At 55.8% G+C, this 277,695-nt stretch overlaps 9 protein-coding genes and 1 pseudogene across 14 annotated transcripts; 2 read left to right on the top strand and 8 right to left on the bottom strand.

The window, feature by feature from the left end:
* Nucleotides 1-17,654: 17,654 nt before the first annotated feature.
* Nucleotides 17,655-31,183, bottom strand: SLC17A9 (solute carrier family 17 member 9). The gene is made up of 13 exons (XM_016203234.2): nt 31,125-31,183; nt 26,665-26,862; nt 26,165-26,304; nt 24,450-24,549; nt 23,141-23,271; nt 22,580-22,676; nt 22,327-22,423; nt 21,688-21,775; nt 20,965-20,999; nt 20,469-20,584; nt 19,748-19,803; nt 19,551-19,580; nt 17,655-17,818 (listed from the first exon to the last, which is right to left on the bottom strand). The coding sequence occupies exons 1-13, from the start codon at nt 31,181-31,183 to the stop codon at nt 17,655-17,657; spliced, it is 1,311 nt and encodes a 436-aa protein (XP_016058720.2).
* A 6,011-nt stretch (nt 31,184-37,194) lies between these two features.
* GID8 (GID complex subunit 8 homolog) lies at nt 37,195-43,224 on the bottom strand. Of its 4 annotated transcripts, none has more exons than XM_087819224.1 (5): nt 43,121-43,224; nt 40,596-40,725; nt 39,220-39,416; nt 38,719-38,916; nt 37,195-37,850 (listed from the first exon to the last, which is right to left on the bottom strand). In XM_087819224.1, exons 2-5 carry the CDS (start codon nt 40,711-40,713, stop codon nt 37,677-37,679), a joined length of 687 nt encoding a protein of 228 aa, XP_087675350.1. In that variant the 5' UTR covers nt 40,714-40,725; nt 43,121-43,224; the 3' UTR covers nt 37,195-37,676. The 4 variants fall into 4 exon arrangements, with proteins under 4 accessions (XP_087675350.1, XP_016057936.1, XP_016057944.1 ...); XM_016202450.2 differs by lacking the exon at nt 43,121-43,224 and adding an exon at nt 42,617-42,957; XM_016202458.2 differs by lacking the exon at nt 43,121-43,224 and having other exon boundaries at nt 38,719-38,910; nt 40,596-42,570.
* Nucleotides 43,225-43,503: 279 nt separating this feature from the next.
* On the top strand, nt 43,504-97,279 carry DIDO1 (death inducer-obliterator 1). Of its 2 annotated transcripts, none has more exons than XM_016202472.2 (17): nt 43,504-43,598; nt 63,292-63,460; nt 64,852-64,964; nt 65,788-66,610; nt 67,241-67,562; nt 69,622-69,834; nt 71,112-71,325; nt 80,109-80,565; nt 80,661-80,820; nt 81,789-81,905; nt 82,015-82,119; nt 82,241-82,373; nt 82,832-83,360; nt 83,767-83,920; nt 84,538-84,627; nt 85,289-85,484; nt 92,588-97,279. In XM_016202472.2, exons 4-17 carry the CDS (start codon nt 65,790-65,792, stop codon nt 95,812-95,814), a joined length of 6,738 nt encoding a protein of 2,245 aa, XP_016057958.2. In that variant the 5' UTR covers nt 43,504-43,598; nt 63,292-63,460; nt 64,852-64,964; nt 65,788-65,789; the 3' UTR covers nt 95,815-97,279. The 2 variants fall into 2 exon arrangements, with proteins under 2 accessions (XP_016057958.2, XP_087675348.1); XM_087819222.1 differs by lacking the exon at nt 43,504-43,598 and adding an exon at nt 43,604-43,622.
* Nucleotides 67,862-69,605, bottom strand: LOC148092836 (large ribosomal subunit protein uL15 pseudogene; annotated as a pseudogene).
* Nucleotides 97,280-103,110: 5,831 nt separating the features above from the next.
* On the top strand, nt 103,111-114,661 carry TCFL5 (transcription factor like 5). 2 transcript variants are annotated; one of them, XM_087819223.1, is made up of 6 exons: nt 103,111-103,769; nt 104,688-104,874; nt 105,324-105,486; nt 106,902-107,142; nt 108,984-109,125; nt 113,891-114,661. In XM_087819223.1, exons 1-6 carry the CDS (start codon nt 103,111-103,113, stop codon nt 114,011-114,013), a joined length of 1,515 nt encoding a protein of 504 aa, XP_087675349.1. In that variant the 3' UTR covers nt 114,014-114,661. The 2 variants fall into 2 exon arrangements, with proteins under 2 accessions (XP_087675349.1, XP_016057987.2); XM_016202501.2 differs by having other exon boundaries at nt 106,899-107,142.
* Nucleotides 114,659-137,147, bottom strand: COL9A3 (collagen type IX alpha 3 chain). The gene is made up of 32 exons (XM_016202486.2): nt 135,772-137,147; nt 135,172-135,240; nt 133,948-133,983; nt 133,244-133,315; nt 132,551-132,604; nt 131,492-131,527; nt 131,200-131,223; nt 130,902-130,955; nt 130,514-130,567; nt 130,183-130,224; nt 129,007-129,063; nt 128,622-128,675; nt 127,978-128,031; nt 127,639-127,692; nt 127,191-127,244; nt 126,736-126,789; nt 126,000-126,053; nt 124,983-125,036; nt 124,832-124,885; nt 124,585-124,629; nt 124,424-124,477; nt 124,289-124,342; nt 123,756-123,809; nt 123,561-123,632; nt 122,574-122,609; nt 122,047-122,091; nt 120,461-120,493; nt 120,141-120,287; nt 119,992-120,046; nt 119,392-119,574; nt 116,311-116,388; nt 114,659-115,452 (listed from the first exon to the last, which is right to left on the bottom strand). The coding sequence occupies exons 1-32, from the start codon at nt 136,129-136,131 to the stop codon at nt 115,262-115,264; spliced, it is 2,337 nt and encodes a 778-aa protein (XP_016057972.2). The 5' UTR covers nt 136,132-137,147; the 3' UTR covers nt 114,659-115,261.
* A 1,997-nt stretch (nt 137,148-139,144) lies between these two features.
* On the bottom strand, nt 139,145-146,588 carry OGFR (opioid growth factor receptor). Its single transcript, XM_087819329.1, has 7 exons — nt 146,463-146,588; nt 143,794-143,862; nt 143,201-143,279; nt 142,230-142,308; nt 141,345-141,411; nt 140,634-140,782; nt 139,145-140,126 (listed from the first exon to the last, which is right to left on the bottom strand). Exons 1-7 carry the CDS (start codon nt 146,586-146,588, stop codon nt 139,145-139,147), a joined length of 1,551 nt encoding a protein of 516 aa, XP_087675455.1.
* Nucleotides 146,589-150,531: 3,943 nt separating this feature from the next.
* Nucleotides 150,532-154,602, bottom strand: MRGBP (MRG domain binding protein). Its single transcript, XM_087818648.1, has 5 exons — nt 154,455-154,602; nt 154,195-154,316; nt 152,440-152,521; nt 152,072-152,146; nt 150,532-151,481 (listed from the first exon to the last, which is right to left on the bottom strand). Exons 1-5 carry the CDS (start codon nt 154,600-154,602, stop codon nt 151,294-151,296), a joined length of 615 nt encoding a protein of 204 aa, XP_087674774.1. The 3' UTR covers nt 150,532-151,293.
* An 18,895-nt stretch (nt 154,603-173,497) lies between these two features.
* NTSR1 (neurotensin receptor 1) lies at nt 173,498-196,436 on the bottom strand. The gene is made up of 4 exons (XM_016203246.2): nt 195,744-196,436; nt 176,879-177,080; nt 174,744-174,834; nt 173,498-173,747 (listed from the first exon to the last, which is right to left on the bottom strand). Exons 1-4 carry the CDS (start codon nt 196,434-196,436, stop codon nt 173,498-173,500), a joined length of 1,236 nt encoding a protein of 411 aa, XP_016058732.1.
* A 23,948-nt stretch (nt 196,437-220,384) lies between these two features.
* SLCO4A1 (solute carrier organic anion transporter family member 4A1) lies at nt 220,385-231,831 on the bottom strand. The gene is made up of 11 exons (XM_016203010.2): nt 231,018-231,831; nt 230,577-230,667; nt 229,190-229,311; nt 228,728-228,839; nt 225,016-225,170; nt 223,581-223,776; nt 223,331-223,496; nt 223,057-223,229; nt 222,732-222,796; nt 222,219-222,367; nt 220,385-220,549 (listed from the first exon to the last, which is right to left on the bottom strand). Exons 1-11 carry the CDS (start codon nt 231,829-231,831, stop codon nt 220,385-220,387), a joined length of 2,208 nt encoding a protein of 735 aa, XP_016058496.1.
* Nucleotides 231,832-277,695: the final 45,864 nt, after the last annotated feature.

The following is a 277,695-nucleotide window of genomic DNA, read 5'->3' as shown; positions in this document are numbered from 1 at the left end:
GCCTCGCTCAAGCCCAGGTTATGAGTTAGTGGGTGCTTGGGGCAGGCAACCTGTAGGGGTCCCGTGGTAGGTCAGGAGAGGCGGCAGCCCGACCACAGCCCTGCACCCCATCTTCATTCACTGATGGACATGCCTGCTGGCCCCAGGGCACCCCAGCTTGCCAGGTGGAAACAGAGTACACAGATTACTAAACAAGGTGGTTAAGCTAACGACTGAACCAGGACAGGCATGGCCACCCTTCCCCCTCTCTTCAAAACAGCCCACTGCAGGTGGATATCTCCCACACGCCTGGGGTTTGATGCCTTGTGGTCAGGGTGGCCTCTCCACCTGCTACTCTGCCTGCACAAAACCACACTGTTTGCTGAGAGTCTTTCCATCTGCTGGTGAGGTTTGGTTCTGATGCTGCCCTGGAACCTTAACACTCAGAGATTTGTGTTTCCTCCAGGTGGGAAATTCGCTCCCCCAAAACCACATCCCTGGTTTTCTGTAATAGGATTTGGCATCCAAACTCGGGACAGGGGCAGAACTCAATCCAAACCTTGCTCTGCCCCCAGGGGTGCCCACAGCGTGTCATCCAGCCAGCCTGCACTGGATCAAGTGGACCAACCACATTGCCTCCAATGGTTTGCTCTTCTTGGTTTCACCCCCGAGACAGGGTTTTCTCTGCACTTACGCAGATGTCAGCAGCATCCTTGGGGAACTTGGTTTTGTCTTATAAGGAAGCTAATTAGTGTCAGTCCAGATGCTTGCTTTTCCAAACATGTGTCTCCTTCCCTTGCAGGTTGGAGACATTAAAAGAAGAGGCACCTGCTGGTAAAGAGAAAGCCCTGTTTTCCTAAAAGGACAGGTGAGGTGCACAGCAGCCTGGCTCCACCCTCAGCCCACGGAGCGCATGGTGGCTGGAAACCGAGCAGAGGCTCCTGAGCCCGGGTTAATCGGGCTGAGTGATTACAGCAATTTATCATGTGAATTTGCTTGTGATATGTTTTTAGTCTTTAATAGCTTTTAGCATCCCATTTGAAGGGATGGAAGCAGAGGGATTTACAATGTATTAAATTACTTCTGCAATTACCTCTATGGCCTCCTAACTTTGGATGTTATGCTACAGTTTCCCAAAGGCAGTCTGCTACATAAAATTAGAAAGGTAATACGTATTTGCAAACGTAACCCTAAAGGGGCAGACCCCATGTTGCCATACACGCAGACAGCAAAGTGGTTCGTGCTGGTCCCAATGTGGGTGCCCAGGGCTTACATCTTCATATGTGTGAAGGCCGCATCGAAGTACAGCTCTGAGGGCGCAGGCGGCCAGAATTGTTCGGCACGGCCACGGGCACGGCAGCCTGGTAAGACGTGGCAGGGGCGTCTCTGAATGAGCCAGGTTTCTGTTCTCCCACGGCCGTCTCGTGGTCAGGATGCACGGGCTCCGGTGGCCTCTGTCCCCTACGACTCTTGGGGTCTCCTGAGGTACCTCCCATCCAGTGCTGCCCCCGGGGACAGGAGCAGGATCCTAGCTTGAGGGTTTCGCAGAGCAGCTGCCCTGCGCGTTAGGACGCTGAGCCCGCCCAGCAGCCAGGCTTCACCTCCAAGCCCATGTGGCCTGAAGCGGTGACCCCACAGTCAGTCGCTCTCCCAGAGGCCTGATGCGGCCTGACAGGAGCCTGGTTTCCCCTGTTTCACATGGACGGCCCTTGTGGCCTCAATGAGGCCATGGCAGTCTGGAAACTTGGCCGCGAAGCCTGAGACACGAACGGGCCGCAGTGCTCTCTGGGGGCCGTGAGGCATCTGACAGGACGCATGTTTGTTGCCGTCATTGCTCTGTATTTCCACTGGCTCTCTGCACCCGCCAGAAGCCACGTGTCCCCAGCCCTCACAGCACTTTCCTGCTTTTTGACCACAGCTGGCACCGAAGTTACAGAATCTCTGGGAACGACGGGTCTCTACCTCTCATGCATGGGACAGAGCCTTCCGTCACACCCCAGAGAGCACTGGGCAGGGGTTCGGGGCCCATCCCAGCCTGCACCTGCCCAGGGGTTCAGCCGACCAGCGAGACAGCTCAGGTGACCAAGCCTGTGGAGTGGAGGGCGGCCAGGTCTCTTCTGCCCAGTCCCCCAGGTGTCTGGAGGGTTTCGTGTAAAGCAAAGTGGTAGGGGGCCTGCTCAGAAGTGGAAACACCCACGAGTTTTAGTGGCGGGGATTCACAAACCTGCCATCTGTGAGTCAGTTGGTGCCATGGGGCCGGGGGAACCAAATGTTGATGGGAAAAACCACCTCTCCAGCATGTCACCCACTGGCCCAGTGTGGCAGGGCCAGCTACCTAGCGGCCCTTCTGGTCTCAACTACTTGGGAATTCCATGAAGACACCTTCATTACAAACATCACGGAGAAGTAGGGAGATGTTTAGTTTATATTCAGGAGTCTGGGTTGCCAAAGTAAATAAAAAGCTGCTTGCCAACTGCCTGCGCTCGGACAGAACTGCATCTTACCTCCTTGAATCTCCTTCCCGTTGGGGGTCAGCAGCCACCCAGAGTGAGTGCCGTCCCCCAGGGCTCCCCTCAGCTCCTCCCACCGCCTCAGCCACTGGCTGTCTCCTCCCCAGCTCTGTCTCTCTCTGTCCCTGTCTGTCTCCTTCTGTTCCCCTCTATGTCGCCCTCTATCTCCCTCTCTCTGTTCCTGTCTGTCTCCCCCTCTGTCCCCCTCTGTCCCTCTCTGTCCCTCTCTGTCCCACCACCACAGCTGCTTTTGAGAAGAAAAGCGAGTCTGTAGTGCTCCCCTCTCTGGGTGGCCCTCTTCCCCTGACCATCACACATGCTCCTTAAAAGATGTCAGCTGTAGGGGGGTCACTGTCCCCATGTGCTGCTGTTTGAGGTCAGGCCTGGCTGGTCTGTGAAGGAAGACTGATTCAGGAGAGCCACTGACCGGCACCGTCAGCCCAGCCAGAGCCAGGCTGGGCGAGAACAGACATGGGCCGCCGCTCTCTCTGCCGAGAGTGTCACCTGCACTCACGTGTGTGTGAGCACACATGTGCACATATGCACATGAGCATGTGTGTGCATGTGTGTGTGTGTGTCACGCTGTATACAGTTTCCTTCCCTGAGCAGGTTCCCAGGTCCTCGGCCACAGTGGGGACACGGGACAGCCCAGCATCCGCAGGAGCCCCGCTGCAGCCCTTTCTCCCTCACCCCACCCCTGCTCCAAGATCGCTCTGAACCCCTCCCCCCTGTCTTCAGTCTGGCTGGCCTTGGTATTTGACTGAAGTTGGTGGGATGACTTCCCTCCATTTAAAACCTGGAGATCTGGCCAGTTTGGCTCAGTGGTTGGAGTGTCGGCCTGCAGACTGAAAGGTCCCGGGTTCGATTCCGACCAAGGGCACGTACCTTGGTTGCAGGCTCGATCCCTGGCCCGGGTCAGGGCACGTGCGGGAGGCAGCCAATGGATGTGTGTCTCTCACATCGATGTTTCTCGCTCTCTCCCTCTCCCTTCCACTCTCTGAAAAGCAGTGGAAAAAATATCCTTAGGTGAGGATTAAAATTAATAATAATAAAATAAATAAAAACCTGGACAGTCTGGGTAAACAGCTGACTTGGTCTCCAGGGTGAAGTCCCAAGCCCTTCGGGAAAGCAGAGGTGGGCCAGCAGGATAAGCGGCTGGTGGGCCCCTCTGCTCCCTCAGCCTTCTGTGGGCCCTGCCTCCCCCGGGACCCCCTCCACCTCAGCCCAGGGCCGAGCCCGCCCACGACCCAGGCCCGCGCTGCCTGAGCTGCTCCAGAGGTGACGAGACTGCTCCCGGCAGACACAGGCAGCACTCGGGGTTCCCGTGGTCCCGGGGGTGTCCGACGGAGAGCCACAGGAAGCAAGGACAACACGTGGCCGGAGTGGGGGTGACTCTGCAGAGGGGGGACAAGAGCTGGACAGGAGGAGAGGGAGGGTCCAATTTCTGAGCTGTGGTCATTTCCTGGCTCCCAACTTCTCTCCCCAAAAATGCCTTCCCAGTCTGGCCAGCGTAACAGTAAACCCGGGCCCGTCTGGGTTCTGAGGGGCAGGGGGAGGCCCTTCCTGCAGCAGACACATCTCCAGAAGACCCGGGAGCTGGCAGAGTGGCAGGACCCTTGGCCAGTAACTGAACACGTAGGACAGGGGTCCAGATGGGGTTGGCGCCCCTAATCAGTGTGTTGTTGGGGGTTTTGCTCTCATTTTCTGCTTAATAAGGCTGATTTAAAAGTAGTATTAAGGAGACACACCTCCCCTAAACCTGTTAGTTATCCAGACAGGTGTCTCTCTGCCACCGCAGGGGACACGTGGTTAATACAGTGTCGGAAAGAGCTTCGCTGACAGACGGGGACATGGGTGAACTTTCACAGAAGCCGACTTCATCGGGCAGCCTCATTGCTGCCCTCACAACTGCTAAGGGATCATTTCAAACGGATCCTTGGCTTTCAACCGCTGCCCCTTCCACCCACCACATAGGTGAACGGAGAATGTTTCCAAAATAATTACAAATGAACAAGGCCAGAGGCGCCTCCAGCCCCGACTGGCCTTCCACGGAGCGCTGGGGCCCAGGCGGAGCAGGCTGCTCTGAGCGGCGGGCAGGCGCGGGCTCGAGGCTGCGCCCTTTCCTCCCCTGGGGGACCGTGATGATGGGCAGCGGGCACGGAGCCATCCTGAGGCAACGTGCAAGGTCCCAGATGAGCTCCGGCTCTGCAGCTGCTTCATCCACGTCAGCCGTTCTCCAGCCCTGACAAGGTCAGTGGGCTCTTTGTGGGTCACCACAAAGTTGGTGGCATTTTGCTAAAGATCACTGGTCTCCCTTAGGCCGCCCAGAGAGCCTGCCGGTGGAGAAGATGCAGGGGTAGCCAGACATCCTTTCACGATGTGACTGCTTCCTCTGTTTTTATTGCGGTAAAACATAACATAAAACTTACTGTTTTCGCCATTTTTAAATGTACAATTCAGCAGCATTAAGTACTTTCACAGTATTGTGCAGCCATCTATTTCCAGGACTTTGTTACCTCCCAAAATCTGACTTTTAGGTTGGGCTGTTGGGGAATAACTTACCCACTGTCCAGAGCGCGCGCTTGACCGCGCCAGCCCAGGAGGCCGAGCGCGGGGGCCCACGGCCAGCACCGCCGTCTGCAGTCTTGCCCTCGCCTGCTGGCCTAACCCACGAACAAGGATCCATCATCTCCCCTGTGCTTTTGCCTTTTCCAACACACCTTCTAAGGGGACCCATTGCGTATGGAGCGTGTTGAGTTTGGCCTCTCAGCGTTAACCTGGGACTCGGGCGGAGGAGCCACGGACAGACAACCCTGTCATGAAAAGCTGTCCAAGAACCTCGCAGCGAAAAAGGAAACGCTCACGGCAAACGAGAAAGGCCTCGGACTAGTGGAGGCCACCAGGCGCAGCTGGTGGGAGGAGCGAGGCTGGCACACGGCCTGCAGCCAGTTCATCTTCTGTGTGAAACTGAGATGAGAGAGACGTTTTCCTCCTGGGTCCTGTCTCCGCTCTTTCTCCTGTTTTGCTTTCTTTCTTTTTTATCTTCAACCGAGGGTGTGCCTGTTGATTTTTAGAGAAAGGGGAAGGGGTGGGGGGAGAAAGAATCAATTGGTTGCCTTCCATCTGAGCCCTGACCCGGACTCGAACCTGCAACCTGGGCATGTGCCCTGACTGGAAATCGAACCCGAGACTTTTCTGTGTACGGGACTATGCTCAACCACCTGAGCCACCCGGCCAGGGCTTGCTTTGCTTTCCTGATAGAGGAAAAGCATGGGGATGTTTTTAACAAGAAAGTGAGTTTCAAGGCTGTTGCTGGGGAAGCCACTGATGTCACAGGCACACAGCCACCTAGAAGTGCCTGATCAGAGCCCCGTGCACCATTCCACTCAGCCCCTGCACCCATGCTGGCTGCAGCCGCCAGCGGAGCCGTCTCCATGGCCAGGGACGTTCCTGATCCCCTAGTAGCAGCTCCAGGATCTGCCTGGTGCTGAGGGGACACCACAGACAAGGCTGTGATTACAGTTCCTCATGAGGCAACCCTGAGTAAATCTTTGTAATTTTCATTTTACAGAGATTAATATAGATCTGTTCCCTGTTGTTGGCTCCCACTTTAATCCAAAATCGCTCATTAAGGGGAGACCAACAGACGTCGGTGGGCGAGGCCTGTGGGCTGAACTGCAGACTGGAGGCCCCAGAGCTTGGTCCAGATGGACGGAGGTCTGAAACCTTGACCTGCTTCTCTGCACATCATATATATTAAAGCCACCAAAATTCCGGGGATGGCAAGGCCCACAGATACTCTCCCAGATGCCTCTGAATCCAGAGCCTGCCTGGAGGCCTAGAGAGGACAAGATGACCCTGGCTCCTCCTGTCTGCTCACCATGGAAGCAGCCACTCTCAGGTTCTGCTGCAGCCGCAGGGTCCTGGGGCCGGGCCTGGCAGTGCCCACTGGCAAATCCCTCCTGGAAACCACTGGGCTTCCCCACTGCCTGGCAGACACCCCCAGCTGGTGTCGCTAGATTAAAAAAAAACAAAACAGCAAGTAATCTTTAGTCAGGCTCTGTCCCAAACATTGCAGCGGGCATACTTGTCCTGAAAATGGGTTTGTTGTTTGTCTGAAATTCACATTTAACTCAGCATCCTGTGTCACTGTTTGCTGATCCTGCCACCATCCCCAGCCCCTGCATCCCTAGCCCCAAACTCCCCAAGTCACTTGACTACAGTCATGTGGCTGCAAACACCGCCCTGGCAACCCTTCCTCCAAAGACCCAGTGGGTATCCGGGTGGCAGGGCTGACTGTAGGACTTGCAGTCCCAAACCAGAAATGAAAATACAGGCCCTCGTCCAGAATGACTAAGTCACCGGAAGGTGACAGCACAGCATTAAAACAAGGCAGGCCCTTCTGAGCCCAGGGCTTTGGGCAACTGCTCAAGCCACAGCCCGTGAAGCTGGGTAGGAGGGATGGGGTGTAGCCTGCACCCCAACCAGGCTGCACACCACACCGGCTGGGACAGACAGGAAACTACGGCGACGAGAAAGCTGAACTTGGTGGACACAAAGTGTCCAGGGCACCCACCGTGCCTGTCGTGGCAGGTTCCATTTCCCCGTGGGCCCAACAAGTCTTCTTTGCGAGTGTATCTCCCAGAGGGGCACAGGAGAGGGTCCACCTCGTGGAGACCAGGCACAGGCTCGGGAGCAGGGGGAATGGCTTCAGGTTGCAGGCCCACCCGCGGGCCCTGGTTCCAGCTTCCTGACACTGTCACGTGCTCCCGTCCCTGCACTGGGGAAACGCGGCCGCCCACCTGTCCTCCCTGCAAGGACTCAGTCAGTGCAGGTAGCCTGGGGTCCAGTGACCAGCGACGGTCCGGATGCATGCTGGGAGCTGGTCTGTGTGAGAGAGAAACTGTGTCCTGCCGCCCAGAACAGAATTATCAGTGGGAAAGTCATGCACATTGGTTTCTGGGAACCCGATCCTTCCCATACTGTCAAGGGACCAAAGCAGGTCATCTGTAGGAGGTACCACATCCGTTCAGAGCCCAAAGGTGGCAGATATGTGTGTTCCCCGGAAGCAGAGTCTTAACACCCATTCCACAGACCAGGACACTGAGGCTCAGAACAGTTGACAGCTCGTCCAGACCTCTGGCCCCTGCCAGACAGGCAGAGGCCAGGCTCCAGGTCCGAGGTCTGAGTGTCTTTCCAGTTCCAAGTGCTACGTGGTCGTGAGGCTCCAGCACTCCCCTTCAGAGTGTTCCAGCACAGCTTCTGCTTCATTTCAGAACAATGGAAACTTAAATACCACAGAGGAAATGTTATTATTGCAGTTTTTGTATGGGACCCAGAATGGCCACTCCTGTGATAGAAAGTCATCACTGGTGTTACACCCATCCATTCATCAGCACGAGCATTTATTAGAGATGATGTCGGGGGACTGATAGAGCCTGTGCACCTGCGTGCTCCTCTCTTGAGTGCTGGGGCAGGGCACTGAGGGATGGAGGCTGGGATGACAGGGGGACCCTGTTGGGGACCCGGTGAGATGCCTTGCTGAAAGCTGGGAAGGGCAGTCATACCCACTCACCGAGGGCCTCTTACATCTGGGCTCAACCGGACACTGAAAATGGGGCAAAGGGACAGATATGGCCCAGAGGCCAGAGTTCACTGCCCTCGAGGACAGTCGGCAAAACCCAGCAGAGGGAGGAAATCAACCTGCTCTAGAGAAGGAGGTTCCTTATATGGGACCCCCGTGAGGACACTGACATCTGACTGCCAAGACTGAGAATGGATGCATCGGAACTCACGGAAACGAATATCTAAAAGTTGGACTTAGCCCCTGGGTTGTTTGTGGGGATACTTTTATATGTAGGAGCGGAGCCTTTTAATGACTATCTTTTAATCCCTTTGAGTAAACCATCCCAGAGTGGTGGTTTTAGACATAGCTGAGGTTAGGCTTGTGCTGATTCCCGCAGGTGTCCTGCCCAGCTGTTCTCAGCTGGGATCCCCCACTCCCCACCCCTACCGTAACTCCCCACCCCCGGGTCCCCTCGCCCTCTCAGTCTGAGGAGAGGTCTGCCTTCACATGGGGCCTGGGCCGACCTCTTCCTCTGCCCAGGAGGGGATGTGGCCTCTGTGGGTCCCCATCGGTCTCTCGGATGTGTCCATGGCCTGTGGGGGCAGAGTTTGCTAGGAAGCAGATTCCAGTAACCGAAGCAAAGAGCTGTGGCTGCTGCTGTCCTCTGTGTAAGCTACCAGCCCGCCATGAGTACTGATGGGACATGCTTTGTGACGAGGCTCCGCTCAGGGCCTGCTGCAGAGCAGCGCTGCTCAGAGATCTCTCCCGCTTTGTTGAGTGTCAGGACTCACAGTGGCGACAGATGGACGCTCGCCTTCAAACCTTTGTGCCTGCCGCCCACACAAAGGAGCCCGGGCTGTTTTTCCCATCGCAGGCTTGCCTCAGGGCTTCTTCTAAATCCCATTCAACAAGCACTCTGGCTTTTTATCAGTCAAATGCCTTAAGCACTTTGTCAACTTGGACATCTGGCCACACATTTAAAAAAATTTTATTTGCTAAAATATTTAATAGTGTGGCAGGGGTTTCGCTTGGAGACTCGAGCACCCACTGCACAAATGGACACCACAGAGCCACTGATGCCACACTTGCCACACTGTCCTGGGCAGAGCAGGCCCCTGCTGGCTGAGGAGCTAGAATCTGCTCCGCTCTGCTGGAGGAATAGCTGCCGTCACCCTCCCTGTACCGTGAGCAACCTCAGGCCAAGGGAGGATCTGGGGATGCCAAAGACAGTTGTCATTGGAAGCAGGGACTCAGCAGAGCCTTGTGCGTGCGTGCCCACAGCAGTGCTGTTTGACAGCTATGCCGTGCTGTTCAGCTCCAAAAAGTAGCCAAAAGGTGGAATCAACCCAAAAGTCATCAGCTGATGACTGATCGACACACTGGGGTCCGTCCACACACTGAAATATTACTCAGCCGTGAAAAGGAGTGAAGCACTGGCCCTCGCCACACAGTGGGGAACTTGAAAACATGATCAGAGAGGGTGGGTCACTGGTGAAGGCCTTGAGCCTGAGCCTAGTCCCCAGCTCCTGTCCGGGCTTTGATGAGCACCCTCCATATGAAGAGGGAGACAGCGGCCTGCCAGGTGCAGTGAGGACCCTGGGGACAGCCTCCCAGGTGACCCCATGGCAGGTTGGCTAGGATACCTCTGCATCCCTGGATCCATCCCCAACCCTCATGCCAGAACTTTCTGGGGAGCTGGAGGAGTGAGAGTCAGGAGATTCCAGACCTTTCATGCAGCCTACGAACCCCAACAGACAGTCACTCTTGAACAGGTGCCCAGAGCCTGGAGAGTGGGGCGTTCACCTGCAGCCCCACACACTCAGCCCCACACACTTGGTACAACTGGTCCTGGAGCCTTGAGTGCCCTTTACCCATCTCTTCCTGTATCACTCACCAGATACCAGTTGGATGCCACCTCCCCCAGGAAGCCACCCTGACTTCCCCTGGCCCAGGCCAGCCCCGTTTCTCAGTCCCACAAGCCACCTAAGACTGCTTCCTGAGCTGGGCAGGACCAAGTCAGGGTGATGCCTGGGGTCAGCACCTCAGACAGGGCCCAGGGCCACAGAGCCGGGCAAGGACGCTAGAGGGGGTGATGGGGTTATAACCCCAACTCCCAGTGGAGATGACAGCCAGATGTGACTTACTGGCCCGCGGAGGGGGTGACCCCCACTTGGCCAGGCCAGAGGGAGAGACAGGGAGGCCAGCCAGGGAGTGTGGGCAGCACAGCCAGGCCAGCCCTTGCCACCCAGCAAGAGGCGGTGTCGGTCAGCTCTTAAAGGAAACATCGGTTTCTTCTCAAGGGGCCTGATCCTTCTCCCCTGCCCTCTGCATGAGTTTTCGTGCCCCTACAGAGGCACCAAGTCGACACAAAACACGCCCTCCTGGCGCCCGCCTTCCCGCTCCCGTGTGGCTGTGTCTCCCCCGCATCTCCCCACCCGCCTGCCTCAGTGCCCGTGCCCCATCCCAGGGACCCTGAGCAACGCCAGGACCCGAGCCGGTGGTCTGAATGCTGTTGTTCCTCTTACCTTTAGATGTTCAGCAGCATGAATATTCTTATTTTTTATTAAAACTAATTTGGAGTTCTGGCTCCCTAAGGGGCTTCTAATCACCAAAAAGCGCCTACGGCAAGAGCTGACTGACAGGCCTATGTGGCCACTTCTAAAGAACAAATTGGCCATTGGCAGAGCCATAGACAAAGGGAAATGCCAGGGGCTGGTTATTTATGAGCTATTAAGGAAATGCTATTAGCATCTGCTTCCCACGTGGGCAGAAACACCTGTCAGACATCAGGAGATGGCAGAACGCACACATTTAATAGTTACTTTGTTTAAAAAGTCATTAAAATTGAATGTCAGCGAAAACTTAGGAAAACATTTGCTCTTCAAACACCTTTGAATCTTGCTGGTGAGCATGAGACATGGCCGCTCTGCCCGGACAAAGATATGAGTTTGTAAAGAGGGAGGTGACACCCCAGACAGAGTGAGTAGCAAGGGAGGAAAGGCCTGGGCTGGGCAGAGGTGGCAGTCCCCGCCTCGGGGGCAGCTGGGCTGGACTGGGCTTTACGAAGGCCCTCTCCGCTCTCCATTTTTCTGCAAATAAACTGAATGGTCTCACTAAGCCTGGAGAGCGGCCTGTCCCTAAGGCTTAGTCAGGGGCTAGGCCAGCCACCTAGACTATGCCCACCCGCCAGGCAGCATCCCACTACGTGCTGACTGCAGAACTGGCCGCCCTCTGCCCAGTGTGCATCTTGCCGAGAACTGCTTGGAAGCTGCCAATTAGGGCCGATTCTGGAGACAGTCCTTGATGGGTACCGGCAGGCCAGATGGGGCTAGAGCAGGGTGATAATTAGGGAGTCAGATCAGGGCCGGCCCCTCTGAGGGGTCACCTGCTTCCCAAGTCCCTCTGCTCCCAAATAATAGATGGTTCCAGGGACAGAAGTTGGCCCGAGGCCACATGCTGCCTAATTTTAAGACTCAGTAGGGATGAAATATTGAAGATGAGGAGGGTCTGCACTAGGGGTGGCGGCAGGAAGCCCCGTTGCGGGCAAAGGCATCACCCATCCCACTGGATGGAGGGGAAGTATCGGGCGGGCCAGACACACATCTCTGATCGTCACTGGACAGAGGGGAGGACAGAGCCAGGGCTTCAAACTCAGGCCAGGCACGGGTAGAAACGGGGGAGCCACACTATTATGGTTGAATTTCCCCCCCCAAAATTTGTATGTTGAAGTCCCAACCCCCAGGACCTCACAATGTGACTGCCTTTGGAAATATGGCTTTATAGAAGTGATTGAAATGAGGCCAGTGGGGTGGGCCCTGGTCCACTATGACTGTGTCCTTATAAGAAGTGGAGATTAGGGCACAGACATGCACAGAGAGAGGAACACGTGAGGACACAGTACGGCTCATCTGCAAGACCAGGAGAGAGGCCTTAGGAGGAACCAACCTGCCAACACCTTAACCTCAGGCTTCCAGCCTCCAGCACTGGGAGAGAATTTATTTCTGCAGTTTAAACTGTCTCATCTCCAGCAGTCCATCCGGCAGCCGTAGGAGGCTGAGATGCCACCATCAAACCCACCCATCCTGACAGCGCATGGCTGGTGCACATGGAGGTGCCTACTTCTGTTTAAAATGCTCATATGGGCAGGTGAAATAGAAGACAGGAGGGAGAGGGGATCAAAACTATGCAATGTCCCCGCTGGGTGTGGCAGGCATTGGGTGGGGTAGAATGCAGGCTCACACATGGGGACCCCACCCCCAGGCCCCCGTTCCAAGCCTGGATGCTGAAGGTCCTCTGGGCCAGAGGGAGGGGAGCACTTGAACCACACAGGTGTGCAAGCTGGCAGGTAATGCTACACAGTAAATGGTTTGATGGGACAGGTTGTATTTCAAGCTGCACGTCCCTGGCACGTTCAGTGGCATCTCTGCCGTTGACACTGTCCTGGCTCTTTCCTAAAGTAGCTCCCAGGTCCCCTGTGCAGCTGGGCAGAGGCAGAACGCTGTATTTGAGCAGGTAGGGAGTTGGTTTCAGTGAAATTCTCTCTGAGTGACAACCACAAGCCAGGAATAGATAGCTGCAAAGTGGTCGGGGACCCTCTGAAGGTGGTGCTGACCAGAGCCAGTTGCTCCTGCTGACATGCTGGCGTAGCCACCGCCCAGCACTTCACTCCAAGTGCCCCCGCTACCAAGGGGTCCTTCCTGGGGCTGTTCTCCCCAAACTAACAACCCCTGTTCTCCCTCCAGCCTGTCCCAGACTGACTCAAACACCTACTCCGGCACCCACCTGGTCGGGGTGCCCCTCTCATTAAGCCCTTAATCCTGAAGGTATCTTCTCACCGGCTCTGATCCATTGCTGTTCTGCCTAACAGATCACCTAAAGGCTGTTCTTTCCTGTCTGCCTGTCTGTGTATTCTTTCAGCCGGTCTCTGTAGGCCAAGCATTTGGGGAGGACTCACCCGGCATTCTGTCTCGGGATCCCTCGTGCAGTGAGCAGATGGCCTCTCCCTGGCTTCGTGCACCTGGGCTCCTCATGTCTCCCTAGAGGCTTGACTGGGCTTCCTCATAGTCTGGCATTGGGGTGCCCAGGATAGCCAGGTGGAAGCTAACCTGCCCCAGGAGTGATATTCAGGTCTCCGAGCAGTCACAAGCCCACCCAGATTCAGGGGGAGACCAGTCTCCACCTCTCAAGGGGAAGAATTTGGGGACCAGGACCTCAGTATCCTCTGCAGATGTGCTTCTGGGGCATGCCTGCAGGCCTCCTCCCCACCAGCTTCTTTCAAAGTTGGGAGCTTCTTTTGAATTCCAAAGGCCAAAGGGCCAAGATTGCCTTTAATTAAAATGCACATCCTTTAATTAAAGGCTTTATAACACAGGAAGGACATCCACTGAAATACAACCTGTGACACACTCATTTCCCTGCTCTTAATTACTAATTAATGAAGCTATTTCAATTAATAGCTTCCTCACCTTTTTGACGGCCCTGTGCTGGGGTGGATCCAGCAATCACCAGCAGCCACCGCATTGAATATTCATGCTGCAACTTCAACGCTTTTCAATTAAACATAATAAAGTGAATCCTGGTCAAAAGTGTACCCAACGCACAGCCCACGTCCCCCTTTGCAGGAACCAGCTGGATGGGACTCTGCTGCAGACAGGGGGTCAGACCCTGTCCATGGTCCAGAGAGGCATCCCAGCCAAGGGCATCTGCACCCCCAGGTGGTCCCTGCATGTCCTACCAGCTCTGGGGAACAAGTGCCCAAGGGGACAGAAAAGCAGAAGTCCTCAGGGGGCAGCTGGGGACACCCAGGGCACTGCAGTCCCAGAGCTGAAAGACAAAGCCAGAAATGGGGGGGGGGGGCAGGGAGGGCAGCCCAGAAAGATGGAAGGGCCATTAACATGCTAATTACGAATATTAAGTGGTCATTAAAGAGCCTCAGTTAAAGTAAGGACAGAAAAGTGTCACAGTGACTAGGAGGGTACAACCCTACACGTGAGCAGGAGATTGGGGGAGGCCACCCAGGAGGTCTGCATGGGGTTATAGGGGTCTGGGGACAGGACCTCGGGGGAGCCTGGACCAGGTACAGTCCTGGTGCTGGAGGGTCATCGGCAAGAAGCAGCTCTGAGCACAGCCACCCCTTTCTGGCTGCCTTGGGGGACAGCCCCACCCCTGAGGACCCACCCTGGGGAAGGGAAAAAGGAGACCACCCCAGGCCCGGCCCTTCCTGTCCCTCTCCTTATTTAGGTGTCTAGCCACGCGCCCTCCCTCCCCACACGACCTGGCCATGACTCCACCATCGCCTGAGAGGTGCCCCGAGCCTCGACCACCTCCTCCCTGTTGCCTTCCTGCGGGGCTAGGGGGCATCAGCTCCCACTAACTTGGGCAGCTCCCAAAGGTCCTGGGAGGAGTCTGGGGCCTGGGGCCAGAGCAGGAGTGGTTTCAGCCCTGTTGGATGGCGCCCTCTGTTGGTCAGCTGCAGGGTGACAGCCTTGCCCTCCAGAGGCGCCTCCAGGTGTGTTCACCAGCACAGGGCCCCAGGCGGCAGGGCCCCTCATTCCAGACCTGAGGGACAGGCAGGGTTTGGGTTTGGTGTTGGGACCCTGCTGCTTTATCTGACATCAACGCCTGCACTCAGGGTCCCCACTGACTGCTGGGATCCTGCCAGGGCTGCCAGAGGTGGGGGTATGTCTGAGCCTGACTGCACCAGATTGTACACAGGTAGGCGGGGCCAGCGGGTGGGGCTGTCCTCCACAGAGGGAACACCCCTCTGTTACCAGCACCCTCCCCACTGGCAAACACTCCCCCAGACTCCACAGAGCCCTGGCCCAGGGTCTAAGATCAGCCTGGAGAGGGTTAGGGAGACCCCATCCAGCTGCAGGGTGACATTCTGGACCAAACTGGCCTTGAGGGCAGGAGGCTGGGCCTGTCTGCTGTGCTGGCCCTACACCCCTAAACCCCATATGCAGTTTCTTCCCTCTGTCCTGTGAGGAAGTGACAGAAGTGGACCAGACGTGGGGACAGGAGGCCTGGGACCACAGTTTCTACATGTGCCTTTGGTTCCCCTTCCGCATAGAACCCACCAATCACCTCTGGGGTCCTGAACCCCTCCAGGGGCTCTGGGTTCCCATGGGGAGGGCTGCCTCTCTCAAAGAGTTTAGTTTGTTGTGGATTAAAAACAAAAATGTTGATTGCACACCCAGGTTCACAGCTGTGCAATTCACAAAAGCCATGAGGCGGGAGGACCCAAGTTTCCTTGGGTAAGTGATAGGCACAATGCGGGCCATCTTCAGCCATAGGAAGGAAGGAAGCCCTGACACCTGCGACAACATGGATGGACCTAGAGAACATCGTGCTCAGTGACGTGAACCAGTCACAAGAAGACCACTTATAGGAGGTGCTTAGAGTTGTCAAAACCAGAGAGTAGAATGGTGGGTGCCAGTGCCTGGGGGGTGAGTGTTTAATGGGGACAGAGCCATTTTAGGAAGATGAAAGGCCTGGTGGTGGCCGCACAGCAGTGAGAATGCACCGGAGCACTGAGCTGCACACTCACACAGGGTCGCGATGGTGGCCCTTATGTCGTGTGTCCTGGGGAGTTTCCTAGACTGGGCTCCAGACTCAGGACAGCAGGTCACAGAAGTGGAAGCACTTGAGGTTGTCAAGGAAACCTCCGGTGGAGCAAACAAAAGGCCTTCATGGGAAATTAACATTCTTACTGCACCTCTGCAAACAGGCCAAGCCAGACTCATTTCGTGATCAAGAACCTTCCCTTCAGCCCGGCTGGGCGTGGCTCAGCGGTCGGGGTTCGATTCCCGGTCAGGGCACATGCCCGGGTTGTGGGTTCGATCCCCAGTTGGGGGCGTGCAGGAGGCAGCCGATCAATGACTCTCTCATCATTGATGTTTCTATCTCTTTCTCTCTCCCTCTCCTTTCCTCCCTCTGAAATCAATAAAGATATATCTTAAAAAAAAAAAAAAGAATCTTCCTTTCAGCCTGGCCAGTGTGGCTCAGTGGTTGCGCATGGACCTATGAAACAGAAGGTTACCAGTTCAATTCCCGGTCAGGGTTGGGGGCTCCATCCCCAGTGGGGGTATGCAGGAGGCAGCCAGTTGATATCTCTCTCCCGTCGATGTTTCTATCTCTCTATCCCTCTCCCTTTCTCTCTAAATATCAATAAAAACATTTTTAAAAAATTTCAAAAAGAATCTTCCTTTCAGATTCTTTCTGATCAAAAGTGGGGAGACTGTGGGGGAAGTTTGTGCTGAATTAGAAACCACGAGACGTCCCCGCAGGGCCTGGGGCCTGGGTTGTGTGACTGCGGCTGGGGCTGCTGGGGTCTGGGGGAGCTGGTAGCAGTGTCTCCTATTCCCATGCACGGACGAGCAGGCCCGGCCCAGTGCTGACATTCAGTGCCCTGTCTTTAACTGTCTGCTCCTGGGATTTTCCTTTGACCTATTTGTAACGTTTAACTGGTTTCCTCTTGAATGAGTTCAATAAATATTTTTATTTTTATTTTATTTATTTTATTGATTGAGAGAGAGGAAGGGAGAGGGAGAGAGAAATATCAATGAGTCATGGATCAGCTGCCTCCTGCATGCCCCCTGCTGGGGATCGAGCCCGCACCCCAGGCGTGTACCCCGACCAGGAACCCAACTGCCATCTCCTAGATCCTAGGTTGATGTTCAACCGCTGAGCCACACCAGCCAGGCTGAGTTCAATAAATCTTTAACAAGTATTTATGTTTTAAAAAATATGCTTGTAAAGTAATAGTCTTCTTTTAAATAAATTAACAGTCATCATTTAAGTATGGCTTTGGTATGGTTTCCCACATTTTTGTATATTTTTTCTCTCCACATACATCTGGCAACACCTATTATTCATGAGACAATGGCTCCTCTGTCATAAAGGGAAGGCAGGGTCATCTGGTTCTAGGGAACGTCTGAGGCAGGCAGAGGTGCCCAGGCTCCCCTCACAGTGGTCACCAGGTGCCAGGGGAGCAGAGCACATTGCTAGTGTCCAGGGATCCATGGGAGGGGGATGCCATGGATGGGGTCCCCCCAAATGGCCAAAGGGCTGGTGCTCACTGCCCACCCCACCCAACAGCCTTCCTCTAGAGCTGTGATCCTTGCCAGGGGCAGCTGCCCTAGGGACACTTGGTGATAGCAAGAGACAGTGTTGGGGGCCAGGGACACTGCTGAACACCCCACAATGCATAGCAATGAATTCCCACCACAGAGGATGATCCAGCCCCAAGTGCTGAGAAAAAGCAAAGCAGGTTTTGTGTGGACTGCAGTCCAGGCCCTCTGCGACAGGCACCATTCACAAGCAAGCCTGTGGCAGGGTCATGTCTGACTCTACACTAACTCTAGTCACCCATGAGAGTCCCACCAATGCTGAGAGGGGCACAGTGCCCCACTGGCAGAGGGGAAACTGAGGCACAGCCAGGGCCGGGCACCTGCACTGGCCCCACCTTCCCACTCCACCAAGGCTCACTCTCCTCGACCAAGACTCTCACAAGCCTAGAGTCAAGAGCAAGAGGCTCTTAAATGGAGCCCCTTGCACCGAGGCTGATGGTGCGGGTCCTTGGGGGACTTGGGGTCGGGCAGCTAGAGGTCCTCGTGGCTGGGGCTCAGGTCCACCCTCTGGGCCTTTCCAAACATCAGGAAGGTGCACAGCCCCAGGCTGCTGATGGCGGCCACCAGGTTGAACAAGGACGTCCAGGAGCCTGTGGTCTCGATCAGGTAACCACCCAGGCCCACGCCCACAACACCTGTACCCAAGAGAGGTGACAGGCAGGCTCAGTGACAGGCACTCCCCGGAACAATTTGGAGGAGAGGAACTGGGGTGGGGATCCCTGGAGGAGAGGCCCGGTGGGGGCCTGAGAGAGAGAAACCAAATTCAGTTGTCTGAGGGCCAGCCTCAGTCTCAGGGGGGCAGCGAGCTCAAGCCATCCAGGAAATCACCCATCCCAGGTCCCTCTGCGTCCTTCACAGGGCACAGGGCAGCAGGAGGGGCTGGGCTAAGGAATGAGCTGTCATTGTCATCCAGGCACTTTAACCTGTGGGGACCAGGAACCTTGGGGATTTGGCTCATCTCTATGGGTAGGGGCTGGGGGGGAAGGTGAACACTACAGTGGGGGATGGAGGGAGATGAACACTACAGTGAGGGGATGGGGGAAGGTGAACACTACAGTGGGGGATGGAGGGAGATGAACACTACAGTGGGGAATGGGGAAGGTGGATACTACAGTGGGGGGATGGGGGAGGTGGATACTACAGTGGGGAATGGGGAAGGTGGATACTACAGTGGGGGGATGGGGGAGGTGAACACTACAGTGGGGGGATGGGGAGGTGAACACTACAGTGGGGGGATGGGGGAGGTGAACACTACAGTGGGGGGATGGGGAGGTGAACACTACAGTGGGGGGATGGGGAGGTGAACACTACAGTGAGGGGATGGGGAAGGTGGATACTACAGTGGGGGATGGGGGAGGTGAACACTACAGTGGGGGATGGGGGAGGTGAACACTACAGTGGGGGGATGGGGAGGTGAACACTACAGTGGGGGATGGGGGAGGTGAACACTACAGTGGGGGATGGGGAGGTGAACACTACAGTGGGGGGATGGGGAGGTGAACACTACAGTGGGGGGATGGGGGAGGTGAACACTACAGTGGGGGGATGGGGAGGTGAACACTACAGTGGGGGGATGGGGAGGTGAACACTACAGTGGGGGGATGGGGGAGGTGAACACTACAGTGAGGGGATGGGGAAGGTGGATACTGCAGTGGGGGATGGGGGAGGTGAACACTACAGTGGGGGATGGGGGAGGTGAACACTACAGTGGGGGATGGGGAGGTGAACACTACAGTGGGGGGATGGGGAGGTGAACACTACAGTGGGGGGATGGGGGAGGTGAACACTACAGTGGGGGGATGGGGGAGGTGAACACTACAGTGGGGGGATGGGGGAGGTGAACACTACAGTGGGGGGATGGGGGAGGTGAACACTACAGTGAGGGGATGGGGAAGGTGGATACTACAGTGGGGGATGGGGGAGGTGAACACTACAGTGGGGGGATGGGGGAGGTGAACACTACAGTGAGGGGATGGGGAAGGTGGATACTACAGTGGGGGATGGGGGAAGGTAGATACTACAGTGGGGGATGGGGGAATGTGGATACTACAGTGGGGGATGGGGGAAGGTGAACACTACAGTGGGGGGATGGGGGAGGTGAAACCACAGTGGGGGATGGGGGACGTGAACACTACAGTGGGGGATGGGGGACGTGAACACTACAGTGGGGGATGGGGGGAGGTGAACACTATGGAAAGCAGTTCTATTCTCTCCCTGGTGTAACTCTGAGGTCTGGGATACTGTTGGACCCCCCTGAAGGGTGCCACACCCCACCCTGCAGCCCGAAGGTAGTGGGAGGACACAGGGGCGGGGCAGCCAGGAGGCACCTCAGGCACCTCAGGCAGGGGGTCCCAGCTGGCCTCTCACCTGCCAACGCCCCAGCTGTGTTGGCCACACCTGTGAACGAGAAGGAGGGCGCTCAGAGGAGTCCCACTGTGCCCCTCCCGTGGCATCCCACCTGGGAGCAGCCCCTGAGGGCTTGGGGCGGGCATCAGGAGGCTGGGCGAGCAGTGCCCAGGCTGGGGGCAGATGCTTTGTATTCACGAAGGGGCTGGGGTCCTCACCAAAGAGAACGCCAGCGCAGGATGGGGCCAGGTCCTGGATGTTAACAGAAATGCCACTGTGGGGAAGAGGAAAGACATGGGCAAGTGACCACAGGGCAGCGGCTGCCCCACAAAACCATCAGTCCTCTGAGCACGTGGAGCCGAGACCATCAAGGGGGTGCTTGGGGCCCAGTCCAACCAGGGTGCTTTGGCTACACTTGGGCCATCTGAGCCAAACCCCTGCTCTCCCATGTTGGTGGTAACACAGTGCAGGGACCCACTGCCAGGATGAAACAACCAGGAAGGCAAGCTTGTCAAATGCTGTCCACACATTTGAAAAACGACCTTTAATGGCCAATTTCCAAAACAACTCCCCGTGAAGTTTCTCTGATGGGGGAGGTGAAACCACAACCGGGTTGATGCTGGGCACTGGGGAGGACTGGGAACCCCAGGATGGACATGGACAGAACTGGCTCCTCAAGGTTGACACAGAAGAAGCTACTTGGAGATTGGTGCCTCCTCTCCCAGCCCCTCCCCCAGCACGGTATTTTTTTCTCCAAATGGCCCAGGTCCAAGCTGGCTGATAGCCAGACAAGCCTTTACCTCCATGGCTCATGTGTGGGGACACCTACCCCTTGCCCGCCCTCCACACACCCCGAGCTCTGAGAACCCAGAACTTGCAGTGCCAGAGGCACCCAACGGCAGATGGGCTGCTCTGGTGGGCAGGGCATGGGGCCCTTACCTGTGGTTGAAGGTCTGCAGGCCGATGGAGGCCGATGCAAAGAGCACAGACTTACAGAAGCTCGAGGTGTGACCCAAACACAGGGCAAAAACACTGGATAGGCCCAGGCCCATCACCTGCGGACAGACACTGGTGTCGGGTGAAGCTGTGCCAACAAGGGTCAGGGGGAAAGCCCTCCCATGCCTGGACCTCCCTAGAGGACGTGTGGAACAGGCTCCAGGATAAGCCATCCCTGCTGGTCAAACCTAATGTGGACAGACCCCATTAAATGTGAGCAAACCCAGGCCCAGAAATGGACGCTGGGGCTCAGAGAGACACAGAGAGCCACATACACAGCTCAGAGAAGGGTGCCGAACTGGCCTGCAGTACCACCCAGGGCACCCTCCAACTGTGCTGTTACACCAGCTCAATTCTGGGTCAGGTGCTTTGGGGACACAACCCTCGGGTCCCAGGAACAAACAAATGTCCAGAGACAGCCATCCCACAACCTCCCTACCTGCATGAACTTCCGCACAGTGATGGTTCTGTAACCTGGACAGAGAGGACACCAGGACGTGTTCCCACTGGCCCATTTGCATTGATACCTCCCCCCCCGCCCCCCCCCATGGCACACACAGAGGGGAACCCCCAGTAGTGCTGCAGGAGGGAGCAGGGGAGAGTAGGGCCGGGCTCCAGGCTCAAGCTGTGGTGTTCTGTGTTGTGGGAGAGGCATGTGCACATATGTGAGTGCTTGTGTGTGCATCTACTCTGAGGTTCACCTGCACTCACAGGGGCCGAGGCTGAGGTTGGGCAGACCCATGGAAGGAAGCCATTCAGACAGTGACAAGTGTGCACTCTCATCCTGGCTCACACCTGACCCCACCAGGTGCCCTTTCCATCTTTGAAGAGAGTCAGGGGCTGCATCCAGCCCTTGGAAGGTAACACCACAGTCACAGGGGGGCTTAGATTCTCTCACTGCACCCCAAGCCCACCCTTAATGGGGAAGCTGAGGCTGGGGAGTCACCTGCTGAGTCAGGCCGGGAGCCAGGCTCCCATGGGCCCACCCTGTGCTGGCTCTGAGGGGCCGAGAGTCTCACTCTCCCAGCTTGGTCCTGGGGGGGGGGGGGTATGGCCTTTTCCCATTGCTGTGGCTGCCCTCCCAGGAGGGGTGCCTCCCAGCCTCCCATGGTGAGGTGAGGCTCGGGCATGGCTCCCAGCCGTCCCTGTCCCCAGGGCTCACCCTGACTGATAAGGTGGTCGGAGAGAAACCCGCTGAACAGACTGGCTGGAATTGCCACCAGCCAGGGCACCACGTTGAAGACCCAGCCCTGCAGGGAGGGAGGGGGATCTCAGAGGAAGCCAGGACAGCCCCCACATGCACCCCCACCCTGGGGGTCAGGCCTCCTTAACCCTAACCCATACCCACAGTGCTGGGCCCCCAGCACAGTCTCCCCTGGGGTAGAGTCTCCCAGGGCAGAGTGGAGGTAGAGAGGGACGTAGTCCCGGCCTAGGAGTGTGTACAGCTCAGGGGATCCTGGCCACCAGAACCGGGAGGGTGGCCAGCTTGCCTGGGTGACATCCTTGTTCACATCAGGCCTCTGCCTGGCACCTCCTCAGGAATGACCATCATAGACGGCCAGCCAGGCCCAGGCCGGGGCTCTGTGCAGGTTCACAGCCCAAGGTGTGAGTGAGCCAGTGTGGGGGGTCAAGGCACAGGCCAAGGCACTGGCCCTGAGTGTGGGGGAGTCATCTCGGGGCCATAGGCCGGCAGGGTGTCAGGACCGCATAGACCTGGGGCGGCAGGGGCCCATCTGCACATCCGGCGTAGCGCTGGCCATGTGTGGGCCTCACCCTGCAGGAATCCGGGCCGCACACCCACCTCAGAGCTCGGGAAGGTCTCCTTGAAGAAGGTGGGCAGCCAGGACAGCAGCGTGAAAAAGGAGCTGGCTGCCGCGAGCTGGGAGAGGACAGCCGCCCTGTGGGGACAGGTGCCACTCAGGCCCAGGGTCCCAGCCCAGGGGCAGACAGAGGGCCTGGGAGACCATGGCTCTGTGATTAGTCAGTGCTGGAGACATGCAGGGTCCCCAGCCCCCACCCTGTCCCACAAGGTGACCCCCGTGCATCCGGCTCACCAGACAGAAGGCTTCCGGAAGAGCTGTCTCCAGGGGACCCTGGTGTGCCTGGCCATGGGCAGGCCTTGCACCAAAACACCCAAGGCCAGAATGAGATCTGGAGGGAGCAAGGAGTGCCCCTGTGAAAGCTACTCAGAATCGAGGAACTGCTGCTCGGAGGCACTGGCGACTGGGGGCAGCTCCCTTAGTCCACCCTCCCCTCTGTGGCCAGTGCCTTTGTGAGTCCACGTTTGTGTCTGAACAAGCTTTCCTGATTCCCCTGACCCCCAGCCCCGAGTCCTCCCAGCCCCTCTTCCGTCGTCTGACATGCGACCTCCCTGCCTCTGCCTTGGCCCTGGTGGACCCCTCAGCACAGAACGTGGTGGTAGCCATGGCCCAGGGTCCAACACGGGCGTGTTTTCTGAGGCTCTAGTCTGGGGCCGAGCAGCAGCCCCTAGTCCCCTGAGCTGGGGCAGCTCTGTGACTTTCATGTTGGGTGGCAGCAGGAGGGGCCCAGCTCCAGGCCCTCGCCCCCCCCCCGGCGGCTGCATTTGTGGGCTGCGCCTCCCCGGCCGTGGTTACCTTGTTCGCTCAGCAGGTACCTGTACACGTAACACACCCAAAGCAGGGTGAGGCCGCCAGAGAGGTAGAAGACGCTCTGCCAGCCGTACCAGTTCAAGAGCAGGGAGCCCACTGCCCCGGTCACAAGCGTCCTGGAACAACAGAGGACCATGGCCCTGACCCTCAGCTTCACCCAGGCAAGGAGGCGCCTGGACAATCACACCCTGTGCAAGCTGAGTTCTTGAAAAACTAGATGTGCCCTCTCCCAGCCCACTGGTTAAAGACTGCAGTGTTCAGGAGACACTCTGACGAGATCAGGCACATTCAGGGTGGTATGGCCATAGACTCAGGAGACACTCTGGATGACACTTGGCCACAGTGCACTCAGGCACAGTCACGTGGCTGAGACATGGCACAGGGGCCCTGTGTTGCTTGAATGTCTTGAATTGTAGGCCTTCAAGGGAGCCTACAATTTGGGTGTGGGTCTTTCTAAACTAAAATCCCAATACCCCTGGGACCCTCGCCTCCCTACACGTCACCAAGTGGTTTGTTCAGGGTCTGCTTCCCCACTGCCCCCATCGGCCAAGGTTTGGCCAGGAAACAACAAAGGAGAAAAAACCTGGGCCCGGGATTGAGGCCACTGGGCCTGCCGGGGTCACTTCCTCTCTGAGGCTCCATTTCCTTGCCCCTGTCACAGGCCTAGGACACCAAGATGAAGTGGGATTTCAGATAAATAGAAATATTTCCTAGTGTCCCATATTGCTGCTCTGAATGCCACACTGCAGTGGGTGCCCTGGGTTCTTATTTGGGCAGCTCCAGCCCACCCATGGGCACCCCTCACTCCTCTGAATTCTTGCCTAGACCTTGGAGCAGTGGAGTGAGGGCCCTGAGCCCGGAGGTCATGAAGCCCAGTCAGGACATGGAGATGTCCTTCCACATGGAGCAGCAGGGTGGCCAAGGGAGGAAGGGCACAGGGTTATCACGCCCCAAACGTGACACGTGCCGTCCAGGCCAAGGGCAGGCCGCCTCCCCCATAGGAATATGCGCCCCCCCCCCCCCCCCCGCCCCAGCTCCACCAGCACAGATGACGGGAGCTTGGTGAAGTGCTGCTGCCTGGCTCACATGCCAGAGCCCAGAGCTCACTCACCTGCCCCCAGCACCTTTGCACAGTGATCGGGAGTGGCAGCCAAAGCCTCCATGGAGCACAGAACCAGCTGGACCCATGTCACCCTGAGCAGCAGATGCACTCACGTGGCCTGTCCCACCACCTATGGGGCTCTGCCAGGGACACATACTTTGCCTCCCCTGGGCCCCTGAGGCTGAGACTCACCCAAACTGGGAGCCGGCCCCCACAGTGCTGTAGGTGAAGGCTCGCTCGCTCTCACGGACCTTCTGGGACAGCAGGCTCGTCAGCGCAGGGAAGTAAACCCCTGGAATAAGCAGAGAACACAGAGGCTCCCAGGTGCTGGGTCCTGGGTCAGCAGGTCCAGTGAGGACAGCCAGTTGACAGTAAGAGCCAGGCCAGAAAGCTCCCCATCAGTGATTATTCAAGCTTGGGGTGTCCTTCATGCTCACATCACCCCAAGGGACCAGCAGCGACACTTAGCTAAGGAGACGCTCAGCTTGGGTGAGAGGTGCCAGCGGGAAAGATTTCTACCACCGTCACTGGACCTTGAGAGCCCCACTAGCTCTATAGTCCTGGCACACACGTGTGACATGCCTGATCACACACACTGATCACACTAGCACACGCTTTCTCTCACACATACGGTGCACATACAATGTGAGACCTGAACGGCCCTGTGGAACCACAGTGCTGGGTCCTGGATGTGATGCTGCCCTGTAGCTACTTGAGGTGTCACCACAGGGAAGTAGGGAGAGAGCATAGAACTTCCTATATGTTTCTTTGCAACTTGCTGGGAATCTACAATTATTTCAAACACTAGTTTTTAAAAAACTGCATTGGGGACTTCAGCTCTTGCCTGTTATGATGTAAGAGGCTAAGGACCAGAATAAGATTTGGTCCCTGCTTTCCCCTCAGGGCCCTGGCCCTGCCCACACAGAGTGCCTTCACCCAGGGTGACAGTTGCCCCTGGAGCCCGGTCTGTCCCCCATAGTAGGCCATAGAGAAGTCCTTTTGCCTCTCAGGAGGATGGGAGAAACAGCCTGAACTGTGGGCCACTCAGAGGGGTGCCTACAGCCCAGCCCTGAGACCTTCATCAACAGGACTGTGAGTACCAGCCATAGGCCACATGGGGACCATGTGGAGTGGGTTCATAGGAGCACAGAGGCTAGTCCACCAGGACCACCCATGGGCCGGACTGGTGGGGCTGGTCAGAAAATAGGCACAGGCCAATTCCAGGAGCACAAGGTTTCCCAGGGCCCATGTCCTGTCCCAGGATAGGAGTGGGTCACCAGGGGTCACTTCTGGATCAGGGAGGGAGATGTGGTGAGGAAGAGGTCAGAACCCATGTGCTCAGATTGCCTCCAGGAGATGGACACTGTTAGGTGCCAGGCTGGTGCAGGTGGAAGCTCACAGGCTGTCGGTTCCCTGGAGCGGAGGCTGGATACCACCTGGGGCCACTGAGGTCTTTGGGGGCTCCCTCCAGAAGCCTAATGCAACCAGAACATGGGACCCTGAGTCCCCACCATGCCCGTCAGCTGTGTAAAGCTGACGGTTATCACATAGCAACCTGGTTGCTGCCCGGGTCCCCGGAGTAGCCTTTTTGGCAGGAGGATGTCTGACATTAGAATGTTGCCAGACTGTGAAATGTTTCTAGAAATGAAAATTGCTAGGTGCCAAGGCATCATGAGGCCAAGCTGCCCACCCATCACACAAAGGAGCACACAGGAGCACATATGCATGCACAGTGCACTGCCTGCATGAACACATACATGTGCACACAGGAGCATGTGCATGCACAATGAACTGCCTGTGTGAATATGCACACGTGCACATACACACATGCACACACATATGTGCACATACCTCCCGTGACAGTTGACTGCCGGCAGTGTGAGGGAAGCCCTCTGAGGTGTGCCTACCTTGAAGCAAGCCGGTGAGGATGCGCGAGAAGGTCATGAAGACCAGGTGGGCACTGCCCAGGTGGGCCAGCAGCGGGGTGGCAGCGGTGATGAAGCCCCAGGCAGAGGCTGACAGCAGGATGACCTTCTCACCCCCGATCCTGGAGGGGACAAGAGGGCGGTGATGGTGGAGCCTTGTGGCCAGGCTGAGCTGCAGGATCAGAGATCCTGCCTAGGAGACACCCGGGTGGGGGGCCTGGGCCATCCGTCTGGCGCTACACCCCTTTGCGGAGGAAATCAAAGGTGAGAACACAGGGTCCAATCAGTCCGTCCATCCCCACACCCCAGAGCCCTCACTAGGATTCCAAGCACCTGACGGGGAGCTGTGCACCTCCAAGTCCCCCTGGACCTCAGGTTTCCCAGCCCTGGCTCCTTCTGGGGGGCCTCTCCCCACAGGAATTTCCCAGGAGGCCCTCCCCAAGAGCTCCCCAGTCCAGTGTGGGGAGTGGGGAAGCGGTTACCTGTCCCCCAGGTGGCCGCCCACGATCTGAGTCAGGCAGTAGCCCCAGAAGAAGCTGCTGAGCACAATGCCGGCTTCCTTCTTGTTCCAGCCGAAGTCCTTGCTCATGGAGACGGTGCAGATGGGCATGCTGACGCGGGCACAGTACAGAAGGCATGTGCCCAGCAGCAGTGTCCCCGTCCATGCCTGGCACTCGGGCCTGCAGGAGAGGAGGAGCCAGTCAGGCCCTGGAGGGGCAGAGTCTGAGGGAGGCACCTGGCCACCTCACCAACGTCTAAATGCTACCTGTTGATTCCCAGGAGAGCAGATAGATTCTAGGAACACTGCTGACAGCAGAGGCTTAGAGCCACCGCATGGCCACTGTAGGGTGGCTTCAGTAAACTGTGGTTGGGGTGCTGCTGTCCAGGACTGGCAGCTGTGGACCAAGGGGACCCAGGAAGGCAGTCAGATGGAAACTAATGGCTGGTAACCCATCAAGGGGCAGCAGGCTGGGCAAAAGGACACCTGCTGTGAGGACCCAGTGTCCGTGGGAGCCCTGTAGGTCCTGGGACACTGGAGAAGCTGCAAACACCTGAATGCACTGTGGACTTTGGTTTGTAACTGTGTGTCAACACTAGCTCGCTGACCTCAGGTGGGTCTAGGGGGACCGAGTGGAACAAGTAGACAGAACCTTCCCAGCAATTCTGTAAACCTATGATTGTTCTGAAAGAGAAGGCTTCCTTTGTGCGGGTGGGAGGTGGGGGTTGGAGAGGAGGCTCCCTGCTCATTGGCATGTCTTTGTGCTGTGGGGACATCCTGAGAGTGGGGGTGGCAGCTGGGGGTTTGGGATCCTGCCTGCACCTGGGCTCGCTCACCTGCCTGGGCTCAGGGCAGGTGGCCAGGTCCTCTTCAGGGTGAGAGACTGCAGGAAGCTTGGGCTGTGGGATGGGCCTGGCTGGGTGGATGAAGGGGGCAAAGGCATTAGTGCAGTAGAGCCTTGAGGAGGTCAAGGGAGGAGAGGGTCAAGGGTGAGAGGCCAAAATGCTGGATCGACAGCCCATGTGGACATCAGAGTCATTCAGGGAAATGACAGGGCTCAGCAAGGAGAAGGTGGGGGCCATGAGCCAGGAACCAAAACAGTTAGGTCGTCCAGAAGTGAGGTCAACAGGAGCCTCAGGGGTAGTCGTTAGAGCAGAGTAGGGAAGGATGCCTATGAGGAGGGACACTGGACTGTCCGCTCACTCCCCAAACGCCCATTCAGACCTCTGTCTGAACCTGGCAGAAGGCTGTTGGGGGCTGTCTGCCAGAGACCAAGTGGGGTTCACGCGGCAGACACAGCGACTTGATCTATGGTAGACACCGGGCAGGTTTCCCACCTGCGGACCCCTTCCAGGCTCAAGCTGTGAGGATGACTCAGGAGGACAGTCCAGGGTGAGACCAGGACCACCCCAGGAGGTCCAGAGCCCATACCCGGCTGTGGACGAGGCAGAGGGGACGTGGGACCTGGGACAGGTTGCCTGGCTTCCTCGAGCCTCAGTTTCTCCATGAAGAAGAGCCCATGACCCCGCCTCCTTCACAGTCTGGTAAACAGCAGGGCGACCCACAAGTACCCAGCGTCCCAACGGGCCACTGTGGCTATCTGGGGGGAGGCATGGCAACTGTGTCCCTCACCTCCGCTGCATGGGTCCACTGCACTTCTCGGCAGTGGGAGAGCGAGACGGGAGGGTGCAACCCCCCAAGTCTCCATAGGTGCACACCCTCCCCGCTGCTGCCCCTCAGAGGCTGCTGTGCCCCACCAGCAGACAGCTAATTCCAGGTTCCAGACCACCACGCGAGTGTTTTGGGGTGAATGGAGTCTAAGTTCCAAACAACTGACCTACTGTCCCCAGCAGGTCCATGCTTGCAGACCAGGCCCTGTCTGGAGCTGGGAAGCTCCTACTGGCTGTGCAGTCTTGTGCACGAACTCTCTAGGAGGAGACTTGGGGACTGCTGGGGCCCCTGCATGACTCGAGGAACCGTCTCTTCCCTGGGCCTGTTTCCTCATGGGTACAGTGAAAAGATTGCACTGGATCTTGGATTTCAAGCTGGGTCTGTAGGTGCTCAGCGAGGTGCCATGGGTGGGGCTCCAGGGCACCCTCTGTCGCTACCTGCTTCACATACTGGGACTTCCTACCCGAGCCCGGGGAAACAGGGTCCTGTGCTGAAAGTGCCCACAGTTCTGTGATCTGGGAGCCCTGCTTGGCCACGCCTCTGCGAAAGCCAGGGCCGGTGCTGTACCTGGAATCAGTCCAGTGACCCCTCAGCATCTCCTGGGAAGGGACCCTCGCCCTCATGTCCCAGCCCTACTTCCTGGTTCTTAAAATGCTACTCAGAAGCCAAGACAAGAGCAGCCTCACGGTGGCAGACAGGACAGATCTGGGGGCCTCCCCTGCCTGAGAGGACAAAGTGGAGGGGGGACCCCACTGACGCTCCCTCTGGTGTTCACAGAAGGAAGGGTGTGAGGTGGTGGGGCAGGCTAGGCATCCAAAAGCCCAAGCTCCCAGAAGTGCTTCTCCCTGCCCAGCTGCATCTCTGTCATGGGACCCGGAAGTTCAGGGGCTGGGAGTTCCCGAGGCTCTGACGAGTAGGCTGAGCTGAGGTGTTGGCATAGGTGCTCCCCCGGGAGTTGTGTGAGGCAAGGTGCTGTCTCCTTTCCCCTGGGCCCTGGAGGTCCCCACAGCCCCATTTCTAAGCTAGCAGACAGTGGCAGGTAGGTGGGCAAAGGGATGTCCTTCACAGCCCCTGGGGACGCAGTACAAGGAAGTCTGGCTGGAGGAGGTGACCCAGACCCAGAATGCTCAACCCCTAGGGCAGGATTGGTCAGAGAGGCTGGAGCTTCACCTTGCCCCCTTTGACCTGCCCACCAGCTCATCAAGAGGCCTGTGCCCCCAGCTCATCAAGATGCCTCCGGTGAAGAAGCTAGAACAGTGTGCTTCCTGAAATGGGCCTTGTGCAAGCAGCATCCACAGCTGAGCAAACGTGTGGTCACATGGCCCCTTGATTCAGAAAAGGGAACTGTGCAGGCGCCGAGGGCCAGGAGGGCAGCAAGCCCGAGAGGACATGTGGGTCCAAGGCTGCTGGTCACTCCCACACCTGGGGTGTGGTTGGAGAGCAGCCCTGCCTCCTGGGTGGCCATGAGCACAGATGTGGCAGTCCAGGCAGAGGGCACGCAAAGCCCAAGGCAGTGAACAGCAGCACTTATTCTTACTATCTGTTCAGGGCTGCAAACAGCCTGCTCTCCGCTGAGCACACTCCACCCAGAACCCCACAGGCCCCTCCAGGATACCTGCCTGCCTGTCAGTCCTGGGACCCAAGTGCTGCTTTTACACCCAGCAGCGGGAAGTGGTTACGGCAGAGCCAGCCCAGGCTATTAAACCGTCATCTGAGAGGGAAGTTTGCAGAATGTTTCCTAGCCCTGGGCCACAACCCTCTGCCCACCTGGCTCAAGCCCAGAGCTAGGCCCCACCTCAATAACTAGCAGGGTGCAGAGGGAGGAAGTGAGGGAGAGGCACCTCTAACAGTCCCTAATCTAACCTGAAGAGAAGCCAGGGCTGTGACTGTGATGTTGTGGTCACACTCACACTGTGGCCAGCCCCTCTCCTCCCTGCTCCCTGTGCCCTGTCCCCAGGGAGCCACCTGGCTTTGGACAGCTTCTTACGATCGTCAGCCTCTCCTACTTCCCCAATAACTTTGCCTTCATCTTGACCCCAACACTGGGGGACTGTCCCTTAGGGCCTGCCTGCAACCCTGTGCTGGGGGGCAGGAACAGGAAGGTGCCATTATCCAGCTGGCAACAGAGATGCCCCAGGTTCCCTGGGGACTCAAAGCTGGAGGAGGAGAAGCTCTGGAATTTCAGGGCCTGACGGGGCCCAGGTCCGGCTGGCTTGTCCTCAGCGCCCAGAACCAGAGCAAGCACTGAGCATCAGAGGCCTGGGGGCTTCCCTGGGGGCTCCCATCTCCTTCCTGTCTACATGGTAGTGGAGACAGATATGAAAAAGAGTGGGTGACCTGCCTGGGCCCTTCCGCCCCCACTGCCAACCCCTCCCCCAACACCCTGCAGGGGCCTTGCCCACCTGGCATGAGGTGGCAGGACTCAGCCACCTGGCTGCAGGCTCCAGCGTGTGCCCCTGTGACCAATCCCTGTTTGCCCTGAGGGGGTGACTCTGAACTGCTTCTCTGTGCTTTCAGGTGTGGTCCTACTGTGTGGTCCTACCTGGCAGGGTCAGTTCTAGGACCTCAGAAGCCTGGAGAGGACTCAAGTGGCAATTGCCAGCCCTGGGGCTGGATGGAACGAGGGAGGGTCTGGGCTGGTTGGAGGTACTTGTGTGCTCCTTCCTCCCAGGGTGGTACCTGCCACCCAGGAGCAAAAGAGGCCCTGCAGCAGGATGTCTCTGACCAGGATGCACCCCGCCCCCACCCCGCCTGTGCCCGGTGCGGCCTCACCTGGACCACTGGGTATCCTCTGCTGCGTCCCTGCGGGCCTCGTCTGCGGGCGGCTGCATCGGCAGGATGGCAGGCTGTGGCACAGCAATTCTGTCAGAGCCCAGCTCCCACAGGCAGCGCCGCCCAAGTCCACGTGTCAGTCCCAGCGGCGCTTCCGTTCTGCCCTCCCAGCTCCCAGGACGTGTCACCCCAGATGGCCACTCAGTGGCGGGGTGGGGTGGGGTGGGTGGTGGTGGTGTACGACACAGCAGGCGGGGCGCCCCTCTGGGTCCCCGCCCCGCGGATGTCAATACGCCTGGCCGCGCACACGCCTCCGCAGGGTCAGGCGCTCCATCCCCTCTGCTCCCAGCTCCCTCCACACACCACACCCCGCCCCCTGCCGGTGGCATGGGGCTACCCTGCAGCTCCCCGGACAGATGGGGCTTTGGAGGGCCTGGGCCAGGTTGCCATCCTGGTCCCCAGGTGCTGGTCTTGGACACATTTCTGAGCCGGGGAGACTGCTCCCCATCTATAAATGGGGATGGCTGGTCCCTACCTCACAGGGCTGTGTGTCCATCAAATGAAAGTCAGTAGTAGTTTTACCTGGGCACAGGGACAGTAAGCTAAAGTGTAACCAATTTTTCAAATAGATCTTTGAGGGTGGGCTCCAGCCTGTGACCTTGAACCAGGTGCCAGTGCTGAGCCAACCAGCTGAATCCACCCAGCAGATGCTTGCTGAAGGGGCCTGAGTTCTGCCCAAAGGTGTTCTGGGCCTGAGCTGGAGCCAGGGCTGAGGCCCAGGGTCCTCACTTGAGAAGCCTCCGCAGTGGGTCTCATGCCCACGTGAGGTGCACAGCCAGGATGGAAAGGCTGGGACGCTGGGGTGCACGGCAGTGACTGCTGTCCTGGTCACATCAGGCTTTTTCCAGGTGCTGCCACCTGCTCATACACAACCACCCACCTCAGTCTGTCCTCCACACAGCAGCCTAGGGACTAGGCTAAGTACTACCACACAGAGCCTTCCAGTGGCTTCTCCTACACTTGGAACAAGGCCTCAACTGTCCCAACACCAGAGTGGCTCTCCCAACCTTTCCTCCGTGTTTCTGTGCCTTGAACAGTGTGCCCACCTGGCATTCTTGCACCCTCTGTTCCAGGGCTTCACATGCCTGGCTCCATTCATACTTGCTGACCAGGTGGCTACTCTTCCATCCATGGGACAGAAGGATGGTGGTAGAGAGAGGTTTATTCCCCCAAGGCGCCCTAGCCTATAGCCAAGAATTTTGAGCTATTGCTAAACTCAGTTCCACCAGTATCCCATTCTGTGCCTGGTAATTTTCCTTTGTCCATTGCACCAGGCTCTGTGGTGGTCACTTTCTATAAAAACCCAGAACCACATTGTCGTGAACATTTGTTATTTGACTACTCAAAGTCCTTTTCCTCTTGGAACTGATGTTCTGGGTGGGGAGAGAGAACAGAGGAAGAATAAAGGGAAGCAGGGAAGGGTTGTTTCTGCAAATAGGCTAGGCTGGGTGGTATCCCCAAAAAGATGTGCATGAAGGCTGTTCAAGTGAAGGAGGAAGCATAGCGGTGGGGGTGGGAGGGGCAACCCGTCAGGTGCACAGGCCTGAAGGCACGCTCCACTGCAGGGGCCTGGTGGAGACGCGGAGGACAAGGCCACTGCAATACCCCGTGCTGGGGGGATGGGGACTCTGGCCAGGGCGGAGCAGTGGGCTGAGAGGAGCTGAGTGCATGGCTAGGGTGGGCAGGCTGTGAAAGAGGGCCCAAGATGAGCATCTGACACCTCCCAACACCCTGAGCTTGGCAGGGCTTCCTGTCCTAAGGCAGAAGGTTTGGCTGGCAGCCAGCACTGCTAGACAGTGTCACATTCCAAAGGGAGCCTAGAAACACTTGGCACTGGCCATGGCCAGGGTGGACGCAGTCTCCAGACTCCTAGCTGATCCCGGGAGCTACCCCATACCCAGTGCCCTTGAGGTTCAGGTAGGGAATGAATGGGGATTGTGTATGGAGAGAATTACAGTAGAGGGTTAACACTTGGTGTGCAAGAGGGCAGAGGGTGGAGACGAGGCTTCCTAGCAAGGTGCTGGTTCTGCCTCCTTGTTTGGGGCCCTTCCCTTACTTTCCATGCTGCCTAGGGACAAGCTATAAAGGCTTATGGCTAATTCATGCCTTACTGTTCACATAACCACCTTTGAAGGCTCCAGGGCCACACACACTGCGGCTTTTTGTAAAATGTGGACCCAGCAGACCAGGGTCTGTGTCTCCCTCGGTGTCCTTCCCCCATCACCTCTCTCCCCTTTGTACTCCTCTTTATCTCCATCCCCCACCCCACAGATGCAGGGAAATTAGGACCATGATCCCAGACCACCCCCGCATCCCAGGGACCTCACACCTCTGGGCTGGGGTGTGGGCAGTCCACCCGTTGCAGAAGAGCAGGCCACAGCCATTTACCTTAAGGGCCATGCACACCCTGTGTTCTCCATCCACATGACGTCACCATGAGGGGGGGAAAGGCACCTCAATGGCATCCCAGGATCGGAGCACAACATCAAGCCAGGCAGGGCCCACATGCTGGCACTGAGCCCCTGCTGCTGTGTGTAGGCTTCATGGAGAACCATGGGCTGCCTCTTGCAAGGCGCGTGAAGAATGGATCACCACGTGGGACAGCGGTGGAGGCTCGCCTGCCCTCTGTACTCATCCTGGGTCCTGCCACTGCCTTCCACAGCTCCCTGCTCAGCACAGGGTCCTCACTTCTGTACTTCCCCACAAGGCACTGGGAGCTGTCACCCTAAGCCTCTGTCAGGTGTCCCACAGCTGCCTTCACTAGGAAAGGTGTGGTCGGCCCAGGGGGACATGGGCATGAGAACCACAATGAGAAGGATCTGGGGCTGGCTGCAGTCTCCCCTCTATTTGAATGTTTGGAAATTTCATAAGTAAAAATACTTACTTGGGATATTCCAATTCAGCTTAAAATCATATGGTGGGCAGGCCATATAGTTCTACTTCTTTCACAAAAATGAAACTTAGGTGCCAGAACTCTATAGAACAGACAACAGATTCCAAATGAGACACATGCAGACACGCACACACACACGCATTAATACACAGACACACGCAGATGAGACAAGATAAAGAGCCGCTCCGAGTGGGGACAGAGCAGCAGGCAAGCAGAGGCCGTGGAATTCCTTTCCTCCCAGCCTTTCCACTTACCCACCAGGTCTCAATAAAAGGTCATATAGCCCAGCGGGCACGGCTCAGGGGTTGAGCGTTGACCTAGGATCTAGGTGATCAGGGTTCGATTCCTGGTCAGGGCACATGCCCGGGTTGCAGGTTCGATCCCCAGTGAGGGGAGTGCAGGAGGCAGCCGATCAATGACTCTCTCACCATTGATGTTTCTGTCTCTCTCTCTCCCTATCCTTTCCTCTCTCTGAAATCAATAAAGATATATTTTTTTAAAAAAAGGTCATATAGTACTTTTTTTTTTTAATCCTTAACCGAGGATATTTTTTCCATTGCTTTTCAGAGTGGAAGGGGAGCAGAGAGAGAGAAACATCGACGTAAGAGAGAGGCATTGATTGGTTCCCTCCCTCACACACCTTGGATTGGGATCCAGCCTGTAATGGAGGTATGTGCCCTAGGCCGGAATTGAACCCAGGACCCTTCAGTTTGTGGGCCGATGCTCTAACCACTGAACCGAACCAGCTAGGGCCATATAGTGCTTAATTCTTATTTTTACTAGGATATCTTCGTGGAAGAAAGAGAGCTTTCAGATGACCAGTCTGAGAAAAACGTGAAAACTTTTACTACAGAATTAAGAGGAGGCAGCAAAATCAATCTATTCTGCATTTTTGAAAAGGTACTGGGCGTGGACACACCCTCAGGAATAGAGTAGAACTGCAGGACCACTGCATAGAGTGCCGCGGCAAGCCAGGCCATGGGTTTATCCAGCTTACACGACCAATGCAACAACACAATCTACTGCGAATTTGAAAAAACCATATTGCTGAAACAAAAACACACCTTTTCATGTGAAAAGGTTGTAGAAAAGCACACAGGCAGTGTCAGAGGAACATGCGTCAAAAACTACACCTCTCCTGAGGACAGGCAGGAGGCCGGCGGTCGAGCCATGGGATGCCTGCTGTATCTCACTCAATGTCGCAGCGGAGCAGACAGACCACCATGTCCACCTGCTGCTTTTCATTCACATAAGACTTGCCAGCAACGAGCCACGGGGAGTCCTGCCCTGTTATCCTGGATGTCACTGTCCTTAACATGAAGTGTTCAGCTCTTTCTGAGGCTGCCAGGTCCTCCACACTCCAGAGCTAAGTATACAGAAGCAAGAAAATAAAGACGGCACATGGCCTTAGGAAATCCATCCTCAGCATGTTTTCTCAACATGACTTCAGGGCAGGACGGGAAGAGCCACCTCTGTGTCCTTGAGGCCTCGCACAAGGGTCGTATGCCAGGCAGACTCCATCTCAAATCCCGGTAAATATGTGCCTTTTTCAGAATCAGGAACCTTCATTCAAATGGCAAGACACGTTAGCTCTCACTGGCTTTGCATTATCCCTGTGGTTCAGAAAGGCTCCAAACTAGGAGGATTCCTCACACAACTTCCTGCCAGGAACAGAGATCCAGAATGTTCTCCAACTCTATTTCAGGGCACCTCCACAAGAAAGCGTAAAAAATAAGTAAACTACCTCTGAAAACATTACACGCCCATGCACATAATGGCAAGATCCATGAGACAGTGGAGCAGATCACTGTACATGGCTTAGCTTGGCTCAGAGACTGCGAAAGGCTGGCACACAGCAAAGTCTGCGAAGCCGCTCGTTTTGAAGGACATTCCAGTCCACTAGCAGGTCAAAGGACCAGATCTCTTAAAGGTACAGAAAGCAAGACCACCACCTGAGTTCTCTGTCTCACCAACGCCTGGCTTACACTGTCTACAGCGTCAGCTAATCAAACTCCTTACTTGATGAAACACTGTCGTCTTACAGCTCGTGACAAGCCCACTGGGGCTCCAGGAATCTCAGTGACTCTTACGCTCAGGACTTCCATTCACACCTCTGGTCCTCAGATACGAAGACGTCAGATTTGATGGTGTATGAGTCACACACATGAACCATCTTACATACACTAGTGAGAAAGGCAATTAGGAATATGCTGAGTTGCTGGTGCATATCTAAACTGTAGTTCGGTCTCCACCTCTCCCCTAGTATCTGCCCTCTAGCTTCAGCTATGCTGAAGTATTAATGACCTGAATGTGCACCCCTCCCCCACCTGTGTTTACCCTCGTCTCAGAGGAAATGGCCCTAATAGCACATCTGAGGTGACTCGGATGGTCGGAACTGAAACACCATGGGTGGCATGTGGGCCAGGCAGAGGCTAGGATGTCCACGGTGACTGGGCATCTGGCCTCTGTATCTGTCTTACAGAACCACTGGGATGTCCACACTGACCACTGCTCCACCCACCAGAGACCTTTGCTCAGTCACAGGGCACTCACGTCTCACCAACTACACTGGCCTCCACTTCCAAGCTCCCCACCCCCAGGCAGCAAATGTGAGCACACAAAGGGGATGTCTACAGAACCAGCTGATACGAGATGATGAGACCCCGACAGGCTGAAGTGCAGGACCCCCTAGGTCGGCCACACTCCCCTAGCCAAGTCCTCCACCAAGTCAGGGCATGGCAACCCCAGCACAGCGCCAGGTACAGTGGTCCTCCAGCTGCAGGACCAGACGATGGCACTGCCATCACCACAGGCTGGCAAGTAAGCCCCCAAAACAGGTTTGTTTGAGATGATGATTTAAACTTTTTAGAGGCCATTTTGGTCATTCTTGAAATCAAAGTGAAACTTTTATTTTCAATAGAACTGCCCAAAAGAGATGGTTCGCTGATCTACCAGGAAAGAGTCTCTGACCACATACAGCAACAAAATATATATTTGAAAAATTAAAACACACACAGCCCACCCCTCACACACACACATGTCCCCCAAAGCCACACAGCCCAGACCAAAGGGAAAGCAAACCAAACTCGGTACCCTCATACACAAGAAGTCTTTGAGTTAGGATTTACAAATTTATATAGTCTTTGCCATGGAAAAACAAACAAAAACCCAGGGAAAGGGCAACTTGTACAGAGATGGGAATGAGGAGCACGAGTCATCCACCCACAAGCTCTCAGAAAGCAGGACAATGATCTGTGCTTCTCTTAGATTCTGGGGGACCTGGAGGGTCACTGGTGTCCCTAACAGGACCACCCAGAGGCCAGGGAACCCTTCAGGAGCAGGATATGAGCGCCAGGCACCACTGCCACCATCTTCAGGACTGGCCAAAAGCGTGCAGTTGGCGCCAAGCTTCCGAAGACAAGGTGTCTTTCTCTGCGAGCTTTCCAGCACTTAAAAGAGCCATTTCCCCCTTTAAAAGGTGCTGGGTCCAAAAAGAAGTAAAGTGGGGGAAGGAGTCTCTACTGCAGTAAAAATCTCCCAGTCACAGCCGGACATGCCAGCAAGTCCCATGCGGTGACGCGCGGGGTCCCCGCACAGGTCTACTTGGGCTCCTCAATGACGCCTTTGCTGAGGTCTGTCATTTTGGGGTACTTTACTTTCTTCTGGTCCAGCTCATTCTGAGCCCAAAGGAGCAGCTTCAGTAACTTTGCCAGCTTGGGTGTTGACTCGCGGTTCTCGTAATCCAGGACAGCCTGGTTCACCTCGCTCCACACCTGGAAAAGACACGCTCAGTCAGCCCCACACAGGCAGCCAGGAGTCTGTTACAATGCATATCTTACCCTCTTAGAAACCAACTTCCCACGAGAGGCCTGTTACTATTGAGACACACATGAGGCCCTCTGAGGGATGCACATACACATTCCTGCCCAGAGGGAGCTCAGGGACTGGTCTGCAAATGTCACACCTGGCCTGGATGGCAGTTCAGTGCCATGAGCCATGATGGAGGAGACTTCCATAGAGGAAAGAGCAGACTGGGGGTGACAAGCTCCACCCTCGAAGCCTCAAGGGAACCTTTCAATGGCCTGAAAAAATTGCACTTTCAATAAACACAGTGGGCCCTCTGCATGCCTGGGTTTCACCTTCACCATGGATCCGAGGATGCGGAGGGCTGGTTAGATGCACCATCACACCATTTTACGCAAGGGACGTGAGCTCTGCAGATTCTGGTAGCCATGACACACAGGCTTATACATCGCACCTGCGCCAGCAGCCCCAGTGGCACCACACTGCTCTCTAGTCAAAATGACATCTTAAAGGGCACTTTTCTAAGGGGCGGGGGGCGGGGGGGTGGGGGAGTATAAGGGGGTAGAGTAGAGGTTCTGAGACCAATCCCCGCGGTACCGAGGAGCAAGTGTACAACAAGGAGGTTCCTGGGGAATCAAAGTCATACATGGTGCCCAGAAACCCCAGTGGTTCAGGGTCGCTGTGCTCTCGGGTACAGTCACAGAGCTCTCTACACCCAGCTCCACAAGATGAAGGACCGAACACCAGGAAGAACTGGTGCTGTCAAACCAGAGTCATAAGCCCAGACACAGCATGCCCCTCATTCTATATGGGAGTCACCCCATGCTGGTTCTTTACCTTCTGCCTCTGCATCATATTCAGAAGGTCTCCAAAGGGTGAATCCTCAGGGTTATCAAAGGCCAGCAGGGCCAGCGTGCGCTCCATCTCCGTGAGGCACTCCCTGCTCTCCTCCCCCTGCTCAGCCAGCTGCGTCTGCGCGAACTCCAGTGCTGCCTCTGTCTCCCGCTGGCGGATCAGCTCAATCAAGTGCTGTTGCTAGTCAGGGGCCAAGACACACAGGCTTATACATCGCACCTGCGCCAGCAGCCCCAGTGGCACCACACTGCTCTCTAGTCAAAATGACATCTTAAAGGGCACTTTTCTAACATCTCTGACTAATTAAATTTGCATTTTTTAAAGCAAGAAACCGCTTCTGAAATACAAAGCAAGACAGCTAATTCAAACCCCTTCCCCACATAAATTAATGTTCTGTTAACACAGATTCACCTATCACTTCTGAATCATCACAAGTCACCTATTGAGGGTCCATAAAGGAGATGCCCCTCAACCAAAACTCACCTGCAGGTGGAAGTAAAGGTAGCGATTGGTGTCTAGCAGCTCTGGGTGGAGGCTGTTGATCAAGGCAATCGCCTCTTGAATCTGACCCTTCAGGATCATCTCGCGGATTTTAATTCGCTCGTCAAGGGTTTCTAGGTCCACACTAGGCTCGATCCCGGACTCCATTCGAAACTTCTCTGCAGCTTCCTTAAAGCCCTCTGGAAATGAAAACCAGCCTCACTGCTCAGAAAGTCAGCAAGACCATTAATGCATACTTTTTCAGTGCTGTAAGCCCCCTTGCCTTGAGTAAATAACCCCCAAGAGAACTGCACTTCCTTAGGGGTTAGGTATTAATATCTTGGTGAATTCCTAGTTATGCCCTTGAAACACAGAAAATGAAATCCGACATGCTGGCACAGACTCCCTGAAGGTGGCTGTGACCCCAGGTCCAGCTGCAGAGCAGCTGCAGGTCTGGTCCAGGTGAGGCAACAATTCACACAGCCTCAAGGATCCAGCCACACCCTCCTGTCTGTGAGTCCACAGCCCTCCCCACTGAAGTAGCCCTTCTCTCTATACACACACACACACACAGAGCTACAGGCTCACATTTCTGCCTCACCTGTCCAAAAAACTCAACAAAGACTACTAGTAGGAAGGGGACTACTCAGAACTACCAGAAAAAAGACATCCCTTAACCGTCTGGGCCTCCTACCATGCGCAGAATTGCCCTTTTTCTTCCCACTATCACGAGGACTGAGTGTCAGCTACAGACCACTTGTTTCCCTCATATGCTCTGCCCCCCCGCACCCTCATTTAAGCTGAGCACCTTCTAGAAACAGTCAAGTATAATTTACCAGACTGACCAGGAGAGATCAACAACTCGGGCTTTAAATGTACTTCAGAATATTCTTAATGATCTTGATTAACTGCAAAAATGTCAAAAGCCAAGAAACAGCTTTTTGCCTTCAGTAGGTCTCAATGATCTCATCTCCAGAAGAGGCTATTTTTAATGTGATAATATACAAATTTGATAGGTTAACATTGCATTTTTATAAAACCAGAACAAACCTAACTGCACATGGATCCTCAGTGGTAAACTCTGAGTGTGTATACAAAAAAGGAGCATCTGGGCCCTGGCCGGTTGGGCTCAGTGGTTAGAGAGCCGTCCTGTGGACTGAAGGGTCCTGGGTTCAATTCTGGCCAAGGGCACGTGCCTTGGTTGCAGGCTCCATCCCCAGCCCCTGGTTGGGGTGCTTGCAGGAGGCAACCAATCGATGTGTCTCTCTCACATCGATGTTTCTCTCTCTGAAAAGCAATGAAAAAAATATCCCCGGGTGAGGATTAAAAAAAGAAAAGGTGGGGGGAACATCTGTAGCATCCTGATTGCAGGCTGTTACCTGTGACCAGGTAGTTCATGATGAGGCGATTCATGTCTGCTCGCTGCACATGTAAGTTATTGAGTTTTTCCATCCACTCATCTTTTGTGATTTCATCAGGTTTCTCTGTGTAACTCATTCTGATTTATTTCTACGGGGAAAAAAACATTTTAGGGATTGGTGAAGAATTCTCTTAACAACTGTGATCATTTCAGAAATAAACACAGTGATGTAGTAAGAAGCAATGGAGGTGGAAAGATACTTTAAATCTCAAGAACAGCACATACAAAGGGCTTGCGACCTGAACTCAGGGTTAGGGACCAGGCAGAAGACTTGGTGTTCAGAAGGTAGGATGAATGCAAGAAAGAGCCAGGGGTCAAAGAACCAAGAGGTCAAGAGGTCATCTGGGGTCAGACTGAGTGAGGCTGACTGAGGTGGGAGTTTAGATATCTCCCCTAAGTGCAAAGGGCAGCTGCCAGAGGTATGAGCTAAATAATTATATGCTGTGACATATGTGCTCAAAAGGAGCTCACAATCGATCACCAGACTGATAAAGGCTAAGAATGATACCACCAGCATCACAAAGACCAGTTGTTGTCCAGAGCTCACTGTTGTCAGAGCAGGCCGAACTTTGAAACATCTGGTAGCCCTTGTGAGGCCGAACATGTGTGCCTCTACAGCCCTGTGATTCCACTCCTGCTAGACCAGACCTTGAAAACTCACCACTGTCACCAGACAGACAAGCCCGTTCACAGAAACACTGTTCAAGATGACAGGAAATAGAAGCCACATGCCAACATCCATCAAACAGCAGCACGTACCTGCCACTGTGTTCCTGGGTCCACAACCCCAGGCCCCAAACCCTTGGGAGGGTTTGTTAGGATCCAGAACTTTTTCAGACCACACAAAGCCTACACGGCATAGTCTACACTATATGACACGGCATCCTCACAAGGTCAGGTCAGCACTCCATAATCAAACATCATCTCTTCTGTGAAACGGGTATTTGTGCTGAGGGGAACAGAGGCCATTCAACAACCCCTGCCAGGTCAGGTTTCACCATCAAACAGGTTAAATACAAAAACAAACACTTGGTTTTCAGAGTTATTTGGATTTAGGTTGCCGAGATGGGATTTTGATCATGTGTTCACACAGCAGGATTTACTAAAGTGGTTAAAATAAATGAAGACAGTCACATGGACAACGCTTAGAAACCAGCTGATGAATACAGCAAGTTACAGCAGAGGCCTAAGTGTGGCAGATAGTTCAGTAAAGGACAAAAACAAGGCCAACCACGTAATGTGCTTCTGCAGTAAACACACATGAAATGGGAAACTCAGGAGGTGCTACTGAGGAAGGAGGGTGGGGCAGGTGCCAGCCCTGGGAGCACTATACTTATCTTTCGTCACTGACATACACATTAGGGACACTATTTTATAGATAGCAAAGTACATGTTCAATACTTCAATAACTTTTTTAAAAATTAAAACAGGGAATGTGGGCTTTTGAGAATTGAGCAGGAAGATCAATAAGGAGCCACCCAAACAAGAGGGATCCGGGGCACAAGAGCTGGAGACACCCGTGGGCCTTGCTGCTGGACTGAATGTGGAGGGATCAGTGGAAAACTGGAGAGTTCAAGCTGAGCCCTTGAAGGACGGGGTCACAGAGGAGGAGGCAGGACTGGGACAGGAACAGGTTTGGGGAGCAGGGCCAGTTTGGGCTGCCCATCAGACATGCAGCTGGGGAACTCCAGAAGGTACCTGGATTACAGATCTCGAGCTCAGCGCTGGGAACATTAATTAGGGAAACCGCCAGAAAGTATGGACAGCCAAGGGTAGCACAGATCAACCAGGGAGAGAGCGTGGGGAGGGAAGCAAAGGGGCTCAAGACAAAATCCTGGGTTCGTGGGAGATGCCAACACTTAGAGCACCTGACACAAAATCAAGAGATGCTGTTCCTCAAATACACACCCATCCCTCGTGGCCGCTGCCACCTGCGTAACTCTGATCAAACTCTCCTTCCCACGCGGGACAAAAAGGCACCTGTCTCTGAGTTCCCACTGGGCAACCACACCGACTGTACCGCTCCCCAGGGGCTAGAGCGACTTCCGAGAGCGACCCCTTCGGAGAAGTCAGCAGCTAAACATCCAACGCCGACGGGCAGCACTCGCTTCCCAAGCAGCAGTGTCAGTCCTCGCTGGGCCGGTGTCTGCCGGAAGCAGTTATAAACAACCTGGCAGAGACACACGTGCCGCGCGTCTCAGAGTTCTGGTTCCGAACGCCGACCCGCCCCTGGCGGTGTTCTCCCGGTAGGACGACAGCGCCCTGGCAGCTCCGGCTGGAGCAACGGGCAGTTTGACTTGCAAACTCAGGAAGCGCCGCCGCCGCCGCCGGAGAACAAGCCCCGACCTTACACCTGCTCGGACCTGCGACCCCCGAACACCCCGCGCGGGTCCGACCCCTTCTCCAGCCCCCGTCCCGCCGCGCCTCGCCGCGCTCCGCCGGGACTCTCGGCCTGACCGCCTGGGCCCGCCGCGGCCATCTTACCATGCGGATCCCGCCTCCCGCGCTGCGCAGTCTCCGCGGCCTCTCGGGGGGCCGGGCAGGGAGGAGGTGGCAGCGCCTGGCAGGCGGAGGCGGAGGCGGAGGCGGAGGCGGAGGCGGAGGCGGAGGCGGAGGCGGAGGCGGAGGCGGAGGCGGAGGCCACGGCGGAGGCGGGGGCGGGAACGGGAGGGCAGACGCACCGGCGGCCGCCCCCTCTGCCTCTTCCCGCGAGATCTCGAGATCTCAAGCAAGCAGCCAATCCAGTGCTCCCGCGACGGGGCGGAGCGCGGAGACCTCCCGGAAGCGCGGAACTACAGCTTCCGCCCTTGCGCAGAACGCTCTTCAAGGCTCCCTAGCTCTACGGGTTGGCGCGAGAGTCAAAAGGCATCGTCCGCCTTGGGGAAGATGGCCGTCGCGGAGGCGTCGTTTTGAGGGAACTTCGCGCGGGGAATGCGGCCGCTAGACTGAGTCCGTGGCGAAGGTGCCAGCGTCCCTTCCGTCGTTTGTGTGAGCCCGGAGGGCACGGGGCGGGGGCTGGGGACAGGCGCCGGGGCTCCTCGCCGCCTCGAGGCGGGGTTCCTCCCGACCTGTCGCACAGGCCCGGGAGGAGCCGCCCGTGCGCAGCCCGCAGGAGCTCCCCGTTCCGTGGGTGCGGCGGCCAGGGTTGCCGACCCTGTCGGGGAGCGCGCACCAGCTCGCTCCGGATGAGTCAGCTCCCGCCGGGCTGGGGCGGGCGCGCGCTGCGGCTGCGGCAGAGGCAGCGGCGGGGCCCCGAGCCGCGCGGGGGCGCACGGACACCTTGGCGGGGGGCTGCCCGTCGCTAGCCGTCTGCTCGGAAAGAATCAGACTCCGAGCAGGGCCGGGTTTCCGCGTCGCGGGAGAGGGAGGTGGAGCGATTTCAAGCGCTTCGGGGAAGGCAGCGGAGTGCAGCCCCGTCTTTCGACCCTTTGAAATGAGACGGCTCCCTGAGCTCGCAGTCGGGTTCCATGGCTTCGTGTGGTTGCTCGGAGGTGAACCGAGCGCACAAATGGTGTCGGACTCCTTAGAGAGTCCGATTCGGCAGATAGGTTCGACAGTGATGACCGGTCTTATTAGTCGAGTGAGCGAATCTGCAGGTCCCAGGTTTTGACACACATCTGTTTAAAACGCAGATGCACTTGCACCTTCGTTAGTAATCCTTTGTAACTACTTAACCCTGTAAACAGTTTTAGGTGTCAGCTTAATGGTGCGTGACGGGGGTGCAGAGTTTTAAAATTGTTTTCAAGTGTACACAAGCAAAAAGCTTGAATGCCAGTGGTGCCCTAAGGACATAGTGTATTCCTTTCTAAAGACTGTGGGTCATAGGCGAACAACCCCTCCCCATAGTAGCCAACCAGTTACTGAGTCTACAGGTTCTGTCTAGCGACTGGCTGCGTTATTGAGCCCAGCGTCTGCCCCTCCGAGGGGTCCTGCCAGCTCCGATCTGAAACCCACGCTGTAGGCAGGCTGGTCTCTCCTTGCTCCGCCCTGTTCACATCCGTTGGAGACTCCACAGTTGCCTTTGCAAAATGAGTACAGCTGAAAACTCATCACTCCTGCCCTTTCCCTCTACTGCAGCCACCTGGCCTGTTGGAGGTTCTCTGGGCTCTCATGAGCAGGGCCTGTGTGTAGCTGGCTCCTGGGGGTGGGAAAGATAGCCCTAAACAGAACTGGAAGTAGTGTGTCCTTTATACTCACGTGGTATCCCAAAGTATCCCTTTATGGCTGTGGTACACAGTTCTGTCGCTGTCATCTGGTAGTGCTTAAGGAGAGCTGAAGCGCCCAGCACGTGGTGGGGGTTGCTGTGAAGGAGTAAGTCAACAGTGAGGCCCAGATGTGCAGCCTGGTTGCTGGTGTTGGCACCAACTAAGCAAGAACCATCGCCATGAGTGAGAGAGGAAAGGAAGGGGATGCATTGGGTGTGGGTTTCGTTGACTTTGAGGTGCCTAAAGCTCCAGAGAAAGATGGGGACTGAGAATCGATATTCAGAGAAAGTCCATAGAGAGGAGAGGGTGAAGTCTGGAATCCAGGAGAAGAGCAACCTGTAGCCATTAGCCAAGGTTGCCCCATGAACAGAGAAGGAACAGCCAGAGAGGTTTGACAAGTCCTGGGGTTAGCAGCTCTCCTGGAGGCACGGAGCATAGAGTTTCTAGAAGATGTGATTAACAGTGTCAAATGCAGCAGGGTGGTCCAGTGTGACATTTCACCTAAAACTATCCACTTGGCAGTCATTGGTGCTGGAGCAAATTCAGTGACATAGCGGGGGTGGAAAACCATAGATTGCTGTGAGCTGAGAGGAGAATGGGGGTAAGGTGGAGACAGCTCACGTGCTGAACTCACTCAGAAGCCATTTGGGCCATGCAGTACGTGTGCATCCAGTGGAGATATTAGGGGAACAGGTGAGTGGATGTTAGGGGAAAGGATAGAGGTAAAGGTAAGAACAGCCAGGTGTGGCTGAGGTCCCCTATGGAGCGTATATGGAGTGCAGTAGAGGCCTTCTGGGCCAGAGCCCCGAAGACACCAGCATGCAGCGAGGAGTCGGGGGACCAGCAAGGAGGTGGGTGGGTGGGTGCAGGGCCACATTGGTCACCGTCTGGGGCAGTAACCAGGTTGACCCAGATCTCAGCCTGGTGGGATCACTAATGCTGAGCTTGTTTTGTTAACCCTCACACTAGGATATTTTTTCCATTGCTTTTTTGAGAGAGAGAATGGGGGGTGGGGAGAGACACTTGGACGTGAAAAAGACATCAATTGGTTGCCTTCCTCACGACTCCTCCACCCCCCCTCCCCCCCCAACCAGGGCAGGGAAAACCTGCAACCCAGGTATGTGCCCCTGACTGGGAATTGAACCCAGGACCATTCTGTCTGTGGGCCGACACTCTAACCACTTAGACAAACTGGCCAGGGCAACGCTCAGCTTCTTGACAGGAAAGAGGTGGGCCTGTGGAAGAGGAGCAGCCAGGTGCTCCCCAAACCCAGGTGGAGTCTCCATTGGACAGATTAGTGATTCTTTAAAGGGGGTGCTAATGGTTTATTAGTCTTAAAAGAGAGTTAAAGAGTTTTTAAAAGGGGAAAGTTTTCAGAATAAAATGCATAGTCCTCTCTCAAGTCCTAGGCTGTTCAACAGCTAGGTTATCAGCCAGGTTTTACAGAACCACAACATTTTTGTGGATGTTCCTGTCTTACTCTCAAAACCCAAAAGCATAAGTCAAACCTCTACATGCTGGAGTCTCTGCATCAAAGAGACTTGACTAAAACAGAACCTGATTCTTCAGATCTGGTGTAAACTGATGGGTCGCTGCTGTGCTGCATGGTGACCACAAGTTGGCAGTAAACACCCAGAAGTCAATTCCCATTGCCTTTGCTGTCACAGGTTGAGGGGAGTGAGGGAGGGAGCATTTTATTACTAGGTGGTTCCGTACATGCTTAATTGCCATGCAGCCTAGCTGAACTAAGTCCCCGGGAGACATGTTGAAAGGGAGGGGTGTTTGAACTGGTCACCCTCCCCCTGTATCTTCACCTGCATATATTTCCCTTATGGATGATGCCACTAAGTCCCAAGACACCAGTTATGTCATAAGTTTCTTTGCATGAGTAAAAGCAACAGTGATATTTTAATGTTTAACACTCCTGCTGAGGTGGTAACATAAACTGTGTCCAGAATAGTGCCACCTGGAACAAATGGGGTAGCCTGAGGTGGGATGGACAGTCCTGCTGCTGCAGACCTGCAGGGGCACAAGCAGCACTCCTGTGCCCTTCAGACCCGGCTGGTGGAGGGTTTGAGATGCACACAGACTGGTTTGAGAGTTGACCTTTTTTCCCCAATTTAAATTATACACACACATGCGCATATATACATATAAATGCACATAATATGTATGTTGAAGGCCACATCTGCATATGCTTTAAGGGTTCTTTTTGCATGACTGGGATGCTATAATCGGATGTCCAGTCAGAGGTGGAACCACTGAGTGAAGATGAGACATTTTTCAGTTAATGTCCACGTTTTCCTGTTTTAAAACACTTGCAAAGTTTTGGGTTTTTTCCCACTTTAAAATCCTCTTACCTTCAAGCTTTAAATGTTTACGTTGTGTTGTAGCGAGAGGAATTTTGTGTCTGACAGGCTCCCAGGATTTTCCATTCCTCTGCACAGCCAGCCTCCCATCTTTGTGGACAGTTGGGTGCTCGTTTCTCCTTGGGTTCCTACACTTTGGAAGCAGTTGGTTCCATTTGGGACTCAAAAATACCCTGCTCCAGAAGGGTGATTTATGGGTGTTGACTTTGTTGAAATGCAGAATGAAAACCTTTTGGGTATCCTTTTGAAATCCCTAATATGTCAGCTCTGTTATTCTTGGTGTTTCTGCCAGATACACCTTTCTTGTTTTAGAGAGCCAGGCTAAAGCAGGAATGAATTTATACAGTATTTCTACTCTGGACAAATCCACAAGGCCACTGTAAGACCTGACTTTAAAGTCTCACTTTTTACATATTTTCATTTGGGAGGAAAAAATCATATCAAATTGTAGCCTGTATAATTGTAGGTGCACCCCTACCCCTATGGCCCCCTGAGGCCAGGGCTCATGGATGGAAGATAGGCAGCTGTCTTGTCTGAGTGACCACCCCTCACCGCCTGGAGGTTCCCACAGCTTTCCCTGCTCCCCAGCTGCTTCAGCTTGGAGAGGCCTGTGAGCTTGGTTTCCCCTTTCTGTTACACACACTGATTAGCCTGTGAGGCAAGCTGCTGTGCTCTTCTTAAACTGCTTTTCTGTCTCTGCCTGTGAATGGCACTGATTTTCCTAGCTTTCTTATTTGCTGTGTTCCTTTAGAGACTGTTGAGATGACACCAACCAGAAAAGAAATGCAGTTTTTATGCCTTGTACTTAATAAAGTTGACTTTATTTACTTTTCACTGAACTCATAGGGAAACTTAGACATCTCAGTTACAGGAACCATCCAAAAGGTAAGTGACCAGCACTGTTGTGGGTGCATGAGCTCATCTTGTCTCAGTAGCAGAGCTAGAACTGGACTCCAGCTGGGAGGTACAGATACTCAGCTTTGGTTTCTGAGATCTCTGGAGAGGGCGGAGGAGCTGAGAACTCCTGATTTAGTGCCCTGACTTCTATGCAGTTTTTGTACCTTGTTTAGATACTGAAGTGGCCCAGGGGCCATGTCCTGTTGCTTTTCTAATGAAGTCCGTCATCGAAAGGTTGTTCAGGTGATGACACCACCCCTGATGCAGCAGCAGCTGCAGTCAGTGTAGAAAAGTTCCTTGGTATGCGCACTCTGCTTCCCTCCTCCCGCCCACCTTCCCTTTCCTGGTCTTACATATTTATTTGGCTTGAAAGAAGTTTGGTGTGGCTCTTGTTTGCTCCTTTGAACACATAGCTCTGTCACACCTGTTAACATAAGAAACATTCAAACCTGTGAAGAACCTTTGTGAGTTTATTTGAACCAAACTGTCCACACATGCCTGGAAGCAAAATCTCAACAGATTGAGATAATGCTCCAGAGAATAGCAGTTTTGCACCTTGCTTTATAGGTTACAATCAAAGTAGGATACTTAAGTGGGTTACGTGAAATCTGTTGGTGTTAGTTAACAGTCAACAATTAACATGATAACAATGATAATGAGGGGATTTGTGGTCTCAGCAATGTGCTTTGAGGGCCCGGGTAAAAAAAGGGGAAATTACTTTGTTTTGCAAAGGTATGTTAATCTGGTATGTTATCTCATGCAAAAAGGCTACTAGGGGCTTAGTAAGGTGAAGATTTTCCTTTGTGACAGGAAAATACTGTCTTAGGACATGGCTATCCATCCTCGATTGCTTTTGAAGTTTTAATTTTAGACCATCCTTTGTGGTTACTTTAGGTCTCTGTGAATTTTCGAGGCCACCATGCAGGCCTTCCTGGAGCTTGTCAGGTTTAGCATGTGGCCCCTTTTTGTCCGCATATCCCACAGCCCACTTTCTATAGGTCTTCAGTATTGGACACAAAGTTTAACTCCTACCTTTTCCTTACATTACTTTTGCTTTTCCCTGACTTACCTACCAACCTCGGCTCTTAAGCACTCTGCTTATTAGATGAGACAGCTGGTAGCTTGGGAACAGCCCCCAGCACCTACTCCACTTAGTGATGGGGGCACAGCAGTGGAACTTGCCCTGCTGTGGACAGAGGTCTGGGTAGCAGTCGCAGCCTGCTGTCCTTTTTACACGAAAGCCACAACCCAGTGCTTTATGCCCTTTTGCTTTTATTGTGAAACCTTACAGCTGTTAAACAAAAATTTAACCTTTTAAAAGCAAAAGGGTTTATTAGGCTATTGGTAGCAAAAAAAAAAAAAAAGACAATCAGTCTTGGGGCACCAGTCTAAGCCACCCGCAGCCTGGCTAAGAGGAAAAGACAAAGATGCCTATCTGTCTGGTGTTTTTATGGGTTTGTTTTTTTTAATCTTCACCACAGGATATGTATATTTTTAATATATCTTTATTTCAGAGAGAGGAAGGGAGAGTGAGAGAGAGAAACATCAATGATGAGTCATTGATGGGCTGCCTCCAGCCCCTGAGTGGGGATCGAGCCTGCAACTCAGGCATGTGCCCTGACCCGGAATTAAACAGCATTCTCCTGGATCCTAGGTCGATGCTCAACTGCTAAGCCATGCCCAGCCAGGCTAGGATATTTTTTCCATTGCTTTTCAGAGTGGAAGGGAGGGAGAGAAAGAGAAACATCGATTGGTTGCCTCCCGCTGTTGTCAGGGATGGGTATCGAGCCTGCAGCCAAGGTATGGGTCCTTGGCCAAAATTGAACCCGACCCTTCAGTCCTGGGGCCAACGCTCTAACCACTGAGCCAAATCTGCTAGGGCTGCCCTGGGTTTTGCTAGCATTTTTATACATTAGGTGGGGGGAGAAAAATGTGAGCCTCTGATAGTACTTATGTTTGCTACAAACAGCAGGGGTGGGGAGGGGTAGTGGGAGCAGGACAATTTCTGGGGTTCGCTGGTGGCTAGCTGTTGGATAATCACAGAAATAGCCACTTGGAAATTCTAAATTCTGACAGGAATGTAAGCAGACTTTTGTCCGAGTTGGTCCACAGCTATAAGTTAGCTGGCCTTATGTACAATATAAAAGTGGTGAAAGTCAGTTTAAAAAAAAAGTGATTAAGTTTTTGTTGGCTATAAAAGAAACAACACTAGATTTATCTGTTCCTAGGAATTTATATTTTTGCTCTGGAGGATGGTGGGGGTGTATTTTATAGTATTTTCATTCACGTATTCCACAAATGGTTAAGAGCACAGCCTCTGGTTATCAGGCACCCTGGGGCCCTGGAATAGGCTTGATTGCAAAAGAAGATGTCTGTGTTGTAAATGAGAGGGGTGGATGTGCTTGCGCCCCTTCCCTCCCCATCATCCAGCCTGGGGCAGCCGGAGAATGACTGGGAAACACAGTGCTGAAGTTCTCCACCAAAATGTGCCACTGCTTTCTGTCCACCAAGCCTTGGGCCAGGGTGAGCGTGAGGTCTGAGCCCTATAGCCCATGACCCTTGCACCAAAGGACATTGGCTGCCATGGCTATTCTGGAAGAATCGTGTGGGTTTTCCCAAATTGCTGATGGAAGTCAGGGAAGCGGAGCGAAGGGGTCCAACCTTGGCCTTTCCCACCCCCTTGGGGTGGTTGCTGGGCTGCTCTGTGTCACTGACTTCCAAATGAGAGTAACAATAAAACTACTTGTGGCCGCCTCCTTTTAAGTTGTCTTTGGAAAGGGGTGAAACCTCCGAAGGAGAAGGGAGGGTTGGGACTGGAGCACCTGGCCTCTCAAGGTTGCACTTGACCTTGAGGGTGTTCTGCTTTAGGGTTTTCATTTGAGAACTGTATTCTGCCCAGGACCCTGCTTTCCAACGGGCTTTAATTCTGGGGTAAGAAGAGGCTGAACACCAGGAAGCAGTTTGTTGAAAGATTGATGGGTCCCAGGTCATGTTTTACTGCTCTGATAGACTTGAGGTTAAGGACCTGATGTCTACATGTATTGGTGATGTGCTGATCATTTTTTTCCCACAAAGCCTCAACTCCATTGAGGCATGGAATCCTATTACGCTTCCTGTCCCCTCTGGCCCTCCGAGCCACTCCTTTTGTCAGGAGTTGGGGTTTTTGTCATGTATTGGGGTATTTAGGGAAGAATTTGAGATAACTGGAGACTCCTTTTTAAATTTGGGTTAGTTATTAAAATAAGTTTGTTAGGAGGAAGTATTCCTTAGTTGGTAGAGTTCAACGAAAAAATACCTAATCTAAATTCCAGAAATGCCTCTTTCACCAGTGAGAAGCAGCTCCCACTTGTTGAGGAGTTGCAACAAGTGGGCTGGAATTACCTGAAGAGGTCAGAGCAGGAGGCCTGACTACTCCAACAGGAGGGGTGCCTCTCAGCCTGCAGACTCGGTCAGCCTGCTCTGCTGGGAGAGATCTAATGGAGGGATGGGGAACAGTCCAGGGGCTGTGAGGGTCCACCTGAACTGCAGTGACAAACAGGGGGCTTCCTGCTGTTCCTCTCCTTTCCTTCTGTCCCCTTGGTTTCCCACTGAGCTTCCTCAGGCTTCCTCCTAGTCCACCTGTCTTTAGTGCCTTTCACCCCTCCAAGCACCCAGCCTGTTACTGCACCCCAGAATTAAAATCTCAGCTTGCAGACATTGCTGCTGGTTTTGCTTCATTTAAGGATCCTCAGCTGAAGAGGCTAAGCAGGCAGGGTTTCCCATTTAGGGGCCCTTTGTAGGGAGGCCTCATGTGATCCCTAGTGCCCCAGCATACCAGCCCCATCTTACAGAAAACTTGCCAACATCAGTCACCATGCTTATTCAAGCCGGTTTAAACTCGATCTGCCTGGTCTCTAACCTTCCAGTACACCTATCTGGGAGCCAAACTGAAGACACAAGATGGAAGGGTGTAGGGCCCATCCCTGCAAGATTCCACGAAGGTTGTCCTAGCAGAATCACCAGCAGAAACTAGCTGGGTTTCTCCTTTGTAGAAAACTGACAGGCCTTACGGTCTTTAGAGGGGTCTATTTAAAAGCACCCCTGCCCAAGGGCCCTGGTTCTCGTGCATGGAAGCATCTGGGAGACCTCTTTAGGATCAGAGGCACAGCTTTAATGCACACAGGGAACGTTTCCACTTTTTGCCAAGGGGTTCCTGCTTACAAGGAACGTGGAAGTGGGGCTGTAGGGGCAAGTGATGGGGACGGAGGCCAAGGAGTTACTGCCCTCGGGACCAATGCTCAGTGTCCACGGTGCCCCGAGGCAGCAGGGATTCCCCTCGGAGGGTCGGCTGAGTATTTGGGGACAGGCAGATGGCTGGGGTGTCACTAGTTAGCACTAAGTGGGGGGGGGGTCCACGAGGAAGGTTTCATATCTGCCAGAGCCCTTTCTCTTTCTGCACAGTAACTGTCTCACCTTTCCCTCCAGCCCTGTGGGCAGGTGTGCCCAGGGTGCGTGCGTGGGCGGCGGCTCGCTGTGCACCTTGACCCAGTGGGCTGCGGGCTTCAGTCCAGGAGAAACTGAAAACGCAGGCTGGTGGGAAAGCAGCCCCGCGCCTTGCTGCTATACCCTCAGGAGCCCGCCGACTGGAACCCCGCCAGGCGGGGGCAGGCCCACCAGGGTCTCGCAGCCTGGGATCCGGTTGCCCCACTTCCGCCCCCAGCTTTGGCCTTTGGGGCAAGGCGCCCAGAGCGCATGCGCGTGGGGTGGAGCCTAGACCTGTGCTTCCGTTCGCCACACGGGGGCGCCGTTCGGGGTGCGGGCATCCTCTAGCCCCACGGCGTCTCGATGGCCCGCGTTCTCCCTGCGCTGAGAGCGGCGGGCGGGCCCTCTAGCCCCCGCATCTCGGTCCCGGGCGCCGACCCCGCCTGCCCGCTAGTTCCGCGGCTCTCTGAGGAAATGGCTGCGAGGCCCTAGAGGCCTGGGAGAGGAGGTGAGTGGCGTTCGGGCGCCGGGCGGAGGGACTGGTCGCCGCAGGGCCGCGCTCGGGGGAGGAAAGGGTGGCGGAGGCAGCGGCGCCCGAGCCCGCCCGCCCAGACCTGCGGTGTCTGTGCAGGGCCGCCCGCCCGCCGGGGAGAGAAGATGGCGGCGGCGGCGGGGGAGGGGCAGGGGTCTGGAGCGGCCCGCAGGCTGAGGGCGCGCAGGCTGAGGGCGCCCGGCCCGGTGGGAGCGCACTGAAGGGAAAGAGCGAACGCTGCCCTGGGACCCAGACGAGTTCCAGGTGCGGCGGGCTGACACGGAGAGGCGCCTGGTTCCTGTGGCCGTGGAACTGGTGGGATTGCTTGCTTGTGTTTAAACCAGTTTGCCCCCTAGACGTCTCGGGTGGCGAAGTTCCGCTCCAGGGCCCGCTCAGGTGTGCGTTCGGCTGGTTTTGACTGGCACCGACCCTTGCGAGGGTGACGCCGCGACGGCGCGGTGTGTGGTCGGTAGGGGCTGGTTTCGCTTCCTCAGCGTCCGCGCCCCGCGGGGAAGCGGTGGCGGTCAGCGCTTGTTGTGTGGCCCGTCGGCTGGGTGTCCGGCCGTACTCGTGTCGCCATGTACCGCCGGGACTTTCGCCTCTGACCCTCGGATCCGTTCCTCTCCCCCACGCCCGTGTCCACTGCTCCGGCCGGGCCGCGAGACAGGAAGTCAGGGCTTCTGCCTCGGCGGTGGCGGCTCCGGTGACTGCAGCGCGGCGCCTTAGCTGTAGCTGTTGAAGATACTGTTAATTCTTGCTTGGACCGTCGGTAACAAGGTTCTTGTCATTTGCAGGCTGATGGGGCGAGATTTTTTATTTATTTTTTTAATCCTCGCCCGAGGATATTTTTTCCTTTTTTTTTCCCCCAGCAAGAGTGGAAGGGAGAGAGAGAGAGAGAAACATGGATTGGTTGCCTTCTGCACGTGCCCCGACCGCGGCCGGGGATCGAGCCTGAAACCGAGGTGCGTGCCCTTGGCCGCAATCGAACCCGACTCTAACCGCTGAGCCACACCGGCCAGGGCGTTGGAATGAGATTTGAGCCTCGTGTGCTTAGGGGCCTCTTGTAGGAGGAAAAAGGAGGGTCTTAAGGTTTTTTCAGTGTTTTCACATAACTTGTACCTGTAGGGTGGTGCCGAGGGAAGCCGAGCCTCTGATTGGCAGCGATAACCGCTGGCGATGGGCATGAGCGACAGCCCGTTTTAAGAGGAGGGAGCTTGCCCAGGATCTAGAGCTGAGTTCTGTGGTTTTCCCGGAGCAACACAGGCCCTGACTGAAACGTGCTTCCAAGAAAGGTGCTTTCGGCTGTGCGCTTTGAGGAAATAAGACCTCTGACCTGCAGAACGGTTCCTTGACTTACTCAGCGAGTGCTCATTGCGCCCGGTGTGCCAAGCACCAAGGCAGAAGCGGTGACCAGAAAGTTGGCCTTCCCAGTCCTGTAGACAAGTGTATGGGGACGTGAGGTCATCCCAGCTCCTTCATTGAGGGCCCTATGGCACGTTTGTAGATGGACTTCTCTGTGACTGGTCCACGTTGTAAATACGTAGCCATCTTAAGTGCCCCCCAGGGAAGACCCTTCCCCATTGGGAAACTTATTGCCTAATGCATTTCCTCAGCACTGTTTCCTGCTTACCTGTGTTCACCATGAGTTTAGGAATTATATGTATCTTTTGTTTACTTCTGATTTTCCCAGAGCCTTTCCTTAGTACTCTGATTAAATTCACGCTGTATCAGGCAAAGCGAGGTCTGTTCTCATAAGAAAAAAGGGCACAAATAAAAAGGTGTGTAATTGGCCGTTCCCCTCTCCCCCTTACTATTTGCTAGTACCTATGGTTACCAATTTCTTTCCTGGCAAAGGGTGGCATTCACAGCGTGTGTGCTGTGAGCATCACAATAGCTTGTTGCAGATGTGTCAGTGGGGCTTGGATGGGCATGCTCAATGCTTCAGGTGGGCCTTGGTCGATAAGTTTGCCTTCAAGTGATGTGAGGGGTTTAGAGTGGGCACTTTGGCTCCCAGTGGAGCTTGTGGACCCTGCTGTTACCACTGTGAATCTGTCTTGCTGTGACCATGGGGTGCCTAATTTACTAGGAGTCCTGACCCTGCAGCCCAGGGACCAGTTCTGTTAGTACATGTTGGCAAGGTATTCCAGGTCCTGATTTTTTTTTTTTAATACGTCTGTCCCATGATACCAAGTGACTTCATTTGGCTCTTGCAGAGCAAAGATTGTGTTCACAGGCCAGCTTTCTGTTGTCCTTGGGTCTCTGCAGTGTGCACTGTGTCCCATGGATGCCTGATTTCTCATACGCCTGGTAGACTCAGCAAGTCCACTAAGAAAGTTTTTCCTAACAGTCTCACTTTTGCATTTTTCTTACAGTGAAAACCTAATATTACCCTTTTTATGGCCAGCATCATGTGACCTGTGCTAATTCATCACAAAGGTCTGTGATTGACAGCTAGTGGAAATGAACCAGTTAGGAAGGAGGGAAGGCTAGAAACCTTCAGAATTGAGCTCACTTGGTCCCAGTGCCCACACTGAGACCAGATTAGTCTCTCGCTCAGTCCTCATTTTTTGAGTAGTAAATGTGAGGGTAAATTGTTATATGAAGTTGAATAGGTAATTGTACGTATTGTAATAAGAATGTTTGTAGCCATGGCTATAAAACATATTTCATCAGCAGGTAGTGGTTACCTTGTGTATAATTTGTGAGGCAGGTATTTCTCTCTTTGGGCATCAAACTTAGATGCTGTGGTTTTGTTTTTCAAATGCTGATACAGACACTTATGTGGTACCTAATATACCTTTGTAGGACTAAACGGGGGCTTTTTTCCAATATAAAGGTAGCTTTACTATGGTTTGGATTATAAAGATAAATGCACATAAAGAAAATTAAAACAATATAAAAATTTAAGAAGAAAGCAAAAAACACCAGAAATGGCACCATGCAGAAGTCCACGTCACAACTGTTCTGTTCCCATGTTGATGAAAGTGGATGTGTGCATGTGGTCAGGTGTGTTTGGGGAGCGTGGCTGCTGAGGGCGGACTTGTAACCTGCTCTACTCACTCGCTGTGAGGGTCCCTTTCCCGGGCAGTGGCTGGAGGGCTGGTTATTCTCGTTGCAGTCTTTAAAAATCTCGTTATTGGAGTGTTTTGTTTCAAACCAGTCTCCTGATGATGGACATCAGAGCACTTTGGAAACCCCAGCACTGTCCAGTTACCTTCCAGGTCAGAATGAAGCAGCCCACCTGGCCCAGGGGAAAGGGATGTGGCTGGGGTCGGGACTCCATCCCTGTGCTCAGCACATTCAGGGCTCTTAGCAAATACTCATCAAATAGACACTCCTAAGGGGGTTTGTTTCCCCTCTGACATCCACCATTCTTGGCATGTTTGCCTGCTCTGAGCACTGACTGGTTTTGAGATGGTTAAGTTTCAGATATCCTTTTAGGAAACTGTGAGATCACAACTATCCCCATTTCTCGGGCAGGAAGGTACAGCTCAGAGAGAGATGACTTGCAGTTAGGTGTGCAGCTGGGGTTGAAGCCGGGGATATCCTTATGTAAAAGCCATTGAGCCCTCCAGGCCCCTCAATCTGCTTATCAGAGGATTTAGCCCATTTGTCAATGGGGGGGGGGGGCTGCTTGCTGCCTTTGTCAGGACCAGGAATGCTGAGTGGTCCCCCAGAGATTCTGCTGCCATGCCCAGCAGGGTGGGGGGGGGGATGGAGGCATGGGGCTAGGTATACACTAGCCTTGGACTCTTTGGATTTGTTGATTTTAATTTTAAGTTTTCCCTTTAGTTGTAAGACAGCCCCTCTGGGCACACCTTCCCACCCATGCAGCACTGAGATGAGTGTGAAGTCACCTCCACGACACATTCAGCTTTGCGTTGGTCCTTGAAAATTGACAGAAAATACTGTTATTTCTTCCTTAACACCTTTATTTAGAACTTCCCAGTACCCCAAAACCAAAACCAGACATTGGCCTGTGCTAGTCTGGAGGAAAGGAAGGAAGATTCCAGCTGAAATACAGTTAATTCTTAACTTGTCTCCAAGGTCCTTAAGCATTATTTCTGCCCCTTGGCCTGTGTGCGAGACCCTAAGACCTGTTGGGGATGCAGCTCTGCTCAGGAGACAGGCCTGAGTGTAGACTTATTGTTTCTCCAGCCATGTTCTCTGAACTTTGGGGCAGTCAGTGTGAGTGCTACAGCTTCCCCCTAGAATCAGGCCCTTCTCTGCACTCATGTGAAACTGGTTGAGGAAAGTCGCGAGCATCCAGAAAAGTCCAGTGCTGAAGCAGTGCTATCTCAGCCTTGCAGTCTTTCTGGCTAGAAGGTCACCATGCTGCTTGTGGTCCATCAGGCAGCAGTCCTTAAGGTTCCCCCTAGTGTCAAGTCTTCTCTGTCAGCCATTCCCGAAGGGTCTGAAGTAGGACCTGGCACACTGGAAATTAGTGGGACCCAGAGAACTTTTGTTTAAGTTATATCTGTTGATATTTACCATATTTGGCATTTACAATAGAGACATTTATATATACTTATTGTAAAATAATAAACCCTTGCATATTAACATGAATAACATTTTGTAGAAACTGTTTTCCAGGACAGAACCAATTTAATGAGAAAGGTGCCATTGTTTTACCTTTTTGCAAGTCTCTTTTACATCTGGCTTAACTGGCAATAGCTGGACTCTCACATCTGCTTCTAGAATGCTACCATATACTCCTGAGAGAGTGACCCATGAAAAAGGCAACAGTATCTTAGTGTTGTGCAAATAGTTCGACCTTGGGGACCTCGAAAGGGCCTGTGGGCCACACTGAGAACCTCTGCTCTAGATTATGGTTAGAAGTGCTTATTGTTGAGAGGTGCACATTTTAAGGAATAGTTGACTCTAGACTTTTAACACCAGGGAAAATGAGTTCCTTTTAAGAAGACAGGCAGTGTCTTTGCATTTTTCTAAATTGGCACAACCACATAACTTGCTTTTTGGGAAAAGGCTGGTTTGTGGTCACAGGTGAAAGTGTTTCCAGGCACACCTCTCTGTGCCCCCCCCCCCCCAGCGGACCACCTGCTGGGGGGAGAGGAACACTGCTTTTAGCTTTAGGGCTCTCCCGCCTTGTAGGTAAGATGCCTGAATGGGAGAGGCACTGTGGTTTTGTATGTTAAATGACACTTCACATTTGTTGTAGGACATCCTTTACTTATACACAGCCTCTGTAACAACACTTGGCTCCCGTGAAAATGGGGTGAGAGTGGCTGTGGAATAATGCAAGTCTCTCGTGGCATGACTCCAGGAGACCACAGCAAGGCACAGGGATTTTACAGCAGTGCCCCCAGTCCAGCACAGATGTACTTGGCGCCCAAAGAGACAATGTGGATATAAAAGCAGTAGAGTGGCCAATGGGGTGGGGGTGGGGGCTGGATTCTTAACAGCTACAGGACCTGGGGACTTAGGGGAAGCAGTCCCCGAAGTTTCCAGCAGGGATAACTGGCACTTTATATCCTACTGTCCTGGGAGGTGACATATGTGCCTGGGCCTCTGTGAGCCCACACCTGAGAGGGAGCGCTTGTGCATGCACACACCGCGCACCCCCCCCCCCCCCCCCCGCACCGCGCATCTGGGAAGGGAAGGGCTCTGTCCAGGAACCTGCCCCAGTACTGCATTGGGCCTTTAGCAGTAGCCAAACTTGTTCTACAGGGCAGATTTCTTAATGAGATCAAGAACCTGGACAGGTCAGAGGATCACTAAGGCCCAGTGGTGGCCTTGTCTTAGGAACACTGGTCTCCCAGGATATAGGATTTGGACGATTCCTTGAACAGTGTTTGAAACCATGTTTTCTTGTTCACTGAGAGGAAAGAGGCAGCTGGCTCTGTCCACTCAGGGTGCTGTGACAAAATATTGCAGACTAGGGCTTACACACAACACAGGTTTATTTCTCATTGCTCTGGAGGCTGCAGGCCCAAGATCTGGGTGTCATTGTGGATGCATCATGGTGAAGCCTCTTTGGTGGCAGATGCGGATCTCACTGTCTCCTCACAGGGTGGCAGGTTCTCTGGGGTCCTGTTTATCAGGGCAATGATCCCACTCATGGGGCTTCACCCTCGTGACCTAAGCACCTCCCGAAGGCCCCCACCTCCTTGTACCATTCATTGCCTTGAGCACTGTGTGTCCATGTGAATTTGGGGAAAGCGGCACAAACACGCAGACCACAGCAGGAACCCATTCAAGGTAGCACTTTAGGAGACTGTCTGGACCGTTAAATAGAGAGCAGTGAGACTTCAGTTGTATTAACTCATGTGGCTGTTCTGATTCCTGACTCATTTAGATAGTTGCCTGCCGAGGTCACAAGCCTGTGTTTTGCACCAGAACCAGGTAGAGAGAAACCAGAGCACCCACCTTTCCCCCATCCTGCAGAGGGTTCTGAGCGATAAGGTTGGCTTTTGTCTCTGCACATCTGTGAAGCAAAAGTACCTGAGCAGGGTTGTTTCCGGATCTCTCTCTATACCTCTTGAGAAATTTGCTGTGTTCTGGACACCCTGGCTTCATCAAAATAGTTGTAGTAATGACAGTGTTGTTTGTAAGTTGCAAAACTTGGAGCGAGCTCTCTGAAGAGTTAAATGTAATTTGTACAGTTGAGCCTCCTAGTTACTTTGTGGCCCAAACCTGTATGCTCATGTTCTGTGGACGAGCGAGTGTTGCAACTGCAGACCTATAGGGGTCGATGGCAGCAGAGCTGCCTGTGGACTGAGGGCAGCCACTACCAGTGCCTGGAGAACGGCATGCTCTCGGGATATCCTGCATGGTTGGAATTTCTGAGCATATTCTCATTAGTGACTCCCCCATTAATATAAACTGAATTGTGAGAGTCAAAGAGTTAAATATTCTGATTCAGCAGAGTACAAATTAGCGAGGTTATGATGTAGCTTTTGGATGTAATTTCTGACTGGTGGGTCAGAATTATTTCAAAATTAAATGGTTGGTTTTGAATATTGTCCTGGGGAGTATGAGGTTTGGAGAAACATGGTTTTGCCACCAGGTAGGACATCTGCACTGGATGTGCTCTTTGAGAAGAAATGGTTGTGCTGTGAGAGTAGGAACCACGTTGTGGTTGGATAGCATATTGAAGGTGACTTAGGGCCATGGGTCTCGTCACTGTATTGAACTGCACCCCTCGAAACGGGCCTCCAGTGTGCTCTGTGGTGTGGGGCCGTTGGCTTCACCATGGTCATAGTCCCCCACCACTGATATTCGTAGTTTGTTTTGTAAGTAACGCGTTACATTTTAGAAGGGTACTTCTGGTTTTGTTTTTAAGAAATTCACTTCTGGCAGCTTAACATTTTGAAGAAGTGGAGAATGAAAGACAGAGTGAGGGTTGTTTTAGAACAGTTTTGTGGAAGGAAGTGTTGAGTCCCTCCTGATACTGAAGCCCAGGTGTGTGAGAGTGCTGGGCATGGATGTGGTGTGTTCTTAAGCCGATAGAAATGCCTTGTTACAGGAGCCTGTCCCTGGAGGTCCCCAAACCCTTCTGGGGACAAGAGGTCAAAACTCTTTACACTATGATAGTTGGCGTTGTCGGCCTTCCCCATTGAGTTGACATTTGCACCGGTGGTGGTGCAGAAGCAAATTGGGTTGGTGATATAAAACCCTACTGTGTGCTCTCCACCTCTACACTGGTCACTTAAAATGCACCAGCTTCCCTTCATGTCTTTGATGAAGCAGTAAAGATTATTTTATTCAATCTTAGCCATTAGTGTACATTTCCCTCATGCTCCCTGTGATGACGTGGCGAGGTGTGTTCTTATACTAATAGAAATGCCTTGTTATAGGAGTCTGTCCCCGGGTCCCTGGCAGGGTGCTCTTGGGACCTGAGCCATCTGTTCTTGAAAGGACAACTGAGAGGCTGCAGTTTTCAGGCTGGTTTTTGGCAGGCATTTTCTTGAAGATGAAGGATGTGAGTCTCAAGGGAAAAACTTGCAGTATTTGTTGCTAACGATAAAATTCTAGCTTTCAAACAAATATTAGAATTTTGAAAAGCTTCTATGTGCCATTGTGAGCTTGATGGCTTACCAGTGACAGTAGCCGTCTGAGGAGACAGGTGCCAGCATTAGCACGTGTGTGTCCTCCGTGTCATCTGATGGAACGTGCTGCACTTGGATTTGTGTGAACTAGTGATCCAGAATACCATATGGTTTCTGTTTCCCTGTTGCAGCTAATGTGACACTGCAACTCATCAAAGCTTGGTGTGGAGTAGCAAAGAACACCCACAGTTACCTGGAAACTTTCTTGTTTTAATTTTGGAAATAACCAGGTATTCCACAAAAACAGAAGCTCTTTGGGGTCTTCAGTTTTTAGGAGTGTAAAGAGGCCTTGGAACCCAAAAGTTGGAGAGTTGCCTTTCAAGGACCTTGAAGGTACTGGATCCCTTTCAGCCATTGGGGTTGCCCTGCCAGGTGCATACTCCATGGTTTAACAACAGTTGAGATTTTTAAACCTATGATTTCATAGCATCATTCCTACCTTGGCTTAGCAGGGGAGGGAGCAGTTTTCAATTGAGAAAAATCTTGCACTTAGAAATGTAGAAAGATAATTTTAAGTTCTTTCAGTACATTTGATGTTCGTCTGCGGTGTTTTTCACTTTACCAGTTTCAGGGATGCCTGCCTTTTTTCCTTGGGGAAAGTTGTTAATTACTATGATGTGAATGCAGGTTTTGCAACCCTTTTCCTCGTGGTGTAAAGGGTTATACACTTAATGTAAGTTGTGTTAGGAACTTAGCACTTAATTATGCATGTTTTTTCTTTGGTCTTTGTATCCATGTTTTGTATCATGAGCTGAAATTTCATATTAGAATTTCTGTGTTGAAGAAATTATGAAAGGAAGTCAATTTTGCGAATGTAAAAAAGTCCAAATAAATGAAACAAACTGACTAAAATGCGGTGTGTTTTGAATATGGACTTTATCTCATGCCACTCATTAGAAGTTAAACTAGGTTTTTTTCTTTTCCGATGAAATTTTCAGCACTTAAATACAGACATATGTTTGTCTTTCAGAGTAACATAAATTGAAAGTTTTTTTTTCATTCCTGAGAATATCTTAAATTTTGTTCTTGGGGTTATGGAATATACAAATAAGGTTTAGTTCCAGTTTCTTCTGAGAAGTAAAGTTTCTGAACCATTGAAGCCTTGTTTTGAGACGGGTTTGCCACATTCAAGAGATTTGGTGGCTGTGATGACAGATTTGGTTAATGGGGTGAAATGGTCACTGTCGCTTTAAAAGGAATGGGCATCAGAATGTTTGGCTTTGTTCTGAGGTCACTAAGGCTACCACAGTTACACAGAGGCAGTTGGAGTGAGGCTAGGAGGAAGCGAGGTAAGGTGGGTCCTCTGGGCTCTGGACGAGACTGAAATGTGTCAAAAGATCAGTGCTTAGGGCTCCTCAGGGAACAAAGGCAGGTTGGGTTTAGTGAGACTCAGACTAGGTGAGGCCCTTAGTTTGAAAGAGGGTGTAGGAGGAAAGATGTTTTTAATATACATAGGTGACTTGTAACATGTTGATGCTCAATCATAAAGTCTTTTAAAATCTTTCTCAGGTTTTTTAACTAAAATGATGGCATAGGTACAGTATTAAGAATTTTTAAATAATTACATTTATTTCATTTTGCTGTTCAGCCTTTTCACTTTTTTGTTGTTGTTGTTAGTCCTCACCAGAGGACTTTTTTCCCATTGATCTTTAGAGAGAGTGGAAGGGGAGGGGAGAGAATCATAGATGTGAGAGAGGCACTTTGATTGGTTGTCTCCCACATGTGCCCTTGACTGGTAATCGAACCCACAACCCTTCCATGCACAACCAATGCTCTTAACCACTTAGCGCAACACTGTCCAGGGCCCTTTTCACATTTTGTTTCTCTGTTGGGTTTTATTGAACTGGGTTTGTTTCAGAAATTGGATCGTGATTGGGAAGCAGCTGATGCCTGATTACTGGTTGTGGAAACCTTCCATCTTATCCTGCCAGGACCTGTTCTGTTATTACCAGCTTCCTCCCTGCCTTTCTTGGTCCCTGTGTGATCACAATATTTTCTCTAAAAGTCCTTGAAGGAAGGGGACTGTTTTTCGTGTGGTTTTTGTTGCTTAATTTTTGGTTTTTAATGTAGTTTAATTTATAGTTACTCAAGATCTATAAACCATCTTCTTACTTTCTTCTAGGAGCTCACTCATGCGAGCGGTCTCACAATAATCTGCGTAGTTGTCAGTGAGCAGTAACTGGCGGCAGCAGTGTTTGAGGCCTGGCTGTTTGCTTGGACCAAGTGCTTGCAACGGCAAGGCTCTCTGTTGTATTCAGGATTTCCCAGAAGTGTCCAAGCTTTCAGGGCAGGTAACGTATCAGTAGTGTTAAATTTGAACAGCAAAACCTTCAGTTTGAAGTTGTGATTTATGTTTCTAAAGGGCATTATAAGTAAAGAAAGTGATATGATGTAACATTCATATCTGTTTGAAATATTCTAAACTTGAGCCGAAAAGTGTTTTAGGTGAATGTGGAATAATATGTTACTTCTTTTTACCTTTTCTAACCTTTTACTTGTGCGCATTCAATTGAAAAAGATAACTTTTACAGGTTTTTTTGGTGCCCATATTCAGCATACAAAAAATATAAAAGATTTCACAAGTAAAACACTTTAGTTCAAACTGGAAAAAATAACAATTTGATTCAGAGCATATATTTTCCTGTTGGTTGTTTTATTAGTGCATAGACCTTGAGGTAGTATGTTCTCTCTGTGGTGAAGTGTACTTTGCAGAAAATTCTTCCTGCGGAAAACTGTCCACACTGCATTGGGAATGGGGCTCATTTCCCAGCCCTGCGGGAGCTTTTGTGGGGCTCAGTCACAGACCTTCTGAGATGGAGGGACTGTGGCTACCTGCACATCAGTCCTCTCACACTGTGTCTTTGATGAAATTAAGACTGTTGTATGAAATGAGGGCTTGGCCTTTTTTTTTTTTAAACAGCTGTTTGCTCTATGCTTTGCTGCTTTTTTTTTTTTTTTTTTAATATACGTTTTTATTGATTTCAGGGAGAGAGAGAGATAGATAGAAACATCAATGATGAGAGAGTCATTGATCGGCTGCCTCTTGCACACCCCACACTGGGGGTCAAACCCACAACCCAGGCATGTGCCCTGACTGGGAATTGAACCGCAATCTCCTGGATCCTGGGTCAACGCTCAACTGCTGGGCCACGCCTAGCCCGGCTTGACTGTCTTTCAAGATGGCTGTCAGGTTTGCTGCAAGTTGATTTGCAAGAGTAGAACACTTATCCTAAAAGTCAGATTTCTAGGTTGGGATGGGCAAACAGTTGTAACTAGTGTGGTTAGTAACAGCTCTAACACATGTACTGTGCAAGGGTCTCAGCCCTGTTTTGGGGGAGCATGAGTGGTGTTTCTCACATTTGAGCTCACAACATTATGACATCAGAACTGCTTCTTGAATGCAAGCAGTTAGTGTGACTTGCTCAAGGTCACCAGCCAGAGCACTCTGTGTTGGAAGCACTGTAAGCACCCCAGTTTAGTTCAGCTGGAACCAGAGAGGTGGCACACATGCTGATGTCACAGCCACTCTAGCAAGCTTCTGAGTGGTTGGGAGCATGAGGCCAAGTTCCACAGTGAAGAGTGTGCGAAGCTGGACAGGAAACGGAGTGACAGCACTTAGTGCGAAGTAGAAAGGAGTCGTGTTGCATAAGGTTTTGAATTTTGTGTATCTTATGTTTTGAAGGTCTTCATTCTGTACCAGTCCTTCCCCTAGGATGGAACATGGCGTAAAGTCTGAATCATCACGAGCATTTACATGTGATTGAAGCCTGGACAGCTCGGAAAATAATTCTCAAGGTATGTACTGTATTCTTTGGGTTTTATCATTTCAAACAAGAGTCACGGTTTCACAAACATGACCCTTCAATAATCTATTAGTAGGAAAGAGAGAAAGGTAAAATAGGAAGAATAAATACACATTAAAGCTTTTGCCAAGGTCAGTATTTCCTGTGTCCCAGTTATGTGTTGCTACGTAACAACTATCCCCAGAACTCACCCTTCTGTATCTATTGAGTCGGTGCTCAGGAGCCTGAGCAGAACCCAGCTGGGCTGTGGTGCAGGTCCAGCACACATCCTCTCCATATATACTCTCCAGCCAGGTGGTGGACTTCTTGCGTGGCAGCTCAGGGCTCCGAAGCCCAGGACTGGCACAGCGTCCACTGTTGGCCTGATTTGGGGAGATGGCAGCCATCTCCTGTCCACTGCAGCAAACACTGTTCTGGTCTTGTCCTTATTGCCCAGGACTGAGGCCCATTTGATATTTCCCCACTATCTGTTTTATTCGATCTTGTCCTAAGCAGTTAAATGGCAAAGTTGCAGACCTGCTAGCTGTTTTTTTCGTTCTTTCTAATATTAGATATGTAACAATTTGAGTTTTGTTCAAGAATCACCTCAGATTTCATGTATCACACTTTAGGAAACTGGTCAAAATGACTTGCTTTTAAGAGCCATCTTCACTGGTCGTGGATAGGAAGTCATTCCTTTCCTGAGTGGTCACGTGGGTGGTCTCCCTCCTGTGGGATGAAGGCCGTGCTCCTCTAGCTCAGTGGCTCAGTGCTCACTCACCAAGGAATGTGGCCTCGTTAACGTTGGTCATGGTTTGGTTGCATTTCCCCATTAGGTATGGATGAGAAAGGTGACCAGAGCAATGAGGAAGCCCCCAAGGTCATCAAACCCACCAGTAAAGAGTTTAGGAAAACGTGGGGGTTTCGAAGGACCACCATTGCTAAACGAGAGGGCACTGGGGACGCGGAGTTAGACTCTGTGGATCAGCAGCCCCAGCAGCAGCAGAGCCTTTCCTTGCGACGCAGTGGGAGGCAGCCGAAGCGGACTGAGAGGGTGGAGGAGTTTCTCACGACGGTCCGGCGTAGAGGGAGGAAGACTGTGCCTGTCTCCCCTGAGGACCCCAGTGAGCCAACCTCCTGCCCAGTCACAGATGTCGAAACTGCTTCTGAGGGGAGCGTCGAGAGCACCTCTGACAGTAAAAGTGGGCCCAAGGTTGGCCCCGCTGGCAGTAAGGGACTACCAGCCTCATCTGCAAAGGCCAAAGGAGGTGATGGTGAGGACGACACCTCCGATAGTGACAGTGATGGGTTGACCTTGAAAGAACTTCAGAATCGCCTGCGAAGAAAGCGAGAGCAAGAGCCAGCTGATCGGCCCCTGAAAGGTGTCCAGAGTCGCCTGAAGAAGAAGCGTCGGGAGGAGGACCTGACAGAAACTGTGGACATGGAGGTGGCCGATGCTGTGGAGAGCTCATCTCCCAGCCAGCAAGAGCCCGCAGCTGAGCAGGCAGCGAGCGATGACAGAGAGAGGAAGTCAGAAGGGCGGGCGGCCCAGGGGGTCAAAGAGGAGGACCCTGGAGGCTCGGTCAAGCACAAGCCTGAGTGTGAGGTGTATGACCCCAACGCTCTGTATTGCATATGTCGTCAGCCTCACAACAACAGGTAGGTTATGGGCGAGGAGAATGCTGGCTGCCCCGGGTTTCAGGGAAATCCACGTGAGAAAGCAGCTGGGGAGTCTTCCATCCGATTTGATTTAGGGTTACAGAGCTGGGCTGAGTGAGCAACTTGTGCTGTTGAAAAAGATGAACAAGTCATTGTCAAAAAGGTACTCTGGAGCCACACACTGCATGCACTGTGGTTGCCACTGGCTGCTCAGGGCTCTTCACCACCTCGGTCACACTAGCCACATGCAGCCAGCAGTGTGTGTGCAAGGCAGCACAGACTGAAACATCGCTCTCATCCCAGAGCTTGCTCTCGGGTAGCGCTGCTCTGGTGGCATTAGGAACCACTGTCTGGTTCGTTGGGTGGGAGGGGAACGTTGCTCTTGTGGCGATGGTACTGAAGTATTGGGGGATGGTCAGGAGGCCTTTAGCTCACTTAAAACGCTCTACTCAAAACAAAATTACATGAACTTGCTTGTTAAGAGAAGGGTATACCGTGTTCTTTATCCTGTCTCTCTACTTTTCTGTATGTTTGCATTTTTTTTAAGTGTTGAAACCAACTTGACTTACTAATATGTCTAAAATTGAGTCTTATCTTTATTTTCCATTCCTGGTTATTTTCTAATTTCAGGTTTATGATTTGCTGTGACCGATGTGAAGAATGGTTTCATGGCGATTGTGTGGGCATTTCTGAGGCTCGAGGGCGGCTCCTGGAGAGGAACGGGGAGGATTATATCTGCCCCAACTGCACCATCCTGCAGGTGCAGGACGAGCCTAACTCAGAAACCACTGACCAGCAGGAAGCGAGACTGCGACCTGCAGACGCCGACGGCACAGAGTGTACAAGTATCGGGACCATAGAGCAGAAATCCAGCGAAGACCAAGGGATAAAGGGGAGAATTGAGAAGGCTGCGAACCCGAGTGGCAAGAAAAAACTGAAAATATTCCAGCCTGTGAGTATTCAGTGATGGAGGGTGACCTTACAGATCTGACTTCTGCCTGCAAGCATTAAGACCCAGAAGCTGCTTTCTTTTGGAAAATTTTAGGCTTCCCCAGAAGCAGCATCGTGTCTGGTGAGGGTGGGCTGGTAGGAAAGCAGCCGTGCTCTGTACTTTGCAGGGCCCCCCTCGTGGGACTCTGTGTCCAGCTCCTGGACTGTTACTGTTGATTCAACATTTTCCTTAAATGGACTCATTTGTTAAAAATAAGCCGTTCCCTAAGTGTTATTAATGGAGCTGCATGTAACATACAGTCATCTTGGAGTTACTGAAGTGAGTGTGCTCTTGTCTCCCTGGGACACAGCACACGTGTGCCCCCCCCCCCCCCCAATACCCTTAATCCCCTCAGCACTTCTACTGAAGAACTTAGCCTTCACTATGACAGGCTGCTTTGGGCCCCTTCCCTTTCCCAGACTTTGTAGTAGCCAATCGCACCACATCAGTGATAGGAGCAGCTCCTGTCTTGTTTTTGGCAGCATGTACCTGTGTTGTCTCACTGACCAAGGTCCACTGTTTATCAGGGTTGACGGTGGAAGCTCTGGTTCCTCTTTGAGTGGTAATGCCTCATGCCGACTTTCCCAAAGGAACCTGGCTGATATTTGATGAAGTTGGTCATATGATGATGCACACTGCCAGCATTACCTCCCCTCCTGGGTGCTTCCTGTGCTTGCCGATGGGCCATAGTTCATGTGGCCCCAAAGTTTCCAGGTCTTCCTCAGTCTGGATGGCTTATTGGTAGCCAAGATGCAAGAGAACAAGAACAAGTGGTCTTGAACCTGCCTCACTGGAGATGCTGAGGGTGGTGGTGGCAGCTCTCCAGTGGCTACCTGGGGTGATAAATGACCTCAGCCAGGATGACCCCCAGCCCAGTGTCTGTGGCTCCTATCACACCTGCCTGTGCCAGCTCTGTTTACTCTGTTCTCCTTCCCAGCTGGTTTTCAGGCCCCTTCAGAGCTGTGATTCTTTGTCATGTTTCCCATGGATGTCAGCTTCTGCTGGAGAGCCATCTTGGGCTCTCATGATTGCTCTACTCAAGGCATGTTTTCACTCCCAGACTCCTGCGTCCCAGCCACCCTTGACCGGCTGCCCCTGGTGTGGTCAGCTGGAGGTGGCCATGTCAAAAGGTGTCTCTGCCTTAACACCTGCATTGTGTTTGGAAAGGGGGGGGGGGGCACTGGAGCATTTAGTATAGCACCAGCATGAGGTCTTTGCTGCTACTCAGTGGAAATGTGATACTGTTAACATCTGTAGTCATTAGAAAGCGTTAACAGAAATGTAAGCTCGTGGGAAAGTAATCTTAATTTCGTGTCTTTAGTGTGTTTGAGACTACTTATGTTTGAATTTAATCTTGAGTGAAACTTGGATTCCATGAAGGAAAAACAATTGTCTTTACTTAATGTGAGACGTAAGATTTTGCTCAAGTACGTCTGAGGGATGTGTTTGTGTGTTTGGTCTTGACCATCAGACCTACTCTAATGATGAACAGAGGCTCTGTCTCAGCTCGTGGTGCATCAGGTTCCTAGCTGTGCCACAACTGCAGACTTAGCTAAAAAGCACACTTCTTAGCTCAGTTTCCATGGGTCAGAAATGGGCCTGGCTAATCCAGGCCCTCTGCTCAGGGTTGTCCTACGCTGTACTCCAGGGGCCAGTGGAGGCCAGAATCTCAGGCTAGGTAGGTAAAGATCTACTTCCAGAAGCTTTCACTTCTATGAAGGTGTCCTATGCTGTTTTAGTGGCATGCTTATATTAAAAAGGTATTTGTTTATCTGAGATTCAAACCTAATTGGGTGTCCTGGATTTCACGTGCACCCTCACCCTTAGAGCCCAGCTACGGGTGGCCCTCACAGTAATTCATGTGCTTTGAGTAAACAAAAGATAAGTTTTTACTCACATTCAAAATCCTGTTAGCGTCTCTTGATTACAAACAGTGTCTTCAGTACTAAAAATAGTGGTTTTACAAAGTACCTTAACTGCTGGAATTGCTAAGTCTGAAGTCATCTGTTCTGTTTTGCAGATTGCAGAGGCTCCTGCTGCTGCAAAGTGTATTGGGCCGGGGTGCTTGAGTGTGGCGCAGCCCGACTCTGTCTACTGCAGCAGTGACTGCATTCTGAAACACGCTGCCGCCACCATGAAGTTCCTGAGTGCGGGGAAGGAACCCAAACCCAAACCCAAAGAAAAGATCAAGACCAAACCAGAAAAGCTCATTCTTCCCAAATGTAGTGTTCAGGTAAGTTGACAACCCCTCATTTGAACAGTTGAAGTGTAAGCGTATCCATGTTCCAGGCTTGTTTGTAGCCTGTACGGGACAGCAGCATAGTAAGTCAGGTGCTGTCCCCTCCTATTTTCTGGTCTTTTTGTCAGAGTTACCAGTGAGCATATATTCTCACGTTTTCTTTTTTAATCCTCATCTGAGGATATTTTTTTCCATTACTTTTCAGAGAAAGCAGAAGGGGGGGGGGGGGGGACAGAGAGAAATAGACTGGTTGCCTTCTGCACGTGCCCTGACAGGACAGGGAGTGAACCCGAAACCAAGGTACTAGCCTTTGACTGGGAATTGAGTCCATGACCTTTCTGTGTGAAGGCCAACACACCAGCCAGGGCTATTCTCACGTTTTCTTTTCTCTGCCTTCTAGCTGAGGGATTGACTTAATATGGATGCAGTAAAGCAAACCCAAGCAGCTGGCTGCTGTCCCTAAGCCAGCAGTCTCCCAAGAAGTATTGGTGACTATTGGAACCAATTGGGAAGCGAAGTCACAGCCAGCCAACGGGTGGGGGATGGGCTCTGAGGCAAGCCTGTCTTACTGTGAACCTGGCTCTCAGATGGCCTGGCTTTGAAACACGTGTGTGCTTCAGGAATCACAAGCACTTGCCTTCTACTTGAAGGCCCTCCTCAAGTTCACTCAGGTTGGCATGGCTGTGGGATGACTCCCATTGCACTTGTGACAAACAAGCCTAATGGAGAGTTTTCTTGGCGTATTTAAATGTGTATTTAGCCTTAAGATAGCCTAATGTTTAAGGCTGGTAATTTTGAGCCAGAACTGCTGTGCCCAGTAAGAGTGACCCTGCAGGATGCCTGATGGAGAGCACGGAGTGTGGGGACCCTGGACTTGTTGCCCAGAGTTGCCCTTCTCCCTGCAGTGTTGTGGGCACATTCTCACAGAAGCCATTCCCAGTTGGCTCTTGCCTCCTTTCACCACCTGTTCAGCGGGCTTGCTCTGTGTTACCCTTGCCACCTCGCACCTCAGCAGGATGACAGGTTATTCTGTGTTGGGCCTCACGTCTCTCAGAGGTTGAAGCCCATTCCTGCCATTATGGTGGAATGCTGAGGGGGCAGCTGGTGGCAAGTGCTGCTGAGGCCTGGTGCTGAGCAGGTGGGCCCAGGCGCACAGGGTGGGGAGGGGGCTTGAAGTGACCCTGAGCATGTCCTTACCTTCACTGAGAAGGGAAGTTAGCGAAGGTTGACTTTTGACCTCCTTAATGATTGGAGTTTTACTGATTATTCAGGCAGGCATTAAAGTCTCTTCTGTGCACAAGAGACCTGCTCCAGACAAGAGAGAGAACACTGTGAAGAAGGCAGTGGTGGCCCCTGCTCGGAGTGAGGTCCTTGTGAAGGAAACAACTTGCGAGAGCAGCACGCCGTCCTGGGCGAGCGACCACAATTACAATGCAGTAAAGCCAGAACAGACTGCTGCCCTGTGGCCGTCACTGTTGTATAAATGTATGTATCACCTAGGGGTGGCCTCCGGACCCTTTCCCGTCTTTCTGGACGGCCTTCCACTTGGGACTGTCCAGAACTAGGAGGTTTAGCCAAGCTTAGTGCTGCACCTCCAGGGATGGAAGCAAATACCCAGGAGCCCCATGGGCTCGCCCTTTGTCTGTTTTCCACAAAGCCCTACAAACCTCAGTGTTCAGTGTGGCACCTGGTGGTCGAGGTCTAATCTTTTTCATTATCAGGCACTGGTAAGTATTTGGTATTGTTGCCAAGAAAGCCCAATGAACAGGTACACTTGCCTGGCACTCCAAGTTCATCACCATCTATATGACAGGTACATTATATCACAGCCCTGTTAGCTGTACAGTTTTCCACACTGCCCTTTAGCATGTGTGGTCATCACTTCCTTTGTATGTTGGGAGCTCTTTTTGCAAATTAGTGTTGCACGGATAGTGACAACTGAAGTACAATTTCTGAGTGGAGAGAAATGTTTCATATTCAGTGCACATACTACACATCCACATAAACACACACTCCAGGTCTGAAGGCAATGCACTGAGCTTCATGTGTCCCAGGTAAGTGGGTAAGGTGTCTCCTAAAGCAGACTGCCACGAGCGGCTGGCCTCCGGACTTCTCTGGGCGCTGCTGGCCCTCCCCCAAATGAGGGATTCAAAGTATTGCCAATCAGTCTTTGAAATCCCAGATTTATGCAGCAGTTTTATTTGTTTATGCAGCAGTCTTTTATTTTTTCAGACTAACTTTCAAAAATTAAATTGATCTTCAGGGCACGTCGTATTTTATTACTAAGATGATTTTTACTTCGTTTTTATTTGTGCTGTCTTTCATACTGTTTTATACCTTTTTTTAAAAGCACCGAAAGGTTAACAAGCCCTGAATTCCAAGGTTATAGCAGTGTGCTGCCTTCTCCCTTTAGTCCTCTGTCAATGATCACCGAGGGAAGGTGCTTGGAGGTTGGTGCTGTGGACTAGTGTAGTTAGAAAATGTGTAACTAAATACTCACTTTGAGAATGTAAATGGCCCAAGACCTAATTGCAAACTAATACTAGATTTTTTATTATTTTAGGAATAAGTTGTTAAATACAGTTAATCACTTGTATTAAAATGAGTTTGATACACTTTAGGTTGTTTAAGAATTTCATGCTAACCACACGTCTCAAATTTTCATTAAGTTGTAGCACCTCTACACAGTGGCACTTTTACAGAGGCCGTGAACATACTTAAAAACATGCATCACTTAAGCGTGAATGGGTTGTGGGTGGTGGCTCTGGAGTCCACTGTAACTGCTCTAAGTGGGTTACAGGCTGCAACAGACTCAGGAAACCCAGGCACAGCTGCCAAGGCCCTGGGGACTGATTTCCGTCTGTTGACTAGAGCTGGAAAGCTGCCCTGAGGTGCCATGTGCGAAGTTGTGGGGACTGGATGGCTCTCTCCCTGGACATGAATCCCACTGTGATCTTCAGGGAAGAGAGGAATGGGGGAGGGTCCACCAGGGGGCGATTCCTCTGCTCACAGACTGGGTTTTCTTGTCTCCACCTCTCTCCACATCAGCTCCTCCCTGAGACGGGCTTCAGTTGACAGAAAGTTGAAACTAATGGCTGACCCTTCTTCCTAGCACACTGACACCTCAAAATTAAAACTGATGGATATCCAGAATTGATCAAATGCATAGGGGACATTTTTTGAGCTAGTTGCTTTTGATCATTTTTTTTTTTGTTGTCCCCAAAATGTCATCTTCCCAAAAGATGATTGGGAGGGAACAGTAAGAGGGTCATTGGTAAAAATACCAACTTCAGCCCTGGTGAGTAGCCGTTGTGTCTCTACCTCTGACCAAGAGAGCATCCTTTCACAGTTGTGATAGTGGAACAGTGGCAGAGCGCAGTGCACACACAGAACCCTATGTCCCCACAAGGACCCCCGCCTGGGCCCCTGCAGAGTGGGCTTTTCTGGGTTGGGGTGGTGAGATTCAGGGTGCTGCTGATGCTGGGACACTGGCCTGGATACATGGACCCTCCTTCAGCCCAGAGAGCCAATATGCTGCTCCTGGCCGCACCCTGGGCTTCTCTCTTTCCCAGTCCCTGGTGCTGACCTTGGGTTGTGGATACAGAGACAATTGTCAGTGAACATGGTGGGGGGCCTTCTGTTAAACTGCGTAGAAGCTCTTTCCTCCTCCTCATGAAAGTATCAGTAGGTCCTTCGTGTTCTCAGGATAATGCGATTAACATAGACTCATTCCTGATTAATTTTTTAAATTGCTTTTGAGGTTTTCTGTACTTGTGGAAACAATTGTTTTTTAAATTTCTCCCCCAAATCAGTCATGTTTGTGCTTTTATAGTTTTATTTTTTTTCTTCATTTCCACTATTGATTCACTTCCCATTACTGTTAAGGCACAGAGAGAGATTAACTTTTTTTTTATTCTTTTCCCTAAAATGCCCCATTATTAGAAAGAATGTGGACATGGAATTGTGGTATTCATAGTCATAGGCATAGTTTCTAGAATTTTGGACTCCTTAAATGGCTCATCAGATGACTTAAAACACTGGGGATCTGAACAAATTTTGACTGAAATGTGAGATTTCTACAGTTTCATCTAGCTTTGAGTATTAAAATGGAAAACCCTAAGAGAACCAGGACACCCGAGTCTGGATGGTTTGTTGAACATGTTGCCCAGATACAGCCTTGCCCCCCCCACTCCATTTGCGGCCATGCAGATCGTCCATGAGCTGTGGAGAAGTGGATGGAGAACACGGACTCTCACGAGGGTGACTAATGGTGTGGGCTCCAGGAGCACATTTCACAAATCATCAGAGGAAACAAGTTTCCTGTAATATGTGGGGATCCTAGAACCCAAGCATATTTTGTAGACATTTAAGGCGGGGGTGGGGGGGTCTTGTGTTTTATCAGCTGCGTGAGCCATTCTTACCTGTCTCTTCCAAGATTGTCAATTTGCAATAAAATGTGGCTGGGGGTAAACCAGACTTCGTACATACGAACCAACCCCCAACCCCCACCCCACCCCAATTAGAGGAAAAACCAAAGCTTGTACTAATGAAGGATTTAGTTTGACAACTTTTTAATGCTCTCCATACAGGTGTAATTTTCTTGGTTGTCAGTGACATTCTTTTGGTATTTTAAACTGTTGTACTTTTCACAACATTAAAATAGCCAACTGTTTAGGAAATTAGGTTGGGGAATGGTTTCACATGTACATAAACATTTGAGATGAAACACCTCAGCAGCACCCTGTGCTGCAGCCCCTGGGGAGAGAGGGAGGGCTAGAAGTTTTCAGCTCAGGATAGGTCCTGCTTCCTTCACCTGCTCTTCAGTGACCTTCATGTGACCTTGTGGAGCTCTGGGTCTACTCTGATACAGTTTGAAGATTAATGCTCTGGAAAGTCCCTCTGGTGGCATCATCAGTGTCAGAGTCCAAGGTCCCCTCTCAAGATGCTGCAGGTCTTCCACTGCGCTGCACAAGTTTCGGGTGTATGTGTATCGAGTTGTAAAATAATAATATTGATCTTTGTGCATGGCACAAAACCATGCACGTAGTTATGTTCTTAGCTTCTGAGAATTAAAGAAGTGAACTTAGAAGACGGATAAGAAGTTTTGCCACTTTCATTTGTTTAAATGAAAGTTAGAGCAACTCTCATTGCGCAGGTGGACCCGGAGGAGCTCGGCAGGAAGAGAGCCAAGGTAACTTGCTGCCTAGCTGCTGCATATGCACGGCCACCCGCCCAGCCACCCAGGTGCCCAGCCACCTGGGTGCCACCCATGTGACCCTTTGTGACCTGGAGTTCATGGGGAGGGTCTAAGGCCCCTAGCCCCCATCGTGTTGGTTGAAGTAGTAAACAATTTGGGCACAAATGTTGGTGAGACTGTAACCTTACTGAAGTGAAGAGACTGCCTGGCGACAGTCAGTGCTAGATGGCGGGAAAGCAGCAGCTGTGCTTCCCAGGCCACTGCACTGGGAGTGTCTGCCCTTCCCCTTGAGTGACATGCCGGCTCCCACGAGGCCTTAATCACATTTTTCTAGTGCTCGTGATGATGACTAATTGGGCCGGTTCGTATGCCACCTACTAACCCAATGTGAATTTTCAAAACACTTAAAACGGAGAAGGGCATTGACCTCCAGAGATCAGAACTTGGGTTTTGCAAGTTTCTTATGGAGAGTTCCATGCACCTCTCTATTTGCGGTGTAAATCACCCAAGTACGACATCCAACAAGTTATAAGTTTTGTGAGGCCCAGGCCGCAGCTGTTCAGACCTCGTTAGAGGTGTCCCTGTGGCCCAGAGCCTCCAGTCCACAGCGTGTGGAGGCGCTGTCCTGGGAGTTGCTGTTCTCTAACAAGTGAAGCCGTGCTGTCGAGTAACTCCAAATACTGAAGCAAGTGGACGAGAGCAGGGCGCTTTCTCGCCGCTGTTACCTTGATTCTTCACCGGGAAGGAGGAGTAGGAGACAGCTGCAGTGAGAAACTCCATTCATTGTACACGGGTCCTACCAAGCTGAACAGAACTGATGTCCCAATGAACAGAATTCACACCCACACTTTCTCCAGTGTCCTTGTTATAGTGATCCCTTACAGTGTCTGACTGCTGAGCAGATGTGGGACCCAGTGGGTGGTGATGGTGTGGAGTCCTCCAGTCAGTGGGCAGCTCCAGGGAGGGGACAACCCTGCAAGGGCCTCCAGTCACTCCCCTGCACCTGCCATGTGGTTGGTTCACTGACACACCACTTGCTCACTTGATTTCTTTGGCTTTTACAGCAAATCATTAAGCAGGCCCACCTCAGGCATCGGTGTGACTCATATTTGGGATTTTTTTTTTGAGTAAACTGGCACATAGGATAGGACAAGGTGGAAAGCAATATGCAATTCCTCTGAGGGCTTCTCAGCAGGTGCTGTGCCTGTGCAGGGTTGTCCTGTGACACCCGTCCGTAGGTGTGGGTGATGTGGGCTGTGCTGGCTGGGTGTACCCCCATATTTACTCCCAGTCCTATAACTTCTTTGAGCATCTGCACAACCTACACCCGGGACACGGCAGCAGTACTGGTGGAGACCTGTGTCCTCCAGTCTTCACTGAGGGCCACCAGTGCCACCCAGTGGCCAGCGATGCGGTAGCATCAAGGCACCACAGCCTGCCTTGCTGTGTGACAAGGCCCCTCACTGCTTACTGGGAAATGAGCCAATTGGAGAGTTGCTGATTGCGGGTCCCTGGGAACGCTAGCCTACTTAGTTCTACACTAGGCCTCGTCCCAACCTTCTGTTCCCATTGCCAACGTGGCCAGCAGGCAGAAACAGTCTGGAGCAGTGGCCAGGCCCATAGGGCAGCTTTGTCTCCTACAGTGCTAAGGTGTTGCAGGCTCCCCAAGTCAGCCTGGCCTGGAGCTCAGCAACAAACAGGCCCTGGGTGTGGGAGCTAAAGGCACCTTAGCTGCCAGGATGGCCCAGGCTGACACCCGTGGCACCTCTGCCCGCACTGCAGTGACTGCTGGTGCTGCCAGCTATGCCACTGCAGATGAGCAGGGAGTTGAGCAGCTCATGGGGGCGTCTGTTTCCTCTGAAGCCACCCCAGCATGGGATGTGCTGCTGCTTTTCTAGAATGGGTTCTTGTTACCAAGTTATTCCCTACCCTTCCAAAAAGGTATACCCAAGAAGTGAATTTTGGGTGAAGGTTTTACAAATTCGATTTTAGCTCTACTCAAAAACAGTGTTTCTGTCATTGTGAGAACATTCCAGCACTGCTCCGGGGCCACTGTCCAGAATGTCCCAAATCCAGCTTTTAGTGGGGCCACATGTGCCAACGTGTAGCAGTTGCTACATGGAAGTTTTTGCGTGTTTGTCTCTTCAAAGTAGAAGAGGGGCATGGCCAACTTGCTGTTGGAGTGCACCAGTTTCAGACAATAAATTGTACCAACTTATACCCTGGGAGGGCAGATAAGGGATAGTGAAGGTTGACTTTTAAGAGGCAAAGGCAACTACTACTATGAAGTAGTATGCTGGTTAAGGAAAGTCATCCCCTGCTTTTTAAATAGATTGGTGTGTGTACTGTTACCGCTCTTAGGTAACAGGTCATATTAATAGTGTGTTGAGAATGTCCTAAATGTAACCTCTTGATAGGCTTTCCCTAAATGAGGGAAAAAACACCAGTTTGTTAGGCGTCCTCTCAAGGTTTTTGGAAGTACCGTAGGCCAGCTCTTTAGAGTTATTTAAAAGTGCGCTACTAAAATACTCAGCAAGGTTTGTGTTTGTAAAAAGCAGTGACTGAACTGGTTTCAGGTCCTAGTTTTAATCGTCAGCAGTTCATTCCTCCATGACTGCCAATGGTTGGCTTCCTTGCCTGGTGCTCAGTCACCTCCTTCTGCCAGCCCAGCGCCTTGACACTCAGGCAGCACTGGCTCCTCGCTGTGCACCAGCCCCTCCCCCTGCCGCTTCCCCTGCAGTGAAGGTGCTGCAGACCTCAGCCACATCCGGAGCTGGTAAAAATGAATTCCCAAGTGCTGACCTACAGTAACTCCTTAGGTATGCGGACTTGATCTGATGAAGTAATACATGTAGAAATGGTGCTTTTTCTTTGTACCTGATGTCCCCTTTCTCACTTTGTCAGACTTTTGGAGTGTGCTTTATTTAGAAACTCAGCTCCCAAAGGAATGAAGCCTTTAGACATGTGCCTTGGTGGCAGTAGACATGGGTAATGACAAGCAGGGTGGGTGGAGAAGCTGGCTAGCTTAGGCCTGGGGACCCCAGTGAGCTTGGGGGTCTGGTGCACAGGCCACCTTAGGCAGGGGTGGGCAGGGGATATAAGGGCTTTGAGAGGAAACAGATTTAAAGTCAGAATTGATGCTGGACACAAAGGACTAACACTGTCCTAACTTTTGGGTCCAGTGCTGCTGCTGTGCACAAACTAAAATTGGGTGATTTCATTCATACTACTAAGTAGAAGAAACTTGAGGTCCCTGCGTGATTTTGGGAAAGCTCATTGCTGAACTGGCCTCTCACCTGCTGCTGCAGAAGGGACATCCCCGAGGGTGTTGGCTCTGGCCCTCTGCCAAGGTGGCCACCGCTAGTGGTTGTGTCTGTGCAGGGCCCTGGAGCTGTGAACACCCTGGGAGGGCCGCATCTGTAAACAGGGTCTCACCCCTCTCACCAGATTTCGAACTTTCTCCCTGGTTTGCTGTTAGGATGAGCCCTGGTGGCTGGCTGGTGATTGATTTTTAACCCCTGGGTAAAATTGATGGGTCACTGTAGCATATACTGACACTCCGCCCCCATTGGGTATCTGGGAGTCTGAGAGCTCACTGCTGCACAGGTAGTTTGAGAGAAACCCACACCTACGGAGGTACCTTCTCTGTCGGTTCCATGTGTGATCTGGTTAGTGTCCTGGCTCAATCATTGGGCCCACCTGTTCCCACCATTCTGTGCCACATGCGGAACAAGGCCCATCTGTAGGCATACCAGCTGACTGGTCAGCCGCACGCCCCTGGGACAGGGACTGCAGCACCTGTCTTAGAATTGTCTTCTTTACCTAAGACCTTAATTCTGAGGGCCTGACAGGATTAATACAATCAGTCCTTTAGCGTGCTCTCTATTTATTAATCCTCACCTGAGGATATTTTTTTTCCACTGCTTTTCGGGGGGGGGGGGGGGGAGGGAAGGAGGGGGGGAGAGAGAAAGAAATACATCAGCGTGAGAGAGAGACATCAACTGGTTGTCTTCCACCTGTGCCCTGACGGGGCTGGGGAACAAACCCACAACCCAAGTGTATGTGCGCTTGACTGAAAAACCGGAGACCCTTCAGTGTGCAGGCTGGTGTTCTAACCATTTAGCCACACCAGCCAGGGCTGCCATGCTCTCTTTTTAAAGAAAAAGTACTATCAAAATTTTTGTACAAGTTGAAGGGTTTTGATGATGATTTTAGCTTTTTACAATTCCTGTTTGGGTTAACAGTGCTAATTTATGGTCTTAACCATAAATTGACTACAACTCAGTTGTAAATTGGAATGTTTGTTTATATCAGCATAATCTGTTCTTGTCACCTCAGTATAAGAGTGATTGGTTTTCCTCATGTTACAGGTTTCTGCTAACTTTCTGTGTTAACAGCATCACATTGACTTGTACAAAAGAATGATGAACACCTGTGGGTGACCCCCCTCTTGCTAGTCCTTGTGGGCTGGGAGGGTTCTGTGACCATCCTGAAGAGATTTTTTTAAAGTCATGTTTACAAAGAAATTGCACTTGAATTCTTAGTGAAAGTGCTCTTCTGAATCAACCTGTTTTTGATGTGAGATTTGCCCTTCTGTTTTCAAGCTTAGCTAATGATTTCAGTCAAACTTTTGATTAGAGTTTGTTGGTTGAAGTAACAGGTTCAATGTGATAATACAGTAAAGCATTTATTCCTGAAATAAAGTGCTTTGGTCATGATCATAAATATTGGCAAAGGCCTAAATTACACTCCTTTTCTGAATTTGGTAATGACTTTAAAAACCCTTTTCCCTAATGTCTCATACAATAAGGCCCTGTAAGCTCCCCCCCCCCCTCAGTTTTCATATTTAGTATGGTTTTAAGGTAAATACTTCTTCTGGTATGTTTTCTTTGTATTGGTTTCAGGTGTACGGCTTAGTGGTTACACAATCATGTACTTTACCTAGTGTTCCCAGTACCCCAAATGGGGCCTGGTAAGCTTTCGCTAGTTTGAGGCTGAGTGTGCTTTTCACGTCACACGACGGCGCACGTACATGCCCTCCTGCCTCAGTAATGCTGTGTGTCCTTTGCAGCCATGAAGGAGGACCAGGAAGTGGAGAACACAGTGGCTGCAGTGCCGAAGAAAGCGGCTGCTCTGGGCCCCGCCGTGGGCAGCAGACAGCCTTCAGCCCGGAATCTCCTTCCAAAGAAATCACCTCCTTTCTCAAATGTGGCTAAACAGGCCATCAAGAAGTTGCCCTCAGGCTTCAAGGGCACCATACCCAAGAGGCCATGGCCTTCAGCTGCTCCCTCGGGCAGTGGTCCCGCCACTAAGCAGGCAGGGCTGGTGCCTGGTACCACCACATCTTCCAAAAAGCTGCCAGGCTCTACTGCCTCAGTGGGAACCACCAGGAAGCCCATGGTGACCTCTGTCCCCTTGGCCTCTCCAGCCTCGGGACGCCTGGGGACTTCAGGCACCGCCCCATCACAGCCAAATTCACAGATTCGGCAAAATATAAGGCGCTCCTTGAAGGAGATTTTGTGGAAAAGGTGGGCTGTTCTGCTTGGTTATCTGTTAAAGTGGATTTCTGCTGTTGAAGGCCTAAATGCAAGTGCAGAGCTTTACACAGTTCTGTCCCTTCCAGAGCCAGTGACAGCGATGACCTCATGATGACAGAGAATGAGGTCGGGAAGGTTGCTCTCCACATCGAGAAAGAGATGTTCAACCTGTTCCATGTCACTGACAATCGCTACAAGAGCAAATACCGCAGCATCATGTTCAACCTCAAGGACCCCAAGAACCAGGTGTGTGCCTGTGGTTCAGGGCTGGGCTTCCTGCTGAGAGGGCACTCGTGCTCTGGGCTCTAGCTGAGTGTCACATGATTAAAGCTAACTGGCATTTTTGTTCCCTTTGCTTCTGGCTATCAGTGTGGGGAAAATAGTGATGCTTCCGTCCTTCCTTCCCTCCCTCAGCTGCAGCTCTGAAACTCACTGGCTCCCTGAAGTCCGTCTTTAGCTCTCCAGATTTGTCTCTTCTAAACCTCGCTGTAAAATTGCTTTCTCATCATTTCATTGGCTCCAGAATAAAAGTTCAAATCCTTTATGGTAGTATGTGGGTATCTCCATATTTGGGATGTTTCGGACAACCTTTTTGGCCTTACTGTCATTCCCCATTAGCTGAACGAGCCTGTCCGCATGGGTTTCCTTAGATTAACTCTGCTGCGCACACTGTTGGGACAGGTGCTGTGCACACCTGGGCTGGGGGCACTCAGTGCTCACAGCAGCCGTGGGTGGGAAGTGGTTTTCCCACAGATTGGAGTGGGCTGGCTGCCAGCCTGGTGTGGGCCCTGCTGCCTGCGCTGGGCTCATAATTGCCCGCCTCTTCTCACCCTCTTGAACCCCCACCTTTGCCCAGAAGCAGGGTGAATGGGAAGTTCTGATTTCCCATCTTGCCTATTAACACCCTGGCAGAAGAGGTCTCTTCTCACCTTTATTCCTAACACCACATTCTGGAGTTGATCTAATTTTTCTCTGAGGTCTCTTTAGCAGTTGGTGCAGCGTGGGCCTTGGGTCAACTCTGTGGCCCCAGTGCTGATGTTTTCTGGGCGCTTAGGGGGATGCACACCTTGAGACCCCTGCTGCGCTGTGTCTGGTTGGGCCTGTGTCACCTGCCTCTGGGCAGGGACTTCACCTACTGCTTTTCTCCAGCCTCTTCTTGGATATTACAGTCACTCAACTGTTTGAACCAGTGAATGAAAGATGTTTGTTCACAGGGTCTCTTCCATCGTGTTCTGCGTGAAGAAATCTCTTTGGCCAAACTTGTAAGAATGAAGCCAGAAGAACTTGTGTCTAAAGAGCTTTCCACATGGAAAGAGAGGCCGACAAAACCTGTGAGTGCTGGGGAGTTGCTGCCAGAGGCATGAGCGGCTGGACTTCCCCAGAAGTAAATGTCACGCTATGGCAGGAGGAAGCCCTCTAAGGCTGTATTTTTTCTCCTAGATGATGGAGTCCAGAGTGAGACTGCATCAGGAAAGTAAAAAGACTGCCGTCAGGCAGGAGGCCATTCCGGACATGGAAGACTCACCCCCCGTGTCAGACTCGGATGTAAGCATTGTGATTCCCAGGGTTATGCAGTCACTTTGTCTCCAGGGCTTGTACTTGGGTTCCTATTTTGATTCCGACTGGAAAGCAGTGACCCACGCAGTGTCCCTTCGTTTCCTCTCAGGAGCAGGAATCGGTACGCGCTGTCCCTGAGAAAAGCGCTGTGCCCCCTCTGGATGTCTTCAGCAGCATGTTGAAGGACACAACTGGCCAGCACCGTGCCCACCTCTTTGATCTGAACTGCAAGATTTGTACAGGTGAGCAGGTGGGGGAGGCTTTTGTTTAAAGTGACTGACCCTTCTATGGCAATTGCATTGGGCCCAAGTTTAAAAAGTGACACAGGCCTGGCCACCGTGGCTCAGCGGTTGAGCATCGACCTAGGATCCAAGAGATTGCAGATCCAAGAGGGCACCTGCCCGGGTTGCGGGCTTGATCCCTGGTGGGGGCGTGCAGGAGGCAGCTAATCAATGACTCTCATTATTGATGTTTCTCTCTCTCCCTCTCACTCTCCCTTCTTCTCTCTGAAATCAATAAAGATATATTTTAAAAATAAAATAATAAAGTGATATGGCCAGGGGATGGTCTTTGGGAGCTTGTGAAGTCTGCTCCTGCCTTTAGAGCACCTTTATCCTTGAAAAATGGCTGTCTACTCAGGCAGGTTGTGCCCTCAAGGGCGTCAAGACTCTCACCAAGGCCTTTCTCCTGTGTGCTTCAGGTCAGGTTCCATCATCAGAAGATGAACCAGCTCCGAAAAGACAAAAATTGTCAGCTCTTGCTAAGAAAGAAGAGTCAAAGTCCAAGTCTGACAGCTCTGCCTCTGAGCCAGTTCTTAGCCCAGCGGATGAGGTGGTGCCAGAAACTCCACCCGAAAACACCTCTGAGCCAGACCCAGAGAGCGTGTCCCAGACTCCCTGGGAGAGGAAGTACTTTCCCGGGGCTCCAGGAGATGGCCACATTGAGCCCTCCGCCCTGGAAGGTCCTTCCTGCCCAGCCTCCTGTGGGGGCCCGGTGCTCACCACTGTCACCATGTCTGGCCGAGACCCCAGGACCGCACAGAGCGTGGCAAGCACAGTCATGACCCCCGCAGCAGCCGTCCCAGACAGCACCCTACTGGTGGAGCCACAACAAGACAACCTAAAGCCTGCTGCGACCCCTGTGCTAGTGCCCAAGTCCATACTAGCCAAGCCATCCTCATCTCCTGAGCCCAGATACTTGCTGTCAGTCCCACCATCCCCAAGTATCAGGTGCGGTCCCCATGTGTATTTTACTTGTAGATTAACAGGAGGATCGGGAAGAGCGATTCAGTGCTCAGCTCTGCAATTACCCAGAAACACACGGTTACTCTGGAGGGGGTGTAAAGTGTTTTACATGGCCCACATTTAGGGCACCTAACACCATTTAGAAGTATAGAAGTATAAATCTTGACAACGTAAATTTGAATTTATGGCATCTGGTTTTATGGCCTATTCAATTTGTTTTTCTTTGACCAGAATGTCTATTTATAATGATTAAAGTAGTTAATTTGAAAAAGTAAGCTACTGAAACTTGCCCTAACTCACTTTTGCTTTTGTAAATATGTAAAGTCTTAACACTTTGGACATTCTTTGTGCAAAGAAAGCTTTACTTCTCTTCTCTGATTTTGTTTTACAGCACTGCAGAATCTCGGTCCCCTCCGGAAGGAGATACAACCCTCTTTCTGTCTCGAGTCAGCACCATTTGGAAAGGATTTATTAACATGCAGAGTGTAGCAAAGTTTGTCACTAAGGCTTACCCCGTCTCTGGATGTTTTGATTACCTCAGTGAGGTTAGAGCTGAGTGAGAGAGAGAGAGTTTGTGTGTGTGTGTGTGTGTGTGTGTGTGCGCGCGCACGCGCACCCCCCTCACAGCAGCTCTGATCCTCTGGGACAGTCTGCCATCGGAGCATCTGAGAGCATCTGGGTGTGTGAGCACCTCTGAAGTTACAATGGGGACTGATGGACATAGCAGGGATAAGTCCACAGGTTGAGCAGTTTGGACAGAAAATTCTAAAGAGAAATTGGGCCTCCTGGCTTCTATAAAGAAGCTGAGCTGGTCTTCCTCCCCCCTTGAGCATTTACCCTGAGTATTTGACCTGCCTTGTGCACAGTGGCACACAGTGAAAAGAGCCCTAGCACTACGGCCTTAGCCAGGGCCAAGCGGCATTTCTGGAGACACTGCGTCAGTACTGCAGTCTTTTGCAAAGATCATGGGGGTGTTTGGCACGAGGCTTTCATCACCCCCTACCTGGGTTTGGTAACTCGTAACCCTGCAGCATTTGGTACAGGGTTACCCTTTTCTTTGGAATTGTGGTTTCTTGACTTGCTAGGTTGGTACCATGAAATGACTGCATCAGTCTCTGAATGCTGGTCTTACTGTCACTTAAGCAAAGTGCATTTTGTTTAGGACCTGCCTGACACGATTCATATCGGTGGACGGATCGCGCCAAGGACGGTGTGGGATTATATCGGCAAACTCAAATCCTCTGTGTCCAAGGTACTGCTCACTATCTGCACCAAGGAGGAAGGTGCTGGTTAAGCACAGCTCTGCCCTCACTTCTCATCCTGACTGGTTAATACATGTGAAATGTCAGCCTATAGCTTCCTAGATATTTCCAGGTGAACGTTTGAAATGAAGGTTGGAGCTGGATAAGCCTGAGTGTGTGTAAGTGCTATGTGCCGGGGCTTAGATTCTGACTGACACAGTGCAGTGTGCACATGGCAGGGCTACTGCTAGTGAGCAGTTGTCCTCTTTCCTGCTGTCCTTGCTAATGGAGGCATTGATGGGCTTTGCTTGCTGTGCACCCCTGAGATTAGCCACAGCCATGTCTGCATGGACAATGCTCTTGGGTCGAGGCTGTCGTGTTCTCCAGTTCACAGGGTTGAGACCCTCCGATCTAGCTTGGCCCACACGTTGGAGAGGCATGGGCAGCTTCAGTAGCTCATTAGCCCTGCACGTGGATTGTCTCGTGGGTGGTATGAGAACTCCACAGGTGGGTGCTATTTCAAGGACCTGAGGCTGTAAGCCCAGAAGCTGCTCTATCACTAACAGGACAACAGGACTGAAATCAGAGTCAGAACTGCGCGTCCCTCTCTTTCAGACCAATGCTGTTTTCGAGCACTGCAGGCCAATGCCCCCTGTCCTGTTTGTGTTGCAGGAGCTGTGCCTGATCCGCTTCCATCCCGCCACAGAGGAGGAGGAGGTGGCCTATATCTCTCTCTACTCCTATTTTAGCAGCCGCGGCCGCTTTGGTGTCGTCGCTAACAACAGCAGGCACATCAAGGACCTCTACCTGATCCCGCTGAGTGCTGAGGACCCTGTTCCGTCCAAGCTCTTGCCCTTTGAGGGACCAGGTAAGCACCTCTGATCACACATGTCCCCTTCCCCTGACACTGAGTCCTACTGAGCTTTCACAGGTGGTCACACCGCCTCCCCACACACTCTGTAGGAGCAGGAACTAGTAGTCACTTGAAGCAACATTTAGCTAGAGAACACAGCTCTAGGCTATTGGGGGCAGCACTAGAAGTATCCTTATTGGCACAGATTGTCTTAGGAAAGTTTTATGAAGGGAAAAGCCCACAGCATCCCACCAACCTTTCACTTTCGCGGCCTTGTTCAGTGACAGATCAGGTGCCCAGGAGCTGGGAGGAGAGGTGGAGGGAGAGGCAATACTTCACGGCGCTGGTCTCTTCCGCCTCCCATGGGGTTTCTGTGGACACTGGTTCAGGCGGTGAACAGGTGCCACTCAGAGGCTCTCTCCTCTGTCAGGGAGTCATTTCCAGGATACACAAGATATGATTGTGAAGGAGAATCATTTCTAGAAATAATTACTTTTAAATCTGCTCAAATTTTAATAAGTTCTTTTATCTTTTGCAAAATACTTTGTTTGCTCCTTCCTTATAAAGTGCTATTTTTAAAGGATTATTTACAAATTAACTTTTTCAAATGTTAAGACTTGTTAAGGGGCGGAGGGTGATTCCAAGGGGACATGGTCTGTGAGGGTTCAGCTCTTTGTACCCTGAGAAGAAGCTGGCAAAAGGTGCCTAAATTGATGCGTCTCCTTGGCCGTGAAGTCCCCAAGGATTAACAGTGCCAAGAAGATGACGAGACTAACATGTGGCGAATGCTCTTTGAAGGGCTTTGTTCTAGAGGCGTTGGCTGCCTAGATCTTGGCACCTCTGTCCCTTCGTCCTGTCAACCAGGCCTTTGCAGGCGCTGCCATAGCAGCCGTATGCTGCACTCACACCGCACCTACACTAGCTGTGCCCCCTGGCTGCTGCTTCCACGCCCACAGGTGCGCCCAGTCCTGGCTGGAGCACGTGGGTAACACAAGGTGGCTCGGTATGCCCTGACTTCAGAATTGTGCCCACAGAGGGGTTGCTGGTGTCAGTGATCCCGCGTTCAGTATTTACTGGTACAGTACCTTGAGCTATCTTCATGCCAAATGCATTTTAAAAGCCAGGTACTTCAGGGTGCCCTTTCATACAAAGAAATGCCACCTGATGGGTGGAAGTTCTTGATGAGCAGCTCTATGAAGCAGCTGGCAAGCTCCCTGATGGCCATGAAGGGAATCGTCCTCAGTCCCTGAAGGTGAGAGGAAGAAGCTGACTTCTCAGACACCTGTGAGAAGCCTCCGGTCAGTCACGAGTGCGACGCTGTGCAGGGTCCATTGAGCATGAGATTGGGTAATACGGATAGTCCTCCAAGCATAGATCCCTTTTTGTTTACAGAGATGTGGGTTAGCAGGTCCCGGGTCTAAATCTCTTCAAACAGCATTATGTGCTGTCAGCCTGCTTTGTGCTCCTGCTGCCCCATCTGCAGACTCACTTGTTAGAGGAGCCTGGGTGACGCCCACCTGGCAGAGGGAGAGGAGAGCGCTGCACTGGGTGGGGGCGCTGACCACCAGACACACTGGGGATGAGCTGAGTGGACCTCATACTCCTGGGGCTCAGACACTCCCTAAAGGGACACCCAAAAAACCCTCAGCTTTTCATCCACAATAAAGAATAAGTAGTGACAAGGCTTTTAGAAACTAATCAATCATTTATTGCCCATAAGCTCTTAAAGATTTAAGGGCATCTAAATGCAAGCCTGTTTAAATTAGTATGTTATTTTTTATTCTGATACCATTGTCTGGTCTATACATTAATAGCCATGTATATATTTTATAAATTCACATCACCTAAAACCCTGACTCCAGGCAGGGTCTCTACCTGCCTGCTTCACGTGCTTATAGTGTGACTTGGCACACTCCAGATGCAGTGTCCGTGTGTCCTGGTTTCAAGTATGTGTCACCAATGTGTGTGGGTGTGGGTGCGTATGTATGTGCACTTGCAGTTGGAAGGCTGGGTGGGGATGTTTCTCCTATCTTGGTGGTTCCTGTCCTCACCCAGCTAGCCTGCACAGCATCCTTTGAAGGCACAGGCCCAGTCTCAGGATGGTGGGGACATCCTCAGCAGAGCAGCCAGCAGGTGTGAACATGTGCCACCTGGCAAGCACTGGCCCCATGGCCTGAAGGAAGCACCCTTAACCCCACTGAAGCCCTGTGCTGTCAAAGTTGTCACTCACCTGAGGTCACACCCAGCAAATGTCAAGCCAGGGTGGCTGTCCCAAGGTCTTGCACTCTGTCCCTCTCAGCTCTCTTTAGGGCGTGAAGCACAGGCCTTGGTGGGGCCCCCCTCTGTGGGGGTGGAGAGGTCATTACAGAGAGGAACTGACTCAAACACACCACAAATAGGAGAGTGCAGGTGTCCTCCATCCCCCTGACGTCAGGAGCCCAGTAGATTGACTGAGCTCTTGCTGTCTACACTTGAGAAGCAAGTGAAGACTGTGATGGCGCCAACACTGAGTTCTGACCCGGTGAGCCTGTACTGGCCACTTTCACGTGGTCAGGACTTCACGTCTCAGCCATACTCTGGACAGCAGACACGGGAGCTGTGCCCACAGCCCCGTCTCAGCCACCCACCCAGGCCCATGAGCATTTCAGAACACAGCCTGCTCAGGTTACAGGATGCTTTTGTCCTTGCATACTTTTGACTTGTCTGCAGAAATGCCAGGTGGTCTTGTGTGACACTGGCGTTTTCATAATGTGGCAGCATTATTTCAGAGGACAGCTGGGAAACTTGGGTCCCTCTGATCAAGCTGAGCATCGTCCACTGTGGACGTTACCTCAGCTCTGCCACTGTCCCTGATGGCTGCACCACTGTGGACACAGGTCAGGCGGTCTGCACATCTTGGGGCTTATTTGTGGAAGGAGGACTGATCCATTGGACACTTGTCTTGCATGGTTTCCCATGGGGCCCCAGCAGGACTGGACCTAGGCCGGGACTCCCGCTATGTCCTGAGTTACAGGCAGGGCTCAGGTTCCCCATTCACAGTGGCTGTCGTGGAACCTGTTGTAGGCATTCACTGACAGAGGGCAGGACTGCCTGCTGGGTGCTCCACAGAGAGGGCCTTTTCTTAGTCACATCCATAGTGTCACTGCTTTCTAAATTAGCGGGAAATTCTGTGACTTAAATGTCAGGTAAGCATTTTTCTGTGTGTGTATCTAGCCGTGCACTGTGATCCAAGCCAAATGTAGTATTGAATGTATTAGTTTCTCGTTTGAAATCAATAAAAAGTATTTTATGGAAACTTGTCATTGTTTGTTTGAATCTGATCCCTGTAGTAGTTCTTGGTGCCTGTCGTAGGTGCACTGGTGGAGAGCAGAGTTCCCATCTTTGCTTTTTATAAGCCCACATGACTTACCTGGTCCCGCAGTCAAGCCCAGGGCATACAGGCTGAGCTGCTTGGGCCACCTGGATGGCGACGGACGACACTCCTTGAGGCATGCTGAGCCCAGGGGCTTTGTACAGGTCATATGAATTCTACGTGTGCGTGAGTGTGTGTGGGTGCGTGTGGACTTGGGCCGGTACCCTGCCACCCCTGTATGTGCCTAGTCTTTCCTACCCAGTCACACTAAGAACTGTCACCTTGTAACTCCCATACCTTTTCTGTCCAGCAAGTGGAGAAATTGTGTTGGGACAAATTCAGACCATGAGAGGATTTTCATTTTTAATAATGGAGAGGGGTGTGTTCCAGACAAATTTAGGGGTAAAAAGCAACACTTTGATAGTTTGGGGGTTGAGTCAGTTATTACAACTAAACTTCGTCCGTGATGTGTTGGGTTGGAGGTGTGGGGGGCCCCAGGGCTGCTTCCTTCCCAGCCACTTCACCTCCCTTCCCATCCTGTGGCTGACACACCTGGACACAGATCCTGGTTGGTTCTGTTCTCAGGAAGTCAGGTGGCACTCACCTCTTCAGATGTCCCTGGGCTTCTCTGTTTCCTCTGTGCAGGTGGGTGGTCTGATGGTTACACTGAGCTGAGGCTGCCCCTCCTGTGACCACTTGGGGGACAGGTCTGTGGAGCTAAACAAGCTTATTTCCATCCACATAGTACAGTCCTAAGGTCACGCTTGTTCTGGCCCTGCAGAGGGGTCCCCGGCTGCCAGGACTCCTTGTATGGAAATGCAAGATGGCCCAGTAAGCAAGCCCCCAATCCCCAGTGTTTGTTTTCGTCTGATTTAGGAACTTAAGCCTCAGTAACCCTCAAGAGGGAGGTGGGTAAGAGCATCCTGCTTCTAACAATGGAGACGGGAATTTTGCAAACAAGATGGATCCCTGTGCCCTGGGCTGGAGCCCTCGGTCTCCTCACTGCAGCCAGCGTGGTCCCTGCACTGCACCTTCTCAGCACCCACTCCCCTCTCCAACAGTGGGGTGAGCGGGAGGGGCCTGGGCCTGGAGGAACATTCGGGGTGGGGGAAAGCTGGCTTGCCACCTCCCAGCAGTGGGTGACCTCCCCTTACAGACACCTGTCTCAGTAAAGATTGCCCCTAAGGCCCAGCATAGATCAGTGAACTTAATTTTTGTTCCATGAATGTTATTTCCAAGGTGCTAGTTACATTTCAAACATTCATACAGCCGTAACATGAACATTTGAATCAGATAAGATTTGATGGCTTCAAAATGAGGGTATACATTTTGAGAGCTCAGTTAAAATATAACATCTTGTGGAAGATTAGTGGGGAAATTAAAAACTAACACCCACCCAAATCTGGAGCTGTTAGATTGCTTACAGGTGTGTGCAGGCGAGGTGGCAGAGGGCTGGGAGCAGAGTATCTGCTGCTGAGATGCCCGTCTCCAGGTAGCTTCCCGTCTTCAAATGTAAATATTAATATAACCATAACATTACCCTTGAGTATGACAACAGAGGTTGAAGTCTAAACAATTTTGCTGAGGCTGGGATTTATTATTTTCTTTGCAAATTAGGCCATTAGATGATTTAGTTGGTGTGGTGCACGTCACAGAGCCGGAGACTGTGTCTTCCCATCACAAAGCTTATTGACCTGGAGCTTCATTGGTGCCACAAGCCTGCTGTTGGCACTTTAGAAGTTGTGCTGTTCCCAGTGAGGTCACATAGCCCCTCTGTGCTGGGGCCCAGCCCCACACTGAGGCTCCCAGCCCTTGCCCACACCCACCACCCACGGGGTCAAGCACAGTCCTTTACTCTGTCAGGTTCTTTAGAGACAGGAAGCTTACAGGGCTGTCCCCTAGTGGGTTCCATGAGTGCCCCTCATGGGACCTTGCTCTGCAGGCTCTGGGGCCATTGTCGGTCATTCTCTGGTCCAGACAGGCCAAAATAGCCCTTTTTAAGTCTACCATACCCCAAAAACTGGGTTTGAGTAAGCTATGAAACATTCAGTAAATAGCTACTACAGTGAGAGAAGTACTATTTAAATTAAAGCAACCATAATTCATGTTAATTATAAAGCAGACTTGATAATTACCCTTCTCATCTGATCCTCTAGTCTGCCTGACCTTCCAGCCCCTGTTCCCTCTGCCCAGCTCATTTTCCCTGATACACAGCTGTTCTCAGGGCAGGGAAAGGATGTTCTGGAAGCCATTTCCCGCAAAGGTGGTGGTGATATCCTGGAGTTAAGGTGTAGGTCTTCAGTGGGCACCTCAGCTCACAGGGAAGCCTGAGCAGCAAAGGGCCCTTGGGACACTGGGAGGGAGGGTGGCAGTTTATTCCCAGTCTAGCAGTGCTTGGTCACCCAGCCCTGGCATGTCTGCTCTGGCCAGAGGGGACCTCCACTGCCCTTGTGGGCTCAGTCTGTCAGCTCATATCTGTTGGGATTTAGGAAGATTAAGAGCTACATAATGAAGTGATCTGTAGTCATACTTAAAATTACACAATAGGAAAAATAATTTTTTTTTTTAGTAACAATGTAACATGAATATTTATATGCCACAGTACAATTATCTATAAATTGGATTTGTACATTTTGATTAATTTTAAATATCTTCTATCATGAAACAAACTTTCTGTGTGGCGGTTCTCCCTAAATTGCTGCTCTGTGACTTGGACTTGTTTTCCTGTGGTAGTCAGGATTTACTCTGACTGGGGGGGGCGTCATTACCAAAATATTAGCATTCCTGAAGTAATGTACCAAAACTTACAGTGTTTGGAATAATCTTTCTTAAGAAGGAATGAGTTTTAACAACTGCTGTGCCCTAACGCTCCGGGGTGTGTGCTCTGCCGCTAGTTTGCTGAATGCCTCAGTGCTTTATTTAAGCACCACGTCCTGTGTTCACAAAGACTGAGCATTCGGCAACTCCCCCCCCCCACTATATTCTTACTGAGTGTTTGTTATTATTATTATTAGTTTGTTTAAAATATTACAGATGTCCCTGTTTCTCCACCATGACCCTTGGCAACTCTTGATCAATTAATGCTTGTGGAGTATCTCAACCTGAAAGAATATTTATTTTAGCCATTGTGGTCAGCAGCATTTTCCCCATTAATTGTGATTTTTACACCGGTCACCGGTGACCTTATTAATGGAGTAGCTGCATTGATCACTGTAATTTTATTGACCATCATTGAGTTATAGAACTGGTCCCTAGTCCAACTTTTAATATTAGTGTATTTAGCTTAACGTAAGTATTGCAACTCCTAAGTTAAAGGCCAGAGGGGCTGGTACTTCCCTGGTGTACAGCAAGAGCCAAGGTTTGTTCAGCAGCCACCTTCGTTCATTCACACCCCGTTCATTGTGGTTGGTTAATGATGGTGATATCTGCACAGGCCGCCCCATCTCCTCTGCTACACTGTTGCTTGAGTATTACGAATAATTTTAAATCTGTAACGTAAATTCTGACAATTGGGGTGAATTTACTTGTGAGTGGGCCCTTGGTTTGGGGTTTGAGACGGAGGGGTAAAGTGCTCCCCCGTAGACAGCTCACCCGTGAGTTCTCTGTCTTTTGCAGCAAGTTCTTCAAACACCTGATTTTATCTTGCACAGAATTCCTGCCTCCTGCCTATGAAAACATTCCCCACTACCACATGTAATAAAGTTCACCTCTGAAGGACAGAGCAGAATTTAGATTCTAAAATTTGCACAAATGTTTTGTTTTTTAGGTCTCGAGTCACCGCGTCCAAACATAATCCTTGGGCTAGTCATCTGTCAAAAAATAAAGCGTCCTTCAAATGCTGGAGAATTAGACAAGATAGAGGAGAAGCGGACCCGGCTGCAGGCACCAGAGGAAATGGATGTGCTGCCTTATCCCAAAGTGCCTCAGGCCTCGCAGGCTGAGAAGAGACTCCCCAAGTATCAGCTCAGTTCTGGGGACACGGCCGTCAGCACCACACCGCCGGGGTCTCCTCCACCCCCACCCCCTCTGCCAGAACCACCAGCTTCATCATCAGTGCTGAAGATACTGTCATCACTCAAGCCTGGAGCCACCAGCACCTTCACGGCACCAACAGCACCAACAGCAGTCACTTCCTCCTCTGCCTCGAAGTCAGCTTCGCCGCTGGAGCACATCCTGCAGACGCTGTTTGGAAAGAAGAGGTCCTTTGACCCCCCGGCCGTGGAGCCCGTGGAGCCTGCCTCTGCCTCTCCCTCTCCCTCTCCCTCTCCCTCTGCCTCTGCCTCTGCCTCTGCCTCCTGCCCAGACACCAAGGCTGAGGGCAGGCTGCCGGCAGCGCCTCTGCTGGATCCTATTGTCCAGCAGTTTGGTCAGCTCTCCAAAGAGAAAGTTCTGGAGGAAGAGGAAGACGACAGACCCTATGACCCTGAAGAAGAGTATGGTCCTGACAGGGCCTTCGAGACACAGCTCGCGGGCCGAGGAAAGCGGCATGATGTGGAAAAGGCCTCTGAGACCAACGAGCGGGAGGAGGTGGCCTATGACCCAGAAGACGAGACGATCTTAGAAGAAGCCAAAGTGACCATCGACGACCTGCCCAATAGGATGTGTGCAGATGTTAAAGGGAGTTCCACGGAGAGGCCGGCCGGGTTTGCTGCCGACATCTCTGCTCCCTCTCTGGCTGAGCAGCAGAAGATGATAGAGGAGCTCAACAAGCAGATCGAGGAGCAGAAGAGACAAGTGCAGGAGCAGGAAGAGGCTCTCAGGCAGCAGCGGGCTGCCGTGGGGGTCTCCATGGCACACTTCTCGGTGTCCGACGCGCTGATGTCGCCACCTCCAAAGTCTTCACTGCCCAAGACCGAGCTGTTCCCGCAAGAGCAGCAAGCTGCCAACAGGCCAGCCATGCCCCCCCCCAGTCAGGGGCCAGGCCCTGGCTCTGACCCACGACAGAGTCGGGACCCCCGGCAGGCCCGGCGGCTAGCCGCGGAGAGTGGTGAGAGCGAGAGCTTCTCCAGGGCCCCGGCCAGCAGCGCACAGGGGGCCCTGCCCACCAGAGAAGCACCTAGTGGGGCTGCTACTAGTCAGGGGCCTGCACCCGCCCTGGAGGAAAAGGAGTCGACCCCTCCACCCTGGGCTCCCAGTGAGAAGGCCACCCTGCCAGCCAAGCAGGATGGCCCCACTAGTGAGCCCTCAGAGAGCCAGTGCCCACTGCCTACTGACAGCGGCCCTCCCCTGGTAGGTGGCCCTGGCCAGGCCCGGCCCGCCCGAAAGGTGCTGCTGCCCACACCACCCAGCACTGCCTTTCCGCCCAACTTCCCTGTGCCGGGCGAAGGGCAGAATTTCAGTGCTCCCGCAGGAAGGGACCCTTTTTCAAGCCCAGCGTTTGCATCTCAGGACAAATCCTTCGGCTCATCCCCATACGATGATCCGAGAAATGCCCTGTTTGCTGAAAAAAGTGACCGTTCGGCTGTTGAAACTGAAGAGAGCAGAGACCCACAGTGCAGAGCTGGCGAGGGGGCCACCCTGTTCCCCCCACCTGGACAGAAAGGGGCCCCTCTTCCCCCATTCCAGGGCCAGCGTGAGCCCACACCCCGCTCTTTCGGAACATCAGGACTTCATGGCCCCAGTTTCCCAGGACCACGGGGGCCAGCGCCTCCATTTTCAGAAGACTGTATCATTTCTAACAGTGATGGGCCAAGAGGGCCTCCACCGGCCAGATTCGGGGCCCAGAAGGGGCCCATCCCTTCTTTATTCTCAGGGCCACATGGGCCACCTCCCTACGGGGACAGCAGGGGCCCCTCACCCTCTCACCCTGGTGGGCCCAGAGGAGCAGCACAACCTCAGTTTGAAGAACGCAAGGATCCGCATGGGGAAAAGAGGGAATTCCAGGACACCCCACACAATGACATGGGTGGGCCTCCTGCCCAGTTTGAAGGGCCGGAACAAGGCCCATCGATGGGAAGCAGAGGCGCAGGCCCCTTCCAGTTTGGAGGCCCGCGGAGGCCTCTGCTGGCCCCATTTAAAGGGCCCCGGGGAGGCCCTCCTCCCTCTCAGTTTGGGGGTCAGAGAGGACCACCCCCTGGCCATTTTGTGGGCCCAAGAGGGCCGCATCCTAGTCAGTTTGAAACCACCCGGGGTCCCCATCCCAATCAGTTTGATGGGCCGAGAGGCCAGGCACCAAATTTCATGCCAGGACCCAGGGGAATTCAGCCTCAGCAGTTTGAAGAGCAAAGAGTGAACTCACCACCCAGATTTTCGAATCAGAGGGCCCCAACACCCCTTCAGTTTGGTGGGCCAAGGGGGTCTGTGCCTTTTCCTGACAAAAGTGAGCCCCCGCCTCCCCGGTTCCACTTCCAGGGCCAGGCGCCTCAGGTGATGAAGCCGGTGCCCAGGCCCTTGCTGGAGCTGCCTAGCCACCCACCCCAGCACCGCAAGGACCGGTGGGACGAGGCCAGCCCAGCACCCAACCTGCCTTCTGGGGCTCCTGGACCAGCCCCTGAGGCTGAGGCGCAGTGGGCCCCATCCAAAGGCCCAGAGTACAGAAACCAGACATGTCCCAAAGAGAAGCCGCTGGATGAGCCTGAGGCCCAGCCCGAGAGCCGGCAGGGCCGCACCTTCGAGGACCGCAGGCGAGAGCGGGAACATGGGAAGCCCTGGGAGCGAGAGCGCAGCAGGAACTGGAGCCGGGAGCGGGACTGGGACCGGGGCCGGGAGTGGGATAGACACCGAGAGAAGGATTCTTGCCGAGAGCGTAATGCAAACAGGGACCGAGAGCGGGAGTGGGACCGGAACCGGGAGCGGAGCCGGAACAGGGACAGGGACAGGGACCGGAGGCGGGACCGTGACAGGTCTCGCAGTAGAGACCGGGACCGTGACAAGGCTCGGGAGCGAGAGCGAGGCCGAGACCGCAAGGACCGCAGCAAAAGCAAGGAGAGCACTCGGGACCCAAAGTCCGAGGCCCCAGCCCCGAGGGCCACCGACCCCGCTGCCCATACCTAGGCCTGATCTCAGTTTGGCACCTTCCTTTTAAAAGCCAAGTTCATAAAATGTATTGAACAAATCGTTTTTGAAATAGCTATGAACTTAGATGAAGAATAGAATATTCTGGACTTCAAAAATTACTGTAATTTTGTGTATAATGGTTTCTTACAAAATTTCACATCTTTACAATTCTGATGCTTTTTTTAAGAAAACTAAGAACTCAATATTTCCATTTAGAATTACTGAAATGGGAAAGTCTACAAAAGCATATTGCTTTTTCAGATTATAAAGTTATCTTTTCCAATAACTTGACTATGGTAAATTTTAAGGGGATTTCTGTGGACCTTAGAGCCATACCCTTGCTGACATCTCATCTGTATTTCTAGGTTTCCCGGCTCTCCCAGGGTGGTGTGCTGTCACAGGTGATGCCCGGAGTGCACACTGGAGCCCTGGAACCAGCCCTCTGGAGTTGAGAAACATAAAACTTGCTAATGTGTTTTCCTGTTTTCCCAGAGAAATTTGAATTACAAACCTGAACCAGGAAACAACACGTTTTTTAGTTTTGCTCAAATTTTTTAATATATCACCTTATACTTTTTTCCCCCGAAAACATGATTAAAAGCGACATCTGTCTGAGTACAAATTGTTGCATTTTAAATAACAATTTATTGAAAAAGGTTTCAATTTTTACCAGCCCAAAGGTAAGAAAATAAACCAATTAAGTGTACTTTAAAAGGGGGAGGGTTTCTTTGATTTCAATAATCAGGAACATTTATTTTGTTGAACTTCACCTTCTGCACAGTTCTTCTTACATCCCAGGAAAAGTGCACTCACTCTAAACCGTTTTATTTGTCAGGGGGTAAATTTTAAAGTTTGTCTTTGAAAACGGAACAATATTTGTATAAAGTCTGAGGACAATAGTGATATTAGTTCAGGAACTACGAACTAGAAAGCTTTCACTGTGAGACACAGCACACTGCTTCTCGCCATGTATTTTTCAAGTTCTGAAGTGTGAGAGAAAACCTTGCTAATTTATTTGACTGTACAAATACACTTTGATAATTTTTTTATATTTTCATAAACTTACTTTTGCAAATGTAAAATTAGAGCGTCTCCTTTGTTCTTTGGAGTCTGTTGTTCAGTGTGCATTGCTGCGGACTTCTCACCCACGCGGCCAAGCTGGGAGCCGTCGAGGACCAGTGGTCTGGGAGGACTGGTGCAATAAACCAGTGTCTGTAGGTTGAGTTCCATTAAAGTGGTGTCGAGTTCCAACATCCAGTATGATGTGAAGGCTTTTTACATATAAAACAAGTTTTTCTAATTTAAATACACAAATGTAAAAATCAAGTGTGTTTCTTTAGGTTTACTTGATAGAATTTTCTGTAAATTGTATTTTATATTGCAAAGTATCATATCACTGTCCATTAAAACATGGAACTTTGTAGGTTTTGTTACTTGAAGTAGAATAAACATCTACAGAGGCTTTCTGGCTGTGACCGTGTCCTCTCCGCTTTGGAAAGTTGGGGCTGGACGGAGACGCCTTGGCCACCCATTTCTTGCCAGTTAATGTGGCATAAGGGGGGTACCCTTTGGCCTGCAGATGCTGCCTCGAGCTCGGGAGCAAGCCCACTTTGTGACCAGCTGGTGGCCAGAGGCACCGGCCTCAGAGAACTCGCTGTCGTGCAGCAAATGTCGACCTTGAGCTGGGTGAACTCACCCGCAGCTGTGTGTGCAGGTCTTGGACTGTCAGGGCAGGAGCCTGAGGCGGCCCTGGGAAAACCCAGCAGGTGCGTGGTCAGAGGATAACAGGTGATGGGACAGCTACAAATGAGGCCGTGCCCTTGAACCTCAGCTAATGGACAGCTACACATAGTTGACCTTAGTCTGATGACCCTTGTGCTAGAATTTAGCTTCTCCACAACCTTGGGCGTCCACAACCTTCTGTGAACAGAGACACTGAGGGGTTTCCTCGGGCAGGGCTGGCAGCCCCATTGGGTGAAGAGTCAGGACCACTTCCCAGCTGAGTGCACAGCAAACTGGTGGGGTGCCCTGAACCCGAATGCAGTGTGGGGGGTGGGGTTCCACAAGGGGACCCCGTCATGGGGCAGTCCCCACCGCCCACAGATCACTGTCCCAGGAAATTGCCAGACAACCAAGGCCCACGAGGGTAACCCTAAGGGGCAAGCCCTGACCTTGGAGAAGACCCCTAGTAGCTGAGTTTCTGCCAAGTGGTAAAGCCGGATTCTGGCTGTCAGGGCACTTTCCCGAACACCAAGAAGTCCCCAGTCCTGCGTGACTCCTCCCACAGTTGGTCTCCTGCATTCAGCCGGAAGCCAGTCTTGTAGACACTCTGCTACACCCTCCAGCATCCTGCCGTCGGACACCCTGGCTGTCCTCCAGCTGTGATCCCACTGCATCAGACAGGTACTGGTGCTGTTCGGAAACTGGCTCTCTGGGAAACTGGTGAAGAGCCCAGGCCCCAGCAGCTGTGTCTGCTTGTTGGGGAAGCCCCGGGGGGCTGCTACTCCCTGTCACTCCTGGTCCCCGTGCTTCAGCCACTTAGGCTGCTATGAAGGAGGCTGTTCCACCAGAAAGCTCGAGGTGCTGGGGCCTCCACTCCTCCCATCTCCTACCACAACAGCACAGGGACAGGCGGACAGGATGCCTGCGTAGGGGACACAGCTCACAGCGGGGACTGCGCTATGGCCGTGCTCTTAGGGGCCTGAGCCAGAACAGACAGCCTGCAGGGCACGCCTGCCACATCTGTTCCTCTGTCTAAAATGGGTGGGGAACGTCCAGCCCGTATGCCGCCCTCAAAATCATTTGGTCTGGCCCTGCCACGGCAACCACAGTTCCAGTCATCACATTAGAGGTGAGTTAAATGTTCGAGCAAATATAGCAGGCTAATTTTTTTAAAAATATGTCTATTGATTTCATAGAGACGAAGAGGGAGAGAGAGATAGAAACATCAATGATGAGGGTCACTGATCGGCTGTCTCCTGCACGCCCCCACTGCCTCCTGCACGCCCCCCACTGAGGATTAAGCCTGAAACCTGGGCGTGTGCCCTGACTGGGAATCGAACCTCGATCTCCTGAATCATAGGTCAATGCTCAACTGCTGAGCCATGCCGGCCAGGCTAACAGGCTAATTTTTAAGTTTATCATTTAGTATGGCCCTCGAATGATGTTATTCATTCGAAAAAATGTTCCCCACCCTTGGTCTAAAACTTCAGGTCGGCCAGGCTGTGTCACATAGCCACCCCTCCTGCAAGGGAAGAAATCAGGGGTGTTAGTGAAAAACAGGAGAAATTAAGCCATAATGGGGACCACCACAGTGTCACCCACTGTGTGCCAGAAAACTGACCATCACAAGTGGCGGCGAGGACTCAGTCTGGACCACACCTGTAGGCAGCTACCAGTGTCCTTTCAGTGACTTGTCAGGTGAGATGCCATGCAACCCAGCAGTCTCCATCCACGATCGGTGGGCAGTACTAGCCCAGATCATAGGTATTGCCCCGGCCAGGCCCCCAAAGGGCCCAGCATGCAGATGCACAGAACCTCTGTGGTGTGATGTCTCGAGGGGAGAGGGCAGTTAAGGAAAATCGCTTAAAGAGGTTCGTTAGGGAGGAGTAATTTTTAAAAGGTTGAAAAACTGCTCTAAACCAAGACTCTCGTTGACAAGTTCGTAAGCAAATATTTATCATGATTTATTCAAAATTGCCCAAACGGGTACCCACCCAAATACTCTTGGACCAATGAAGAGGAGGGTACTATGGCCCAGGGACAGAAAGGAGCAGGTGCGGAGAGGGCAAGTCTCAGATGCATACTCCAAGGGAAAGGCGCCACACAGAAGCCGCCAGCCTCAGGATCCCCTCACGGGACGTGCGGGATAAGGCAAGCACTCTGCCTCCCACCTCGAAGGTGCTCACGGTCAGGATGGCAGACCTACACCTGGCCCAGAATTGAGGGCTGAAAGGGGATCTGCTCCACCCAGGTGAGTCACTATGGGCGTGACCCACCTCAGCCCTCAGGGACTAACCAGCCAAGCATCTCCTCTTCTCTTCTGGCCTCCGCATCTAAGGCAGCAAGTCTCAGTGATCACCTTAGCCTGGAAGATGCAGGATTCTGAGAACAGTGACCCAGCTGTGACACAGCCACTGGGCCCCGGATGGTGGCCCCGGTGCCCTCTGAGCCATAATTTCCAAACAAAGACAGTAACAAAGTCATCTCCCACCTCACATGACACACCATCCAGAAACCATGCAGCTGCCCCACCCTGCAAACTCTGGGAAAAAGGCCAGCTGCTCTTGACGCCTCTTATGTTAGATGACAAGAGGAAAGGGAAGCCAAAGTAAGTGGTTACAAAAACGCAAGCATGTTCGTGTCAAAGTCAGAAGAGACACTTAGAGCTATGACAGTTCTTATTTCTGCAGCTGGTCCTGTGGCCAGTGCTCCCTCGGCTGCTCCACAGCCTGGTGAGAGACCCACAGATTCCTTCCTGACTGGCCTCCGCTGTGGGAGGTCCTGCCTGAATTACATCATTGTCACTCTCCACCAACTGTAATCACAGGATGTGAGTGCTCAAGAGCAGGCCAGTTCTCTGCACCTGGACCTGCTCTGCCTGGGAAGTGGCAACCCCACCCCCTTACCGTCAGGCCTTCCCTTCCCCAAGCCGGCACAATCTCCCATCTTTGCCCTTGAGGAAGCACTCCTCCCATTGGAATGAACCCTCTAGAACCTAAACTTGCAGGAACAGAAAGCACAGATTTTGCTAGTGAATCAGCAGGGGTAATAGTGATAGGAGCCACCCCAACACCCCTCAATTCCCAGGTCCCTGAATCTTGGCTTTGGAGCCAGAGCACCATATACTGGTTGCTAACTTAGAGCATATACCTCGTCCTGAAGACATGCCTGGCCCTGTGTGGTGTTACACCTAGCCAGCTCTGTAACTGGGTCTACATAAGGCTGTGAGGCATACCTATCAGAATGGCCACAATCCAGAGCGCTGACAACACCAAGTGCTGGCGAGGCCGCGGAGCAGCAGGAAGGCTCGGTCACTGCTGGTGGGAACGCAGATGGTGCAGCCACTTTGGAAGGCAGTTTGGTGGTTTCTCACAAAACTAAATACTCGTAGAATCCAGCTGTCATGCTCCCTGGTGTTTACCCAAAGGAGCTGAAAGCTGGTGTCCCCACAAAAACCTGCACATGGATGTTTATAGTTTTATTTACAATCACCCACACTTGGAAGCCACCAAGACATCCTTCAGCAGGTGGATGGCCAAGTCAACTGTGGTCCATCCAGACAGTGGAATATTACTCAGCAATAAAAAGAAATCAGCTGTCAAGTCATAGAAAGATGTGGAGGAACCTCACAGGCATATGACTAAGTGAAAGAAGCCCATCTGAAAAGCTATACACTGTGTGACTCCAACTATATGACATTCTGGGAAAAACAAAGCTATGGAGACAGCAGACAGATCCCTGATGGTCAGGGGTTGGGGGAAGGGATGAACAAGTGGAGCACTGAGGACTTTTAGCGCAGTGAAAGTGCTGTGTGATATCCAACACACACGTCCTATACCTGTTAAACTTCTGTTAAATTCCCACCTACGTGTATTTTTGAGGGATTGCAATGGTGTTGCATTTTAATTTCAGTGCACACATGTGCATTGCTGGCATACAGGAACACAGTGGACACCTGCATGACCTCATATTCTGCGACCTTGCTGAACTCGTGTAGCAGCTCTTATAGCTCCCAGAGGCTTCCTGCACAGATGGGCCGGCAGTCCGCAGGTAAAGGCTGGCGTGCACTTCCCTTCCACCTGAAAGCCTGTCTCCTCCCTGCGTTGTTGTGCGTAGTGGACCGTCCGTACAATGCTGAGCAGACATGGTGACTGTGGGCATCTTGGCTTTTTCCCTCATCTGGGGGGGACATTTGCTCTTTACCACTAAGTATGACATTAGCTTGTAGTTATTTTTCCCATGTGCCTTTGGTTGGCAGAGTTTCTAGCATTAATGGATGTTGGATTGGTCAAACATGGTTTTGGGGGTTTTTTTGCATTTTTGAGGTAATTGCATGCCTCTTCTTTTTGGTCTGCTAATACCGAGATTTCCATTTGGTTGACTCTTAAATGTACACAAAGCTTGCATCATAACCTGCACATGGACGTGACGTGTTATTTCTTCGTGTTAATCTTGTTTGGGTTCAGTTGGCTAAGATTTTGTTAAAAAATTCTGAGTGCTAGCCCTGGCCAGGTGGCTCAGTTGGTTGGATTGTCATCCCATACACCAAAAGGCTGCAGGTTCCACCCCCTGTTGGGGCGCAGACAGGAGGCAAACGATTGCACTTTGATGTTTCTCTCTCTCAAAAGTCAATAAAAATATATATCCAAGGGTGAAGATTGAAAAATAGGTTTGCCTACTCATTCCTGGGGCTGTTGCTCTGTAGTTTTACTTTCCTGTGATGTCTGTTTGGTCTTGATCTGGGGTTGCGCTGGTTGCACAGAAATGTCCAGCACTCATCACGTGGGGTTCGCAGGGCGGAAGGCGGTGGGCTGGTGGTCCACGGGTGTCCAGACCCCTGGAGCGACCTCCCTGCGGGGAGTGGGTGCTCCCAAGGGCAGGGCCGGGCGGCGCTGCCCTCCTCCTGGAAAGCCCGCTGCTCCCCTCGGGGTCCCCCTCGCATCTGGCCTCGGTCCATGGAAGCTGTTCCCCTTTTCCTTTTCTAGCTCGGTTGGGGCCTGGGCTGCCGGCTGTGCGAAGGCGCCTCGCGGCGGGCGGGTGCCTGTCGCGCTCCCCGCTCGCCCGGCTCGGCCGCCGCCGGGGCGACGGGTGCGGCGCGCTGAGCACCGGCCGCCCGCCGGGCCGCGCGCTGGGCAAAGCCGTCGGAGCCTCCCGGCCCGTGGGCGCGCTTTCCAGCCCCGGGAGAGGCCGCGCGCGGGCCGTCAGACTCCTCGCCCAGCAGACTGCCGGTCGCGCCTGCGCCCGGGGCGCGGCTTCACCTGCCCACTGTTGGGGCGCGTGGAGCAGTGTCTGGCCCGCGTGCTGAGAAGGGGGCCCCGCGGCCCCCGAGGCCCCGGGAACGGGGTGGAACGTGCGCGGCGACCGCCAGGCCTGCGGGCGGCCGGCCCCGCCCCGCCCCGCCCCGCGTGCGCGCGCAGCCGGGGCCGGGACGCCGGGAGAGGGGCGGGGCGGCGGGCGGTTGGAGGGCGGGGCTGCGCAGGCGCGCTGGCCCGGCGGTTTCCGGCGCGCCGTCCGCCTGAGCGCGTCCGTCGCCGGCCCGCCCGCCGCGCGCCCCCCGCCGTTGGCGCCGGCATGTCGGGCCCCGGGCCGCGGGAGCCGCCGCAGGCGCAGGCGGGCGGGCCGGCGGGCCCGGAGGGCGCGGACGCGGCGCTGGGCGAGGCGGGGCTGAGCTTCACGACCACCGACCTGAGCCTGGTGGAGATGACGGAGGTCGAGTACACTCAGCTGCAGCACATCCTCTACTCGCACATGGAGGCGGCGGCCGAGGGCGAGCTCGAGACGCGCCTCAACTCGGCCTTCCTGGCGGCGGGGGGCGCGGCGGCGGCGGCGGCGGCGGGGGGCGCGGCGGCGGCGGGCGGGGGCGCGGCGCCCGTGTACCCGCTGCTGTGCCCGCCGACGCTGGCCGACGGCGGCTTCGCGGGCGCCAACCCGTGCCTGGGCCACATCGACTTCCAGGAGCTGCGCATGATGCTGCTGAGCGAGGCGGGCGCGCCCCCCGCCGCCGCCGAGAAGACGCCGGGCGCCGACGGCCCGGGCCCCGGCGCAGCGCGGCCCAAGGCGCCGGACGCCGCCGGCAAGGAGAACGCGGCCGCGGCGGAGGGCGCCGCCGAGGCGCGGGCCAAGTCGGCCGTGCGCGTCCGCCTGGAGGACCGCTTCAACAGCATCCCGGCCGAGCCGCCGCCCGCGCCGCGCGGCGCCGAGCCCCCCGAGCCCGGCGTGGCGCTCAACAAGTGGGTCCCGGGCCGTGGCGGCGGACGGGAGGCTGGGCCCGCTGCCCGGGCGTGGAGGAAGGGAGGGGTCCTGTGCCGAGGCCACCGGCCCCCCGAGCCTGCCACCTGCCCGGCTGGGTCTGGGCGCAGAGGAAGGGGGTCCTGTGCCGAGGTCACCGGCCTCCCCGAGCCCGGCATCTGCCCGTCTGGGTCTGGGCGCAGAGGAAAGGGGTCCTGTGCCGAGGACACCGGTTCCCTCCTGGCGCCACCCAGCAGGGCCCCCCTGCATCTGGGTGTGGGAGGCCTGCAGTGAGGCTTTGAGTAGAAAAGGCGGCTTCCCTGCCCGGGATGGTTTGGCTCTGTGGTTAGAGTGTCGGCCCACGGACTGAAGGGTCCCGGGTTCCACTCCGGCCAAGGGCCTGTACGTGGATTGCAGACTGGACCCCTGGCCCCGACCTGGGCGCAGGGCCTGCGGGAGGCAACCCATCGACGTGTCTCTCTCACATCGATGTTCCTCTCTCTCTTCCTTCCGCACTCTGAAAAGCAGTGGAAAAAATATCCTCTGGTGAGGATTTAAAAAAATGCAGCTTTCACCTGCAGCCGGATTGCCAGATCTGTAGCCATCTCCCAGCCCCTCTGCTCCAGTGACCCCCTCAGCTTGCTATCCATGCCCACCTAGTAGTGTCCCCCATTTTATACATAGTCCTGATTTCTGAGGATGGCTCTCAAAGGAGATTGGTGTCAAGGGCCTGGTGGGGAGGGAGGTATAACTAAAAGATGGCACACAGTCCCCCTTCTCCTGTGAGGAAGGTTGGAGCTTGTCCACTACACCACCAGTTGATAGTTGCTTTATAGAGATTTTTGTGATGGTAAATGGTGTTTCAGGAAGCTTTCCTGCTACATCTTTATGTGTTTCTGGGTTCTCTTTTGTCTCGGCAGTTTGGTGACTCTTATTCGACATCCATCTGAGTTAATGAGTGTTCCTCTTCATCAGCAACAAAACAAATGCACAACGTTAGTGAAAAATAAGACAGCTGCTGCTGCCACTGCCCTGCAGCTCACCTACCCCCTGTTCACAGCGAATGCCTGCTCCTCTGGAGGAGGCCCCGGCCTCTCACAGACACAGGTACAGAAAGTGGCTTGTGTTAATTTCTTTACTTAGGTCCTAAGGACTTTTTTCTTTCGTTGAGCTTATTAACCTTTTACAATTGAGAGCATGTGTGGCCCTGTTGGTTGGAGCATTGTTCCGTACACCAGAAGGTGGTGGGTTCAATTCCTGGTCAGGGCACTTGCCCAAGTTGTGGGTATGATCCCTGGTCAGGGCGCATGTGGGGGGTGACTGATGGAAGTTTGCCTTTCACATTGATGTTTCTCTCTCTGCCTCTCTCTAAAAATCAATTTAAAAAAAACCCATAAAATCAAGAGCATTTATGCTGTTTGGGAATTTTACAAAGTTATCAGTGCACCTAAGCTCTTCGTGTTGTGTATCAATAGCTTTGAAGTCACTTCTATTACTGCATTTGTGCAGGACAAAGTTGCATATTGGTCAAGTTCCCATTGCTTCATCTTTTCCAGAGTTCTAGTAACTCCTGCTCTATGCTTGAGGCTGCCAAGCATCAGGATATCGGATTGCCGAGAGCGTTTTCTTTCTGTTATCAACAAGAAATTGAATCCACGAAGCAAACTTTAGGTAGTAGAAACAAAGCTTTGCCTGAGCAGGTTTGGATTAAAGTGGGAGGTAAGCCACCAAGTGGAAGGGAACAGGTATTTCTGCGCGGTCTTTGCCCCCCAGTGCTTGTGGCCTTGCCCTGGAGAGGGGGGAGGTGGTTTAGGAACATGAATGGTCTTGGAAATGCCTGTATCTCAGGGCTCCTTCCATCCCTCCTCCCCATCACCTCACTTTGAGCATTCTTCTGAACTACAGACATCATATTTAACACTTGGTATGGGAACATTGAGTTTGGGGCTGCCTTTTCTTAATAGTAAATACCCTAACACAAAAATGATAGACTGACATAAATTTTCAGTTACCTTCAAGTTCCCAAAGCACATAGGTTTCTGTTCGTTTGTTTTTTCTTATTTAATACCCTGTGAGTAAGGCAGGCACCTGAACTCTGCTAGAAGCCTTAGGAGACTATACAGATGGCCAGAGGCCTGAGGTGGGAGCAAGGGGCCATATGGTGGTTCAGAAAGTTTTACAAATAAAGACACTGCTGAAGGCAGACTCTGCTTTCCTCAGATATTAACTCTCAAGCCCTTTCTCCCTGGAAACAAATTATTTTTCAAGTTTCCCCCCAGAATAATGTGGCTTACGCTAAGCTTTCCAAGAGCTAATGAACACAGGACGGGGTGGAGGGCTACTGCTTTCTCCCATGGCAATAATTAATTTTTTCCTTGTTTTTATGTTTTCTGCAAAAGTATATGTTAACATTTGTCAGATATGAAGGTTAACATTAAAATAGTCCCTGTACTGATTGCTGAGCTTAAGGAATAAAACATTGCCATTGCCTGTGAATTCCTTCTGTTCCCCTTGAAAAGTCAACATTCTGAAACATCCTAAGTGATTCTTTTGAACGTGGCTTTGTGTGGCTTCTGGGGTGCACGTCACCACGCACACCAGTTAGGTGTTTGCTGTCCTGTGTCTGGTGGAAATGTGATGTGTTTCTATAGCTCTGATGTGAGTGCTCCTCCTGTGGGGAGAATCGCTTGTAAGGTGAGGGTGTGTTGCATGCTAAGCCACCTAGCTTTTGATCTCTTCTGAGAATTGCAGGTAGAATATCACTTGTCGTATTAGAATAACTTCAGCTTTTTTCCCCCACTCTAATATCGGAAAAATCCAAAAACTTCTTGGTTTTTCTCTTCATTGGTTGCAGTTAAGTAACCTGTTGATTAACAAGGGGGCATTGACAGGGTTCTGTTGTCAACACTCAGCGTGTTGTAGTTTAGTTATAGATTTATGCCCAGTCTGGTGTTTGGAACTAGGAGCTTCGAGGTGACTGCTCACACAGAATTGCCGAGGTCTTCAGGTCTCTGCTTCTTACCCACTAGTGTTTATGTCTTGGATTGAAGATGCCAACACGTGCATTCGGCATCGATGAAGACAAGAAGAATAAACAGTTAAAGTCCCGCCTTTTTCTTTTTTTTGCAAAGAAGAAGCGCTGTGCAAACAAGCAATGAACAAGAGGAACAGGAGTAGGATGCGCCAGTTGGACACAAGTGTGGAGCGAAGAGCCCTCGGGGAGATTCAGAATGTGGGCGAAGGCGCCACCACCGCCCAGGGCTCCTGGCAGGCTGCGGAGTCATCGCAGTCCCACCTTGGGGAGCAGTCCCAGAGCGTTCCGGGCGGAAGGTCACAGCGCAGGGAGAGGCACAACCGCATGGAGAGGGACAGAAGGTAACATACTCGCTCGGGACTGAGTGTAGGGTCACCTGTGGACACTTACCTTAGACACATTAGTAATAATGGGCCCCTTGTTATATAAACAAGTAGTTGTGTCCATGTTCAAAGGGAGAGGAAGTTGGCACAAGTCAACGTGGACTTTGCTTTTCTGGGTGGATCGGGGTCCCCAACACCCCTAGACCCTCCTTATGAGGATGGCTCATGGCTTTGATTTAGTATGGAGAAAAGACATGGCAAAATTTGCAGTGTCTCTAGGGCAGAAGGCAGGGGATCAGGTGGGGACTCCCAAGGGTCTTGCCATGGAAGTCACCAGCAGCACTTCACTCCTAGCCCCGAGTTCTGGGACGTGTGAACTGCTGCCAGCAGACTCTGTCCCCGAGATTTTGTTGGGGCCGTTCATGTGGGCGTCCCCTGCTGGCACACAGCCAGGTTCCAGACCCAGAAGGGAAGCACGTGTTTCACACAAACCACAGTGTTTGTACAAACTGCTTAGGCACAGGGGGCCTCTCTTAACCAACAGTGGTGGGGCCCTGCCTCCCCTCCCTCCGCCTGAAATCTGAGCTCCCAGGTGCCAGCCTGGCCAGCCTTCCTTCCTCAGGAGTGGGGCAGCTTGCTGACCAACTCCCCTGCAGCTTCTGTCGCCAGTTTGTCCTGGTTCCTTTAAGAATGTTGGGGAAGGAGGGGGTTAAAACTGTTAAGTCGTTTTTCTGTAGAGATATTTGTGTGATTCTGTGTAGAATCAGGGTGGTTAACGTTTTTCTTTTGCAGCTGGGCTTTTACATGATGTTTCCTAACACATTAGCTAACCGAGTCATTTATTGAGCATATGCACCAGTTTCTGTTGTAGGCTCAGGAAGTGCAGCCTGGACAAGTACTCAACTCTGAAGCCCCAGGGTTGAGCTGAGGCAGGTTACCTCTCTCTAAAGGCATATAGTGCAGCCAGCCAGATAACCGTGAAATGTGATGCACACACACCCACTGAGCTCACTGGTGACAAAGGGCATCTTTCCTGCTTACATTTATTTAATAAACATTCACTGAATACCTGTTGTGTGAAAACCTTACCTGTCCACAGTGAAAGTTCCCTCTTGTCTCGCGTTTCTGTCTATAAAATAGAGATACTGCCTACCAACATAGATTAGGGCTGGAATTAAGCGAGCTGATGTGGGGTGGAGAGCATTGTGTACGTGCCAGCTGTGTTTACAAAGTCTGAAGTCCTGCATGTTCAGTGGGAGGTGAGGACTGAGGGCCGTGTGGTGAATGTTGTTCATTGTCAGCTCCGACTCTGCACATCACTACCCCAGTGTGTGAAAGTCACAGATGGCCTAATCATGACCCCAGCTATGATTTAAATTGACTCTAAGAATCTTAGACCAGGTTTCCAGACATTAACAGGCTAGTGTCTGTGGTCCTTTTTGAACCAGGCCTCTTGGGGAAGTGAAGCTGAGGTACTTGTCCTGGGCACGCAGAGGGCAGGTTACTAACTTGAGGAAGAGGGTGACCTGCCCAGGAAAACCACACGACACTTTGCTTCCAGTTTCAGGGGCTTGGGTCCCTCCTTGCTAGACCAAGGTCCCTGAGGCGAGGTCTAGACTCTAGACCCTTGAACCTGGCCCCTGAGAAGTAAATAGGGAAGCTCCCCGGGGAGGGCACCCGAGGCAGGAGCAGCCTCTAGTGAAGCCTGGCCGAGGGCAGCCATGGGCACTAGGTCCTGGGAGGACAGAGGGCTCTGCCCACTCTGCGCCGGGCCCCTGAGCTCTGACCCTTTGCATGGCAGGAATGCTTGCTTTGCTCCGTATCTGCTTCAGATTCTGTTACTTTGCATTTTGTTGTAGGCGCAGAATACGCATTTGCTGTGATGAGTTGAATCTTTTGGTCCCGTTCTGCAACGCCGAGACGGATAAGGCCACAACCCTGCAGTGGACTACCGCGTTCCTGAAGTACATTCAGGAGCGCCATGGAGATTCTCTTAAGAAGGTGAGCATGGAGGCCAGGTTGAGTCTCAGGAGTTTGTCAGCTTATCAGTGTTCTCATCACTGAGCAAAGCTAGCACAGCCGGGACTGCTTACTCCACGACCAAGTAGAAACAGCCCAGTGTCACAAGTTGTGACAGACTGAGCGCCAGCTGTGTGCAATGGGCAGGACTGGGTGAGAAGGGCTCTCCGAGACTGAAGGAGGTGGTTGTTTTACCCTCAGAAAACCCAAAGGGATGAAGCAAGAATAGCCACACACAAAAAAAAAAGACAGATAAATGTCAAATAAATGGTCTGGACTTCAGTGTCTCAGAAGGCAGAGGAAAGAGACACTTGTGTAGGCTGGGTCACTAGGTTGATGTCGGGCTCTGGGGCCAGCATGGCCTTCACTGTCTGTCTGGTTCCCAGTGAGTGAGCTTGGCTTCGGTGGTACCGAGTGCTTGGTATGGGTCTCGTCTGCCCCTTACTTGGTTCAGAGGAGAGAATGGAGGGGGTGACACCTGTGGCTTCTGTGCTTCACCGGGAACCTCGGACCTCAGCTCGGGTGCTGGCTGCAGAGCTGGTGGTCAGGGTGACTGGTGATGAGGCTTTAGGGAAGTGAGTCCGAGCTCCCTGCGCAAGCTGTTGTGTGGTCGCAGCACGTGTCTGATTAGAGAGCTAAGCTGAGGTTGGTGTGGTAAATGTGGAACCTTTTCAAAACAAGCCTTCTGCCCTGGCTGAGTGGCTCAGTTGGTTGGGCGACATCCCATACACCAAAAGGTTGCAGGTTTGATTCCCAGTCAGGGCACATCCACAGGTTGCAGGTTTGATCCAAGGTTGCGGCTTGTATGGAAGGCAACTGATGTTTCTCGCTCTCCCCCCCTTCCTCTCTCACAAATAAAAAAACAGCCCTAGTGGGTTTTGCGCAGTGATTAGAGCGTTGGCCTGCAGACTGAAGGGTCTTGGGTTGAATTCCAGCCAAGGGCACGTACCTGGGCTACAGGCTCAATCCCTGGCCCAGTTGGGGCTTGTGCCGAAAACAACCAATTGATGTGTCTTACGTCAATGCCCCCCCCAACCCCCTGCCCACTGTCTGAAAAGCAATGGGAAAAATATCCTCAGGTGAGGATTTAAAACAAAACAAAAGGCCTAACCTGTTTGGTTCAGTGGTTAGAATGACAGCCTGTGGGCAGAAGGGTCCCAGCCAGGTTCAGTTCCGTCTGAGGGCACGCACCTCGGTTGCAGGCCCAACCCCCAGGTCAGGGCACGTGCGGGAGGCAACCCATCGATGTGTCTCTCTCACATTGAAGTTTCTCTCGTCTCTCCCTTCTGCTCTCTCTGAAAAGCAATGGAAAAAACATCCTCAGGTGAGGATTAAAATAATAAAATAAAATCAATAAAAAACATATCCTCTGGTGAGGACCTACAAGCTCAGCTAGGCTGTACTGAGAGTTGCTTTTCCCCTTGTCTGTGTCCCGTGAGCTTCACGCTCCTCCACCTTCCTGATTTTTATTGTCTGTTTAATTGCGTTTTCAATTGATGCTTCTGTCGGATTTCCTCTAATGGGATCATTTATGGTTGTTTGTCATGTGATTACTCTAATGCTATTTGTTAGAGGTAGACTACTAGGTTACTTTAATAAAATAAAGCTTTTATATTTTTAAAATGACTTAATGTTTGGTTCTGTGTACGTATTTGAAAATTATTAATAGAATTCATTAAAGTACGATGAAGACGTTACAACAGCAAACACCTTGTTAACTATGCACACACACACTCTGAGATTAGATAGGTTAGTAACTTATGGGCATTATATTTTATGGATATTATGCTTCCTGGATATTTCTTTTCTTTTTTTGTAATCCTCGCTTGATATTTATTCTGTTGCTTTTCAGAGAGAGTAGAAGGGAGGAGGGATGGAGGGGGGAAGGGGAGAGAGAGAGAGAAACATTGATGTGAGAGACACACATTGATTGGTTGCCTCCCACACGTGCCCAGCCCAGGGCAGGGATCGAACCTGCAGCCGAGGAACATGCCCTTGACCAGAATGGAACTCTCAACCCTTCGGTGCGTGGGCTGATGCTCTAACCACGGAGCCACACCACCCAGGGCAATGTCCTGGATATTTCTGAAATTTCATTACATTGAACTTGTAGATTGTTTCTGTGTTGGATCATAGGACCCATGGAGAAATGGGCTGAAGTGACGTCAGTTAGCAATTTGGGTGAATTAGGGTTCAAACAGCCTAAACACACGTGGGCGTCAGTGTTTCTCAGTAACTTGCCCTCCCACTTGCAGAATATAGTACATGAGAGTCTGAAGTGATTTTCCTTAGTTATTTTAGTACACTTTTTAAAAAATTTTTAAATCTTTTATTGATTTGAGAGAGAGGAAAGGAGAGGGAGAGATAGAAACATCAATGATGAGAGAGTCATTGATTGACTGCCTCCTGCATGCCCCCGACTGGGAATCGAGCCCGCAACCTGGGCATGTGCCCTGACTGGGAATCGAACCCCGATCGCCTGGATCCTAGGTCGCCGCTCAACTGCTGAGCCACGCCCAGCCGGGCAGTACACATTTTATTCCACAAACCTTTCCTGCTCTAAGCAGGCTTCTGCTCAGTCAGACTTTTGAGTAAGACGGAGGCTGGCCATCCCCAGCATCTTGAGGAGGGGACACTGCCATGTGGATCCTGCTGCAGCAGGAGTCTGAAGCCTGGTGTCCACAGCCTGGAAGGGCCAGGCCACAGCGACACAATCTGATTGATGCTTTGCTGTGTGAGGAACCTGGACTCTGGGAAGGAGAGGTCGGGGCGGGAGTGAAGGTGAAGATCCTGGTCAGGGGACCGCAGAGCAGCTCACCGAGACTGCCGGGCACCGCAGTGGGAGCCAGAGGCTTGTGCTCGCTGGGATGTGGGACATGCTTGAGGAGGGTGGGATCAGGGAGCACTCAGGGTTCTGGATTGAGCCACTGAGTGGACCGGGAGGAACGGTGGGCAGGCGGAACCCACACTGTTTCAGACGTGCGGGTGTTCAGTGCCCAGGACGACTGGCGGGTCTGGAGCGAGTGGGTTCTTGTCAGCAAGTAGGTACTTGGCTTTTTGTCATTTTTCTGATGAGCCTACAGCACAGCAAATGCCTTGCATGTTACTGAGCTGACACTCACATTTGCTGGACGACTTCAAAGACAGTTTCCAACGTGACCTTTCCCCACTGAATGGCTCCGCTGTGTGTCCTAAAGTTCTCCTCCCTCACCCCAGGCCGTGTCATGCCTTGCATTGATTGTAGTTCTCTGATGTTTAATATTCATGTGTCCCCAAAATGTTTTTTAAATGACTCAGCTGTTTTTTCTAAACTGATGGCTAGCCATGGATTTTGCATTTGGTTATGTCCTTTGGTCTCTAACTGCAATGGTCTCTCCAGTTAGTCATTGCATCGAGGTGTCTGGAGAATTCTGCATTTAGATGGCTCACGTTTATTTATGGCAGTTTTAAACGTGATGCAATTTCAGACTCAAATGACAAGAGTAGGACTGAGAGCCCCTCGTGTGCCTTCCCAGCTTCACCCAGAGCTGCTGGTTGTTGGGGTTTTGCCCTATTTACTCTGCCCTGCACAATGTCTCTGTATTTTTCTGAACCATTTGATAGTGAGTTGCAGACAAGCCACCACTTTGCATCTGATACTTCTGTGTGTGTTTCAACTAGAACACAGTGGTCAGAGGCAGGACGTTTAGCACAAACAGTGTTTCCTGTAGTTCAGAGCAACGTTCATACTTTGCCTGTTGTGCTGGGGGTGTCCCTACTCAGAATCCAGTCCAGGGTTACTGGGCTCCCAAGGCTGTGACTCATCCCTGCCCCTCTGCTGTGCCCTCTCTGATTCCACCTGCAGAGTGTTTAATGGGGACAGAGTGTCAGTTTGGAGTAATGAAAAACTTGGAAGGTGGCATGATTAACATTGTGAATGTACTTAATATCTGAATTGCACACTTACCAGTGGTTAAAATGGCAAATTTTATGTTATATATATTTTGCCACAATAAAAAATATACAACCCCAGATTTAATTGTGTAAGAATGCTATGCTTAAAAAAAGTATGGAAATTCATATGGTTACACAACAGTGTGAATGTACTTAATGCATCTGAATTGCACACTTACAGGTGGTTACAATGATAAAGTTCATGCTGTCTATATTTTACCACAATAAAATAACAAATGTAAATATGGCTGCTTTTTAAGCTTTAAGATGGCTTTACGATCTGGCCAGGCATTTTGAGAAGCTGTTGGAAAACTAGATAAAAATACATGTCTGCCCTGGCTGGTGTGGCTCAGTAGTTGGAACATCGGCCCGAGCACCAAAGGGTTGTGAGTTCGATTTCCGATCAAGGGAGAGTGCCTGGGCTGCAGGCTCGATCCCCAGCCTTGGTCGGGTGCTTGTGGGAGGTGACCAGCTGATGTGTCTCTGTCACATTGCTTTTTCTCTTTCTCTTTCCCCCTTCCCTCCCCCCTCTCTCCTTTCCACTCTTTCTAAAAATCAGTGGAAAAGATATCCTCCGGTGAGGATTAACAGCAGCAAAACCATGTCAGTGTTACTATATGAGAAAAGCGTTTGAATCCCTATTTTCCTCATAGATAGACTCCTTACAAGATGTGACGTAAGTTTGTGAATGGCACCCAAATTTAACTGTATGTTTTGAAGTAGTTTAGCTCTTACTTTCAACCTTTTGAGTTTTTGAATACAGTAGTTTTCATGTCTATGAATTGGTACACTAATGATCTTTTCTCAACTTTAGGAATTTGAGAGTGTGTTTTGTGGTAAAACTGGCAGGAGGCTAAAGTTGACCAGACCAGACTCCCTGGTGACATGTCCCTCGCAGGAGAGTCTACAGAGCAGCCCTGCCATGGAGATCAAGTGAGCGGACTGGACACTGATTCCTGGGAAGCAAACAGCCTCCACCCGGCCCATCAGTGTGTCCACAGCCCCAGAGCTTTGCGCCATCAACTCTCAAGGGACATGACTCAAGTTGGGACTCCATTGGGGACTTTGAAAGCACATTTTGTAAAAATACTTATCTAGAACAAAATATAAAACAAAATATTTGTCCATTAATGTCCCCTTAGACCATTGGGGATGCAGACATCGTGACAATTTGTAAGTAATTTTTCAATTATCTGCCTGATTCCATCATGTTTTCTTAACATGATAACTTAAAAAATTAACACCCTTTGTAATTTCTTTAGTCTTACAAGGTACACTGCTTTTTGCTTATTTTATTACATTTAAAGATGCCCCCTTAGCAATTGGAAAAGTCAGAATGTCCTTCACTAGAAGTAGTTTGGAAATTTATTTCATTGTTTATCGCTTCCCCTGGCCACGACCCGTCTCACGGAGGGCAGTGCGGAACACAGCCCGTTGGACCCTTTTGCTAGAAAATTCCCAGAGACATCTGTTGAAGCTCCTTTGGTCCGTAGGTGAGATGTTGTCACAGTGGCTGCTCGGTGGCCTCATTTTCACACCGAGAGTCGTTACTTTCTGTGTAATAAACTGTATTGTTTGGAACTGAGTTTTTCAAACAAGTGGCTTTATTTATCACAACAGGTAATACCGATAGGGTTAGTGCAATACAAAGTCACCTCTAATAAATACTGTTGGTCGGAGACAGTTAGAAGTTTGTACACCAGAGAAGCAGGTGGGCACAAGAGAAGCAGGTGTGGAAGGCACGGTAATGAAATCCTTTATTTTTTTGTTACATTGTGGCCAGTCATGAATCTGAAAATTTATCATTTTATTGGGATTATACTTTAGTCTTTACATAAATGCCATGTGAACAAGTTGCTAAATTTTCTCGTGGGCTTGTACAAACTGTGTGCACATCCGTGTCCTTCCTGGTGATACGGCACAGGGCCCATGGCCGAGGTCTGACGTTACAGCTGGGCCGGCTGCTGTAGACACAAGACAGGACTTCCCAGCAGCTGCTGAAGGATGCTCGTGGGGACCAGGTGCCCGGGCACCACCATCGAGGATGCAGGGGACAGGCCAGCAAGGCCTTGCTGGATGTCCAGTGCAGTGTGTCATCCCCTTGGTAAGGGGTGCTGCTGGTCCCCGGTGTCCCTCCAGAACCCACTGCTGCAGTCGTCATCTCTCTTACTTCCTAGGTGGTGGTTTAGGAGCTTCTAGGACCTGACTTTTCTCCGCCCCCGCCCATCACAGCTCCTTGGCAGGCTGAGGTGTCACAGATGCCAGGGGTTCCCTGAGCACCAACAGTGCCAGGAAGGCCAGGGTCTCCAGGCAGCCCGGGCTCGCCATGGGCCCCGTCTTGGCCATCTTTGCCAACGCCAGGCACGCCTTGCGGTCCTTGAGATGAGGAAGGTAAGTGTAGACATGGTGAGACCCAACAGCAGTGGCACTTCCATCTGTCCCACAGGCCACCCCACCCTCTGTGTTACTGGCTTTTCTCCTAACTCTGGAGGCCAACGGAGGACAGCCCAGGCTTGCAGAACTGAAGGGCACAGCCCGGGGGGCGGGGAGGACAGTGTCTCAGAGGCTCAGACTCGAGAGGAGTGAATTGTCGTGGAAGGAGTGAGTGGTGAGGATGCTCGGTGAGGGATGGACAGGGGGAGCCAACAAGGACCCTCTACCTGGGTGGGCACCTGAGTGGGGATGGCAGGTGAAGGCAGGTCAGCAGAGGAGAAGCCAGGAGCCTGGGGTGCGGCCTCTAGGGCCAGGAGCGGAGACGCGTGGGGGGAGTCCCTGCTTCCTCGTGGTGTGGACTCCCAGGATGTGAGTGCAGAAGACAGTGACCCCAGACAGTCCCCCATAACTATGGTTGGGGTGGGGCATGGCGAGGCTGGCCTTTGCTGGGGACATCTCTTACATTTGACATTAGAATTTAAACATTCAGGATTCTTGTGGGTCAATTAAGAGAAAATTCTGTTAGAATTTACCTGAAATGGATACTAGTGGCTTTAGTTAAATGGAATGTAACCAAGTCTACTTAACTAAAGCAGACGGGGACATGTTTACTGGCCAACCGTTCACGTGTTGAAGCGGCTGTCAGAACAGTCACCAACCTTGCCTCTGAGAAGGCTCCGGCAGAGAAAAGTCCTTTCATCAGATACTGAGACGCCTTCACCCAGCACTGCCCTGTGCAGAGTTAGGGAGCTGGGAAAAGGTGCCCAGAAACGGAAGCGGTTAAAGACAGTGGCCTCGTACCTTGGAGCCCCTGGTCTCCATCGGGCCCGTCCAGACCCACGCCAGCCGAGCCTTTGTCTCCTCTGTCCCCCTGGTTTCCTGTCAAAGGGATTTGACAAGTGTGTGTTTAGACTATGGAAGGCTTTGGGGCAGCATCGCAAACCACCCGGTGCCTGAGACCTGGCTCTCCACTGACGTGAGCCACACACACTGGCCCACGCAGCACTCGGCTCTGACATGCGAACCCAGCCGTGTGAGTGGCCACCTCTCATGGTGTTTCCGTTTTGTTCAGAAATACTTCTGCCTGTCACACAGCTGAGTGTCCCTATTTTCAACGTGGCGTCTGGCCCACGAGCTGCGCAGAGGTATTTTTAAATATCCCTCTAATTGTGAGATCCCAGCCTCCCACCTCCCGCTGGCTCTGGCCTTCGTGTCATCGAGGTCTCCCGACAGGAGGCCCATCTGTCAGCCTGCGCTTCGTGTGCAGTTAGACACGCAACTTGTTCTGCAGTCACGTTCCTGGTAAGTGGGGCCTCGTGTCGATACAGTGACCCTCAGGCAGGCAGCTTGGTGAGGGGGGCTGTCCGCCTGATGGTAAGAGACCAACCCCAGCCCCCCCAGTGGAGTTTGTCAGTAAACCTTCCAATCTTGTCACCTCTGCATTGGTGAGCAGCGGGGGCCCTCGTTACACACAGGCCATCAGCACTGCTGGTGGGAACGGCCTCCCTGTAGGGCAAGTTGAGTCCTGCCGTGTCACTGACCTGTGTCCCCCGGGGGTGGTTGGGCGGCGAGCTCAGCGTGACAGTGGCTCCCACCTGAGGACTATCCCCAGTTAATGTCACAGTCACCCTCAGGCACCCATCCTCGTGCTGGTTCTGAGGGGTGATGCCATCTGCCAGCCTGCCCTGGACAAAGGCCCATCGGGCAGGAAGCGGGAAGATGCGGCCCGACCCACGTGACTGTGTGGAGGCCTTCACGTTAGTGCTGTCACACTTTCTCTGAGAGAACCAGCAAAGGTGGTGAATTCTGTGAATTCTACTTTTGAATGTTATTTTCAAAAGTCATAAAGCATTTGGGTCCCTGTGTAAAGAAAGCCCTGTCTGGTCTGACGCCCAGAGACACTGGCACAGTCTCCAAACACCATGGAGGGTTTGGGCGTTAATTCAGGTCCATTGTCGCCCCGGGACAAGAAAAGGAACTTGACATGTTTGTCCTCTAGTGTTGAAATTGCTCAACCTCTAAGTCATCTTTCAGAAGCAAAATTATTTGATCAATAAGTTGGAAGCAACTGGAATCCTGAGTTTTAAGTTCTTAACTTGGGCCATGAGGGTACCAGACTGGCTGCAGGCCACCTGTGCTGGCAGAATTAGCATTTAAGACAAAATAAGTGTTAAAGGCCATTTGGGAAAAGGTTACTGTCCAGTAGCTCCCAAGGCTGGTGCCCGCAAGTCCCGGGGCCCCTTTTGTGTCTGGGCACCGAGCGCCCTGTGATGTCCAGTGATGGGACCACCGCATGGGGTCACAGCAGGGTGCATCTGGGATTTTACCTCCTTTCTAAATTTTGTTTCCTAGTAAGTTTTTGCCTTTATTTTTAATCCTCACCAAGGATATTTTTCCATTGCCTTTCAGAGAGAGTGGAAGGGAGAGGGAGACATCAATGGGAGAGACACATTGACTGGTTGCTTCCCGCACGTGCCCCAGCTGGGGCTGGGGATCAAGCCTGCCACCGAGGTATGTGCCCTTGGCTGGAATCGAACCCGGGACCCTTCAGTCTGCAAGATGACACTCTATCCACTGAGCCAAACCAACCAGGGCAAAAGTTTCGCCTTTTGCAACAGTGACGTTTGTATTTTCATGAAGATGCATGCTATGAAGTATAAAGGGGCCCTGCCTATTCACCCCCCACATTTTAGCAACCCCTGCTCCCCAAAAAGTTGTTCTGGTATTGGAGAAAAACACTTTTTAAAAATGTAGCTGGGCGAAGGACCTGAATAGACACTTCTCCAAAGAGGACACACAGATGCCAAGAGACACATGAGAAAATGCTCCACATCGCTGATCATCAGAGATGCAAATTAAACCCACAATGAGGTGTCACCTCACACCTGTCAGAATGGCTCCATGCTGGCGAGGGTGTGGGGAAGGGGAACCCGGTGCCCTGCTGGTGGGAATGCAGACTGGGGCAGCCACTGTGGAAAACAGTGTGGAGTTTCCTCAAAAAATCAAAAATGGAGCTGCCGTTTGACCCAGGGATCCCACTTCTAGGAATATATCCTAAGAATCCTGAAACACTAACCAGGAAGAATATATGCACCCCTATGTCCATAGCAGTGCAGTTTACAATAGCTAAGATCTGGAAACAGCCCAAGTGCCCATCAGTAGGTGATGGATAAAAGCTGTAGGACATTCACACCATGGACACTACGTAGCTGTGAAGAAGAGGGACCTCGTACCCTTTGGGACAGTGTGGAGGGACCTGGAGAATATTATGCTGAGTGAAATAAGCCAGGCAGAGAAAGGCAAACATCACATGATCTCGCTTATACGTGGAATCTAAAGAACTTAATAAACTGATGAACAGAATAGATTCAGTGACATGGAAGCATGGATCAGACTGACGAATGTCAGAGGGACGGAGGAGGGTGGGTGGAGGGGGAGAGAGTAACCAAAGAACTTATATGCATATATGCACAGCCCAAGGACACGGACAATGGTGGGGAGAGGGACTGGGGAGGGGATGGGACGGGGTGGAACAGGTCACTGGGGAGAAAAGGGGACATCTGTAATATTTTAAACAAAAAAAAAATTTTTTTTAATGTAGCAATGGAGGAATAAAGAATTCACTGAGCTGGGCCCAAGATGGTTTCTAGCTACAGCTCAGCCCTTCAGAGCGTTGTCGGGGGTGGACAGAGGAAGGGGAGCGTGCTGGGGACCCCGAGGCCAGTCAAGGCCAGAACATCCACTGGCTCGTGTCCAGGTAACTTCGGGTCCCAGAGTTCCCCCGGGTCTTCCCTCCCTTGTCCCCTCCGAGGGGACATCTCTGTGGAGGGGAGGAAGGTCTGGGGTTCCACTTGGAGCTGTGGTGGGGCTGCCTGTACTCACCTCTGGGTCCGGGGTCTCCCAGCTCTCCGGTGGGACCACGATATCCAGGGGGGCCCCGAGCACCGGGGTGACCAATGGAGCCTGGGGGCCCAGGGGGACCTGGGGGGCCAGCCAGTCCAGGCCGACCGATGGATCCCGGCGCTAATGGCTTCCGCAGGTGAGCAGCTAACTGTGCGATTTGTTCTTTGGGAACAAAGACGGAGCAGTGATTGAGGGGTCACCACAGTGTCCTGTGTAAAGCATGGAGCAGCTACACTGCCTCTCAGAAGGAAGTTTATCAACTGAAAATGGCTTTTGCTGCTTGGAGCTGTGACAAATGCCATCCGCTTTCTTCCCCGTGCCTGAGAGCTAATCACTGGCTGGAAGGACAGTCTTGTTTTCTTTGAGCTCCTTAAACATCCCATGGGTTGGAGTGGCCGGGTAGCCACTTGGTCCGTCAAAGCAAAAGGGCACAGCTACGTGTCCCTTGTAACTTTTGTTCAGGGGGCACTCAGAACATGCCGTGTGCCAGGCATGGTGTGCCCTGCAGGGGGCCCCCGAGAACCGTGGGGGTCAGTGAGGGGTGGAGTGGGGTGGGGTGGGGAGGCGGCCGGCACTTACCACTGACCATGCCCCCACACAGCTCCCTGATGCGTTGCTCACTGGCTGCCTTCCCCTGAAATTCACCCCAAAGTTGGTCAGTCCGTGGGGGCACGCTGGCATCTCACTGACGCCCCCGACTACCACACCCTGAGAGGAAGGACACATACTGGGACTCCAGGTTTCCCGGTGATGCCAGGCATGCCTTGTATGCCCTGGAAGCCCACGGGCCCGGGGGGGCCCGGGACGCCCTCTACGCCACTGGTGCCGTTGGGACCCTGGATGCCTTTTGGGCCCAGCTCCCCTCGATTGCCGGGCTGGGGAGAGACAGCAGGAACTGGTGGGTTGGGGCAGCCACCCCACAGCTGCCACCCAACTTCCGAAAGGAACAAGCATTTATGACGTGCAGCTGGCCTGGGGCCCTGCGGTGGCCCAGGAGGCCAGTGGGTTTCTTTGCAGTTTGTCATTGGACCGTCGGGCAGCCACTCACCTCTCCTTTGGGTCCAACAGGTCCACTGGGTCCCTGCAAGAGAGAAGTTGAGCATTTTAATGACTCACCTGTTATTATTTGGGTGGGAACTAGTTGCCAAGGAATTGACCCGGCACGTTATTAGTGAGGAAATAAAGTCAGATCAGCCACGAAACTGCTGTGTGATTGGCGAAATGTTACTCCCTCTATTCTAGGTTCAGTTTGAGGGAGGGAGAAAGAAACATCTATGTAAGAGGGAAACATCAATTGGCTGCCTCCCATGTGCCCCAGCTGGGGATTGAACCCACAGCCTGGGCACGTACCCTGATTAGGAATCAGACCTGTGACCCTTCAGTGCTCAGCATAACGCTCCAACCAACTGAGCCACACTGGCCAGGGCCAGGTTCAGTTTTTATATCACTCAGATTGTATTATATCTACTGATGTTTCCTGAACTTCATTCCCTAGAGGTGTGTTGGTCGCTGTACAGTACCTTCTCACATACACCCTCACTTGTTCCCACTCTGTTTCTATTGTCACCCAGGTGCCCAGGCCTCTGTGCCTCAAGCCCTTTCCCCAGCTGAGTCCTCAGGCGGCCGCCTACCTAGGTGTAACTGGGTACACAGTTCCAACCAGATATCCAAATGGCCGTCTAGGTGACAGCCCAGACTCCATGGTCTGCGCCCCTTGAGGCCAGAAGGGAGACCAGGAGCAAGGCTTTCAGCTCACACAGCCTGAGCACAGCTGGGGAGGGGGAGCTTTCCCAGCTTGAAGGCACTGCCCACCTGTCGGATGAATGGGCGTTGGGTTCCCAGGGCCCCATGTGTCAAGGTTGTCTAGGAATTCACCACAATGAACATACACACACACCTGAGACTATCTGGGCTGGAGATGTAAAAAGTTTGCACTGGGGTGCTGGCTGGTGTGGCTCAGTTGGTTGGAGTGTTGTCCTGTGCACCAAAAGGTTGCAGGTTTGATTCCCAGTCAGGGCACATGCCCGGTTCCGGGCTCTATCTCCAGTAGGGGGCATGAAGGAGGCGGCCGATGGATCCCTGTTTTGCTCTCACATCACATCAATGTTTCTCTCCCTCTCCCTTCCTCTCTAAAAATCAATACAAAACCTTAGGGGAAAAAAAGTTTGCACTGGGCGTGAGGCTCGACCAGAGACACAAGGATGCCGAATGAGCCACTTCAGTCTCACCCAGAGGAAAGGCTCAATGCAGAACTAGGAACCCTGGCCTGTGGGAGCCAGCGAGACCCTTTAAGCTCTAGGACGCTCCTGCGGTCACTTCCAGGACATGAGTCTGTTGATGAGCGGAGGGCTTGACTGTAGCCCTAACCTCCACTCTAGCTCAGCAGAAGGGGAGTTTTCTTTTGTTAAAACTCAGCTGCGACTAGTTCACTCCAAAGGCCACATTTGGAGCCCCTTGTAGGCAGCATCACTGCAGGAGGACAGGCCTGTGGTCACCTCTCCCCCCAGGACAGCAGAGGATGGGCAGTGGCCTGCCTTGCTGACCCAGCTCGGCGTTTCTCATCCTTCCTCGACCACAGCTGTGGCCAGACTGTTCCGGTTGTTACAACAGTGAGGCCGACGTGAGCACACTCACCAGTTCGCCTTTGTCCCCGGGAAGACCATCGGAACCAGCGATACCCTGAAAGGACACCCGAAGTTAAAGGGCTGTTCGCACTGAAGCTGCTCCCACACCTCAGGGGCCTGGGGCCCGAGAGCCAGGCAGACACCAGCTGTTGACATGAAGAGGCTTTTCTCCCCAGGAGATTGTTCTAGGTCCCAGGCCTGGAGGTGAGAGCACCAGCGGGGCCTCGGGCTCCAGGGAGGAAAGTGCTGCCTGGAAAAGGGGGCTGATCCCAGACCTGCCCCTGTCCCTGTCCCAGACCAGCAGGGAACACACCCTCCCCAAGGGTCCCAGGAGGCAGCCAGTGATGTGGGGGTGGGGCTGGCCACCCTGTCCCAGGTCTGGCTCTGAGGCTGGGTGCCCAGAGCTGTCGTCACCGCTGGGAGGGAGCGAGAAGCGTGTGAGAGCAAAAGACAAAGACGGGAGGGAAATGAAGCCAGTTGCTGCGGGGAGTTCAGAGCCGGGGAGCTTGCATCTGGCCCTATTGCCCAGCAGCTCACCTGGTCTCCCTTAGGGCCTGTGGCTCCTCCCGGGCCCTGCGCAGAGAGAGGGCTCAGCATTAGAATCAGGGAGCCGAAGGTGTGTGCTCCCTCCCCGGTCGATTGCTCAGTCCCAAGGCCAGGCTCAGGTGCATCTCCCCTGGGTGTCTCAGAATCTTCCTGTGGAACCGCTTGTCGCTTAGGGGTTCCGCAGCATCGCACTACTGTTTAACAGGTGTCTCTAAACCTGGAAGGTGCAGGGACCTTCACACCCGCAGTCCTGGGCTGACTTCAGTGTTGGGATTGCTGACTCAAAGGCGCCAGAACTTGTGACATTGAGGCCCTCTGGGAACTTTGAGGCTTTCCCTGAAGCATTAACATACAAATGGTCCATGTGCTCAGTCAGCAGTGTGAGAACCAAGGACACCAAGTGGGAGCCTGCCCATGACTGTGGCGACTGCAGGCGAGGGTGTGTGCAGGCTCACAGCTGGCCTCAACCTCCACCCACTCAGAGGCCCTGGCGTTGTTGGACCTCCCGACCTCTGGAACTTTCCCCTGGAGGCTCATGAAGGGCCTGTTATCCCCACCACAAGCCAGTGGTTTCCATGTCTCCCCTCCCCCCAACACATCTCAGATAATGGCTCCTGGGCCTCCCGGCTGCAGCAATGTCTGGAGGCAGGTGAGGCCTTCCTAAGGCCTTGAGTACACGTCTGAAGAGCCCACAGAGTGGAGCAGGGGTGGGCAGCCGAGGCCAGCCTCCTCCCAGAGGTCCTTCAGGCACCTGGTCACCTGGGGGCCACCAGCCAGCCTAGGGACGTCTGTGCCCCCACTGTCATGGACAACAGGGACCCCCACAGTGAACCGACTGGCTGTCACAAGACCACTAGGAAAGTCTGGAAAAGTTAGATGCAGTGACAGCCACAGCAGTTTAAAGGATGCTTATTGTAGAGCAAAGGGTCACTGTTCCCAGTGAATGATCAGGACACCCTTGCTGGGACAGCCACTCACCCGGTCGCCCACGCCGCCACGGAGGCCTTGGGGGCCAGGCAGGCCGGGGTCCCCCATGCTGCCCTTCCAGCCCTACAGACAAAAAACAGCTGGTCAGCACCCACAGGGAGCCCAGCAGGACCCCTCCCCGCCCAGCTGGCCCACCTGGGCTCACTGGGCACAAACCCTGGCCCCAGACCCCCAGACCTCACCCACCTGGAAGCCTCGGATGCCAGGGGCCCCAGCAGGGCCTTGTGGGCCAAGAGCCCCCTGAAATCAGAAGGAAAGTGAGTCCAGCTCTGCCTCCCAGGGGCTGGGAAGACACAGGAGCTGGGCCCCAGCCATTAGGCCCAATTGTGGAGGGACAGAGGTGGGGGTGTCCTAGGAGGTAGTTGGGCAGTCCCAGAGGCCAGGTCAGTCACACCCTGGGACCTCACACATCAGCCAGCCTTGGTGCCCAGGCCTCTGGGCACTGTGGCTGGGTCATCGTTTTCTCCACACGTGGTGGTAACCCACGGCTTGGAGCTCTTCCACAGCACCTCCCGGGGCTGAGGCTTGGTGTCATGGCTTTGTTCCCTCAGCACGGACGTCTCAAGGGCAGGACAGCTCAGACCTGGCCCTCACCACCTCCTGGGACTCATGGGCTCAGCCCCTTGGTGCATCCCAAACACCACCACAGCCCACACAGAAACGGGGTCATGTGGTGGTGGCTCCACACCAGTCCCCACCCACGCTCGTTCCCCACTCACCGCTGAGCCCCTGTGGCCGGCCTCGCCTCGCTCCCCGGGCACGCCTACGTCTCCCTGCGAATGGGGACGGGGAGGGGGGAGGGTGTCAGCAGGGTCTGTGCTCTCGGGGTGGGTGTGAGGGCTGTGGATACTCACCGGGATGCCAGGCTCTCCTAGGGGGCCGGCCTCGCCCAGCTCTCCGGCTCTGCCCTGCACAGAGGGGAACCCTGAGTGCATGGTCACAGCCCTCTTTTCAAGACCCTGGGCTGGCCTCCCCTCCCCTCCCAGCCCCCCACCCCGAGAAAGAAGCCACTTACCAGTTCTCCCTTCTCACCCTTGGACCCCGCTCTTCCAGGGAGACCCTGCAGGACAGGGGTCAGGGGTCATAACTGCCAAGTCCACAGGAGAGCACATGGGCCAGAGGCAGAGCACCCCCAAAGGGTGAGGGGCTCTTTTTTGCAGAGGCCCCTGTGTGAGCCCGTCAGGGACTCATAGGAGACAACCCCGTCCTAGGAGCACCCACTGCACAGTCCCCAGGCCCTGTTGGGAGCCCCACGCACTCACCGGCAGCCCGTTGGGGCCTTTCTCTCCTGGGGCACCATTGCGACCAGCCTCTCCCTGTGGAAAATTTGGAGGTGATGGGGTGCTGAGGCCTAGGAGGCTGAACTCCCCACAGATCCCTCCTCCCCTGCAGGCTAACTGGCCAAGTACCAACCTTTTCGCCATCCAGTCCTGGCACGCCATCCCGGCCATCCTTGCCCGGCATGCCCTGGGGATAGGCAATGGGATGAGGCATGGCAGGTGGCATGCCCCCCACTACCCCCCCTTCCTAGTCCCGTCGCCTTCCAGGCCATCTGCTTGGGTAGTTCCCATCTCCCCGCACTGACTGTGCCTCCTGGGCCAGCGGACGTGAACCAGTCTCACAGCTCAGTGGCCACAGGTTAGTAACCTGTGCCACCCTCAGACTACCCAGGTGTGGGGTGTGGCAGGTGCGGGTGGAGAGGACACGCCCTGATCTCATCAAGCACCTGCGGGACCACTTGCCACCCTCCACCTCTGCTCAGACTCCTCACAGTCCCTAGAGGAGTCCTGTCTTACAGATGGAGAAACTGAGGCTTGGGAGCCAGGATTTGGGCGCAAGCTTGTCTGATCCCACACTCTTGACTAATTTGGAACTGAAGACGCAGCCAAGTCCTGGGAAGGTGGCTGGGCGGCAGCGTCTCTCTCGTTCACCGCCCTCAGCCCGGTCTCCCCACCCCCTATTCAGAGGGGAACACCAGGATCTGTCCTCTGGGATGGGTGGGGAGGGGCCCAGAGGGTCTGGGTTGAGTGTGGACACATAGCAGGGACAAGGGGGCATGGGTACAGAGAGTGGGTGTCCCACACCTGTGTTTGCTGGTCCTACCCACCCACATCTCATGTGTCTCCAATTACAGACAAGCTCAACCAAACACCCTCTCCTTGGTTGGATGGACACAGAGTTTGAGGCTCCATGAAAATGAAAATGAGACTGTTCAGCCACTACTACGTGTTTCCAGAGGATGACAGGGGAGCGTTAACCCAGTGAGGGCCACATGCGCCTGGAGCCTGGGGGATACAGGTGCAGGACACAGGTGTGGATGACAGCAAGTGTTGTGTTGGCCGAGAGCAACAGCAATGCAAGGGCAGGACAGCTGGCTCCATGTAGGGACACCAGCGTCTGCCCTGTGCTATGGCTGCTGCAGGGACTTACTGGCTCTCCAACCAGCCCCGCCACTCCAGGGACTCCTTTGGGACCAGGTCTGCCCTAGAAGACAGGAGAGTCACTGTAGTTGGAACAGTGAGGAACGTCCCTCCCAGGTTATCTCACTAGTTCCTCAGCGGCCTCGAGGGGGCTGTATACCTGGCCCCCAGGTGTTGTTCTTGGGCGGAGGAGACAGCTGCACTGGCCAATCCCAGTGCAGGGCCCTGTGTTTGGGCCCTGTGGACACTGCAGCATTGGGAGGCCAGGCTCAGTCCAGGAAAGAACTGGTTAGCGTCTGCAGGCAAGTGCCAGTTTGGGGACTGTCATTCACCTCTCCCCTTTACTTATGTTTGCTTAACTCAAGACTCGTTTGCTCTGTGCCATTTCATTTCCCAGCTGTACAACCCTGGCACAAGCCCAAGCACTACAGCCCAGGGACTCTCCATGAACGTGCATCCGTGGCCAGCATTTGCACCCAGGAGTCTGGTCCTATGGCCCAGCCCAATTGCTCCAGGGGAATGAAGGAGTTTGTCAGATGACAGCAGCTTCAAGAAGCCTCTGGGGAAATGAGGTGGAGGGCTCCCAGGCAGGCCAGGCCCCCACGTGCCCAGTGGGTCACCCCCATTCACCCCCAGGAAAGGGCAGCCACCCTGTGTCCCCAGCACGTGCTGTCCGTGTGCCCTCCCCATCACCGCAGGTCAGGCTCTTTCAGGGAAAGACCCAGAGGAGCAAGTTTCTCACTTACAAGGTCACCCTTGGGGCCACGGAACCCCTCTGGGCCCCTCTCGCCTCTGTCACCCTGAAATGACAAGGGGGGACAGGGACAGAGTTCACAACTCAAGCAGGTAGGAGAGTTAGACTGAGGTGTGACTGGCCGGGGTCAGCCCAGAAGTGGTCAAAGGTGGTAGCACGGATGCTGCTGAGGGTCGCAGAGGCCAGAAGGATGCTAACCACACCTCACTCTATGTTCAGAAAGACAGAGTGCAAATCTTTCACGAAGGACAGATAGAGTCCTTTGGTAAACTAGCCCCTAGGTGTGTAATGGGTACCTGCCCAGGTGTGTCCACACAACTGAACAGCTCAGCCCCGGGAAGGGCCAGCACAGCCCATAGGGCTGGGGAGGCGTCTCAGTGGGAAGGGAGGAGGGAACAGAGAGCCTGGGCCTGCATGGGCTGCCCTCCACCCCAGACTCACACATACCGCTTTCCCAGGGGCTCCTGGGATCCCGGGGGGTCCTCGGAACCCGATGGGACCCTGTGGAGAAGAGGGGGCATCTGGGCCTCACTTCTGAGCCCGGCCAGCATCCCACAGAGGACCCTGCTCCATCTGGAGAGGTCGTGCCTCAAGCACCACACCCCCAGCACCCCTGCAGGCCCCTCCTTAGTTAGCCGGCCAGGGGTCCCCAAACCCCCCCCATTTGCCAATGCCTGCCTCCTGTCCCATCCCCCTGCACCTGGGCACAGAAGCCTTCACAGCCCCAGCTTTGGGGACAACTGAGGGAAGGGAGGCCCAGAGCAAGCCTTGGCAAGTCACAAGGCCCACCTGTGGCCACTGGTGAGTCTGGAGGTGGCCCCCCAACCACCTGGGCTGATGTTGGGCTGGCCTACAACCCCCCACGGTGTGGGCAGGTGGGCACTGGTGGACTTACCCGGTCCCCGGGGGGCCCGAGCGGCCCTGGCAGTCCTCGGAGCCCCCGAGGGCCCTATTGGGAGAGAGTTGGAGATGCAGGGCCCAGGCCACAGCCCCCTAGGATTGCATGCCCCACCCTGGGAGCCACTGAGGGGCCCTGGTGGCTTCCCTAGAAGCCCTCAGTTCAAGCCCTGGAGGAGGCGGGACCATAAACCCCTGGGATTAGCAGCCTGAGATGCAGGGCCCCAGACATGTTCCTGTTGTGGGTGTTGGTGGACAGTCCCCTGCAGCCTCAAGCTGTCCAAGGGGCTCCCATCCGGCATTGTCGTCACCCCTGTCCAGCCCCTCTCCAACTCACCTGCAGTCCCACTGTGCCAGGGATGCCAGCGGGCCCAGGGGGGCCAGGGTCACCCTGTAGGGAAGGCGGAGAAAGTGATGGTACCAGAGTGGGGTCAGCCCTAAGCTCTCGCAGCCCCTTCCCATGCCTGCCAGCCCCGCCCCCCACACTGGCCCTCCTCCAGAGAAGTGGAGCCATATCCCGTGGCTTCTGTTCCATCCAGGTTTCCCGCTGTTCCCAGGTACTTCCTCCTGGCTGGGGTGGGTCTCCACTGCTACCCACATGGCAATCTGGCCACTCCCGCCATACTGGAGGGCACCCAGCCCCACTCCCAGCTTGATGTCCTCCATGGGCAGAGGGTAGCAGGGACTGCTAGGGGACACGTCAAGCTAAAGCCAACCTTCTCTGGCCACCAGTGGGGCCCGCCCAAGCTGGCTGGGGTGGGAGTGGGTCTATCCAGAGATCCTGTCCCAAATCACCTGGTTCTGGGCAGCCAGGCCCGCTGGGGAGGTGTGCATAGTGCCACTCAATCAGGGCACACCCTGGATGCCACCAGCACCCAATCATTCACCTCACCACACTGCCACAGTCCCAGCCATCCTGCCCCAAGTGCCCTCCACGCCAGCTGTCAGCACCTGAGCGGGCACCCACCATCACCCAAGTACCTTCTCGCCACTCTTGCCGACTTCTCCTTGCTCCCCTTTGTAGCCGGTGGGTCCCTGAAAGCCAGTGGTGGGTGACGAGTCACAGCCTGACCCCCAAGCAGCCCTGAACCAAGGGCCCATGGAGAGCCAGCCCAGGCGGGGACAGGCCTGGTCATAAGGGCACGGCTGCACCGGGGAAGGGGGGTGGGGGGCTGACCATGCCAGCTCTCTCAGCGACCATGGGTCAGCAGGGTTGATGCGGGAGACAGAGCAAGGCCTCCAGACAGGGTGGGAGGCCAGCCCCGCCTTCTGGACCCCCATCTCCCCCCATGTAGGGGCTAGGCTACCTCCTGTGGGGTATGAAGGTGGGCTTGGATCTGAGTCATCCCGTGGCCACACTACTCACCTTGAACCCTGGCATTCCTGGGGGGCCAGGGGGCCCTGGGGGGCAGATGGCTGGGCACTGTTGGAAAACAGAGTGGTCAGAGCCCTCCCAGACAACAAGGTCCCATGGCAGCTCTGAGCAGGGCTCCAACACCGAACTCAGCACGCAGGGGCCCTGAGAGGGGCCATTGCAAATGTGAAGGCCCACACAGGGCTTATTCAGGGTTGGCTGCAGGCTCTGAGGAGCTGGACCGCGGCTGCCAGGCCCCGGGGCCTCCTCCTCGCAGCCCGGCTCCAATTTCTCAGCCTCAGTGCGGGCGCCGCAGGTTCAAGGCAAGCTATTCAGTGAGTGTCTGCTGGCCTCACAAAGGAGCCTTCATCTGAGGCCTGGCCCCCGCAGGGAACGTTGGGGCGCACAAATGTGCTTCAGGAGGAAGCATGTGTTCCTTGGGCACAGACTGGATGCTCCATGTTGGGGGGGGGGCCGGGGGGAAGTGTGAGGCTTCTAGATCATTCCATGGCTGATCTGGCATGGAGCCGGGGCCCTGGATCTCGGCCCCAGTGTCTGGGCAGACCCATCAGGGGCTCAGCCATTGTCTTCATTCTGGAAGATGCCCCCTCCCTCTGGGACACGGGTTGGTGTGAGAACAGCTGGCAGACAGCACCAGAGGGTGAGCCAGCTCCCCCAGTTTTCCTGTCAGGAGCACAAGCTGCTCCTGGCAAAGGCCAGATAATGACCTGGTCCAGCTGCACTGGGCGGAGACACAGATCTGGCCGCCCCAGCCTCAGTCTCCCCTTTTACACAAGTGATGAGGCTCAAAGGCCAAGATAACAGTGAGTCCCAGACTCTAGTCCAGAACCTTCTGCAATGGCACATTCTGTCTGCAGCACCCAGTGCCACTGACCTTGGCCAGGTGCAGCCCAGGGCCTTAGAAGTGTGGCTGAGCCGAGGAGCTGGACTGTTTGCAATTGGATTTTGCCTAATTTGTATTCTCACTGCTGTGTGTGGCCCGTGCAGGGCTGGACTGGTGGCAGGGTGGGGTGGGGAGGGCATGGGGCGGCTGTACCTGGACCCCTTCCTGCCTTCCTGCAGGGAGGGAACAGGCTGATTTCTCAGTCGGGTCTCTGAGGCAGGTGTTCGAGCCAGAGCCCCCTCCCACCAAGACAGGCACCCCAGCGCCCTTCACAGACTGCGCACCTGAAGGTCAGTAGCGCCTTCGGGGAGGACCCCTGGGTGACCCTGGAACAGAGATGGCTAACTGTGACACTGCCCACCCACCCTTCTCCACCCTCCCCACACCCACCACCCAGCAGGGGCCTGGGACCTTTCCCCCCATTTGGCCAGAGCTGAGAGCTGCTGGCCTGTCTGCAGGGCACATGACAATGACAGAAACCACCTGCCTCGGGCCAGAGTCCTGACTGTCACCAAGTCTCTGCTTCAGTCCTGGAGCGTGGGCGTGGGGGAAGGGGAGGGGCACTTGAGGACTGAGGAGCCAAGCCCATCACATAGCCCTCTGCCCAGTACTTACAGGGGGTCCAGGAGGTCCTGGAGGGCCAGGCAGGCCTGGGAGTCCAGAGGGCCCCTGGAGGATATTATGACTTAGGTGGCGCAAGACCAGCCCCCGCCTGAGGTGAGGTGACCAGCTACTCCCAGAGAGAAACCTCTCCAGATTGTGTCCTTGGGGGGCTGCACCCAGCTCTGCCTACCTCCCCCTGCCCCCCTACCTGGGCCTTGTTCTAGTGTCTGTGGTCCTGAGGTCGGGCTTCCATCGAGAGAGGGAAGGGGGGAGGGGAGGAGGGGGAAGGGAGGGAAAAGGGGGGGTGGGAGGTTGGGAAGCCCCCGGTGGTTGGATGTGGGAGTCCTGGCAAGCAAGACTCCTGTTCCCAGCAGTGGGAAGGTCTGGGGCAGCCACTCACCGGGGGGCCCCGGAGGCCGAGTCCTCCTGGGAGCCCGCTGATTCCTGCCTCTCCCTGGGGGTAAAGAAGTGAGAGGTAGGAGTCTGCACCCAAGGGCTCCGGGAAGCCAGGGGAGTTTAGAACCCACTCCAGGACCCCCACATAGGGCCAATCTGCCCTCTCTGAAGAGACGGAGACTCTATGCGGGTGGTCCCCCACAGAAGCCGCACCCCAGCCCTGGTTGGGGACCTGGCAGCCAGGTTGGCTCTGGGGTGGTGCACATGCTTGGCTGGGGGCCATGAGGGTTGTTGGTACTCACAGGGGGTCCAGGGAGGCCTTTGCCCTGCAAAGCCAAGCATGGGGTCAGAGCTTGCTGGGGACAGGATGGATGTGCCCAGCACCCCACTCATCCCCCAGCCAACCCGATGGGTGTGCGGAAGAGCGCCTCAGGGAGTTTCGGTGCAGGAGAGCCCCCCACCCCCCGCCACCCTTCCACCTTGGGGAGGGAGGACCCAGCCCAGAGGGGCTGCAGAGGAGAGGGCCTGGGGACCTCACCCTGGTTGGACCCTCCAGCTCCTCAGACTCCCACCAGGAGCAGAGAGAGTACTTACCCCAAGCCCCGGTGGCCCCGGGGGCCCCAGACTTCCCTGCGGAAGAAAATCAGGTATCAGGGTTGGTCTGGGCCCAGTTACCTCCTCCTCTGTAAACGTGTTCCCCTCCCTCCCAAATCCATCTTATGGCTCCTCTGAGGAGGGACCCCATTTTACAGAAGACTGGGAGGGGGGACCTCTGATACCCGAGTAGCCTGGGATTGTCCTTCAGGAAGCCCTCAGTTAACCAGCCTCAGAGGTCCCTGAGACCTCCACCTCGGCCCGCAGGAGGGAGCCCGGAACCTCGGGTATCCAGGCCCTGTGTGCCCACGTGGCCACACCAGTCCTATAGCCCAGCGTCCGGAAGACATAGTACTTGCCCTGAAGGCCACTCTCCTCCTGTGTCCCCACCCACCCGAGGCTCCCTGCAGAGCCTGGAGCTCACCTACCCCTCCCTCCATCCACCTGGGCACTAAAGGACCCACTGGCCACAGCTGCCACTCTTGCCCTTGTTCCCACACTCCTGCAACCAAGTCTACAAGGCAGGGCTGTGCTCTCGTGTCCCTCACATGGCCTCCTGGCCCTCTACATCCCAGGGCTGGGTGGACAGTCACTTTCACAAGGGGGAAGGGGACAGTCTCTTCCTGAAGAGGCCGGTCAGTTAGGGAGTGGGCTTCAGGAAATGATGGTCAGACTTAGGGCATGGTGTTGGTGACCATGGGCCTCTTGGGTGGGCAGAGGGACAGGAGTGGGGGTTCACCCACAGAGAAGGGCACAAGGGGTCAGTCACCCTCCAATCCTATCAGCCTCCCCAACACGGTCTGAATGCAGGACAACTCTGACTAGAGGTGGTTGTGGAATGGGGAGGGCACCACGGGGGCCTGTCCACTTGCCACCCTATGTCCCCCTGCCCTTCTGCACCCCCTGTAAGTTGGGGCCCCACCATCCCAGTCATGGCAGCTGCCCACAGAGCCTCCAGCCCCAAGGCCCTGTGGGCGGAGGGTGCTCAACTTGGCCACCCTGGCTCTGTCCTCTCCCCTGAGCTGAACTGAAGCTGCTTCGCATGGTGCTGGCACTTACCCGTTCTCCAGGGGCGCCCTTGGGTCCAGGCGGTCCTTCCCTACCGGTCAGACCCTGGGGAGGGAGGTGAAGAGCTTGAGGGGTCACAAAGAAAGGAAGTGCCCCCTCCTGTGTTCAGGGGACCAACAAGCCACGAGCCTTCCCTAACTAAACTGAGTCCAGAGGGGCCAAGAAGACCCTCAGCCTGGCGATTTCCTGTCCTGGCTGCCCACTGTCCACCTGGGCGTCCAGAGCCACTGGGGAGCCACGGAGGCAGCCAGTGGAAAGCCAGTGCTCGGAGCTCATGTTGGAGTTGGCAGGAGAGTCCGCTTCTCAGACCTGTCCAGTCCTCAGAAGTCCTGTGGTCTTGGGGCAAGGCCGTGGGCCCCTGATGCACGGCTGGGGCTCAAGAGGCCTGGGTAATGGGTGTTTGTTCCCAGATAAGCAAGAGCTGGTGGGACTTTCACCTACACTGCCAGACTGGGCTCTGGGGTAAAGGCCGAGGGGGCTCTGGTGGGACATCGGGACTCTGGCTGTCTTGTTTGAACAGGCCCAACTGGAGAGAAGCAATTAACCCTGACTCCTGTGCTGGGGAGGAAACCGCCAGGCCTGGAGGGGACTGGGGGCTCGGGGGGTAAGGAGAGGGAGTTCATGGGAGGGGGCTCACAGGAGTGGGGAGGAGGGGGCGCCCTGGGGCGGCCCAGGCATACTCACATCCACGCCAGGCAGCCCCGGCAGCCCGGCCTCTCCTGGTTTCCCAGGCTTCCCTGCAGCCCCTTTCGGTCCCTATGGGGGAAGGGCAGAGGTGTGAGGAAGGGTCCAGCGGAGAGCCTGGGCCTTCATTAAGAAATCAAATGTTTTCCAGCCAGGTCACCACCCCGCAATCCAAGAGGGACTCCCGTCCACTGAGGCCCTGTGTCCTACAGATTTTACTCAGCTGGGGTCAGCTGCCTGCCCCTCACTGGCCCCAGGAGGGCTTCCCTCTCCAGCTGCCCCCTACCTTGGTTACATCTGCAGGACATCACCTGGACACTTCAGCCTCCCCAGCCAAGGGCTGGCTGTTCCTCTGTGGGACCCCCAGTGAGCCCAGGACCCTCAATTCCTGGGCCTGCAAAGCTCTGTGAGGGCTCAATTGCGGGACCTCTGGAGGGCCACCCTGCAGGGCTGTGTTCCTGGCCTGCCCAGGCACTGGCCCAAGAAAGCGTCAAAGCCAGAACTTCCCCAAGGACTCGCAGAGTCCTACATACACTCCCACCTCCTTCCTGGCTCAGCCCCTGCTCAGCCTCTGAGGCCTCTCCTTGGTGACCCAGGGCCCAGTGTGGTGGGAAAGGGTGTCAATGACCCCTCTGTTTTAGACCCATCCTCCCCTCCAGACTGAAAGGAGCCACCCTTCCCCCCACCACAGCCAGGACACTCACCGGGGGCCCAGGCAGACCCGGAGGACCAGCTTCTCCCTGTCAAGGGGGAGACACCTTTATGTGACCAAGGGTCCCCCAAAGACCCCGCCCCAGGGGAACAGCTGGGCCCCAGAGGCCCTGCCCCAGAAGACAAGATGGGAGCCCCTCACCCCCTCATCCACATCCAGGGGCACCTCCCCTCTAGGGCCAGGCATGGAGGCAAGCACTGGGGAGAAGGGTTAGCTGGACAGGCTGGGGCTCAGCCCTGATATGACCTACACAGCTTTTGGGGATCACTTTAAGGGCTCTGGGATACAACTCCCAGAAGTGAGGGGAATGCATCAGGAAGCCCTAGCCCTCCACTGGCCAGAAAAACGTCAGAAAGTGGTGTGGGTGACTGAGAGGCTTCCTGCCTCCACCTAGTCAGAGGGGGCAGCTCCAGACCTATAGAGGCCCAGGAAGGCAGCCCAGGGCTCCCCGCCACGGTCCCTAGGCCTAAAATCATTTAACCGAGTCTTCCAGGCCAGGTTTGACCTGAAAGTGTCCTCAGAAGGAATGATAGGTTTGGCCTGGGAGCCCTGGGGTGCCAGGTGCCCAGCCTGCTGGGAGAGGCATGGGGTCCAGGTTGAGGCGGAGGCTCAGGGCCACCTATGGCCAGGCAGGGCCTTGAGGACTCAGAGGAAGGCTGAGGACTGGTCATGGGGGCTTCACTTGTGGATAACATGGGTGAGGAGATGCTTTGGAAGGGGTCCTGCTTTTCGTGGAGGTGGCTGGATGCGGGGCCTTCACCCCAGATGGCCTTTGGGGGGCAGGCTGCAGGATTCCAGCTGCCTTCCTCTTGCTGGTCTGGGCACCTATTGGTGGTGAAGTGCAGGGCAAGGTGGCCCCCAGCAGCCCAACAAGACCCACGCAGAGGGCCCGGCTTTGTACCTCCATGCCAACCCCTAGAATACAGGAGCACAGGCCCCCCAGAGACCCAGACACACACCTCAGTGCCCACATTTTCAGTGCAAATACCATGCACTCTGGGGATGCGGTCCCCGTGGAGTGTGTCCCGAGTAGGAACAAGGATTGTCTCTGTCCCATTTCACACCCCCGAGGATGCTGGCTCGCCATGTGCTGTCACCCGGCCCTGGGAACGGGGATTCCCATTTTCTCTTCACCAGGCCTGGGCTTTGGGGAGGCTGGGGCTAGAGCTGGAACCCCACAGAACCCTCCCAGGCCCTTACCATGCCCCAAACTCACATCAATGCCATCCTTGCCAGGCTTCCCAGGTGGCCCTTGGGGACCAGGGGGGCCCCGAGGCCCCACTTTCTGAAATGGAGAAATGTTATTAGGCACTTGGGACACTTTCCCCCTCCCCCTCAAGATGGGTACCCTGTTGGCCCTCTGGTCAGCCTGACCCTTCTTCCTGGGTCCAGCAGCACTGGGGCCTGTCACAGGGCCCATGACCCTGGTTGGCCTCAGAGACAAACCCCCACCCTCCAGCCATGTCTGCTGCCTCATTTGTGCAGCCAGGAGGGGCTGTGCCCACTCCACAGGGAGCCTCGGGGAACAAAGGCCACATTGTGTGTCTTTGGTGGTGGCGGCAGCCCTGGCGGTGGCTGAACCCCAGCCTAGAGAGAACCAGGCAGCCTCCTGGGCTCATCCTGAGTGGGGGCTCAGCCTGGTGGCTGCGACAAGCCTGTCCTCATCCCAGGCTCATTCGATGTTTGACGGCTGGCCAGGGTGGCTGAGGTGGGGGGTCGTCCCCAGGTTGCACTGCTCAATGTCTGACATCAGAGCCCTAGACCCCCACCCCAGTTCACCAGTGCAAGCCCAGTTCTCCTGCAGCCCTGTGCTTACCTGTGCCTTGGTCATGGTCACGGTCACGGCCAGGAGCTGCCCGAGCAAGAGAAGGGCCAGAGTGAGGGCTCTGGCCATGGTTGCAAGAACTCTGAGTGGCTCGCTGGTGGCGGCAGCCAGGCTGAGGCTCTGAGGGTTGGGGCTTGGAGGGCGGGGCGGGCGTGGGCAGAGCGCCAGTTCCCGCCCCTCGGGCTGCGCACAAGCCCCCCATTCAGCAGGGCCCACCTGGGTGGGCGGGGGTTTGCATGTCGCCTGAGCCTCCCTCTCCAGCCGTGGGGAGGAAAAGGGGGAAGCAACCGGTGGCATTTTTTTGGTCAGCCTCTGAGTTAAAATTATCCTGGACTGGTGAGTTACACACATACACCTTTTAGCAAAAAAGAAAGACGCTCTTTTCTCCCCTGCTCCTCCCCCAGGGTGTGGAGACTCCCTCACTGAAGGGCTCCTTTGGGCAAGGGGCAGCTTTAGTCTGAGAAATGGGGCCCAGAAGCTGCCTACACTTGCCCCAGCCCTGAGTGGAATCCAGACTGCCCAAGACCCAGGAAGACCCTCTGAGAGGGTGAGGGTCCTGTCCCAGGGCCCAGACTGGCCCCCCACAGCCCGGTTCCTGCTATGGGCCCCACAATGGGCGAAAGTCTAGGGCCATGCCTGCTGGGCTGGGAACACCTCCCACCCCAGGGCCCTTACCCCAAACTTCATACTGGTCCATCCACATGAGCCACTGCTGGCAAAAACCAGACTGTCCCCTGGCACCCCTCACCCCAAGACTCTGGCAGAGGGGAAGGAGTCCTGGGGCCGGAGTGAAGCAGTGATGAGCAGGGACTCTAAGGCTGCAACAGGTGATCCATTTCTCACACGCCCTTGCCAGCTCAGGGGTCTCTGGATTTGGGCAAACTCTGATGATTCACCCTGGGAAGGGAAGGGGTAGCACCTGGGGCCAGGAGGCCTCCATGGCCACCCTAGGGGCCTCTCCAACATCCAGGTCACCTATAGGCCAACCCCCAGGAATCTGAACCTTCAGGGGTCATGGCACACCGTGTTGGCTTCATTTCCACAGGTGGGAACTCATGACTTTTGAGATTACTTGAATTTAAATGGGTGGATGAACCAGAAAGGGGAGCCTCAGGGAAGCACCTAGCTCCAAAGGACCTAGCTTCACTATTGGTCAGACGGCAGCTGGTCACACCCTCAAATGAGAGGGAGGGGTGTGAATTATAGCTGGAAGAGCCAAGAGGAGCTGGAAAAGTCTGAGCCATCCTAGAATGTCCTCAGAGACAGTAGCAGAGCTGGGGGAAAGCCACCCGCCCCCACCCAAGCCGAGGCAGAGTCTGAGGAGCAAGATTGGCCCCCCACCAGCTCCCCTCCTCAGTCCCTCCCACTTGGCCCCACAGCTCCCAGAGGACCAGCTGGCCATCGCCTCCATCCAGGAGCCACCTGGTATCTGGCATCCTATCCACCTCCCACAACAAACCCACCCCCAGCTCCCAGCAGACCCTTCCATCCTGCTGCTGGGAAACACCCTCCCTCTGGAGAGCTGCCTGTCTCCAAGCCCAAACAGCTGCAGTGGCCTGGGACTGGGGGACAGGGGCCAAAGCTTGGGGGTCAGTGTACTGGAGCTGCCTGCCTGTCCCTAGGTCCCCACTGCTGGGCACAGACCCTGCCCCCCAATGGGGTTTCCTTCTGGTTTCAAGCTCCTCCCTCTGAACTTGAGCCCACCATGCTCTCGCCCAGGTACCCTGACCACTGGGGTCCACGACTCTGTTTGGTGCCTCACACAGACATCAGGGTTCAGTTTCTGCTGTGGTGCAAATGGTGAAGGACATTTTCCTCTCCCACTCCAGCGCTGGTGAGTTAACTCAGGGTCTCTCTCTCCAAAATGACTTCCTTTCCCCCCTCCCCAAACCCCTCCCAAGACTGGAGCGAATCATGCTTTTCCTGAAAAGGAACCAGATCCACGCACTCTGCTCCCTCCTCTTCCCCCAGGAGAGTTGTGAGCTCATCACTTCATTTGTGCAATGGCAAGTGTGTGGCCCTTTGCACAGTGCCCTCATGCCAGCATCGGCAAGGGAGGGCTCGAAGCCCGGTTGAGAGTTAACCCTTTCCTGCGGGGAAGGGTTGCTAGGAGGGGGTGCTCTGTACCCACAACAGGTTGGAGGGACTAAGGGGGTCCTGGGAGACTGTGCCTTGGGGCGGAGGGTCAACAGGGGCTGTGGCTGGCAGGGCAGGGACAGAGCCAGAGAACACTGCTGAGTTTGCTCCCAAAACACATCACTGAGCCCAGAATCGGGGCAGGCAAAGGCATGGTCTAGACCCTGGGCACACCTGAACTCTGCCCCCCGGCCCACTCAAGGGGACTATGTATGAGTTCCCAGACTTGCTTTTTTTTTTTAATCTTCACTCGAGGATATTTTTTCCATTGCTTTTCAGAGAGAGTGGAAGGGGGAGAGAAACTATGTGAGAGAGACATTGATTGGTTGCCTTTTGCACTTGCCCTGCCAGGGCCAGGGATTGAGCCCGCAACTGAGGTGTGTGCGCTTGACTGGAATCGGAAGGAACCTGAGACCCTTCGGTCCATGGACCAACGCTCTAACCACTGAGCCAAATTGGCTAGGGCCCCAGACTTACTCTTTTTTTTTTAAAGTTGGGAATTCTTTTTAAAAAATATATCTTTATTGATTTCAGAAAGAAAGGGAAAGAGAAACATCAATGATGAGAGTCATTGATCGGCTGCCTCCTGCATGCCCTGGACTGGGGATCAAGCCCTGACCAGTTATTGAACCCCGATTGCCTGGATCCTAGGTTGATGCTCAACTGCTGAGCCACGCCCAGCCGGGTCCCAGACTTACTCTTGAACTGATGACAAAAGGCAGTCAAGGAACCAACTGTCCAGCCCCAGGGGCTCTGGGAGACTATGTGGTCAGGGTGCGTTGGGCAGACCACGTGTGCCTGAGGGCTGCACCTCTGCTGTGTGTCCATATGAACTACATGTGGGCAAAGCGGTGCCACAGGCAGGCCAGAGTCCTGAGAGCAGCATCCCTCATGAAATCAGCCCCAACCCATTCTGGCCACCCACAGGACCACTGTCCATGCCAAAACACTCTAAGTAAAATGAGTTTATTCAGAAAAAGCCTTGGCACCAGACTAAGAAAGTGAGCCCCACTCCCACCCCCAGACCCTTAAGGGCCAATTTACAAAGACGAGGTCAACCGCATACAGAGGGAAGGAGGGAAGGAGGGAAGGAGGGAGGCAGCAGAGGAGGTCAGGTAAGGATTCTGGAGTCCTTGGCCTTCCCCCGGGGACCTGTGCTTCCAGCAGCTGCAGTGACCACCAGGGCGAGGCCAGCACTGCTGGGCGCTGGGAACACGGCTCCCGCAGCTCAGGGCCGGGCCCCTCCGCTGGGAGTTTGGGGTGTGGCAGCCAGCCCCGCCCCCTCCTCAGGCCCCGCCCCCTCGCCCGAGGCAGGTGCGGCGGCGGCGGGGCTCCCGGAGGCGCCCTCCTCCGGCGCCCCGCCGCCTTCTGCCTCGCCCTCCGCCCCATTCTCGCCCCCTCCGGCCTCGGGGCGCCCTGCGGGGGCAAGCGCCTGGTCCACCTTTCTCCGCTTCCTCACCTCGTCGGCCACCTCGGCCCCTGGGGGCCGGGGGCCGGGCTGCTCGGTCTCCCCAGGGTCCTGGCTATCCATTTCCTGGGTCCCCGCCCCGACGCTGCCCTGGCTCAGGGCGCAGCCCTCCAGGTTGAGGGCGATTATCTCCACCTCCGAGGCGCTCTGGGGGCCCGCATCCCCCGGGGCCCGCTCCGGCCGGTTCTCCTCCAGCTTCCTCTTCTTGCTCTCCTTGGGGCTCGAAGGCTCGGGCCCCTCCTCCCCCTGGCCCCCCGCCGCCTCTCCCGGGTCCCCCTCCGGGGCTCCCCCCTCCCGGGGCTCAGGGCTTGGCCGCCGGGGCCCCTCGGCCACGCTGTCCCCGCCCTCGTCCTTCCCGGGCCCGCAGGCGCGCCCCGGGGCGCCGGCCGCGAGGGGGTCCCCCGGGCCCTCCTCCCCCTCGGCCCGCGCGGGGCCCTCGGGCAGGGGCGCGCGCGGCGGGGAGCGCGCCCGGCGCCTGCGCAGCTTGTCCCGCGGCGCCCAGACGAAGCCGCTGCGCGGCCGGAAGTGCTCCCAGGCGAAGCGCAGCAGCGCGCGGCGCTGGCGCGCGCAGCGCACGGTGAACAGGAAGTAGTCGAGCGCGCTCTGCCGCACGCCCGGCAGCTGCCCGCGCACCAGCGTCTCCTCCAGGAAGAAGCGCACCAGCGGCGCCTGGTAGCGCTCCAGGCCCAGCTCGCCCAGCGACTTGAGGATGCGCGTGATGCGCAGGTTGTTGTGGCTGTGCCTGCGGGCGGGTGAGCGAGGGCGCTGGCGCGGCTTCCGGCGCAGGCCCGCCCCTCCCACGGCCCGCCGGGGGCTGGGCCCGCGGGGACTGGGCGGTGCCCGCCACCCTCCAGGAGGGTGACTGTCCCCTTGGGGCCACGGAACACCACCGCCCCCGCGTGGCCGGAGGGCTCGGAGGCGGCTCCAGCAGGCTGCGCCGGGCGGACCCACCCGCGCCGCCTCCCGACTGTGCGCAGCAGGCCCCGGAGGCTGTGCCGCGAAGCTGGCCGGCCCAGTGGGCCGCCCGACCCACGGCACGCGGCCAGTCGGGCGGAGCTAAGAAGCTACACTGACCAGTGGGGCTTCACGTTCTCGCGCCCTATCACGGTCGGGACCACCGCACCCTGCAAGCAAGGAGGGCGCTCGGAGCCTCAGTCGCTCGCCCTCCTCCCCGAAGCCTTCCTGAAACCTAGCACAGCCCCTCCTCAGCCTGAGACCTGGCCGCCGGCTGCCGCGGTGGGGTCCTCACCAGTTGAGGTTCTGGAAGCGCTTCTGGTAGCTCTGTGCTCGGCGTACCTTGCCGGTGTCTCGGTCCTCGAGCTCTATCCCGTAGAACCCCAGCATGAGCTCATAGGCCTGGACAAACCGCTCCCTGGCCTCCTTGGAGCTTTTAAATGCCTGGAAAGCAGCCAGAGGAGAGTGGAGAGCTCAGGGGCCGTCCCCGGCACAGATGTCTGGCTGGCTGATGCCTCCCTTGGGCATGATTCATCTAGAGGCTTAGACTCAGACTTTTAGGGTAAAGTGATCGGGTGAAGGAGACCTGAGACTCTTTAATATAACTGTCTCTTTACTCTGAGTTGCTACCAGGTCACTAGAGCTTGAAGCGTCCCCTTTAGTCCTGAGAGGAATTCCTTGAGCTGCTGGGGAGAGCTCAGGGGACTCCCAGGGCTGGCATGGAGTAGGAGATGCCCACCATCTCCTAGGAGCACATTATACCTCCTGAAATTCTCCGTAACTCCCCCACCAGTCCCTCTGGAATGGGTCCTGCTCCAGCCCCAACCAGGAGTGACAAATGCTAGCCCCTGCCCCAGATTCCCGGCAGCAAAGAGTCTGATTTCTCTAGAGGTCTGCGGGATGCACCTGGGCAGAGGCGAGGACAACTTGAGGAAAGATAACTGGGGCGGTCTTCCTGCTCCTCCCCTGCAAGTGGCTCCCCAGGGGCACAGAGGTCTTGGCTCACCTCAATCTCCCGCTGCGTGAGGGGCTTGGCGTGCCAGTTCACCCCCGGCTCCCGCAGAGGAAACAGCCTATGGGAGAAGAGACAGCACAGGTCCCATCAGGGGTAGACTCGGCTCCCAGCCATGAGGGCACATGCTGGCTGGGTGGCCTGGGGTTGCTCACCACCCTCTGGGCTCACTACTCAACCCTAAGAGGGTCTGGCTAGACACACAAATGCCACAGGCTCTCACAATAAAGACAAGGGGTGAGGGGGCAGGAGAGCTCCAGGGTGGCCCACAGGGCCCTCAGCATGGGCTCAGCAGCAAGGGTGACCAGCGAGCCATTTCGCCCAGGGCGGCTGGCTGTCTTTCTTGTTCTTAGTTCTTTCTCTCATCATTGACGCTGAGAGTTATTCCCGTGTTATCCTGTGCCCAGGAGAGGCCCCCTGCGAGCTGTTCTCAAAGAAACGCTCTGTTTGTGGAGCAATGTCAAAGGTCACCTCAAGCCTTGGTTAAAACCCCGCAATGGGGCCAACAGAGCTGCTGGCTGAGTGCCTGCTGCCCTTCCTGTCCCCCATGTATAGCCTCAGCTCCCAGCCAGCCACAGAGACTGTTCACTGCAAAATAACCCAAGCCTCAGGACAGGCAGGGTCTTTCCCTCAACCGCAGAGCCTGCAGTGCCCAACAATAAGCACCGAATTCGGCTTTGGAAATGGCCCAGTATGTTCCCTAAGGGGATTCCAGAAAGAGGCTGCCTAAGCCAGGCCCTCCAGCCCCTCCCCAGAGCCCCAGCCCAACCCCAGCCCCCCAGCTCTACCCCTCCTCCCAGAGAATCCTCCCCAGGAGGCCCAGCCCCTCTCCAGATGCCTAGCTCCACCTCCCAGAGCCCTGCCCCACCCTCTGCTCACCACTGGATGTAGGAATGGTTGTCCTCCAGGAGGTCATAGTCGTCCCTCCAGTTCTGAAGAATATCTTCAATGAAACAGCCTAGGAGCCCCATGGGGATAAGTCAGTGTAGAGCTATTCAAAGCCCAGTCCCCACTAACCCCCTTTCTTGAAGACCTTGGGGCTCTGCAGCTTTGAGTTGTACATTTCATGTGATTGTAACCCCCCAACTTCGGACCTTGGCCCCTTTGCAACCTGGAAACGGGGACCCCCCCATTGCTGACTGAGAACAGACCCCAGAGAGACAACTATACCCAAGGGAGGGGCAAGTGGTCTGGTCCCAGACCTACATCTGTCTTTGCAGGGGAGAGGTCCTCACTGTCCCCCAAGCCATGGCTTGTTAGCAGGGCTCTGCTCTAAAAGAACCTGCAGCCAAGCCCCACCCATACCCTGGCTTCCTACTGGGCAGCCACTGTTTCTGCAAAGGGTCAGTGAATATCTGAGGCTGTGTGGCCACATGACCTCTGCAGCAATTATGCCATGTCCTAAGGAAAACAGTCACAGACCACAGGTTCCAATAAAACTTCACTCATGGACACTGAAATTTGAATTTCATATAATTTTTAAGTCACAAATATTATTCTACCTTAAATTTTCACAAGTATTTAAAAATGTAAAAACCACTTACTCATTAGTTGACATATGTGACTTTCCCACTACAGCAGAAGAGCTGAGTAGTTGTAGAGACCTTGGGGCCTGCAAAGCCACCCCTATTTACTGCCTGGCCCAAAACAGCAAGTTTGCCTGTGGGGTCTAAGCTGCAGGCTGGAGCCCGGGCGTCCCCTCAGTAGCCTCCAGGGGGCGCTGTGGGGCTACCTGAAAACCACAGGACACACATGCAGCAGTCCCAGCCCAGGTCCCTGAAGACCCAGAGGCAGAGAGGACAGGAGACACCCCAGCAGGTCGGGGCTGCAGGCGGCGACTAGGCACCCACCATTGGGCAGGAACCGGATCTCGTTTCTGTAGAAACTCAGGTTCGGCATGTCCCCGTTGCTGTCCCGTTCTATCAAATCCTAAGGAGTGAAGAGCCAGAGTGCAGGTGGGGCACATCATTAGACAAAGGCCGCCTCCCTGTGCCCCTCAGACTCGGGCGTTCCTGGGGGGATCTGCTCCCAGCTGGAAGACCTCCGGACATCCTGAATGCCGGCAAAGACCCCGTGTGCCCAACCCCGGCCCTCACTCCTCAGGGTCACCACCTGCCTCTCACCACTTCCTCCCTCACCAACATGGGCCAGTGCCCGGAGGTCCCCTTCACCTGCACCCAGAGGGAGCTCAAGGGTTGCCTGAGACCCATGGGTGCAGAGGGCAGGGGCTGAGGACACGAGGAAGCTACTGCAGTGGGTGAGTGGTGGGGGGCTTTGGGTGGATGTGCCGAGCTGGCACTGTGACCGCCCTGTAAAGGCAAAGAGGCTGAGGCTCCGGGCAGGGAAGGGAGGGACACACTGTCCCACCGGCCTTGTAGGGTGGAAGGCAGGAGGGTCTTATCCCAGGCGGGTAAGGGAGTGGGTGCCACAGGCAGCTACGTACCGGGTAGTGGTGCCGGTACCTGCGCGTGTCCCGCACGGCCCTCCAGTTTCGGGACCCTGTCGGCCTAGACTGGGAAGAGAAGAGAAAGGGTGAGACCCCATGGAAGACCCCCTCCCTCCTCGAGGCCCACCAGCAAGCAGGACCCACCCCTGTGAGCCCCATTCTGGCGAGGGGAGCAAGGACCTGTGCCAGGTGTCAACCAAACCAGAGGGGCCTTGAGTGCATGGTGTGAGGCCTGCCCCCTGCTCAGCTCTCAGGACCCCCAGGCCTATGTGAACATTCTTGGGGGGCAGCCATCCAAGCTCCAGCTTCACTTCCTCCTCTGTGTGTGTCGGCTACCCCACTTAACTGGTTGTATCTCCCCAGGCAACTCCGCCTTCCCTAGCACTTCCTCCTTGCCCTGTGCTATAAGTTGTCACCAGGCTTGTGTCCCCAAGGACAGCGGCCTTGCCACTTATAGCCCGAGGAGGGGCCCCAAATGCCTGATGAAGGAACGAATGACCAAGGTCCAGGGAGCCAGTCCTATCTCTCCCAACCCCGCCGCTCAGTGACTAGAACCCTCATCTGGCCACCAGCCCCGCTGGAGGTGAGGGTGGGGGCTTCTCTGTAACAAGTCCTCACTGCCCTCCCAACCCTGGCAGCCCTGTCTCTACTGGCCAAACACCCTGGGGTCCCAGGAAGAATGGGAGGTTAACTGGTGAGTAGGTTGCTAGGTAAATGCAGTCCGACCCACCTTGTTACAAGGGCAGGGGGCATAGGGTGGGGTTGAGCCCGGCTGTCTGAGGCGGGGCGAGGATGAGGGGCCAGGGCAGAAACAGGTCATCCTGGGGAGACACCTGGGTCCCAGGACCTGGGAGGAGCGAAGGCACGCTGGAAGGGGTCAGGAGGCCAGGCCTACCACTGCGTCCCCTGGCTCCACCCCATCCCCAATCCCTAAGACCCCTCAATGACCTTGGCTCCAGCCATGGCCTGGAGCTGCTCCTCTGCCCTAAACCAGAGCCAGCTGGTGAAGTTCTCTCCTATAGGCCAAGGCCAAGGAACAAAACTGAAACTCAGCAGGGGCAGGTCCCACTTCTCCATCAGTTTCTGTTTCTCCTGCCCCTGGGCTAGTGGGGCAACACTGCAGGGCAGCACTGCAAGGCAGCAGGAGCCCCATGGGAGTCCTCCGGGGAAGGGATCAGAGGATCACGGGCATCTCACAGGGTGGACAAGGCGCCAGGGCAGGCTTTCAGGAGCCTGGCCTATGGAACTGTGGGAGGACAGTGTCCTCTCACTTAATCTTGCCACACCTGCCAGTACCTGCTCGGGGACAGAAACTGATTCCCACCCTGTGACTCCAGGCCCGGGACCCTGACCACTGCCCGGCTGGCCTCCTCAAGAAACCTGTTCCTGCCCGAAACACTGGGTGTGCTGAGGCCACTGGTCTTGCAGGCTGGTCTAGGGACCTCTCGGGGTTCCTCTCACTGACCACTTCAAGGCATTGAGATAAACCTGAAAACCAGGGCTCTCATCTGCCATGGGGAGAATCCATCCCAGAAACCACACAGGAGGGTTCAAGATTCTCCAGACATGCAGTCAAAATACCTTCATCCAAAAGCAACTGGGACACAGGGTGACGGCTATCATTCCCGGCACCATCCCTCCATGACTCCTGGGACCCCAGCTGGAACAATGGCACCCATACCCCAGTGAGTGCTGTCAAGTAACCCCTAACAACAAGTAACCAGTGGCAAGAGAAGTAACTGGTGGCAACAAAAGTAACAGTGCTAGCAAATAACCAATGGTAACTAGAAGTAACCACTGGGCATGGCCAGTGGTCCTGGCTGCAGCCTCCAAGGCCACCTCCAAGAGGGTGGAAGGCCAGCCCCAGCCCAAGAGGGTGGGTGCTGCCCCCAGTGAGGAACAGCAGGGGTAGTCAGGCCGGGGGGCTGGCGGCCCCGGCATGGAGGGGAGTCTTGGGTGGTGGGGAACAGGGCAGGTGCTCCCTGAGAGGCAACCAGGAGGCTGAGCGGCGGGCGGCGGTGGAGGCGCCGGCGCAGAGGCGTGGGCCAGGAGACAGGGGTCAAGGATGTGTCAGGGGCATCCCTTTCAGGAAACGCAGATTTGGCCCTGGGGCATCGGTCTTAGGGTGGCCCTGGATCTATGCGGGGTCCCCTGGCTGGGCCCCTGCGGGGGGGGGGAGCAGGGGCAGATCTCGGGGTGTTCGGAAGATAATGAGGGGGGCACGAAGAGGCCCAGGGTCGGGAACAGGGTGCAGCTGGAGAGGGAGTCGAACCCCAAGCCGGGGCTCTGGGGTGCGGGGCGCGCGGGGTTGCGGGGCGCGCGGCGCGGGGGCGCGGGGCGCGGGGTTGCGGGGCGCGGGGCGCGGGGGCGGGGTTGCGGGCGCGCGGCGCGGGGGCGGGGGCGCGGGGGCGGGGGCGCGCGGGGGCGGGCGCGCGGGGGCGGGGGCGCGCGGGGGCGGGCGCGCGGGGCGCGGGCGCGGGGGCGGGGGTGCGGGGCGCGCGGCGCGGGGGCGGGCGCGCGGGGCGCGGGCGCGGGGGCGGGGGTGCGGGGCGCGCGGCGCGGGGGCGGGGGCGCGCGGCGCGGGGGCGGGGGCGCGCGGGGGCGGGGGCGCGGGGCGCGGGGGCGCGGGGCGCGGGCGCGGGGCGCGGGCGCGGGGGCGGGGGCACCTGCGGCGCGCCGGGCGGGGTCTCCTCTTCCTCCGGCTCCGCGTCCCCCGGGCCGCCCTCCTCGCCGCCCTCCTCGCCGTCCTCCTCGTCGCCCTCCCAGGTCGAGTCGCCGTCCGGATCGTCCATGCTCGGTGGCGCCGGGACCGCGCTCCGCCGGAAGCGAAAGCGAACCGGGAGGAAGCGCGGGGGCGGGGCGGGCGGGGCGGGCCCGGGGCTGCGGGCGCCGCGCGCCCCAGGGTGCCCGCCCCCGGAAGGACGTGCCCTGGACTCCGCCTTCCCGAGGCACCCCGCCGGAGAATTTCAACCCCCTCGCCCAGGACGCCCACCCTAGAGGATGTCCCCCACCCCAAGATGCCAGTCTGGGGGTTCTGCAGGGAGGATCCCCCTGAAGGGTGGCCCCGGAGGTTGTCCACAGAGGGTGTCCGCCCCCAGAACCGCTCCCAGATCACCCTCACCCCGAGGATTTCCCCCAAGCTTCTCCCCTTCGAGAATGCTCCCCCTGGAGGGCCTCAGATGTCCCCTGGAGTTCGCGGCCCCCCAGGGAATGTCCTTGGAGGAGGGTCCCAGGAGTGTGCCGCCTGGAAGTTGCCCCACCCCGGGTGTCCCTGCAGGATGCCCTCCCCATATCAGCTGTGCTGCAGCCTCATCAGAGGCTTGTTTGGGGAGCCATTGCTTCCCAGCTCCCTCAGACTGCGGGCGAACTCATGTCCTTGGGGCGGCAGGATGGAGATGCTGTGTCCCCCACAGGCCAGCGGGAGCCCCGTGGCACCAACACCAGGAGGCAGAAATGACTGGGGCCACCAAGGAAGCTCACCGCAGGCCCACACCAGTTTCTAATCCCCTCGGGGCTGGGAGGTGGCAGATTGGGGACGCCTGAAAATTGCCTGCAGCTGCAAATTTCCCAGTGACTGTGGATCCCTTATGCAACCTCTGCCTCTGACATCTGCTTGGTGACACCAGCTCCAGCAAGGTGGGTGACACCCTCAAAATGAAAATTGGGAGTGGCCACCTCAGGTAGAACCATTTTCGGTAACTATTATACTATACCACTTTATTATTGCAAAAAAAATAGCTAAGACCCAAGTCTGGCTTTTAGGTTTGGCCATGAGGAGAGCTGCCTGTGGGTGGTGGGGGTCGAGAGGAGAAGGCCACAGCCCAGCCCCACAGGGACACCGACTTCTCCTGGCCCCGAAAACCAGCAAACAGGCTTCAGGCTGCCTGTGCCTGGGAATGGTGACACTCCTTGTACTGTGCAGCTGGTGACACTGAGAGTGGGACAGAGCCTTCCAATTTTGGCTTCGAGCACAGCAAAGGGCCTGCCTCAGTGCTGGTGCCAAGGGCTCCTGACATGTCTACCTTCATTAACTCTCCGGGCATGTTCCCACCTGGTTGGAACCTGTGTACACCACACACACCTGGCTTTCTAAAAAGACAGTGGTGACTCCCCCAAAGGTATGGAGCTCTGGGCATTTCTGCAAATTGATGGCCAAGGTAGATTTCCCAGGGAGTGGGGTCAGCCCACTGAGGACTTCGGTCACGGGCCTGACCTCGTTAGCCAGTTTGCCTCTGGCTTGGCGCCCTTGGCCATGATACCCAGGTAGATGGGGGGGTGCCTCTGATGGAGGTGCTGGGGATGTGGGTCATTCACGGTTTGGCTGATCTGGGAGCTCTAGGGTTGGCAGGCTCCTCTGGGAGCCCTTCAGGAGAGTACGCTGGCTTCACCACCCCAGCCTGTCAAACAGCCTGCCCACTGCTGCCTCTTGCCAGGGCCAGAACTGCAGACCTTTTCCTGTTCTTAAGACACTGCCCAACTGCTTCTTTATTCATAATAGTCACACCCAATCGCCCCATTAGATGCTTTTGTGTGCAGTTTGCACAGAGCTCATCTCAGAGGGGGTGGTAATCCTGGACCCCAGATTCTGCTGTTGGAACAAGCTGGGGCTCCGAAGATGCCCACTGTGGGCTCAGCACTCCAGGCAGCTCGCTACCCGGGCTGCACGAGGTGGCGGAGAGCATAGTGCCAGCATCACATCACAGGCCCTCGCAGGTGCTGCTCCATGTGCTTGGCCACACACCAGCAGTGGGCAGCGCCTGGAGGTGGCGCAGCTCCTGCCAGGGCTCTTGTAGAAGTTTGGCTGGGGCAGGATCAGGTTAGACCTGCTCTAACACTTTCCTCAGGCAAAAATGGTTGTGGCCATGTTATTTGGCCAAAGTCCGCCCATCTGTACTCAACCAGCCACACAGGAGTACCGCTGCACCCGGCTGTGGCACAGGATGTATTCAAAAACTGTTGGGAGCCCACTGTCCGTCAGGATCCCCCATGAGGGCTGGGCCAGAGCAGGGAGCACTGAGACCACAGCTGCCTGGTTCCCACCTGCCTGCCACGCAGGAAAGGTACTCAGGTCCAAGAGTCCTTGGCACAAAATGCTGCTCACTGCAGAGGCTTCTAGTCTGAGGTCAACGCAGTGAGTTGCATGAGGACCGAGTTTGTTCCTGTTCTGCAGCTCTAGGCCTTTGAGACTCTGTGTCCATTCCTATCAGCCCATCCTTGATGTTTTCTTGTTAAGACAGTTTCTGTGTTACATGGTGAGCATACCTAAGACCCATGCCACAGACTGGACTCTCGGCTAGGAAACATCACGTCCCACAGATGCCTGTGAGCCTGACCTGCATAGACCACACGCAGCAGACTGAACTGGACCCTCGCTCATGGAAGCTGAGATCCCGTGACCTTAGCTGGTGAGGGCTGAGGAGCCCAGGAGACCTCGGGCAGCTGTGTCTGCCCAGGGTAGGGGTGCCCTGCCAGTGCTGAGGACTGCAGCCCCCATGGATGCCAGGGCACGGGGAGTGGAGCCAGCTGCTCACCTGCCCACCCTCCTCCTGGAAGTGCAGTGAAATGTTAAACAGTTGAAACGAGGTAGATTTATTGACTAGTTGTTTGCAGCACATTCTGAGGTCCCTGAAGACGCTGTTTCGTATGCGAGTTTCCCAGGGAGCCTGATGGAGGGAGCCCCCCTCCCACTCTTAGTGCCACCCCAGGGCTATCTGCATTTTGGAGGACTCTCCCAGTCAGGTTTCTCTCTTGTGCATTACGACTCCAGGACCTGGCAGAGTGGGCACCGAGTGAGGGTGGTGGACACTGGCAGAGGGAGGGAGGCCAAGGGGGAGGGGGGCATGTCCTCCCCGCATCAGTTCTAGAACTCTGTAAGGCATACCTCTGCTCTCTTCCCTTGAAGAGTCATTGCCTGCTCTGCTGTAAGGAAAGGTAACAGCCACCCATGAGTCTGTGCAGCTGGGGAAGTGTGTTCTGTGCAGATCTCAAGGGACTCTATCATAGGAGAAAGGCCAGTGGCAAGAGTGTGAAGGGAAGGGCAGCCTCCAACTCCACCCCAGGCTTTGTCTAGAGTCCTGCTCCGTGTGGCAGGGTGCTCTGACCACACACCCCTATGGCGCCTCCAAGCCTTGGAGTGCCAACTTCTGCTATGGTTCCGGCATAGGGTGGATGCTGAGAGCAGCTGCTCAGGGTCAGCAGACGGCACAAGATGCTCTGTGCAGAGAACTGTTGGCCTGCTGGGGAGGCGGGGTGCCAGCAATGTCTTCAAGGCTCTGGAGTGACTGGTTTGGTGCAGGCCAGCCTCCAACTGACACTGGGCAGCCTCTCAGCACCGGGTCCTGGCCTTGCCTGGGGGCCTGCAGCAAGTTCTGACCTGCTCCCAGGTGGTGGGAAGGCTCCCAGGTGGATGGGAATTGGTGTCCTCGTTTGTCCAGATGAGGTTGGCTTGGTGGCTGGCCAGGAGGCCTGCCTCTCCATCACTTGGTGGACCTCTACTGTGCACAGTGCAATCGCAGCCCTGGTCACGTGCAGATGTCCAGCGGGAAGGAGGCGCCAGCTCTGCCTCCTTTGCTCTCCCAGCACGCACCCGAGGACCTGTCACATTTACAGGTCACCACTCCGCACCTATTATGAGTTTGTACCTACAATGTATCAAGTGAGTCAAGTATACATCTAAGTGTATGCTTCAGTTATCAATCTTGGAAAAATAAAAACTCCCTACTGTAGCCAAAATAACTTATTTTGGTATGAAAACCACACAAGTCCAGGTTGCTTTTCTGTGCTTTAATGTTCTGCAGTCCTTCGGCCGGGCCATCAGCCCCCGTCAGGCCTCCCTTCCACTCAGTCTGCTTGTAAGTTACTCAATAATACAAAAATAACCACAAATTCTCTGTGTCTGGCATATAAAAACTGAGCAAAAATTATCTCAGCGGTCATTACCTTAAAACAAAACATCTCGGAAAAAATACAACACAGGTTTTTAACTTCTGCAGTATTTTGTTTTCATATAAAACACTAGTAAAATAGGCTCCTTAGAAATTAAATAGTGAAATATCAACCACATTATATACATTGTTACAGTACAAGTGAATGAGGCCAAATACCCAGTTCTGTTTCTCAGGTGCTGATGGAGGGTCCACCATGTGTGGCTCAGTGGCCTTTCTCCTGAGGTCACAGTCACTTGAGCAAGAGTGGCGGACAGATGGACCAGCAGGAAGACTGGTGCTCCTGGGAAGGCAGGGACAACAGGTGTTATGGCTCGTTCCTCCAGGTCTGTCACACAGGCTGTAGCTCAGGCCACTGATGCCAAGAGCAGCAGAATGGACCACAAAGTGAACTCTCAACCTGAGCCAGTGATCCTGGTTTCAGGTCTGTCAAGCCCCAGATGGTGAGTGGGTGCAGCAGAGCCCCTGGGACCCTTGGGCATGCAGCAGGGGTTGAGCACCTGGCCCCTGACGACCTGATTACCAAGGCTGCCCACCCTTTTTAGAGGAGCATCTAAGTTCGGCGCCGCTTGGCGGCACTGGGGCTGGAGGGGTTGCTGTTGGCTGTCAGGACCTTGTCGGTGACCCGGCTGCGCTTGCGCTTGTCTGCCCCTTCCTTGGCCCCCAAGTCTGAGGAGTTCTTGTCTCTGTCTTTGCTGGACTTTTCGGTTGCTTTCCCCAAGCTTCCTGAAGATGAAAAAACTGGGAGACAAAATCATTTGGCTGAAAACAGAATATCCAGAATTTTATTTCATCTTCTGGTTCAGTTAAAAAAATCTGTATCTACACACATGATGCTCTGAACCCACAAGCTTCTCCTGAGCTGGGGATGCCCACCAGCCCACAGAGCACCTGGTCCGCTAGAGGACATGCCCACCTTGGGGGCCTTGGGCAACACGTGCTCAGGCTATAAGACCTGCCCTGGCTGCCACTCAAGCCTGTGCCACAAGGTGGAACTGGCTTTGCTACCTAGGGTTTGTCCTGTACTGAGACCTCGAGCACTGCACACTGGGTCCACTTGACTGGGCCCACCGGTGCCCGGGGCCACCCTGTGGTTTGTTCATGGTGTCGGCTACATGCATGACGTCCACGCCTGGCGAGGCTCCTGCCTGAGCAGATAGAGGCTGCCTCTCAACTGCTGGACCAGACAGAGCAACTGTGGCTGCAACGGGCTAGAAATACAGGCCTGGTACCTGTGCTGCGCCCTGCAGGGAGGCCCTGCTAGGGGTGGGTGCTGTGTCCCCCCAGAAGACGGGGCCCCAGAAGAGGGACAGGATGAGCTCCAAACTTACCATCATCGGCCCCATTGTGGGGGTCCATGTCTTCTTTCATTTCCTCCTTCATTTCCTCTTCAATGATCACTTTTCCTGTGGAGATGACAGCTGATATTTACTGAGAGCCCACACTGCTGGGTGGCTACACATGGCCCAACCTGGGGGTGGCTAAGGCTGGGACTGTTCCGGATGTGGGTGGCACGCGACGGCCTCGGCCACTTAAAGAAGCTGTTTTTGAACACACCCTCCTCAATCCAGGTGGGCTGAGCATCAAAGGCTAGAGACCCACACTTCTCCCCGAGGCTCAAGCCCTTCACCCTGTCACCCTACACTCGGCCCACCTCCTGCCTTTCCTAATTCCCAAACCTACCCTCCCTGAGTCTCACCTTCACGGACTTCTTGAATGATTTCTTCTGGAAGGACGAAGTTCCTCTCTGGATTCGGGAATGGAAGAATCTCAGACTCATGCTGATAGCAAATAGGGAGTTTTATTTTTTTAAGGAAAAAAAAAGAAAAAAAAAAGATGTGATCTTAGCAAGTGACTAAAAACATGTAAGAGCTGATTCAGGGGCATCCAATGAGCGCACAGTGCCATCCTGGGGGGCTGCCGAGGTGGGTGCGAAGGGGTGAAGGTAGCTCGTTCCCCTGCTTGCACAGTCAATAGACCCAGGGAGGGCTACAGTGCCAGCAAGGGCAGAGTGAGGATGGGGAAGAATGCTGGATGTCACGCTTCAGGGGCACACACCTCAGGGGCAGAGTGGTAACAGCTGTCACACACTCAGAGAGCAGTGGCAGCCCAGCAGCCTGGAAACACAGAGTGTGGGCTGGAAAAGCCACCCCACAGAAAGCAGGTAAGGAGAGCAGAGACCCTAGGCACCACTGATGGCCTGTAATGGTTCACCTGTCCTGCACGTCATGTGTGCCAGAAGGGATGGAGACGCTGGATAAACAGAATACCGGACAAGGGAAGGTGAGTTGGTGGGAGGGGATTCAGGAAACCAGCTCTTTCCCTCCATTCCATGTGGGAGTGATGTTGCCAGGTGGCCAGCCATTACTATGCTGATCAGCATCTCCAGCGGTGACAAACCCTAGAGCTCCAGGGTCCCCACTGGTCACACTATGGGTAAGGTCCAGGGACTTGTGCTAACAAGTCCCCAGAGCGGTGCTGGGGTCTAGGAAGTGACATTCCTGAGGTCTTGGCCAGGACCGAAAGAGTGACAGACCATGAGAGGAAGAGGGAGAGGCCTACTGTCCTGAGCTCAAAGCCCTAGGTGTACCCCGTAGCCTCCTGGGGAGTGTCATGTGGGCCCCCCGAGTGAGTGTCTGTCTCAGAGCTGCCTGCCTATCTCCCTGAGGTGACCAGGGGACCCTGCTGCACCTATCTCTGTGTCCCACTTCTGGCCCCCACCAGCCTGAAGTCAGGGTTCAGAAAGTGCCTGGGGACCAGGTGACCCCACACATGACAGATGTGGGAGCTTTGCTGAGCCACTGAACAAGTACGTCCCCGAGAGTAGGCCTGCCATGGGCCCACACATGAGGCCACCCTAGGAGGACCCTTCTAGTGCGCAGCTGGTCCTTGAAGGGGCTGTGCACACCAACAGCAGCAGGGCCAGGGCACAGCAGCCACCTAGATCCCATCTACTCACAAGGAGCCGCAAACGACTTGCCCAAGGTCAACGGGAAGCAAGGGACAGCACAGCATCTGGACAGGCTCTGCCTCCGGACCCAGCACAGGTCCCACCCCCACCCCAAGCGCGCGCCCTCCCCTGACCGCCGGTCCTCCGCAGGGAACGCCCGTCCCCCCGGCTCCTGGTCACCTAGGTAACCGGGCCAGCTGGAGCCCAGGAGGACGCCGGCCCGGTGCTCGCGGGCCGTCAGATTCACCGTCCTGCCCGGGGCACTCCCGGGGCCTCCGTAGGGCGGACGACGGCATGAAGGCCCCTCCCTCGGGCTGGCTCTGCGTGACCTCCCTGGAGACCGTCCCCGGTCACCCGCCGCAGGGGTTCTGCACAGGCGGCAGCCGCCACCGCCAGGTGTCTTTCTGCAAAGCACTCGGAGGCGCCTCGTTCAGCGCAGGGTCCTCCCGAGGCCAGGCCCAGGAGGCACGGCGGGGGCGCCGCGGGGGCTGGGGCCCAGCTCACCAGCGCCTGCATGTCGTACATGGTGCTCAGGTGGTCCCAGATGACCTTGGACGGCACCTGCCGGCCGATGTTCTGGCTGAACTTGTCCCTGATGCAGATCATGTGGAAGTGCCGGTTCACGCCTGCGGGGGAGGGGGCGGGCGTGAGGCGGCGGCGAACGGGCGGGCGCGGGCGCGGGGAGCGGAGGGGCGCCGGGGAGGCCCCGCCCCGCGCCCGGCCGTTGCCCGCTCGCCCCCGCAGGGCCGCGGCGCGGCGCTCACCGACGGGCTTGTGGCCCAGCATGGCGTGGAAGAGGCACACCTCCACCTCGGGGCTCCACACCACGGTCTCCTCCGCGGGGCTAGCGGCCGCCTCGCCCGGCCCCTTGTCGCCCGCCGCGCCCCCGCCGCCCACCTCCGCCTCCCCCATGGCCCGGCCGCGCTGCCAGGAGCCGCGGGCGGAGCGGCGGGCGCGGGCTCCGCGCAGGCGCACTCTCCGGGCTGCGTGCTCCGCGGGCTCGCGCTCGGGCTCGCGCGCGGCGCCGGCGCAGGCGCAGCAGAGGGTCGGCCCGGCGCGCGCCCGCGGCCCCGCCCCGCCCCCCGGCGGTGGGGCCCCCTGGCGGTGCGGCCGCGCAGCGCAGCGCGGTCAGACCCCGCGGACCTCCGGAAACCGAGTGGATTTGGTGAGGGCGGGAGACGCTCTAAATTAGGGTGTGGCGATCGCTGCGCGACTCGGGAAACTGTCGAACGCCAATGGCCGAATTGAAAGTTGCGCCTCAGTCAAGCAGTTAAGAAGAAAGAACAGGCCGCAGTCAGTTCTGCGAGTGGGGCTTTCAAAGGCTTCTGTCGCCTGTGGCTCAGCTCCGGCCTGAGCGCTACGCTAAGCGGCTTCTCGCCCCGGGGAGCGACCGAGGCGCAGCCGCCGGGACCGCGGGCCTCGGGAGTAACCGGCAGGTGGGCGCCTGGGCGTGTTCCCCCGGGCTGCGGCCGGGGCGGGCCCGGGCGGGCCCCCGCGCCTGTGAGCAGCGGGACCGCACCGGGGCGGGGCCGGGCGGGGCGGCGGAGGGTTCCCGGCTGGTCGGCGCCAACCCGCGGCAGGGGCGGGGCGGGGTCGGGGCGGAGTCTTGCTCGGGGCGGGACGGGGGCGGAGTCTTGCTCGGGGCGGGGCGGGGCGGAGTCTTGCTCGGGGCGGGGCGGGGCGGAGTCTTGCTCGGGGGCGGGGCGGAGTCTTGCTCGGGGCCGGGGCGGGGCGGAGTCTTGCTCGGGGCGGGGCGGGGCGGGGCGGAGTCTTGCTCGGGGGCGGGGCGGAGTCTTGCTCGGGGCGGGGCCGGGGCGGGGCGGAGTCTTGCTCGGGGCGGGGAGGGGGCGGAGTCTTGCTCGGGGCGGGGCGGGGCGGGGCGGGGCGGGGGCGGAGTCTTGCTCGGGGCGGGGCGGGGCGGGCCCGGGCCGGGAGGCAGCCAGGCGAGGAGCTCCATGCAGCGCCCCATCCAGGACGCCCCGGCCGCGCCCACCCTCCCGGGCCCGTCCCCTTTCAAGGCTGCGCCTCCCGCGCTGCCCCAGCTGCGAATCCGCCGCCGCGCGCCCTTCGCCTCCCACGGTGGCGGACTCTCGGGATGGGCTGCGGGTCCCGGCAGGGCGTGCGTCGGGCAGGCTGCCGAGCCCTTCGGGCCTCAGTCTCCTGCGTGCCCTGGCGCCTGGGAGGCGCGTTCCCTGCCGCTCGGCGCCCGGACGCGCCGCGGGCTTCCCAGTGAACCGCGGCAGCCACGCCGCTGAGCGCGGCCCCTTGGTGGGCGCGGGCTCTGGTCGGCCTCGCCGGCTGGGCAGCCGGTGGACTCAAAGCGGGCCTAGCTGTCTGGGGCCTGAGTATCGGCTTCCCATCTGTGAATGGGGGGCTGGTGGCGCAGTCCCCACAATTCCGGGGGGGCGGTGGCCCGGAAAGGGCCTGCAGAGGCCCAGGCCGCCCGCTGTCACGTGAACCCCGAGGTGGCCGGCCGTTCTGGTCCGGCTCGGCCGATGCTCCTCTGCGCTGACCCAGAGCGGGGTTTGACCGGCGGAGACGCCGCGGCCGGAGCGGGCCCGCGCGCTGACCATAGGCTCTCCCCCAGGAAGCGCGCCCCGGGGGCGGCCGCTCCATTATCAATCCCTTTCCTGTGCCCTGGACACCTTGGGGTCCCTGCTCCCCGGCCACACTCACTTTCCGCTCACTCCCACCCCGTCCTTGCCTGTTTCCAGCGGAGAGCCTCCTCCCTCGGGTGCCCGTGACCCGCCCAACACCGCGGGCTGTGGCGGCCGGACCCGCTCCGACGCCAGGGCGCTTGCAGCCCGTGCACCCCACCTCTAGGGGGCGCCTCCCACTCAATGTTTGGACCCAAACCAGGGCTCCCCAGAAACGTGCGGGCAGGGACCAAACGAAGGCTTGTTCCCTTGTACCCTGGCCCACTCGGAGGTTGCCCGTCACCGCACCTTGAAAAGGAAGTACAGTTCTTCAGAAGGGGCGCATGAGGAAGCGCTGCGATGACCTTGGGGACGTTTGTCTGGCCGGGGGGTGCAACCCTGGTCAGCTCCATTGATCCTCACAGCGCCCTGTCCTGATACTATTATTGTCTCGACTACAACACCTGCAGGGCTAAGCCTGGCCCAGGGTAGGTGGGGAGCCCCCGGACGCTGGGCTCAGCTGCTGGTCACCCCTGACTGCTGTGGGGGTTGGCTTCTTTATGGGATTGCCAGATTTAACATCAGTCAAATTCGAATTTCAGATAAACAACAAATTTGTTTTAAAAGTGTATCTTTATTGATTTCAGAGAGAGGAAGGGAGGAGAGAGAGGGAGAAACATCAGTGATGAGAGAGTCATTGATCGGCTGCCTCCTGCAGGTCCCCCAACTGGGGATTGAGCCCACAACCCTGGCCAGGTGTCCTGAGTGGGAATCGAACTGCAATCTCCTGGATCCTGGGTCAATGCTCAACCGCTGAGCCACGCCCGGCCGGGTGATAAACAATTTTACAGTACAAGTATTTCCCAAACATTGCATAGGATATGTTTATAGCAAAAACTATTCACTGCTTAAAGTTCAGGTTTAACTAGGCATCGTGTATTTTATCTGATGACCCTGCTTCCAAATTTGCCTGAATTACTGTCTGGTCAGCAGCTTGATTTGTCCCAAGATGTGGGGCCTCCAGGTCCACAGTGTCCCACCTGCCTCTTGCTGAACTGAGCTGTGTGAGTGAGGGACAGGGCGGCCCAGTCACCACTGGACACTCATTGGGATTTGTAGAGGGAGGGAGTGACTCAGCTGTGATGGCCAAAGGGAGACCTCAGCCCTGGCTCTCCTGGGCTGATTTTGTGGGTGCAGAAGACCCCCCCTAAGGGTGCACAAGAATCTATTTCACCATCTCCTGCCTCAAAGGACAGAGTCTGTGTGTTTCCGTCATGAAAAGCAGTGCTATGCTAGAATCATGTCCATGTGTACACCTCCTGTGCTTGCGGGACTGGGACTGGCCAAGAAGAGGAGGGTGCAAGCGGTGGTAGGCCTGTGTCCTCCCAGCGCGGCGTGCCTGTGGGCCTGGGCTGCGCCTGGTGGCTCCTGCACAGCTCCTGCTCTGCTGAGTCAATCCGGGCCAGGGCACTGTTGTAAGCAGTCCTCCAGGGGGCATGAGGTGAGGATCACGTTGGGAGATGCGCCCAACTGCCTCCCACACAGTTCTCAAGCTGCCCCGTGGTGGGCAGGGGAGCCAGGCTGAGCTGCTTTGCATTACCTTTTCACCTTCCTGTGTCCTTGTTGTGGGATAAGTGGCCCCCAAGCCCTTGGGCACAGCCTTTGTCATTAGGGCCAGGCCCTGCTGGAAGGACCTTTGGCCAGCTGGCACATGGCAGCTGTGAGAGCCAATGGCCTCATTGGGCGACAGCAGGGACCGAGTGGAGAGGAGGGTCTCCCGCTTGTTCTGTACCAATGGCCATTGTTACCCCCTCATGCTGGGGAAACGGAGGCACAGGCTGGGTAACTGGTCCACCGTGCTAAGTGGGGCTCCAGGCTTTGTACTCTGCCCATGTGACCCTGCACGTGGGTACCACTCATTTTTCCCTGCCAGAAGTAACCCACTCCTCCTTCCTCCCCTCCTCCCTCCCCTCCCATGACCCCTTTTCTAGGAGGGGTGTCACTGCTGAAGTTGGTGGAGATTGGGGTGAGGTGCTGGAGCCTGCCCGACAAGGGGGCCCTGCTGAAGGCAGGATGCTCTGTCCTCAGTGAGGGAGCCACTCTCAGGTGTGACCATACAGGCAATGTGGTCACAACGATGGGGACTTACTCTCCTTGGCTCAGTGTGATCCAGGTCCAGGGGTAAAGAAGGAGACCCTTGGTCTCCAGAGGCTGTTTTTTTTTATGTTGGCTTTGAAGACCCCTCTCCCCCAAGAGCCAACTCCCACAATGCCTCTGCCCCACGGGCACTCTCCCCCACTTGCCACCCCCCTCCATTCTATTTTCTAAAGATGAGGGCTTTTATGTTCCCATCTGATGGCAGGTGTAATGCATCATTTCCCACTGTTATTCTCATCTCCTTGGATCTCTCACAGCCCTGGGACGATTATGACTTCAAAATGCTGCAGACAGTGGTTTGACAGTCGCAAAATGCTGTGGAGGTTTTGCCTGGGTTACTAATCATTTCAGCTCTCAGGTCGGTTTCAAGAGGACTAACAAGGGATGAATTTATTTTGAAAAGATGGAATCTTTCCCCATTAATTCAGCTTCCAAAGGCCAGCTCTGCTTTCTTGCACACTTACAGCAAAAGGAAATGGTTCTTTGGGTCGGTGTGGACAATAGCGAATGCTTTCTGTAAAGGGCAGTGATTCTCTTTATAGGTAGGAAAAGTCATTCTGAAATAAAATTCCTCCTGCCCTGCACTTTCCCTGAATCAGGCTCTGCAGCATCTGTAGTGTACTGCATGTCTCATCCATCCATCCATCCATCCACCCACCCACCCATCCATCAATCTACCCATCCGCCCATCCATCCATCCATCCATCCATCCATCCATCCATCCATCCATCCATCCATCCATCCATCCACTCACCCATCCGCCCATCCATCCATCCACCCACTCACCCATCCGCCCATCCATCCATCCATCCATCCATCCATCCATCCATCCATCCATCCACCCGCCCATCCATCCATCCATCCATCCATCCATCCATCCATCCATCCATCCATCCATCCATCCATCCGCCCATCCGCCCATCCATCCATCCATCCATCCATCCATCCATCCATCCATCCATCCATCCATCCATCCATCCATCCCCCATCATCCATCTACCATCCACTCACCTATCCACTTATCATCCATCCACCCACCCACCTATTCATCCACTCATTTATCCATCCATCCATCCATCCATCCATCCATCCATCCATCCATCCATCTATCAATCCACCACCATCCATCCATCTATCCGCCCATCCATCCATCCATCCATCCATCCACCCACCCACCTATCCATCCATTCATCCATCCATCCATCCATCCATCCATCCATCCATCCATCCATCCATCCATCCATTCATCTATCATCCGTCTATTCACTTATCCATCTATCCATCCATCCACCCACCCACCTATCCATCCAGAGCAGCTGAAGGCTTGGCAGGGGTGGCCACTAGAACAGGTGTGTGCAGTGGGCAGCAGCCAAGCTGCCAGTGGTGGGAGGAAGGGGCGGCAAGGCATGGGCCACACTGGGCTGGAGTTTGTGCCCCTGTGCTCTGCCTCTTTTGTCCACTCATTGCTGGCCATGCTGTCCCAGGCTGGTCCCTCTGTACAGCTTCTTCCTCGAGAGCTGCACTCAGAATGCCATGGAGAGCAGGGCCATGCTGGTTTAGGAGCTCAGAGCTGTCCTCTCCCTTCAGACAGGGAGCCAGGGCCCCTGACCCACCTAACCAACTTAGATCCAGGATGCAGCCTGCTCAGGACAAGGCAGGTGATGGTCTCAGAACTCCCAGCATCAGATGGCACCTGCAGGTGGGCACTGGGCATTCCTGGCACTGGCTGAGCCAGCTCCCCAGTCCCATGGATGGTGACCAAGTATTACTGGGCCATGGGAGGGGCTGAGCTCAGGGCTCATGGGCGAGTTTATCTTCCTCTACACGTACGCACAGTCACACATGCAGGGATAGTAACACAAAGCTTTCTTAATAGCAAAAGGCTGAAAAGCACATGGGCCTGCATTAATAGGGCAGCAGGTCCAGTGCAGCAGCGAAGTGGCACAGCAGGCAATGTACCAGTTTTCCACTGCCAAGCAACAAGTTGCCACAATGTAGCAATTTCAAACTGCAAGCTTTATTGTCTCACTGTGTAGGTCAGAGGGCCGACCCCACCCTGTGCGGCAGGTCCTCTGCTCAGGGTCACACACTGAAATCGAGGTGTCAGTGAGCTCCTGTTGGGAGGCCCAGGGAAGAAGCCACTGCCTGCTCCTTCCCTCTGTGCTCAGGACCCAGATCCTCGTGGCTGTAGGGCTGAAGCACTGTCCTTGCTGCCCGTGGCGCGGAGTTGTCCCCAGCTTCTTGGGCTCGGGCTCTTAGCTCTACCTTCAAAGACAGTGAAGGCAGGTGGGGTCCTTCTCAAACCTCAAGTCTCTCTGACCCGCCCCCGCCCGCCCCAGAGATGCCGGAGAAATTTCTGTACTTTTAACTGTTCATGTGACTTCATAGGGCCACTTGGTAATCCAGGACACCCTTCCTACCTTAGCACATGGCCTTAATCACATCTGCAACATGCCTTTGCCCTGTCACATAACACGACATGTATCCCAGGCTCCGGGTAGTGGGGCGTGGACATCTGGCTCCAGACACTAAGCCACCTTCCTGAGAATGGGCAGCTCTGCGGGCCTGATGCGGAAGGACCCAGAGCTGTGTGCACACCAAGGGAGGGCCCAAGGCTAACAGAAGGGCTGCCACCCACCCTTGTCCCCCTGCTTGTGGCTTGTCCCTCCCCAGGACAGAACACCCTCCCAGCTGCTTCTGGGGAGGACCTGGGTGGTGGGGAGGGCCGATGACGTTTCTGGCATCAGCTTTGCCCCTCTTTTGTGTTGCTACTTATTTGAAATTACATATATTAGAAAATGATATATTTTCAAAACACAAAAAAATGAAAAGACAAGGTAGAAAATCAAGTCTGGGTCAGGACTCACACAGCCTTGTGCACTGGGAAGCTACTTTGGGCTCCCCAGTAAGTAATTATTGGAAAGCCACTTAAAGTCATGCAGGGGCACTTGACTTTAAAGAACCCTGGACTCAGCCTGGTGTTTGCGGGGTGCTGGCAGCGAGGCTGTCCTTGCTCCTTGAGTTATGTGCGGAGATGGGTTCTGCATGGGCCAGAGGAGACGACACCACACCTGCTGGCCAGCACCTGGGCGCCCGGGAGCCACGCCCCAGTGCGTCCTCGGGACAGTCGGTGTGGAGCTGGGTTTGCCTTTTCAGGAGCGTCAGTGTCTCAGGTACGCAGTCCCTCTCTCGGGGGCACGTGGGCTCCTCTCTGAGAAGGTGCCTCGTCTATGGGTGAGTGAGAAAGTCAAGAATAGGCTATGCCACAGCTTCAAACTGAAACAAGCAGGTAGCGAGGCAGGACATGGTGCCTGCACACAGCGGCGCTCCGAGTCACGCAAAGTTGAGGTATCGCGGAAACGTCACAAAAAACAAAAGCAGAGTTCTCAGAGCTTCTTCCAGCCTGCAGCTTCCCTTGGGTCTGATTCTCGGCTTTCCTCACAGCGTGGCCCCCACAGGCCAGCCTTCACTGGCACCCAGACGGAACTGCCCGGCGCCGAGCTGGAGGAGCGGCGCGCAGGGCTTGCCCAGGGGGCAGAGGAGCAGCCCAGAGCAGCTGGCGTGGCAACCGCGCAGCAGGAAGCAGGCAGGCCCCACGCACCCCGGGAGCGGGGAGGTGGGACAGAGCGTAAGAGGCCCCGCCAACCAGTTTTTCAGAAGAGGTCAGATTGATCGCCCAAATCCCAGTTTTGGGGTAACATCTGACTCCGTCCACAAGTGTCTGCAATGCTGGGGGAGGAGGGGAAGAGGCTGCATTATTTGACAAGAGTTGAGAGAACAGAATTTGAAGATATTAAATCAGGTTACAAAATAGGTTTATATTTTTATAAAGATCCTTACATCTGAATGAGAGTGGTGGCCTCTTCAAAGTCCAATGAAGTCACATGGGAATTGGAAAGGATCTAACAGAACGCTCAAGTCCAGCGCAGACTAAAGGCAGCAGGAAGGGGCAGCGGGAGGAGCCAGAGGGCGTCCTCTCCTGGTTTACCCGCCACCCCGACACGGGGCAGGGGAGAGGGGGTCATCACAGAGGACATCAGGCCACGTCCTGACCATCCTGCACGGTTCCTGACCCAGGCGACGGAGCAGGAGAAGGAGGGGGCAAGAGGGGGAGGAGGGGGAGGGAGAGGGAGATGCTGGGAGAGGGGACAGGGTGAGGGTGGGCGTGGGGGTGGGGATTGGGGTGAGGATGGGGATTGGGGTGAGGATGGGGGTGAGGGTGGGGATGGGGGTGAGGATGGGGATTGGGGTGAGGATGGGGATTGGGGTGAGGATGGGGATGAGGGTGGGGATGGGGGTGAGGATGGGGATTGGGGTGAGGATGGGGATGAGGGTGGGGATTGGGGTGAGGATGGGGATTGGGGTGAGGATGGGGGTGAGGGTGGGGATGGGGGTGAGGATGGGGATTGGGGTGAGGATGGGGATGAGGGTGGGGATTGGGGTGAGGATGGGGATTGGGGTGAGGATGGGGATGAGGGTGGGGATGGGGGTGAGGATGGGGATTGGGGTGAGGATGGGGATGAGGGTGGGGATTGGGGTGAGGATGGGGATTGGGGTGAGGATGGGGGTGAGGGTGGGGATGGGGGTGAGGGTGGGGATGGGGGTGAGGATGGGGATGGGGGTGGGGATTGGGGTGAGGATGGGGATGAGGGTGGGGATTGGGGTGAGGATGGGGGTGAGGGTGGGGATGGGGGTGAGGATGGGGATTGGGGTGAGGATGGGGATGAGGGTGGGGATTGGGGTGAGGATGGGGATTGGGGTGAGGATGGGGATGAGGGTGGGGATTGGGGTGAGGATGGGGATTGGGGTGAGGATGGGGATGAGGGTGGGGATTGGGGTGAGGATGGGGGTGAGGGTGGGGATTGGGGTGAGGATGGGGGTGAGGGTGGGGATGAGGGTGGGGATTGGGGTGAGGATGGGGATGAGGGTGGGGATTGGGGTGAGGATGGGGATGAGGGTGGGGATGGGGGTGAGGGTGGGGATGAGGGTGGGGATTGGGGTGAGGATGGGGGTGAGGGTGGGGATTGGGGTGAGGATGGGGATTGGGGTGAGGATGGGGATGAGGGTGGGGATTGGGGTGAGGATGGGGATTGGGGTGAGGATGGGGATGAGGGTGGGGATTGGGGTGAGGGTGGGGATGAGGGTGGGGATTGGGGTGAGGATGGGGATGAGGATGGGGATGAGGGTGGGGATTGGGGTGAGGGTGGGGATGAGGGTGGGGATTGGGGTGAGGATGAGGATGGGGATGGGGATGAGGGTGGGGATTGGGGTGAGGGTGAGGATGAGGATGGGGATGAGGGTGGGGATTGGGGTGAGGGTGGGGATGAGGATGGGGATGAGGGTGGGGATTGGGGTGAGGGTGGGGATGAGGATGGGAATGAGGGTGGGGATTGGGGTGAGGGTGGGGATGAGGATGGGGATGGGGATGAGGGTGGGGATTGGGTTGAGGTTGGGGATGGGGATGAGGGTGGGGATTGGGGTGAGGGTGGGGAGTGGGATGAGGATGGGTTTGGGGGTGAGGACCGCGATGGGGATGGGATGGGTATGAGGATGCGGATGGAGATGGGCATGGGGACAGGGACTGGGACGGGAATGGGGATTGGGGAGGATGGGGCGAAGTAGAGGGAGACGGAGGCGGCGGCCGGGGAATTGCCGTGGAGTGCAGCCTTCTACGGTTCCCTGGTCCCTGGGAGCAGCTGCAGCCTCTTTCTCCCTGTGCTCCGCTGCCCTATTCTTAGGCCTCTTCTTTCCTCCACCATGGATCTCACTTTGCGTGGGGTCTACCCTGAGCACAATACAGTGGGGAAAGAATCTCTGCCCCTTTCTGTTCCAAATTCATTGTTACTCTTCCTGTGTCAACCAAAGCTTCATGGAGTCACCACCGTGGGGAAGGCCCTGCTGCCTCAGCCCCGGGGCCCGGCGGGTGCAGGCGCCCCATGCGTGCAGTTCCAGCTTCCCCTCCTTCCTCTGCACACGGGCTCCCAGGCTACACTGTCTGTGTGAACATGGGCCGTCGGCATTTACCAACATGGACCTGCCTACTTTCTCATAAAAAGAAAAAAAGAAAACCAAAAACCAAAAACAGGAGTTATAGAAGGTCAGCAAAGAGTGGGTTTGGATGGGTGAGTGGGTATTGTGGCAACAAGGCTTCCCCTTTGGCATGTTTTTGTTTTGTTTTGAATATGTCTTTATTGATTTCAGAGAGAGGAGGGGAGAGGGAGAGGAACACCAATGATGAGAGTCATGGGTCGGCTGCCTCCAGCACGCCCCCGACGGGATCGCGCCCACAACCCAGGCACGTGCCCTGACTGGGAATCGAACCGCGATCTCCGGGATCCTAGGTTGATGCTCAACCGCTGAGCCACAGCAGCCGGGCTCCTTTGGCATGTTTAATTGTGATGTTTAAGGGACATCCTTGCAGTTTAAGATGATGCTTAAAATTCTCTCAGTGGGAGAAGAGCAGAACCTGTAGGGTCTTATTCGGAACTGACATTTCTCTGTTGTAACTTTGTTCCTGTTTATTTATTTATTTACTTATTTAAATGTTTTTATTGATTTCAGAGAGAGAAAGGGAGAGGGAGAGAGAGAGAAACATCAATGATGAGAGAGGCATTGATCAGCTGCACACTCCCTACTGGGGATGGAGCCCACAACCCAGGTATGTGCCCTGGCCCCGGATTGAACAGTGATCTCCTGGTTCATGGGTGGACCATCAACTACTGAGCCATACTGGCCAGACATTTCTGTTTATTTTTAAATTTTCTTTTTGTTTCACTGGAAAGGAAAGATGATGCTCAGTTTTAAACCTTAAAAGTGTACAAGTTGCTTTGTTACAATAAAACTAAATGTGTACACACACACACACACCTGTCCACAAAGGTAGCTGAGAAAGAAAAGAGTTTACTTCTGCTGAGCATTGGCCCAGGAGGCGACATGCACCAGAACTATGGAGAGGTCGCAGACACGGGGAACCACAGCCTTCTCTAGAGCCAGGAAGAGACCTCCGGGGCCCACCTGCCACCCAGGCAAATGTAGCTCGCCCTCCAGCGGGAAGCCTCACAGCACCTCTGGTCACATTTCGTCCACCCTACCCTGGCACTTGGGGTGAGCATCTGTGTTGGCCAACTGACTTTATCCAAAGGAAAAACAAACTCATGGCTTTGTGATGGGAGGCAGTTAGGGGTGAGGTCCCCTTGGAAGTCAGGCTGGGAGAGGACACCTCACTCCTGGTGATGACGCGCCACCGGGGGCTCCGGTCCGTGAGAAAGCCAGTCCAGGCAAGAGTCTTGTTTAGCTTTAGAAAGATTTATGTGCCCCTTCTTTGAGAGAGAATGGGCAGTCGCACATTTTCTAAAGTAAATGCTGAAAGAAAAGGGGAGGGGAGGCCTCACTGTCTCTCTTTGCACCAGGGACAATTCATTGTTTTCCAGTCTCGTTGCCTGCACAGGGGCCAGCAGCGAGGCATCCGGCAGACCTGGCTGCAGCCTTGAAGAGCTGGCACTGAGCACTCGGGGCTGGGACAGGTGCCGCCGGGAGGCTGGGTGCTCAGGGCACAGGGTGGTCCTGGTTTCAGGCCCACCGGGCTGCCTGCCGCCATGGAGCCTCAGTGCCCTGTGAAATGGTTGTGTGGATGGTTCCTTTCTCTGGGGCTACAGCAAGGAAGAAGTTGCAGGAGGTTGGTGAGCACAGAGGGTGCACACAGAAATGCAGCTATAGGCCATCACCTGGCCACCGCCACCTTGGCCAGGGAGCAGGGTCACTGGGCAAATTGAACGCCTTACAAGGAAGTTGGGCACCGTGGGGATTGCAGATGGGATGCTGCTCAGGGGAGTGGATGGAGCAGGGGCTGTGGCAGGTTTTGGGAGCAGCAGGGATAGGACTCCTGATAGTTCAGGGTCCATCGAGGTCACTCTTGTGAGGTGACTCAGAGGGACAGTCGCTGCCTGGCCATGAAAGAATCTGCCTCTTGAGCTTCTTGGTGCCCTGAGTGGGTGAGGCCAGGGCCACTCTGCCTATGGGAAAGGGGTCAGGACCCCAGGGTGGAAGGTGGACTTAAAAATTTATTTCCTACCTGCCCCCATGGAGGCTGGATGGATTCCCACACTAGCGAGGGGCTGGGGGGACAAACTTTGTGGGGACACTGGCCCCCTTGTTCCCTCCCTCATTTGGAAACTAAAGACAATGGGAGGCATCTCCTGGGGCTGCTGGGATGCTCAGAAGGGACCAGTCCATGCAGGGCCCCAGAACCACTGGGTAAGCCCAGCTTCCCAGGCTCCCCCCAGGAGGCCTGAGAGCCAGAGCCAGCCTGATGTTTGCGGGTAGGCCTCCCAGCCTGATCCCCCATGTGCTGCTCCTTCCTGGCCTGGCACACTCAGTAGGTGCTCACTGAATGTGCCCAGTGATGCTGACAAGCACAGAGTGAGCCAGGGTCTGTGCCATCAGATGGGAGAGTCCTCCCCTGGGACAAGTGGCAGGGCTCTGCTCTGGTTAGGAACTGGGTGCTGTGGGGGCATCACTGCTCGGTGGCCTCTCAGAGGCCATGGGAATTGTCACTTTCTAATGCAGATGGATGATGGGGCCGCTCAGAGGAGCCCGGCTGCCGGGAGGGAGAAACAATTAGATGATGAAGGGTAATCTGGGCCCCAGAGTGGTGAATAATGCAGACAAGCAGCCAGCAGCCTGGCTGCTGTGCTGGTCCTGCTCTGTCCAACACCAGGGTCCCATCGGCAGGACTGGGCTGACTCTGGGACGAGGGCTCTCGGAGGCCTGCAGTGCCAGCCCCCTGCCCACATGTCCCCGAGGAGCCATGTCGTCCTGCCAGGCCCTGGGTCCAGTGGGCCCACCTGTCCTCCCACCCAGTCAGTTCTGGTCTGGCCACACGGTGTCACCTAAGTGAAGTGTGATCCTCCCTGCCCTGCCTGTGCCCGTGTCTGCCTGTGCATGTGCCAGTCAGGAATTGCTGTGTCTGTACAGCAGCAGCTGGTGGTGCCCACAGCATGGGCAGGATGCAGGCCGATTTGCCGGCATGGCTGTCTCTGCGAGGGACCAGTGAAGACTTCCCTCTGGACCACACACCCTTTTGTGTTATTTAAAATTTTCACAAGAAAATGGATCCTTTCATAATAAAAGAAAAGGGTTTTGCATCTTGAAAGGTAGTGTGCACACAGCAGGCTGGGCAGGCTGGAGCACCGGGTTGGGGGCAGACCCAGGGCTCCTCTGCAGCCCACCCCGGCCTCTGCCCGGCTCCCCCTCTGCCCCCTAGTTCCAATCCTCTCCCGACCCGGAGGCTGAGCTGACACTCCTGAAGAGGAAAGAGCAGGTGGGGTGTGGACTGTGGCACACAGTTGGGGTGGCACATGGCGAGAAGCTCATCATCAAGCTGACAGGATGCCACTATCGTTACCTGCTCGGCTGGAAACCCCAGTGCAGGCTCCGGGCACTGGGGCATTCCCGTGGCAGCCTGAGGTGTCCCCCAGGAGGCAAGACTGCGTCCCTTGTCTGCTCGCAGGAACACTTGCCAGAAGGTTCTGTGCATGGTCAACTGGCTGCAAGTCCTGTCAGCTGATGTGCCTGGGGCATCACTGCTTGGAGGGAGAGTGCTGAGCTGTGCAGGTGACCCCAGACCTGAGGACGTGAGTGTCATTCCAGGGGACACCACAGCAGGCTGGGTTTGTCTCTGCGGCTATAAAGCTGTAGCAGTTAGTCAGGGGCCTAGGCCTGTGTTTCCCTAGCACAAGTTCCATCCAGCTCCAGGCGGGCCCGGGGCGGGGCAACGCCCACCCCAGCAAGAGCTGGTGGAAGAGGGGGACAGCTGTGGCCCGTTCATTCCATGTTCAAGAGTTTGCTATTACCAGGCCCCGTGTAGTCAAACATAAGCAAGTTGTGGTAGGAGTTTGACTGCTTGGCTGCATTGCCCTCAAACACAGTCACTTGGGGTTTGAATTTTCTCATTTCTCCCCATACACTGGCCCCATGAAGACATCCCCAATGTCTCTGGGGCCAGGGGAGCGAGAACCCTGCCCGGGAAGTGGGTGAGACGTCATGTGGTTGGCACTGGGGACTCCATCCGGCAGGTTCTAGACCCAGCCACTGCCAGACAGCCCCGGGTGTGAGTAATGAGGCCTGATCTGCGGAGGACGGCAGGGCCTGAGCTGCGGTGTGCTCCCAGCCCTGGGAACTGGCTCTGGCTCTGGGCCTGGCTGAGGGTTCCCCACATGCCTCCCTTCATCTTAAAGGGACAAGGGTGGGATTGGAGAGGTCGAGAAGTCAAGAGGGTGGTGTCCAGGTGTCCAGTGGTCTGCTGATGCCTCGTGAGCTGGACCACAAGCTGAGGATTGGCCATCTCTCAGAGTCAAGGAATGAGGACCAGTGGGGTGGGAGGCCGGAGCAGGCGGGTGTGTTCATGCACATGTATGTGTACACGCGTGTGCATGTGTGTATATATGTGCAGTGTGTGTGTGCACGTGTGTGCACACCAGGAAGCCCTCCCCACGTGGAGCAGCAGCTCCTGCCCAGGCTCCTGGTTCTGCCACTCTTCAGTCCCCGACTCTGGCCCTTGGCCTTCCCTTGCCTCCATTACCTCCACGAAGCAGACTCATTTCATTCATAAATTCAGCCTGGACCTGTTTTCCATGGTGTTTTGATAAAAATTAGAATTCAAATCATAATTGTGGGGAGTGGGAGGAGGGATGGGGTGGGAGGGAGTGGGGTTTGAGGATGGGGTGAGGGTAGAGGGGCAGGAGGGAGCTTTCCTGTGCCCAGGCTCCTGCATCAAGCCAATGGCTGTTTTCCTTTATTCCTTCCAGTGCATTTTCAAGTGTACAGAGTGCTCCCTTCAGCCCTCCTCCCATTGCTCAGCGAAGGCAGTGGAGCCAGAGGTGCCCTCCCTTCCAAGAGTGGATAAATTCCGTCCTGTCCACCTGCTGGAACAGAGACCCAAGCTCAGAAAACCTGCAAGATGTGTGGGGGCTCTTCCAGGCTTCAGCCTCATGATACAGGGGCACTGGGTTGTGGCTAGGGTTTGGGATTCCTGCCACTGTCCCCAAATTTCTCTCTCCATGACTAGCCTGAAACTCCACCACTAGAATTTCATTCCTTTGGATATTTTTGTAAAATGTCAGTGCATCTTGGAGCTTGCAGTGAGTAAATAGGAGTCCTGAGCCTTCCCTGCTGATGGGGTGGGGGTGGTGACTCCAACATGCAGAAGCTGGGAGCATTGAAAGCCTCAGGCTTCATCCCTGTGCCAATCAGAACGGGGTAGTGAGTCAGTTTTGCCAGAGCCAGGCCCCAAGGAGCCCCTGGCAGGTGAATAAATGAATGATGAATGGATGGATGGGTGGACAGGAGGGTGGGAAGGGTTAGGGCGGTGGTTCCTGCACTCAGTGGGCCTAGGACTCTGCTGCACAAGTTGCCACAGGTGCCGGGTCCCAGGCCACCAGAGCGTCTGCTCCCATGGGGTGGGTGAAGGCCTGGGATGCTGGTCTGTACCACGTGCTGGTGGTTCTCATGCCAGCCAGCCCCAGCCCAACTTAGACTTCCAGAGGCTCGAGGAGGAGGACAGAGAGATCTCTTAGGGCCCCCAGGCTGAAGAGATGCTTTCCTTCTGGCCCCCAAGGCTGGGGCCTCAGGGACCCTGCTGCGGTGAGATGCAGGCCAAGCAGGGCAAACGGGAAAGGGGAGAGAGAAGGTGAGGACACACAAATGCAGAAGGCACCTCCCGTGGGCAGGTGTCCAGTTTGCCTGCTGGTGGGAGGCTGCAGACAGCAGCAGCTGTGTGAGAGGACAAGGTTAGCCGCTGCCCCCCATCCCCAGACCCCCCCTGCTGATCCCTAGGGAAAAGCCAGCTTCGCTCCCTCAGTACCATCAGCTGGGGCCATGGAAACCAGAGTCAAAGGTGACAGGATCCCACACCCCCCTCCTTGGTCTCCTCTGTGCCCAGACCACAGATCAGGAAACTGAGGCTCAGGAGGGGCCAGTGTGGACTCAGGGCTCCCCAGCCCTAGGCTCACAGGAGGCTGCTCCTGTACAAGCCCCTCCTTCTCCATGGCTTCCTGAAGCCCTGGAGGCTGGGCAGGACCTGAGCTGGGGGATCCTGGCCCCCAGCCTCCAGCCTCTGGGAAACATGACCAAAGACCACATGTCTTGGTTAAAGGGCCCCAGTGGAGGGCTGTCTGCTGCACCAGCAAATACTTGTTGAATGAATGAATGGATGAGTGAACGGATGGACGCAGGTCCAGGGCCCCTCGACATTGGGTCCGTCACAGGGGGCAAGCATCTCCTTTATTGAGACTCAGGGGGTTTTGTCAACACCTGGACAGTGTGATGAGAGTGGGAAGTGACAAGACTACTGACCCAGTCACAGGGGACACTGGACTCCCAAACCGGACCCGCACACAACACATGGAACCCTGGAGTAACAATATGGCAAGGCCAGGAGCTGACATGGCACAAGGAAGGCTGGACATGGCACAGACAGAGCCACAGGGACTACAACAGTGAAGTGGACATGGGGTTGCAGCCATAGACACTCCCGGGTCTGGGGTGGCAGGGTGTCTCCATCCCGTGTCCACTCTGCCCCACCTCAGAGAACTCTCTGTCCACTTCAGGCTGGGTCCTTCAGGACACTCACATCCAACCCTGGCCAAGGACTTGCTTGTGGGACTGACTCCCCGGCCCTGTTCTTGGTGGACTGAGGGTCCTGTGGCTCAGTGAAGGGTTTCGTGGGGTTCAGGTCACACGCTGACACGCAGCAGTGGCTGGGTCCGAAGTGGCCGCGATACAGCAGTATCCTGCTCACTGTTTGTCGGGGGGAAGGCTGAGTCCAGAGACTCTGGGCTAGGACGAGGTCCCCGAGGCCCAAGTCCACGCTGCGCATGCAGGCTGCCTGCCTGTCTGCCCACCTCCCTTCCGAGCAAACAGATCCCCATTCCCAGGGAGAAACTACTAAAGGGCTTGTGTCTTGCTCTCCGGGATCTTTCTGTCCCTCGAGGCCCTGGCTGGTCTACGGGTGCTCCCCCACCTTTTCTTGGCTCAGGGGACCTTCTTGGGGGGAGGCTGGCATGTCCTGTTTGGAGACTGGCTCCTACAAATCAAGGAGGCTCCTGTTTTTCTGAGTGCCAGGAGCAGGGGTTGGGGCCGCTGCCTGCCGGCTAGTGACAAACACGTCTGGGCCTCCCTGGCTGCCGGCCAGCGGGCTGCCTGGACCCGTCTGCACCTGTGGCTGCCAGAGACCCGTCAGCTCCCTGTTGCCTCTGGGTGCTGGGCTGCTGGAGCTCAAAGAGCATGTCCCTGTCCGAGCCTGGGCGACCTGAGTGATGTGGGAGGCCAGGCCCCGCTGACCCACCTGAGAGGCCAGATGGAGACATTGAGGCTGATCCCCAATCACCTCCAACCCAACATAGTGTCCCTGTAGAGCCCTGCTGCTGCCTTGGCAGGGACAAGAAGGAGGGAGAGGAAGAGGGGAGGGGGAGGGAGGGGAGGAGGGAGAGGAGGAGGGGGAGGGGGAGGGAAGGGGGAGGGAGGGGAGGAGGGAGGGGGAAGGGAGGGGAGGGAGGGGAGGAGGGGAGGAGGGAGAGGAGGAGGGAAGGGGAGGGAGGGGAGGAGGGAGGGGGAGGGAGGGGAGGAGGTAGAGGAAGAGGGGAGGGGGAGGGAAAGGGGAGGGAGGGGAGGAGGGAGGGGGAAGGGAGGGGAGGGAGGGGAGGAGGGAGGGGGAAGGGAGGGGAGGGAGGGGAGGAGGGGAGAAGGGAGAGGAGGAGGGAAGGGGAGGGAAAGGGGAGGGAGAGGAGGAGGGAAGGGGAGGGAAGGGGGAGGGAGAGGAGGAGGGAAGGGAAGGGAAGGGGGAGGGAGGGGAGGAGGGAGGGGGAGGGGGAGGATGAGGGGAGGGGGAGGGAGGGGAGGAGGGAGAGGAGGAGGGAAGGGGAGGGAAGGGGGAGGGAGGGGAGGAGGGAGGGGAGGAGGGGGAAGGGAGGGGAGGAGGGAGAGGAGGAGGGGGAAGGGAGGGGAGGAGGGAGAGGAGGAGGGAAGGGGAGGGAAGGGGGAGGGAGGGGAGGAGGGAGGGGAGGAGGGGGAAGGGAGGGGAGGAGGGAGAGGAGGAGGGAAGGGGAGGGAAGGGGAGGGAAGGGGGAGGGAGGGGAGGGGGCAGGGGAGGAGGCAGGGGAAAGGGAGGGGAGGAGGGAGGGGAAGAGGGAGGGGGAGGGAGGGGAGGAGGGAAGGGGGAGGGGAGGAGGGAGAGGAGGAGGGAAGGGGAGGGAGGCGGAGAAGGGGGAGGAAGAGAACTGGGAGGAGTGTGGCAGTGCCAGGCTCACCTTCCTTGTCCTTTAGGGCAAATCTGAGGATTGCAGGAAGTCACCCTGGGAAAGTCAGGATCACCCTGGGCCAGGCGTGCTCCAAGGCTGGACCAGAGGCAAAGGACAGGGGTCCTCTCCTCACCCACTAGGGGCCCCAGGACAGCCCTGTTCTGCTAGCCTGGCTTCTCCCATCTTGTGGTCACTGCTTCCCCTCGGCCCAGCCCCAGCCCCAGCCCCAGCCCCAGCCCCAGCCCCAGCCCCAGCCCCAGCCCCAGCCCCAGCCCAGGCCTTTCACTTCTCTTCTCTGAATATCCATTAGTCTGTGAATAAGAATGCCCTTTGCTCAACATGAATTTCTCCTCACTAAAGGCTCTTTTTGGGTCTCGGAGAGAAACAATCTCTCTGGCTTTGGAAGAGTCTAGAGGGAGGGATGGGAAAGGAGGGAGAGGGGCAAGAGAGAAGCTGGAAGAAATGGGGCCTCTGGGTGTGAGGTCTCAAGCCTCACAGGCCAATGCAAAGGCCTTCAGCTGACCCTCACTCCAGCTCCAGGTAGTGGGTGTAGAGGTGGAGGCCAATCCGCAGGCCAGCCTCCTCCCTGTCCCCAGACCCCTCCAAGCACTCTCCCTGAGCCCTCCCAGCCCCCTCCCAGCCCCCTCCCAGGCCCCTCCAGGCCCCTCCAGGCCCCTCCCTGGCTCCTCCCTGGCATTGCCCTCACAGCCCTCCCCAGCCCTAGTACACTGTTTCCCTGGTGCCGTTGCTGGAGCAGGTATGGTTGCTGGACACGCTGTTGGTCTTTCTGGGGAAGGCAGGTCTCTTCCCTCTGTGTGTCCACAGGGGACAGAGGCAGGCCAGGGTGGCCAGAAAGGCCTGGCGGAAGTTGGCAGAGACGAGGTTGTACAGAATGGGGTTGACGGTGGAGCTGACATAGAAGAGGGCGTTGGTCAGCATGTAGAAGTAGTGATAGAAATCGTAGAGGAACCTGGGGTGGGAGGGGATGCTCAGACTGTGTGTAGTGACAACTCATGGCCCACCCCCCAGCGGATGTGGTGGCTTGGGACAATTTAAAAAAGACATAATTTTTTGATCTAAGGACATTTCATAATAAATTCTGAGAAGTTGGAATTTCTGACTGCAGCCTCGCCTGGCACCTATCAGCCAAGCTGAGTTACAAGCAGGGTGTGGTTTCATTTTGTCCCAGTTCTCACCTCTCCCTGCAGCAACCCTGCCTGCCCCTCCGTGTGCAGAATCCCAGGCCCCAGGGCGGCAAGGCTCAGTGGGTCCTGGCCTGCCGAACAGCCGAGACAGGGACCATCCTCCAGATCTTCTGGGTAGCTATGCCCCTCACCACTGGCCCGTTCGCCTCCACCCGCAGGGATCTCACTCCCGCACCAGACTGCTTGCTTCGCCACCAGGCACCCCTGAGTTTCAGCAACTCTTCACTTGGGCTTCCCTGTAACTTCTCATCTGCCCTAGATTTGTCCTCCTGACAGTTCCCTTCACTTTGAAGAACCGGGGGCCCTTGGACCTGGCAGACCTGTGTGCAGAAAGGAGCTCACAGGGCCTGAGGCTGCCTCAGAGAGGCCCGCTGTGAAGTGTCACAGCATGGACGTGTCTCTCTCTCAGTCCCTGGCATCCTCCCACTCTGTCCTCCCACCAGCTGCCACCTCTCCTCCCACATCCACACCCAGTGGTGCCAGCCCTTCCTTGCAGCTCTACGGACGTCTCCAACCCGGTCTCAACATGGACTCTCCTAGGACCCGCTTTCCTTTCCTGCCGCCACCTGTCCCTCCACCGAGCAGCTTTTCAGCGTCTGCCCCTCCACGGCCTCCTGTCCTCCCACGTCCTGGTCACAGCTGCACTCAAGAGCCCACTGGGGGACACCTGACCCACACCCCTGCCCTGAGCTGCTCCTCTCAGGGCCCTGCTCCCCACCTGTTTGGGGGGCACACTCCCCGCCCTGCCTCCTGGTACTCACGTGGTCCACTGCTCATCTGAAATGTAGCAGAACATGAGGCGCCGCACATGGTAGGGCAGCCAGCAGACCACGAAGGCGATGACCACAGCGCCTGGGGCAGAGACACACACAGGCCTCAGACGTGCCGTGTTCATGGGCCCGAAGACTTAACTCTGTGAAGACGTCAATTCCACCCAAAGTGGTGCCAGGTTCAGTGCGATCGCTATCAAAACCCCAGAGGCATTTCTTGTAGAAACAGAAAAATTCATCCTAAAATTCCTATGGAATCGCAAAGGACTCGAATAGCCAGGACAGTCCTGAGAAAGAACAAAGCTGGAGGACCCAACTTCCTGGCTTCAAAACCTACCACGAAGCTAGAGTGAGCAAAACCAAGTGGTCCCGACAGAAACGGACAAGCAGACCGACGGCAGAGAGCAGAGCCCAGAAGTAAACTTTCCCATACGTGCCCAAGTGATTGCGACCAGTGTCAAGACCGTTCAAGGGGAAAGGAAAGTTTTTGTAACAAATGGTGCTGGGAAAACTGGACATCCACACGCAAAGCGGTAGAGTTGACCCTACCTCACACAAAAATTACACAAAAGTATACAAAATACACAAAAGTTAACTGGAAATGGATCCAGGACCTAAATGTAAGAGCAAAGAGTATAAAACTCTCAGAAGAAAACGAGGGCACAGACTTCATGACACGACTGGGCAGTGACTTCTTGGATGTGCCACCAAAGGCCCGGGCAAGAGAAGAAAAAGTGAATGATTTGTACTTCAAAATTCAAAACTGTGTCAAGGGACACAGTCCAGAGTGAAAAGATGAGAATAGAAATGGGAGAACATATTTGCAAATCACATATCTGCTAAGGGGTGAATATACAGAACTTCTAAAACTCAACAACAAAGCAACATAAAACCCCTTCAAAAAGGGCAACAGCTCTAGTCAGGTGGCTCGATGAGTCGAGCTCCATCCTGTGCACAGCAGGGTTGCGGGTTCAATTCCTGGTCAGGACACACGCCCAGGCTAGGGGTCGATCCCCAGGGGGGTGTGGGAGGCAACCAGTCGATGCTTCTCTCTCTCTCCTTCTCCCTTCCTTTCTCTCTAAAAAAATCAATAAAAAACATATCCTCAGGTGAGGATTAAAAATATATATATAAGTGAGCAACACAGAACTTGAATAGACATTTTACCAAAGATGACATGCAAATGGTCAATAAGCACATGAAAAGATGCTCAGCATCACCAATCATCAGGAAAATGAAAATCAAACCACAATGAGATGCCACCTCACACCCATTAGAATGGCTGCTACCACCCCCCCCAAAAAAAACCCCCAGGAAGATAATTTTTGGCTAGGATGTGGAGAAATTGAAAACCCTACCTACCGTTGGTGGGAGTGTAAATTGGTACAGCCACTATGGCAAACAGTATGATCAGTCTTCCAAAAATTAAAAATAGAGTGACCTCCAGCAATTCCACTGGTGACACATGCTCCATGGATGGACCTTGAGGACCTTATTCTCAGTGACATAATCCAGCCACAAAGGATAAGCCCATGATTCAGCACCAGCCAGCTTTCCCACCAGGTCCCCCCACCCCAGGGCCTTTGCACGGCTGTGCCCTCAGACTGCAGCTCTGTTGCCAAGATTAGCTCCTGGCCCTGCTGGTCTCAGGGGGACGTCACTTCCTTAGAGAGCCCCTCCTGGCTGCCGGGTCATGGCTTTTTCTTCTTCATGCTCATCGCTGTCTGAACACGTGTGATGTGTGTGTTTGCTTCCTCTGGTGCAGCCTGTGGTCTGCTGGAAGGTAGAGGGGACCCCTGATTCTGCTGCCGGGGCTTGGCTCTAGGAGTGAGCTGTCTGACCAGAGTCAGCACTGGGGAGGCTTGTTGAGTGGGTGTGTGAACAAATGAGTGAGTGAGTGAGTGATGAGTGTGAGGCTGGCTGGCTGAATGGGCGGGCGGGCGAGCGAATGGCTGCGTGGATGGATGCGGCAAAGAGCAGCACAGACCCGGTGGAGGGAGCACTCTGAGTCTCGGTCCTGACATGCTCTACCCTATAGGTCTTTCAACTTTGCCCCATGTGGGGGTGTGGTACCCACAGCTGGCCCCTGGCCACCCATACCCCTCAGGGGCCCAGTGGTTACATACGTAAAACCCGGACTCCGTGGCGCAGGGCCTGGATCCGGCCCGGCTCGATGGACATGCTGAACGAGCTGTGCTTGTCCCCAGCCGTGCGCGCCTGGCCCTGCTCAGCTGCCTGGTGGACCATCACCGTCAGCTGGTTGGCAATGACGGTGTTGAGGATGGAGATGACCACCATGGGGAACACGAAAGACATGAAGGTGTTGATCTGCGAAGGGAAGGAGGAGACAGCCTATCAGACCTGCCCGCTGGGGGTCAAGGGCTCAGAATGTGGGGGACACTTGTTCTACCAGGGTGACTGGCAGACACAGGCCCCCATCCCCAGACTTGAGGCTGCCTTCTCCCAGCTCCTGCCTTGGAGAAGGTTTGCAGCCTCTCTGGCACCTCAGGGAGCCCTCTAGCAGCATGGAGGCAAACTCTGGGGCGACCTGGCTGTGGCAGAGGGACAGGCCCTGTGTTCCCGGGTCTGGATGCAGAGTGTCCATGGTTACTGCCCGAGCGCTGGGCTGCCCCACCCGACCTCCGTCCAGGCTGGCCAAGCCCTGCAAGCTTCGCCGTCTGTGGTCAGTTTGCGTCTAGACACAAACCCTTCCCCAGTCCCCCCAGCGTATTGAAAAGTGCTTCTTATCAGCACCTCTCACCTCCATGTCACTCTGCATCTGGGGAAACCGAGTCTCAAAGAGGCCGAGGGGCTTGCCAAGGTTGCCAGCTCAGAAGTAGCTGGACCTGGACTTGACCAGGCCCTTCGATGGCACCAGGCTGAGAGTGGCCTTTGCAGCAGCCACCTGCTCAGCCTTCTGGAATGGGGGGCGGCTGGGTCTCCCCCTGGGGCTGGGGCTGCTACTCACAACTGGAAGAGTGGATGGCTGAGCAGTGATGGGCCGCGGATAAGCGGGGATGAGTGAGGAGGCACTCAGATTCCAGGAGGCTTTCGGCTGTGCCTGGAGAGACTGCCTGCATTGGCCGTGGCCTGGGGAGTCCCAGGGTGTCTGCACTTGGGGTTCCCCTCCTGCCGCCTCCTCACCTGGGTTTGCCTGAAGCCCTGAGAGCAGAGCCTCCTCAACAATATGACACCAGGGTGAGGACAACCACAGCTCTGTCCTGCAAATGTGGACAATGGCCACAAAACCCCAGGCAGCCACCAAGAAGAGCCAGAGATTCCAAGTGTTGGCAGAGTCTGTCCTGCTCTCTTCAGGGCACTGGTAGCGGCCTCCAAAGGTCCTGCCCAGACCCCACCCGGGCCTCAGCTTGTCTCCAGTTCCATTTGCACAGGTTTCCCTAAACCAGAGAACAAACACGCCAGAGAGGGCTGCCCAGTCCCTTGCAAGGATGGTCTTTTCCACACTGGTGGCCCCAGCAGCCACCACTGTTTGTTCACCTGCCAGGCACCTGCAGTCCTGCATCTCCCGAGTTAGGGTGCAGGTCTGGACACTGGAGGCAGTCCCCTCCCTCTGTTTTGCTGCTTTCTGTTTGGAGAGTCCACTTTCCACAGGACAGTGAGGTGGGCCGAGGGGCAGCTCTGGGAAGGCTTCTAGGGCTCCCAGCCAGGCAGGAAGCTGGATGGAGGTGCAGGGGGATGCTGGGCCTGGGCCCAGAGGATGTACCAATTCCCTGTGAGTCACCGCAGCCAGGTGTAATTTAAACAGAACAAACATATCCAACACAGATTTTAAACGTCAAAACACTTAAAATACCACACCTCACTGAGTGCAGGCGGCATAGAGAGCTGCCTCTGGGGGCCGGGCAGGGCTGTGGGGTCTGGCCTGAGATCCCCAGGGGCTCCCCCAGCGGAAGTCCAGGCCCTTGATCCTGAGGTCCTGGTGGGGGCGGGCAGAGAAGGCCCCGGTCCTGCAGGCCCACCTGACCAGACGTTGGGCCCTGGGCTTAGAGAGGGTGCTCAAGCCAGCGCAGGCTTCCAGGGGGTGGGAGGTGCCTTCCCGTGGCTTCCCCCACCCCTCAGCCTGGTGATAAGACAGTGCAGTAGGGAGGTGCCTGACTCTCGGGGTCTGACTTCTCTTGCCAAAGCTCACAGCATGGACGGAGGCTAATGCTGTGCCCCTTTTCTGCACTCTACCTCCACTTCTGGGAAGAGAGGAGCAGCCTACTCCCCACCCGGCAACAAGCACGGAGGAATGCGTCCGATCAGCCATGTGCGAGGTGACCACAGGAGGGAAAAGAGGCTCCACAGAGGGGGAGCCGTGGCCCCTGGGCAGATGTGGGGAACGGAGAGCTATGCTTGGTGTATGCATTTGTCCCAATAAAACATGAGAGTGACTTGGGAATAGACAGGCTAATTCTAAAATTCAAATGGAAAAACATACACCATAATCTAAGGCAAACCAGGACAGTTCTGGAGAGGCGAAGTGATGGGTCAGTGTGGATGGGGAGGCGCCGGCTTTACCAGCTCTGAGAGCATACTGAAGAGAGCCTTTGGTGAGGACAGCTTGGCACAGAGATGAGTGGATAGAGCAGGAGAGACCAGAATGTTACCGCATGTGGTAAAGACAGCATCTAAGTGGGCAGAGAAGGTGGGTGACCATCTGCAAAGCCAGGAGGCTGCACCCTCAGGCCTGCTGTCTCTGCCCAGCAGCATCCACTGCCCCTCCCAGGGCCTCCCCTGTGCTCCCCTGGAACTGCCCACCCCCCTCCAGGCTGGCCAGTCAGCACATTCGAAGACCTGGGCAGGCAGCCCTCATTGGAGAAGTGCAGGCCAGTGCAATCCTACACCAATCACCGTCCAATGAGGGCTGGTCACAGCCTTTTGTTCAGGGCCTGCTGAGGGAGAAAGTGCTTTTGTGGCTGCTGGCCCCATTTTCCCACCTTGTGGGAAGGATCTGCCTAAGAATGAAGCCAGCACAGGCAACAGGAGAGCACTGTGATATCGTTTCAGCTCCTTGATCCAGCTATGCCTGCAGCCCTCACTCCTGTACTTAGTTTTCCTTGAGCAAAATAAATATTCCTCCCCCCCCCCCCTTTAGACAACCCAAATTAGTTCCTGGAACTTGGACCCTAACTCATATACCAAAAAATAATAATAATTAAAAAAAAATCCAGGTGGAGCAAAGATTGAAACAGAAATAAAGGCCACAAGACTGCTAGAGGAAATCATGGAAGTTTGACTTTTCACTCTATATATTAAACTGTTGGAATTTAAAAAATAGTAACTCAGGCACTGTTGTAAAATTTGCTGTAAAGTTTTCTATAAAATTTAATGATAGAACATACATTGTTTCAGCCCAAGGAGAAAATTTTCTTGCTCTGCAAATTGTCCTATGACTAGTTCCCTGCCCAGTCCCTGCCCCCCAGCATTTGTAGTTTTGTGAGGGGGACAGAGTAAGATGGCAAACCATAAGAAGAAAGTGTGTGTCGGGGGCAGCTGGAAGGGGCAGGTCTGCCGGAAGGGAGGGCTGACCCCGGACAGTGGCATGTCTGCAGACGGGAGTGGCAGGCCTGGCACTGAAGAGCGGGACTCAGATGCAGACGGCCTGGCCCAGGCCCTGGCCCTCTGGTTGGCTAGGGGATCCTGCTGAGATGGTCGCTGTCCCACTCCACCCTCCTGAAGACCACGCACTGGTGTACACGGCTGTTTCTCTCTAATTAATCCCAGTGTGTTTATGCAAAAAGACAGACCCCGGATTCAAGCCACTTCACAGTTCATCCACCAGACTGCGGTGAGTGGGAAGGTGCTAACTACCACTTTAGATGTTTGCAAGCTCCAGTGGCTCAGTGGCACAGGGTCTGAGAGAAATGGCTTCCTGTCCAAAGCCTCCCACGTGGAGAGGCTGGCGCCCCCAGCTGGTTTGGCAGGGAACCCCCCAGCAGGTAACCGGCCCCAGCCTGGCCCAGGTTCCCAGGGGCGACCTCCTTTAACCTCCAGGGCAGACTCCGGACAGAACAGGAGCCTCCTCAGACCCACCAAGTGCTGAAATGAAGTGGGTTCCCAGGTTCAGGGCAGAACGATGGCCCGTCACCCACGGTTGCTCCACACAGCCTTCATGAAGGGCGCCTCCGGGGCCCGCCGTTCAGGCTGGTGGATAAGCTGCGATGCACCCACGCCTTGGGGCACCCTGCCGACACCGAGAGTAAGCCCAACAGTGTGGGCCGAGGTCACGGTTTAGTGAAAAGAGAGCGAGGGCAGAGCAGCTAGTGTGCCACTAAAGTAAGGGGACAGTTTATGCCCAGGACGGCTCTGAGAGGAATGAAGATGCCGACAACGGCTAATGCAGGGAGGGGAGTGGGAGCGGGGTGATTCCTACAGGCCCTCTTGAATCCAGGGCACCCGGCAGAGAGCCCTGGCTCGCCTCTCCTGGGCATGTGCCCTGTGACGGGAGCCAGGGGTCCTTGTCTCACATTACATGACCACCACACCGGCCACCTTGCTGCCCTGGGACTGGAGCGGTGCCGGAAGGGGCTGGAGCTCGTGGGCCTACTTCTTTTCAGAGGGACACCGATCTGAGAGAGCAGAGAGGTCTCTCCTGGGGCAGCCCAGAGTTTCTCAGGGCCAACATCATCCAAGGTGACGTTTTGCCCTTGGTTGTCCCTCATCTAATGGGCACCTAGATGCTCTAGATGCTGCTGGGACCCAAGTTCAAAGGTCTGTTGCCCAGTAGGACACACAGGGTCCATAGTGACAAGGGTCTGGAAAACCAGGCAGACCAGCACTGGGAAGTGTGCCAAGGGCCCCATGTCTGAGGAGAAGTCCAGGGTGTGGCTCAGGGGTGGGACTCTCCCACGTCCCTGGAACTGTGGGCACACGGAGGACTGGGCGCCAGGACCAAGTGTGTGACTTGGAGGGGCTGAGTCATCTTACTGCCTGAAAGGCCACCACAGGGAGGGGGACCCAGTGGATTCTGTACAGCTTAGGGCTTAGCTTAGCTGCTTCCGGCCACAAGCCTCAGCCCTGCACCACCTTTAGGTGGTTCTAACATGCAGATTTTGGCTCAACATAATAAAGGACATTTAGTGCCTCTAAACCCCACTCTCTAGTTGGTACACAGTCTTTAGATAACCGTTAACAAGCCAGATGCCATGCTCAGAGCTCTGCGTGCCACCTCAATCGAACACGCGTGTCCGATCTACGAGGCAGAAACTATTGGCACCATCACTTTATAGAAGAAAAGATGCAGACCCAGCTCTGAGCCCAGACCCAGTCTGACCCACTGGGAGCCCTTGATTTGCAGGCCTCGGGCAGGTCCACAGCGGAGAGCGGAGAACAGGAGGAGCGCACCGAGCACAGGCGACAGCCAGACGAGGGCTTTGCTGGGTGTGTGCCACCCCCAGCTCCCAGAGGGACGCCTTTTTGGGGGTAACTGCAAATTTTTGAGAAGAAATTCTAGTCCTTTGTGACCTCTCAGGGCTGAATCTCTGTCCATCTCTCTCTCCTTCCTTTGACTAGCCCTTTGCTCTGCCCTGGCCCTGTGCTCCTCTCTGGTTTTGAATTTCTGGGAGAGGCTGGAGCAGAGCCACTGTTGACTCAGAGAAGAGAGAATGCTGGAGCCCAGGAGCCCCCGGAGCCCTGGGGTTCAGCACCACGGACAGCGACCAGCAGCGCTGATGGGGCCGCCGGGAGGGAGCATTGTGGGTGCAGGGACCTGGGATGGGTAGTGACCAAGCCAGCCAGGGGCAGAGGACACCCCACCTATCCCCAGACCCTTCCTGTCCTCTGATGAGGGGCACCCCATAACCTCTGCAGGAATCCTCTGCCCCCACCCCACTCCAGGCCCTGGACAAAGGAGTCTCCCCACACCAGAGCCAGAGGCCACCCGCAGCCTGAGAGGGAACCTGGCAGAACAGGAGCCCTTTGGAGCCACATTCTGTCTGCGAGGCAGCCCTGGCACCAGCCCGGCTCCTGGGAGACCCCCAGTCACATTAGGGAGATGGCCTCCCGACCTGCCCCTACACCTGTGCTGGGGGAGGTGTCCTCCTGAAGGGGGTAGGATGGAACCCCTTCCCTTGGCAGCACACAGGATAGGCACTGGGGGCCTGGCCTTGGCCAAAAGATTGGGGGGGCTTGTTATCTGTTCTGGGGGTGCATAGCTTTTGGTCATGCCAGCACCTCTCCGAACTGCACAGAACCCATCTGCATAGAGTGGCAACCACGGAGCGCGTGGGCCTGTGCCGTGTTCTCAAATATCTACTTGCTAAAAAGCCACTAGCATTTTCAGATCAGTGGGACATCTGCCCAGCAGTAACAAAGGGAGTTTTTAAAATCCTTGGCAGGGACAGGTGTCAGAGCAGTGAGCAGGTAGGTAGATGCTGGACCCCAGAGCATGGCACCCACCTCCATGCCTGACAGAATTAGGGCGAGAAAGAGACTTAGTGGTCACCTAACACACGGAGACCACAGCCTACATGGGGCACCCAGCTCTCCGTCCCCACCCGCACCTTACATTGTGACAGTTTTCCTGCTCGTGACAAAGTCTTTCTGCTGCTTACCCCAACACTCAAATACGAGCTGACTGGATCAGGTTTGCTAAGTCTTTTGTTTGCACTTTGCTAAGGTGTCGGCACTGACTGAGTTTGGGGGATTAAAGTGGTGCCAACTCCCTCAGTACAGCGTGTCCTGGAAGCTCTGCCTCTGCCCCGACGGCAGCTGAGCCACAGAGAGTGTGCTCTGCTCTGCACCAGGGAAGCTGCAGCCCCGGCTGCACAGGCGCTGGGAGAGGCTTTCCAGGCAGTAGTTCAAAATCCCTCAGTGGCTCATGGGCCAGTGAAGTCCTGCAAGTCTGGGACACTCAGAGCTGTCGGCAAGAGTCCCAGGCAGGCACTGACTGCGTACAGGGAGCATCTCCACGCCGGGCTGGTGCGCACAGTGGTCAGAGCTTTGGCTCACGCACTGAAATGTCGAGGCTTTAATTCCCAGCCAAGGGCGCGGACCTTGGTTGCAGGTTCCCTGTCCCAGTTCGGGTGTGCACAGGAGGCAACCAATCAATGTGTCTCTCCCATTCATGCTTCTCTCTCTCTCTCCTCCTCTTCCCTCCCTTCCACTCTCTCCAAAATTCAACGGAAAAAATATCCATGGGTAAGGTTTAAAAAAAAAAGGGAAGCCAGGCCCCCTCCTGGGCTTCCCCCAGAATGGCTGTCCCACCTGCAGCCGAAGCCCAGTTGGGCCAGGGACTTGCCCCGCTCTGCGCAGCCTGACCCCAGCATGTGCCCGTCATCGCTGGCAGCTGAGTCTCCTTCCCCACAATTTCATTGTTTTCCTGCCATATAATTGTGTGCGCAGTTCCGCAAATATCCTGTTCCCTCCAGATTTCAATTTACTGCCCACTGGCAGAGTCAGTCCCTGGGCTCCCGTGACGTCTGGCTCTGTACCCAGCCTCTCGGCTCCTTTCAATAGAATTAGTGCCCCGTCCCTGCTCTAGGTGAATCTGATTATGGTGGACCCAGAGCCCAGGGGCGATGGAGGAGGGCTGGGAGCAGGGCCACCTGTGTTCCCTGGGAGCCCCAAGGAGAAGCCAACAATTGGCTGTTTCTTCCCAAGTTGACCAGCCCTGGGCTTGGAGGGACCTTCTGCTCTGGGCTTAACCCCCAGGGCGTGACGCTTTGTGTTCCTTCAGCAGGCCCCCTCCTGGGCTTCCTCCCAGAATGGCTGAGATTAGGAGCAAACCTGACTTAGAAACGAAGGGTCCTGCGCCCCCGCCCCCACTCAGCCCCACTGTGTGTGCAAGCCTGGCTGTGATTCTCTCTTAGGACAAGATCAATTGGTAAGGAAAGGACAGGCGAGTGCAGGGGAACGACCCATGTGGTGCCGGCACCGTCCCAAAGCACGACAACCATGTTGACTGGAGGCCATTCTTCTCTCCATCCCTATTCCTCTTTTCGATCGGCTCATGCGGGACACAGGCCCAGTGGACATGAGACTGCTGTGCTCCCGCACATGCGTGTGGGAAGGGTCGCTGAGGGTGAAGGAAGGGCCTCCATTGCCACGTTTCTAGACCTGGAATGAGCAGCAAGGCAGCCAAGGTTTGGGTCTTGTCAAGGGACCTGGGCACGGCCCCTCCTTAGGCCGGGCTTGTTTCCTGCTCATGGGGGCACCTGGAAGACCCTGTCTGTCCACACGAGGAAGGCAGCCTCGCAGACCTGCTCCTGGCCCTGGGCTCTGGTTCTTGCCCGTTGCCCAGGCCCTGGCTGCCAGTTCAGACTCGGGAGGGTGGGGAGGCTGTTCCCGGGAGCCAGGCACTTTGCCCTGTCACAGAACCATTTCTTCTGCACCCTTCCTCCACCCACAAAAGGAATTTAATCTCCCTCCTATAACGGTTTGTCACAAAAACATAATTGGTTCATTGGTTGGACTCTCGGAGCTGGAAGCCCGTCCCACTGGAGTTTTTGTTGGTGAGAGCTGTCTGGCTGAACCAGTGGCAGCCTTTGAGGAAAGCAAATGAGGCATTCATTCCCTCCCTGCCTGCCGCCCGCCTCTTCTGCTGCCAGTCACAGGAATTTGCACAACTGACTGGGGTTGGCCAGGGAGGCAAGGTCATGTGGGGACAGGCTGACTTCTCTGGCACAGACGGGCAGGCTGCCCTGAGTGCCTGGCGCTGCCCCTCTGCCTGGGCCCAGGGTCCAGGTGTCCCCTAAGCACCCGGGAGAGGGTGGAGAGGGTCGTCTGCTTTTTCTTTTAGATCAGATGGTACATGTTTGTTCCCCGGCTGCTGCCCCCACCCCCAGCCCCACCCCCAGTTAGCTGCCTGGGGACAGAGTCTGGCACCCCACTGTCACTCAAATACTGGTGAATGAACGAATGAATGACTGGCTGCTCTAACAAAGTACCAGGGATGGAGTGGCTTAAAAACAACAGAAATCTAATTCCCACAGCTCTGGAAGGAAGGCCCAGATCAGGGTGCTGGCAGGGACAGATTCTGGTGGGGGCACCTTCCTGTGTTCTTATGGGGCAGAAAGAGGGCCAGGGGGCTCTCTGGCCTCATCACAGGGACCCCACTCTCATGACCTCACTGCCTCCCGAAGGTCCCGCCTCCTACACCATCACACTGGGGTTAGATTTCAACACATGCATTTGGGGGACACAAACATTCAGTCCACAACATTTGGCAAATGGAAGGGTGTGCTGTCCCATAACAGGGCACCCTAACCTGGGAAAGCCTGGGCGGGCTCTGGGAGACCACCCAAAGCCACGAAATCCCCCCGAGTCCATGGCCGTACAGCCCAATGCACGTAGCACAGCAGCATAAATGAGATTAAAAATCCTCCAGCAGTTATGTGACAAAAGCAGACACAGTGTACACAGTGTGGCTGCGAGGGTGAAGGGCAGTGACGGAGCAATCACAGGCGGGCTGCCGCAAGGCCTCCCTGAGGTGGTGTTAATCACACACTCATCACAGCCACGACCCTCCCACGCTGGCTGCTCACCAGCCTGAACTGTCTTCTCACCAGCTGGGACCTAAGTCAGGCAGCAGGCAGTGTCCTCTCCTTTTCCCTCTCTGCCCCCCCCCCCAGAAGCCGGACCACCTGCAGCGCCCTCCCCAGCTGCCCTGAGCGTGTCTATTGCAGCTGAGCTTTCTAGAACTCTCTTCCCGACCTCGAAAGCTGGAGTGGATCCCGGACTGAGTCCCCTGGGGGGGGCGCCAACGCCCCAGCCCACAGAGGAGTGAGGCTCTGCCAGAGGGCCCACTGCTTCAGGAGGTTGCAGCAGCTCCAGTACCCCCAGTTGGCATTAGTTTCTGTCCCCAGAGCTGCAACTCTGAAGGACTATCCTGTGGAGGAGCCTCGGGTGGCAATGCCAGGACTGCGATGGTGTTTCCCCGCTATGATGGGTAATCAAGATTCATTTGCTTTGATGGGTCTTCTCCGATGTGTCCACACAGTTTATGACATTTAAATCGTTGGAATCTGCAAGTCCAATGCTGGATGAATATTCATGGCCCCGAGATAACCATGTGCAGTTCTTTCTGTGGCTCCCAGGACACGCCTGCCTGGTGCCACTCCTCTCTGCCAGGATGTGACAATGCCCATGGTGGGGTCTCACTAGAGAATGTTCTGCAACTTCAAAGCTGCCAACTGCCAGAGGCCCCTTTCACCCAGATGTCAGCAATGCCCTCAGGCCTAGGCCACCCCACTGTGACTCCAGCAGGAGGAGAGAAGGCGGGGAAGGGCAGGAGAGAAAATGAATCCAGGAACAAAAGAGTGGAAGTGGGGACGAGGGGAGTTGTCTTATACCAGAGGTGGCTGTGTGGGGCTCCGGCTCCTTGCCCACCCCTCAGCTCCACGCTGGCCTTCGGGAGGCTCCTGCAGACAGAGGCCTTGCACTGGGTCTAGGGACACAGGCTCCCTGTGGGCTGTCTGTGTGGATTCCCAAGACACAGGGGCCACTTGCTGTAAAATCTTTAGGGCCGGAGACGATAACTGTCCCAAGGGCCACGAGTTCCGGCCCAAGGCTCTCCCTCCAGCCATGCTGGACACGTGTTCGTGTCAGATCCACGGCCAGCTGCCCGTCTGTGCCGCCTGCACAACTGTTCCACCACCAGCCGGGGCTCAGAGCCACTGCCCAGTGGCAGTCACAAGGACACTTCTCAGAGCCACAGCTGCTGATGCCGGCAGCCTCACCGAGCACAGAAGTTGGCTCCAGACACACCTGCTGGAAGGGCCCGTCTCAGGGAAGGAAGCACAGCCCTGGGCGACGACAGCCTGTTCATTTTTGGTGGCAGAGGCCAGTGGTTCGTGCCTCGCTCCCACACGTGGACCCACCAGTTCCTGGCAAACTGCTGGCTGGGCTTCACTGAGATCTGTCCCCCAGATCTGCCGGCCCCCAGCCCTTGCTTCTGCCCCTGCATCGAGGTTTGGGGCTCTGTGAACGGACTAGGTGCCAAGCGGCCAGGGCAGAATGTAGGGGTCATTGCAGAGCCCCCACACACAGCTACAGTTCATGGGGCCGTGGGTGCAGGCGCAGGCTCTGCCCGTGACCGGGCCTGAGTTGGTTTTGGAGAGAACGTTTCCAATCCAGGAGCACCTGGAGCCCTTCAGCCCTGCAGGCACAGGTGAGGCTAAGCCCACTCCTTCCCCTGCTCTCCGCCCAGCGTGGCAGCCACCCCCAGCCACCAGTGTCACGATTTCCTGAGGGGATGCAGAGGGGCAGACGGACGCAGGCACAGCCAGCTGGCTTCCAAGCCACACTCAGTGTGGACGGTGTAACATTCACCTGCCGGGGAGACTCGCGAGGTCAGAGCCTTGCTGTGCCCGCAGCCCCCCGCAGCCCCCCGCAGCCCCCCGCAGCCTCCCGCAGCCCCCCGCAGCCCCCCGCAGCCTCCCGCAGCCCCCCGCAGGCCCCCGCAGCCCCCCGCAGCCGTGAGGGGCAGCCGTGATCCCTGCTTTTGCGCTTCGGGCGTCCTGCTCTCTGTGGGTGATGGCGCTACCCGGCCCTAACCAGTGAAGCAGGAAGAAAACCGTCCATGCTTGTGCCGTGTTTCCGTGTTGAAAGGCCTGCCCAGCACGGGAGCTGTGGGGTCTCCTGGAACCACGTGTAGGCGGTGGGGACACTGGCCGTATCTTACAGGTGGGACATGGGTGCAGAGTGAGGGGTCTCACGGGCCTGTCTTCCACCCCTGGGGCCGGGCCCCACCCTGGTTTTTGTCCTAAAGAGCCGGTCCTCCTGGCTCCACCCTCTGGCAGGGCCTTTTCCCCAGGGCAGGAGAAATGAAAGCGAGTTTAATTTATTGGCAATGAAAGTGGAAGTTCCCAGACAGCTGTGGCCGGGCCTCCGTGTCCTGGAAATCGGAGCCTCCCTGGAGATCTGTGTCTGATTTCTGGCACATCTGTGTTTGGGTTTAATTGTGGCTCCTGCATCATGACCCCAGCTCTCAATTTTGGGAAGAGTTGATCCATGGGTGCACGTATATTTTGTGAATTAGTTTAAAAGATCAGGGAAGGATTCCATTAAAGCTCAGCATGGGGTCCCCCAGAAATAGCTGAAATCGGTTCTAAACTCTTTAAATGCCCCCTCGGCTGGGGGGAGGTGGCCAGGGGCTCAAGTCCCAGGGCTGCCGACCTGCTGAGTCTGGGTGGAACATGGCAGGTCCCAGGCCAAAGGAGAGCTCCTTTTGGCCCCAGTCTTGTCAGACCCAGGGCTGGGACAGGGCTTTGTGACCATGGCCCCCAGGCCACTAGTATGTACACTCGAGAGGCTCGTGGAGCTCCCTGAGGCCTTCATGACAAAAGATGTTTGGGGTTAGAGCGTTTTCAGGACCGAGCACCTGCCCTGGGGATTAAATGGGAGCTTTCTGAGTGTTTCCAGCGTAGCACCCGGTTCACACAAATGGGGGTACTTTTAACACATTAGATGGCACCCTTTAAACAAGCTGTCAGGAAAATGAGCTGCAGGAAGTGGAATGGGGTTGACCTTGTCTCAGCGCCCCGCAGTCATCCGATTCTAGTCTGTAGGCCAGTTGGATGGGTGGGGACCCCAGAAGCACCTCCTGGACCAGGAAAGCTTTTTCAGCTGGGGCACAGCCCGACCCCAGATCACCACCCAAGTGCCCATTTGGCAGCTCACTGCGGCTGCCTGGTGTTTTCCCCAACCTTACGGACCTCTGAGGGAGCAGCGGGCCCGGGAGACCTGCACCCTCCAAGTCCTGGGCCTGGACAAGGCTGTGCCCTCATCTGCCCCTCTTCCAACTCTCTGGAGGCTAGAGGTGGAACAGATGTCCCCTGGTGTGGCTCAAGTCCCCTGAGAGGACAGTCCACCTCTAAAAAACGGGCCTTAAGGCTGGGCAGAGTCAGGGAGCCAGGCATTGTGCTAGCCTGTGGGGAGAGAGGGGCCTTTGGGTAGCCTCTCTCCTTCTTGCCTCCTGCAAAAGCCACATGGGTTTGGGACCACCAGGACTCGGCTGCTGAGCCCTTGCTCACAGGTTCTGTCCTGCCTCCTGCCCTGGACGTTGGTTGTATGCTTGGTCTGCTGTCACGGGAAGGTGGGCAGACCACCTGGAGGCCACTGGAGCAAGTTCATCGGAAGTCCAAGTGCTCTTCGTGGGCTAGTCCTGCCTCCCCAGGCCCATTGCCAGAGAGGGAAATAAACGGGCGAAGTTACAGGGCTCCCACACTGAGGACAGTCCAGAGAAGGGTCTCCAGGCGGTGTGTTCGAGAGGGTCCCGGGCTGGACCCCTGCCTCTCTTTGGTGCTTCTCCCCTTGAAAGTCTCCTGCAAGCAGCTGGTGTCGATGGGAGTGGCAGGTGAGCCCAGATCCGGAGGTCCTGGGAGAGGGGTCAGCACAGATGCCACTGCTTCTCCCTCAGCCTGGGATATAAATACTGACCCCTGACAGCTGCTTCCGATCCTGCGCATCCTGTTGGGCGTGGAGCCCAGGCTGACTGACTTACAACCAAGCGAGTCTTTGATTTTGGCTCCAGACCATGTCCTAGATGGCTTGACATATGGGTCTCCCAAGTGACAAGACCCAGATGAACTTCCACTGTCTCCTGACACTCGGGAGCCAGAGGCTTTGTGGTTCAATTCCCAAATAGCCCCAGGACTCTCCGAAGCTGGGGGGGGCTGGAAGAGGCGTGTTTTTAAAGAAAGGAACCGTTGTTGAGTTGCAAGGGCACAGAACTCTCTGAAGAATGCTCTTAACCACTGAATGTGTCAAGGGAGAATGATTGGAATTTACAATCCATTCTCCTTTCAACAGACTATGAACTAAAAATGTTTTAGCGTAAATAAAGTGGCTCTCCCCTAACCTCAGTCTAAGCTTTACCCAAACACAGTGCCGCCTTCAGCCTTGTTTCTCAGGTGACTGTTTCCTGTTATGTATCCTTTTGCAAGGTTGTTTTAATAATTCTTCTGCACCAGTCCTTTACCATCAACGACCTTGATGCATTTGAAATGGGTAGTGTTCAAGTCCACAGGAGACTCCACCTGGTGTCCTGGACTGTGTCTCCTGTACAAGCAGCTATACGACTGTGAAGAGTGTATCACGCGGTGTTTTCAGACCCTGGACGAGCCGCAGTGAGAGACGTGGCCCCACAGTCACCCGCTTCGCTTCGTGGGGACATTTCTGTGATTGTGACATGAGGAGCTTGGGTCTGGGCAGGGCAAGGCTATTGCAGCTGAGAAGGCAGAGATGGGAGCTGGGGGCAGCTGGGTAGCTTGAAGCACCTGAGGGGGAGACCTGCAGGACAGAGCCTGTGACGGGCCTGCCTGGGGACTATGGGCGCAGATGAAACCGAAACCATAGAAGGCTTGGGCAGGGGAGCCTGGCATCCTGACAGCTGGAGGGGAGTGGCCTCGTTAACACCTGAGCGTCCTGCTGAGATGCCAAAAGTGCTCGCCTTAGGAGGACCACACCCTAGGGGAAGGTCCACGCTACACCTCCCCCAAGTAAGCCTAAGACTAACCAACAAAATCTGCAGAGGGGATGGGGTTGGGATTGGAGTCCTCCCAAGTTAGAAGGGCCCCGCTTCCCACCGGGCTGCACTAATGAGGTGTGAAACTGAGTCTGCCCAAGCTCGAGAGATCGATCTGCACTGAGCAGCGGGCTAGAGTGAGAATGTCCACCCCTCAGAGAAAGATGACAGCATCTGGAGTCCCTTCCATGTGTCCCTTACAGTGTCTAGTATGAATAAGTTGAGTAGATATGCAAGGAAGTAGGAAAGCGGGCCCACCAGGGAAAACACAAAGGGATTTATGTATGTGTAGGCTCTGCATGCTGAAAACTGCTGGTGGAACGAATGAAGGGGCCCCGAATGAATGGAGCGAGGCGCTGGGCTCAGGGGTCCCAGGCTTTGTGCTGGGTGCAGGTCTCCCCACACTGGCCTAGAGCTGAGCACAACCTTGGAACTGCTGCAGGCTTTCCATACACACCAATGGATAAGAGATTCTAAAATACATGTAGAAACAAAGGACCTGGAACAGCCGAGACAGTTTTAGGAAAGAAAAATGAAGTTGGGGAGTTCATACCACTCGAGAGGCTAGAGTGACGGCAGTCAAGGCAGCGCAGGGCTGGGGCAGTGCAGGCACTCAGACGGGAGGGACAGGTGACTTTGGACACAGGAGATCAGTGGATTTTTGATTAAAGTACCAAAAACTTCAATGGAGAGAATATCTTTTCAGGAGGGCACTGCCCAGCCAGGTACCTATGTGCAAAGAAGCACTCGTATCTCACCCTATCTCACCCCATAGAAAATTAACTCAAAATGGACCATAAACCTAAATATAAGACATAAAATGATAAAAATTCTCGAAGACAACAGGGAGGAGAATCTTCGTGACCTGCACAGAGGGACCCAGCAACCTGGCTCCTATGTGTCTGCTCGGGACAGACGGAAAGGAACCTTCACACCGTCCTGCACGTGGCCATCTACAGCTCAAGCCGGAGGCAAATATTCGTCAACCGGTGATGGAGGGGAGTGAACAGGTGGATGGATGGGGTGCCCTCGGAGGGCTGTCCAGGGAGGAGGTCGCTGGCCGCAGCCCAGAAACACCGAGAAGGTGATCGGTGGCCTGATTTTATTGGGACCAGCTTTCCTCCGCTTTGTGGAGAGAGGTCTTGCCTGGCTGCCTCTGCCTCCGCAGAACCACGTCAGGCTCTTAACGGCCTGGTGTTCACGACGCCGCCTTGGGCTGACCTGCCAGCGGGCTTTGAGCAGGTGAGTGTGGCTCATGGGCTCCTCCAGGGAGAAGGGCACCCCACCCAGGCTGGCCCACCCCTCCTGAAGTCCCCCCCCCAGTGAGGGCACTTCGTTGGCAATGAATCTGAAAGAGGTTTCCTGCGGTGGCAAATGAGGGGGCCAGGCCCCAAGGAGAGGCCCTGGTCCCGGGAATGGCAGGAATGAGGCCAGGAGACATGACCAGCCCTCAGCCGCTGCTCACACAGGCCTCCGGAGGCCCTGCCTGGCCAAGTGGCATCTGAACCGGACTCTCACACTCCCCAGGCTTTGCAGGCCTCAGCCCTCCTGGCCATCTGCTGCACTGTGTGACCTGACATGGGCCCTGCCCCACAGGAAGCCAGTGACACAAGAATCTGTGACAGAGGGACCTGTGACACTCCCCAGGTCAGAGTTTGGGACAGACAGAGGGGCAGGGGAGCCAGCAGGACTCAAACCACCCAGGCAGGGCCACATGTGCCCGGTGGGAGAGGGCAGGGGCAGCCCTGCTCCTCCGAGGGACTTCCTCACGGGTCGAGCATGGGCCTACTCACTCGCAGAGTGTCCTCCACTCCTAAGTCACCCCTGTGGCCAACAGTTCGTTTGGAAGGATTGGGGTCAGAGGGGGACTGGACAGGAAACTTGGCAGTCTCCCTGCTGACCGGGGCGCGGGGTCCAGCGCCGGGGCCTTTGCTGGCCTGGGGCTGCCCTGCCCCCTTACCAGCTCTGCTCATCCTGCGGTCACCCCCAGCCCCGGCTCAGGAAGCGCCCTGCTGTATTCAGGACTCTTCAAAGTTGCTCAGAAATCTTATCACCAAACCGCCTCATTTCTAAATATGACCTGTTTGCAAGCGCCCGGGAGGGACTCACAGACGTGACTCTGGAAGATGTCCCTTGTGGAAAGGGACCACTAACTGGCCAGCACCTCCAAACACAGAGGACGAGAGGGAGATGCTCGGGCGCTGGCACTCAGTCCCTCTCTAGCCATTTGTCCCTTTAAAAACAGTGGAAGGCCCTGGCCGGTTTGGCTCAGTGGTTAGAGCATCAGCCTGAGGACTGAAGGGTCCGGGGTTCGATTCCAGCCAAGCACATGTACCTCAGTGGCAGGCTGGGTCCCGGGCCCTGGTCTGGGGAGCATGCAGGAGGCAACCAATCCCTGTGTCTCTCTCACATCGATGTTTTTCTCTCTTGGTTCCACTCTCTCTGAAAAGCAGTAGAAAAAATATCCTCAGGTGAGGCTTGAAAAACAAAACAAAAAAAACAACCAAAAACCAAACAAACAAAAAATGGTGGAAGTTTGCCCAGACCTGTCAAGTTGCCAGGAAGCCCGAGCTGTGTCCCTGCAAGAACCTCGTTCCCGCACAGGAGCAGAACCACGCAGGACGTGGGACAGCCGGAGCCCCGTGGGAGAGGGACGCGCGTCTCCGCTAAGCACCCAGCAGCGTGCAGCTGAGGCCCTTCAAGAGAAACGGCAGCTCTGCCCTCCCAGGGCCTGGGAACCAGCAAGTCTTTGGCAAATGCAGGTGCAGAAACAAGGCCAGCCCACCGTCCACGCTCAGGAGACCGTGCCGAGTGGGCCAGGGGCCAGAACACACCCCAGACATTTGGTGTCACGGCTGCTGGCACAGGACTCAGAGGAATGGCCTCAGGAGGTGGAGTGATGCCCATCAGGTGCGTGTTCTGTGGGACTTACCGGGGGCCGTGGGGGTCAGAAGAGGGTGCTTTACGGGGGCTGTGCTTCCTCTGCTCCTGTTCTGATGCCGACAAACCCAGATGGCTGCTGCCCGAGCCTTGGGGTCTGAGTGGAGACATCTCCTGGGTGGGCAGCAAGTTGTCCTGAACCTGCCACCTTTGAAGGCAGGTGGCATGGCTGCTGCCCCCCGACTCCTAATGCAGGCTGGGAGAGGCCCCTGGGCACAGCAGGTCCAAGACAGGGGCTTCAGGAAATAAATGGCACTTCAGAAAAGGGGAAAGGCGCCCGCTGTGATCAGTGCGCCCAGCGCCCTCTGCCCCAGCGCAGGGAAGGCGGCGGGGGGCAGCCTCGCTCTCCCTCTGCTGCCTGTGGCCACCTGGGGAAGGGGCTCTCCACACAGGGCACCTGCAGCCACAAGCCCTCAGCGCGGGTAACGGGGACCCGAAGCTTAATTGTGCCCACGAAGCCACAGCCCAGGGACTGACGTACAGACAGACGACAGTGCCTGCCACTCTGCCAACCCTATGGCACCGAGTCTGGGTTTCAGATGCAGCAGCACAAGTCTGGGAGCAGGTATGGCTCTGGCGTGAGACCACAGCCGGACGGGGACAGCGCCGCTCCGCCCCCTCCTCCAGCCCTGCCCTGCCCCTCCAGCCCTTGGCCTCCCTATCTCGCCCTGCACCGCCATGACTGCCCATGTCCTAGGGCCACAATGCCACTCCAAGTGGCACTTCTGCCAGGACTCCTCCTTGGATGCCTTCCCCTGGCGGCCCCTGCCTGACCCCCACCTTGCCAGGTCCCTCCTCCAAGCCGATTGCCAGGTTGGGATCCGGCCTGGGTCCCTATGGCCCTTTGCTCGGACCCTGGGAGAGCAGCTGGCCCACTCCCACCTGCCACCACGCCCAGACTCCTCAGAATCTGTCCAGCAAAGACGACATCACCACCGCTAATGACAGCGCCTCCGAGCGGTTCTGCGGGCAGCAGCTGCCAGCACTTCCACAGCTCTCTCCTGAGCCCTTTGCCCGATTGCCCATAGGTGAGGAAACCAAGGCTAAACCAGATCAGCTGGCTTCCCAAGCATGGGGTGGGAGGGCAGCCGGCGGGCACCGGGCAGCCTGTGGGCATCACGGCAGAGGAGACAGACCCGGCTTCTGGGGACACGATGCTTTTTGAGAAGCCTGTGCAGGGGACTCTCTTCAGGAAGATGAGGCACCAGCACTCAGGGAACCCGGAGGCAGCTGAGGCCCACCGAGGCCCCCGGGAGGTCATGACCTGAGGTTCCCGCCCCCTTTAATAGGGGGGGATGAGACAAAGGGCTGGGACCTGACAGCCCTGGAGTGAAGGGCGGGAAGAAGGGGGGTCAGGCAGCTGCTGAGCCCCGGCCCCTCCTTCGGCTCCCCCCAGTTTCCCAGGAGTAACGTTTCTCAGGGATGTTTCTCCAACTCCCTGCACCCAGAGGGTACACACACAGGAAACTACTTTGGGGGTGAAGGAAAGAGACACACTGGGCTTTCCTGAGTGGGTGCCTGGCAGGCTTGCCCCTGAGAGACCCCTGTGTCTTCCCGGCCCTCTCCCCTGAAGAGGCACTCACCTGGATGATGACCTTGATGGCAGCCATTCCTACGACCGGCGTGCACACCAGGCTGCCGGGGTGCTGCCCGTCAGCCCCGCGGTTCTGCTGGCCCATGGTGAAGAGCATGGGCACAGCCAGCAGGCCGGCCGTGATCCAGATGGCGCTGATGAACTTCTTGGTGCGGCTGCGAGACATGAGGGTCTTGGCCTTGAAGGGGTGGCAGATGGCGAGGTAGCGCTCCACGCTCAGGCTCGCCACGTTGAGGGCCGTGGCGTAGGTGCAGGCGTCCCGGAGGAAGTAGTAGCCCCGGCAGACAGCGTCTCCGAAGGCCCAGGGGTGATGCACCCAGATGAAGTTGTACAGCTCCACCGGCATGGCCAGCAGCAGGATGAGCAGGTCGGACAGCGCCAGGCTGCCCAGGTGGTAGTGCACCGTGCCCTGCAGGCTCTGCAGTGACTTCTTGCGCGCCAGCGTGAACGCTGTCACCGAGTTGCCCACTGTGCCAACCACAAAGAGTGCCAGGTACACGGCAGTCACCAGAGCCTTGGAGTAGATGTCCGTGTCCACGTCCAGGTCGCTGCCGGGCCAGGCTCGCTCAGGCTCTGAGGTGTTGTCTGAGTTCGGGGCCAGCAGCGCCTCCTCCAGCCCCGACGGTGGCAGCGGGAAGGGGTGGGCACCCCGGGAGCGGGGCGCTGAGCTATTAAGGCGCATGGTGGGTGCGCTGGGCTGGGCACAGTGCTGGTTGGAGTCCGGAGCTCTGTCTAGTGCCTCTGGTGGAAATCCAGAGGGATTGGGCGTGTCTCAGGCAGGGACGGTGGAAGGAGCCAGAGGGAGGGCAAGGGGGTGCGCTTCCAGCCGGGGAAAGCCCCACCAGACTGAGCCCCCTGGAGCGCTAGGGACTTGTGCTCACCCGGGGCTCCAGGCTCCGCTCCTCCTCTGACTCCTGGCTCCCGACTGCAGGTTCCTTCGGCTCTGCTCCTACCCTGGCTTCTCCAGACCCTGCAGTTCCTGCCCTTCCCGGCCGGCTTGGGCTGTGGGGCGAGCCTGTGGCACAGAGTGGTGCACACTCACGGCTGCCTTGCCGCTCTCCCTACCTCGCTCACGCTCTCCGCGCATGCACACCCCGCACATCTCCCCCCCCACACACACCCTGATGGGCTCCCCACCGAGACTGAGCGGCGGCGCCAAGGGGGGGCTCCCAGCCTAGGGGGGCGCTGGAAGGGGTTAGGAGGCGGCCCTGCAGGATCCCAGGGGCAATAGGGCTGCAGAGAGTGCCCCAGGGAACTGGATTCCGGTGGGTTGGTAGGGATGTTGTTGGCTGTTTCCAGGCACCCTCCCCCAGGCAACACGCCCTCCTCTCTCCGCCTTTCCAACTTTCACGCCCCCAGGAAGGGAGCTGCCTCCTCCCCGCTCCTTCAACTCCAGCTTGCTCAGCAGGGGAAGGGGACAAGGGGGGGCTTCCTGAGGGGATGGCTGGGCCACCTCTCCTTCTGGGGTGCCTGTCTAGTTTCGTGTGAGAAGCTGGGTGCCTGGGGCTCTGGCACAACTAGGTGGGGTGGATGAGGGGGGCAGAAAGCAGGGAACAAAGCAACACCCCTCTGCATGCAAGCTGGGGTCCTGCACCAGGTGCCCCGGGGTGGCCGCTGTGGGTGGGAGTGGGCACTGTGGCTGCCTTATCACTACCTGGATTTGGTCATCAGAAGTCACCCTGAGAGTCTGTGCTGGGTGGGGTTTGGGAGGGGTGGTCTGGAGTCACAGCCTCAGGGCCTGTCCCTGTCCCTGTGTGGCTGGCTGGCTGTACCTGCTGTACTGGGAATAGGAAACCAGTAGGCTGAGGACAGTGTGGGTGTGTCAGGGGTGGCAGTTAAGTTAAGGGTGTGAGGCCCAGGAAGCCCCCCTCAGCTCAGAGGAAAGTTTAGTCTAATAAGCTGGCTGAAGGCCAGCCTGGGTCAATATGTATTCCTGTTTTCAGCTGGCTTGGGCTTGCCTGTTCCACCAAAACCTATGTTCTCACCAGGGAGTCCTAGCACACGATATTACGTGCTGAGCATTTAGCTTTCAAAGCAAACACCAGTGTCCCTCTGCCAGAGGCCAATACAGCTGGTTCAGGCCACACGTGCTCAAACTGGGCCCTGCTGCTTGACTGGGCCAGTGTTTCTGCCTCTGTGCCTCAGTTTTGTCCTGAATGGGCAGGTGCTCCTGGAGCCAGGCTGTTACTGAAGCTGGCCGTGTGGGCACACAGTAGGTGCTTGGCGAGCAGCTGTGCATCAAACGCTATTGAGCTACCCGTGTGGCACCTTCAGGGGGTTGCAGGTGAAGTGCCCTGGCCAACAGGTTGCTTTAAAGCCCCACCGGTTAGACCATGTTTGCTCTCTGGTAGACAAACCCACCAGTCAAGAGATCACGGGGTTGGGACCTGAGTGTCCAAGCCACAAAAGGACGTAACGATGCCATCTTGAGACCCAAGGTGCTCGTTGCATCCCTGCCATCCCAAGACTCATGGTAACATAGGGTCTTGCCAGCAACGGTGCCCTCTGCCCTCCTCTATTGGTAGCCCCTCAGGGGAAGGCACCAACTGGTAGCCACCAGGGCCTGTCCCTTTGCTGGCCATTAGCTGTAGCTGCTCAGGGCGATGCCCGGCCGCCTCATCTCACTGGTTTTCAAATCCCTGACCTTTCTGCTAAGCCGGCTTTCTTTTCAAAGGTTTCTCTTTGAGCCAGCCTAGGAGTTTAGAAAAATCACAAAAGCAATTTAGCACAAATATTATGACAAGGCATTTGTTTAATACCACCCAGGAAATGTCATTTGGGGGCCTGTTTTACTAAGTGGGTGGCAGGCCCTGGTCCGGGCTCCCTGGCAGCTGGCTGGGGACTGCCCTTCGGTGCACCGAGGAGCACGCACAGCACAGGCCAAGCCACTAGCTCTAGGTTCTTTGCCCTTGGGGAGGGCTGCCCCGGGGGGGTGTCCGTTGGTGACCGGCATACAATTGGCACTCTGAGGGCTTTAGGGGAGCGAGCTCTATGGCCAGCTAGAGAGCCTTGGGGGGCTGCTGCCCAACCTGACACTCCAAATGCTGAGTGAAGCAGGAGCTGGCCTACCTGGTGGGCAGCAAGGGCCAAGATCTGTTCACGAAGGTCTGATTCCCTGGGTGAAGCAGGGATTTCGGCTGAGGGGGATGCTGGGATGGTGCCCGCTTTCTTGGGGTCTCTAATGTGGCGTCCTGGCTGCTGAGCAGGGTATTATCTGTGCCCTGGGGGCCAAAGGGAAGATGCCTGGGTGGCCTGGCCAGGGCTGGGTCCCGTCATTTCCTACATTATACCAGCCCCTGCTGCTGCCTGCTGCACAGTTGGGTTTGTGGACTTTTGTTTGTTAACCTTCACCCCACGATATGTTTTCCATTGATTTTTAGAAAGAGTGGGAGGGAAGGAGGGAGAGAGAGAGGAACATCGATGTGAGAGAGGCACATCGATTGGCTGCCTCCTGCATGTGTCCTGACTAGGGCAGGGGATGGAATCTGCAACCCAGGCATGTGTCCCTCACCGGGAATCGAATCCGAGACCCTGCGGTGTGCTGGCTGAGCTCCAACCACTAAGCCGCACCTGCTGGGGCTCCATGGACTTTTCTGAACTAGGAGGAGAGAAGACCACGGAACCCACGGCCAGAATGTGCCATGCCCACTGTGATTCCCAGGAGGTTTCCAGATGAGAGGGAATCACCGCGAAGCGGGGGACAGAGGGCCTACCCCGCCCCCGTGTGGCCCCAGCCCCACAGCTGTGGGGGTGGCTGCAGGGCAAGGGGCAGTGGTCTGGGAGAGGTTTCCCTTCTCTGGCTACAAGAATTCACTTCTTGGAGTTACAGGGTCATGGGGCCCCTCTTTTTCCTCTGGTCCCCTCACCTCCACTGGGCAGCTCTTGCTAGCAAGAGGGCTTCTTCCTAAGTTTTAAAAATAAGTTCCCAGCCACACCTGTACCATTATCTATTTACTTATTGCTGCCTAACAAAGTGCCCCAAATCGAGCGGCTGCGGACGACAAACGTCATTATCATCATCACCATGGTGTTCATTGCCAGCTGCAGGAGGGCGGGGTGCGGGTTTCCTGAGACGCTCAGCGTGATATGCATAATTTATAGCATTTGGCTGGAGACTCTCCCACCGGCGGCCTGGAACTTGTGCATGTTTCAGGATGTACAGAATTCCAAGGAGGATTTAAAAATAGATCAACACATGTACAAACGTAAGCAGAGTTCGAGCATCGCGGGCAGAGGGGCAGGCGGGGCCTCCCTCCCCCGGCCCTGCAGCGCTCAGGGGTATGGGGGCTGCTGGCGCCTCTGAGGCCCAGCCCAGTCCCGGGGAGCCTGGGTTATCCTGTCCTCACCCCTCATGTTCTCAGGTTGCCCCTCAGCAGTTAGCCGTCCTCCTGGAAACGTGAGCCACATTCACTGGGGGGAACCAGAGGACCGCCAAGGCGTGGCTGCCCAAGAGGGACAGGCCACCACAGGGCTCAGGGTGGGCGCTGGCTAGCCGTAGCTTGAGCCCTACATCCGCCATCCCCCGACCGTGGGCTCCGGGTAAATAAACAGGATAAGCTTCAGTTTCCTCATCTGTAAAATGCAGACGACACGGCTCTATGTTGTTAGGTTGTGCGAGCACCATGAGGCAGGTGCCTGACCTCGTGCCCCACGGTCACCGCCCAATAAATGCCAGGCTTAACAGTGGGCTTGCTGTGCTATGAGCTGGAGACCCAGGCAGGGAAGAGCGGGTGGCAAGTCCCGATCCCTCCTCAGGGCCTACCGTCTGTCTGCTGTCCGTCCGTCTGTCCCACATTACCGAGTGTGGTCACCATGAGGTGTCGCTGAGACACCCTCCAGAAGCCTTCCACTGCAAGGGAGCGTTTCAGGATGGAGAGCATGGGGTGTGAGGGGAGGAGGGCTGGGGGCCCTGCTGACCTGGGGGCATGCGGCAGTGGGTAAGGATGGACGGAGAGGCCAGAGGGCTCAGCTCCTGGGACCCCGGAGTGCAGGCAGAGGCTTTATTCTGTGTGTTGCAGGGTCCATTCAGAGGCTGGTCCCTCTGGGAACCCTGCTCTCCAAAGCACTTGGTGAGGTGGCCCGGAGGAGGGGACAGACCACGGGAGGGGGGGCATTGCCACAGCTGTCACTTCTCCCCCAACAGAAGCAGAGCCCCTCTCCTAACCATCCAGACCACCTCGCCACACTTCTCCCCACTTGCTGAGCAGAACCACTTAGGAGGTGGCAGCTGTTGGCACTTCTTGCAGAAGGGGATGGGACGAGCTGGGGGTCCTGGGGATCCAGCAAAGAGACTTGCAAGGAAAGCTGGTGTTTTGGAGGAGATAGGAGTGTTAGACAGTCATCTCTTAAGGAGGAAGAGAATCCGGTATCCAAAACAGCTTCAGGGCAGCCCCGTTTCCTAGGACTTACTCTTGGGGAGGTTGTGCTACGACACTCATTTCTGGCCGATCCACAGGAGGTGGTTGTCAGGATTTCCTTTGAAGTTGCACAGGGACTTCTCTGCACCAGGTTGGAAACTGACAAAGTAACACCCCCTCCCCAGGCCGTGGCCTCCCTCCGTGCCCCTCCCGCACCCCACCCAGGTCCTGCTGGAAGAAGGCATTTTCTTTTGCAGATTTGCTCTTGGACAACAGACAAACACACAAGCAGCACGCCCAGCACAGAAGGACACAGTTCCATCTGCTCAATTTCCTAAGAGAAGCAGTGTTTTGTCAGCGCTCACCCTGGGAAGCCCAGCCTTCATGCCTCTTATAAATGTGCTGGTTTGCGGTTAAATTTCCCAGGCATGCTGGGGAACACACTGGGCACTGGCGGCCGAAGGTCACACTCAGCGGACATTACCCTTCCCTTACTGTCCAGAGAGGTGGGGATGGCAGGTTCTAGGATTTGATAGCATGTCCCCTCTCTACACCGGTCCAGGGTGGCGCTGTCCCATCGACCTGGAGTGAGGCTGTGAAGGCGGAGAGAGGGGGCTCGGGCTGTGGAGAGTCCCTTCCCGCCCTGGAGCCTCCTCCCATGCCCCCCAGGCCTTGCCCAGAAAGGCAGGAAGGGGCAGCTGGGTGTCAGCATCTGCTTCCTTGGCCCTTGGCCTTCTTCCCTCCCAGGGGGAGGGTGGAGTTTGCAATGACTCGTGATGGTTCAGCGCCTTCTCCAGAGACCCGGACCCTCTCCTGTCTGCAACCAGGAGCTCTCGTTGCCTAGAAATATTTAAATAGAAAAATCTCTCTCGTCTTCTAGCGACTCCATAGGAGCTTCCAAAATAAAACTTGAACAGGGGCCTCTTGTCATTCTCGACTTGGAGCTCTGTTGTTCAGGGTGACATCCACAGGAATCAAAGCCAGGTGCCAAAGGGGCCAGGGCAGGTGCCCAGGGGAGGGAGGAGGGGCTCAGATGGGCTCCTCTGGAACTGCTGACCTCGAGCAGTCCCTAGTCGTTCGGGCCCTGTGAGTGTCCAGCGGGCTGTATTCTCTTGGTGAGTGAGCGCAAGGTGGGCAAAAAGCCACCCCTTCCTCGGGGGGCTTAACGCAGGGCGGAGGTGACACAGGCCACACTCGTCCCTGCTTGCGGGTGTCCCTGAGGGCCCTGGGAGGATGACTGGCCTCTCAGGACGAGTGTGGACCTTCCCTCCACCCGGACCCGGAAAGCCCTTCTGGAGGGCAGGGTAGGGGGCGCAGCCCACCTGCGGGCAGCCCGATGTCAGTGCAGCGGGGGCGGCTGGGGTTTGCCGGGGCAGCCGTGAGATCTGGTTTTTAGGAATATCGCCACTGGGGGGAAAGAGCGTCAGCCTAAGGAAAACGTTCCTGCGGCAAGTGAGCGGGAGGAGAGTAGTGAGGTTCTGCTGCCGCAAGCAAACGGGACCGGCTGGGTCTTAGGCCGGGTCATCCTCATCGCGGGAGCGGGGGCGCTGGGTGCCGGGTGCCGCCATCGTTCTGGGCATTGTCACAGCGTGGGCTCCTTGACCCCGCCCGCCCGCCGCACGCACACAGTATGTTAAACATGCGTCATGTGTAAGGGGTGCGGCGGCTGAGAGACACGACGCATCTGTCCTTCTGCTTCCCGGCTGGATGTCGCTGAGTGAATAACCTTGTAGCCAACATCCTTAGTGGCCTCAGGTCTCAGCCTGGCTCCTGCAATCTTTTCCAAATGCCACTTTTGTTTAACAGGCTGACAGGCTGGTCCTCTGGACGGGAAGTCTGTTGCTCCTTTGTTAGTCTTCACAACAGGCCAAACAGTGCTGCTCTGCCCAGAACAGCTGGCACCAACCCCAGGGGACATCTGTTGGTTTTGCTTCTACAGACCTGAGGCGAAGGCGTCCCCCCCATCTGGCCCAAGCCTGCCCCTTCTGCTGGGTCATGAGGTCTCTGTTCCCGAGAGTCCATCCTCGTGGCCTGAGAAGGACTGGCCTCACCTCTCCCACCCCCAATAATCAGAGCCGCAGTTCCCACAGCCCAGCGATGGGTCTGGGGATGAATGTGTCACCCACGGTGGACCCTTGGTGTCCATCCCACCCTTTGGGAAGGGCTGGCCCTGTCCTGGTTACTGAGCTGGTCCCAGGCAGAGCTGGGGATGGGCAGAGGGACAGAGCCCTGACAACATCACTCTACCCCTGACTCTGCGGTCCCTGGAGCTTGCCCACCCACACTGCTCTTCCTCAAGCTGGTTTGACCGCAGTTCCCATCGGCGGCACTCACGGGCCGTGACTGTGGGCACTTCAGGCATCCTCAGTCCTTTGTGCATGAAGATAGGAACAGCAGGCGACGCGGAGAGCAAGCCTGCGGTTTGTTTTTCTGTAACCAGTTGGGAAATGATAACTGTGTCATGCACGGATAGATTCTTGTCTTCTCGGAAATTTCAAGGCTCAATGATGACATAGCTCCTGAGACGCTCCGGTCTCCCAGGAACCCTGCAGAGATAATCTGCTCCTTCCCGTGACAGCGGAGGGTGGGCTCTGCAGCAGCAAGCGTCTGTCTCAGGCTGATGTGCCTGCAAGTTGAGCTCCTCAGACGGAAAGCAATTTTCTGAGAAAACAACTCCGGGCCTCCGTGCTACTCCTGCAGAAACACCACGGAGCCTGCCCGTGGAGTGGAAGGTGTCTGCGTCTCCCCAGGCCAGTTCCTCCTGCCAGGACCTGTGGGGCGGGCTGGCCGCTCTCCTGAGCCCTGGGAAACAGGCTGCTGCCAACATTTCAGTCTGTTCTCTACTCGCCGGTGGGTCAATGAGGGGCGTTTGACCTTTTCAAATACGTGTATATATTCCTCGCCCTAGGGTGCTTTTGTTAATTGTTTTAGAGAGAGGGGAACATGGATGTGAGAGGGAAATATCAACTGATCGCCTCATGTAAGCATCCTGGACAGGGCTCAAAACCCCAGCCTAGGCAAGTGCCCTGGCTGGGAATCGAACCCACAGCGTTTTGGTGCACAGATAACTCAACCAACTGGGCCACCCGGCCAGGGCTTCACATAATAATTAAAACTCATGTTGGGGGAGGTTGAGTGGCGAGGGAGTGGGTTCAGGCCACTTGTGGCTGGGGGCTGTGGGACTGGGCGGTGGGCACACGGGCTTGGGCGCCTCCTCTCTCGGCTGGTCACCGTGACACTTTCTGCAGCAAAGTTAACAAAACCAAGTGGGGTGAAAATAAGGCCGCGTTTATGGAAGTGCTTTCTCTCCTGTGAAGTTGCCGGATTGCAAACCAGCAGGGTGTCCTCTTCACTGTTAGAAACTAAACCTTGGGCAGTCATGCGGATAGGCTGCAGAGTGGGGCAACGTTCGCTCCCCAGCAGCTCCCTCACGGCTTGGAAGTGAGCCGTGAATCCAAGATCCTAACACCGAGTAACAGGAGCAGGGAGGGCCGAACAGGGCCCCTGGGTGACGGGTGGGGGGGCTGGGGTGGAGGGATTGCGGTTCACTTGCTCCCTGAGAAGCTCCCTGAGCTCTATCCCCGTGGACAATGGGGCAGGATGCTGACCTGCGCCCAGGGTCATGGTGGGAACTGATGAGACCCTGGAGTGTCCTGGGAGCTGTGCTGTTGCCATCTGTCTCCCTAATGTCCCCTGAGCGACATGGGACAGGGAGCCCCATGCCAGCGTGCACGGGGAGGAGACCAGGACTCAGCAATGGGGCAGATAGGTGAGGCTGGGTGGGAGGCGGCTGATGAGACGGGCACTGGGCACAGTGCAGGTGGGTCTCTGGACATGTGGACCCCGCCTTGTTGTGTCCCATTGTGGGGACTCCTATCAGTGGTAGATGGCTCACCGGGCCCCATTCACCTTCCATACGGGTGCCCAGCAAAGGCATACGGGAGCGGGGAGACATCAGCAGAGGGCCGGAGGGGCGAGGCCTCTGTCCCACAGTGAGCATGGCTACTCCAGCAGTGCCCAGGAAATCCCACCTTCCTCACCCTGCAAGGTGTCCTCACCCAACCAGTGAGGGCCAGGTTGATGGACACAGGCCTCACTGAGTACTAATGGTCAGGAGTGCCCCTGCTTGGGACACAACCGGGTCCCTTTATTGGCCTCCAAGACTTTCCTAGGCTTGGGGATGGCTTTCTGGTGTGTCCCAGGGTCCAAGACCGCCAGGAAGTCATTGGAAGGAAGCTGGCCCCATGGGAGGGGAAAGTGTGGGATGAAGACCCATCTCCAGTGACCTGGCTCTGCTGGGTCTGGGCAGGGGTTCCCTCTGCCTGTCCATGCCAGAGGCCCTGTCTGTCTGTCCCCACAGCTGAGCTGGTATCCCTGGTACCTGGGACGGTGTCTGCACTGTTCCAACTTCTCCACAAACTCTGATGCTTCACAGATGAAGGATGAAGGATGGAAAGAGAAAGGTGAGTGTGCATGTCCTGGTCGCCCAGGTGGCCGATCCAGGCCTGTCCTAGTTCCAGGAGGGGGGCCGAGGTTTGGGGAGATGGGCTTGGTGCCCTGAGGGCTGGGCTCTGTCCACTCGTGGGAAGGGGCCCCTGGCCGCCTGCTGGCTGGAAGGACGAGGTCCCAGGTATTTGTTGATGGGAAGTTAACTTTTAGTGACTTTTTAAAAAAATGTATCTTTATTGTTGAAAGTATTACAGGTGTCCCATTTCCTCCCCAATTGACCCCCTTCACTTTGCTCCCCGCCCCAGGCCTTCACCCCATTATTGTCTGTGTTCATGGGTTGTGCCTATATGGCTTCAGTGTCTCTGGGTCTATTTTGTTTGTCAGATTCTTTTGTTCATTAGCTTCTTCTTAAAGAAGACCCTTCAACATTTCCTGTAGTGCTGGTCTGGTGGTGGTGAACTCCTTTAGCTTTTCCTTGTCTGAGAAGCTGTTTATCTGACCTTCAAATCTTGGTTGTAGTTCCATGTTTTTCATCACTTTGAATATTTCTTGCCACTCCCTTCTGCCCCGCAAGATTTCTGTTGAGAAATCAACTGACAGTCGTATGGGTGCTCCCTTGTAGGTAACTAACTGCTTTTCTCTTGCTGCTTTTAAGATTCTCTCTTTGTCTTTAACCTTTGGCATTTTAATTATGATGTGTCTTGCTGTGGGCCTCTTTGGGTTCCTCTTGTTTGGGACCCTCTGTGCTTCCTGGACTTGTAAGTCTATTTTCTTTTCCTAGGTAGGGGAAGTTTTCTGTCATTATTTTTTCAAATAGGTTTTCAATTTCTTGCTCTCTTTCTTCCTCTTCTGGCACCCAAATAATACGGATGTTGGGCCTCTTGAAGTTGTCCCAGAGACTCTGTATACTGTCTTCATATTTCTGGATTCTTTTTTCTTTTTGCTCTTCTGGCTGGGTGTTTTTTGTTTCCTCATGTTCCAAATTGCTGATTTGATTCTCAGTGTCCTCTACTGTTGATTCCCTGTAAATTATTCTTCATTTCAATTCGTGTAGCCTTCATTTCAAATTGGTACTTTATTATGTCATTGATTTTCTCAGTTGTTTTTGTAATAATATGCTTGAGCATCCTTATAAACAAAATTCTGAACTCTGTATCTGTTAGCTTGCTTAGTTCTATTTCATTTAGTTCCTTTTCTGGAGATTTCTTCTGTTCTTTTCTTTGTGACATGTTTCTTTGCCTCCGCATTTTGGCTGCTTCCAGGTGTTTGATTCTATGTATTAGGTGGAGCTGCTGTCTCCTGGAATTGGTAGAGTGGCTTTGTGTAGTAGGTGTCTTGTAGGACCCAGTGGCTCAGCCTCCCCAGTCACCTGAGCTGGGCCTTCTAGGTGCTCCCTTGGGTGGGCTGTGTGCACTGTCCTGTTGTAGTTGAGCCTTTGTTGCTGTTGGTGTCACTGGGAGGAATTGACCCCCCGGCCAATCAGCTGTGAGGACCAACTGCAGCTACAGCCAAAGAGCTGCTGTGCTGCTGTGCTGGAGATACCCCTATGGATCAGGATTTTCTTCAGTGGAGCTTTGGTGTTCACCAAATACGCCCCTTGAGTGTGTCACTCGTGGATGTGGTAGAGTTGTAATCCAGAGTGGTCGAGTCTCACCACCAGGTGCACTGTCTCTGGGGCCTCCTGGGAGGTGCAAAGTCAGCCTCTGCCAGAGCCTTGCCCAGGGCCACCCAGCCTGAGCTACCCAACAAACCGTAGTTGGCTGCTACTTGTGCTGGGCTTGGCGTTGTCCAGGAGAGGCCAAGCTATGAACCAGTGGAGGCCGCTACTAGGGCCAGGCCTGGGGCCACTTATCAGGCAATATGGGCCACGCTGCTGTTTGTTTGAGAGATTTTAGGAAAGTCCTAAGCATGAGGCTTGAGAGGCCACTTGCACAGAAAAGCCATTGGAAACAGCTTGGATGAGCCTGCAGGTGGGGAGGGGTGGGTCCTCCGGGAATCACGGGGCGGGGCCAAAGGTGTGAGTCAGAGGCTGGCGATTCAAATATGGAGCCTGCCTGCCGGCTGTGTGTGGGGAGGACTCGCCAAAGGAGCCAGGGCCTCTGCCAGCCCTTCTGCCCGGGAGGAAGCCGCCCCTCCACCTCTTGTCTGGATTCCAGGCAGGTTAGTTCCTCCTGAAGTGTCCCAGGTCCTTTCAGGCTGCTGCCCGGCGCTGGGCTCAGAGGGAATGTCCGAGTGAGTCCGTGCACGGGCCCTTTCAGAGGAACTTCCTGGGGCTCCTGCAGCCTCCGAGACCCTCAGCCACAGTCCCCGCTGGTTTCACAGCCCCAAGTTGTGGGGACGTCTCTTCCCGGCCCTGGAGCCCTAGGCTGGGGGCCTGCTGTGGGGCTGGGACCTCTCCTCCTCTGGGAAACCTCCACCACCAAGATGTCCCTCTGGGTTTACCCGAGGCACTGGGTGTGGGCCTGTGGCCGCATCTCCACCCCTCCTACTGGTCTCAGTGCTTCTTCAGTTCCCTGGTTGTAGGGCTTCTGTTCAGCTGGATCTCAGGAGGTTCTGAGTGATGGTGGTTCTGTATTTTAGTTGTCATTTTGATGTGGTTGCAGGAGGTGGTGGGTGTAGCTGTTACCTACGCTGCTAGCTTGTTTCCTCTCCTAATGAGCTTTTTTGGTGAATTGGATTTTCTTTTTCTTTTTTAATTTATTATTTTTTTAAAATTTTATTTTTGTTTAAAATATTACAGATGTCCCTTTTTCTCCCCAATGACCTGTTCCACCCCATTCCTTTCCCCTCCCCCATCCCTCTCCCCACCATTGTCCGTGTCCTTGGGCTGTGCATATATGCATATAAATTCTTTGGTTACTCTCTCCCCCTCCACCCACCCACCCTCTTCCATCCCTCTGATATTCGTCAGTCTCATCTATGCTTCTATGTCATTGAATCTATTCTGTTCATCAGTTTATTAAGTTCTTTAGATTCCATGTATAAGCGAGATCATGTGATATTTGTCTTTCGCTGCCTGGCTTATTTCACTTAGCATAATATTCTCCAGGTCCATCCATACTGTCCCAAAGGGTACGAGCTTCTTCTTCTTTACAGCTGCGTAGTATTCCATGGTGTAAATGTCCCACAGCTTTTTATCCACTCAGCTACTGATGAGCACTTGGGCTGTTTCCAGATCTTAGCTATTGTAAACTGTGCTGCTATGAACATCTGGGTACATATATCCTTTCTGATGAATGTTTCAGGATTCTTAGGATACATTCCTAGGAGTGGAATCACTGGGTCAAATGGCAGCTCTATTTCTAATTTTTTGAGGAACCTCCATACTGTTTTCCACAGTGGCTGCTCCAGTCTGCATTCCCACCAGCAGTGTACTGGGTTCCCCTTTCCCCACACCCTCGCCAGCACATGTCGTTTGTTGATTTGTTGATAGAACCATTCTGACAGGTGTGAAGTGATACCTCATTGTGGTTTTAATTTGCATCTCTGATGATTAATTTGCATTTTCTCATGTGTCTCTTGGCCATCCGTATGTCCTCTTTGGAGAAGGGTCTATTCAGGTCCTTTGCCCATTTCTTAATTGGGTTGTTTGTCTTCCTCTTGCTGAGTAGTATGAGTTCTTTGTACACTTTGGAAATTAGCCCCTTATCAGGTGCATCCTTGGCAAATATGTTTTCCCAGACCGTGGGGTTCCTTTGTATGTTGAGGCTGTTTTCTTTTGCTGTGCAGAAGCTTTTTAGTTTGATGTAGTCCCATATGTTTATTTTTTCCTTTGTTTCTCTTGCCCTAGGAGATGTATCAGTGAAAAGTCCACTACGTGGGATGGCTGTGACTTGACTGCCTATGTTCTCTTCCAGGATTTTTATGGTTTCGTGACTTATATTTAAGTCTTTTATCCATTTTGAGTTTATTTTTGTGTATGGTGAAAGTTGGTGGTCTAGTTTCATTCTTTTGCATGTATCTGTCCAATTTTCCCAGCACCACTTATTGAGGAGACTGTCTTTACTCCATTGGATGCACTTGCCTCCTTTGTCAAATATTAACTGACCATAATGTCGTGGGTCTATTTCTGGGGTCTCTGTTCTGGTCCATTGATCTATATGCCTGTTGTACCAATACCAGGCTGTTTTGATTACAGTGGCTTTGTAATACAGTTTGAAGTCTGGTAATGTGATCCCTCCCACTCTGTTCTTTTTTCTCAAGATGGCTGCAGCTATTCGGGGTCTTTTTTGGTTCCATATAAATTTTCAAAATGTTTGTTCTAGGTCTGTGAAATATGCTGTTGGGATTTTCATAGGAATTGCATTAAATTTATAAATTGCTTTGGGTAGTATGGACATTTTAATGATATTGATTCTTCCAATCCATGAGCATGGTATCTTCTTCCACTTGTTTAAATCTTCCTGTATTTATTTTTTCAGTGTCACGTAGTTTTCTGAGTACAGGTCTTTTACATCCTTGGTTAAGTTTATTCCTAGGTATCTTATCTTTTTAGTTGCAATGGTAAATGGTATTGCTTTTTTAGTTTCTCTCTGAAAGTTCATTGTTGGTGTATAAGAATGCCATTGATTTCCGGATGTTGATTTTGTATCCAGCTACCTTGCCAAATTCGTTTATCAAATCTAGTAGCACTTTGATGGAGTCTCTAGGGTTTTCTATGTACAATATCATGTCATCTGCAAATAATGACAGTTTTACTTCCTCCTTTCCAATTTGGATGCCTTTTATGTTCTCCTCATGTCTGATGGCCGTGGCGAGGACTTCCAGTACTATGTGGAATAAGAGGGTGAAAGTGGACATCCCTGTCTTGCTCCTGTTTTTAAGGGGAAATGGTTTTAGTTTCTGCCCACTGAGTATGATGTTGGCTGTAGGTCTGTTGTATATGGCCTTTATTATGTTGAGGTATGATCCCTCTATTCCCACTTTGCTGAGAGTTTTTATCAGAAATGGGTGCTGGATTTTGTCGAATGCTTTTTCTGCGTCTATTGATATGATCATATGATTTTTGTCCTTCATTTTGTTTATGTGATGTATCACATTTATTGATTTGCGGATGTTGTACCAGCCTCGCATCCCTGGAATAAATCCCACTTGGTCATGATGTATGATCTTTTTAATGTGTTGCTGGATCCGGTTTGCTAGTATCTTAGTGAGGATTTTAGTATCTATGTTCATCAGGGATATTGGCCTGTAATTTTCTTTCTTTGTAGTGCCTTTATCTGGTTTTGGGATTAGGGTGATGCTGGCCTCATAAAAAGAGTTTGGGAGTTTTCCCTCCTCTTGAATTTTCTGGAATAGTTTGAATAGAATAGGTGTTAATTCTTCTTTGAATGTTTGGTAAAACTCGCCTGTAAATCCATCTGGTCCAGGACTTTTGTTTGCTGGGAGTCTTTTGATTACTGCTTCAATTTCATCAGTTGATATCTGCCTATTCAGGTTTTCTGCCTCTTCTTGATTCAGCTGTGGAAGGTTGTATGCTCCTAGGAATTTGTCCATTTCCCCCATGTTTTCCAATTTGTTGGCATATAGTTCCTCATAGTATTTTCTTACAATCCTTTGTATTTCTGTTGGGTCAGTTGTTATATCGCTTCTTTCATTTCTGATTTTATTTATTTGGGCCCTCTCTCTTTGCTTCTTATTGAGCCTGGCTAAAGGTGCATCAATCTTATTTACCTTTTCAAAGAACCAGCTCTTGGTTTCATTGATTTTTTGTATTGTTTTTTTAGCCTCTATGTCATTAATCTCTGCTCTGATTTTTATTATTTCCTTCCTTCTACTTCCTCGGGGCTTTTCTTGCTGTTCTCGTTCTAGTTCTTTTAGTTGTTGTATTAGATGGTTCATTAGATCTCTTTCTTGTTTCTTGAGATATGCCTGTAATGCTATGAATTTTCCTCTCAGGACTGCTTTCGCTGTGTCCCATAGATTTTGGGTTGTTGTTTGTTCATTTTCGTTGCTTTCCATGAAGTGTTTGATTTCTCCCTTGATCTCATTGGTAACCCATTCATTGTTTAATAAGATGCTATTTAGCCTCCATGTGTTTGAATATTTTTGAGTTTTTTTATAGTGGTTGATTTCTAGTTTCATGGCATTGTGATCCGAGAAGATGCTTGGTATGGTTTCAATCTTCTTATATTTGTGGAGACTTGCCTTGTGCCCTAACATGTGGTCTATTTTTGAGAATGTTCCCTGTGCACTTGAGAAGAATGTGTATTCTGCTGCGTTGGGATGAAATGTTCTGTAAACGTCAATTAAATCCATTAGGTCTAATGAGTCATTTAAGGTCTGCCTTTCTCTGTTGATTTTTTGTCTTGATGATCTGTCCAATGCTGACAGTGGGGTGTTGAAGTCCCCCACTATGATTGTGTTGCTGTCAATCTCCCCTTTAAAGTCCACCAAGAAATTTTTTATACATTTAGGTGCTCCTGTATTGGGTGCATAAATGTTCATAGGGGTTATTTCCTCCTGTTGGATTGATCCCTTTAGTATTATGTAGTGACCATCTTTGTCTCTTGTTATGGTCTTTATTTTGAAGTCTGTTTTGTCAGAAATAAGAATTGCTACTCCAGCTTTCTTTTCCTTTCCATTTGCATGGAATATTTTACTCCATCCCTTCACTTTTAGCCTGTGTGAGTCTTTTGCTCTCAGGTGGGCCTCTTGTAGACAGCATATATTTGGGTCCTGCTTTCTTATCCATTCAGCTACCCTTTGTGTGAATTGGATTTTCAAGCTTCCCCTCAGATGTGCTTTCATGCTGATAGATGCTCATTGAACTATTTGAAGGAATTAATGAATTTCTCAGAAAATAATAGTCTTCCCTCCCTGCCAGCCTGGTGCCCCAGCCACCCTCAGGGCCCTGGAAGCCACCTCTCCCCCTTCATTTGGAACCCGTGTTTCCCAGCTATTGGCATCATGTCAGGGTCCTTCCTGGTGGAGGCTCTGGCCCTGGGGGAGTGTCGCTCCCAGGGTTCCAGCCCCCCCAGTGCAGGTGCAGGGAGGCGGGCGTCACCCTTCCGTGTCCAGGCATCCTCCCAGGTGCCTGTGGCCCAAGATGTGGCTTAGCCTCCACCCTGCCCTTGAGGTACGGCGTCTGGCTGGAGAGGCGACACACCTCCAGAGTCTCAAAGAGGGGTTTGGGAGCCCTCCTTTCTTCAGGGTGCCCGTGGTTCTGGGAGCTGCCTCCTGACCGGCCGCTGCCTGGCTCACAGGGGCAGAGTAAGTACCCCCTTGGGGATGGTGGAAGAGCGTTACACCAAACCCCCACGGCACATTGTCCTAAGGGCCCCAGGTGGCCACCACGCTGTTTCCCTTGCTTCCCCGCTGCCTCCTCCCCCGGCCCTGCCCACTCAGTAGGTGTCAGCATGTTCCCTTGCACAGGCTGAGGACCACCGGGGCCTGGGGACTCCCTTGCGTTACTCACAGCTTTGTGGGAGTGAGTGGGTGGCAGCGCCGGGCCTGGCATCTTGACCATGCCTGGCTCGTGTTTGTTGACTGACCACATGCACTAGGCACACCGCGTCCCCTGTGGCTGCCCCGCCCTCGGCCCTCCTCGCGGCCCCTGGAGCGTCGCGAGGCTGAGTCGGAGGCTGGTCCGAATTAGGAGCGGTGCCCTCTCGACCTGCCTTTCCTCGGTGGCCCTAGATACGCCAACACCCCGCACCATCCACAGCTGCCCTGGGCGAATAGCTGATGCTAATTCAGATGAAAGGGTCGATGACTGCTAAGGCTTAATGTACTCCCTTTTCTTTATCTCTTGCAACAGGAGATTTAAAAAAAAAAGAAAAAGAAAAAGAAAAATCTGACTGTGGAATGATGGCCAGCTGGCCGGGAAGGCCTGTTGGGGTCACAGCTCCTGGAGCCCCGAAATGGAGTTTGCTCTGCAGGCGGTGCCTTCCGCCCCTCCTGCTCGGGCGAAGCCAGCACCTGTCTCCACCACCCTCCACCCCCGCCCCTCGGAGACAATTGTCTTCACTCCGAAGCTGTGGAGCGTGTGGTCCCGTCACAGCTGGGACACTGACTGAATAATAAACTCTGGTGTCTGTGTTGTCTTCTTGGCTGCGTGGGGAGAATGGCTCTGAGCTGGGAGCTTGGCCGAAGCATCATTTAGACGTCACCTGTCATCCTGAGTGGAAAGCTCCTCGTGGGGCTGGATTCACACGGAGCACAGCTCAGCGGGCGTCTGGTTCCCTGTTCACAAAGACCGCTGCCCAGACCCAGGGAACTGGGAGTGCCACCCGGCTCTCAGAGCCCAGAAGCCCCACCCACAGGGCGTGGGGCCCACATAGGCTGCTTGTGAGGCTTCCTGGGTTCACTCTTTCTCCTCAAGACAACCCGTCCTCCCACCTCCTGGGCTGTGCATCCCCCCTGGCCCCCCGTCCCCCCCAGACCATCCGAGCGTAACGATCTTGCTAAGACAGAAGGCTGGTTACTCAGGCCCAACCTGCGTGCCCTGGCCTAACCTCTCGCTACCCTGTCACCGCCCCATCTCTCCCTGGATGTTTGGTGCTGCGGGACCCCTCAGCGGCTCATGCTGCTGCTCGGTGATTTTCTGGGAAAAGTGGGGGACGTTGCTGTCCCCCTTGTGCTTGTTGAGAAGATGCAGTCATTCGCCGCAAACTGAATTCTCGCTGGGCCTTTGGGGTGAGGGGCGGAGAAGTGGGGCCAATTAGGTTGCTAATTAGTGACTTCCCGGTGAGTAATTGCCTGGCACTTACTCGGGCTCCCCATTGCTCTCCTCTCCTTGCTCTTGTGGAAATCGGTGGCTCCAGGGAGGTGCTGAGAACAGGCTGGGGCTGGCGGTGTGATTGCCTGGGGCTCAGGAAACGTGAGGGTGGGTGGGAAGGGACAAGACAAACAGTGACTTGAACTTGGTAACAACCAGCTGCCTGGGGTGCTCTTTAAATTCAGGTGGCAGAAACCCACCCTCCCAGAGATGCTCAGCCAGGGGTGAGCGCAGCAAGCTGTGCCCTCGAAGCAAGTTCCCACATGGCCTGGCACAGATGTAGGACCCCAGCCCTGAGAGGTGCCAGCGCAGTGGACAGACTTTCTGTGGCGACTCAAGGTCCTGCGAAGAGGCAGTGCGGCCTGGCGGGGGTGGTTGGGTTTGATTTTATATGTCAACCTGCACGACCACGAGGGCCCAGACTGAACATTACCCTGGGGGTGTCTGGGAGGCTAGCACGTGAGTGGGCGGCGCAGTGAAAAGACGGCCCTCCCTGGTGTGGTGGGCCTTGTCCAGCTCGCTGATGGCCTGGCTGGGACAGAAGCAGAGGAAGGAGGGTTTGTCCCCTGCCTGTCCGCCTGAGCTGGGCCCTCCCTCAGCCTTCTCCTGCCCTCGATCTGAGGCTCGCACCCCCCTCCCCTGGTCTCCAGTACACAGACAGCAGGCTGTGGGACTTCTCAGACTCCCCAATCATGGGCCGGTCATCACAATCAAGCTCTATCCACACACACACACACACACACACACACACACACACACACACACACACGTGCGCTATGGGTTCTGTTTCTCTGGAGAACCCTGACTGGTGCATTCAGCTCTCTGTGCCTCGGTTTCCTACCTCTTAAGCAAGGATGATGGTTATTTTAATTATTTAGTGAACACGTATGCTGTGTTTACTGTTGTCCAAGACCCCTCTGGTCTTCATAAACCCCAGTGAAGTCAGTACTGTGGTATCCTCCCCATGATGGAGGTGGGGAAACCAAGGCACACAGAGCATAAGTGAAACCCAGGACCATACATACCTGAACCCACGGGGCCTGCCCGGGCCTGTGAAACTCACTCTACCTCTGGGTCCGAGGGTACAGCTGCACACCGTTACTAGGCTGCAGCAGCAGTGTGTCTGTCATTGCAGTGACAGTGTGTCTGTCATTGCAGTGACAGTGTGACCGATATCGCAGTGACAGTGTGTCCGATATCGCAGTGACAGTGTGTCTGATATCGCAGTGACAGTGTGTCTGTCATTGCAGTGACAGTGTGTCCGATATCGCAGTGACAGTGTGTCCGATATCGCAGTGACAGTGTGTCCGATATCGCAGTGACAGTGTGTCTGATATCGCAGTGACAGTGTGTCCGATATCGCAGTGACAGTGTGTCCGATATCGCAGTGACAGTGTGTCTGTCATTGCAGTGACAGTGTGTCCGATATCGCAGTGACAGTGTGTCCGATATCGCAGTGACAGTGTGTCTGATATCGCAGTGACAGTGTGTCTGTCATTGCAGTGACAGTGTGTCTGATATCGCAGTGACAGTGTGTCTGTCATCGCAGTGACAGTGTGTCCGATATCGCAGTGACAGTGTGTCTGTCATCGCAGTGACAGTGTGTCTGATATCGCAGTGACAGTGTGCCTGTCATCGCAGTGACAGTGTGTCCGATATCGCAGTGACAGTGTGTCTGATATCGCAGTGACAGTGTGTCCGATATCGCAGTGACAGTGTGTCTGTCATTGCAGTGACAGTGTGTCCGATATCGCAGTGACAGTGTGTCCGATATCGCAGTGACAGTGTGTCTGTCATCGCAGTGACAGTGTGTCTGTCATCGCAGTGACAGTGTGTCTGTCATCGCAGTGACAGTGTGTCCGATATCGCAGTGACAGTGTGTCTGATATCGCAGTGACAGTGTGTCCGATATCGCAGTGACAGTGTGTCTGTCATTGCAGTGACAGTGTGTCCAATATCGCAGTGACAGTGTGTCCGATATCGCAGTGACAGTGTGTCCGATATCGCAGTGACAGTGTGTCTGTCATTGCAGTGACAGTGTGTCCGATATCGCAGTGACAGTGTGTCCGATATCGCAGTGACAGTGTGTCTGTCATCGCAGTGACAGTGTGTCTGTCATCGCAGTGACAGTGTGTCTGTCATCGCAGTGACAGTGTGTCTGTCATCGCAGTGACAGTGTGTCCGATATTGCAGTGACAGTGTGTCCGATATCGCAGTGACAGTGTGTCCGATATCGCAGTGACAGTGTGTCCGATATCGCAGTGACAGTGTGTCCGATATCGCAGTGACAGTGTGTCCGATATCGCAGTGACAGTGTGTCTGTCATCGCAGTGACAGTGTGTCCGATATCGCAGTGACAGCGTGTCCGATATCGCAGTGACAGTGTGTCCGATATCGCAGTGACAGTGTGTCCGATATTGCAGGAATGGTGAGCCTGCTTCTTCATCCACACCCTTGTCACGTTCCGGCCGCCTGCTGGAAGCCCCCGCAGGAGCCACGAGAAGTTTGGCTTTGTCCCGCCGCATGCAGCCAGCGCGGAGGGCCCGGCCTCGCCAGCTGCTCCCGAGAGCCTTCGGTCCCCCAGCACCATTCGGGATAAACGATCACATTATGAATTAAATGCAGCAGAATGTAATTACCAGGAGAGCCAGATGAGAATAAAATGCATTACACATAGAACAGTCATCAAATGGTTATCACATGTGCCTTTCTAATGTGCGGCCGATTAAAATAAATCCGAATGCGAATTATCTCAGGAGCAGTTGCTCCCGCCGTTCATCTCTGTGCCCCAAGGAGCCGGCACACAGGGTGCACCTCCAGCCCCGGGGTCTCACCAACCAGCCTCCAGCCTCGGGCTAGAGCGGGGCTACCTCTGGGCCTGGGACAACCAGATCCGTGGTGTCCAGGGCTGCCTCAGATGAACTGAGTCTTCCTCACCTGCACAGACACCTTTGATGACAGGGACAAACCTGAACCATGACGCTCAGTGAGCACAGCCAGAGTCGCATGGTTACACGGTGTCGGATTCCGTTCACAGGAAATGTCCAGAGACAGGAGGTGGACTCATGGTGGCTGGAAGGTTGGGAGGGGGGTGACCACAACGACAGCTGCACAATTGTGAATTCACTGAAACCCACTGAACAGAACACACGTGTCCTATGATTTACGTTTCAATAACGCTGTTTAAAAAGTGAGAGCTTTAAACAGCCCCAGCCCAGCGCAGACCCTGCTCAAGGGCAAAGATAGGAGTGAAGGAATCCGGAGTTCTGGCCTCTGCCGGTGCTGGGGTCCTACCCCATGAAGGGGATGGGGGTCCTCCGTCGGGGAGAGGGTGTCAAGGAACTAAGAGGGTCCCAGGTGCTACTTGTGGGTCAGTCCCAGTGACCCCCCCAACTGTCTATCCCTGGCCCTGTGCCCTCTGGCCAGGCCTGCGTTCCCTATCGCTCAGCACAAGGCCTGGCCCAGGCAGGTGCTCCCTTGACTCTTCAGTGTCATCCACAGGGATACTGCTTCGTGCTCACAGCCCAACCTCACACCCTGCCCAGTTTCCGGCAAGGGGAGGTGGCTGGGTCAGGATTTGTGGAAGGGGCGGTGTCCAGCTCACAGTCGCAGAAACGCCTCCTGGGGAGTGGAAGGAAGAGACCCTGTGGAAGCTTGCATTTGTCGGGGAGAGGACACCAGCTGGGCACCAGCACTAGGGTCCAGCCAGCTGGGAGGTAGTGCTGTGGCCTCCAGGGAGCCTGACACCCAGGGCATGTCTGTGCTTCCCCCTTGTGCCCAGTGGCTACAACTGCGGATCTCCCCCCCCCACCACCACCATCACTGGGAGGGGCGTGAGCTGGGCTGCTGGGCTCAGGGCTCACACCAGAGGTGGTGCCAGGGGAGCCCAGGTCCAGATGGAATCAGAAAACACCCAGCGAGCTTGGCCCTGCACTGGGGAAGGCAGGGCACGTCCGAGGAGGACACAGGTGCGATGAGACAGGAGGGTGTTTGCTCAGGGCACCAGCCCTGGACACCTGAGTGCATGCTGGATGAACCCGTCTTTGTCATCAGCAACTGGGGTCAGGCAGTGCCTATACCTTGAGGCACTTCCAGCTGGCAGTGCCATGAAACAGCTGCTGAGAATTCTGATTGCCACGTCCTGACCCTCCAGCAGATGAAGCCTACAGGGTGCCCCTAAGGAGCCACAGGCGAGAGGACACCCAGGAGAGCTGGGGCATGCTCAGGGCCAAGTGGGGCCTGGGGCCTGTAAAGGAAGACACCCCCAAAGACTGACTCTGCCCCGGGTCCCTGAGGCTGTGGGGGCAGGAGACAGAGGGCATGTACCGGACTGAGGGTTCATGGGGCTGGCCTGCAGATGTTAGGGGAATGTAGGGGCCCATGAGCTGGCATCTCACTAGAGGGCATTGTGACAGCATCCTGGCTAAGTGGGGGACAGCAGGGGGGACGGGAGGGGAGACAGGAGGGGGAAGCAGGAGCCGTGCAGGGGCAGCTGAACCACCCGGGCAGGTTGCTGAGCCCAGGTGTCTGCCCAGGGCTGGGGGAGAGAAACGATTTGAGAGGAGTTTGGGGGTGCAACAGGGGAATAAGGGTCCAAGCTGGCTGAGGTGCGGGGGTGTCACAGTGAGCAGGCCAGGGAGGCTGGGGGGCTGCAGGGGGTGATCCTGGAGGCTGGGTGGGCTCTGCGGGGACCTTCAGGGCAGCCCAGCCACGGGGTGCGGGTGAGACTGTAGGGAGCACAAGATGCCAGGATGGAGCTCTGGGGCTTTCACCTGCCAAGCCCCTGACAAGGGTGACCCCTGCCTGGGTGGGGTCAAGGTGGCTAGGAGCCTCCTGGGAGGGCAGGAAACCACCCCTTGCTTCCGTCCCTCCAAATGACGTGGTGTTGGCAGTGAGCTCCCAGCACATACACAGACCCAGTAGGCGTGTCAGCGGTCATCGCCCAGCCTGGTCTCCACTTGTCAGAGCTGGGTGTTCAATAAAAGAGTAACCCTGTGCTAGGGCTTCTTTCATCTTGTTTTTTGAACCACACACGCACACACATGTGTGCACACTCACACACACAAACACACATATACATGTGTGTACCCACACACTAGTGGACACACGTGTGCACACATGTGCACACAACATGTGTGCCCATACACTCTTCCTGCACCAGTAACAGTGAACAGAAGTGAGACCCAGGGTTGAGGACCCAGGTGGGTGCGGGACCCTGGAAGGAGACTCCTGTCATAAAGGGGGAGGATCACTAGCGGGGTGAGGGGAGCACCCACCAGGAGGCAGCCCTCCGCAGACACAAAGACCCACACGAAGGGTGTGCCAAACCACCGAACTTTGCAAACTCACAGAAATAAAGCACACCAGTAGGGACATGTGTTTTAAATATTAAAATATATTTACACACACAATTTTGACTGAGGACACCAAGAAACAAACATCCCGTGAAAGTCCGACATCCTCAGGCGGTCCTGCTGAGCGAGCGCTCCACCCGCCACTCCATCAGGTAAAAAGATTTGAGAAGTAAGTGTTGATGCAGAATGTGGGTCCGTAAATACGTGCTCCCATCCCACTGTGGGCAGTGCGGCGAGGACAGGAGGCAACAGCAGGTTTGAACAGGGAGAGCGCACCCGGGAAAGGGCATCGCTCGGGCCTCCCTCCAGCAGGACAGAGTAGTCAGAGGCCCCAGCCTCCCACCGGGCGGCTCCTCATTCATGAGAACTGAGCACCAGAGGTCGAGAGCAGCAGCTGGTCAGCTGCGGAGGCCGCCAGCTTCACGCGTCAGCACTGAGCCCCGAGTCAATGCCGTCCGGCCACGTCCACCAGGAAAGGCCACAGTGTGAAGGCCGGGACCAGGGAAGCGGAGGCTGCGCTCCGCCCACCGGGAGAGGGTTCAGAGGCAGGGTGGGCCCAGGACAGGGCCGCCTCCCACCTGGAGTGCATTCCCTCTTCCTTCTGCCTTCCAGCCTCAGACACGAGCAGCCCCCGCCGTGAGCCCCCGAGGAGCTCATGGATTTCTGAAGTGTCCTTTGCCCTGGGCCGGGAGAAGCTGGCCGGGGAGTGTTGAGTGCTGGCCCAGGTCCCAAGCGGGCGGGTGGGCGGGCGTCAGACGTTGCTCTGGAGCTGGAGGTCTGAGGGGGCACCCTGGAGGTCCGTGGGGTGGTCAGAGGCCGAGGACTGGCTGGGCAGAGAGGCTTCCAGGCCGTGGGGAGACCCAGACAGGGACTTGTACAGGACGTATGCAGTGGCAAAGAACAGGAAACCCAGCACCTGGGGAGAAAGAAGCTGCTGGACCCCTGGAGCTGCCCATCCAGGGGTCCCCACCTGGCCCCGGTTCCTCTTGGGGCTCTGAGGATGCCTTGCTCTGGCAATAAGACCCCCTTTCCTGCATCGCCAGTCCCCAGCAGGGACACAATAGTATCAGCGAAGGAATTAGCCATTTGACTAAAAACAAAGGCACCAGATAAGGGGGAGCTGAACAGTGTCTCTCAAAGATATATCTAAGTACTGATCCCCAGAACCTGTGAAAGGGACATTTACTTGGAAACAGAGTCCTTGTAGATGTAATTAAGGAACTTGGGACGAGAGCATATTGGAGGGGTGGCCCCCAATCCAATGGCTGATGTCTAGTAAGAGAAAGGAGACAGGGTTTTGACACAAATACATGGAGGGGACCCTGTGTACATGGGGGCAGAGATGGGATGATGAGTCTATAAGCTAAGGGTTGCTGGGAGCCCCAGAAGCTGGGGGACAGGCCTGGGTTGCAGGGTTGGTTCCCTCAGAACGCCCAGAAGGAACCAACCCTGAGACACCTCGATCTTGATTCTGGCCTCCAGAACTAACAGTAAGTTCCTGTTGCTTTAAGCTGCCTTTGTTGTGTGGCCCTAACTCGGAGCTGGTCAGCACACAGGACCCACAGGCAGCCTTGAAAATGAGGGTGGAGCGCGTAGGCCGCCTCTATGCCCCTGTATACCTCTGACGCACGGACGCTGGTTTTAGTGGAAACGCCCACCGTTTTTCCTGGAGCATCCCGTGGCTGTCGGGCCTGAAGCCACTTCGTTGCAAAGTGATTGAATGGAGTGGTGTTTAGGGGCACAGCTATCTGCACCCCCTGCTGAAATTAGCACACGCTCATAAGCTGTTCCTAACCACGGGTTCAGGCTGGCTGGGCGGAGGGCACAGGTTATCACCTGGGCAGACAGGCGTCCCGGGGACCAGCCTGCTCCCCGGGGAGGGCATGTCTCTTTAAAATCAACCCGGGCTCTTCTCCAGAGCCCCACAAATCTCTGCTCACACTTGGCTATTTTTACGCTAATCCGCAGGGAGATAAACCAGGGCCAGCTAAGGCCGCCTGTCTTTGAGGCCCTTCAGGAAAAGCCTCCTGCCAGCGGAGACACTCTTCCTGACCAACCCTAGGATTTCATGCTATTTGGAAGGTCCTGAGTCTTCTCCTCTAAAGGGAAGACACACAAAGTACCGGGTCTGGGCTTCACACGGGAGCACGTGCCGAGAGCTGCGGCAGGAGTTCCACGCACAGCACGAGGCACAGGCGGGCGGAGAGCTAGGAAGGCACCGCAGAGTCACGCTGCTCAGGAACCCAGCTCGCCGGCGGGCCTGAATGGTCCCGGGGCTGCCGGGTTTTACCCTCTGAAGCCTTAGCTGCCAGAGCCACAGGGCACACCGCCAGGCTGCGATGGCGAAGTCCCGGGAGGCCGGGGAGGGGCTGCTCCCGCCCTGTGGTACCTGCATGCGGGGCCCGTGACTTGGGCCTGCTCTCCCACAGTCACCTCCAGGGTCCCAGTGACAGCTCTAGATGGGGAATGATCTTCAGCCGCCGGGCTTCGCTGTTGGAAGGTGCAGTGGAGTGCCCAGACCCCCCACTGCCGGAAGATCCCAGGCTCCTCCCTCAGGGCCGTCCCCTAGCAGCGCGCCTGCCCACCTTGTACACCAGCCCCGCGACGAGCATGTACCGGCTCATGGCCTCGTTCTGGTACAGGAAGCAGGAGCCCTGCTGGCCGCACTGGTCCTGCCACAGCAGGCATGCCTTGTCGATCACCCAGCCAAAGGCAATGGGCCCCGGGATGCCCCCTGCAGAGACAGGCCCGCTCAGAACCCCAACATGCCCAGGCTCTCCGAAAGGGGACCTCAGCCACTGGTGTTCCCAAGGGGTGCAAAGGGGGCCTAAGTGTTCTTCTCTGGGGACTGGGCTTCAGGCCAGGACATTCCCCAAGACCTCTGACCCCCACAGAGCCCTCCTATTAGTGAGGAAGGCACCCTCTGGGCAAAAAAATGACCATGGGTCCCTCTAGTGGACAGTTCGGGAATGGCGTCCTTCCCCAGGTGGGCACAGCCTTGCCGGGATGTGCGCCAGTTGGGTGAGGAGACACCTGTCAGGTGCCCTTGTGCAGGGAGCACCCTGCCCAGCGGTCTGCGGCCCCCTCGCTGCAAGTACCTAGAGTCCTAACAACGATCCACTGGATTCCCAGCGCAAAGGATCTCTGCTGGTCACAGACGCACCTGAATAGGAAAAGCACAGCGTCAATGCCCAGGGAAGTGTGGCTGCCGCCAAGTCACACCCCCGAGCCCGTGGCCAAGTCCTGCTGCGCTCCTGGCCGCATCGCCACCTCCCCAGGTGGAGAGCACCTCAAAGAGGCGCGGTTCTTTCTTGCCACTGCTTTGGGGGACCCGGCAGGGACCCCACGGGCTCTGCAGAGCTCCACCTGAGTGTGCTGCAAGGGAAGGTTCCGGACCAGAGCGAAACCCAGGCCCGTGCTTACCGTAGAGTTGCCGTCAGTGCGGGAATGCTGCTGAGGAATGTAAAGATAATTACAACGAACATGGAAACCAGAAGGAAGGGCTTGCTCAGGCAAGCTGAGGCGCATTTCCCTGCGGTAGCATTGCCAAAACCAGAGGAAAGATTCTGAAGGACACACCTACAGTCTTGGTACACCTGAGGAGCGCAACAACAGCGCTGTTACAGGAGGAAGGGGCAGGGGCCCTCCCAGGGTCCAGGGCACGGACGGATGGGGCGCGGGCAGGGGCAGCACTCACCTTCTGGCCGCCCGGGCCAGGCGCGGCCACCCCCAGGCACCCCGCATGGCAGGGGGAGTAGTACAGGAGGCTGTCGGAGCCGCACACTGGGCTGTAGTGCTCCGGCCGGCAGCTGCAGGCGGCGTTGCAGGCGGCCGTCAGCTCCAGGCGGCCCTCGGCCAAGACACTGCAGGTGGGAGATGCAGGCGGTGGGCGGAGGGCAGTGCCAGAGGCCTCGCCCATGAACCCTGACTGCCATGTGGGGCCTTACCTGCCATTGTAGTGGGTGGTCACACCTGCCATGGGCACATTGGGGCAGTGGGTGAAGAAGACCAGGATAGCCAGCAGGCTGGTCAGGGAGCAGGTCAGGCAGAACTTGATGATGCTCGAGCCACGGAGCTTCAGCTTGTTCACAAAGAAGCCGCCCAGGAAGGTGCCGCCCCCGCCCGCCGGCACCACCAGGTACCCTGTGGGAGAGGGCGGGGCTCAGCCAGGGGCTCGGGGGTGCCCTGATCCTGCTGTGTCTTACTATCCTGACCTCACAGATGGGGAAACAGAGGTGTGGAGCCATCCCTGCCCAGTGGCAGCGCTGGGCTTGATGTGTGCCAGGGCCTAACCAGAGCTCTCTGTTGCTGCCCTGCCACTGGGGAGGAGGAGAGGTCCATGGCACCTGCCCCCCACAGCCTCTGCCCAGTGGGGGGACATTTGAAGCCTGTGGCAGTGGCCATTCAACAGGAAGTTGAGGTTAGTTGGCATGGGCTCCCAGGATGGGAGTGGGGCTTCAAGGGGCAGTGGGCAACCTGAAAGCCCCCAGGACTCAGTGGGCCCATCTCCTCAGCACTGATCAAAGCCAGCTCTGCGGGTGGGAGAGGGGGCACCCCAGAGGACATGGCTGTTCCAGGAGGGGGCATCAGTGCAGGGACAGGGGGCCCCAGTGGGGAAGGGAGGCAGTTGTTGTGCGTGGGGGTCTGGAGATGCGGAGCAGGCGAGGCAAGGAGGGGAGTCTTGGGGCATTAGGAAGAGAAAGGGGGTGGGGTTCCCAATCTGATGGCCCCCTCGCATGCCGGGGCTGGATTGGTCTGGGTGCTGCTCGGATGCTCCCCGTCTTGCACACATGGCATTGACCTCGTGCCCTGTGACCACCCCTCCCCTGCCAGGCGTGTGCTCAGCAAGGCCGAGACTGCCCCGCGGGAGGAGGGGTCTGAGGAGGGGCCACAGTCTTCTGGGAGGACTAACCTGCTCTGGCCACAGAGTACCTGCAGCTGGGCAGGTCCAGCCGCATGATCCTCTGAGACCCTGGGACACTGGACGCCAGCTCAAGGTGATGACGCAGGCCAAGGCCCCGGGTGGCGAGGGGGGGGGCAGGAAAGCTGGAGCCCACCCTCACCCTCCCAGCTAGAGTGGGCTCCCACTAGGAGGGCAGCATGGCTCCACGGGGCCCTGAGAGAGCGGTCAGCATGCCCTGCACACTGTGCCAGTGTGCCCAAAGCCTCGGGAAGGATGGTCCTGTTCATACTGTCCGATCTGTGAGCACACTGCCTTGTCCACAAGCCCCTGACTCTCGCTCTGGAGCTCTCCCTACCTGGGTTGGGCCACACGGGGAGCGCACTGTCTGCTCTTTCTAGAAGATGCTCTCAAAGACCCCTTGTTCATCTGAGAATTACCGAAAAGGCTGAGGACCCCCAAGATTCAGGGACTTTTCTCACCAAACAAGGTGGCAGCTTCAGAGGTGCTCAGGCTGAACTGTGACTCGAGGAACTTGGGGCCAAATGTGGACATGCCGGAGATGAGCGTGGCCTCAGTGGCCCCAGCCAGGCAGAGCAGGATGAACGTGGGGTTCTTCAGGAGGAGCCAGATGGAACTGGGCAGGGGAGGGGCAATGGAGACCAGAGAGAAGAGGCAGAGGGTCAGAGTGGGCCACAGCCAGAGTGTAAGGAAGTCACAGTTCCTGAGGCCATGGCCCTTCCCACCTGAGTACATTGAGCCCCGGTTCTTTGAGGAACAGAGTGGGTTGTCAACGAGCTGGGAGGCACCCACATTTACTCCAGAGGAACCAGGAGAGTGTGTGAGGCTTGGCTGTGGTAGGCAGGGAACTGGCACCAGGATTCTGAGCTTGTGGCTGTAAAAACTGCTGTCGCTGATTACGGAAGCACCTTATCATTGCCTTGGCCAGAGTTCAGGCTTTGGTGTGAGGAGAGACCTTGAGTGACCCATGTCACTGTTTAATCACCTCTGGGGATAGCTGTCACCAAGTTCTGGACTGGATGAGTCCCCAGGACAGGGGAAGGGGGAGGGATGGGGCACTGAGAGTGAGGGTCCTTCTTAACCAGCAACCAGTGGGAAGGGGGACAGGAAGCCCTGTAGATGTGGAGGAAGCAACCCCTCCTAGGAGCCCTGGGTGGGCTTGTCTGGCTCCCCAGCTTTGCTTTGTGTGCCCCTGGGGTAAAGATAGGGGCCTGAGGACGGGTGTTGGTGCTGGTCCCATGGGACCTGGCCTGCTGATTCCCTGGTGGACCTGACTAGACCCCTCTCTGAGGACTACGTGGACTCAGAGCCCTGCATGGCCTGGGGCCACTCAGCCTCAGGATAGGCTGTGGGGTGGAGGGAGAGGCCGAGGCCAACTGCGAAGAATGATTATCAGGAGGTGGGGTGTGGGCTGTGAGCCGGAGATGCAGGCATCACCCTGAACCCCTCTGCGAGGCATCCCCGGGTCACAGCGCGTTGGGCTCTGTGCCAGGCCACGCCTGCTCGAGGGGTGAGCACAAAGGCTCTGAGGGCCAGGCAGTGGGAGCAGTGTGGACCTGCACTGTCAGGAGTCGGCAGCGTGAGCACCTAGTGTGCTGTTCAAGCGTGTGAGACGCTCAGAGACTGGGAGGGTGTCACAAGTGCCTGGCCGCAGTGGCTCGGCTGGTTAAGCATCGTCCCAGGCCCTGAAAGGTCGCCAGCTCCATTCCCAGTCAGACACATGCTTGGGTTGCGGGTTTGATCTCCAATTGGGAAGCGTATGGAAGGCAACCACTCGATGTTTCTCTCTTTCTCTCTCTCTAAGCACGTCCTCAGGTGAAGATTAAAAAAAGTTCCCACCCTGGCTGGTTTGCTCAGGAGAGTATCCACCCTCAGGCTGAAGGGCCTCGGTTTGTTTTTGGCCCAGGGCACGTGCCTTGGTTGCAGGCTTAATTCCTGGCCCCAGTTGGGGGGTGTGGGGGAGGCAACCCATCGATGTGTCTCTTTCACATGGATGTTTCTCTCTCTCCCTTCCCCTCTCTCTGAAAAGCAGTGGGAAAGATATCCTCAAGTGAGGGTTAAAAAAAAATTCGTGAGTGGAGCTGAATGACAGCAGTGAGGGGAGCAGAGCTTGAGATGGAAACAGAACTTACAGCCACGGCGGGTCTGGGACTAAAGCTGGCCCGGCCTCCGCAGCAGCCAGTGGCCCAGCTCGCGTGGTCTCACTCCGCACCCGGTCTCCCACCTTCCCGGTCCCCTCAGCCCCGGTGGGTGGCAGGGGTCTGGGCCCAGCACCGAGGTTACAACCCTGTTCCCAGAAGCGGTGAGGGGCTGGGGCTGGGACAACTTCACTCTCATACACTGACAACTAAGCAGATCCTGTAAGTGACTAACACGGGACTGATGTGGGACTGATGGCGTGGCTCTGAAATGGCTCTCAGTGTCCCCGTCACGGGCTCCCTGGGGCAGCTGAGGGCTGCTGCATGGAGAGCAGGGGACGCTGTGCCTGCCCGGCCCCAAGAGCCACAGAGCCCACGCCACCCTCACGCCAGCACTTGTCAAAGCCACTTGGAACATGGTGACTCTCAGACGCCCTTCGTGGCGAGGACACAGGAGCCCTGAGTAAGGCTCTGAGCAGCAGGAGCGTGCAGGGTGGCCACAGTTCGCCTTGGTGCCCTGGCCCTCGGAGCAGGCGGCTGGGGGGCCGACGAGTGAAGGACACCCCCACTCATCTTTTCAGGCAGGAGTGACTTGCCCAGCTTAGCTCCGAGCAGCCCTCACAAGGCCTCCCAGGGGGGAACCTGATCCCTGCATGAGGCTTTCTCACTGAGAGTAGGAGGCCGAGGGCGAAATGCCAGCAGAGTGGCCGGTGGGCGGTGGCTATGGGCTGTGGGACACTCCAGAGACTTCTCCACTGGGCACAGGTCCTGTGTGTTCATTGGGAGGGACACCGGGGTGTGGCCAGTCCCTCACGGCCTTGTCCAGACCTGCCCAGGCTTCAGGGCTTTGGCTGGGCAGGAAGGTGACTCTCCCCAAGGGCAGGCAGACTTCATTTCTTCCTCCAGCCTGCAGGACACTTGACTGAAATTCTTGGGTTGAATTTGCTCAGAGACCAGTCATGACCTTAACAAAGGACACCTGTTCCAGGATTTTTTTACTACCAGCAACTCGGGAACTGAGCCTGGGCACACGCTTCTGACATCACCCACAGTCCCCTCGGCCACTGAGCACCAGGCTGTGGACGGGCTCAGCGCCCAGCACTGCCCAGCTCGGAGCGGGTGTCAGGAGACCATGCTCCCGCCCCTGGCCAGTGTCACCCTGCCCCACCTCGCCTGTGTGGAGGCACCCTCCGAATGGGTGGCTCTTTCGGGTGGTCTAAGAGGAACTGGGAAGGGTAGAGCAAAGCCCTAAGTGGGGTGGAGATTGCCCACTCCTCCACCCTCCACACCAGCCCGGCTGCCCTGGAGGCTGCCCTTGGCCCTGCTGCCCCTTCGCCGTCCCAGACAGGCACTGGGCACACTCCTACCACTAACAGCCCCAGCCCTGTGGCCAGGTAGATGCTGCTGTTAATGGGCTCAGGATAATGCAGGGGTGGGTGGGCACTGGGTGAGGCCAAGCACTCGAGCTGGGAGAGAGCCCCGTGGGAGGCCCAGTCCTGTGAAGAGGGGCACCAGGCAGCCAGGAGCCCCAGGCCGCATGTCCGGCTGAGAAGCCAGCAGCCCAGGGCTCTGTTTGTGAATGAGGGTAACCAAGCAAGACCACGTCCCCCACAGGGAGAGGGGGGACAGTGGACAAGATGCGCACGTGGCTGGGGGGAGGGGCAGGGGCAGCGCTTCGAGGGCATGGGGGGACCGTCCCTGAGACCCCGAGGCAGGAAGGGCGGCACCAGCCCGGCGCCTGTGGCTGTGTGCAGGGGGCACCTATTGAAATGGTTGGGGGATGCAACAGACTGAGGGCCTGAGCCCAGTTAGGGGCAACTCGTGGGGAATGGCCTGAGGGTCAGTTGTGTGTCCCTAGGGACCAGAGGTCATGGAGGGGGCTTAGGAGCTGTGCGCTCGCCATGTGGCCCGGAGCGTCACTTGGACACTTCTAGTTTGAGGCCGAGACTTAGTGTGTGTGAGACCCCCAGAGGGTCTTCAGGACACACGGGCATAGAGAGGCATGTGGCGGGTGACCCCCCCCCAAGTTCCTTACAGAGGCAGGTCTCTGATGGTTTTCCCGAAGTCAGGGCCGCTGGCTGCCGTGCCGCCGCTCTTCTTCAGCTGGTATGTTTCAGAGGCTCTCATGGCCACGTAACGCTGGGAGCCTGGAGGGACACAGACATCAGTGAGAGGCAGGGACCCAAGGCTCGCCTGGAGGCCCGCCCTTGTAGGATGGGGACCACTGTGGGACAGAGGGCGCAGGGATGACCCATGGTGACAGGGGTCAGACCGAGCCAGCAGCACAACCTGGGACCAGAGGGGAAAGAAAGGGTGCTGCCCACACCCCACTGAGGCAAGCCTCTTCCGTGGCCCCGGGGGGAGGGGATGCACGGCTGGCCAGCCCCGCCCTGCTGGGTGGACGACCTGCTGCACACGAACATCTGGACTCTCCTGTGCTTCTCAGCAGCCCACAGGCCCAAGAGGGGCTCGCACCCTGGGGGGGGTGTACACCCACCTGGCAGCTGCCGTGGGTAGCCGAGGATGGGGACCGCAGTAAGGAAGGCAGCGGCCCCAACACCCAGGAAGCCCACCCACCAGGCACCGACCCACAGCGGGCTCTCAGTGGTCAGCTCGGTCCTGTGGGAAAGGACAGTGAGGTCAGAATCCAGGACACCTGAGCTGGCGTCCCTTGGCTTGCTGGCCCTTGCAGTCCAGCGGGAGGGTGTAGAGAGTGAGGGACACGGCCCCACCTACCTCCTGCACTGCACAGAACGTGCACATTTGACACCCAATTTAGTCAACCTGAGGCCACAGGTGGCATTTGTACCAGGTAGAGCACTAGAAACCTTGACGAGAGGCGCACCATCTGCAGAGAGAGTCCAAGGGGTAGCCAGCGGTGCCCGCTGTGCTTCTCAGAAGGCGACAGGAAAACCACACAGACGGGTGACCGCCATGGAGGCAAGGCCACGGCCAGAGCCCGTGAGATTGGGACGCCCTTCCTTCTCCCCTCCCTCTTGTCTCTCTGTCTCTCTCTGTCTTAATTGCTGTCTCTGTCTCTCTCCTGCTCAAATTTACAAAAACTAGTATCATGAACAAATATACAAGGAACAGAAGAAAAACACTTTGATGTAACAAGTACAGATCTGGGCTCTGATCCGGTTCATGGCACAGAGCCCCTTAATTCTTTGCAATTTCCTGGGTGACAGCAGTGTCTTTTGTTTGAATGTGGCCACTCTTGGTGGGTCCCTCGAGAGCTTCTGAGGGGGGCTGGTCACCAGAAAGACCAGCCATGAGGTTAGTGAGTTGGAACTTTTAGCCAGGAGGTTGTTGACCATCAATGGCCAATGAGTTAACCAACCACGCCTACGAAGTGAGGCCACAAAAACCCGACAGAAGGGAGCCCAGGAGTTCCTGGGGCTGCACCTGGAGGAGCTGGGAGGTTGGCACAGAGGGGGCACAGAGCTCCACCCCTTCCACCCCACACCCCACGCTCTCTACCATCTCCCTGTTCCGGAGCTGCTTCCTCTAGTGGGTAATGGGCCCTCCCAAGGTCTGCGAGCCACTCACGCAAATTACTGAGACGAGGAGAGGCTGTAGGAACCCCCGAGTTGTGCCCGTTGAACAGAACTGTGGGTAACATGGCGTCTTTTCTGGGGTGGTCTTGTGAGACTGAGCCCTTAACCTGTGGCTCTGTGTGGATGCCGGGGAGTAAGTGTCAGCACCCAGTTGGATTTGGGACACCCAGCTGGTGGCCGGGGAATTGTTTGGTGTGAAAAAACCCACAGAAAACGACCTCAACCCACAGACGCTCCACCTCACACCCCGCCCTGGGGGAACGGAGCCTTCTTGCGTGGACAGTGTGGCGCTTTCTGTGCCACGAGGAGAGAAGCCCGCTCACTCACCGCCGGCCAATTTCCGTGTAGATGTTCAGCAGGGCGCCTCCGATCAGGTAGCCCGCCGCGGGGCCGAGGATGGCCGCCGTGTAGAAGATGGCTGCAAGGCAAGCAGGGCCGGTGGGCGGCTGGGGGGCGCGGTGGCACTCAGAAGCCACACGGGCCACCTGGGGGAGGCCCTGCCCCACACCCGCACCTGTCTACCCTCTACCCGGGGACACCCCCTTAAATCAGGGTCTTCACCTCTGCAGCCCCTGTGTCTGAAATCTGGCCGGGGACAACTTTTTAAAGGGATTTTAAAATTTTTCTCTCAAAACCAACAGCACATGCCACCGGGACTCTCCCCTCACCTAGGAGCACTGGGCCCATGCGTGGTCGACAGGAAAATCACAAAAGCGGCTGGGCGCCGAGCAGGTGCCCCCATGCCCCCGGCCCGCCGGCCCCACTCACCGATGTAGACCGGTGAGTAGCTGGACTTGACGTTTTCGTCCAGGAAGGTGACACCCAGTGTGTAGAGCGGCGTGGCACCCGCGCCGTGCAGGAACTGGCCCAGCACGAAGACCAGCCGGTAGCCGGACAGGCTGGAGGCGCGGCCCCGGCACGCCACGCTGCGGTTGGCCGGGCACGTCCCGAGGCCCTCGTCCACCTCCACCTCGTAGGGGCCGGCGGTGAAGTGGGGCAGCGCGAACACCAGGGAGCCGGCCCCCATGACCAGCACGCCCCAGCCCAGCCAGCGGGGCTTGTGCCCGATGCCCCCGAAGTAGCCGACAAAGGCGAGGCAGAGGCAGGCGGCCAGGTCGTAGGCACTGGCGATGAGGCCGCTTTGGTAGCTGCGCAGGTCGTAGCGCCGCTCGATGGAGGTGATGACCGTGTTGATGAAGCCATTCACGGTCATGCCCTGCAGGAAGGAGGCCGCGCACAGGAAGACCAGGAAGGCCCGCGGAGTGTTGAGGGCCTGCAGGCATTCGGGGGCAAAGGCTCCCCACCCGCACTCCGAGCTCCGGGGCCCAGACGAGTAGCACGACGCGTGGGCCGTCCGGGGGCTGTGCTTCTGGGCCCTCGGCTCACACAGCGGCTGGCTGCAGGAGTCCAGGGGGCTGTGGGTGGTGGCGCACAGGGCGCCCAGGCTCAGGGGTGAGCCCAGAGACCCCCGCCTACTGGGGGGGACGCGGCCATACCCGTCATCCAGGGCTGAGGGCGGGCTGGGGAAGACCAGCTGCGGCGTGGAGGGGAAGGGCTTGTCCCCCATTCCGTGCTGGGGCATCTCAGCTCAGGCAGTGGGAGGGCTGGTGCTCCAGTGGCTGGTCTGTTCTGTGAGAATAAGTTCTGCTGAGCAAACTTGGGCCCACCCACAAACACGGTAACACCTCAGGAACATCCCGCACACCTGTCCCCTGGGGCGCGGACAGCTCTACCTGCCTGGTTGGTACCTGGTCTGGTGGGGCGACCCTCCCAGACCAGCCCTCTCCCCAAATCCAGGGCCCCACCTGGACCCGCATGCAGGTAGCACATCTTGGCCACGGCTGGGCTGGTGGCCGGGCACCTGCCTGGCCTGGTCGTAGGGCAGCACCTGCCTAACTGAGGCCTCAGCGTGGAGATGACACAGCAGGGCTGCTGGGCGCCCAAGGAGCCCCTGGACCAGCCTGGCCGCACTTTTCCAGCTCAGCTATGAGCTCTGGCATTTGCAGCTGCTGGCACCCAAGAGCCTCCCATGCTGAGCTTCAAGCTCAGCCCTCGCTCTCCTTAAACTCTCCCTGCTAGCTTTCTGTGCCTTTAGTGTGAACAAGAAATTCACCTAAGTCCAGAGTTTGGGAGGCATGGGAAGTGAGGAAGGGGAGACGGCAGGGCATGGACCCCTGGCCCCTGATGTCCTTGCTGACAAACCGGGAACCCTGCAGGGTGACGGGAGCGGGGACCCAGGTGGAACCTCACCCAAGTCTGGGAGGTAGGTTTTGCATGAAGAGAGATTGGGCAGCACCAGCCCCCCAGCCTCCCGCAGCCCTTCCTGCGGCAGCACAGCGGCCCCACAGCCTGGAGGGTGAGCTGCAGAGTCCTCCTGCCATGACCTCTGCCGGCCCGGGCCCTCCTGCACAGCCATCTCGCGCAGCCACTGCCATGCTCCTCTGAGCAACTGAAAGGTCTCACCTGCTTAGCTAATAACTTAAGCCTCACTCCAGGCTCCTCTCTGGCCTCCTGCAGGGCCAGGCGTGGGTGCGAATGCCGCTGGGTCGGTAGCACAATAAACTGTGAAGAGCCCCGCTGCACCTCGCGGCGACATCACGCGCTCCCAGGCTGTGTGGGTGTCGCTTGTGCACCTGGCCACGGCCCACCTTACAGGTAAGGGAAGTGGCCGGCAGGGTCAGCAATGTGCCCAAGGCCACACAGCCGGCCCGTAGTAAACAGCACTGGTCACGCTGCCTGGCTTCAGAGCCATGTACCTGCGTCACAGCCGTCCTCGCAGGCATTTCGTGGGAAGGCCCGGGCTGGCTGAGCGGCATGTACACGCGGCCAGCCGTTTACTTTGGAAACCAGTGCTGCCAGGCTGTCCATGGCTGTAGCTCAAGGCTGTGGGTAGAGAGCAAAACTTCCACCGGCCACTCCCTGGGGATGTTTTATTTATAGTGCCACTGCCCCTGCAAAGCCGGCAGGCCAGGCTCAGTCACGAGAGAGCAGAAGGCCTCAAGGCTGTTAGAGCTCCCGGGAGGGATGCACCTCACACCACTGCCCAAGCCAGAGGCCTCTCAGGTGACACGCAGCACACACGCTGGAGGCGAGCACTCAGGGTGCAGTGGGACAGCGTGGAGTGACCGGCTGGAGCCCTTGGCTAGGATTCCCTGACACCCACCGGCAACTGAAATATGGAGAAATACAGAAAAGGCATGATGCTACTTAAAATTCCAAGGCTCAGAAGCCACTCTATGTCTTTTTTCTTGGTGCAGGTACACACACACATGCATGCATGCACCAACATGTGCACATGAGCACACAACCATTTGCACATGTGCACACACAAACCACAGGGCACTGGACCTCATTCTGGGGCTGGAGCAAACTCCTGAGGGAAGGAGCCCAGCCAGGCCCAGGGGCCCGCAGTGCTCAGGGGCTGCTCAGCGACCTATGGGGGATGGAGGGTCAGTATTGTACCCCCGGAAATTACTCGTGGGTGCTTATTTCTAGTAAGTGATCTGCAAACCGAAGACCAAGATCTGGTTGCCATCAAACGCCTACCCACAGCCACCTTCTCCACTGCTCCGCCCCCCCTTTACCCCTGCCCGTCGGTTCTGGGCTTGGCACACTTGGGCAGTGGGAGGCTCAGGTCTTCAGCCGTGTTTAGGAGGCCACATTGCTACCTTTTATCACCAGGAATGGCCAAGAAAAAACAGAGAACTTCTGTTTGAAAACAAAGTCACCGCACCCTGGTTGGTGTGGCTCAGTGGTGAGTGTCAGACCGCACACCAGAGGGTCTTGGGTTTGATTCCCAGTCAAGGGCACATACCTGGGTTGCAGGTTGGATCCCCAGCCCTGGTTGGGGTGCATGTGGGAGGCAACCAATGGATGTGTCTTTCACATTGATGTTTCTCTCTCTCTCCCCCCTCCACTCTCTCTTCTCGGGTGAGGGTTAAAATAAAAGGAAATGATGCATTGCAACACAAGTGGCGCACAGGCCCAACAGCTCTGAGCCCACGGTCAAGTTTTGCCTGAACTAAAATCTATGGATCTCTGACATAAACAGACAACGGTCAACCTAGGATCCTGCAGATCACACACATGTATATCAACACGTGAAACCTTATTTTAGATGTTAGCCTGGCTCCCCACCTTTGGCTGGCGCACGCATATGATAAGAATTAAACGCCCCACTTTCATCCACCAGCCTGGGAGGCTTCCCCTGGTTCCAGCGATGCTGACACCCACAGCAGCCAAGGCGTAGAGGGCGCTCCCACCTCATCTGTGACCCCGCTTCCCCTCAGTCCCATGAGCGGGGGTGACAGTGCCTGTCAGCCGTCCACCACGACCACAGCTCTGCTCCAGGGCTCCTGCCTGGCGGGTGGCAGTTCTTTCTCTTCGGGCCTTACCAGTGCATCTGGATCAGAAAGAGGAGCTGTGCCTCAGTGACTCAGATGTTGAGGTGCAAGGGAGGCTTGAACTGACACCCCGACAACGGAGCCATGGTGTCTGGAATCTGTCAGCGGTGGCCAGATCCTCAGAGAGTCCAGGGCTGTGTGACACCTGGAATTTCACGGCCAAAAGGTGGGTCCCACGTTCTGGGAACCGCAGGGAAAACTTCCAGTGTGGAGATATCACTGCGGCTGGCTGAGCCTCTCCTGAGGAGGCCGGTCCTTGGCTTCCACCTAACAGACGGTCCCCATGGCGCTGTACTCCACTGCCGTCTCAGCACAAGGAACAAGGTCTCCCTCTGGGTGCTCCAGCTTTGTGAACCCAGAGCCGGTGGTCTGCCTGGCACTCCCAGCCGCCTGTGGCCACCGGACCCAGGCACCTGCCCACCTCTGGGCCATCCTCTCCCTGCTGCCCTGTGGCCTCCATTCCCCTGGGAGGACATCTGAGGCCAGAAGCCCTAATGGAGCCTTAGCTGGCTTCCTGGCCTGGCAAAGCAGGAGCACAGTCCCTCCTCAAGTGAGGGAGAGAGAGCAGCCCCCTCCTCCAGCTGCAGGGGCACTGCCCCTGGTCAGGTGGGAAGCGGGAGTCTCCCAGGGACAGTTAGTGGGTAGGGAGCCTGGGGCTTCGGTGGGGAGGGTGTGTGTGTGTGGCAGGAATGCTGTCTTAGGGTGAGACTGGCCCTGGCCCATCAGCTGCACCCGGAGGCGTCTGTGCCACCTGCTGGGAAGAAATCCAGGCTGACTCCCAGCTGCTCTGTGAGGAGTCAGTGGCCCGTGAGTGGCTCGCCGTAGCCCAGTCTGTGCGAACTGGGACCCCAGCTTCCATAGAGGGTGCCATGGTGTGGATGTGTCGTCTAGTCATCTTGCTCCTCTTATTTCCTTAGAAGCTTGTGCAGGTCCCGTTGCACGTGCTCACTTCACTTTCCAGTCAGAGGGTCTGTGCCAAGTGGAGCATGCATGAAGGACGCAGGGTTGCTGAGAGTGAAATTCCAAGTCTCAGGGGTGACCCCTGGGCCCTGGTCCTCAGGGAGGCCTTCACTTGGGAGCCCTCCCAGGCTCCATCCTGAGCCCTGTTGGGAACTTGGCCATTGGGGAGAATCACAGGTTTCATTTCTTCTTTCTCTTTATGTGCAAGCCTGTAAATTCCCTCCTGCTGCCTGATGGCTCTGAGGCTGCCAGCCACAACCTGCAGCACTGTGACATGTCCCACACCAACATGGCACCCCTGCCTGAGCCCCCGCACCCTCACTCCTCTGACCGTCCCCTCTCTCCCTAGAGCCCTCGGTCTTTGCCCTAGGACCCCTGGGACTCCCCAGGCAGCTGTCTTCTCTCTTACATCTATCCTGGTGTCTCTTCTAGGAGGGCAGCTTTCACTTCTTGAAGATGAGGCCCAAAGCTATTTATAGTGCAGACACCCAGATGGCAGGATTGGGGCAGCCACAGCAGTGCCTGGTAACCCTAATTTTCATACTTGGTGAGCACGGAAGCTGCTTTGCATGGAGGCCAACAATGAAGAATTGTCTAGAAGCCATCAGGAAGGGCCTGCCCGTAGGGAGTGGCCTATAGTCTCGGCCTGGACCTTCCTGTTCCCACCCTTCTTTCCAGCCCCAGCGTGTAGACGGTGGGGTGAGCCAGAAGGGGGGCTGAGGGAGCTTGCTCCTCCTTCCAACTCATAACATTTGATTAAAAATAATGAGCCATCCCCTCCCACTATAGGCGATGCAAAGGCAGAGAAGGGATGCAGAGTGGCTGCCTCAGAGCCAGGCATGGGTTCCAACTCAGGTCGGGCCTCTCTGAGCCTCAGTTTCCCTACTGGAACAGGGCATAACATCATAGGGAGGGAGCTCCCGAGGCAAAGGTCCCAGCCTCTCCACTCACATTGGGTCCAGGCCCCACTGGAGGCTCATGAGTCGCAGACTTATGGAGGGTCTTCATGGGAGTGGGGTGCTGGACAGAGCAGCTCTGTCCACATGGTGGGCCAGCCAGGCACAGGCTGGGTTCGGCCATTTCCAGGGGACCTCTTAGGCCCATGGGTGCAAATATCAGGCAACGGTGCCTGCTAAGAGGTAGGTGCCCACAAAAAGCAAGGGCCCCTAAGCAAGCCCAGGGAGCGGATGGGGCGCCATCTTCACCCTAGCCTATCCCAAGCCCTCTGTGGCTAAGACCAAGGGGTGATGCCTCAGGTAACCCCAAGGTTTGCCACATAAAAAGGTCACTGAGAAGAGGCAGTCCCCATGGGCAAGGTGCTCACGTGGAGCCCAGCTCTCATGAGAGATGAGGACCTGTTGGGATCCCCCCAGCCTGGGGGGCCTGTGACTCTGGACACCATCCACAGAGCCAGCTGGGCCTCAGTCAGCAAGCCCTGCCCTGTGCTTGGTCCTCAGTGGGCCTCCCCTGGCCTCTCCCTAAGCAGCTTTTGCAGAACACACACGGTTTGTGAAAGCATCCACTTGTCCCAGAAACAGAGTCCGAGAGGTTAATTCTGTGTAGTGCTGGAGGAGTCAGGGCTGCACCCTGGCCACTGAAGGGGAATGAGGGGTGTCCAAGGACAACAGGGTGAGGGCCAAGCCAGGGCCATCCCATGAAGGGACACAGCTGGGGTCCAGCATTCAGGCAGCCAGGCCAGTTTCCTCTGCCTCCTCCAGCAGGGCCTGGTCACCTGGGCTCGAGCTGGTGCCTCCATTCCTGGAGGAATCCCAGCAAACTTGTGCAGCTATCTGCCTTGCAGTTGGCCCCCACACCCACCATGGCCACGCCATGCCAGGCAAGCAGCTGGATGTCCTGGGACAAAAGCAGCCTTGAGGTTTTGAGGATTATTGTATGTCCCCTTCCAAAGTGGACAATGGGCTCAGCCACGCCTGAGCACAGGAGACCACATGACTCAAGAAGGAACATTTTTGTAGTCTGTGTGCACACCCCAGCTGGATGACACAGTGGAGGCAGGAGGATGGCCAGCGAGTCTTCGGGGCCCTCCCAGGGCCTGTTTCCCCTCCTGTCCACCAGCACCAGGCTCTGGTCTGGCTCCTGGCCCATCACCCATGAGGAGGCCCAAGGGACTCAAACTCGCCACAGTAGCAGCCACACCCCCAGAGTGTGAGTCCATGAAGCCATAAATTTATACTGCTCAGCAATGCCGACCTGGGGGAATGGATTCCCTAACACTCATGGAGACTTCTAGATAGAAGGCACTACGAGATGCTGCTAAGCCCAATAAGTTAACTTAGATCCCACAAGCCAAGCAAACCTTTGCTGTTTAAAAGTCGATGTAGATGGAGAACCCACACTGCACCATGGGTTTGTTAAGGCCAAGGAGAGTCAGGTGCTCTAAGCTGAGCCCTCGGAATCAGGTGCTCTAATAGGGACAAGTCAGCCCCAAGACCCCCGTTCACTTGCCATCATCCTGCCCAACAGCAAGCATCCATGGCAATAGGGTGGGACTTGGTTGGGACCTGCCTGGCACCTGCTTCAGGAGCCACACCCAGGGAACCACGGTTTAGGTCATAGCCACCCAGGAGCAAAGCAGCCCCAGGAAGAATTTCCAGGTAGCACCTTGGGTCTGCACAGCAGGAAACAGGACAGGTGTCCATTCAGGGCAGTCAGGAGTGTGGGTACAACCCAGGCACCCCTCCTGCCTCCCTCCAGCAACTCTGGGGAAAGCCTGGCTGTCCAGGCCTGCTCCTGACAGCTGTCCTACCTGCCAAAGTCCCACAGCCAGACTCCTGTCCTCTTAGCCGAGGGCCCACCATTTGGGACAGTGCTCTGTGACAGGCCTGTCTCTCCCATCCCAGGAACAGAGCTAGAAATGTCTGGAGTCACACAAACCTGGATTCAAACGTCTCCACCTCAGGCTAGCTGTGTGACCGTGAGCAGGTCACTTAACCGCTCCCGGCCTCGGTTTATGCATCAGTAAAGTGGGAGTGACAGTGGCTGCCTCCTGCAGTGCCAGGATCAGTGGGACGATGCTTGGGGCAGTCAGCACAGGGTGGCACACTCAGTGCTCAGTGAACAGCGCCTGTGTCATTACTGATGCTGTTGGAGTCCTAAATGCAGCCGGCTAAACCAGGGACTTCTGTCCTCTGAGGTCCACTTGCTCCACCCTCACAGCAGACCTCCCACGGCTCACCGAGCCTGCCACTCCCCAGAGCCAGTTTCTGTTCAGAGGAAATCCTAGCTCCAAACAGCACGGGGGGAGTGGAGGCCGGAACCTGGTGAAACTGTGGAAAACTACTGTGGTTCCTATAGGCCCCCTTGCCATATCTGACCCCCAGGAGGGAGTCCAGGCCTCGGGGGTCGCAGGGCCTGGGGGTCTGGGGCCAACCGACCTCCACTCTGCCGCCCTGGGCGCTGACCCCACGGCCGCAGTGGGGTTTCTCGCTCAGTTCGGCCTCTCAGGCCCCCTCCGCCAAGAGCAGGTTGGGGTGTCTACACCGGTTTCCTGACCTGGCGCCAAGGGTGCACACTGCGCCTAGGGTGGGCCCGCACCCTCCTTTCCACCCTCCCCTGCCCCCGCTTGCACGGTGGGCCCCGGTCCCCCAGCCGCAGCTCTGGGCCCCGCGTGGGGCCCCGCGGGGCGGGGCGGGGACAGGCGCTCAGCCCTAGCCGCCGACAGCTTCCGCCCGCGCCCCTCCCAGGTGTCCGGAGGGGGCTGCCCCAGCGAGGCTCGGCTTTCCCAGCAACTTCGGGGAGGTCGGTTTCCTCCTTGACTCAGCAGCAGCGGCCTGGGCCGTGGGGGGGGGGGCGCGGCCCCGGGCTCCCCGCCGCCGTGCCAGGCGGGACCGCGTGGCTGCTCCCCGCGCGCTCTGCCGCCGCCCCGCCGCTCGCCCGGACCCTCCTCCGTCCGCCTGAGCGCCAACCACCCGCCACGCATCCCCGTCCTCCGCCCGCCTCCTGCAGGGTTCCGCCCGGGACCCTGGAAGCGGGAAGGGGTGCATTTTGCATCCGATTTCCCGGAGGCAGCAGGGCTGTGGGGCGCTGGCCCACGCTCGGTCCCGCCGTCCCGAGAGGGACTCGGGGAGCACCGCGGGTCCGACCCCCGCCCGCCGCGTCGCCCGCGCCCCCTCCGCCACGCGGGCCTCGCGGGCCCAGCCCTGGAGGGCACCTGCCGCGCCCCCACTCCAGCAGCCGGGCGGCCCCACGCCGCGCCCCACCCGCCGCTCCGCGCAGCACTCACCGTCGGGCGGCCGCCGCGCTGCGCCCCACGCTCTGGCCGGCTCCGGCCCACGCGGGCTTCATTCATGCGCCCGGCCCGCCCGCCGGAGAGGCGGCGCCTGGGCTCACTGGCTCCCCGCCCGCGCCCCGCCCGCCCACCGCACTGCCGGCTGCGGGGGGGCGGGGGCACCGGGAGGCCGCCCGGGAGCCCCGCATTTCCCGCCGGTTGCCTTTGGGTGGAGAGACCCTCTTCCTGAAGGCGGCACTGAGGCCGGGCTGGAGGGGACAGTCCTCTCTGGCGTCCTGCCGACATTCCTGCCCTGTGACCTTGAACTCATGGCTTTTTCTCTCCGAGTCTCCTCATCTGCGAAACGGGCGTTGAAAACATTACATGGAATGAAGGAGCTCAAAGGAGTTGCCAAGTTAATAGGTTAACAGCTGCACAGGTTTTCCTTTTTGGTTTCTGTAAAATGAATTTGTTCTTAAAGAAGCCTACCAAAGCCGCCCTGGCCGGTGTGGCTCAGTGGGCACCGCGGGCCCAAGCACCCGAGGGTCAGGGTCGGGCTCCCAGCCCGGGCTGGGTGCGTGCGGAGGCCCCGGTGGCTGTCTCTCAGCCCTGTGCTTGAGTCCCTAGAGAAGCTGGGCGAGGAGGACAGACCAGTGCGGCCTCAGGCTGGGGAGGGCGCCAGAGCCTCGCCTGGAAGGCAGGGAGGTGCAGGGGCCCCTGGCTTCCTGTGGGTCGGGAGGGGAAGAGGCCAGAGCAGAGGAGGCAGTGCCGGGGCTTATGGGAAAGTGTCCACACTCAAGTTAACTTAGGAAACGCTCTTCTTTCGGAAGGTGGTGTTTGTGCCCACTCACTCGGGTCTGGGGAGTCCCTGGTGATGTCCGTAGGGCTCCAGGCTGTCTCCCTACAAGCCTTCACTCCTGGAAGCTGGGTCAAGGTCCAGCTGCTCCTGGGACATCGGCCTCCATTCCTGGAAGGGCCCTTTAAGAGGAAAAGACATCAACTGTTGTCCTAGATGGAGAAGGTCCCTTGGAGAGGATGAGGACCTGCTTCAGAGTGGGTGGGGCACACTGCTCAGACTCCTCTCCACCCCCAGGAAAGGGAGCTGGGCTGCTCTGCAAGAACCTACTGGGAGCAGCATTTCCCAGGAGACCTGGCTGGAGATGCCCTTGTGAAGTAGTGAGCTCCCCATCATGGGAGGCGTGTGGGTGAAGCTAGCCAATTTTATGATGGGGAGGTTGTGAAAGCATTTCAGGTGTCAGAAGCAGGATTGGACTCAGTGTTTCCAAACGTCACCTCGGAGCTGATTCCTTGAAACCATTATTTACACGAACATTTCATGTATTTTACTAAAAGGTTAAGTTTATTTTTAGAAAAGGTAAATTCATGTCATTACCACAGGGAGGGTATTACAAAAATAGATAAAAGAAACAGAAAGTGGTATTAAGTTCCAGCCAAGAACTGCTACCTGCTAGGAGCACACTGAGCCCCAGGCCCGTTCCTCCCAATGGTGAAAGGGCCTTGGCTGAGCCAGCGGGAGTCGGGGAGGGGTTGTCAGGGAAAAACGGAGCCTTCTCCTGGATGTGCTCAGCTCTGTGGAATGAGGAGGGGAAGGAACCGGCTCTCCCTCTGGGATTCACTGCTGTTGCAGTCTTATGTGTGAACCTTCAGCACCCACATGCCACAGGGGCCCCCATCAAAACCCCAGGGACACTGGCCCTGGACCCCCCAAACCCATCCTCACATGGGACGGTCTTCTCCCGCAGCACCACGTGAAAGGGAAATTAGAGCAAACATCCCAGCGCATTCATGCAAAACACAGGTCTTCCGTCCTCAAAGGCTAACCTGGCACCCAGGCATCTCCCTCGAGAGTCCCCTGGAGCATCTGTGAGCCCTGAGATCCTACCTGTGCTACCTGCCCGCAGGGGCAGGGCTGAGCCTTGGAGCGTCCCCGGGGAGGAAAGACCGGGCCCAGGCTGCGGGCGCTGGCACCGTGGGCTGGGCTGCAGCCTGCTCTCTACCCTCCGTCTTGTGGTGGAGGGTTGGGGGGGCAGGGAGAAGGCCCCAGAGGCCACCCACAGAGCACAGCGGCTTCAGAAATAAGGGCGGCCACTCAAGTGCCCTGGAACATTCTGAACTCAGTAAGTTCTATCCTGGAGGGGTTTCGTCTGAAGAGAAAATAATGAGAAGGGAAAGAAAGAAAAGAAAGAAAGAAAGAAAGAAAGAGAAAGAGAGAGAGAGAGGGAGGGAGGGAGGGAGGGAGGGAGGGAGGGAGGGAGGGAGGGAGGGAGGGAGGGAGGGAGGGAGGGAGGGAGGGAGGGAGGGAGAACCCAGGCCCCCCTGGTTCTCCGCTGCCCTGCGGGACTCACCGCTGTCTGCGAGCATCTCGGGAGGCTCAGAACAGGTGCTTCCCGTTTCCCGGCCACTGTTCCCCGACTTCACTTTTGCTTGGTGGTGGTGGTGTTCATCCTCACCAGGTGATATTTTTTTCATTGATTTTTAGAGAGAATGGAAGGGAGAGGGGTGGGGAGAGAGAGAAACATCCATGTGAGAGAGACTCATCAATTGGTTGCCTCCCGCACGTGCCCCAGCTGGGGCCAGGGATCGAACACAAAACCCAGGAACGTGCCCTTGACAGGGAATCAAACCCCAGACCCTTCGGTGCAGGGGCTGAGGCTCTAACCACTGAGCAACACAGGCCAGGGCCGAACATCACCTTTGGAGGCACCCAATAAACTGAAGCATGTGAACTGTGCAGACACACCCTTCTCTGTGAGGACTCTGGCTGGCTCTATGGACATCTCACCTCGGTGCAAGTGTGTCTCCTCCTAAGGTCAGGAGAGAGAGAGACTTTCTCCAGGTTTGGGGTAATGGCACATACCTGGGTTGCTAGTTCAATCCCCAGCCCCAGTCAGGGCTCGTGCGGGAGGCAACCAATGGATGTGTCTCTCACATCGATGTTTCTCTCTCTCTCTCCCTCCCTTCCACTCTCTATAAAAAACACACAAACAAAAAACCACAAAAACACATTTGTTCTCAAAATCACAATTCTACCCTAGGAGGGGAGAGCCCGTTTAAAGCAGGGTATGGCCAGAGAGCTCTGGAGCCCTCCATGGACACTTGCTGGGACACTTCGTTAGCTTCTCTGGGCCTCAGTGTCCCCTTCTGGCAGCACTTAGCACCGTGGTGGGCACATACGTGCACACACCTTCTCTGTGAGCAGCCTTTGTGCTCCTTCCACACTGATTTGTTGGCCTCTCACGTGAACTGAGATGGTGGCCTCACCTGGCTGGGACCCTGGGCAGCCCTGGGCAAAGGCCTGATGATTGGTCTGGGCAGCAGCGACCTGCTAATGGTGAGGAGCCACTCCAGGCCACAAACAGCCCTGCTGTTCCTCACTCTGTCTCTCGCAGCAACGTGGCTCTTGGGAGACAGGGTTTCAGTTCCATCTTTGTCATTTGCAGAGAACGTGCCACCTTGAAAAGCAGCTGCTGGGGATCTGGCTCCACTGTACGAACAGGGCATTCTTCCACACGCTGGCAGTTGGGAGCCCATCCTGGGGTCACAGATGCACAAGTAAATCACACAGGAATAGCCTTGTTTACATGGCAGCCCAGGTGACCTGCTGGCCACAGGGCCCGGGAAAACTGAGACAGTCCTTCATAGGCATGGAGGCTGACCACCGGCGGTGGCTCAGGCTCTGTCTGGGTTGGCACAGGCAGTATTGTGTTCTCTTTAGAAGCCACCAAATAACCGGTCATGACTCAGAGCCTGATGTTAGAGATTAGATTTGGGTAGAAGATGGGCCTGGGCTTCCATGCCTGGTGGCTCTGAGCTCAGAGAGCATCGGGAGTGCTCTAAGTCCCAGGAAAGGCAGACGTAGGGGGCTACATCTCTCTCTCTCCCCTCTCTCCCTCAAGTGAGGGGGAGCCCTCTCTGTGCTGGAGGATTTGTGGCGCAGGCATTGAGGAGCTGCAGGAAGAGATAGGTCTGCTTCCTGGTGCCTGTGGGGCCCTGCCTTGTCAAGACCCGGCATTTCCCTGTAAAGATCATTTGAAGTCTCTGTGGACCCACTGCTGTCTTTCTGCATAACATCTTCAAAGGTGCAACGCCTTCTCCAGCCTGAGAGCATTGAGTGCTGTCCAGGCCTGCCCAGCTCCCGACAGCAGGTCTGGGGCTGGAGGTGGGTCAGAAGGTCCGTTTGGCAGAGGCCTCACATTCCAGAGGACCTCACAGTACGTGAGTCATTGCGTTAGCTTCAAACACAGTCACGCACGTGGCCGTAGGACCTCCTGGCAGTGCAAGAGACTGGCCCCGGCAAGCCTGCCACCTGGCTCCCATGCCCAGCCCACCCACCTGTAATGCATAATATTGTTGGTAGATCCTGTAATTGCCTTGTGACTGGCAAGATTACATTGCATTGAAGGTGTTTTTGTGTCAAAAACAAACACAAACATTCCAGGTATCAGCAGTTATTTGCGGGCCTGTTTAAGCGTCTCTCCATGTCTTACTTTGTCGGGAACCTCAGCAAACTGAATGGGCAGGACCTTTCTCTGTCATCAAGGCCCTGCCTTTGGCATCTTTGCCCCCAACCTGCCATCTCCCCAGGAACCAAATGCCCCAGCTGCTACTCATGACAATCAACAAACAAGGCTTCCTTTTCCCCCTAAAGGGACAGTCACAGGCGCAGGGAGATAGGGGCCTATGCTTCTCTGGTGGAGCAGTGTTGTCCATCCTGCATTCGGCCTCTGGATTCCTGTGCCCCTCCGGCCCTACCCCTCCCTGTTCAGTGTCTTTGTCCTGTGTCTCCCACTGACTGGGGCTGGAACTCACCCCTGCCCACCCCACCACTCCAAGCCAGGACCCTCTTTGTACCACAGACACCTCATAGGTCATCCCCCCACCCCTTGCCTTTACTCTCAGTGTTCTTGAAAATTTCCTCCTTTGCTTACTATACAAATCTCAATCCTACCTCCTCCAGGAAGTCCTCCAGGACCATGTCTCCTCTCTCTTCTCCCCTCCACTTCTGGAAGCCAAATGACTGGGCCCTGTCATTTGTAGTTCTTCATTGCTTTGTGGGTGTAGGCCTCTCCTTGACCCCTGGCAGGCTGCACATTTTTGGAGAACCTTCAAGTAGGCTGGTCATCTAGCATTCAACACCCCAATCCTGGGTGAGACACTGGGGGAAGGAGGGGAAGCATGTTCTTGTGAGACATGATCACAAGGGGCTGCCTTAGCTTCCCCAGCCTTGGGAGATGTCCTGGACAACCATAGCCCAGGGCTCGCCCCCAGTGTGCCCTCTGATCAGAATGGCCTTTTCATGGTCCCAGAACTGCGACCTGTGACAGCCCCTTCCTGCCCACCATGCTCACTGAATCCCTGGGACATGGATCTGGCTGGGTAGGTTGGTCAGTGGGCTGAGCCCTTGGTCCATCTTCCTCCCCTATCCATGACCTTTCCAGTCTTTGAGGGGTGGCCTCTGCAGGCATCCTGGACAACCCCCTCCACCCTGGCTGGTAACTGACAGGTTGCAGGGGCCTGAGACCCCTCCCTTGGGGAACCTGAAAGACAAATTCCCAACCTAGAAACCAACCTCCGGGAGCTTCTAAGTTGGTGGTGATGGAGCTGAGACCAGGTGGTGGCAGGCATCCACCTGGCAGTTCTTAGGAAGCACTGGAAGGTTGGCCACTGCCCAGGGTTGGGAGAAGCCCCGTATGAGTGGTCTTGAAGTGGCAGGTGGTTCTGGGGCAGTCACATGGAGACCTGAACAGCCCACCGCCACTCAGCCACCTCTTAGAATTGGTGGGCGTTGGGCAAAAAGAGCAGAGGGGTCCTCCTGTCTCCTCCGAGGGGGCACTAAGTCTGCAGGACAGAAGGAGTTTGTCAGACATGCGCAGGGACAGCAGGAGCTGCAGGCAGAGTGAAGACCACGAGGGAGGTTTTCAGGCCCCGGCGACCCTAGTGGGAGCAGCTGAGACTGATACTTTGCCCGAGGGTGTGTGTTGTCCCCAAAGAGCCTCAGCCAGGGGCAGAGTGACCAGCCTGGCCCTTTCCAAGCCCCCCAACTGCCAGTGGAGAGCTTCCTGCCGAGGCCAATGGAAGGGCTGCTGGAGGACTTCAGGCAGGAGAACCCGGGGTGTGAAAGAGGGGTGCCCTGTGGTCCCCAAGATTCCTTCCAGAGAAGTGTCTGCTGTCCTGGGACTGGGAGCCCTGGTGGCCCCCAGGACCCTGTCCGGCATGTGCCAGGTTGCTCTGACCCAGGATCTGCTGGTCCTGTGGGCCGGGCAGGCCCAGATGAGTTCCCAGAGAAGGTGAAGGACAACGTCTACGCCGCACTCAGCAGGGAGGAAATGTTTTCAAACTCTCTGGTCTCTCGGCCTGTGGCAGGTGCTCAGCAGGGCTTCAGGGCACTCTCCCACTTAGCAGAAGTTTTGTTTCCATCCCAGGGAAGAAAAGGGACTTTCTGGGTCAACGAGAGGCCTGATGTTCTGTCAGCCCTGGGAACGTGGAGCCCAGAGGGGATTTGGAGAGCCAGCACAATTTCCAGAGCCCAGGTGGCTGGTACTGTCACAGGAAGTGGGGTGGCTCATGGCTTTGTGGGGCCCGAGGGTGCCCATGTTTGCAGGCCCAGCTAGGTCTCCTTCAGACTCAGCCCCCTCCTCGCCCACCCCCTCTCCTGCCACATGCTCCTATGTTTTAAGCAACCCACAGTGGGTGCAGGGCCGAGTCCTCAGAGGGCGCCCAGGCACCCCCAGAAGCTGAAATGCCCCAGCCTAGCACACGAGTCAGCCAAGAGAAGGAATCTTCTCCATGAACAGCAGAGCCCAGGAGGGTGTCTAGCCGGGGCCCAGGACACTGTGGTTCTGTCCTGAGACAAGGGATATTCCTCCACAGGCACCAGCTCCCTGGGGGGCCCCTTGCACCAGGCAGTTAGCACCACAATCTCCTCCCACATGCGTCTAGCACGTTTGAGCCAGGCCCAGTCACATGCGGGAGCTGGGCATTGCCCAGCATGGCCCTCTCTCAGCAGGACCCCCACCCAAGGAGGGGCTGGGCTCCTTGCTTCCAGCCCTTCCTCCTCAATCCTGCAGCTCCTCCCTCCCTCCCCCTAACTCAGACATGTCACTTAGGCTCTGCCCCAAGTGTGATCTTGTCCCCCCCTCCCCCTGTACCCCATCCTGGCTCAGGTCTCCCCATCTTTGACCACAGCCTCCAATGTGCTCCTGTGTCTCCTAGATCAAAAAACTAAACAGAGTTGCCACATCATTCACTTCGGGGTATTTCCCCCAAAAGTCAAAGCAGAGACTTGAACAGATACGCACACCCCTGCATGTGATGGCACGCCTGCCACAGGCAAGGAGAAAGAGACTCAAAAGTAAGCAAGTCCTTGCAGTTTTCCCATTGCCCTGATCCAAGGCAGCTGCAGCGAGTCACTCGTCACTAGAAGTGGAGTTAACCAGTCCAGGCCCCCACCTCGCACAGCCAAGTGCGAAACCTGCGTTCAGAGCCCCCCCCCCCCCCCCCCCGCAAGGCGGCCCCACACCAGCTCCGGAAACCTGAGTTAGATCCCATCTGTGGATTTACACCTTTGGTTTCTCCATTCACCTCTTGGTGGCCAGCCAGGGCAGGGGACAAGTGTGGAGCTCAGGCAAGAGGTAACTGGCAGGAGGGCCCAGTACTGACTCTTGGAGCAGACGTGAGTGAGGGGGAGAGGGCCAGCTGGGAGATGGGGAGGGCGGGGAGAGCAGGCCCAGGTAGAAGTCAAAGACCGGAGTTAGGCAGCTCTGCCATGCCTGCGGACACCCAGAAGTGACTGAGTGAGCGACTGGACGTGCAGCTCTGGGTTTCAGGGACAGTCAGGCCTGGAGGTGAGAAATGGGATGTCATCTGTGGCAATCAGATGGCATTTATCTGGGACCAAGGCCGGGGTCCTTCTGGGTGGGGGTCGAAGGAGAGAGCGATGGCTCACACGGATAGGAGAGAAGGTGTCAGCCCCTCCGCTGTGAGCCTGACAGCTGCCACGAGCACCCAAGAAGCCCAAGGGAAGGCTGCTGACCTCCCCAGGTGCCCTTAGATCCCTGGGATGGTAAGCTAGATGTCAACTAGAGCCCAGAGTCAGGAGGAAGCCCTGGGCTCCACCCAACCTGGGAGGACAGCATGGCCCTCAGACCAGGGTGACCCAGCAGGAAGAGGGCATGGCCCACCGCACACCAGGCTGGTGTCTGGGGGCCGCCTGATGCCACCGGCTGGCAGGTCATTTAGGAAGACACCTAAAGGTTGAACAGCAAGGATGCCAGTCCCTGATCTTCTTGAGATGCTCTGGGCAAGTCACAAGTTTCCTCAGAGCCTCAGTTTCCCCACTTGTAAAGCAACAGAATAGAACTCTTATCAGAGCCCCAATGACTTAAAGGCAGATCCAATCTGGCCCTTCCCCAACCCCTGAGACATACCTTCAGCTCTGCGGGACCCCTGGCCCTGGTCCAAGGCCTTGGTGGGCCCTGAGGTTTCTGGGACAAGGAGGGATGTCGCTGTGAAGGAAGGGCACCTGGAAAAGGTCAGGCCACAGGGGAGGAGGGGCCACCTTGCTGGTCACTGGGTCACTCTGTCACCCCTGTCCTCCAACTGAACTGAATGAGTGCCCCGGAGCCACGACTGAGCAGCCCCCACCTGTCCCAAACTTGGCTCAGCTGCTTCATTGTGCAAAGTCTCTTTCACAAAACCCACCTTCCCTTCCTGACTTCCCGCTTCACAACCAGTGTCCCGAACGGGCTGCCCCCGGCCACACACGCCTCGCCCCTCCTGTAGGACCTGCCCTGACCAGAAAATTGCACTCCCACAGCTGTTTCCCTGGGCACGGTGGCCCCCGGGGGCTGGGGGAAGGCGGCCCTGGACTGCCTTTCATTATTGTTTCGTCCTGTTTTGGCTCAGGGCAGCATTAAATTAAATTGAAGGGAAAAACAGTGGGAATTTTACTGCACATGGCAGATCAAAGTTCCTGTGAAGGTGACAATTCGTCACTGCCTCACAGGGACAGGGACAGCGACAGGGACGGGATGAGGCCTGCTCTCACTCCTACCCTGGGCACAGCTTCCTCTGCTCTGTGCCGGCCTGGTCACAGCACTGAGCTCTGAGCTTCTGCTCCTTGTCACAGGCAGATGCAACACTGGGAAGTGGGGAGACAGTCTGTAGTGAAATTCAAGCTCATGAAATGGGGGTTGACATTTCAATTTTCTTTGCCCCCATTTCTGGGGAGGAAGGCCAAGGTGGGGCCTGCACTGGGTGGTTCCGGAAGGTGTGCCTGGGTGCCGTGACCTGCAGACACACTATGGGCTCTCTTTAGTGGCTGGCAGGGACACGGGGACTTGAGGATGCAGGGACACAAGGATGCAGTCTGCTTCGGTCCCAGTTTTGGTGCTCCTTGCAGCCTCGAGGCTGGACAGTGCGTACCCGTCTGAGAGGCGGGTGCTCCCTGTCTGGCCCGCAGGTCTGCTATCAGGTGGAACCCACAGCAATGTGGTTTGGGTGGGCATTTCCCTTTTCTGAAAATGACATATTTAGATAATAATAAAAAACTTTCCTTAAAAACACCCAAGTACAGAATTGCCTGGAAGTTACTTAGAAGAGAGGGCTCAGTTGGGTCACTTCTGGACTGAGCCTGGGCCTGAGGAGCGTCAGTCACAGAGTGGTCATGATGTCGTGGCCAGCAGATCTGAATCTTGGCCGTGCAGAGCCCAGAGTTGTCCCCCGATGGTCAGGGGAAGGATTGGATCTTGAGGGCTCCCAGCTGCATGAGAGACGGTCATTTCCTGCTACTTTCTCAGTGGGCACGCCTACCCTCAGGGCAGGGAGGTGACCCTTGCCAAGTGCCCCCAGGGTGAAGGACTGGGGTTCAGCATAACACCTGACCCTTTTTGGGGTCTGTTCAAGGTTCATTTCTGGGCACTGTCAATGTGCACAGGGAGTTGGAGCCTTGAGACCTCAGGACTGATGGGACCTGCACCTTCTGACACTTCTGTTTCCCCAATGTCCCTACCACAAGGGAACTGGAATGAGTCACCTCCGGGGTCTTCTCTCCCACCTGGGCCAGGGCCTGTGTCCTTGCCCCTCCAGCCTCCTGCTACGGAATGTTCCGCAGCTCAAGTGTAGGCAGAGAAGCATGTGGTCTGAGGGGTGGCGGAGGGCCAGACCACTCAGCACCCCAACTGGGCCCGAGACACTAGAGCTGGCAGCTTCACTCCCTGCGCCCCCAGCCGCTGCTCTGCTTGCTTCCCTCCAACTGCTGAGTCACATCCCAGCTCCCGCACCTGCGACTGTGACTTCTGGTCAGGCAGAACTGTTTCTGGTTGAGCTGTTTGTGGCTCAGTGTCCTTCCTGCCCCCCCACCCCCACCTCCCCGCCCAGAGGAAATATTCAGCTCTGGAAAATTACCAGCCAGAAAGCAAGGCAGGTTTCTGCCCCGGGCTGCTTGAGAGAGAAATTTCCTGGGCTGGTCTCAGCCAGCGAGGAGACATGTGGGCTCTGGTGGGTAACCTTCAGTAGAACGGCTTTCCTTCTGTGCCGCCAGGAAGGCTGTGTCCTGAACTGTCCTCATGACAGGTGCAGACTCGAGCAGTGTGTTCAGAGGCACAAGACTCCTTCCAGAAAGCTCAGGGACCCAGCAACTGCCTGAAGTGGCCGATTACGTGCACAGGAGCCCCAAACCACCCCAGCCGTCCAGAAAACAAAACTGTCTGGCTGTGAGTCCCAGAAGGGACAGGTCCAGAACTCACTGAGCTCCCCAACCTGCACAGGTGACTCCAGCACCCCCAGCCTGCACAGGTGACTCCAGCACCCCCAGCCTGCACAGGTGACTCCAGCACCCCCAGCCTGCACAGGTGACAACATCGTTCACGTCTGTAAAAGCCCCTGATCTGAACATTTGCTTCACTCCTCCCCCTCTCCGTGGCTGGTTGGGGCATTTGTCATGTCTGCGCAGTGGGTGTCACCCCAGCCACACCATTACATCTTGCAAGTCCCAGGTCAGGCCCCTGAGCTCTCCAAAGGAGGGGATCCTTGGGGGTTACACATAGCTCAGCTCTGGACAATCATGTAAGCCAGGCCGATGGACCTGGGGCAGCCTGACAGGGCTTCCAGAGAGTAGGGCGTTCAAGGCGGAGTTTGATACTAAAAGAGAAGCCTCTTGACCAAGGCACATACGTATGTGGCTTCCTGGTCCTCCAGCGTAACCAGTCACAGAGGTCAACCCTGAGAACGCAAGGATCAGAAACTCGGCCCTAGTCCTCTCCCACCCGTTAGGGCCATGACTGGTGTGGGTGGGTCTGGCTGGCAGCACCTCCCACAGATCAGCAGTGTCACACAGCCACCCCTTTGTGGCCACTTTTCCTTGGGTGGCTGAGTGTGGCCCCTGCCCCCTGCATGGCACGGGCCTGTCTGGGCTGCTCGTCAACACAGTGCTCTCCACAAGGGTCAGTGCACAGGCAGAGCCCTGGGCCTCCGTCCGTGCACCTGTGGCATGGGGGAACCAGCAGGGCTGTAGTGAGGGGTATGAGACAGTGCCACCAGGTGCCCAGCGCATGTGAGCCATCAATAAGGGCTAGTCCCGGGGTCGCCTTCCCATCAAATGCTCACGGTGAAGAAAGATGGGTTAGCTCTGCTTTAAACTCTCCCCAGCTCCCCTGACACCACACTTAGAGTATCCAGGGTCTGAGGATGAGGGTGGGCAAGTAGCCAGTGTAAGGGCCCTGTGCCAGGAGCTAGGAATGAGAGAAGGCTGGCACCAGGGGGTAGGGGCTGTGCCAGGGTCAAGCACATGGTGTTCCCCGGCTGCCATCCTAGAGTAGGGGGGCATGGGAGGAGAGATCTGGTGGGGGCCTGAGACATGGCCTTTGAAACTTCGATCCCATGCAGTAGCCACAGACCATTTTAACAAGACTTACGTTAAATTTAAAATTTTAAATCAACCTCAGTTCAGTTACTGAAAACTATTAAGTAAGTTTGGAACAACTGAGGTAAATGAGTGTTCTCTTTTGATTATAAATTTTATGAAATTTAAGCACAATTGACAATTTCTGATAGAATTTCATGCCTGGCTGGGCCGGTGTGGCTCAGTGGTTGAGTGTCATCCCATGTACCAGGAGGTTAGGGGTTCGATTCCTGGTCAGGGCACATGCCCAGGTTTCTGGCTTGATCTCCAGTAGGGGGCGTGCAGGAGGCAGCTGACCAATGTTTCTCACACTGATCCATGTTTCGGTCTCTCTCCCTCTCGCTCCCTCTCTCTCTCAAACCAATAAAAACATTTTTAAAAACTAAAAAGAAAAAAAGTTTCATGTCTGAATTGAGAAGTACTATCAGCATAAAACACAGTGGGTTTTGAAGTCTTAGTAGAAAAAAATGAAAGTAAAATACCTCACTGATAATTCCTGGTTAATAATTCCGATCATATGTTAAAATGATAACTTTTGGTGACATTATATTAAATGAAAATATATTAAAATTAATTTCCCCTGTTTCTTGTAAAGTCACAGGTATGTCCTGGCTACATTTTTATTGGATGGCACTATTTTGCATACACAAAACTTTAGCACAACCTGAAGGTTTTAAGGCACCACCTGGTAGAAACTTTGAAAGGGGGGCTCACGCCTTCAATTAGTTACCCCGAGCGCCTCTGCTCAAGGGAATGTGTGAGCGAGTGTGCCCGAGCGTGCCAGTGTGTGAGTGCATGTGTGTGTTCCTGAGGCCTGAGCAGGGGTCTGTCCCTGGGTGAAAACACTTCCAGAGGACTCAGAGCCCATTGCGGGGGGCCGGGCTTCCCGGGTTCCTAACTGCTCTTGGCCTCATTACCCTCGCGTCGAGGCCACTTCCTGGGGACCTGTGATCCCAGAATTACTCAGAGCCCACGCCTGCCCGCCCAGGAAATGGCAGGTCATGCGGACGTCACGGGGTTTCACAGTGGCCTGTCATCGGGGCCGGAGTGGAAATATTTGACAAGCCAGACTCTTTCTTTGGGAAATTCTCAGTCTCAAGAACTGCAGCAGCGGGGCGGCGGCAGGGAGGGCGCAGGTCCCCGTCACCCGGGCTTTGAACTTGGAGGCTGGAAAGGAAGTCTGCGGGGCGGGAGCCGTTTCCTTGCCCCTCCCCCAGGCGGCCATGGAAAAGCACAGCCTGCGCAGGACTTGGAGGAGCCACGGCGATGGGTGGGACCGAGGAACGTGGGCCCCTCCTCGGGCCGGGACCACGGGAGGCTGCGTTGGTCCCGGAGATAAGACGGAAAGTCCTGGTGGGCAGGGCTGCTCCGTGTCCTGGGTCTGCTAGGCGGTCACCCCGCCCCATGGAAGTCCGAGCAGGTGCCCAGCGGCCTCTCCGATGGCTGCTGCGGGTGACAACGTGGGACATGAGATAAATAAGAAGAGTTCTGCCCTTCCTTTTCCTCCTGCCTCCCTCCCAGCACCCAGAATGTGCGTTAGGCGCTGACAGGGTCTGGGCAGGGGCCCCGGCTGCTTGTGGGTCTCACTGACCGGGGCTGCCCCCCAGCGCCTGGCAGGCTTTGGAGTCACCTGAGTCGGCCCACCTGCATTTTCCTTTCATGTTTCATATACTGTTGAAAATCCAGGATTTATATGAGCAAGGGGATATGAGCAAACAGTCTCCTGCGTGGCAGGACGGGACCCCCAGGCTGTGTGTCCTGGCCGTGCGGGGCCCTGGGGTGGGTCATCCACAGTGGGGCAGTTCCCACTTCGGGGTGCCTCACCCGGCAGCCAGGCAGCAAAGTGCCCAGGAGGCTGTGTCCTGAACACCCGACCTGGGGCCTGGGGTCACACGGGCCGCTGGCTGTTGACCTGTAGCTCCTGAGTTACAGGAAAGATAGAAATTGCGGCTGGGAGCTGGTGGGTGTGGGGCCTGGGCATCCTGCGTTTTGAGGGCTGTGAGGCCCCTGTGGCATGGCTGGGTTGTGTCAGGACCCAACATGGGGTGGCTGGTGGCTTGATGTCAGATGCAGAGCTGTAGGGCAGGGTCCTACAGCCAGTACTCTCAGTGTGAGGTTGAAGGGCATGCCTGGTCCCTTGTGGTGACACAGCAATTCATGTTTTCATTCAGCCTGTCCCCAGCACCAGGACATTTCGTCAGCCCTTGCTGAGGTTCTCTGCTCCTTCCTGCCTCAGTTCCCTATTCTGAAAAAGAGGGAGCTGGACGGTGAAGTCCTATTGTCCCTTTAAAGTCCCCTCTCTGTCATCAGAACACAGAGAGCCCAAAAGCTTGCCCCCTCCCCCCAGCCGGGCAGTGCCTCCCTGGGCCAGGAGAGGGCAGTCGTGCCCCAGCCGAGCAGGGGCTTAGAGATATAGGGATGAGGGGGCGCCCCCAGGAGCCTTCCCTGGGGTGAGCCTGCCAGCGGGCATCTCTTGGGAGGAGCGGGAGGTCTCAGGCTCTGTGCCTCCAACAGCCCTGGCTGGGGGGGGGAGCAGCAGGCGGGCAAGGCACAGGGAGGTGTGGCCTCTGCATCCACCTGCATTTGCAGTGAAACCTCACTGTCTCATGGAGGCTCCCAGTTCTTGGCTTTTTCCTTCTCTTGGCCCAAGTCAGCAGAATCTCTGTGGAGACTTTGCAGCTCTGTGCTGTGTGCCCCTCCCCACAACCCGCTCCTCAGAGAAGCTCCAAACCAGGAGATGACACAGCTCAGTCTGAGAAGGCAGACGACACCCAAGAAGGTGAGGAAATTGGCTGGCTGCCTGTGGCAGGGGTGCCCTAAGCCCACCGAGGACATGGGGCAGTTCGGGCAGTGCCCAGCCCTGGGCCACCCCTCCCTGTCACCAGTCCCTCCTCCCTCCCTTCTCTGACCCTGAGAACAGCCAGCCGGGCTGTGTGATTGAGAAGGAAGCTTGCCCTTTGAGGAAGGGGCTTTGGTGAGAAAGAGCCGGTGACATGGGGACAGGAGCCGGGTTCTCTGTGCTCTAGGCTCAGAGGCACACTGCCCCCCTGGGCCTTGGAGCCTGCTGCAGGAGGCTGCCTGGGCTGGGGTCCTGCCCTGGCCACCCTTCCTCTGGGCAGTGGGGCTTCTTTGCTGGTTTCTGCAGGGGCGGAGATGTGGGCAGGTCAGCAAAGGGTGGTTCAGGGCTCCTGGTCAGGGGCCTGGGACCCAGAGTGAAGGCCTAGAGCAGAAGCCCAGGGGTGCCTGGTCTGTTGCTGGTCTGGCGCTCTGCGGAGCTCAGAACCTCAAACTGTGAGATGAACCCAGTGTTCCCTGCAGGGAGGTCAGCGGGTCGGCACCAGCTGAGTGCTCTGTGGACGGTGGCTCTGTGTCATAAGTCTGGCAGGGCTGGGGTCCGGGTTCGATTCCTGCAGGGCTGTGCCCAGGCACTGTGCCTCTCCACATAGGAAGTCACAGTGGCAACAAAGCTTGAAAAGGAAGACACAAAGCCCAACCAGCAGTTGCCTTCTTGCCATTCCGTGTCCACCCACCCTCTCAGGAGGTAGAGGGCCTGTCCTTGACCGAGGTCTTTGGGCTCAGCTATTGAATGAGCTGACCTGAAGCTGGTCTTGAATCTTCCCTTCATGGCTCCTCCATGGCAGGACGGGGGAGGGGGAATCCAGGGAACACCATTTCCAGCATCACCTGTGCCCACGCCTGGCTGCCAAAAGATGCTGGGGGCAAGGGGTTCCTTGGAGGTGGGCTCCCAGGGAAGCCCCAGTGCATGGGTGTGAGGGTCCACATGCATGGGTCGGGGGTTCGCCTGCAGGTGGTGCGCGTCTCATCCTCCGCTGTGTGATGGGCGAGGTCTGCCGCTCCTTTGGCCTCTGCTCCTCTGTGCTGGAAGAACCCAGGTAACAGGAAGAACCCAGGTAAGTGGGAGAGACCCCAGTACACGCGGTCTTCATTCACGTCGGAAAGGCAGGCGCAGGCCGGCTGCACTACTCACCTCTCCATCACTTGCCTTACGTTGTAAAAAATTTCTTTAACTGCAGGGAAAGTGCTGCGGCAGCCCCTGCCCCTGCCCCTGCCGTCTCCTCTTCTGTTGCTGCTGTAACTGGGCCAGGAGTCGGCCGAGAGGAAGGTGCCTTCTTCCCTTCTGTTTTGCTGGTCTGGTTCAGGTCCACGCCTGTCTGCGTCACGGTTCCAAATAACTCATTGTCATGGGAGCAGAAAGGTGATTAGTCAGCACGTGAGCCAGGAAACTGACCAGCTTGTCTGGTAACTTCTGATTTGCAGCAAGAAAGTTTAGGAAGGTCCCTGGGTCACCGGGGAGCATTTGTGGAGACAACCCTATCCATCCGCGTGCCCTTGACTGTCTACCTATGTGATCGCTCCCTTCTCATCAGCAGCGTGCTCGTGATGACCACTGTCTCGCTACCATCTTCTATTCCACTTAGCAGTCCCTGTCCTTAATACTCTGTGGCATTTTCTGTGACTACATGCAATCCTACCATAATTTATTTAACTTAATTAAATTGTTTCCGGCTTTGGGTACATAATGACTATTCTTGCATATGACTTTTCATGCAGAAACTTATTTCCTTAGGATGTATTTCTATGAATTTCTTTGGGATTTTGGTACATGGCACCCCACTGCTCCGTCTTCCCACCCTCCAACAAAAGACCGGTCTATTTATACTTCTACTGGGGGCGTCTTTCCTCTGTTCCTTGGCCAGAATTGGTTTTACAATTTAAAACATAACTTACAAGATTGGCAGAAGATAAATGGACCCCCATCAGTGCTGTCAGTACGTTTCTTTCATTCAGGTGAAGTCAGGCATTTGTCATGAGCTTGTTGGCTGAGTGCAATTTGTGAAACTTTTGCCAGTTCAAGTCTTTTGCCCATTTTTCTACAAATGTCCCTGTCCTTTAAAAGTGCATTGCACCCGGCCGGGCGTGGCTCAGCGGTTGAGTGTCGATCTGGGATCCATGTGATTAGGGTTCAATTCCCGGTCAGGGCACATGCCCGGGTTGCAGGCTCAATCAGCGACTCTCTCATCATTGATGTTTCTATCTCTCTCTCTCTCCCTCTCCTTTCCTCTCCCTGAAATCAATAAAGATATATTAAAATAAATAAATAAATAAATAAATAAATAAATAAATAAATAAATAGAAGTGCACTGCTTTATGGGAACGCTGTTAGCATTTGTCTGTGATATATGTTGAAACGCTTCCTCCTGGATTTTCATTTGCTTTTAATTTGGGATTATGGTAGCTCTAAGCATCCAGACATTCTAAATTTTCATGTAGTGCAATATATCAGCCATTCACTTTGTGGTGCTTGGAAGGGCCCCACAACCCCAGGGTAATAAATGACTCATTGATGTCCCCACTATTGTACCTGTCTGGTGGGTTTCTAAACTTTGCTTCAGATCACTTCAATAATTAGCTGAGGGTCTTGCCTTAGTGAGCAGAGATTCCCTATGGGATATAAGTCTACAGTTTTATTTATTTTATTTTTATTTTTGTTAATCATCACCTGAGGATATTCTTTTTTCATTGACTTTTGGAGAGAGTGGGAGAGAGGAAGGGAAGTGGGAGGAGAGAGAAAGAAACATGGATGTGAGAGAGACACATCAATTGGTTGCCTCCTGAACTCATCCCAACTGGGGCCGGGGATCGAACCTGCAACCCAGGTATGTGCCCTTGACTGAGAATTGAACCTGTGACCCTTTGGCACGCAGGCTGACGCTCTGACTGCTGAGCCGTACAGGCCAGGGCCTACGCCTACAGTCTGAAATGGGTAGAAGCTGATATGTCCAGACACCTTCCTCAAACCCCGGAGCACACACTTGTTCATCCTGGCAGTGGGTCTGGGAGATCTGTTTTCCCTCAGTTGGTCATCTTTTCCCCTGAGGTTGGGGTCAGTCTCAGAGCCACTGCTGAGCCCAGTTGCACGTGAGAGGCCTCGGGTCACTGAGAGGGACGGTGAAGAAAAGCACAGGGAGCGTCCCCTGAGCGGGGCTGGGGAGGCTCGCAGACTGGGCCGTCTGGGATGCCCTGGGCCGGGGGGCTGTCGGGGGGCCATGCCGCTCATTACGCCGGGCGATGTGGAAAAGAACTGACTTGTGGAATTTCATAAATCAAGAATTTTCGTTCCGAGGGTTGAGAATTGATTAAAGTACGAGCCATCACGCGTCGGATGGATCCGGGAGGCCCGGCTCCCGCCAGCTCGCTCGGCCAGAACGTCCCGCGTGTCAGCAGTTTTCCGGGAAAGCAATCCTTTTATGTTTAGCGTTCTCGGCGATTACTGTAAAGCTGCTGCCCAGGGGCCTGGCCAGGCAGGGGACAGAGGGAGGGCGCCCTGCGGCTGGGGTTTGCATGACTCCCTTCACCTAGAAGCCTCGCCAATGGGAAATCCTGATCCTTCTCTGACTCTTCCAGGAGCAAGCTGGGGGGCATCCTTCCCAGACCTCGGAGCTGGGTATGGGCACGACCCTCCTGTTCTCCCATGTGCACAGCGGGGGGGGGGGGGGGGCTGGCTCAGTTGCTCTCACCAGCATTTCTTCATTCATTTGGTTCGTGCCAACCTGGCATACCTGGGGGGAAGGGCCTCTTTAAATGCTTTGCTTCCCTAGTGAACACATGCCCCATGGAAAGGCTGGATGGCAATGACTCCATGGCGAGCTGAACCAAGCTGGGACCCAACCTGGGCACAGCTCAGACAACCTGTTCCTGAGGGTGACTTGGTCAAGAGGTTTGCAGACAGACTGTGGTCACTGTGGTCACTGTGGCACCCTCGGGGTCAGTTCATGCCCAGGGGTTTTGAGGCTTGAAGCCAAAGCGAATGTAAGTTATCTACCCCTCAGCCCCCTCCCCCCACCTGGGCTTCAAATTCTCAAGGAAAGGGAGGGCTGGCCGCCAGCGGCATGATGCCTTTTCCTGGGGAGGAGTAAGCTCTGGGGGTGCAGAGTGCCTGCCTGGGAACCCAGCTGGGAGCATAGGAGGAAGATGCTGGGCGTGGTGCACCCTGCCTGGCCCTGAGGGACCTGTCCCCAGTGTCCCGCATCCCTCCAGCTTCAGAGGCTGCTGGCGCCGTGTTGGGGCTCTGCCAGCCAGCTGAGTAAAACTGCTAATGAATAACGCCGGTTAAAAAATAGCCTTGCTCTCAGCGTCCAGAGTGCTCTGCTGGCCCCCAGCCCAGCACTTCCCAGCGCAGGGTCATTGTGGGGGTCCTCAGAGAGCAGGAAGAGCCCCACCACCACCACCCCCTTCGCTTCACCTGGAGGGTGTCCATTTAGCGGTGCAGCTACTGGTGGTTTATTTTATTTATTTTAATCCTCACAAGAGGATATTTTTTCCATTGCTTTTTCAGAGAAAGTGGAGGGGGGGGGAGAGAGAGAGAATCATCGATGTGAGAGAGAGACATCAATTGATTGCCTCCTGCACGCACCCCACCACTGAACTCTTACTCTCTCCAGGCACAGCTGGCTGCACAGGGTCTGCTTAGACACAGCATCACTCACACAGCGGCTGGGTCCGCACAGACAGCCCAGGGCAGCTCTCAGGCATGCCTGGGAAATGAGGGGTACAGCCGGGTGGTCCAGGAGTGCCCTGGGGCCTGATGCTAGACTGATTCAGGGACTGAGACTCAGAGAGGGGGCCACCCGCCCCTACTCTCCTCACCCCTGGTGGAATCTGGGCTCCTGTGTGACCTCCGGTTTCCCCAAACCAAGGGCTACAGTATCTGTAAGGACTTGGTGTGGTTGGGGCTTCTGCACCCTCTGGCCCTCCCGGCCCCCTGCCTCCCGGCTCCTCTGGTGGCTTCTCTCATGCACCCTCCTCCCAGCCTGCCCACCATCCCTCTGAGGCTGGGCAGGACCTGCAGCAGAGGTGCCACCTGAATGTGTGGCTGGGTGGAAATGAGCCAGGGGCGCCCCCCTCCCAGCCTAGCCAGCAGAGTGACAGAGACTGAAGTGGTCTCGGCTCAGAACCTGTCCCAGAGCCACCCCATCCAGGAGATGCCTCAACCAAAGTCCATTAAGCTGTCATAGCTGATATGTCTCGTCCCCTTCCTGCTGGGTACCGATGGGCCAGGAGTGCGTGAGGTGCCTCTGCTTCCCATCTCTTCTCTCCACTCAGCCACCACCGTCCGGCCAGACCTCCCCACTGCCAGCTCTGAGCTCATCGGCTCTGCCATCAGTCATTTGCCCCTAGAGCTGGGCTGTGGGGCTGACAAGGACTCTGCTGTCCCAGGCAGCTCAAAACATGTCGGGCTGAGGCATGCGTGGGCTCTAACCCCTCGGCCCCTAATTCACTGTGTGGCTGGGGTGCCTGTGTGTGAAGGGGTGGTGGTATGGTCCCGAGGCCCCCAGCTCAGACTTGAAGTCTAGCCCTGTCCCTCCTGTTCCCATGCTGTGAACAGGTGGGCAGCCGGTGTCCCAGATAAAGAGCCACTCATAGAGCCCTCCCCCCTCCCCAAGCTAAGGGCACTGCCCAGGTGCCCGGCTTGCAGCAGGTGCCCACACTCACCTTCAGGTGGTCGAAGCTCTCTCCACCAAGCTTTGCTGCCACGAAGCCCTTGAAAGGAACACAGGAGGTGATGTCTCGTTCCCTGCCCCAAGTGTGAGTGGGCCAGGACCAGTCCCTCCGCTGTTATGAACAGAATCTGAGTGAAATGCAGCCTGCCGCTGCTGAAGCCTTGGGAAGGCCGACAGACAGTGGCGGGCATGAAGTGCGGAGCCTGCGCGGAGTTTCCCGGTTTTCCTCGTGGCTCTGCCCAGAGGCCAAACCCCAGTCCCAAACCAACACAGCCTCACAAGAGACTCCAACTTTGATAGAAATCCCATCTTTCTGCCAGATGAACCAGGAAAGGGGCCGCTGCAGGCAAGGGGGGTCCTGGATGGGAGAGAGCAGACAAGAGGGTCTCCCAATTCTGGGTGTGATTTGGCACAAGTCTCAGAACCACCTGGGAGGGCCAGACATCAACCAGCTGCGGTGACAAGAGGTGGCCAGATGGCCCGCCTGCTCAACACCAATGCCAACATCTCCAGAGGATGAAAACAGGACAGAGAAGCCACACATCACAACATTCAGGACGCAGAGGGAGACCACTCAACAGAAATGGAGGAGGAGCCGTTGCCCTCCAGAGGGGATGGGGGGGGGGGCAGTGCTGGCGATGGCCCAAGTGCTGTCGGTGTCCCCTGCCTGTGTGATCGCGCACCCGCGGGCCCTGGGACATGACACGAATGGTAAGAGTTCTCAGCAGAGAAGTAGGAGCTGTAAGAAATAAACAGATGAGAATGTTAGAACTGAAAATATGACATCTGAAATTAAAAATTCGCTGAGGGGCTAAAGAACAGAGCAGAGACAGAAGAGGAAAATCGGTGAACTGAGGATGAAGGGAAAACGCCCGACCGGGAGAACAGAGGTGAAGAGAGAACTGAGCCTCAGCTCAGGCCCCATGGGGACAGCACCCGAAGGCCAGTCCACACTCGGATTCCAGAAAGAGAGAAGTTATTGCAAGGAATAGTGGCGGAAACATCCCAAATTTGGGAGAAACATAAACTTAAAATTCAAGGGGCTCAGAGGACCCCAAAGAGGATAAATGCAAAAAAAAAACAAACCACCTAGAAACTTAATACTCAAATTGCTGAAAACCAAAGAAAATAGCCTGAAAGCAGTTATTACACAGAAGCAACGACGGAATGACCCAGACTTGCGGTTGGAGACCTCGGAGGCCAGAGGCAGCTTTATGAGCTGCAGGGAAGGTCTGTTTCCACTGACCTCGTCTTTCAGGAATGCGAGTAAAATAAAGGTATTCTTGGAAAGATCTCTGAGCCCGAAGTCTGTTTCCACGGACTGTGTCTTCAGAAATGCGGGTGAAATAAAGGCAGCCTCGAGGAATGAAAGGGAGACGACGTCAGGACCGACCTGTGCCAGAAGCACCAAAGGCAGAAAGGAAAGGTCTCCAGGAGGAAGCAACCTTCCCAACGGTGACTCTAAACAAACACAAACGATCCCTGTGTTCCCGTTAAGCACTTTAAAACACACATGACATGCCCAGCTGGGCGGGGCTCGGTGGTTGAGTGTCGACCTAGGATCCAGGAGATCGGGGTCCGATTCCCGGTCAGGGCACATGCCCAGGTTGCGGGCTCGATCCCCAGTGGGGGGCGTGCAGGAGGCAGCCGATCAATGACTCTCCCATCATTGATGTTTCTATCTCTCCCTCTCCCTTCCTCTCTCGGAAATCAATAAAGATTTATTTTAAAAAGCAACATACACACACAACTATTAAAAAAAAGATGTTACTGTCTGGTGGGATTTTCCACATTTGCAGATGTGATGATGGGACAGGACGGCATAAAGGCTGCTGGGGATGCAGTGGAGAGATGGGCCTAAATGGAAACAAGCTTTCTATACGTTCAGGTTCCCCCCCAACGCCGGCTGGCCCGGGACGGCGGCCCGCACAGGGCTTTAACCGGAGGCCGGACCGCTCCAGGGCACTGCTGAGAGCTGGCTCCCTCCCAGCTTGTTGAGGGAGACATGGTATTGTGCCCGTCGCCAGGGGTTTGGGCCTTTGCCAAACCTCTGCATCCCCTATAGCCGACAGACACCTTTGTGTCCAAGGCCTGGGTACCGGCTGCTTGTGAGCCTTCACTCTCTGAGAATGTCAGGATGACAGATGGGACAGGTCATTGTCCTGGGGTGAGCAGGACCTGGAAGGGCAACTGGACACAATGACTTGGGACCTAAGCCTCCTGCCCCAGGACACACCTTCGTCCCTGCCAACAACAGGTCTTGAAATGAATTGCTAATTATCAGGGCTTGAGGGGAGGCAGGCCGCTTCATCCCAGCATGGCCAATGTTGTCTGTAGAGAATATTAAAAGAACTAATAAACCCAAATAAAAGCCAGTCTGCTTTTCCTGACTCCAGAGAGGCAGTGCTAAGAAGAGTGATGATAAACACCCCCTTCAGCACAGCGGGGCCCCAGCCCTTGGAGTGCTCCCATCCACAGCTTGTCCTGGGAGGGGGTGAGGGGCGTCCCGGTGTGCACAGCAGTGAGCGTGGACGGGGACCTGAACCCGCCATGGGGAGGCCACGGCCTCATCCTTTTCGGGGGGGGGGCCATGCTCACAGTTACCTGAGGAGGAGCTCATGCGGGGGGAGAGGCAACACCACAGACAGAACTGTGGTCCTGGAGGGGAGGCAGCTACCGGGGGTCCACTGTGGCCCATAAAAGCTCCCAGCAGCTGCCAGGGGTCCAACAATGCTCCTGCTGTCAGGGCAGGGCCTCCCCAGGAAGAGACTGGAGCTGGTAAGTGCTGTCCCCACCGGCCAGGTGCCCAAGGGACCCACCAGGTTTGTCCATGCTCTGCTCCCAGGGCCCGGGCGCGGGCCCCCAGCCCCCTCCCTCTGCGCAGGCCGTAGCAGGACGAGGACCTGGGTGGCTGGCTCCAGGGCGTCACAGGTTTCTGGAGGGCTCAGGATGCCCCTAGCTGAGCCGGGGGCCAGAGGAATGGTGGCCACAAAAGAATGAAGCAATGACCCCGCCCCCAGCCAGCGTCTGGCTGGGCAGCTTTCGGTTCTTCCCTAGAGGTGCACTGGGCTCTTGGAGGGAAGAGGTGCACTGGGCTCTTGGAGGGCCGGGGACCCGGTGTGCAGCTGCCACGGCCCAGTCCACACTGGAGCCCACGGCCGCTGCCTCCACTAGGCACTTTGCTCCATTCACTCTGCCAGAGCAGCCTTGCTGGGGCAGGGGCCAGCCCAGAGGCTGTGTTGGGGAGCCCCCTAGGTCTCAGTTTCCCCAACTCTAAAGCAATCACAACTGTCTCCAGGGACATGGGGATGACACCGCCATGGAGCAGATGCACCCCTCCCACCAACGCCCTGCCTGCCCTTCTCTGGACTGGCCTGGAGTCCAGCCTGCGCCCAGGCCTACCTGCTTCCTGTCTGGGTCAGCCTGCTGAATTATTCACTCTGCCCGGGGCGGGCCCTGGCAGGACGCCCCAGGGTGAGCTTTCTCCTGGACCACGTCCCATCCCTCAGTCCCTCTTAGTCATCTTTGGCTCCTGCTTGGAGCCTCTGTTCCTGCCGTTAATGGAACCTCAGCGCAGGCCACCTCCCCCATGGCCACAGCCAGGCCATCCCTCCCTTTTCAGCAGCCTGTGGTGGCCTGAGTCCTCCCCTGTGTGCTCTGGCTCTGGGGAATGGGCCACACCCACTGCGCCAGGCACAGTGTTGCAAACACAGTCACCGTCCTGACCCCAAACTCCACCACCCACCAGGGCTGGGACTGCTGACAGTTTTGCCTTATTTTCTCAAAAAGTGTTTCTCAGGGACACAGAAAAAGCAATTGCAGGTTTGCTTTGGGGTGTGCATGTATGTATGTGTGTGCATGTGTATGTATGTGTGCACATATATGTATGTGTGCATGTGTGTGTGCATATGTTGTGCATGTATGCATGTGCAGGGGCTGGAGCAGGAAGAGTTTAGGGCCTGGGGGTCCACTCCCACAGCTCCTGCACAGTGGGGACAAGTGCCATGGTGGGACCTGAGTTCCGGCTGTTTCCATGCCCCATCAGCCATCCCAAGCACTGGATTATGTGTAGCAAATGTTCCCTCAGGTAGATCCTGGCTAATGGCATGCTTGGGACTCCAGCAGCTCTGACCACAGTGGTCTCAGGTGGCTTTCCAGGGGAGCAGGCTCTCTGCGGCCCACCATGAGAGGTGAGTTCCCAGAGACCCCTGCACCATGGTCCTTGTTTCCAGTGTGGATGGTGGATGCTGGTCACCCTACAGCTGCTTGAGGGCTACATCCCTTTGGGTCTTTGGTGTTGACAGGTGCTGACAGGTGCTGACAGTGTGGACTTGAGTCACATGAATTCTGCCACTTGCTCGCTGTGTGACATGGCCCCAGTCACTCCTTCTGCCTCAATTTCCTCATCTGTGAAATAGGGGTGTTGGGGAGACCACCCAGAAGCTTGTTCTGGGACAACATAAGGGGTGTGGGGGGGCAGAAACTCCCAGAAGACACCTCTGCCATACCGGGAGGGACCCCACCAGCTGCCTCTGGTTCCCTGAGCACCCCACATGCTTTATCAGAGCCCAGCAGACTCACATGCCTGCCTGAGGCTCCTGACATCACAAGGCCACCTGTGCTGGAACCACAGCCAGAGTTCAAAACCCTGCTCTGCCTCCGATGTGCCATGTGGCTGGAAAGCTGCCCTATCTCTCTGAGCCCTGACTTCCATCTGTGGTTTGGGAAAGTCTGCAAAGTGGGGCCACGGTGAAGATGAAGGGAGGAAACTATTGGCACATGCCAGATTTGGGGTCACCTCTCCACCAGCAGAGCCAGAGCCCCAAGCCATAAAAGCCAATATGCAAACAACCACCCGCGGAGGGCCGAGCTGAGCTACCAAGCACAATAGCAGCATGAAGAAAGGGCTTTGGGAGACCAAGGAGGTGCTGTACCAGACAGAGGCTTCATAGAGGAGGTGACCTTGAACTCCACCTTGAGGGACAAGACAGTTTTGATAAGAGGAGAAGGGGATGTGGGGACAGGGAAGGCATTCAGGACAGCACGGAGACCCAGACACCTAAAGCAGCACAGCCTTGGACCGGGGCCCCCCATGCCCCGACAAGCAGGTGCCAGGTGGAGTCCCGCCCTCCCACCCCCACCTGCACAGTGGAAACCAGCCTCTGCTCTGTCCCTTCCCCAAGCCCGCCACACAGACCTCCCAGGACCCATTTCTCTCCAGTTTCTGGTGATAGGGTCTCAGGCCCACTGGGACACTAAGGCTCACCAAGAGAGGGTGCCAGTGTTCAAGCTTGGGTTGGTGACTGGGGACCAGCCTGGTGGCTGTGTGGTGGGCTCACAGGTGTGGGTGCCAAGTCCCATGGGCAGCCTCCCTCCCCCAGCTCGGGAGACTGCTGCCTGGGAAACACCATGTGCTAATGGCAGCTGAGAGGCCCCATGAATAGCCCCAGAAGATGGATTTGGCTTGGCCATTCTTAGTGGGAAACCAGGCAAATTTGTAAGAAATTGGTTATTCATGCTCAAAATGACAGTAAATCTTGCCTCCCCGTAAGTCACTGCCTGAGAAGCAATTACCCTCGGCGGCTGCAGCTCTTTCTGTCTGGCAGGCCAGTGGCATAAAACTCTGCCTCAGGAGTGAGTACAAAGTGGACTGAGCCCGCCTGTTCCTGCCTGGGCCCGAGGCTCAGGGAAGACGGAGACCCCAGTGTGGGACCAGCCCTGGGCCCGGCGGCCACTGTCCTCGGTGCTGAAAGTGAGCCTCGCCTGCGGAGGGGACTGTGGAATCCCCTGGCCCACCGAAGGCACCTCAGACAATTCTCACATCTCTGGCAGTGACTGGACAGGCTGAGAGGGTGGGAGTGCCTGCTTCCAGGACAGACCTCAATAGGGGGACAGGATTGGTGGACAGATACCCAGCATTCCCCCACTTGGGGCAGCTCCGAGTGTGTGCATCTGGGGGTCCTCAGTGGACTGAGGCCAGCTGCCCAAAGCATCACATCTCATTAACTCACCCCACTTGCCCTTCCTCTTCCCAGGGTCTCACCTCCCAGCTCCTTAGCACACTTGCTGACACCACCTCCAAGAAACCATGTGCCCAAAACCTCTCTCCCAGGGTCTGCTTCTGGGTCCCCAAACAGCACTCCCACTTATGACAGCCTTGATACCCAGACCAGGCTTTGGGTCATGTCACACTGAGTTTTGGAAAAGAGAGTTTCTTTCTTTGAGCTCTGGGCTCATGGTCCCCTGAGGGTTGCTGGCACTGCCAGAGGTGCCCCAGTGCCGGTGGTCCTGGGGTCAAGTCCAGTGGAAGCAGTCCTTTCCAGAGTGTCTCCAGGACATTCAGCCCCACCAGACCCTCCAGGAGCCGTGTGGCCAGAACTTTGGCGCACCACCTCCCAGAGGTGTACCTGTTGCTGGGGTGCACGTGGCCAGTGCAAGGGGCCCTGTGACCTTAGTAGCAGGTGTTTCCCAGGCAAATTCACCAGGAAACCCTGATTTCTGCTCACACCTGCAGCCTGTCACCTGGAACCCCTGCTTCGCAGCCACCCTCAGCCCACTGAAGGATTGATTAGACATGCTCTCAGAGGTGGATTTCCTTCGTGTGTTTAGGTAGTGAGAAGTCACCAAATCCGATTTCCACACATCTGTGAAATCCTGGGAGCATGACTGATGCGTCACCCTTGTATGTCCCAGAGCCACACAGTGCAGACCTCACCCACTGCAACTGGGTGTGGGTGGCAGACCCAGGGTGGGGCAGGATCTCGATTACCAGTCTCAGCTCTCCACCCAGAGTTGGGCCATGCTGACTGTGACCATGGAGCTCACAGTTGTTGAGTGACCCTCCATAGTCCAATGTGCTGGACCCCCTCAATGTTACAGATGAGGAAACTGAGGCCCAGGAAGAAGCATCGAGGTGTCCAGGTCACACAGTACAAGCGGTGTCGGACCTAGTCCCCAGGCCCAGACTGTCCTTTACCTCTGCTTCTGAGAGTTGGGCTGAGCTGAGCTTAGGAGAGTGGTGGCTGGAGATGCAACTCTGGGTGGGGCCACCTGCGGTCCCCTCCTGGGTGTCAGCAGGCTGTGGTCACACTTCACTAGACCCACCCACAGATAATTCTGGCTGGACATGTGTGTTTGTGTTGTGTGTATTTGGGGTGTGGGCCCTGCCATGGACCCCCATGGGCCTTGACCCCCACTGTACTGTGCACCTCGGGGTAGCAAACCTCCTCTCTGTTTCTTGGGTGAGCTAAGGTGAGGATAGGTGCAGAGCTTAGTGGTACCAACACCTGTAGGCTCCTCTTGGACCAGGGAGACACAAATGGATGGATGGATGGATGGATGGATGGATGGATGGATGGATGGATGGATACATGATAGATGATGGCAGATCGACAGATAGACAGATGGACAGATAGATGAGAGATACATAGACAGAGAGATATAGATATAGATGATATAGATATAGATGCAAATACTGACCCCATTTGTCTTTTTCTCCTGAGAACCTTGACAAGGCACACAAAGGCTATCCCCAGCTTTCCAAACCTCAGTGTCCTTGGGTCCCCCCTTGGGTACGTAGTTTGGAGGGAGAAAAGAGCTGAGCGCTGGCTCAAGGCCAGGACCACCATGCCCCACCCTGTCCGTGGAGATGGGGCTCGGAAGCCCAATAGGCACTATGTTGTTCAAGATCTGCTCAGCTTAGACCAGCCCCAAGGTTCCCCTCCCCTCTCCAGGATCACAGACCTCCTGCAAAGTCCAGAATTTTTCAGCATTCCTGCTGCCCTTCTCCTGGACCTCTCCCTTCCATGGGGCTCCTTTAAGCCCCCCACCAGAGCGCCTGCCTGACAGCCTTTGTGACCCTTGTGTCACACCTTCGGTAGGAGGTGTGAATGAGTCCTTCCAGCCTGCTGGTGGCCCCGGGTGGCGGAGGGGTGGCTACAATATTTGTATCGCTTGTACTGTTTTCAGCATTAAGAGGCCATGAAGGGTACCCGCTCCCTGCAAACTCTGGGGAAAGTACTAAACGCTTTCTTTTTAAACAACCTGGACATGCAGATCAAATAAATGCAAAGTGACAAGACTGCTGTGCCCTTGTGACATTCCCCCAAAAGGCTAGAGCCCTCAGGAAGGCTAGCCTTCTGCTGCCCCAGCCTGGGGGCTTTGGCAAAGGAAGGGTGGCCTGGGCTGGGGCTCACAGTGACTGCTGCGCCCTGGGATCTGTGCCTCTCTCCTCTCCTGCATTTCACCTTCCAAAATGTGTCTGTGCTGATTTTTCAATAAAAGCAGTCCTTGTAACTGGTTTCACATCCAGACTGTTGAGAAAAGTATGAAATAAAACCGAACCAATTGCTCCTCCCACTCCCGGCCCCTTGTCCCTCCCTCAAATCGTCCTGCTCAGCAGTTTCTCCACAGCTTCAGAGCAGCCTGTTCAAACCCGTGGGCAAGTGTCGACGCTTAAACGGATCATCCCCACGTGGCCTTTCAGCACCTATTTCCCAGGTGTCTCCGCCTTGGCGCACGAGGACCTGCCAGTCTTGGCAGTGGCTGTGCCAGGCCCCCACTGGCCTGCCTGGGAGGCCACCCCCCAGGCTGAGTTCAGACTCTAGTCCACAGGGGGAAGGAGGCCAGGGGCCGGACCTGACAGTGTGGGTCTGCTCCCGCGTGGGCACCCACAGGCCTCTGGGTCCAGGGGCCACCGAGGGGCGGGGCTTCCTGTCAGCCACCCAGCTGAGCGCCTGTCCTTCCTTTGACCCCTAGGCAACCATGAGTGCGCATGACTAGCCCATTTTGAAGAAAAGGCACTGAAGTTCAGGGACACGTCACTTGCTCAAGGTCACCCAGAGACCTGGGTGCCAAGCTGTAGGGGCACAGCCCTCAGCCCCTTACCACCTCTGTGCCTCTCAGGACCCCAGTGGCTCCCCCCACCTCTCTATCCCATAGCAAACTCCCACTCACATCCCTACTTCCCCACGTGGCTGTTGGGCCCCATGGGAAGTGCGGCCAGAGGGACCTCACCAGCCAGTCCTGCAGTCCCTGCAGTGCTAGCACAGCTCCAGGCTCTGGCGGCCGCCGGGGGAAGAACCTGCGCTGCCCACGGGCCTTCCCTGGGCTGCTCTGTGCAGCTTGGCCGAGGCAGCCCCTCATACCCCCACCTTCTGGCTGAGATCAGAGCCCGCCTCCTGGGAGAAGTCATTTTCCTCTAACCCAGCCCCACTCTGTCCTCGTGGTGTCCTTGATGACCTGCCCCATTTGCTGGGGTGAGCAGCCCGTTCTGCAGGAAGTTGTCAAAGGCAAATAAAAGCAAATTTCGCGGCTTCTATTCAGTTGCCCAGTTCTGGTCCCAGTTATGCTGTCCCAGGGGAGCCAGCTCCCAAGGTCGAGGACATGAGCCAGGGCCAGTGTGGGGGCTGTGGAGCGTCCCCGTGTGTACTTGGGACACCTGCACAAGCCCCACCTAGGACAGGGTTCACATGCTCACGGCTCCTCCCCAGAGCCATCCCGGAGCCTTCACTACACGGGAGGGAGAGGGAGGCTGAGAGGGAGGAAGTCAGAGACAGATGGAAAGAAAGACCTGGGGGTGGGGGAACTGGGGCCACTGTCCTGGCCCTTTCAGCTGTAGCCCCTGTGGTCAAGCTCTCTGGTTCTGGAATCTCCTGTGTGTGTTGGAAGCCCAGCCTGGCCATTCCATGGATAGTAGTGACCTTGGGGGAGGCACTTAATTTGCCCACCCTGTAGGATGGGGTTAAAACAGTGATCTCTGTGACCACACGGCCATGAAGGTGGGTGTCAGGAGAGCTCCCAGCACTGGCCTGGACCTGCACTACAGGCATGTGATTTTTAGGGCTCCCCTGGTGTTTGCAACGGGGCTGACACTGTGTTCTCCAAACACCAACTGCCAGACCTTTACTTTTAAAACAAGTCAAGGCCCCCACCCCCTTTCCCAGCCTGGAGGGGAATGATACGGCTGAAATGGCAATTTCTAGAATTTCCTCCAGTGCTGTCCAAAGAAAGAGAGTAGGCAGAGCCTTCAGGGGCCAACAGGGCTAGAATTAAGGCCCTGCTTTTGCCAGGGGCCTCCCGCCTGAGGGTCTGAGCCCTCTGCAAGGTGAGGTGACTGCTGTGTCCAGTCTGCAGCTGGCCATCCAGAGCCTCGGGGTGTCGGAGAGACCTGCTCACGGCCTCGTGGCTGAGGAGAGGAGCTGGCGCCCTCCCACCCCCAGGCCTGCGGTAGCAGCTCAGGGCTCTGGACAACTGTGCAAATGGTCTTTGCAGCCCCTGGTTCTCTGCTCAGGGAGACGCCTGGCTACACCCTGGACTTCCTCACGGACACACCTGCAGGACAACCCGTGTCACCATGCCGTTTGTTGCTGTTTGGGACCCCTATTCATCGGCTTGCTCACTGCTCCCCCACCTTGGGCCGCCAGCCCCTTGGAGCTGCACTTCCCTCATCCCAGGGCAGGACGTCACGGGGAGGACAGGAGCCAGCAGACTGGCCACAACGGCAGTTAGGAGTGTGTCGTTATTAATTATTAATCTATCAATACGATTAATACAGCACCTCATGAATAATCCATGTGCTGGAGCTCGGGTCTGGGGAGGGTGCTTGGGAGCTTGCCAGGCCCGTGTGCACCAGGGGGTCCCAAATATATGGAGTCCCTGTGCTAACACCCTCCATCCAGGCTGTGCCGGGAACCAGGAGCAAAGCATTTTAATTACCTAGCTGAGACTCCCGTTAATGGCCCCCATCTTCTAGCTCAAGTGTTCACCAGAGTCTCCGTTCCTGGGCTCAGGGGGGTCCAGCTCCTGCAAGCCTGCCTACCCCAGGGTACCCACTTGCACCTCCATCCTGCCTGCCACCAGTCTGGGAACTGGCCGTGAGGGCGGCTTCGAGGAGCTGTCCTCAGGTGGGTCCCGAAAGTTACTCTCTGCCTAGAGTTCTTACTACTGTTTCATCTGGCCTGACACGATGGCCTTCCCAGCAGAGTCTACACAGGTCCAGAGGCATGTTACGGACGCAGGGTCCTTCAGCAAACCACCAGCCAGTTCTGAACAAAGGGTCACCAACCTTCCCGTCCCCGAGCCTTCCTGGGCCCCTTCCAGTCCCTGTGAGCAGTCTCACCCCAAGCCAGGAGCTCCTGGGGCGGGGGTGGGAGGATCTCCCACGAGGGGGCGTTGACTCACGTGATACATAAGTGCAGTTGCTATTTTTGTGTGATTATGACAGACGGGATTGATTTAAAACTACACCAAATCAGCAGACGTGACCTTCACCTAGAGTGGCCAGAAGGTTGGTGCTGTGGGTGGGGAAGACAGGGTCCCAGCTGAGGACGGTTGGAATTACTGAGGGAGGGACTTGGGGGGCAGCTAGGGGAGCCTCCAGGCAGTCAGGAGTAAGGCACCCTCAGGAGATCACTTTTTTGGTAGTGAGAGAACCGTGCTTCCAGGGGTTCTTGGGATTCCGACCACCAGGGGAATTTGGTTGTGCATCCCAAGGGCTCCTCAAATCCCTCTGCCCCCAGCTCCCCACCGATGACAGCTGAATGTCAAGCTGCACAGGACAGAGCAGGGACGGGACGAGGTGCCCTGCAAGGCTCTCTGGTCCTGTCTTCCCCTGTGGTCCTGGTCTCCCAGTGGGACAGTGGGTGCAGATGGGGTCGATGAGGGGTGGTGGGTGGAGGTCCCCTCACTCCGTGAGCTCACTCGCGTCCTCAGGTTCCAGCCTGTCTGATTCAGACCAGGGAGGGATTCCTCTATCCGAGGCCACAATGGCATAAACAAATAAGGACATAAGAAACTGACTCCTTGGGGCAAATTTCCTCGTTTTTGGTTCCAGGAATTAAAATAACTCTGAGGGGATGCGGGGATCTGCTACTTGGGCAGTGCTGCAAACAGCCAGCTTCCCGGATAAAACTGAGCGGGGACCTGGCACCCTTCACTCAGCTTTGTGGCAAAGGTCAGGCGTTCTTGGTGCCTATTTTTTGACATGGGCACCAGCTTGGCTGGCCCCCAGCCCCAGCCCTGCCCCACCGCTGACCTCAGTGTGCCTGGTATCTCTGGTGTGTCTCTCCAATGAGGGGGATGGAGAAGCCCTGGGGGACAGACGTAGACTCCTCCCTGGGCCCCCTTTTCCTCTGTGCTGGTCAGAGCCCCCCTCCTCCCACCCTGATGGGAAGAAGCTTCGAGCCCTCGAGGGACCCCAGCCCCACTCCCAACATATCTTCAAGCAGAGCAGGGACCTCTCTGCCTCACTACCATTTTCCTGCCCCATCTACCACTTAAGGGAGCTTCTCCTGCCTGCCCTCCATGCCACACTCCCACTTCAGGAGGCCAGGGCCCTGGGAAGGGGCACTCAGGTTGGAACAATTTCCTGGAGAATGGGGCTGCTGTAAACGTCCTCCCAGGAAAGCATGTTGTTTGTGGGTGAGTCTTGTCCACAGGCAGCCCTGGGAGGCCTGTCCCTCCCCGAGTGGTCAGCCTTACCTTGCCGCTGAGAGACCCTCGAGGGGCTCTCCTGGCCCTGTGGAGGCTAGGCCTGGGCCATGGTGGGTGAGGGGCTTCCTGGGGGCCTCCCCTGTCATTTGCCAAATGCCCACTACACAGCTGACAACACAGGGCCTCTGTGGCTCACTCGCCCACTCAGTCTGGCCTGGAGGGCAAATGCCCACCCGAGGGCCGAATCCCAGCTGGCTGTTTTATACTGCCGAGAGCCAAGAACAGCTTGTAAATGATTGGAGGGAAAATCAAAGGAAGGGTAATATTTTGCTACCCATGAAAATTTTATGGAATTTAAATTCAGTGCCTGCACAGGAAGTTTCACTGGGCCCCCAAGCCTGCTGCTCCTATGCAGCCTGACGCTCTGGGTGGGACTGTCCGGCTCCGCCAGCCCTCAGGTCTGCTCCTGCCAGGCACAGTCTGAGTTCCATGTTCTCACTCACTGATTCCACAGCACCAAGAGGCCCAGGGCCTGTGTAGTGGTGGTCACGGGGATCCGACGAAAAGCCCCCCGGGGGGGCAGGAACCAGCCGGCTGCAGGGTAATCCCAGAGCAGATGTCCCTGGCCTGGACGGAGGTGGGAACAGTCTCAGGTCGGGTCATCTTTCATTTACAGGGGAGAAGTGAAGCCAGGAGCAAGAAGGGCCCTGGGTGCCCAGGTAGCATGGACTGAGGCTGGGCTGCACCCTGGGGTGACCCTCGTCCTGGGCTCCCCCACCTGCCTTAAGCACTGTGGGATGCTGAGGACCTGCCTGTTGGGGTAGAATCGCCCTTTTAGCTGCCTGGCCGTTGCCACCGGCAGGTGTCCACCCTGGTCAGAATCAGAATCACAGGCTCCCAGCTGGAGTTAGGCTGCATGGGTGTGGACAGGAAGGGCCAGCTGGGACACCTGCATGGGTGGGGCAGGTGTCTCCACCCTCGGTCAGTGCTACATCCTGACCTGAATCGCTCACTCATATCCAAAGGCCCCTGCCAGGCTGGAGGCTTCCTGAGTGGAGGCATGGGCTTTCGGCCAGAAGGTTCTGGTCCTGGTCCTGGTCCTGGTCCTGGTCCTGGTCACAGTCCTGCGACAGCCCAGCCACCACTGGAAGTGGATGGGATATATCTGAACAATTGAAAAGCTAAGTGATCAGCTTCTTTGGTGCAGAGAGGGCCAGGTTCTCCTTCCCCAAGGGCGGGTGGGGGCTGGGCGGGGGCTCCACCAGGTGCGCATTTCACACCAGAATGCTGCCAATGGGAACAGGTGGGAGGCAGGGCAGACCAGGCCCCCCAGCGCTGTTTGCAGGACTTTTGCAAGTCCTCTCTCTGGGACAGGTTCAAGTCCCCACAGGACAGATGTCCCCTGTGATAGGCCTCAGGTTGGACAGTGGCCCTGATGTTTGCCCTCCCCATGTTGGGGGGCAGCGGCAGCAAGGAGAAAGTGTGACAGTCGTGGTCCCAGAGCTGACACACCCCGTCCCTTCCACCCCTGGAGGAAGTTGGGGTTCACTCCTGGCAGAGGTCAGACCCCCATACCTAGAGGCTGCCCATTGGGAACCCATGAGCCCACCAGTGCCGGCCACCCAGGCCCTGGTGCAATGCTCTTCCCAGGAAGGGGCATGTGCTAGGGGCCCCGTTCAGAGGGAAACACTCCCACCCATGTCTGCATCTGCCTCACAACCCTCAGCTGACTGCAGAGCTGGCTGGTGCCGCCTCCGACCATGTGGGGCAAAGTGGCCTTCCCTGGAGACTCAACAAGAAACCAGGGTGAGGGTCCTGTTTAGTGGTTCAGACCCTCTGCAAGGCCTGCTTTCCCTGTGGTCCTCTTGTGACCACTGAACAATGGATGCTGCTCCCTCACAGACACCCACCTGGCCTCACCCAGGGCCCTTGGAGAGAGTGCACGAAAGGCCCAGGCCCCACTTCTCCCGTTCATCCTGGGAGACTCATCCACTGGCCGTTCTAGCACCTGGGTGACCAAAGTGACATCGGGACATGTAGGCCACCTACCCAAGCCTCCCCAGCCACCACACGGGGGACTGTAGGTCATCAGCTGGGGGGTGTCTGCCTCCTTGAGGTCGGGCAGGGTGCAGGACTCACAGGGTGCAGACTCCAGGACACACATTGTCAAGTAGCGCTCTGGAGTCAAAACAAACATTTATTTTCTCAGTCACCTGATGAGGATTTGGGGTGGGGACAGCTCCAGCTCTGTGCGACCTCTCCAAGCATGGGGAAGGCATCTCCGAGGAGCCCACATTCAGAGGAGGGCAGATGGGTGTCGTGGTCCCGCAGTCACTGACCTCCACGGGGTTCACTTACTTGGAGCTGACCGGGCCCTGCTGGACCTCCAAGTAGCCTCTGCGTGGCTGTCGTGACCTCAAGGAGGGCATCGGTGCAATTAATGCGCAGCTACAGCTGGTTGAAGGGGACCAAATCCATTGAACAGTTGATTTGGTTCCATTTTACCAGCTTTAGCAAAGCATTTGGCTCCCAGATCCATGGGAAACAGTGACGTCCACAAGGAAGGCAGCTCCTGGTGCGAAAAGGGACGAGATGGGGCCACACCAGGCACCCAGGCTCTGCTCCCACCCTCCCTACAGAGCCCCCTTGAGTTCCATGGGGACTGAGCATGAGAGAGGTACCCAGGATGGGGGTGTGAGGGCTCATATACCAGGAACACACACCCAGACGATGCACAGACACACACACTCACAAATTCATCCTTTCACACCATCCACACCTGCTCACATTCAGACACACAGACACACAAGCACCCACATCCTTGTAGACACACACACTCCTGGCCCCTCCTTCTCCCCCACTGGAGCTCACTTGTGGGGACCCCTGGATGTCTGCAGAGGCCCCCTACCCCGGCATTGGTGCCCCTCCACCCTGTCTGCCACCTGCCCTGCACAGGTTCTTCAACGGCCCTGCCTTTTGTCAGGTCCACGGTACCCACCAGTCAGCTCCGGGCCATGGCTGAGATATCAGGCCCTGTCCTTGTGAGGGTGCATCCTGGGGGGAGGGGGCCCTGCAGCCATGGGCCCTTGTCCCCCACCCCACCCTCATCGCATTCTCAGCTGAAGCTGGGGCAGGACGGTGCCCGAGTCCCACCTGGGCCCTGGTGGCCGTGAGCCCTGCCGGGTGGGAGCAGGCGGGCTCAGCCATGCTGCGGTGTGGCTGTGGGAGGTGAAGCGGAAGGCACCTGGAGCCCCATCCCCAAACCTGCAGGCTCCCGGATGGCCCTGTGGTCACTGTGAGAACAGCGTGGGGTCCGCTGAGGCCGCATTGGCTGGGTCACCCTCACTAGCTCAGAGGGAACAAGTTTTTTAGAAAATTAGCTTTCCTGCCAACACCCAATCCATCAGGAGTGGTGACGACAGCTTTGGCAGGTGGGGACGCGATGTCCCATGCGTGAGGTCTTCCCCCTAAGCACCGACAGGCCCGCCCAGCGAGGTGGTCGCACATGCCCTTGGCTGAGGCATCACTCCACTGCCCTTCTCTGTGTCCCTTTGCCTCTCCTCCTGGTGCTGTGCGGACAGATGCTCCAGCAGTGGGGACGAGGGCATAGCTCTATCCCCACCTCCAGCCCCCGAGCTCCCCACTCAGGGACCCTCCTTGAGGAGCTGAGTGGGACTATGCCACAGGGACCCCTCTGAGGTGGCCTTGGCCTTTCACCTCAACATCAGCTCCCCAAAGTTCACTGGGAGCCCACGGTGGACTCGGGCCCTCCCAGCCTCGCATCCCGAGACCAGACAGGCGGCCCCTGGAGGACAGAGGGGTGGCCAGACCCAGCTCTGCAAACACCTCTCTTGTTTTGACTCCAGAAGCACAGGGTGGGGGGAAGACCCCAGGCTCCCTGAGCCGTCCTGCCTGGCACTTCAGTGAGGACAGTGCAGACAAGCCCCTGGGTGGTTTCTATCACCCCCACTGATGTCACCAACAAAGCAAAAATTTGATAAGAAATGAACCTCCGCACATTAAACCTCGGCACCGTGGTGAGGACAGCTACAAGGGGACACCGCTGTTTCCAAATCCAACCTCGGGCAGGAAGCCCACACCCAACACCAGGCTGACCGGTGCCGGCCCTCCCCTGGGACCCACCGCTGCTCCGATTCCACGTGTTACCACGTCAGGAGGAATTGCCCCCAAACTACAGACCTTTGCTTCTGCATCAAGACCTCCTGCTGGGCCTGTCCCAACACACCCTCGGATGTTCCCGTTCACTGGTGGCCTGGCCAGGTCCTGCTCCAAGCCAAAAGGAGGTGGGTTAATAGCCAGGGGCTGGAGCTCAAGGCCAGGGGGGCTCCTGGGAAGACCTGGGGGGTTGGCAGCACCGAGGAGCACAGCAAACACAGGTCGTTGCAGCCACAGGCTCCAGAGATGTGGCGCGTGGCCAGGCAGCCTCAGGCAACGGTGGGTGCACTGGGGTCAAGCTCGCATTGAGCTCTGTGGGCCGGGCAGGGGTCTGCACACCAGGGCGCCCTCTCCTGCGACCCCATGCCATCCTAGTCAGTGCGGTATGGGGGCTGGGGTGGCATCACCCGCCTCACCCCAGGGCACTGTCCACCCGTCTCCCAGCCGCTCTCCTGGGGGCAGTGGAAGCCCAGCCCCCACTCCCCTCACCCCGCAGCCCTGTCCAGGGAGCTGCCAGCAATTCTTTGCTGAGTGAGTGATCACCATGCCCGATCACTATTTGAAGGGCACACAGAGCTGTGTCCACAGTGGGTTCCACGGTGCATGGCGTCCCCAGCCCTGGGCGGCCCTCCCTGCTGCTCTGACTCCGTCACCCCAAACGGTTGTTCCTACTCAGTTTGGTAGGTGTTTCTTCATCTGTTTCTCTGGAGTCCTGGGCTCACCCACCAATGGTGGCTCCCAACTTCCTTGCAAGTATTTTTTTCTTTTCTCTGTGAAAAATACCGAGATGCTGGTGCCCCACGGC

Source organism: Miniopterus natalensis, chromosome 7 (assembly GCF_054644295.1).
Source record: "Miniopterus natalensis isolate mMinNat1 chromosome 7, mMinNat1.hap1, whole genome shotgun sequence".
In the NCBI taxonomy this organism is placed as follows: Eukaryota; Metazoa; Chordata; class Mammalia; order Chiroptera; family Miniopteridae; genus Miniopterus; species Miniopterus natalensis.
Note: the sequence above shows the minus strand (reverse complement) of the source record. Positions and strands in the feature narration are given on the sequence as shown.

Coding starts and splice junctions, on each gene's coding strand:
- OGFR (XM_087819329.1), bottom strand. CDS start 146,588: ATGGACGATCCGGACGGCGACTCGACCTGGGAGGGCGACGAGGAGGAC. Junction 142,309..143,200: donor GATCCGGTTCCTGCCCAATG/GTGGGTGCCTAG, acceptor TGGGGCTCCTAG/GCTGTTTCATTGAAGATATT. Junction 141,412..142,229: donor AACCATTCCTACATCCAGTG/GTGAGCAGAGGG, acceptor CTTCTCCCATAG/GCTGTTTCCTCTGCGGGAGC.
- MRGBP (XM_087818648.1), bottom strand. CDS start 154,602: ATGGGGGAGGCGGAGGTGGGCGGCGGGGGCGCGGCGGGCGACAAGGGG. Junction 154,317..154,454: donor GCTGGGCCACAAGCCCGTCG/GTGAGCGCCGCG, acceptor CCTCCCCCGCAG/GCGTGAACCGGCACTTCCAC. Junction 151,482..152,071: donor CCACAATGGGGCCGATGATG/GTAAGTTTGGAG, acceptor TTTGTCTCCCAG/TTTTTTCATCTTCAGGAAGC.
- GID8 (XM_087819224.1), bottom strand. CDS start 40,713: ATGAGTTACACAGAGAAACCTGATGAAATCACAAAAGATGAGTGGATG. Junction 38,917..39,219: donor ACCTTTACTTCCACCTGCAG/GTGAGTTTTGGT, acceptor GCCCCTGACTAG/CAACAGCACTTGATTGAGCT. Junction 37,851..38,718: donor ATATGATGCAGAGGCAGAAG/GTAAAGAACCAG, acceptor TGTCTTTTCCAG/GTGTGGAGCGAGGTGAACCA.
- TCFL5 (XM_016202501.2), top strand. CDS start 103,111: ATGTCGGGCCCCGGGCCGCGGGAGCCGCCGCAGGCGCAGGCGGGCGGG. Junction 103,770..104,687: donor CCCGGCGTGGCGCTCAACAA/GTGGGTCCCGGG, acceptor TTGTCTCGGCAG/TTTGGTGACTCTTATTCGAC. Junction 109,126..113,890: donor ATGGAGATTCTCTTAAGAAG/GTGAGCATGGAG, acceptor TCTCAACTTTAG/GAATTTGAGAGTGTGTTTTG.
- SLC17A9 (XM_016203234.2), bottom strand. CDS start 31,183: ATGCAGCCGCCCGCAGACGAGGCCCGCAGGGACGCAGCAGAGGATACC. Junction 24,550..26,164: donor CCTCACCGGCTTGCTTCAAG/GTAGGCACACCT, acceptor TGCTTATTCCAG/GGGTTTACTTCCCTGCGCTG. Junction 19,804..20,468: donor CTGCAGACCTTCAACCACAG/GTAAGGGCCCCA, acceptor TCTTCCCCACAG/TGGCATTTCTGTTAACATCC.
- NTSR1 (XM_016203246.2), bottom strand. CDS start 196,436: ATGCGCCTTAATAGCTCAGCGCCCCGCTCCCGGGGTGCCCACCCCTTC. Junction 177,081..195,743: donor CCATCAAGGTCATCATCCAG/GTGAGTGCCTCT, acceptor TTCCCTTCGCAG/ATCAACACCTTCATGTCTTT. Junction 173,748..174,743: donor TCAGATGAGCAGTGGACCAC/GTGAGTACCAGG, acceptor CTCCCACCCCAG/GTTCCTCTACGATTTCTATC.
- COL9A3 (XM_016202486.2), bottom strand. CDS start 136,131: ATGTGTGTAACTCACCAGTCCAGGATAATTTTAACTCAGAGGCTGACC. Junction 124,343..124,423: donor TAGGAGAGCCTGGCATCCCG/GTGAGTATCCAC, acceptor CCCCATTCGCAG/GGAGACGTAGGCGTGCCCGG. Junction 120,047..120,140: donor CCGGGAAACCTGGAGTCCCA/GTATGTGTCCTT, acceptor GGTGAATTTCAG/GGGAAGGCAGCCAGTGAGCA.
- DIDO1 (XM_016202472.2), top strand. CDS start 65,790: ATGGATGAGAAAGGTGACCAGAGCAATGAGGAAGCCCCCAAGGTCATC. Junction 67,563..69,621: donor AACTGAAAATATTCCAGCCT/GTGAGTATTCAG, acceptor TCTGTTTTGCAG/ATTGCAGAGGCTCCTGCTGC. Junction 80,821..81,788: donor TCAAGGACCCCAAGAACCAG/GTGTGTGCCTGT, acceptor GTTTGTTCACAG/GGTCTCTTCCATCGTGTTCT.
- SLCO4A1 (XM_016203010.2), bottom strand. CDS start 231,831: ATGCCCCAGCACGGAATGGGGGACAAGCCCTTCCCCTCCACGCCGCAG. Junction 228,840..229,189: donor CTACCCACGGCAGCTGCCAG/GTGGGTGTACAC, acceptor GTGTCCCTCCAG/GCTCCCAGCGTTACGTGGCC. Junction 220,550..222,218: donor TCGCGGGGCTGGTGTACAAG/GTGGGCAGGCGC, acceptor CTTTCTCCCCAG/GTGCTGGGTTTCCTGTTCTT.